Raw genomic sequence first — 288,358 nt, forward strand, 5'->3', positions numbered from 1 at the left:
TTACAATGGTTATAAATATGTATTATATATATGTATATTGATAGGAGCCTTATTTAGGACCTTATATAGGACCCCTGATGCTCGCTTACAAAACAGCAACAAAACCGGCTCCTGCCGACCTGAACGCCCTCATCTGGGTCTACACTCCGTCCGCCAGTGAAAGGCGCCTGGTACTCGCATCACAAAGTCGCTAACTAGACTCCTCAGTCGTCCCCCGGTGGTGGAACGAGCTACCAAACTCCATTCAGACGGCAGAGTCCCTTTCACCTTTAAGAAGAAGCTAAAGATCCAGCTGATGATATTGTCAAGAGCTCGAACCAGAGAAAGGAGGACTCAGTTACAAGGTTTAATAACAGGCAAAGTTCGCTACACGGGTAATCAATCCTACAAGGCAACAAGTGTCAAAATCGTGAGGCAAGAGGCAGGTCAGAGGCTTACGTGAATCAGAATGCTGTGCGAACGCTGGAACGTGACGACAAGGTACAACGAACTGGCGACGAGACACAGGGAGACACAAGGTTTAAATACAAGAGGGAATGAGGAGTGATTGGACACAGCTGGGGAAGAGGCAATCAGGAGCAGGTGAGCACATGACGGAGGCAGGGACAGGACACAGGCCTGAAACAGGGACAAGGGAGAGCGACCTTCAAAATAAAACAGGAAACACGAGACATGATACATGAGGGAAGAAAAAACGTAACTTAACCAAGGTGCAGACATGAAGCTATTGATGATGGTGACACTGAGGATGTTGTTGATTAGGATATTCATGATGATGATGATGACTATATTGACCTTGTTGATGTTGCTGATGATGATGATTATAATTATAATACAATATTAGGGGATGAGAGAGTGGGGATGACACGCGGCAAAGGGCCGAGGGCATCGAGGCCTGTGGCCTCTGTATACAGTCGCCGATTTAACCGCCAAGTTAAACCGGCGCCCCGATTCTTTTATTTTCACATTCGTTTCATATGTAATAAAAGTTCTATTAATGTTGGTTTGAATGTAATATGAACGTAAATTATATGTTATTTGGTTTGTCCACTTTGTGCGACACTGTTAGCGTGTGCTCAAGCTGGCACGGACAACAGTTGTGTGAAACCAGATGACCCATGTTACACCAGCATGATCTGACAGTGTTCCAATGTTGATGTAGGTTGTAGAAGCAGGAGATGCACACAGATGACCGTATGTTACATAAATGTACGTGTTGCATAAGTACATACATTAACGCATTCATGCATTAACAGGACGCGCACATGTAAAGTCTGTATAAAGCGTATGTTATTTATAAAGTGTCATAATTATCTCTGAATCCTGCAGTCGATGAAAGCCTCTGCAGCGGAGGTTATTGCTTCCGTAGTTACAGATTTTCAGCTCAAACCTCAGGTGGGACGAGAGGGAACAGGTAGCAGGAGGACGAGGGGCTGTTGTTCAGGTCAACTGGCCTTGAAATAGAGGCAGACTTCACCTCGGGTGCGAACAGGCTCCTTTTCCCCTCAAAATATTCATGAAGCAATTATAATTCATATGATTAACAGGGAGGAACACAGAGACAGTGTGATGAGCATTGTAATTATGGGATTTGTGCGATATCTGAGAGATAAGGGTGTTTGTTTTTCTTGTGTGTGTGTGTGTGTGTGTGTGTTTGTGCACGTGTGTGTGCTCTGACATGCGTGCAAAGTGCAAAGCCAAATATCCTTGAGCTCTTGCTCACAAAGAACGTGTGTGAAATCTCTGTCATTAATATTAATGAACGGGATCGGTAGCAGGTTTGCATCCGACCGCAAAAGTGTATTTTTATCATAATGATCTCCAATCAGTGTTTATTGGTCATAACTAAGGTTCTTTGGTGTCCTTATCAGAGAAAGATTAATATCAGGGAGCTGGAAGGAAAGCGCGTGTTGCTCAGATGCAGATGGTGTTTTTTGCTTCTGTCCAAATCTCAGCTGTTGGCTCGTGTTGTACTGCTGTTAAATGAGGAGAAAGAGAACACACCTTCTGTCTGTCTCTCTCTCTCTCTCTCCACCCACTGACTGTCTTCCAGGATGCACCCAACATCTCCCTATATCCAGAGAGTGTGCTGTTGTTGTTTTTTTGTCTCTGCCTAAAAGCTGTTTCTTTGCTTCATAGATAGGTGAACATGAGTGCTTCAGGTCATCAAATACAGTCTGGTGCTCCTGCTGAGGCTCGAGTGTGTGTGTGTGTGTGTGTGTGTGTGGACGGGTGCGCTGGAGTGTTTCTGTGTGAAGAAATGCAAAAAGTGCGAGTGTGCATGCGAGTATGTGTGCCTGCGTGCATTGGCACATTGGAGTTTTGCAATCCATCATAGCGCTGAAGGTTGCTATAGAAACACCTTCCCTCAGACACATGGATGCCGACACTGGGCTGCATTTAATCTATACAGGAATATGTTTGCAAAAAGTTAAGTGCCCTTTCAAAAGTTCCTCCACTGAATGTGGAAGTGGTTAACCTGGGGTGGCTCGCCAAAGGTGCCCAGGTGCCACCCCAAAATGCTAAACTATGATTGGCTATTTGCCCTGTCAGAGGAAGGACATGTTCAAAGCAACCTTTTGGGATATGTTGCAACAGGCTGCTAGTGCTTTTTGTGTTTGGCATTTCATCCATCCATCCATCCGTTATCTATACCACTTATTCTGTTCAGGGTTGCGTTATGGGAGTGTTAAGAGACGCGCTCCCAGCTGTCATTGGGGCGAGAGACAGGGCATGCCCTGGACTAATCGCCAGTCAATCACAGGGCTGACACACAGAGACAGACAACCTTTCATATTCACAAACACACCTACGGGCAATTTTTTAGAGTTGCCAGTTAACCTATAACGATCATGTCTTTGGACTTTGGGAGGAAGCCGGAGAAAGGCCCCAGCCGATCAAACTGGGATTTGCACCAGGACAGTCGCCTTCCTGCTGTGAGGCGACAGTTCTAACCACTGCACAACTGTCCCGTGGCTTTCAATGCAGCAGAATGTCTTTTGTTTGTAATTTAATGTCTGACTTTGGGAAAAAAACATCTTACTTTTGAGTCCTTAAATAATTAAGCATGGAAGATGTGTATGTTTGGACTGCATGGTGGTGCAGTGGTTAGCGCTGTCGCCTCATAGCCAGAAGGTTCCTTGTTTGAATACCGGTTTGACTCAGGGATCCTTTCTCTGTGGAGTTCTGCCCGTGCATGTGTGGGCTTCCTCCAGGTACTCCAGCATCATCCCACAGTCCAAAGACATGCTCGTTAGGTATAGTAGTTGAAGAGAGACAGGAAATGTGGGGGGTAGAGAGTGGGGGATGACATGCACCAAATGATTGGCAGACTGGGAGTTGAACCTGTGATCAGTGCGTCGATGACTGTGGCCTCTACATGGAGCGCCTGCTCTACCAAGCACACATCCTTAATGCACCTCCCCTGACATAAGTCAGTGTCCCAGTTGTGTCACCCCGGTCCAAAAAGCCTTGACACGCCCCTGCTGCTGAGTTGCTCTCTAGTGGGATTTTCCGGTGGCACGCGAGGATCAACGCTGAAATAATCTTACCATGACTGTGTGCTCGCATGAAATCAAACACACCCTTTCTTCCTCCGTCTCCTTTTGCAGCCTCAACATTTGCTTGTTCAGAGACAAACACAAAGTAAATCAACTTGTAAAGAAAATAAAGATTCTTTCCCACATGGAAATAAAAGCAATCGTGTGATATTTAAACTCATTTCGGAAGATGTGTGAGGATTCAACGAGCCGGCGCGTGCAGCTTAGGCCCAAATCAATGCTAATTTTACTCAGCAAATGTGTCCTTTTGTTTATTTCAAACACAAAAAATATTATTCGCAACTTCATCGCACACTCACAAAGCTTCTTAATCCACTTATTTTTTGCTTCTCTCACGTTCTGTTTTAGTACGCCAGAAGTGCTCGCAAAATAAATTTGGATCGAAATGACTCGAGTTGCATGTTATTAAAAATGTTCTCCACACAAACTTGTGTCTCGCAGTCTCTAAGCAACATGAGCGGGCGCTGTAGCTACGTTCACTTCTCCCAGACTTCATCTGTTGTCCCAGCGGCTCCATGGGAACAGGTAATCAAGTTTGGTGAGCTATTGTCTTGGAACGGCAGCAACCTGCCTGGTAATTGGAAATGAGTGAGTGTGATGCGGAAAGACTGTTGCAAGATTTTTGCTCAGGTGAGAGAGGCAGAAGGAGAGACAGGTTTAGGAAGTGTGTGTGTTGTGTTTGTGTGTGTATGTGTGTCTCCAGCCAGATTGTCAGGGAGAGAGATGCTGGCACGGACAGTGCCGGTGAAAGCTCGCCGTCCCCCAGGATTCCTCTGCAGTGATGGCTATTGGTGTCTGTCTTCCCCGAGGGACCACTGCTCTGTCATCTCACACACACAAAAAACACACACACACACAATCCTCTGAAACATCACACTGCCTCCCTAGTATTCGTCTGTGTTTTTGGGAAACACACACTCCCACAATCCTTCACCTGCAAACGTTCTCCCCCTGTATGAGTTTCAGAGAGACATACACACAACACACGTACAGTGGCTCGTAAGCTTCGGCCATTACTACTCCACTGCGTCCATTATTGCTCGGCACAGTGACAACAAGGTCATGTCTCGAGGAGATGTGCAAAACTGACACCGTAATGCTTCCACCTCCGCCGCCGCCACTGCTGGGCTTTATGCATCACTCTCAGGTTGTTCATTCTTGACATTTTCAGCTCAGTAGGTGGCGATGACATCTGTGTGCAGCACCACATTGTCCTTTTGAAAGCATGACATTCATTTGCGTCACATGTGTTTCCATGTGTTTGCATATACAGATGGAGAAAAGTACTGATTTAAAGCTCTGACTCTTGAGCTATTGGTTTATATATGTGACTTGTGACTATTTATGAAGTCTAAAGTCTTATAAATTATCATTTTAGATGATGAATTCTGGGCTGCACTGTTGCCTCACAGCTACAAGGTTCCTGGCTCGAGTCCCGGTTCAGACGAAGTGGGCCTTTCTGTGTGGAGTTCGCATGTTCTCCTCCTGCATGCGTGGGTTTACGGCTTCCTCCCACAGTCCAAAGGCATGCTCGTTAGGTCAACAAGTGACTCTAAACTGCCCGTGGGTGTGAATGTGAGCGTGAAAGGTTATCTGTCTCTATGTGTCTGCCCTGTGATTGACAGGTGATCAGTCCACGGTGTAACCCCGCCTCTCGCCCAATGACAGCTGGGAAGGTCTCCAGCCCCTCCGCGACCCTGAACAGAATAAGCAGATGGATGGAACCAATCTATAATGGATAATATCTTAAATGGTTATTACAGTTGTATAAAGCATTAATAGATTACATCAACTTTTAAAGAGCCTTTTTAAAATAACTGCTGAACACGTATTACCTCAGACTTAATGGCTTATTATGAAAAGGAAACTCATGACTTACGTACTAATAAGCCAATCCTGAAATTATGATTGGCTCATTTATGATCCATAAAGAAATAATTTATTACTTTAAACCATTAATAAAGACATAGTTTCAACTTTTAAACCTCCAAATATAGTCTAATATGGAGTCTTTGTTGGAGCCATAGAGAAAATTGGGTTTATATTAACAGATTGTGCCTCATATAGTTCTATACTGTAGAATTAACTGTGAATATTTCTATAATATTTTAGTTGTTATTTTCTGTCTATATCATAGCAGATTTATAAAGATCTTTGTGCTCCCTTAATTTGTTAATCCTGTCGCAAATTGTTGCTGGTGTCGTAGTGTAGTTAAGTGTCATGTGGGCACCTGTTGGCACATGCTCCGTAGATGAGGCGTTCAAGCGTGCAGGACGGGGAGCACCGGTTCTTCTGACCGTCGCCAATACGATCACAGGCATCTTCTTCTGTAGGGTCTGTATGTGACTGACTGACTGACTGACTGAGGGACGGTACTTTCGGAGCCAAAAAAAGTAAAAGGAATAACAACAACAACGGCCCAGGAAACACTTTAAAATAAAAGCGTTGTGTACAAACCAGGGGAGTCGGAATTCTAACTAAGGCTTTTACTTTGAAAAAGCATATTGGAAGTGTTGACCTACTTTACTCTCCATGCCTCCACATTTTTGGCGCCAGATACGCGCGTGTCACGGCAGCATTGTGAGGACTCATCTGAAAATGAACACACCTCACAGCCGTCACACACACACCACGATTAAAGTGTTGCCCACAGAAGCGGACATTGACCTGATGCGGTCAGCCACATACTAGGTTCTGACCTAGTCTTGTTTTGTTTATAGGTTGAAAGTCGAGAGAAAAACCATCGACTTTTGTTTATTAAAGCGTCTGATTGTTTCATCTTTCGTCTTTTAGATCACGTGGAAGTTTACCTTTTGGAGAGCACGTGTCAGAAACCTCACGTCCTGCCAGAGTGGCAAAGAAAGTTTTTATTAAAAAGTTGCCACTGCAGGTTCAACACAGTGAAGAAGCCCAGTGAGAAACATCAACATGATGGATATGTTTACACCAATTTTGTTCCCCAGTATAAAGGAGTCAATACTAAACCCTGAAAAACTGCAGAAAGAAACGGGTTGCAGGCAAGCGTTAATTAATGATAAATATATTCTGTCATTAACATCAGTTAGTTCTGTACATGGAGAGCGTGAAATAAATGACAGCTGGTGAGGCCGCTCAGCACAGGGATTTGGCAACTCTGGAGCGTCTTCCTCCTTCCTACAGCGATCCGTCCGGCTGAGACCCACAAACACAAAGAACTGTGTTTTGGATCGGGGCATCGCTTATTACCGAGGCACAGAGAGGGAGGGGGGGAGGGGGCTTAAACAGGAGAGAAGGGGGAGAGATCGGGGGCAAACAGAAAGCCAGGAAAGGACGCGTGCCAGCTCTGCCTCCAGTGTCCATCTCAGATCCCTCCATCCTTCCCTTCATCCTCTCCCTCCATCCTGTGGCTCCCCCTGCCTCCCCAGCAGCTGGCCAGTTTGTACCCCAGCAGAGAAAGGGCTCTGTGATGGTGCAGACTGAGACATCAGTGTGTTCGAACTCAGAACAGAGTCTCTCTCTAAACTCCATGAATTCACACACGCTGTTTCTGCTCTCTCCCTCTAACATCCTCCTCTTTGGCCTACCATCACTCCTTTCCTCCTCTCGTTTCATCCTCAAACTCTTCTCCATACCCCCGCCTGTCTCCCCTGATCCTCCTTATCTTTTCTTCCCCGTTTCCTTGTTTTTTTTTCTCTCATCCACCTCTCCTTCCTTCTCTCCCTCTTCCCCTCCCTCTCTCTCCAGCTGTCAATCCTCTCTCCGGTCTCTTCGGACCAGCCTTCCAGTCCACTTTTAATTGACTCGGAGTGACATGCAGCTGAGACGATAGAAGCGGTCCTCCTGGGTAGGTCGATACATACAGAAATGGAGCGCCTCCAACACCAACCGGACTCCACAGAGTCAACAGTGGCTGGCTGCAGGGTGTGAGAAGCGAGGGAGACTTTCTTATAGAGAAAGGAGGCCATGTTGATATGATACATGGCACAAATATAATCAAAGAAATATCAAACAGATTCAACCACAGTAGCCTGAGCTGGTGTTAAAGTAATACATTTGAAGATTTTCTGTTAAGTCTCTATCTATCGCAGAATGAGGTAACACAATGGTGACTGAGCCGATGGCCCACAGATGAAAGCCTTTGCATTTGCAGGATTACAGACTGGGTGTCTGTGGCGACTTTTGCGGAAAAAATCATAAGAACCAGAGTTCTGGGATCACATCTACTCTCTGTGATGGTTCAGTTAAAGCAACAAAAGCACTTTGGTTCAGTTTAAGAAAGAATTGTAGTTTTGGTCATAAAAATCGGATGTTTTAAGTCACTGTTGACTTTTTGCAAGATGGCCATTTCCAGCACAAATCAAATTATATGCATGTCAGTAAACCTTTCACGGATATGCCCAATATCAACACATTTCTGACTTGGCAGTTCACTTAATTTTAAATACAATATGTTGTATATACATGTACTTTCTTGAGGACAGGGCAGAAAACACACTTAAAGTATATTATTATTATTGACATAAAGACCCTTTATGTTTTTCATTCCCATCTAAGATTACTGTAATTTTTAAACGGACAGGTGGGTTTGGGTTTAAAAAAAAAACAGACTTTATCACAGAAAATTGGTGTGAAAGTCAACCTCAACTCCTCTAAAATCTCAACAAACTTGAAATAGTTAATATTAAAGGGAAGAGTGGACTGAACGTCTTGCTAAAAGGCACTTTGCTTCAAAGAACCCGTCAACAGGCGGAGGTGAGCTGGACATCCAACAATTTGCTGTAACAGCATTGGCCTTGTGCTGAGACAGAATGTCAGTCCTCAAACAGCGCTCAGCAGGTGCAAGCCCCAAATGGATGACCGGACAAAATGGTGGAAGGCAAAAAAAATGGAGGCTATCATGAGGTTACCGACCATATGACCTCTGCTGTATAGTTCCCAGCAGAGCCCTTTGAGAGCAGTCGGTATTTGAAGGCAACAATACATCTGTGATGGAAAAACTCCAGGGGGTCGTCGGCAGCTGAAGCCAAATCCACAAACCCTGGTGCAAAGTTTGGAGGTTTGTTGACTTCCTGTTTTGTTTGCTGCTGACGGACACTTTCTCTTTGGGGTCTTAAGAGTCTTTAATCTTCACCTGTTATTGAAGTATGGCTAACCTGGCAATAGAATTTCCTTTGGGATTAATAAAGTTCTATTTTATCTTATCTAAAACCAATTGCATTTCTACTATTTGCTTCGTATATGTGTTTGGTTAATATACAGACAAAGACTTGCACATATCAGGAACTTGCTAGTTTGTCACAAAGGTAATTAGCTTGCAAACTGACAATTAGCGAGCTACTGATTGCAGTTGCCATCACAGTATCACAGCTATTTCAGTTGACTCTCCGGCTCTCTTTTCGCTCAGTGATCAGAATTGTCAAAACAGTCGGATATTTGAATTTGAGTGCCAAATTTGGTAACGGTAAACTAACTATTCCCCCTGTGAGGAAGTCCTGTTTTTGCAGAGATTCAATTAAAGTGAAGCATTATTTTCATTTCCAATGCTCGTGTTATTGTGCTTAAATATGCCAAGGCGAACCATTCCCTGTCAGGCCCCACAGGCAGCTTTCTAACCTGCCAACACAAATGGCAGCAAGTAGCATGGACAGCTCCAGGATCAGCACCATGGACAGCGGTCACGAAAATATTGTGGCTGCAAAAGATATTTAGTTTTTTATTCTGTACTTTTTTGGAAACATTGAGGGCGAGAGACACTTTCTAATGCTTCCATACTGAGTTAATTAACATGCTTAAACCATACTTTCAAACATACACATTTTAAAGGGGTCACAGTTGTACCAGTTGGAATCATTTCTAACATCACCAGCTGTCAGGAAGTCAGTGTAGTTCCAAGCTCTTTCCTACTGATGCATTTCCAAGGCAAGGGTCTATATGACATTCAATAAGTGCTAATAAGAAGCATGAAGATGGTCTGAAGCTAAATTTATTCAAATTTAAAAAAACATGCTCATTTGCAGTATAATTCTTTCCTGCAGTCAACAGCTTCTGAAAATAATCCCATGCAGCAGGCAGGCACATTTCAGCCTAAGGAAGAGCACAGAGCTCCAAACGCCTCGCATACTGTATCTGCATGTTAGATTACTGCCTCCCTTCTGTTCATCTGTGTGCTCCTCTATTTATTTATGTACATCGAAGGCATCATCACAGTTCCTTCTGTTTGCAGGCAGTGTTCTGCCCATCTTGTACTTTGGATGAGGCCCTCATAGCAAGTCTTTTTGTTTCTTATGATGATACTCAAATTAACTGAGAAAAATGAACTTTGTGTGTGTGTGTGTGTGTGTGTGTGTGTGCGTGTGTGTGTGTGTGTGTGTGCACTTACACGCCTGAGTGTGTGTCGTATCTTTAGAGAGATTCATTAACTTAGCTCAACTCATTAACTTCTGAATGGGTTTGCTTTATCAAAAGAGCTCTGCTCGTGAGCTGTTCCATATATTGTATCCACACGCAGTGATCCTTATGGAGCAACTCGACTAAAAGAATATCTAATTAAATAATCAGGTTGCATTTCTGTCTGCATTTGATGCCAAGTCATGCGTACTCTTTGCTCTGGAGGAATGGATTTAGAGCACGGCATTAAAGAAAATGTATGTGTCAGTTTCCTCGCTTCATCCTGCATCTCTCTCTCCCTCTCTTTTTGTGGTTTTTAATGATGCTGTTTAAATGGAAATTCTTTATAAACCCAAACAAAGACTGTCCACTCCCTCGGTCATTGTAAGAAATATGGACACTTAACAGAATATCTACCAAGGCACATGTTGTGCTCCTATCACCTCTAATTATGCTGGACAGAATTCAGTTCTCCATCTCGTTGTCGCTGAGGCGCTTTGTGTCACAGCAGATGGAAAGCAAGAGCTTCCTTTTTTTTTTTGATGTCACCATAAAGAGAGGATGTTCCTTCTACTTGTGATTCACCCAAGCTGTAAAAATGCCCATGCAACATGATGTCCACCGTTGAAACCATTAAACCAGGAAAGATTTCCAGGGGTTAAATGTTGTATTTTTTTTCTGTGAAGTGTTTTCACTGCCGGGGAAACAGAGTGTGTAGGAGTTCCCTTTTATGTGCTGGAAGGTGCTTTGGTTTGTGTATCTGTATATGTGACACATCTCCACTGTTATGGTGCTGGAAATTGTTTTATATTAGGCGCCCTCCTTTGCACCTGCTGTCAATGTGAAGCGTGTGTGCTGTGTTTAGATTGGGTCGAGAATATGCTCAGCAGAATGAATCAGATAATGCTTCTTTTCACATATGATTTAATTGTAATAGTTTGTCTTCATACGTGGCTCCAAAACAAGGTGAGAAACAGGTTCATAGCGTTAAAACCAAAAGACTTCATAAACAGATGTGGACATAGCCGAAGTGACATCGACCACTGTCTGCATTTTGGCCGTCACCAACTTGGAAGTTTGGAAACAGAAGTGACCAGAGGGCGGGATGCACATTGCTACGCCTCTATCCTGATTACCAGGTGAATGTGGTAGTGACTTGTCAATCACAGGTAGCCACCACTCTAAAGTATACCATTGTTCTTAATGAAGAGGTCGTAATTTAACTGAGAATAGGGCCGTTTCCTACCGTCCTAACGTCTATATCACTTGACTGGGTTTTGGTATCAGAAGTCTGGTTTCTGTAGTCCAAGTAGTATTGACCAATCACGTGTCAGCAGGCTTTGGTTGCATGCAGGGAAAAGAACGTCCTTGTCTCATCTCTTTTTCTTCCTCATATTTATCTTTTGTACCAGTCGGAGCCAAATCAGCAGCGAAGTTTATTGTTAGTTAGCACATGCATAAAAGAACCTCGAACTAAATTTAAAAGCTGATTGTGCGATTAATTATGCGACTAATTGTTTCAAAAATCAATGACTAGTCGACTGTTAAAGTTAGTTGCAGCCCTGATTAACGTTCATCCAATGACAATTTAGCTCTATAAACAGATACCTGCAAGCAAGTGCAGCTAACAGTCCAATCTTAGAGGTTGTCTCTCAACTCCAACTCCATTCTCGCTTCTCCAGCTGCAGGATGGACTGTAAATAATGGCAACACGAGGACAAAGGAAGTTTAGGCCGGACGTCCTTTATCACTAACTGTAGCTACTCCAGAAGCCCTGAAAAGTTGGCCGTCGCTCCCAGAGGCAATATCATCATCAGAGGACAGCCAATAGGTTTCGAGATTGCATATAGCCTGATTTTCTTTTTGCAACCAGTGTAGTCGCCCCCTTCCGGCCGTTAGAAACAATGCATGTTCGAGGCACCTCTGGATTGGTTTCAGTCTTGAAACCAGAGGCTTCAGTAACTTGTTAAAACAGTCTATGATATAAACGTTCCAACAAAAAACTAACAGCACTGACTGTTGAGAGAATTAGTCAGATTAACTGGATCTGGATATCAGCCTTTATCCCCAACATGTCCAAACCATTCAGTCTGATCTCGGAAAACTTTGATGAAGCGTAAATGACAAGAATGCTGTGATTTTAGTACATCAAGGAGAGGAAGATTTGCATGTTTTGAAAGAATCGGAGCAATCTGATTTTGGTGTGAACGTCTGACTCGGATCTAAATGTCAGGTCCAAAGGTAATCCGGATAAAGCTCATCCAGACAATCCAGATAAGAGATGCATGAGAAGCTCACAGTGGTCACCCTGACGAACGCACTGTAGGGGATCACCCGTGTGAGTGGATCAACAACTGTAATTGCCTGGTGAGTAAGCCAGCCTGAGTATTGGTAATTTTGTGTAGCATTCAGTAACCTTCAGCAGATATCAGTCATTCAGTAATACAGCAGGCTGACATTCACACGCACCCTGTTGCTGCAGAAATCTCATTACCACTGTTGGATTATGCTGCTGTCTACATATTATTGGATGTGAGTGTGTGGTGTTTTCTCACATTGTCTCATGCAGCTGAAATCCTTCTGAATCCGATATTCGCAGTGTCATGCAGACGTTTCCCGACTTGCAGATGATGTCTTAACTGTTTGGTAACCATTCTAATCAGAGTTAGGTCCATGAACAGTTCCTTAAGTCAATGTTCTAAAATTGAATGACACGAGCATCATGATGAAAATCATAAACTCTTCTAACTGTGGGATAAACACCAACCTGTGCAGAGTTGCAGGGGGGTCGGAGCCTATCCCAGCTGTCATTAGGCGAGAGGCGGGTCTGATCACCAGTCAATCACAGGACTGACACATACAGACAGACAACCTTTCACGCTCACATTTACACCTACGGGCAATTCCTAACGAGCATGTCTTTGGACTGTGGGAGGAAGCCGGAGTATACCCGGAGAGAACACACGCATGCACGAGGAGAAATGCAATCTCCATGTCTGGTATGGGATTCAAACCTTCTAGCTGTGAGGCAACAGCACTAGCCACTGCACCACCATGCTGCCCAAGGGTTAAATCAACTAATACAAAGTTGTTTAGCATTTTTTATACTATTTAGAGAGAGACCAGACTTATGTTGAACAGCCATCTGCCTCGACTGGATGGGCCAAAAAGTGGGATGCAGAATAGAGACAGGCAGACAGAGCAACAGCAACAACATATGTTGGAGCTCGGTGTGTCAGATCCCCCGGCAGTCTAAGCCTATAGCAGCATAACTATGGGCTGGTCCAAGCCTGAGCACGCCCTAACTATGAGCTTTATCAAAAAGGAAAGTTTTAAGCCTACTCGTAAAAGTAGAGAGGGTGTCTGCCTCCTGGACCCTGACCAGGTAGATGACCATCATATCAATCTGTCATCTCACCAAAATCACAACAAAAATGATATCTAGCCATGCAGATAAGATGATATTTAATTTTGATATATTCATCTTTTTCTGCTTCCAACCCAATAAAACGAAGGTGAATAAAAGGCTGAAAAAATCTATCTCATTCTCCAGTACCACAAATGTTTGAGATGACTGAACCTCATAGAGACCTTAAAGCTATAATCTCAAAGATCTCTTTGGCGGCACCTATGGCGATAAACGGTAATTGCAGGAGCACACTGCCCAGATATCCAGTCAGTGGTGCGTGTGTGACGTCCACGGTTGGCTCCGGTTGTAACTCTTGATTTTCCTGGCTGACGGTCGCTTTCCTTTTTAGACTGTTTGCCTTCATCGAACGTCCAATTTGTTTCTTTTTCTTTGGATTTTCACTTATTGTTGAAGTTGTATCTGTAGTCATCCATCTTTTCTTTGTTTGATCAGCCATAGTAGATTACTGTTTACTCGCAACACCTGCAGAGACCGGAAAAGCAGCCGCTTAGCTCCGCCTACCCTCTCTGGCAGACCAACCACTGCTGGCTGATGGAAAAAGCGTCACTAAGTGGGCGCCGCTTGTGATTTTTTTCAGCCGCTGACACCCAGTCTGTAATCCTGCAAATGCAAAGGCTTTCATCAGAGGGCATTAGACTCAATCACCATTGTTTGACCTCATTCTTATATCTTTAAGCTGGAGGAATAAAACCGAAACTCTCTGCCAGGCAGGTCCTCAGATTTAATTTATGGTGTCATCGTTAGTAGAACACGACATGTACGCATTTTCCCATCTGATGGCACTATTAAAAGATTTTTGTTGTTTGTTAAGGTTTCCCAAAATTCTCCCACATCAAATATCCAAAAATATAATGATTGAACGCTTTGGGTACGTCAGATTAAGGCACAGACAGGATTTGTTTAGGGTTAGAGGAAGTTCAAGTTTGTATTAAAATAAGTTCTTAGTAATGGTTGAAAAAACATCATCATTTGGGTCATGGCGGTTGGGATGGCTGTACATAGACACCAACATTGACTGTCAGGCGGAAACTGAAAAACAAACAGCTCTGTCCTGTGGCAATGTTGCATGTTTGTTGACCCGTCTATCCGCCCCATGACCCCTCCCTCTGTGGACTCGGTCATGGCTCTAAAATAAATAACAACCCGACGTTCTCCTTTACAGACAATTAGTCTGCACACTGCGGCTGCTGGAGGTCACTTGTGTAAAAAAAAAAAGAAACGTCTGTTTTGAGACATTTTCTTGGGGGGACAGACTGTTAGATACCACTCGGATGAGTAAAATATGTTTAAGACATACTTTAAAAATGATTGAGTGGGTAATTTGAGAAAATCTGGTTAATTACGAGGCTTATTATGATGAAACACCTTGAAAGTTTTATTACGTTTCTAAATGATGCATTTTTAATCATTCTTGGCCTACTGCTGTGCTTCATCTTAATGTTTTATAGGCTATTCCATGCAGATTGAGTTTTCTGACTATTTTTCACTCTTCCTATGCCTTTTTGTGTCTCACAGCGTCGTCTTTAAGAGACTTTTACCACTAAAAAAGCATATAGGGGGTGCTAGCATGGCTCCTAAGGCAACATCTTGATCTTAACATCTGCCCCGGAGTGCAGATGTGAAACCAAGACCACAAACCACAGGGCCATAGCTCTCTCTGCTCTGTCAACAAACAATGCAACACTGGCCTGAACTGTGGGCCATCAATTATTTATGTCCTCATGGATGAGTGTTATGTATATGATGGTCGAGGGGAGAGGGAGGGAACTTGCTGTAACATAAATAAAAGTGCCCCCGGGCAGAAAAACAACGCCGGGGAAGGGTCCGTGTGCCGCGCTCCTCTCATCTGCATAAGAATCACAGTTCTCTTCTCATCATCCTGTGTGGATAGCAGGCTGTCGCTGCCAGCCATGCCCAGAGATGAGGTGTAACATTAACGCATGAGGAGGCCAATCTCAGTCTCATGTACTCCCGTTTGCTCATGCTGGGAGAGAAGACTCTGATTGCTACATAAAGAGCATGAAACAACACAAAGACCCAGAGGTGCCTTTGAGTCTGATGAATGCAGATGAGCATGATTTGGAATCCACTCCAAAGTTTTAATTGTCTCTCTTTGTACATTTCAAAAACAAGAAGCTCTTTAACTCCGGTGTTATGTTCACGGCACCCCGAGGCCCATGCGTCTTATATTACATCTGACGGTTTGAATTTCCCTGACACTTTGGAGGAACTTGTTATATCAATCAGTCCATCGATCAATCAATCAGTAATTGTTGAGCTCATAGAACTTGGTTTAACAATCCATAATGATCTCATATCTCATGACACTTCTCATAAAGAGCAGGTCTAGACCTTACTCCTTGTTCTATACTGAGCTGCGGCTCAGTGGTAGGGTTGGTTTTCTCTCAATCGAAAGGTTGGTGGTTCGATCCCTGACTGCTACAGTCGAAGTCGAAGTATCCTTGGGCAAGACACTGAGCCCCAAATTGCTCCCAGCAATAGCCGTCGGTATATGAATGTCCATAGATCCTGATTGGAGATTGGCACTTAGGCCTCTGCAATCAGTGTGTGAAAGGGTGAATGTGACATGTAGTGTTAAAGCACTTTGAGTGGTCGAAGCGCTATAGAAGTACAGTCCACTTACCATGTACAGAGACCCAACATTAATCTCCCAAGTATTCTGCAACAGTGGCAACAAAACTTTCTTTCACCAGGCAGAAACCTTGAGCAGAACCAGACTCACGGTGAGACGCCATCTGCCGCGACCGGATGGTTACATGTTCCTCTGTATGCCAATGATGCAAAATGTTGGTTTCAGACCAGGAAATTGGTAACAGTACGACTTTATCAGGGAAAGGACTGAGTATCAATAAATACTGTACAATAAGACCTGTTACTTCTCGGTTCAATACCTGGCTGCCGGCAGTCTTCATGTCGAAGTGTCCTTGGGCAAGACACTGAACCCCAAATGACTCTCAAAAGACATACCCATTGATATATGACTGAGCATGCACGATTAGACCCTGATTGGTAAATGGTAAATGGACTGTACTGACTTTCTAGTCTTGCAACCACTCAAAGCTGCTTAAACACTACATGTCACGTTCACCCATTCACACACTGATGGCAGAGGCTGCTATGTAAATTGCCTGACTGTCAATCATTCATCACATTAACACAGATGGCTATGCCATGGGGAGCAATTTGGGGTTCAGTGTCTTGCCCAAGGACACTTCAACATGTAGACTGAGGGAGCTGGGGATCGAACATCTGATTGAAAGACGGCCGACTCTACCACTGAGCCACAGCCACCCCAGGAGTCCAGCACTTTGCATAGCAGCCTCTGCCATCAGTGTATGAATGTATGTGTGTGAAAGGGTGAATGTAACATGTAGTGTAAAAGTGCTCTGAGTGGTCGGAAGACTAGAAAAGCGCTATATACTGTAAGTGCAGTCCATTTATCATTGAAATAGTTGCCTTAAACCTTAAAGTACAATGTGTTTAATATTAAAGGTAACTAAAGCAGAGTTATGGCAGTTTGGAGTACATTTCACAAATGCCTAAACTATGGCAAAGCTTTGAAGCATCCAAGGGTCATCCAACTTCCAAAACTATTTATAGCTGTTCCGAATGGCCACACTCTGAGGCAGGGCAGAACGAGACGGATGGGATACGGGAAACATACAAATGGGTCATTCAAATACAGTCTCTCCTCGAAGGCATTCATTGGGTTGCGCTTGTTTGTACATACGGGAAGTGCAGAGCTTGTGCAACGAATTTGGACAGTGGGTGAGAAGTTCAAATCCAGCTTACTTTCTCCCTTTTGGACAGACGGGCAATTTTTGCCTGTAGTGTGTGTGCATATAAGCACTTCTTTAAAGCGTACTGACACCTTTAAGTTCAGCTCTGCCTCAGACTGAACATACTCGATCTAAGTTGAAGAATAGAATAAGTATTATTACTTTTGAGCGCTTGTATTGAAGACACAAAATGATTTCCTTTTGACACCCTTTTCACTGATTGTGACTTTAATTTCCTCTTCGGAAGTGTCACTGTCGATATTCATTTTCACATGGACATGGTGCCAATCCATTCTGCACACAGAGCTTCAGCTTCCTGTTTGGTTTAAATTGGTGAGAGCGGATGATGACAGTTGGGTGCTTTACACCGTGGGATGACTTTGGAAAAAGAAAGACAAAAAGTGACAAGGCAACAGCCTACTCTAACATTTGTCCTCCGCAAATGTTACGCTTCCTCTCTGAAGCACAAGGCAGCACACAAGTCACTTTATTTTGACCTGTAATTGAAGCCACAGTTATTGGTCAAACGTTGACATTTTGAATCCAGACAGAAAAAAAAAAAAAAGTTTCATCTGCTGGACGAAAAGAGGAGGTGGATGTGAGGAACAATTCACACATATCCCAGACCTCAGGAACAAATGGATGTGATCCATATGCACAATTCAGTGGAGAAAGGACTGACATGACCAGTGGCCAGAAACTCCACAGTCAAATCTCTGTCGGTCAGTTTGATTAAAGATGATAAAAGCACGGTGGTGCAGTGGTTAGTGCTCTCGCCTCACAGCTATGGTTCCTGGTTCAACTGTAGGGGACCTTTCTGTGTGGCGTTTGCATGCATGGGTTCCCTCCGGGTACTTCAGCTTCGTCCCAGACATCCTTGTTAGGTTAATTGCTGACTCTAAAAATTGCTTGTATGCCCGTATGTGTCAGTCCTGTGATTGACTGAAGATCAGTCCAGGGTGGACCCCGCGTCTAGCCCAATGACACCTGGGAGCACGATCCTGAACAGGATATGTGGTATAGATAACAGATAAATCTACGTTGTTTTTTATGGAGTGCACATATATTAATCAGCTGTTTCTTCGTCTTAAAGCAGGGGTGGCCAACCCTGCTCCTGGAGGGCTACCTATCTGCATGTTTTAGGTTTCTCCGCACTCTAACACACCTGATTTGAATGATCTGCTCGTTATCAACCAACTGAAGCGTCTCAGGGGATTGATAACGAGCGAAACATTGGAATCAGGTGTGTTAGAGTGCGGAGAAACCTAAAACATGCAGGAAGGTGGCCCTTCAGGAGCAGGGTTGGCCACCCCTGTCTTAAAGTGATAGTGGTTATTGGTAGAGGTCCCATAGTGGAGTAAAAGTTGCAACTAAAAGTTGCTACTTGTTGCTGCCAGTTCAAGTCTAAGGACTTAAATCTGGGAGCCAGCAGCTGGGCCAAACCATTTGCTGCCACGTCATGGGGGGATATCAGTTCCCCTATGACACGTCCGTCATGTTTATCCCTTATGGGTTACTTGGTTTGGCCACTATATAGATTCATGTGCCATTGTGTTAGGTCAGTTTGTTCATGTAACACCTTGTTTTATTGTGATATTGAGTATCTTATGTTGACTTCTGTAACAGGCCTGGTTATAAATAAAATGTATTTTGGATAAATAAAAATAACCAGTCCTTCCTTAAAACTGTCATTAAATGAAACCCTTGATACTTTTTATAGTTTGCGTTATTTTGTTGTTGATATCAGCCTCTCTGTTTACTGTGCGCTCTCTTCTGGCCATGTCAGTGCTGTATCAAGTGACTGCTAATGCAAGCTGAACATTTCTTGCTGCCACTACTTTGTATTAAAAGCTTTCAACTCAATGTGGAGCTGCAGGCAACAGGCTGCACACCTCTATCCACTCTGCAATTACAATTCCTGTTACTGGTACTGTGCCTTGTTTTTGTGTTGAAAACCACAAACGCTGTGCACAGCATGGAACCCAGTTCCAGGGGCAATTATACTGACGGACTTCTGTATTTTCACAATGTGAATTTCTGTTGTTGCGCTATGAACAGGTATATCAGTTGGTTCTCTGTTGTATTTGTTTCAAAGTAGGTGCTCGAGGAGTGTTTGCTGCAATATTAAACCAATTTTTCTGTTTCAATGGCAACCACAAGTGTAGCCAAATAACCATGTTTTAAAACTAGTAGGAGCTGCAAGAAACTTTCATTTCGTGACATTTTTCGTGTACCCTCTGGAAAAGCATCACACATGCTTTTGTTGTGTTCTCTGAAGAAAAATCTCCTTCTGCTTTCTTTTAACCAGCTAACACACTACTCAGTGGAAAACTTTGCCGGTGAGGCCTGCATGCTGGATATCCCTTCATTCGACCCCATGACAGGCCATGACAGCATGAAGATGAATTATATAGTCTATAGAAAGAGTAAATCTTTCAGCTGATGGACTGCTCAACCAGTTAAGAACTCCTCATAGTAGATTTGAGGATTTAAAAGCCAATTTATGTTGAGTTAATAAAATAAACAGTGTATTTTTGGTGGAAATTGGTAGGCCTGATCCCAAGCTCCACCCTAAAGCCTTAACACTGAAACCTCACAGACTTTGCTGACGTAAGGTGTGCAGTGCGTGAGTCCGTGAGGGCTCGAGAACTGTATAAAAACAAGGAATGGGACTCACCATCATGGCACCACACGTTGCCTGGAAACCAGATGGGCCATTAAATGTAATAAGAATAAAGCTGATCCCTCCAGTGTGTATTCGTGTTTTACATTACAGTGTTTACATATTTTGGCAAACTGTCAAAAGTCAGAGAGGCATTATCGTTAATCCTTTGTGAATATTTAACTGAAAAACGTCTTTACAAATGTGCAATAAATGACCAGAAAAGTTAAAGAAAGAAAATTACATGTTACTTCCAGATTAACATATTTGACGTTTTTCGCGTCACTGCCCACGCTCACATTTTTTTTTTGCTCACATTTTATTGCATACTTCTTCAATATAGAAATATTTGTTTACATTTAGTGGGGGACTCACCAAAGTTGGCTATGAACTCTACCAAAGTAAAGTCTGCAGATATGCGGGCTTACAGAAAGTGTGTAATTTGGCATTGAAAAGTCCACATCAGAGCCCTCACATACTTGATGATTTGACACGGCACTAACACTCACACACTTACCGGGAACGTGCCTCGACATCTGTGAGTCCCTGAGTGTGGAGGTTGGGCCGAAGTATAATTTGTTGTCTCTGATAATGTCTTTTTTGATTCTGCCACTAGTAGTCAACATCCAACAACTCATTGATGCCAGTCAAGGTTTATGAATCCCGACTGTGCACTGATGAAAATATTCACTATCCACTAGTTGGCCTTCGAGTTATCTGTTGTTATGGACAGAGTGGCTCCAGCCTCACATTACTTCCACACACGTGTTCCCGTCTCTCTGTACACTTGAGACTGTCTAGGATTAGGGCTATTGGCGCTAGGGAGGTCCTTATATGGTAGATAGTAGATAGACACAACGTCTTTGAAAGGGTTAAATTCCGAGCGCGAGGAATGGTCTGTTAGAAATGACTTGGCATTACACTGCACCTCTAAGTGTATTGTTTCTGTCACTTCTCCTTGGCCAACTTAAGCCATCTGAGTCTCCATTTCTGGGTTGTCGAGCTTCACGAATTTCCTCAACAGAAAGGAGCTCTGACATTGTGGAAAGTGGAGTGACTGGAAATTTACCAGTAAAGGTCGATAAAAGAAGATATATTTCAAGTCCACTTGTGGGATAGTGAAAGTGAAGTGTGAGAGATTTTTCACACTTACTCACCTGATATATACTTGTTCTATCTCTTCCTTGTCTTTCCCTGTAAAAAAAAAAAAAGAATTGATGTGCACTGATATGTTTCTTCAGGCATCTGCAAGCCTTGTGTCACTTGTTTAGGGCTTGTGTTTAGTGCTTACTTAAAGGCTTTCTCTTGATCCACTCTCTACTTCAATTGGATGAAAATTAAAGCATCTGCCAAATCAATAAATGTAAATATAAATGATAGAGGTCAAGAATCAATTGACCTAAAATGAGGTCATGTAAGATGAACCGTCATCAGACTTGACAAACATAGTCCCTTTAGTCTTGTTTTTAGATGTTAACTAAAGTTTCAACTTACTTACAGAGTGATTACCCAACATAGCACTTGATCTAGAGAAGGTACACTGCTGCTGAAAGTACAGTAAGTCAAAAAGCTATAAATATGCCCCAACGTTATGTCAGTGTTTCTGGTACATTTTCTACTGTAACATTTTTCGTGTGAGTCTTGGTTCATTCTATCAACCACAGCTCTTCGTCTGCTCCCTCCTGTCTCTGAGGTGTCTCTTAAAGAGAGAAGAAATGTGTGCAAGGGAAAAAAATCATAAAGCCAGAACACCTAGATTAACGGCAGTGTCATCCCTGCAAGGACGGCTTTTGATGTTAGTTTGTAATCTTCTGCCACAGAGTGCACAAATAATGCATTTAGAGAATAAGACGTGCTCTCTGCAGGGACGGCAGGCATGAGTGATATAAATGGAAACCATTAAAGAATTCGTACATAGAAACAGGACCCTCAGATGGGCGGCTGGGACTGGCACAGGGTGGGCCGGGTGTCACATTTCAGCCGGGCACAGGCAGTTTTGTCTGTCGGGCCGGAGAGGAGGCCGAATGAGCACAACAAATTCTTGTGCCACATTAAATGTCGCTCTCCAGCTTTGCCAGGGTGACCTCTGTGGCCAATTATAGGGGAGGCTAATGCTTTGGCTGACATATCTATTTGAATGGATGAGATGTTTTTCTCATTCGCTGACACAGGAGATCACACGCCTATTATCATCACAATGGCCGTATACACAAGCTTATGTAAATGCCTCCTCACGCAGTAGTGACTGTCAGGCCCGCCGCATATTAGCTTTGTGTTTGAAAGAATGGCGAGTGTGGAGAGAATAGGAGGGATAAATTCAGGGTTGCTTGGATATCACTGTCGGAGCTGTGAGGGCTACGCACCCACAGATAACAAAGCCTTTTTTTTCCAGCAGTGTATCATATTATTTAATTAGTTCATTTGAACTGGTTTCGAGGCTGCATTGGGGTGCAAAGGGCATTATAGCTTTGAGGGCATTAGCTTTGACAGCTAAGTCATCAATTAACATGACATTTGTAGCCAGAGTATCAAGAGATATTAAGACACTGAACTGATAATGAACTACTGAAGTGCTAATGTAATAAATTCTACCTTGAACAAATCAATTATCAATGTCCAAGAGGCTAAATTTGAACATGTCCCCACTGTCGTACAAGAAGTAAAAAGCCCACGTCTCCTCCAGGCTCGCCCGTCCACTTTCAGCAGGCTGAGAGCACCTTGTGGACTGAAGTAGGGCGAGCGCGTCGGCCTGAGGCGGAGAAAAGAAATGGAAAACAGCAGCCTGGCTGCATATTGGACTGGGCAAATAATACAGCCGGTCTAACTGACTCCCTGAGGAAACGACCCTTAATTAGGCCCCTTCATGTTCATCCGTGCCAGAACCTGAAGAAAAGGCAGGGAGGAAAAATGCTCCTGTGGGGTTTGGGAGGTGCTGGCAGAGATGTTATCTGTAGGGCCATTCTGTGACTCCATTTGTGTTGGCTGGCGTTATCCTCTGCTGCATGCTTTATTTTTCCCCTGGATGAAGTAGACTTCCTCATCAGGCCCCAATTAGCTGTGTGCATGGTGAAGGACTAGACTAACCAAGAATGTATGCGTGTGTGTGTCAGCACTGTGCAGTTGTTTAGTGTGTGTTTGTATCGAGGCTGTGAGCTCATCCCTTCTGGGGGAAAAGTCAACTGATTTGCCTCCTGCTCTCTTATGTTTGATCCCACTGCTTGCTCAGCCGTGAGCTTGTTTGGTAACCTTTGACATGCAGATGATGGGACCATATTGATGAGCGTGCATGCATGGCAGGTGTTTACAGAGTCTGAATGTAAACATAACACCCACTCACACGCGCACAAAAACTCATGCATATCCATATGATTATATACAGCCTGCAGTGCTCATTTGTGTATTATTTTTGCCTTGTTTATGGTGAATGCTTGGGTCGTTTCTGCATCTGTGGAGAGAAGAAAACAGCATCTTCATTCCCGATTCGTCCGAAACGTTCCTCTACAGGCCTCCACCTTGATTAGAGAACAATTTAAGAGCCTGTGGAGAGAGAGGGGGAGGGAGTAGGGGAGACAGCCGAAGGATGTCAAAATACTGACTGTTACTCTTGTTCATACACACTGAGGCATCTGTCTCCGTCTTCCTGTTTGCCCTTAAAGAGCCCTCAGTATCCAAAGTGCAAGAGTCCAGCCCTATTTGCCACCTTTCATTCTGTCAAGTGGCAGCCCCTCTTTTTTCTCTTTTTTAATGACCCTCATGCTGCGCCACCACTTCTTTGAAAAGTTCAATCCGGCTCCCCTCACGCACTGTCGGCTCGTCTCTAGCTGTGATAATTGAAGCCCCTCATCTTTGGAGATGGGCTAATTTGCTGTCTTTGTGCCATTTGTTCTTCTTCCTTTTCAGGGCATTATTCGCTCCACCTGCCATACTTCAGGATTCCTTGATGTCCCACAGACCGTGCTGCCCTTCATCTGTACGGCTTTGACAGTGACGTGCTGCCACTACTGTCACCTACTGTCCTCTGCTGGCCTCACTGGGTATTGCATCAGTGTGAACACCACCAGTTTGCAGAGTCTTATGAACAGGAGATTAAATTTAAGGGTTGATTTAGCAGCAATGGTTTGGCTTTTACTTGGTTGTAATCTCTAATGCTGCCCTCCTCAGTTTGAAGTTGTTCTTCATAATTGAGTACCTCGTAAGACACAAAAATGTAACAATGTGACAGAAAATTCTCAAGGGGCTTATAGCATGTGATGTAGCAGGTGTCATTCTCAAGCACTGTGGTGTGGTTTATCAACCTGGATCGGCTCATTGCTCTTCATATTGTCGTACTCAGCGGTATTCACCATATTCCCATAGTGGCCATTTTCTTCTGATGTTACCCTCAAATGCTGCAATAATGCTGCACTGCTGTGCTCCAGGTTTGCAAATTGTATAAACGTAGGGAATCTGACAAATGTTGATCATTTCACAGTTTCTCCATGGATTAGCTTCTGAAAAAGACAATAGATTGTGAATATCCAGATGTACATTGGGATGTATTTCAAGGCAAATTTGTCAACACATTCGCTATCATAAGACTACAGTTAATGTTAGCATTCAACCACTTCCTAGCTAAAATTACCATCTGTAGGCCTACTACACCAAACAACAGGAAAGATGTACATGTCTAGCTCACAGTAATAAAAGCTAGCTAACAGTAATGCTAAAAATCCAGACGTACATTAATATATATTTCAAGGTAAAACAACAAATTTGCCAACTCATTAGCTATCATAAGACTACAGTTAACATTAGCATAACCACTTCCTAGCTAACATTGCATCTGTACACTAAACAACAGGAAAGATGTACATTTCTAGCTAATAGCAATGTTAGCTATCAGTAATATAAGCTAGCTAACAGTAATGCTAAAAATTCAGAAGTACATTTGGATATATTTTAAGGCAAAACAACATATTTGCTAACTCATTAGCTATCATAAGACTACAGTTAACATTAGCAGTCAACTACTTCCTAGCTGTCAGGATTCAATGTTTTAACAAGAAGGGAGAGGACCCTGGTGCAGACTCTCTATGAATTAATCAAACACCAAACACAAAACAAGACAAAACAAAAGCTCACGGTTTAGAGTCCAGGGAATTAAAATCCATAAGGAAACAACAAGGCCCAACTAAAACCAGGAGAAAAGCACAAAGGAAGTCAAAAGAAAAAGCCTGTACTTGAGTACACAGGAGAAAACACGACTCGACTGAAAGGTTTTACAAACTGTTCATCACGATTGACGTAAGACATATATGACGAACTGACACAGAGACATGGTAAATACACTGGGGAGGTGAAGCTAATCAGACACAGGTGAGACAACAAGAGGCAGGTGAAAGCAATAAGGGCAGGGCATAATCAAACAAGTGGGAAAACACACAAAGGCAGGAAGTGGATCATTACAAGAGACAAGGTGACAAAGGGAAATGACCTAAACAACAAATACAAATGAAGTACATAACTAAACCAGAATAACACATGACACTAACATTACCATCTGTACTATACAGCAGGAGAGATGTACTATCTAGCTAACAGTAATACAAGCTAGCTAACAGTAATGCTAACAGTCGAGTAAACTAAGAGTTGATTGAATGCTAACCTTTTCTGACTCAGCTGTTGGTTCATAATGACTTATGAAATATGTTTTATCCTGAAAAATCTGGCCAAATGACCCTCCAGATTTTCACAGTCCTTTGTTGTTTTCAGGTACTGATAGATAGAGGCCGTGAAATTATAAGAATTTGTCAGATTCCCTAAATGTATACAATTTTAAAACCTGTAATGCATTACTGCAACATTCTAAATGTATTTGCGCTTCCCACACTGAGTGTGACATTAAAAGAAAATGGCCGCCATGTGAATATAGTGAATTGTGAGCTTCGGTTTGAGTACACTTAGAGCTACTAGCTTAAATACAACTAATACAACTAAGCTTTTTCGACACAAAAATCAAGGACTGTTTCCGCTCCACATTCGAGCTCTAAAAACTTCAGACTAAAATGCTACAACTATAAAAATACATACATTTGAATACCCGATGTGCAGATGGTTCACCCTATGTATGAGAAACCAAGTCCACTGTGATAATGTCAGTTTTGTGTGTCACCGTTTTCAAAATAAGTTGCTTAAAATAGCTCCAACCATTTTGGATTTGGCGGCCGTCGGATGTGCTGCAGCTGCGAAAAGGGTTTCCGACAGTGACTATTGAGCCTCTCCCAGAAAAGTGTGTGCACACATATACTCTTGTACACAAACACAACACACACACATTTGTCCTCACAACTTGGCAGGTCTGCCCATAGACCTGGCCAGGGAATGCAGGCCAGAGAATGACTTTGCTTCTCTGTGTCAGCAGCGGCCCCCCAGCACAGAGGTTTGGGATGAAGGAGGGGCTGCTTCTATCCTTTGCTTGAGTGCTACTAATAAGAACAGGAAGCCCAGATAAAGGCCTCTCTTTCATGCTGTACCCACAGCCATAATGAGGCCTGGCATCTGATGGATTACCCAGACTTATTTTGCAAAGGCTGCCTCATTTTTCCAGTCGCCCTCCGCTATGCTCAGCTCTCCTGGTCGGTTGAACAAAGGCCAGTCTTTTTAGTGCCTTAATGCTTTCAGAGCACAGCCATCACGTGTGTCTGGACTTTGTATCACCAGCTCATTAATTGTTCAGCGATAAGTCTGACATGAATTCCTTGGACCTACAGAACAAACTTTGAGTGCTTGGTGATGATACTGGACATAACAGCCGCCTTCAGTCAAAATAATGATTAGCTATACATTGCCAGCTAATGTCATGTAAAGATAATGTTACAATGGGGGGATTTTTAAATAATAATCTCCCATTGATGAGGAGACAGATTGAGAGCCTTTCAACAGACAATAGTTAGTCACTAAAGAGAGCAACCTCCATTCCCGCTACTGTTTAATAACCATCTGTGGCTTAACTTCTTCTCAGAGATTAAAGATCAAACATGTGTCGAGGTTTAATAAATGACCCAAAAGACCTATCATCAGTTACTATCATAACTTATTTCAAATGCACAATGCTCTTCTTATGTGACCTCTCCAAATTTAAGAGTCATTCTCTGCAGTCTAAAAAAGCCTACAATGTTAATCTTATGGTTCATATTGGCTCTTTTTGAGAACAATCTGTATGTAGTTGAGTATGGCAATGTTCCAAGGCTGGATATCGTGTTTTTTCTTTACTACGAACATGAATATGATATTGAATAAGGTACAGAACCCATATTAATTCAGGTTTCACTTCTGTTCTCTACCGCCTTCTTCCAGTCCCGTCCTCTCAGAGTTTAATTCTTTACTGAGCCACAAAATGCATTTATTCATTAAGGTAAAATAATAACCTTACTTAGGCCTGCAATCACAGTTTTTTTAAGGCTGCCAATAACCAGAGTTGGCTTTCAGCGGGTGTGTCGCTGAGTCGGGAAAACCTGTTTGAAACGTGAAGTGGTTGGTGGTGAAATGTGTGCTTCGTCTTGCGGCTATGCTCCCTTCTGAGAGTAACCCAGCCACTGCGTCCCAGCTGCTCGGGAGTTGCCGGGGGAGAAGCAACGCTAGGTCGGCCTGCACCGACTACTGGGGGCTTACTGCTAACTACAGCAGCTAGCGATGCTTGGTTTTCCAAAGTGAGGAGCCACGTCTCTAATTCTGTGATCCTCGCCTCCATAGCTCCAAAAATACTATATTTAATACAAGTACCCTTATCCGTAACAGAGGTGGAGGTAGAACTAAACATCCGACACACCAAACAGGGCAGATCAGAGCAAGAAGGAGAAGCCATTTCAATGGATAAGGCTAGCTGCTAAGCTAACGGTTAAGCGAGTATAAAGAGGGAGAGCTCTGACCTAATACAGTGGTCAGAGCTGGATTTTGGCTCTGTTTTTGGTCTCCACCAACTCCTCATGGAAACATCTGGTTCTTTAGCTGCTACATGTTCCAATATGTTAACCAGTTAGCTAACATTTGGTGCAAGGCAATGTACAGTGGGTCTCTAGAGCTTCTCTGTTAAAAACAGATAACGTCTACAGTGGGGTTGAATTAACTAGGTTGCGGGCTGAATAGCTGAAAATAAGCTGAAATTCAAAAGAAATGACAAAGTAAGCAGCAGATTCAGGTGTATTTATATTGTCATTTAATACTTGTTGGACAAGGCTGATGAACAGAGGAGTTTTGTCTTCGTTCTAAGGCCTTGGTAGTCGTTAATAAGTCATTTGTTTGAGACTTTTACCCAGAGAACCACCAAACTTTGGGATGGCTGATTAATCTGAAGGCACATGTCTTCTGCTGAAGTAATTTTGGGGGTACAGGAGTGTTAATGCAGTATTCATAAGGAAATCATTTTATGTGCTGCTGCATGGTAGGAAAAAAAGAGTGCTTCCAACATGAGTCATCTTCATTACTAATTCACTTAAAAAGAAGCATTAAAAAAGAAACAATCATCCTCAAAGAACATGTTTGATGGATGAAAAAGCACTGCTCACCTCTGAAAGTCTTCTCTGATCAGAGGGAAGTGAAACACCAAGGACAGACCGGCTGGGTCCTTGGACTTGCTTTTGCATCCACGTCTGTTCTGTGTGATTTTGTGCGTGAACACGTCATTTTGCATTTATGTGCGTGTGTGTGTGGGCTATTGAAGTCGACTCTGTGTTCTCTCCCTGGTGCTTCCTGGTCCTCTGCCAAAGCCAGAGCTCTGTAACAGGAGATAAAGCTCGTCTGTTACCAAGACAGGAGGAAATGGAGCTTGGCTCTGTGGAGAGGGCCACTCACAACTGTATTTACATCATTTTGGAGGGGAGCTCGGCCACGCTAAACTCGTGTGCGCTCATCAGTGTCGCGTCTGCACAGTGGTTTGTTTAGAGCGCTCTCCCTATAGGCATAAACAAAAAAGAGGGGCTGCCTTATAATTGCGGGGGTAATTTATCGCCTGACTTGCTAATTAAATTGCGTCTTCAACCAGCCGGCGTAACACCATGACTGCACAAAGCCAGGATTCAAGCAAGGCGTGGAGTGGAAGACTTTGCCGCAGGCGAAAGAAGACAAGGGAAAGAAACCAAGAAGGGAAAGATGGTGGAGAAAGAGACAAAGGCAAGCCTGGCAGCGAGGTCAAAGGGAAGGAGAGGGAAAAGCAAAGGAAATGTTCAAAGGAGACTAAAACACATGCCCTGCTGAATAACATCAGTGATCCGGCTGTTGTAATGCCACAAGTTACAAAAGTTGAGGGTGTTCTCATGCACATGTAAGCTCCAATTAGTTAAGCAAGGCTGGAGAGAAGGCGCACCAATGGGACAAGTTTGAAATCACATTCTTTTAAAGAAAAATGTAGTCCATTAAAACTGGCCTCAGGCTAGATATTTCTCTGTGCATTTGTGGCTCGTGATAGCTTTCTGTTGGACAAACTTTTCCTTTGTTTTGAAACACGCATGAATGTGGAGTAAGGTCGCAGCAGTGTTTGTGCCTATGTTCGAGATGTACGCTGGTGCTGAACTTCATGAACTGCAACACTGTACCTTCATGTGTGCAGAGGTCGGTCCGTGTCGGTGCGTTCGCTGTACATCAAACAGTGTCACGTGCATGTCAGCGTGTTTGTTGTGTGACCAGGTCAGGCAGTAAAAGGACATGTCCTGCTGTCCCATGCCCATCACGTACATTAAAGGACATGATGGACAACTATTCCCCTAAGCCGCATGCATGTTTGCTTTTGCTGCCAGAGTACAAATACATATAACACCGTGAAGTGCAGATACATGTATGACCAAAGTGCACAGCCTATATCCCATATCTGACCTGTCCATCAGCGTCACCTAAGAGAGAGCAGGGAGTGAGGACATCCTCATGTTACGACACACTTGATTGCAGGACTCTTCCATGTGGTGCAGAAAATTCCCCTGATGTGATTGCATGGCATCATGTCGGAAAATAGTCGACTGTCACACTTCAGGTTATGTTGTTGTTCAATAGCAAGCACACGCGAATACACACCAATGCAAAATGCATTATAAATGTAATCATGTCTTTGATCCAACATGGCATCCATGACTGGAATTTGTCACAGCCACAATGAGCAGCTTGTTGCTTCACACACAAAATATTTCGTTCTCCAAGAATGTCATGAATTTATTCAACTAAAACTGTTTCACGCTCGTCCATTTCTGAGAGAGGCTTGTATAATTGAACTGAATTACAATTATCAAAGGTAACATAGTGGCTGAATTTTTACAGTGGTATTGTGACATGCCTTCTGTAGGTGCTCGATACATCTTCATCTCGTCTGTTTTGTAACAGAACATGCTGGTATAGACCCAGCTGAATGCAGTACAAAGCCACAGTCCACGCAGCAGCAGCAGCAGCAGCAGCAGCAGCAGTGTTTATGCTGGGATTAAAAGACATATTTTTGATTTGTTTAACAAATCATAACACTGCAAATAATACCTTGAATTTACTTGCCTTGTTTGTGTAAGCATAAAATATCATCTCCGCTTCACTTGGACCTTGTTATCTCTTAAGCCCCACTTGGAACAGTAACAGCACATTTTTCATCTTGGAAATAAGTCTTTTCTCTATTGTATTTGAGCAAAGTAATAACCTTGTCTAGATTTCTGTGTAAATTATCTTTATCTTAAAGTTGTAATCTCAAAGATCTCAGTTTTGTTCTCTTTCGCGGCTCCTATGGTGATGAACGGTAATTGCAGGAGCAGACTTCCCAGATATCCAGACAGTGTTGCATGTGTGATGTCCAAGGTTGGCTCCGGTTGTAACTCTTGATTTTCCTGGCTGACGGTTGCTTTCCTTTTTTTGAAGTTGTATCTGTAGTCATCGATCTTTTCTTTGTTTGTTCAGCCATAGTAGATTACTGTTTACTCGCAACATTTGAAGAGACCGCAAATACAACCACTTAGCTCCGCCTACCCTCTCTGGCAGACCAACCACTTCTGGGTGATGGAAAAAGCCTAACTAGCTGCTCAGATAGCCGGCTGGGTTGATGTATGAGGCTATAAAACAATAGTCAGAAGACTTTTTCATGCTGTGAAACCACTAGATGGAGGTTTATCACCACTTCTTGAAGGTGTTTGTTGCCTTTCTTTACTGATTAACGATATTTTGCAACATGGTATCATATTTCAGTGGTCCTGGGCTCCAGGTAAACTATATTTATGAATGTTGGAATGTGGTCAATTCAAACACAGCATCCAATGTCAAGTTTATGTCCTAAAGAGGGTCAAAATGTAATTCTAACTTTGATTATTTTAGCTCGGGGGGGGGGTTCCATAGGGGCCATGCAGGTCATTTTGCCCTGTGGCTCCAGTAACAGGTTATCTCGGGCGTGGATCGCTATCGTTCACTTTCTGTCTTCGACCTTTTGCATTCTGCTCGGAAAGACACAGTTTATTCAAAAGTCATATTTTTCTCTCGTTTGACCATAATCTAATATAAAGTGTATAAAAAAGCTTCATAAACCCTCTGAATAAGGCTCATGACCATGCTCCATAAAGTCAATACAGTATGCATGAGAATAGAGTGCATTCATCAGCGCTTGTTGCTCTCGCCCTTCACTTTATTCAGTAAGATTTTCCTACTTATTGATTCTCTTTTGTCCATTATCTGCCAGGCGGTGAAACGTAAATGATAAACATGACATGGTTGGGGGCGCCGTCATTGTGTATGAATTCAGATTAGACATTTAAGGCTCACTGCGGGAGTACCATACATCAAGTTATTATCAATTGTCACCTCCTCTTCTCTCTGTAGCCCTGTACAAAGGGCAGTCTTGTCGCTTTCGAGCAGTCATTTTGAAACTGGGTTGCCTCACGTTAAAGGTCTCATCTGGTTTATTTGATCTGCCTCTTCTGTGCCTTTCTGTGAAAATATGTGCTGCCTAAAATATGCATGTTTTAAAAGTCCATTTACAGACTCAGAATATAAAAGAAATGTCTCAGTGTCAATCATCAGAGCTGTACGAAAATGTAACATCATCTTTAGATTCTTCTTCTGTTTATATTTTTAAGTTCTTGTATCATCTTTATTCTGACCCAAAACACCCAATAACATTATCTTTATTCTTGGCAGTGCATCTGAGGTCTGAGCAGCCTTTAATTTGGCTTTGACGACATGTTGTCTAACTAGCTCTTCTTGTGCAGCATCTTAAACTTCTGCTCCTGTTTCAAATGCTAATTTAATTCCAGAGGTGATTAGCAGGGCGTCTTTCTTTACCGAAGATTCAGATTAAAATTTTTTTGATATATTGTTCACAGAAAAATACAAACAAAGCAAGATGCAAATATGAGAGGTGCACAATATGAAAGTGCATCATACAGGTCAGTGAATAACATCAGATTTACATTTCAATCAGTACATCGTTATAACATTAAAGGTCAACTCACAGCAGGTGGTTGCAGAACCACAGTGGTTGGTGCACATCGGTATGAGGTTTCCACAGGCCGCTGGAAGACAAAGCAAAAGATTCAGGTTAAAAAAAGGTCAACATCTTATGAAATATTCTTATTTTTGGGGGGATCAGAGTGCAGAGCTGGAATCAGGAGGTGATTAGCATAGCTGAGGTTAAAGGAGCAATTCTCCCCTGGAAAAAGCCACTGAAAGCTGGTGTTCTCTGTAATCGATTGAAGCAATAACATTTCAAATTTGGCGCCATAGCTGTGGAGAAAGTTGTACAAACAGCTGGTGGTTTCACCCATTCTACATTCCTACAATACCCAGAGTGCTTTGCGCCCCTCCCTCTAAAAGGAACGGCCCAGCGAGAAGCGCTAGAGTGAAATACTACCGTTTCACTGCAGGCAATGGCAGTACAGAATCCAAAATAGAATATACCGGTGGATCGTCTAAAAAAATCTTCAGGTCTGAAGTCTACATTTCAAACCTGACGATTTTGAACGAGACATGACATCGGAGACGGTCGTCCTAGATTGAGGAAGTGTAGTTTAGTGAGCTCCCTGGCCTCCGCCAGATGACGCGTTTTGCGTCTAGCGGATGTTTTCCAGGGCCCATTGGAGAAGCGGATAGCGTCCTCCAAACTGTATTTTTTTCCTACCATAATGGCATTAGCTCCCCATAATAGCATGATGGGACTGAGGTTGAAAATCCCCGAAGTGGCCCCTTAAAGTCTGGAAACTGCTAGCCTGACTTTCTACCTCCCAACAACTGTAAAGTGTGCTAATAAACATTAATCCCATATCTTTCATAAACAAATAGAAAAGTAAAAAACATTCCGTGTAGTTACTTTAACCAACAAGTTTTAAAGTTCTGTCAGTTTTAGCTCGCTGTGACACCACAAATAGTCTTTTCTATTTGTGTTGGTGTGTAGATGCAACAAATAGGATACAACACTTTCACTCGTGAACTTCAGAGGTGTTTGCATGTTGTTTTTTTTACTTTGGTGCCAGGCTAGCTGTTTCTCGCTGCTGTCACATCTGCTGATGAACACGCACATCTCATCGCACGTAATTTAACATCCAAAATGTTGTGTCAAAATTACTTGTGTGAAATGTAGTGCTAATTGAATTTCATTAAATGATGTCCTCTGGCATCCACATCCTTCCATGATCATGTGAAATATCAACATAACTTCAGGAGTAATTCTTCTATTGGGTGAAAGGAAACATTTCACCATGACGGCCCGACTGTCTGAGCTGAAAAAAGGTTCAATCTCTCCTGATGAAACAGGATGAGGGGATGATGATAATGACTTTTAGCTTCACCCATTGTGGTCTTGATTACATTTGACACCTTTTTAAGCATTTGAGCCTTTTTCACTGATTAGCTTCAACCAGGGAACAGGTACTAATAACTGAAATCACCTGGTGGCTTTGATTGCATACTTGCCCCCTCTGCGGCTCATGGCTTCCCATTCCTTCTCCAGCCACAGCTTTCCACACTGTTTTCTCCCACTGAGGATAAGTACCCTAATTCATCCATCCATCTTAATCCCATTCCTATTTTCAACATCATACTCTTTGATTCTTCAGGTTAGTTACCTAAGACTAATTAGTTTGTTGCATAGCAACGAGGTGATGCAACAGTCCTTGCGCCCTTTGAGCACTTGTCCTCTGTGATTTCAGCAAAGCTCACAGCTGGGCTGTGTTTGTGCAGGAGACGAGAGGGTCACTCGAGTTACCTGATATCCTGCCATATTCACCACCATACACTGAACCAGTTATGCTGATGAGGTCATTAACTACGCTAATGAATGCATTATTTACCATATGCTGGTATAGTTGTTTTCCAACAACAAAAGGTGGAATTAATATTAACTCCCTTTCTTTAAGCACAGGGGCATAAAGGAGCTGCAGTACATGTATTTTCATTAATATATAAATATCTGCAGCAACATTCTGAAAAATCTCAGCTAATTATGGGCTCTATAGGGGACGGCTGCAGTGCAGATACGACCTTTATAAAGTGATGTTTGTGTAATCTAATGAACATGCCACCTGTGTGTCTACGCGATGCATAAATGTTGCAGTGTTATCTATGCAAAAATATCTGAGCTAAGCCTCACATTGTGCTGGCTTCCTCTGATTTTCTACCTAACATACAGTATGTTTAGTCCTGATGTTTTATAGCCCAATCCGGCTCTTTTTAGGACAAAGGCAGTAAGTATTTAATGTTGTGTTTGTTTAATTTTTTTAAAAATTAAATGGCCTGATCCATAATGCAGAGAGAAACAATGACTTACTTTCTCCAGCTTATAGACAAGGCCAGGGCAACAGACGTATCGACTTAAGTCTCATGTTATGCGAGTTCCTTCATTGTTACTGATCTTAATGGGTTCACAACATCGATGCTCTGCAGGGAAGGGTCTATTTGTACAACACATTTCAATGCAGAGGCAATTCAAAGTGCTTTACATAGAGAAAAGGAATGCATTTATACAACATTTAAATAACTATATAAATGAAAGTATAATCAATATGGGATATGATGACATTAAAGAAGATACCCATGTAGAAGGAATAAAAGACTACGAATATAGTTATAGTGCAGTTACAAGAAAGTTGCTTTAAATGCCATACAGGAATCAAGAGGTCTGTCGAAAATCACTCGGGGAAACTAAGTTCCACATTTGCTATTATTCACCTCTTCACCAATTTGATTCTGGTTGCAGCATGTGTCATTTGTGTGCACAGTTAGTGATGCTCTCTACTAGGGATATTTTCCGCCGATAAAACAACGCTTTAATTCTGCCTAAATGCTCGATGATTCCCTAAAAACGCTTGACGTAATGCTACAACATTAACTCGGCACAAGTGTGCATGCGCACTGCCACGCGCAAGTTATCAATAATATACATATAAAGACTAAAAAGTCACAGAAACTCGAGCCAATGAATAGAAGTTAAACAACTTTCACAACTCTAGCTAACAGTTAGCCCACATTCTCGTCATTTTGCTGAACTTAACAACAGCAAACACGCCGAAAATTCACTCGCCAAAGCCGACGCTAACAGAGAGTAACATAAACGTCAGTGCAAAACGAACTTACATATTCATGGACACACACAAGATAAAAAGAGTCGATCACTGATGTCTCCGTAGTAGGTGCAGTAAACAAGTCCGGGCATGTCTCCTTGGGTTGGGTATGGGTTGGAAAATATCAGCATATCGGCTATTGAAGTTTGAATTTGCTCTATGCTGCTTCATTTCTCTACAGCTGAAACCTTAGCTCGAAAAACAAGTTAATTTAATGGTTAAACATTAGTATTTAATGTATTATAGTTATCAAAGAGGGTTGTATCCCCTTTAAAACAGTGATAATAAGCAGATATTTGCTCTCAGTTCAGTGTAAATCACAATTATTTACTCTACAGCATCATTCTTAATCAGATCATCCACTCGACCATATATTCTCACCCTACTGGCACGTCATGTGGAATCACCTCCCTGGACATCCCGAGGCGTGAGGACGGTTTGATGCCTGCAGTTTTGCCACTTCCCAGGCCACACAGGCTGACTGGCAAGGCCATATGGCCGACCCGCAGAGGGCCAGTGGCTGCAAACCTTTCCTCTGCACTGAACTTCTCAGGCTGACACCAGATGATTCAACGCGGCATGACAGGTGGAGAACGGTGCAGGGGACAGCTGGACACTGTGCCCTGCAGGCCTGCAGGGATCCGAAGATTCTCCAGTCCAGAGCTGATTGAACCTGGCTCGTCATTTCACCAAGCTTGGATGTTTGCAGTGGCACTGCCCACCCTGCACTGCCCACTAATACTGAATGGTTAGATTAAAAAAAAAAAAAAGTAGGTAGAACCGAGCCAGACATGCCACTGCTGGGAGTTGAACAGTTTGCCTGCATCATTTCTGTGTTCCAAGTGAGCCAATTAGTGACAAACATGATTCCACAGGCGCTTATTTATTCATGACTGTTGGAGAGCGAGGATACGAGATGTCTGCTGGTAGAGATTATCATATTATTGGCAGATGCTTTTTCTGCTCACGTCAGCTAAAAATTACCATTGCTAATTTGTGTACCTGTTGCTATAATTGTTAGCAAATCTCCTAGGAAAAAAACAGGCTTTTGTAAAACCTCAGAAAAAAACAGCTCCAGGGTTGCATTGTGAATATGTGTTTTGATAAATCTGTTAAACAGTTAAAGAGTGCAGCTTCAACTGAGTTTCTAGCAGAACTCTTTCCAGCCTTCGAAAACATCAAAACCAAATGTCAGGCTTTGGTGTGGGTCCTGTGGACTCGCTATTTTGCTCTGATGTTCAGTGATGTCTTGCTGGGAGAATTCCATTGTAGAAAAGCCAGAGATGTCAGTTTTTTCCTCTGACGGCAGCCTTTTGAATGCAACGCAGCTACAAGACATTTGACTGTTACGTCAGGGGAAAACGTACTTTCTTTCAAGAAGCCTTTTACCTCCAGGACCTAAAAGTACAGTATATTGAATTCAAGTTGAGGGGAATTCTCAGGGAATTATTCAAAAGTTTTTCCTGGAAATGTAGGACATCTGGACCAACAGGAGAAGTAGACAAAACAGGTTGTGAGAATATTGATGGTTCATACTTTTTAGATTCATGCTGTGCAGCCTAAATATCAAATCTCTGTCTATTTATGCAAATGTACTATAAAATGTTTACATATATTATATTTGATAGAATGGTGAGGCCAAGATATTTTCCAACTCTTCACAAGCAGGATGTTAATGAAGCTCTAGCATAAGTTCAGTCATGAAGACTATATTTTGCATGCTAGTTCTATTGTTCACATCTCATTCTGCTCACACTCCCCTCATGCATGCCGCTTTCCCACTGGTCAAAAAACCAGCTAACACGCCGGCTTTTTTGCTTAATGGGAAAGGTTACAATCGGCATTCAGACCCAGGTCAAATGACTCTGCAGTAGACCCAGGTAATTATCGCCTCGGCTCTTATCAGCATTAATGGGAACAAAAAACCCATGTCAACACGCTAATCTCCTACCCCTTTTCTGGCGCGATGCTATGCCTCAGTCAGTTCCTTGTCATCTCAGCTACAAATTCCGCCCGTCTCCGTCCGAGCAGCGCTCGAAAAGCATTCCAAACTAGTCAGCACCGAGTTTGATAAACAGAATGAATGAGTAATAGATACAATAAAGATCTAACCAGCGTAACATCTTCACAGTTTACTAACCCTGTTTTGGGCGCCTTTGTGACGTCAAACGGTGACGCAGCAGAAAAAAGACAGACAGGAGTATACTCCACGGGCAATGGAAAAAGAGACAATCAGCATCTATAAGCGGGTCTTCCCGGGTCTGAAAGACCTGCGCAAACATGCAAATTTTTGGTGGGAAAGGGGTATTATTTTCCTGTAGTCATAAGCTGTTCTCATCACCTGGTCACATCTGTCCAGTAGCCCTGCAACACACCCTCATCGTTAGCCTCATCATCATGTTGTTGCTGTCTCTTTAAATATGGCTTTTCTCTGCCTCAAGTTCATTCATGCCGTCCTTATGCGCGACCCTCCACCTCCCCATCACTGCCCAGTTTCATCATCTTCTTTATCTCATCAGTCTCAGATGACATCATCAACATCATCAACACCTCCACCACCAGCGCCTTGACTCCAGGGGGGGATATGTCTCGCTACTGCTCAGGGCCGACACCCTTCGATCGGCATATCTCCCTGTAGAGTCTGACCATGACTTGCTTACTTAATTAACTTGTCTTTCATGATTGAAATAACGCAAATTAAGGATTTCTCTTTCTCGGTACGTTCCTCAGACAAACTTTGGATGACTATTTTATTAAACCTTTCTTATAGCCCCAGAAACTGATTTGACCATCTAAAAAATATGGAAAAATCTGGGACAATCTGGTTCATTGTCCTGATTTTGTCTCTGACTTTAGTTTCTAAACTCTGCATGTACCCGACCTGTGTGTAATGAGCCTGAGAATTAGGTTGGATTAACTCTGGATAATTGCGATGAGATTGCAATCAAAGTTTCAATTAGACTGCAGCTACTGTTAGGTTATTCCCGCCTGGGCGTTGATTTGCGATCTGTTAATTTGGAATTAAAGTATTAGTCTTCTCACTCGCTCTCACTTTCTATCTCACGAGTTAGCTGAAGTGTTCTGGGCTGGGACCTTCATTATTAATCTGGTGTATTCTGTCACCTAAAGGACAGTAATGTGATAGTGAATTTTCTGTTTGGATAGGCCATATTAGCCCACAGAGACAGGCTTGTACTGATAGGGACAGTTTCCACAAGCAGCAGAGCCGAGTTCGTGTATTTTTCTCATATGAATAAAATTATTTACCAATGTGTTGGGGATACTCAGTGCAATATGAGGATCTGATTGCTTGCAGAAGTTGATTGTACCCCAGGGTTTTGTGCAACACTCTTGCTGTTGTGTATGTGTGTGTAGAACTGGCAGAACTTAAACGCTCCCTCTAAGTTACAAAGAGAGGAGAGGACAGGGAAATAAGAAGTGATGGCAGCATTACAAGTTGCAACAACAATATAGGCATTAAGGAATACCTTATAAACTACAAAGAAGCCTGAAAGCTTGCCAGCTCTGCTTCATGCAATATTATGCCTGAGTGACCTACAAAAGTCAAAAGCTGATGAAATATTTCCTCATCCTCATCCACTCTTACTCACCCTAATGCTTATCCTAGTATGTCTGATAATTAAAGCCAGAAATGTCCCAAGAGAGTTAACTGAAAATGTTCAACATAAATTTTAGAAATGTAATAATTAGCATGATCAGTAGGGGGAAGCAACACCCCAAAACGCACTGGTCTACACACACGAAGAAAATGCTTACCAGGAGGGGCCACAGAGTTACATTATCTAGAGCAGTTCGCATTTTTGGACATTAAAGAACATTAGCTTTTCCTTTGTGTTGGTTTTTATTTTAACGTTTTAGAGGACCGTCTGTATTTTATGCTAATTAAATATTGCTGGATCTGGTGTGTATCTATTATCTGCTGATTATATCTGTTCGTGGACAATGTATTACACGTATTTTCACTTTAACGCATATTCCTGATGTTTTATTGATCAGATATATTTATTTTCTATTCTCTTAATCAAGAAAGCAAACACGAATCCAATAATATGTTAAAATATACTGACAGAAAAAGTAGCCTGTTTGCAGGTCTTAGTATAACGTTGCATGCCGTTCTATCAGCTACGATTCTATGCAGTGGCCGCTGTATTGTTTTGATTAGGAAAAGTCATTTGGACAGGTAGATAACAGCTACGGATAACATTATCAAAGGTTAGTTTTCACTGGATGTTTTAACTGTTTATTAACATTTAACATGTCATTTAATAAGTTTTTAATCGTATATTGACGAGTTAGTGTAAACTCAAGAACGTTAGGTAACCGTCGTCGAGCTAACAGCTAGCTGAGGGCTATCGCTAGCCAGCAGCAGAACTAGCTATAGTGCTAGCTAGTGCTACCATTGTTTCTGAGAGCGGTGTATGAATTTGCATTTGATTTTTAAGATTGACGTCAGTCGACATAAATATCAGATATGCAAAGAGCGTACGGAAATATGTAATTGTGCTGAAAACCGGTGATCATGTACCGCAGCTGTTACAGTTGACGTTAGCTCCTGCAAATTAGCATAACAGACGCTAGCCAATAACGGTGTGGCTTTCCAGATGGTCAAACCATTTGTACACATTTTTGTCAGCATCTCAATTCTTTCGGACCGCTCACTCGCAAATGAGCTGATATTGAAACATATAAATGATTGAACAAGGTACTTACTTTCATTATGTAGCTGGACGTTGACATAAATATGAGCGGACGCTTCTAACACTGTATATATATATATATAAATATATATGTCCCATATGTTAACGTTATAACAACCGAGATACAATCTACATGGATTTGTAAATGTTAATAAAGTGATCTCTTGTGATATATATAATATTTACCTATTTGTTTGGGTTGTAGAATGTAGGAATAATAATTATAATAATTTTATTTATATAGCACCTTTAAAAACAACAGTTTACAAAGTGACTTGACAAACAAGACAATACAAAGTTAGTCCATCTGAAGGTAAAGCAATAGGACAAAGATGTAAACATGGTAAAACATGGCAGAGAGGAAACAGACCGTAAAGGGTAAAAGGAATTAAATTCAGTAAAAGAAAATAAATTAAATAGGAAGAAATAAAACAAAACAAATAAACACATAAACATCATATCACACATGACATTACGTAAAATAAAATCTATAAAAGTGAGTTTTAAAAAGTGATTTAAAAGATGTCTCTGATTCTGTCAGTGAGGAACAAGCTGGTTCCAAGTCTATGTCGGTCTTGTGTTTCTTGTTGCAAAGTCAGCTTACTCTGGGATTCACAGTCTGGAATAATAAGCTGTCAGTCTAGACAGTCACATTAATAATATTGCATTTACATATGCAAATGTGTGTTTGAGAGATTTCAAAAGACAGCTCACTGTGTGAAACATGTCACTATGACACATTATACCATCCACATAAAGAAACCTCCATGCAATTTCTCATTGAATTCTGCAATGTGTGTTTTCATCCAGCAGGAGGCACTGCAGCATAGTTTTCACATGTTTGGTTTAGAAAGAAGTACACTGAAAAATTAGAATACAGTTGTTCATAGCTAAGCCTCCGCATCTTCGAGCCTAAAACAAGCTTCACAGAGAAGGTAACACATGGGGGGGCTCCTCATGTTTGACAGTACCTGTGATAAAGTCATTTAAATAAGTGTCACGAGAAACTGACTCCAGGCATTGCAAAAATGTTTGAAAGAAAAACTTTGCTTGCCATAGGCTAAGTGTTTGCTCTAGGGGGAATTTCCCCCACATACTCTCTATCCCAAAGGGCTATTTGGTGGTACTCTGGTTTAGCCCTTTAAGTTTTCCCACAGTGTTTATTGTCTGGGGAACAGAAACCACATCCAGGATACAGAGGCTTACTTCCCACGCAGTGATTTAGAAGAGGTCAAAGTTTAAACACAATGATATTGTTCCTATTTTTAGAGCTTAACCTGGGCTGTTTGCCCACGAGTACCCTGAGTCAGCACACTCACTTTAGGTGTTATTTCAATTCATCCAGTTTATGTAACTGAATTGCTGATGTTATTTTCATTGTCAAAGTAATATTATGTAAATTAATGTAGTAATCTAACACTAGTAACAATTTTTTCTAACACAAAAATTTCAACTTCAGTATCTTTAAAGCACAGTTAGACCAGAAGTTCAGCTACAGAACTACTTTTCCAGAGAGGTTATTACCACGTAGGCGTTCTCTTATCTCTAATTACGAGACAGCACCACAAAATAATTTCTTCCTGTTGAAAAGAGGCGCCGTTTTCGTCTCAGTGGTGGGGGTTATGTGATTTTTCATTCACTTGCTCAATAGTGATTGATAGCAGCAAGACATTTCTATTAGAGGAAATGTGGCTGGCCAAGGGGAGGTTTTGGAGCCGAGACTGGGAGGAGTTAAGACATAAATGAAAAAGAGGTGATACCACTTCAGATTGAACAGTCTTCCGGGAAAAATGCTCATTCAAAGCCTGTCTCAAAATGTTTAACCCACTCTCATCAGGCAACAACGTGTGTGTGCTTTTATTTACCTGTCTCCCCCAGATAATACTTCCTTAGCTTAACTAATCACTGACCTTTCCAGATCATATAGCAACACCAGCTGGATTCGTAGCTCTTCCGGTTTCCTATTCTAACATCTTCCACTGCTTTTCTCCAGATCTGTCCTGTAATCAAAGAAGTCATGGAAGAGCAGACTGCCTCTCCTGGAGCCAACGCAGACAACAACGGCCAGAGAAATGGAGATGAGGTAAGACTTCAAAACACAGACGCCAAACTACATATTTTTTCAGCTTTTCCAATTCAAACTCCAAAAGAATGTCCTGTCAGCGTAGATAATTGAGGTTGGCTACCTGAACCTTAAAATTTATGTTTTTGTTATCTTTGCAGAAGCCCCGACGTGGCAGCTGGACCAAGGGGAGGAAGAGGAAGAAGCCGATGAAGGACAGCAATGCACCCAAGGCCCCGCTCACTGGGTACGTCCGCTTTATGAATGACAGACGGGAGCAGCTACGGGCAGAGCGTCCAGACGTGCCCTTCCCGGAGATTACGAGGATGCTGGGTAACGAGTGGAGCAAGCTGCCTCCCGAGGAGAAGCAGGTCAGTGAAGAAAATCCAAACCGGTCAAGGGGGGAAAGTTATGCTTTATTTTCCTTTTCACTTTAAAGTATTTATATACATCAGTGCAGCAGTAGTGTACACCTAACATGTTACAGGTTTTAAATAGCATTGGAAGAAATTAAAACAGCTAGGGGCAGGAGGGGCCAGCAGCGAAATCTGTTTTGGGTCGTGATTAACAAAGTGTTGGATTTTTAATTGCCATTAGTCAGTAATTGCACCAACCGTGCCCCTAAGGACTAGACTGAAATATTCATCTGCAACATGCCAACACTTAAGACAGTCCCCAGCCAGATTTAACACTCCCTTAAACCAGCGGAGACTTTCATCTAATTTTACACAAAGCACAAAAAGAGTGTAGAAACAAAAGCCTGCAGAAAAGTGGTGTCAGTGTTTTTAGAGCTGAAAACACATGGACTCTCATGTGACTTTAGTTGTTTTTTTCTTGACCTCCTTTTACAGACCTTTGTAATTGCGTTTGTAAGGCTGCACCTAACGATTATTTTTTGTATCAGTTAATCCAACGATTATTTTTTTGATTAGTCAATTAATCTAACGACAAATTTATCGCTTATTCTAAAGATTATTTTGCTAAATTACTTTTTTTTTAGTCTCCAATTTCCACGTCACTGTGTGATATTAATTATGATAAAATGAATAATGATAAATATTAATAATAGACTATTTGTCAAATGCCTGATCAGAAAACTACTGGACCTCAAATTCATAAGGTTTGTTATGACACAGATTAATTTAATCACTGTATGTCAAAGCATCCCTTTCCTTGAACTGGAGAATCATTATTTTACTATAGTGCTTAATTAAAACGAGTATGGTGAGCCAAATAAACAACACTACCACGAAAGTAATGCAGAGGCCTACTTCTTACCCTCCCCTCTACTAAAAGATTGAGTTTGAGTTTTTCCCAACTGGACCTGATCGCATCTCTCCTTTCCTCTCGTTACTTTGTGTCATGAAGTGCGTTTTGAGTGAGTGGTCGAGCAAGCACGAGAGAGAGCAGAGAGAAAGTTAGGCTTATATTTAACATTGTACCAGGGCTTCACTCAAAACGTTTGAGGCTCAAGCCATCACTCCTTAGAACGTGGCGCCGTAAGAGACCGCCAGCAATGAGTGACAAGATCCGTTTCTGCACGCACGTAACTTTACTGAGGTCCAGCTCTTAACTCGGCCCTCTTGTTTTTGCGACGCATCAATGCACGTCATACAAATCAACGTATTTTGGCAATCGGTTACATCGACCCCAGCCCTAAGATAGCATATCTTTATCTTTTTGTGTCCTAGGTATACCCTCAACAGGTATTCAAGATCAGAATATCAGAAAGACATCCAAATTAATAAAGTTTTAAAGATCACATAATATATATTAATCAACCGAATCATTATCACTTTCCACAGGCTTAAAGTGACATCCACAGGTCAGATGTTGATCAGAAATACAGTTTGTAGTGGCATTAATATTCTGTGTGTAATTTACATGTTTTGACTCATCATGGAAGTTGGACACATCACTATTGTTTTGCCTTCCATGGCATGCACAGCTTTGAACACATTCATATAAGTTAGAACTTGCATTTCCGCTGAACTTCGTTTCCAGAGATGATTTGAGAAGTCTGAACATGTTTTGTGTTTAAATCCAGAGGTGGGAAAGAGCCCTGATGGCATTGCTTCTCATTTGTAGCACGTTGTTGTTTTCCACAAAGCTCAAAGCTGAGTCAGATATGCCAGTATCCTGGGATGCATGAAGACAGATTCCTTCTAAACTAATTATGTTACAAGATGTGTTTTTCATTAAAAGCTTTGACTGAATGCAGGTTATTAATTTTGGAAATGACTGATGTTTGTCTACTGAAAGAACTAATCCTGATTATTTATAATAACTCCCAGTCTTTGTGCCATTTCCACCCCAAATCCTCTTTTATCCTGTTTTCGCCCGATCTCATTTACCTCTTTCTTTTTTCTTTTTGAGCTGAGCCCTTTCAGATCTTCTCACCTCTCTTTCTTCTCCCTGCAGCGGTACTTGGATGAGGCGGAGAAAGATAAGGAGCGCTACATGCGGGAGCTGGAGAAGTACCAGAAGACGGAGGCCTACAAACATTTCACCAGGAAGGTCCAGGAGAAGCAGAAAGGCAAGCGGCACAGGGGAGGTGAGATCTGGTTAGAATAAGCAGAGGAGTGACCACTGTTACTTGAACCACCTACTCTGGCTGTTAGCCCACTGCTATGTAGAGTTACTACTGTTTTATAAGTTGTCGGGAAGACAAATATTTCACATGTTTGGTGGAGAATATCTTAAAGAAAGGTTGACAAACGTGAACATGAGACCTGAATGGATGCCAAACAATGCAGCAAGCTGTCAGTTACATTATGTGGTTGTGGTTGAATGGTCAGTTTTCCTTTCAAAATTAGTATTCAGAAATCTAACCTTACAAGGATGGAAGTCTAAATGCCTGGACTTGCTTGAATAATTTGTTCTTCGACCGCAAAGATGCCCATTAGCAAGGAAGTCATTCACTTAATGATCTAGCATAAGTGCTATGTGGCTTAAAGCAGAAAAAATTGGACTTGTTGAAAAGATATATTTGTATGCTTTATGCGTTGCAGCTTAAAGGAAATAAGCAGCAACACACGAGGAAATGATGCCTCTGAAAATAATTTCCTTCTCACCTTCAAATGTTTGAAAAGTTTGACTTCATCATTTGCATAAATTCCATCTCATATCTCAGAAGTCATTATTTGCTTTGCTCAGTGGATGGAAATGTGGCTGGGAAAGAGGATATCTCAGGATTTGTAGTAGTCGTAGTTCAGGTTATGAGTTCACCTCGAGGCCACGGAGCTGTTACTGTGCTCACACAACACATGGTCTTCATTATTTGTGCCTATTTTATTACCGTGGTTAAATCTCTGTTTAAATATAAAAATGTTGATGATATAAACAGCTCTGCCTCTGCAAAAATGTTCAGATTAGAAAACTGCTCCCCTAAAGTTGATCCGTGCCACATTTCAGCTGATTCACAATATAGTGTGCAGAGATGGGATATTTTTGTATAACTTTGATTCATTCAATCACTTCATGATGCAGCAAAGGCACGCTGAGCCAGGGGAAACGTGAATCATCTGCAGTCCTCATTTTTTATTCTTTCCTTCCTTTCCAGATGTTGGGCACCAGGTAGCCAACGAGGCTCTCCACGAGGTCAGTAACTCGCTCCAGCTCTACTACACGTACAGTCACTCCCCTTAAGAAGTAAAAATCATATTTAAGTAAGTCAAGGAATCTTACCTAAACTATCTTTGCTCCACAATTCTTGCTCAGTCAAACAAAGCACACTGTGATTCTTACTACACACAGATTGACATGATTGGAGCAGGAATATAGCAGCTCGTAATGACACACTTATCATGGCTATAGGCTATAGTCTGACAACTACATAGCCTCTGGGGACAACAGTGAATATGCCGGGCGTGTAGTTAGCGTCCTCGTGCTGCATTGTTTAGAGAAGAAGAAACCATTTTCATGTGAGTTACTTTAATCAACGGGTCTTGCCTTTGCCCAAATGTCAACATCATGATGCAGATTTGTAAAAATTCAAAACGTAGCTTTGTCAGGTCTGTACTGAAGAGGAGAAGAAAACTACTTTCAAAATGCTCGTTTGTTGAACGGAGGTCAAATCGATCATTTCTGATGCATTCGAGGAAGTCGGGAAATCTGAATGCTAAACGTTTTTTTCGTAACACAGCTCCAATTTATCTCAAGTTGAATTTTAGATCTAGAACAGATTGTTAGCTGTTAGCATGCAGATGTTTATAGACATAAATAAATATGTAAATCATCGTCAGATAGCCGCTGATGGGAGCCGGGATGTCATTATGGCGCATTACGTTCCGCCTGTTTTCGCTTACCACGCAGACTGTTTATCCTGCGTACGCCGCAGCCTGCTGATACGTGATTGGTCAATATTACTTGGACTACAAGTGCAGTACCAATGGAAACCAGAACACTTGCCATCCCTAAAATCCATGTCCCTGACTACAGATTCTACATTTCTATGTAGAATATGTAAATAAAGATTATGAAAAACCTAACATGTAAACCTAGTAAACTGTCAAAATGTCCCGAATTTCATCAATGTTAGTTTCTATAACCACGGTCAGAGTTTTTTTGTTGCTAATTTTCTCACCCAGGGTCCTAAATCTGTTGAGTTTGCCCTCCCTTTGCCCGACACAAGTGCTTATTGTTGCATCACTAAAGCCGGCCTAATCCTCTTTGGTGCTGCGTTTGTGTTTGTGATCTAAACACTTTGGCTTTTGCGAAGTGTGTAATTCATGTTTATTAAATTCTCCATGTAATTAGGAGGTTTCCTTTTGTGAGACCATCTTACAGTTGTTAGGCTGCAGCCAAGGTGACTTTATTGGAGGCGGCGTTCCTGTGGGAGCACCAGTGTTTCCGGTCTAGATTTCAAAGGCTAGGAAATAATCATGAAGAAATGAGTAAGAGTCTTTCAAAGGAAGAAAATAAACAAGTGAAACCTTCACTGTTTGTTGTGCTGCCGTGGTGAATCACATTTTTATTGCAAATTTACTTCAAACTATTTCAAGTTGATGAAATTACTTCTCCTTCCTCGTTTCCTAAACTGTATGGCTGTATTTCCCCTGTGGCCAGGTATGAAATCAATTAACCACCCACCTACAACCCGCCTAGATAAATGACCACCTCTCCCTGTCAGTGTGTGTGGCCAAATGGTTCCTCTGCTCAGCTAATCTCCTCTCCTCTTGCTGTATCTGGCTTTCAACAGAAGGATGCTGAAGGGAAGGACAGAACTGTGTTTGACATACCAATCTTCACCGAGGAGTTTCTCAACCACAGCAAAGGTAAAGAGCTTGAGCACAGCCAGCTGTCTTGTTGAGAAATACTTTGAAGTTGGTGGGCTGAGACTTTTTGAAACCTCCATTTGTTTAAGTGTTTCTAAACACATTTCTCCGCTACCTCAAGAGAGCTTAGTGCTCTGTCTTCCCAGAATAGTTCTTCCCAACTCAGTGATGCCCTGAAGTAAAAAAAACAACTCTTTGAAAGAGTAAAAAATTGATGATGGCACCAACTGCTTTATTCTCTGTATCATCTCTCACGACTTCAACCATTGTCTCCATTTCTCCATGTGTTTGTGTGTCTCTTCACAGCACGTGAGGCTGAGATGCGGCAGCTGCGAAAGACCAACATGGAGTATGAGGAGCGGAACGCAGCGCTGCAGAAACACGTGGAGAGCATGCGCGGGGCAGTGGAGAGGCTGGAAGGGGACGTGATGCAAGAGAGGGGACGCAACGGGCTCCTCCACCAACACCTGGAGACCCTGCGCCAGGCACTCACCTCCAGCTTCTCCTCCGTGCCTCTGCCAGGTGAGAACAAATATCACTTCTTTAGTGGTAATACAACAGCCAACAAAAGTATCCACAAAACATGTAAATAAGGCTTAAAATCTTGTTTTACTCTGTGAAACTTCTCAAGGGATTTTTTACCTGTTGATATACAAGTAATGATTTTTCCAGACTCCTTAGTTCGTCGGCTATTTGCTGAGAGATTTACTGTCTTGTCAGTTATGGCAGAATAGACTTGGATTGCTCATTGTAGGAATTTTGGACAAAAAGAAAAAGTTCTCCTTTTTTTACTCACATTCTGCCGTGTGTGGAAAAAGAAAAGAAAATTGCTTAGCTTTTATTCCTGAAAGTCTGCCATGTGAATCATGAGTCAAAATTTGCTGATATTGATCAATGCAGATTATAAACTGTTACTGACTTGAAATCCCACAGCAGTAATCCACCCCTAGACACGAAAACAAACACTGTAGTCAGCTATTAGCTCCACAGTCGCACTTTAACTTGGTGAGACAAATAATAATGTAGGTGTGTCTGCACCCAATGTGTATTTACTGTGCTTTGAACTCCAACGTCCCTCCTCCTGGAGAGACACCCACTATGACAGATTGTATTGTAGACCCACGCACTGTTCTTTTCAACACTCCTCATGTAAGTCTGAAGAATCCCTCTTAATTGAAATCTCTTTATTATTTAAATTTTAGGAATGCTGTCTTCTTTGTTCACACTTGTTTTATGCACACACAGAACCCGTGCTGAGTTCACACCCACAGGTTTTCTCCTGCAATTTTCTCCACACCTATTTGAATTTCTTGCTCACGCAGCAGAAACACAGACTCTGCAAACAGCACAAATATACACAACAACACTGGAATTATTTCCTAAGAGCTTCACGTTGAAGTGATTGCGAAATCCACTTAGACTTGGCCTCGGGGAAGCTTTGTGGCACATTCTGTTAAGGAGAAAGTTTTGAGTAATTAATAACCACAAACATTTTTATTTAATTATTTTTACCCTTTATTTTAGCAGGGAGGACCCACTGAGACCGTGGTCTCTTTTCCAGGGGTGCCCTGCAGCAATATAAGTAAAAATAACACAGAATGTACACATAGTGACCCACTGAGATCTGGTTGTATGGCTTGAAATGTTTGTAGACAAAAGATCAGTCAAGAAAACAAAGCTGAGGCCTTTGTTTTCCAGTTAAATTAAAAATGTGTGATCTAAAAGAGAGATCCTGATCAAGCCCAAGTACTTGAACTTCTGGACATGTTCAGTGTCTACATTGTTTGGTGTGGACAATGTTATATTAAAGGGGTCAGTGTTCTGTCATAAGAATCATATATTTGGTTTGACTGGGGTTCAGACCAACCAAAGCTTGGTATGTATTAACATCAGTCTGTAACTGCGAAAGAGCTTCACTGTTTGAGTGCGCAGAGGAATATCATATTGTATCATCAGCATAAAGATCTGATTTTTCTGCAATGTCGTTAATATACAATGTAAATAGAAGTGGCTCCAGGATGGATCCCTGGGGTACTCCTTTGCTGAGTGCCATGAAGGGTGACACACATGCCATCTTATCAAGACCAATTGAAGACAATCTACGTAATAAAATAGAGGGGTCAACTATATCAAAAGCCTTTGATAGGTCAATGAAAAGGGCTACACATTTTTTACTTTTATCAAGGGAATTAACAATGTAATTTATCACTAGGGATGCTGTAGAGATTGAACCATGGCCAGGTCTGATCCCTGATTGATGGGGTTAAAGAATGCTGTTTGAGGATAAGAAATTGTGCAATTGCAGATTTCCAGTGATTCCAACATGTTTGCCAGACAGGAAAGTTTCGAGATGGGTCAGTAGTTATTGACTTCACTTGGGTCAACCCCTTTGAATAGTGGTAAGATATGTGCAGTATATCCCAGGTATAAGAGATAAATTAAAAATATGAGCTACTGGTTTATCAATCAGTGGGGCAGCCAGTCTTAAGAGCAAGGGTTTAGTTGAAAATGTAAGCACATTTACCCTTCCTATGGATTATTCTGCAATTTTCCTTAATGAAGTTACTTTATGTAGGTTATCTAGAATTCAAAACTTTAGATATTATTGGATTAAATATCTCTAGATTGCATTTTTCTGTTTTGCAATGCAGGTTTTCATAGTCTTGATGCTTCTGTAAATGCTGTTTTGACACACATTTGTGCTATGACAAGCCAGAAATACCCTGTCAGGCTGATGTTCGCTGTTTCCTGCCGTTGGGCGGACTCTTTGACCCAGTCTAGGGACATCCTTTGATGCTGCTCGCAGCACAAACAAAAACACTGCAGTGACAAGTAGAGGCTTGTGTTGTTGGGCCTGGAGCATTCATAGTCTGATTGGTCTTGTCATCTAGTGATTTCTGCCCTTCAGTGGTCATCCTAGCTGCCACTTAGTTGATGTCAAAACATAAAACTTCCACAGCTTTAAGGATTTTTGTAGACAATGTGGGCAGCAGTTTGAATAAATAACATCATATCACATGTTAGAATAAATTGTTAGAAATTAAAGAGACCTTTTAATTCCTTTATTATCTTAAGAACATTTTTCACCATGAAAACAACCATTACTTAGGCCAGGTTTGAGTGCTGACATCACATACTTTTTTGTCATACAGGTAGTGGAGAGACGCCCTCTCTTGACTCCATCGACTCCTACATGAAGAAGCTCCACAGCATCATTGTCAGCAACCCCCAAGACAGCGAGAATCTCATCAACACTGTGAGAGACGTGGTGAACCGTTTGGACAGGTAAAAGCGAGTGTTTTTTAATGACTTTCATGATCTAGCATTTAATTAATTATCAATGATAGCAACTGCCATCACAAGGTAACAAAGCCTTAAAGGAGGCCTCAAGATTTCTCAGTCTGACTAACATTCCAAACCTTTAAAGAGGAATCAGTTTATCTAATTGACAATTTCACCTTAAGGTCGGAGTATCTTTAATTGTCTCAGCAGTGTTCGATTTTTTATTGTTCCAGCTGTAAATTAACTTTGAGTTTCTTCTGCTAACATCTCCTCCAGATAATTGGACCAGTTCCAGCTGATTTGATGGATTGAGACTCACAGTGACGTTCAGTGGATGCTGCTTCCTGGCGGCGAATCTTCCTGTCGATCTGTCATCCCAATTGATTTTAAATCATCTTTTATTACTCTTCTAAAGATGGTGTAGGTGAAGGTGAAGTTGCGTCTCATATTTATTTATTATTTTTTACATATTTTTTAAACTCTGTTCACACTTTATAGCTGTAGATCGTTTTATAAAATAATCTGACGACGGGACATGAAACGGTTTTCTGTCGCTCGTCGCTCGTGTTCTGTCTTCACCGTCCATTTATAGCAAATGCTTCCACTGCGACGTCTCAGACATCATCGACCAAGTTCTGATCAAAGAAAAATGTGTCAGTAGGTTTGTATTTAACATATCCAAGAGAGCTGGTGTCTTTTTTTCGTGCTCTGTTGAGGAAAAAAACATGTGCCATTTATTTTTTCTGTGTGAAAAAAGTGTTTGTGTTTTCAATAAACGTGTTTACTTCAGAAGGCGGTTTGTTTGTGCGGGTTCATGACATGCTCGGAGTATGTTTGCGCTGAAGTGGAAATCAAAGTGAGATACCCTCGGCACTGTTGCCCTATATTTTCTTATTTCATCTTTCTTTCAAAATAAGTGTGGTTTATATAACAGAAACCATTAAGTGTTTAAATGACCTCTCTCTGATGGTGTGTTTTAAATTTGTCACACTAATAGGAACTGGTGACTCTTAACAGCTTAGTTTTAAAGGCAGTCCGCTGTAATAAGGAGAGGTTTGTGGCTAATCTGCTGTAATACTCCAGTGCTTAGAATTGTGCTCGGCCTAAGCTTATTGACTTACAGTAGATGTTGAGTCAATACGATTTGGATTGGTTAGATTAATAACGCAGCTCTTCTGTAATGTACTGGAATCTGGTGAGAGACAAATTACTTTGTGGCTCATTCAGAGACACTGAGCTGCAGACAGCTTTGGGAAACAATGAACTACTGTATCGTGTTTGAGGATTTCTGCACTCATGCCCTTGTTAGTCCAAAGGAAAATGAATGAGGGACAAATAACAGCAGACTCAGCCTTTTTTTCAGATTTATGTTACAAATACTTAAATGATAAGAACCTGGCCAATTAGCGTGGTAGATGCTAAATATCAGGTTGCTAGCCTAGCACTGTTTTTCCTTTTGACCTGATATTATGAGCCTTTCCTGTTTCCATTCACTGATGCCCATTTCCTCTTCGCCAGCTGACACTTCCTGTCCACAATGGCCACGTGTGTCACAGTGTTATATCCAACAATGTCACTAACACATGTTCAGTTCCCACAGGACAGTATCTTGGTACAGTTTGCTAATGTCAATATTTGCTGACTGTTATGATATGATTCCATATGACTCCATGTTTCAGTTTCACATTCATGTTTCTAAAGTCCAACTCTTCAAAGCCTAGCGCCCCTGTGCCATGTGATGCAACGTGGAGAGGACTTTGGCAATTTGCAGGTCATTATAAAAGTTTGAAATTTAACAACCAGAAGGGTGATATGGTAGTAATATCATTTTATTGTGAAAGGAACATGAGCAATAGATGTTGTGGAAGCTGTGCCTTCAAACGGAAATGCTTAAATGGTAACCACCGTGCAGCCGCGTTGCCATCAGTCGCAAACTTTCAAGCAATAGTTAGGTATAAACGTTTAATTTGATTTCACATAACAAAATTACCAACCTCTTAGTTGCATTAGTGACAAAGTAAAAGAATGACCAAAATAATGGTGGTTCATCCTCTGTGGTCCGTGAATGCCTCGACAAAATTTCAGCCAAATCATCCAAAGAATTATCCTGTTATGGTCTGGTCCAATTTTGCTGACCAATCCACATTTCCATAACCTAGAGCCATGCAGCCAGCACGATTATAAATAGAAAATATGAACTCTCTCACTATGAGACATAAAGTACATCCAGTTGAGCCCCTGTGACCAGTGAGACACTCGCTACCTTATTAGGGTTGTTTACCTTTTTAACTTCTGGGATCATCTTTCACATGTTCACTGCTCGCTCTGTGCAGAAGGCCCCAAAGCTCATTTGTGTAATGAGCTTAGCTGGAGCCTTTTTTTGCTTTGATGTTGGCCCAAAGCTTAAAAAAAAACATGGAAAAAAAGTGGGAAAAAGGATGAATGGCGAAAAGTAAAGGCTCACACCTTGTTATCACATCTTACCTTCAGTTAAAGTCCAGATGTTGACCCCTTTGAATAAACTCCAAGCGGCCAATCTGTCTCTGAAAATCTTTTTTGTTCCATCATCAAAATGTGGAACAAAAAAGCAATGTGGCCGCGCTCCAGTCCCTCAGCTTGCCCTCCTCTCGCCTGCATCGTCATCACACCCAGTCTTTGTCCTCACAAAGAAAGAGCCAATGAAAGAAAAACAGCCCTTTTCTCCTTAGCAGGGCCATGTCTGCATCCTCGGCCGGCTTCCTGCCCGTCCAGAGTCGGGGTTGACGTTGGGAGAGAGGAGCCAGCTCCAGCAGAGAGCCACAGATCCTGGACCAAAAGAGGGAGGGAGTGACTCACAACAGAGAGGATGAGTCAGGGCGTCATGTGCTGAATTGGCACTCAACGGTCCCAATGTCCTGAATGGTTTCTGTTAGCACTATTATGGTCTTATTGAGCTATCTTTTGTTAGTGTACTCTGGCGTGGTCAAAGCAGTTGGCAATGCGGCTTTGCCTTGATTATATGGGCCAATAAGCAATCATGGAAATCTTTTTACCATCTACAGCAACATTAATTGATTTATTAACGTTTTCTGATGGAACATTTTAATCAATAAAGTATTCAGTTCAGTGAGTCGCTGCTGAAGGCCACTATTGACCTCAGTTTCTAGGGTGAGAGGTGACTATTGACGGTAACCGAGGAGCTTTTTCATGTACTTTTTGGGGTTCTGTTGAGTAAGATAATCCATCATTCAATGCCTGTTCAGCTGATTAAAAATAATTCATACGACATGATGAGGAAGTTACCCTCCAGACAGATTCAGTACAACGGTTTTTATGATTCTCTGTTAATTTTTTCTGAGCAGGTCATTAACATCTGACATTACAGTCAGCTGCAGAACAGCCACCCTGCAGCTGCTGTCTCCTTCTGTGGCTTACTGTGGCGATATTTAATGACACTACAAAGGCTTGAACCCGTGCTGTAATGGAAATACATACATCAGCGATTAGATTGATTATTTCTATGTAGGTATTTGTAATGCCTGTAACCACTGCCGGGGGGTAGGTGTCAGACGAGGTGATTAACTTCAAGCTGCCAAATCAGCCTTTTTTCTATATCTTCCATGGCAAAGATTCACAGCAAGTGATAACATTTGTTAAAAGAAAGGAGATGTTTTGTTGAAAAACACTTCTTACACATGTACAGGACAAGATCAGCAGAGAAAACAGGTACCACTTTGTCAACAAGTGTCGCCAAAATCAGCACAAACCGAGAGTTCCTCACGGCAGCTTCAATACCATCTGGAACTATGTTCCTATTTTCAACCCCATTGCTGAGCGTTAGTCAGTCCAAACTTGATTGTGTCTGCTCCAGCTGACCCTGACTCATGCTGCCCTGCCACGCTCTCACTCTCTCAACAAATTTGACAAACTCCAACTAATAAGTGTATAAGTGTTTTGTGATGGATTGCAAACTACTGTCAATATAAAAAGAAATGACACACTTTGTGACTTGCTTGAATTAACACCCATTTGAATTTTTCAGGCTCAAATTTCACAAATATCTTTACTTGAAATGTATTTCTTTTAAGTGTCAGATATGAATTATTTTGGGGCAGGAAGGCTGTCACACATTTTATTAAAAAAAATCAGATTTATTCATTTTAGCTTTCAAGAAAAATCGTGTCATATTGCATTCTTTTGACGAAATGAACTATATGTTCTATTTTCTTATGCGTTATTAAGACTTATCACTACCACAGTCAAAGAACTTTGACTTTGCACTTTTAGAAACTCCCCTTTTTTTTTTTTTGCATATAAAAGCTTATTATTGTGATAATGCTACAAAATATCGAGCTAAAGATGCGTCTGAAAACACCACAAGATGATTGAAAAGTAATCTATTTGAGCAAAACTGTACCTTGATAATTCTCAGGCAAGTGTGCAAACCCAGTTAGACTGTCTTTACTTTGACTTTACTAAAACATATTCCCACCATATAAGGGAAGGGCTTATTTTGATTAATTGCCTAAGCCTATAACGCAAAAGTAAGCTTACTACATAAAACATGTCCAAATGCGTTTTATCGCCTTGTCTATCTCCACCTCATGCTCCATCCTTAAATCCTCTAAAAAGACAAGCATGGCACTCTGCTGCAGGTGAGGGATGCATGCAAACTATAATTAATTCAACAATACCCATCTGACTCTTATTTTTTCAGCTGGAGAAAGGGAGAATAACTTTTAAAAAGGTCAAAAGAGGAAAAAGCGAGTCATCCATCCTTTTCCTTGATCCATCATCCGCTCCATCTACCCCAGCCCTGGAAAATCCTTGGCCTCTGTGCCCGGGACAGGGGCAGGGAGGAGGAGGAAACAATGCTTGGAATGTGTAAAAAAACTTGAGTCATTCCCACACGTCAACCTCCGGCAAAGCTCCTCCTCCTCCATTTCCCAAATGTATGCTGCCTTCAGGTTCACCTCATGAGCTTTTCCATCCAAGTCCTAAAGCTGTAAATGTCAAAAGTGCAAACAAACTATTGTTGCTGCTGCCTGAACTTTCATTCTTGGAAAAGGCAGAAGCAAATGTTAAAGCTTGCAGAAAGTTGGTGCAATCTGAATGGTCTCTAACATCAAATAAAATGTAATTGATTTTATAAGCTGTTGGTATCCTCAGTTAAACATCATCGTCATGTTGGAGGGGAAAGATAAAATTTTACAGTTTTCCTGACCAATTATCTGTCAAATTGGCTTTAAAAATTGTGATTAAAATATTTCCAACAGCACTTGAAGGCATCAGGAGAGGAGGGGATTTCCTCTCCAGTGTTCATTATTCTTTATGAGAAGCCACATGTCATTAAAAGACAAACCGACTGCTCTCAACGCTTTTCAATAAGTGTAACATGCACCCACTCACTGTGGCTTTGTACTGCACATCTGCTTGCTTCCTCCCGATGCCAGCTGTCTTTTCCATATAGACATGGTTTTTAATAATAAGATTGATTTGAAATCACTTTAGTTTTAAAGTGTGGCCTCATCATTTATCATCAGTGAATGTGACTTTTTTTTTTTTTTTTTTTTACAGGCATTTACCTAGTAGAAGTAGAAACCAAAAAATATAACTAACAATATTCTTTCTCACAAAATATCACTAAACAATAATCCTCATATACAGCTTGGTAAGATTGAGTTTGTTTTGCAAAGTACTTTTTCATTACATAGACACAAAAGACAGGTTGAATTTCTGTGAATTGGCACAGTCGGTTTTGGAGTGCCTTGTAAATTGCGCGTTCCCGCTGTTCCTCTGGCCTGCCCAGTCTCCCAGTGGGCGCGCTCCCGCGGCAGGCTTGTGGAAAAAACTGCAGCGGCTGTTACCGGAGCCACGCAGAGCGAGAGGAGCTGAGTGCGAAAAATCACTGGCTCTGGCAAGAGTTGAGCAACACACTCTCGGATTTTCGTTATTCCTGCCGAGGACGACCTTGTCAAGACTGGAATTTATCGCTGCCAAGAAGTGGTAGTATCGACGGGGAGATTTTCAGCGACTGAAAGGTATGGAAAAGTTCGCTAAGGGGTTCCTTTTTCCCAAATTGAAAGTGTCTCAGCCACAAGTCTCGTCAGTTTCCTTCGGCTGCCAACTTCCAGTTTGTACAGCAGGGGAATGTCGTGTCTTTACGAGTAGGCTAACGGCTCTGTGAGTTAACGTTAGCGCTAAATGTTCAATATGCAGACAACGTTCAGGGATGCGGAGACAGCGGGGAAGTTTGCGAGCCGTTGTTACGTTAAACGAAATGCATGATAGCTAATTTTTACTTACTGCGTGCTGACGTCGTACCGCTGCAACATAAGTAGCCGCTACTGTCATAACTTGAGTGAAGGCTAACGTTTACTGGGTAACAGCTCCGTTTGTTGGGACATTTGATGCTGCTTGTGTTTAGTTTGGCTCAAAAGTTAGTTCAGCCCACACCTGGTTTGGAAATAGCCCATACCGAAAGACAACTTCTCAATGTTTACAACATGGCATACGCAGCGTTTATTTCACTGCTGGAGACCAAGCAGGGGTCCACGAGACCACCAGCGGAACCAGTAGGAGGTGGTTTCATTTTCGAGATATTTTACCATACTAATGTTCATGTAATAAGGTAATAAACTGGGTTGAGTGGGACTGGAAGAGGACTTTTAACTTGTGCCAGCATTGTTACCCTCCTACCTGCGATACAGACATTTACTGCCGTAACCACGTCATATACAACAACAATAAAGTTATTAAAAATAAATTTCTTTCATCACAAGGTAACCAGGCGGGAGTCTTTGATGTTACAGTGCCCTTTAGAGTTATAATATTGAAAATAAATCTTCCTTCAAATCCCTTTACAATACATTTAACAGGTGAAGGGTAGGACTGGGCGATATGGCCAAAATCCTATGTCACAGTATAGGATTTTTCATATCTTGATAATGATATCACAATATATCATGTTTTCTGGTAACCACATGGCAAAGCCTATTTTTGGATGCGAATTAGATACTTGACAAATAAAAAGTAGGCCTACTGAGTTTCTGTTTTCACTTGGGCTGAGCCCGAGTCTGTTTCTGAATATTAATGTCCATGTTAATTAACAGGGCCTTGCTCTATGGTTCGCTCCAGGTTCACTCCCATGTGCAGGGATTAGAATGTAAAGCATTGTCAAAATGACGTAAAACTTGCCATAAACCAGTTCAGCTGCTGGCATGATTTTGATTATTAGTCTCTCTCTGCCCCTGTAAGTCAAAAGGAAACTAAAATTAAAGCCCATGGCATTGTAACATACCAGAGTCAGTACTGTGTTCATTTTTCTAGAAATAGCTAAATTCATCCTCTTTGACATGGACTAAAAATGGAGATTGAGTGCAAAGGTTCTGACAAGTGATGACGGGAATAAAGTTTTGAATGCAGATGTGTTAATCAGCAAATTTTGGGTTGTCGGAAGAGACTTGAACATTCTTTAAAGGCGATAATTTCACCTGTCAACATCTGTGGTCTCAGGTGAGTGCTGAACTGTCTAGATGCCGTTTGATCTGACAGTAAGCCGCTAAAGGCAAGAATAAATGTGGAGTCACTTTAATGGTAAGGCTTAGTATTATTTAAGACGTTGTTTTGACTCTTATTATTCTGAGGTTGTCACCAGACTCCATTCTAGACCATAATTAACATTTCTGTCTTGCTGTTCAGAGCAGAATATGAAAAGGTAGAGATTATAATGGACATCAAATTTCCTGGCAATGTATTTTTTTTGTTCAGCCTATATTCCAAAACCCAAAGTTGTTCTGTCTGATATCATATAAAGATACCTATAAATCAATTATGCAAATAGTTTGTGATGAATTTTCTGTCCATACTTAATTTCAGTTTTAGCTATGACATCTCCTCCAAGCATACAGGGAGCCAACTACAGCATAGACCGTGAACAATTGTCCAGATAGGGTTGTTTTTAGGCTAGGTGTTGCCTGTTATTCATTCCTCTGCACATTCAGTTCAAGTGTGGAAAACCAAGTGAAAATGAAACCTAGGCTATTGATTAGGACATCCTAGGCACCTGTGTCCAATCGCACTGAAGCTGTTTGTTGGCACTTGCTCACGTTGTTCCCTCTTGTCAAGATCCTTGCTTGTGCTCTATTAATTCTCAGATGTAGGTTGCTTTTGACGAAAGCATCTGCTAAATGAAATTGTAACATTGTAACATGTTTTTTGAAAAAATATTTTCTCAATCGCCCTTTCACATCACTTCCAGCTAGGAATTAGTGTAATGAGCTGTATCAGGGCTGAAACTAATAATATTTTTAATTATCGATGAGTCAACCAATAATTTCCACAGTTAATCTTTTATTTCATAAAATGTCAAAATTAAAAATCCTGAATACAATTTCCCAGAGCCGTAAGTGATGTCTTCCTATTGCTTTGTTTGTCAAGCAACAGTCCAAAACCTTTTTGCTTGAAATAAATGACTGAAACAATTAATGGACTTTCAGAACAGTTGGCACTTAATATTCTCTGCTTCGATTTATTGACTAATCCTTGCAGCTCTGCTGTATCTCAGTCAGCTAACTGTTCATTTAGTGTTAAACCTTTATTCTGAAAACCCAGCATCACATGTCTTGGTCAGACCAAGACCTCAACACTGATTGTCAGTGACAGTCACTAGTTAAAAGCATGTGGGTTAAAGGAAGTACAACATACTGTCAGGCTTTGGGAGAAAATCCTCGGTAGGAGACTGCAAAAAGCCATATCAGTCAAATCCTAATCTCATTTCAGCTTAAAGCAGCATATCTTTTATTCCTCCAGAGCGATAATTAATGTGAAAAATGTGTTTGTGAAAGTGAAACATTCTTCAGTTTCAGTGTCACAAGTTCAGGCCAGGAAAAGTTAAAGCATGGCTCTAAACCTCAGCTGTTACACACAGGCACTGGGCTCTTGATAAATGAGATCGCCTTTGTGCATTCACGTGAAACTGTAGGTGTCAGTTCTTGTTTTTACTTGCGCCGTGCTCTTGTTTTGATTACCGCTCCTGAGTTGACAGTGTCAACAAAGGCGGGCGTCCCACATTGTTACTTCTTCACCTGTTTAAAGCGGATGGGGAGTCGGATTTGCAGAGATGTCAGATTTGCCTTCTGATAAGTGCCCTGCGGATGTCTGTGCCCAAAGAAAGTGGGACAAATGTTTGTTTGATTGTTTCCTACGTCTCTGAATCGTGAACATACCTGACATTCTTTGAGGGGAACAACAGGAGGACTTTGAGTTGATGTTGATCTTTCTATGTCTTCAGGGCTACAAGAAGTTCAGTGTCTTTAACTGATGGAGATAAAGCCTGACAGTTGCAGGATGTGCGGCAAAATAGTCCCAACATTTGTTGACATTTGTTATTTCACGGTATCTGCTCAACAGTGACAAGTATTTTATTTGGCTTTCACCTTTCTGTTTGTCTATCACAAACACTCGCTGTGGTATTGATTTGTGCCATTACAGCTGTGTGTTAGAAGATATTACAGAAATGTGTGACCTAAGTCACCTTTCCTATAACAGTAAGTCTTTTTAGTGTGTTGTAAAGGAATGTCATTGATGACTCACTGGCCTCGAGGCATATCGTGAAATGGCAGTGCAGTGAGATGTTAAAAATCTGGCCCCTAGTGTTGTGAATATGGATGGAAGTGGTTTCTGTTTGCAGAAAGATCAATGACCCAGAGCTTCACCTGCACTCAGTGCTGGTCAGTATTTGTTTATCAAATAGAAAGCCATACAGGTTAAGACAGCAGATGCAAGTCCTCGTGATTGATACAAAAATTCTAATGTTTGGATTCTGAATTATAAGGCTGAAGCTCCCTGCTGGTTTTTCTCAGCAAAACAAAAAAGATGTTCTTCCACAATACTTAGCTTAATGAGCTAGAGCTGCATGTTTCAACATCATTATTACACAGTTAATCCCTTTGAAAGCATTGAACATGTTCACAGTGAGGTTTTGCATTCAAACAAACCATGTAACTGTTAGTTTGAATATAATAAGAAATTGTAAGACATTTGTAGGCTATACTCTACATTCATATTTTTGAAGGTTTTTTCTGCTTTATATCCATCCTGGTTTTCAAGTAACATTTTTCTGTCCCGACTGAGGCATAATATTATTTTAGGACCATTGAATTATGTATGAGGGAACACTTCAGTCCACTTCAACAATGAGAAATTATGCACAGTCCGTCCAACTTGAATTATACAAAACCTCACCTGATTTCAAATGTCATTATTTTTGATTGGTGCAAATTAAAGCAATGTGGTCCAGAAATAAGGGTGAATTCTCAGTTATTTTTCACCTCACATCCTAGCGCTATAATAACGCATTAAAATATACTGTATTTATGCTAATATTTTTCTTTATAGTACAGTAGGAGTACAATACAGAGTTATTTCTAATTTAGGATTAACATACCAAGCAGGAACAACTCCAAACATTTTTGTTGGCCAATATCATAATCAATCACACACATTTGTTTGGAGGCGGTTCAGTGACATAAATAACTGGTAATTTCTTGGTTGACAGAATGCATGCGTATGTGTGAGCTCTGAAACAGACCTGCAAAGGAAGTGTCATGTGACACCATGACCTTTGACCTCTACCCCTTGCCCTGAGCCAGGGCTTGAGCTAGGTAACAGGTGTGACCCAGAGGTTAAGGAGCAAACACACACACATGCAGGCACAAACACACTTGCACAGTGAGGCCAATTGTGAAAGAACAGCACAAGCGACAGTGACATGTATGTTGTTTTAAATCTCTTGACTGTAGCTTTTGATTCGAGCATACAGTTGCTGACTGTTGAAATAATTCTGTGTGATACCATTGGAAAATACTGTCTCCCAATTAAGGTTCATGCTTCTCTGAAGTGTCTTTGAACAAAGCCCTGAATCCATCCTCACTCCACGACTGCCATTCTGTAGCTACTCTCTAGGTTTTTATTCTGACCCCTGTGGAGAGGGACAAGTCAAGTCACTTAATTTATTTATTGAGCTCAATGGGGTATCAAATTAACATTTTAGTTTCCAGTTCTTTGGGTTCCAGTAATCCCGCTCACAGTTACAGATGAATAAATGATCAAAATGAACAGAACCTTATCTGCTAGCTCTCCCGGCATTATGCTCCAGCACACGTTTACATCTTGAAATCCAGGTCTTCCCCTCCCACTTCACTTTTTCCAAATATCACACTCTGTGATAAACAACATTGTTCCTGTTTCACCCCATCACAACTTTAGCCATGTTTTCACCCCTTAAACAAAACACTGCAGGTTTTAGAAGGTCAGTGGAGCCTGATAAAGTGCAGTTTGGGCTGGAAGCCATGTCTACAAACTTTGGCTCTGCCTGCAATCAAGGCAGCCCAGATTCGTTTTTGTTTTGGTTCTCTGGTCTTGATATAATTCATGTTGGCAGCTCCAGGTCGTGGCTTATACAGAGTACATTTTGCGGCTATCAGGCAATAACACTGCACCTAGCAAAAGTCAGTGTAATGTCATCTGAGTCATCCAGGTGAGGTGATGTCAGAACAAATTAAAGTAATCCTCTGGTTTTCACAGTCACCCAGATTAATGAAACATTTCAGTTCCACAACAAGGTGACTAACTGAAAGGTATGTGTTGATTATCTAAAGCAAGAAATGAACTGAGGAACTATGCAGTCTTATCAGATGAAGATTGAGGTCATGTTTTCAGTCCTTTACATGAATTCAAACTTGTTGTATGTGACATGACATCAGCGCTAAGGCAGGTCAACCAAGTGTCATCACCATCATGAGTCATTCTTGTTATAGTCTTCTGTCTCGTGTGGCTCGTTGCAAAGATGGTGGATGATAAAGGAGCATATGACAATGGCACTGTGATCTTGTATATCACGCCTGAAGGCATCTACTCCTGTCTCGTGTTTGATCTGTGAGTCATCAATGTCTCACCTGCAACCTCGTCTGCTGTGCTCATCTTTGTTTTTTGTCTCTGTGTGGTCATTTGTATGCGTTGCACATGCTCGACATATGGTCAAACATGCATTGGTCTGAAGCTGCAAAGTGGCATCAGAGCTTTGGCAAAGATTGACACATGAGAAACAGTTTGAAATATTTCTGTTTGACCTTTTCAGGAATGTTTATTTTTGCAAACATTTGGTATTATCTGTGAAACTCAAGGCTACGGCTTTGCTGATAAACTATCAGCTTGGGTGTTGACCTTGAAAATGTAAGTCTAATGAGCTATTAGCTGAGTTGAGGTTATAGCCTACCGCTGCACATAAAAACAGTCGAATTAATTAACTAAAGAACTCATCTGCCTGTAATGAGGTTCCTCATATCTACCCATTTAGACGAGTTATTTATGATAGGTAGATGCAGCCTGAAAGCAAATATTTTTTGCAGTTTGAATCATTACTCCTCTGTGTTGAATTGCTTTACATACATAAGACAGCTATTAGCTTAAATGGTAACCCGAGTGACCTAACTGGCTAAAAGCTGTGTGTGCTGCTGCTCACCCCTTGTCAAACTTTGTCCTTTCACAAAAGTGTGTGATTTAAAAGTGTGTCCCCCCCCGACAGGGCAAACAGAGTTCAGCTATTCAACATTTCCCAAACCGACTTAATGGGCTAAAGCTGTTTGACTCAGTGATTTAACGGCGTCAGTTCTTCTCCTTATGAACTGAATCGTGGGTGGGAGATGACTGCTCCCGCTATCATCATCGTTCTGTGGGGTCAAAAAAACAAAAGCCGATCCAGAGCCAGTGGTGATGTAAGGCCTTTTCACTGTTGACGTCTTCCAGACCTCTCACCTGTCTCCCAGCTTGTAAAAAGCACCAAGATCTCTTGTTAATGTCTGTTTAATGGCTGAGTGATGTGGGTCATGTCAGTGGAAAGCCTAACAGATGATAACATGGCAGCATGTGGGAAAAATGCTCTACCATGTTTGATCTTAAAAGACCCATTGACCTGTTTCAAACCCATCCTACACCATCCTCGAACTTTGTTGTGACGCCACTTAAAGGGGTTCAGTTTGAATATTTCTGAAGAAAAATTGTGGGTTCTGGTCAAACTTCTCATAACAGTCTTAAAGATTAGTGTCTTAATAAATGAGCATTCTTTCCATGCGGTCGTTCACACACTGTATATACACTCTCAGTAGACTCAGTGACCCTGAAACCAGAGGCTTCATTTGGAGATTCCTTCAAGAGTCGGTCCCAGCTGCATGCATTCCAAGCATGATCTGTTCTGTTATTTCTCAGGCTCCCACTTACTGACATAGCAGTAAACTGGGGATAATAAGTGATGTTGAGACTATAGCCCCCTTATCAGTATTACTCGGAAGATTCCCCGACGTTTTTCCTTCAAAAGAAAATAAACGGTTCTATTTTCTGAGAAGACGGCAATAGAGTTTGCATAGTTTTTGTTTAAAGATATCAATTTAAGCAATTTGTTGTATGGTAAAATCATTGATATAAATCCATGCTCAAGAAGAACTAAATGCCATGTAAGCTAGCTATAGAAGAAGGAAGTAAAATGTATCTTACAGAGCACCTTTTTAAACCAAGGTTACAAAAGTGGTCTACAAAAAGATAAAAACATTGCAATAGGAGAAGGCACACTAAATACAACAGAGGTGGAGGCAGAGGAATTAAAAAACACCTAAAACAGTTTGCTGACTTGACTTCAGGGGGAAACAGCTTGGGACCCAGGACAGCAAATGCACTCACGTGTTTACCGTCTTAAACAATGTACAACTACATGCCTTGTTCAGACGAGCTTAGGGGCCAAGCCTATATTCCACTGGATCCGTGTCCGTCACGTTCCGTGGGCGCCGCGACCTACGGACTTGATCGCGCCCATTCAAGTCAATACTCGTGTTTCGACAGCATGCACCGCGTTCCGTCTCTACGTGTCCCAGAAGCGCCTCTCTGCTCTGTTCCGCTAGAAATACACGCCGAGTCTATTTTTGAAGAAGGCAGTTTCAAGCAGGCGTCAAGTTGAACAGAGCGGATCGTTCCAAACAGGAAGTCAGAGACGAAAACAGCACAAAGCATCCTGTCATTTCCAAACAGCATGTACAGACCCCCTGCTTTTATATCCTGTGCTCACCGTGGTAAAAGCACAAAAATCACAGAATGATGCTCTCAAAATGAGCAGATGATCAATGATGATTGCCCTGTTTTAACATCACATCACATCGCGTGATTTCGCAATTCCCGCGCGATAATGTAGTTCTCCTGCAATCTTGTGATCGCGCAAACCCAGCTGGTGGGCCAGCGCTCTGCTGCTCTGCGGTCCACAAACGCCTCCTGTGGGGTGGGGCGCACAGACATGGATCCTGTGGGGTCACCATACCATATTAAGTTACCAGAATACTCACATAGTATTTTGATGCAATATTTACATTAAAGATTGGTCTATCATGCATACAAATCTTAAACATTTGTGCATGTGAAACCTCGGTAAAGTCCTTAGGTCTGACAGAAGAAGATTTTCATTGCGTGTATATTTGTGTTGATGTGATGACTTGGAGTAACTTAATGAGTCACTTCTGGTACAACATATTCAACCAGTTGTCCTTGTCTTTAGAACATGTATTTTTACATTTGATTAAAAAGTTAGTAACAGTATAAGGTTATCTTTAGTGCAGGCTGAAAATATCCTCGAGACAGGACATTAATAATTTTTTAGGGCAAAATCAAATTATACGGCCACAGAAAATGACTAATGTACTGCTAATAAAATGACTATACAGCCTGCATATCAGGCTAATCACATTTTCAACCAATCACAAAATCAATTTGGCAGTTAAACAACAAAACCCTTGTTTCACAGCATTGTGGCTAAATGCATCAAACTCGGGTCTCCTGCCTATTGATTTAATAGTTTTCTGAGTACTTGACCTCAAAAGTATTTTTTTCTAGGATTTCATGCTCTTGTCTTTGAAGACACATTGCCATAAATTCTTTAATCTTGTACACAAAATCCTCTGGAGATTAATCTGTGCTTTCTTTATAACCGTGACATGTCGAAATCGGGGCTGAATAACATTTTCTTTCTCAGTGTTGCAATCCCAGCTCCTAATACCTCCCTCAGTCGGAGAACTAACACAGCTTAGAGCCGCCTGAGGCTGCAATGAGAGATGGCCAATAAAGATCTAACAATATGTGGTGGGAGATCAAAATCCCTGGCTGAATCCGGTTTCCAATTTCATTTAGAAGCAAAAATGCCTTTAGGCTCAGTCCCACAGTTCTGCATTTTCTGCTGATTAAATCTGTGTGTGAGATAGATATGGGGTAAAGCAAATAACTCTGAGATACAAATAAAATTCAGCATTGACACTGCGAGCACAGTGGAATACAGTCACATATATTTGAGCCCACCTAGCAAATGTGCACACCTGTATATGCACACTTAACATTTCCCACATTGTCACCATGCAAACAGCTTAAACTCTGCTGCAGTCCAGTTTGATCTTGGAGAGTGTTTGCACCAGTCTGACCTAGCGGCTGCTGTTTTCAGGGATTTTCTCGGATTTATAATCTGAGTATCAAAGACCCTGACTGGCTTTTACACCAGACAAATGTTACCAAACAGTGAGACATAATCTCTCCTGACAAAGCCTGTCCAGGAAGAAAATACCTCTCTCTTTATAACCACCGGTCGGCTTTTGTTGTGAAGACATTTCTAAAATATCTGCGGTGCAGTGGATGTTTTTGTTTTGAATTTAGGATAAGGCTTAAAGCAGCGCAAAAAAAAACTGTGACATGATCTCTAACTTTTTACTGCCTTGATGCTGAATTGATCTCCATATATGGAAGGATAATCCTCCCTTGCAGGGTCTGTGGTGATCTATCTACACAAGTATTTGTTTGAGTTAGGACGAAGCCTACGTGTGATTGGCTGTTCCTCTGGCAGGACCAAAACAATTCTGGCTTACCCAAATGTGTTGAGAGCACAGTGGGATACTTGCTTTTGGCCAAGTTTTGACCTCACTAACTCTGCTGGACTCGGCCTGCATCTTAAAATAACACGCTACGTGTTGTGCTGAAATCTCTCGGACATACCTTGCTGCTGCTGGACTTGTTTACTGTTGTGAACTGGAGCTCTGCTTGCTGTTGGAGGTTACAGCCGTGGATGGGGGGCATTTTCAGGCCTCAATGCCATCATGTACATCAATCTGTTGCTTTTACAGTATTCATGTGTGATAGTGGGATATCAGAACCTCAGCTTGGCCTGCTGAAGGTGATGTTTTGTTAACTTTTTGGAGCTGGATTTTGCAGTTTCCTTCAGTTGTGTGGATGTATTCTAGTTTATCCAGGGGCTTAATATTCTATATGGTTTCTAATTTGCATCTCGATGAAGCACAGTGAAATAAAGAAGTCTCATAAATTGCAGATGAGATGGATGGGGGTGGTGGGTGTGACCCTTCTCTTGCAAATCCACACTTATTAATGGCTCTTCCTGACACTGCAAATGTATAAAACCTTCCTTCAGTGTTCTGAATGCTAAACTAGGTCATCGTGACTCACTTATTCTATCCAAATGTGAAACTTTTGAAATGCTCCTCTTCTTATCTCCTGTTCTTACAATAAGACCCCTTGTCTCTTTTATGGCAGCTTCTAATCTTTTCCTAATTCAGTGATGGACAGGGACATGTTTAATACCTCTGTACTTCGGCTTTGGCTGATCTGCGCTATTGAGAACATTGTGTGAAGTGCTGCTTTGTGCTGTGGAAGCTGAAAGAAGTATATGCTTCAAGTGTAGCGTGGCTAGTATCTAATCACAGTTTTATTACCATATCACTCTGCATAGACCATCAAGCAAAATGTGATGACAGATGAATCCAATTTCTACTTCATATATACTGCAGGCCAATGATGGCAATAGTAATCTTTCACTTGTGTTTAGACAATGCTGTAATTAGGTCACATGAGCAGAGGGGAGCATGACCAAAATCTCATTTTAAATGAGAATTTTAATTAGTATCATGACTTATTAAGAATCACACTGGTTGTTGTATTAAAGTGCAAGGGTAGCTGGATCAGTTCGTGACACGAGGGTTTAAAGTCCACTGTACATACCTACTTACTGGTAGCACCACCCCAAACACAAGATGGATGTATTGTTCATGATCCAGCTGTAAAAAACATATTAACCCACAGTAACTTTACATTTTTTAATTGACTTTGTGATGTAAGGCTTGTCTTGTTTCTCTACTAGACTTCCTGCAGTCGTCTGTACAGGTGTTACATGGTGTTGGGCATGGACTGATTTCACACCGATAACCTGAATTAACTGGTAACACTAACGTCACAAGTTTTAATTATTGGAAACTTTTTAAAGCCACAATGTTAGAGAGCTCAGTGATCCACGACTGTCGGAAGGCCCAACCCTAGTCGGGACGGTTTTGCTAAATTTGTGTTACATTTTTTTTCTGCATCTTGCTATATATTTTCTTCAATGTCAACAATCTCCATCAATAAGATGTAGGAGAAAACACAGGCATCCAAAGTAAACAGTTTTAGTAACAAATCTTTTAGAGTTTTGATACAACTGTGTTTTCATTTTGGAGGCTGCAGTGTGTGATGCTTTTGAATTGTCCACACCATCTCTTACCATCTAGCTATAATGAATTAGAGTTCTCTGGCTGTGCTTCCAAAAGACCTCACCTTTGGCAGATGTATTGCTGCGGACCCAAGGAAATGCGGTGATGAATGTGAAGTCAATTGGATGAGTGGTTCCTGAGAGCATCCTTACCATGGTTCTTTTTCTTTTTTTTTTAATTGGGCTTTTGCTTTTAATGGATAGGACAGCTGAAGAGAGACAGGAAAGGTGGGGAGTAGAGAGCGGGGGATGACGTGCACCAAATGATCGGCAGACGAACCTGCGATCAGTGCATCAAGGACTGTAGCCTCTGTACATGAGGTGCCTGCTCTACCAACTGAGCTAATCCAGCGCCCCGTACCACGGTTCTTGACATCAGCAGCATTTCTCGGGGCTAGGCAAACGGCCTGCTCCGAGCAAGGACACTTTCCAAAATGGCTACGCACTCCGAATGGGCACGCCCTGGACAACGCTACAAGTAGCATAACCGGGAGCCACGCATTTCTTTTGCGGGCCTTTTTTGCAGCATGCCTGCGTTCCGAATGGCAATACGCTCTGAACAGCCATACTCAGAAATATCAATTTATTACCAATGTTTGTGGACAAGATAACAGAAACATCTCTCTGTATTTTGCATTAGGTTTGGCTTGGTGTACATAATAATGTAGCAGTTGTGTGATTTAAGTTGATGCAAAAAGAACAATAATAACAAGCAGTATTTGTCCTTTAGCATTCCTGGTGGTTTAGACATTACGCAACGTTCACGGTGCAAAACGGCTTCCCAGCATTCACCACCTCATCCTATGTAAACAAACATCCGCTGTCTGACCTTGCCTGACAGAGCAAGACTCTTTACCGCAAATAATCCTGTTGGTGCTTCCCAAATTAAATTTGCAGACTCACCCAATTTTCTAGTCACCCAGCTGAGCGAGGGCACATCTCAAATTACCAGTTTAGCTCCAGACCCTCCTGCTAGTTGCTGTCACTCGCAGACACATACACACACACACAGCCCACACTGTGATCTCATTAGCAATATTAGTGCATGCCGTGTCTATGTAAAAGTCTCTTCCCCCCTTGGTTGTGAAAGTGCTTGTTGTTTGGTGCGTGACTTGATCTGGATCACATGAAGATCAAAATGGCAAAAAAACAAACACTCTCATGCCTCCGGACCCTGGCCCACACCCGGACCCATGCCACAGCTATATCAGGCTGGCAGGCCCACGGGGGGCTTGTTTGTAGGGGATGAGACAAATGTGACGTGTCTGTCTGAGAATGGTGTCAAAGAGAGCATGCAGCACTCGGAGGAAAGAAAGAACGGAAGTCTTTATTTGGACATATATATTTCAGGCAAGCAGTTTGAGGGTTTGGTGTTTAATCTGACTGCTTGCATGTGAAACTTCTGTGTGCGTGAGGGTGTCATTGTGATAGCAAGTTGGTGTCCTGCCCAGATACTGGCATTCAGCCACCAGATCTGGGCCATGGAAGGAGGAAGAGGAGGAGTTGGACGTGCATGATCCAGAGGACTGTTGACTGACAGGAACAGTGGCTGTGCACAAACTAGCCAATGAGTGTGAGGCTGGCAAACAAGACCACAGCGCAACAAGCTCCAGCATTCAGATGATTTTATATGTCTGGACTCAGTTGTAGGACAACATATTCAAGATCAAAGTGAAAGTGTGATGTTCAAACGTAAGGATTAGTTTCTCTGGCACTGTTTATGCACATTAAGGAGGAGTTTCATCAAGTCAGAATGTTGAAAGTGTGTTTGTTTTCTTAGCTGGAGAAGAAAAGATGCAAATAGAAAATACTCGTTTGTATTTATTCTGGCATGCACATTTCTCCCGTGTGCCAGCACTTATTCTTTCCCCTGGGTGAGTGCTCGAGTATGATAACACCTGCACCGACATGTGATGGGGGACTCGGCAAAGATCAGAGGAAACCCTTTCTGTGTTAGCGTCAGAAAAAGCACGGTGCGGTGGAGAGCGCACTCAAGAAAGGACTGAAATAGGGAAGATGATACCATTTGTTACGAAGTGAAATGTCCCTGCTTGAGTTATCGTTGCTGTTTAATGTGCCATTGAAAATGTGAAACGGGCTCAGTTGTTGTGAATTGAATAAAGCACATAGTGGTTCGAGCACTTAAATGGGCCGTTCGTCTTACTCAGGGTCAATGTGAACTGCTTTTACATTATGAACAGTCAGCTACTCTCTCTTTTGTTCTCACCTTTGTCATTTCAGGATTAAGGATTTTAGTCAGCTAGTGAGCTAAAGTTAGCGGAATGTAGTTGGAAAGTACTCATTTACCCTCAGTTAGCACACTGTTTTAAGGAGGTTAAACTTTAATAACTATTTAGTTCTCTCTCTGACTCACTCACTAATGCACACACGCATACAAAATATATTTATGTAAGCCATGCATACCCTACATCCACCAGCACTCTCCTTTTATCTCTTGCGCATGCGCTCATAAGTCCCCCATTACATCTGAGCTAGTTAACCAAGACATGGTAATTTACTTTTACTGCATAAGCATGAATTAAACTTGGTGTAGAAGCATGACAGAAAGGAGGACATGCATATTAATCAGGCTGACTTTCTTCATAAAGAGCTTAAATTAAACAGGTTCGTCACAGTTGTTTTATACAACAGCAAAGGACATAAAGACTAATAACAAACCTACATTTGTTCTGTGTTTTTATGTAGTCAAGATTTAGTCATGTTTTGTTTTCCGTATTTTATGTGAAGAATCACCATATCATTGTTTAATTTCCTGTTTTCATCATGTGTATCACAACCCCCTCCGGAAGAACATTGCTAGTCATTACAGTATCAGTTGATTGGCATTCAGCCAGAATATCATTGGCAGGTAATTGGCATTGAATAATACAAGGGCTTCCAACCAGCACAAAGCAGAGAGGAAGTGAAACATACTTTAATGTTTAATTGAAAGAAGTGCTCTGTTGGGATTCAGCATTCCTGTGCAATACAAATGTCAAAGGATTGCATGTTGGATTTTACTCAATGCTGTGTTCTGTTTGCTGAATCTGCTGGGTTGATACCTGATGCTGTTTTTTTTCATTCAGCTCAAACAGTATGTATATTTCTTTATAAACATTTTAGTTATCATAGCAAGTCTGTGTGCTTCCCCTCATATGTTAATTTCTGTGCTATGTCGTTTTCACATATATGCCCACTTCTTCTTTGTGATTGGCTGTATTTAAAGACCCCCTCCAGTGAAAATCCATAGTTTAACCTTGTAAACATCTCCATGTGGTGTTCTTCATGTGCTATGAGACATATCAGGGACAACATAAGCAGTCATCGCCATGGCTGGGCTTGTTAAACTGCAGTGTACCAAGGACAGGCTGAACAACACGTTTTCAGATTGGCAGGTTTGCGACATCACAAACCTAAGGAGCCAATCCCGTTAATGGATGGGGTGATGCTATGCATGTCATTATATGCAACCTATGGTTAACACTTCGGCGATGCACGAGCCAGCTGTAGCCCCCATCGTAATTTTTGCAAATTCCCTACTGACTACTGATGTTTACGTTACTACTACAAATTACTAAATTTCAAGCTAGCTAAGTTTCAACAAGTTGGCACTAAACGATGGCAGAGACGTGTTTTGTTTTTGCGACGGAGGGGCCAGTTGAAAATGTGCAACGAGCCTTTCTCTGCCACTATAGTGACTGTAAAGGGAGAAGTGTGGCTTCGAAGAGGGTGATTATCTCTTCAATAAGCTTCACAACAGGCTGTAGTGTGAGTTTATTCTGTACATACATACACTCCATATGCTGACTACATCACACCTCAGGGTAGCAATAAAACTGCAGCAGCTTGCCCCTTGCAGAAGTTAATAGGCTTCCCCGGGGAGCGAGAGCTTGATCCTGAGTGATGTCTTTAAGCCACCCTATTGAGTTTACATCACTCCATGTTTTATCTGGCTTGCTGCAAGTGGAGACAGTTTTAATGGTGAGTCTGTGTTTTTTTTTTGGTCGAAAGCAGTATTATGGTTTTTTTTCACCAACTGGAGTTTCTGCTGCTTGATGAGTTGACGATCTGTAATTAGTGCCAACTATAAACAACCGGATTCCCGCTGAGCTCTGCCACGGGTGGCTGCCCTCACCACGACAATCTGGAGTTTCCCTTTTGTCCTCTAATGTGTGTGATGTAGAGCCAACTGCCTGCCCTGGGAGTTGAACAGTGGGTCTACAGTATGGAGAGTGAAAGATGGAAGCTGAGAAAAAAAAAAGTCATTTAAATCCAGGAGATGTCAGAGCCCCTTCCTGTCGTTTTGCAGTTAAACAGAGAAAGTGATGTCATCTAAATGTGATGCAAATCCTGGCCCCTTGGATCAGCACGGATGCTTTTTCTGCCCTGGCTCCAAGACGCACAATAATAATGACATCATGGCTAATGTACTCCATGGTCGCTTTCCATTCCAGTCATTTGTCTAGTCGTTTGGCTTGTATGCTTATTCTATCACTAATATTATATCCACTCAGTCAGTTGTCAGAGGCTACCCAGGATGCACTTTCATCAAGATGCTTGAGTCATGAAATAATGCTTTTACCATGGAGACAGAGTGGCTGGCTTATGTTGGGTTAGGCAGGATTAGACTTGTTTGACTCTATTGTTGATTGTCTTTTTTTTGCATCACAACTTAGCACAGGTATCACAACTTATACGCCTTTCCCACTGAAATTTGCGTGTTCTGACCCGCTTATAGATGCTAATTGTCTCTTGTCCCATTGCCAGTGGAGTATACTGCTTTCGGTTTCTTTTCTGCTGCGGCACCGTCGGAAACAGGGTTAGTTAACAGTGAAGATGTCACGGTGGTTAGTTCTTTATTGTAGCTATTACTCATAGGTACAATACAGAGCAATGTTCGAGCGCTGCTTGGCCGGATATGGGCAGAATTTGTAGCTGGGATGACATGCAGTTGCAGACTTAGCATAGCATCGCCCCAGAAAGGGGGTGGAGATTAGCGTGTCGACCCAGGTTTTGTGTTCCCATCAATGCAGAGTCATTTGACCCTGGTCTGAATGCCGATTGTATCCTTTCCCACTAAGCAAAAAAGCCGGGTGTTAGCTGTTTTTTGACCAGTGGGAAAAGGGCTTTAGAGAAAAGCCTTCTTCCACACTTCATCTGGAATGCTCAATTTTCCAGACTGGTCTAAAGGTCATGGTGAACTCTCAGTTGTTGTTGTCTTGGGAACAGGGTCTTGGCCTGAAGACATGCTTCATGGACCGTTGCAAACAGTCGTCTGCCCCTCCTTTGGCCTCCCAACCAAATAAGTCTGCACACACAACCAATCTAAGCACATGGCTGAGAGGAGGAAACATCTGTGCATTGCACGCAGACACCACAAAGTTTTGTGAACACTAAGGGAGGAGTGCTCTGTTCCTGTCTGTCAGTGTGATCTGAAGTCTAAATAGAAACTTTGTATTTTGTGTTGTAGTTGCCAAGGACAAAAGTGGATAATGACTAAAAGGATCTTTAAGACATTAAGAATTAAGCAGTTTTTTTCAGGGGAATTATTTTTTATTAAGTAATGCCCAATATCACTTTTTTGTACCTTCTTATACTTTTAACCCAATTTTTTTGCTGTGATCTGCCTCGCATGAACACGGATGTAATGAGCTGGTATGTCTTTTCAACTTTCTCTTTCTCTATGTTTCCAGCCAAGTACAACAATGTCGTGTGTGGTTTGACGGCTCATAACATGCAAAGTCTTTGATTCAGGTTGTGTCGAGCTTGGCATGTTTCGCTCCCATTGGGATCTCTTAGTCTTACTATGAGTCAAAGATCAAAGACTCTGTGCGTGTGCATGTTGTCTAAGGCTCACATCTTAACATTAAAGATCTCGCACTCTCGACTGCAGTATCATAGCAGTTGGACTTAGACTCTCAGAGTGATCATTTCCAAATGTTTATGCATGTAAGTTGTCCATCATGGCACCATAACAGCAGATTTGTTATCAGGAATGGCTGTTAGAGGTGTTATGATACAGCGCTGTAATGCTGTTGGGGTGCAATAAAGCACTTTACATTACAGTAGCTGTAGTGTGGTTTGCTCAGCTCTTTATCAGCCCTGATTGCTATTGCTTAACTGCCATAAAGGGACATATGGAGCTGTTTAACTATAAGCCTACATAGATATACTGTAGCGCACTGTCAATTAGAGCAACAGGAAGGAAGCAATCACGGCTAAAACAAGGAGGGAACACATGAGCCCAGGGGAGAATTGGCCGTACTGCACTCCCATTTTATTACCCTGGTTTTTAGTTATGAGGCTGCAGTTCATCTTACAATAGTTGTAACTTTCATCGGGATGTATAGCTCTTTAAACTCCTGTTGTATTTGTCTCTTCGTAGGCTTGCCCTTTACTAACTCTCTTAGCAAGTACTAGTGCCAAAGCTCCTATATCATTAAACACATATTACACCTATTACAGCAAGTTAGTTTGAATTTTGCAGAGAAATTGAAATTCTCAAAATGAATGGGTACTCGCCCAAATATGGTCATGTGCACAGCTCTCTCTCACCTGCATGTGTTCACACAAACACTCGCCTCCCCCCGTCCTGTGCCCGCTGGCAGTCAATATTAGTGTTGGATTATACATTAAAGCCTGAGTCATGTTTAGCAAGTGGACCCTCTTAAAACAAAAAATAAAAAGGCGTTCAGTGTAAACAGACTCCCCACCTCTAAACCCATGTCTCTTAATAGTTTAGAGCCACAACACTAACAATTCCTTATATAGTTTGCTTTCTTGTCTGTGCAGACCAGCGAGGGCAAAAGCAGAATGCTATGCCTGCAGGGCTGAATTTAGGGCAAGGGAGTGGTTCATGACTAATTTCTGTTGACTCATGGCTTTAATGAGAATTGGGACGTGACAGTGTTGCAGAGCTTGAGATGGTTCATTAGTCTGTTGACATTATTAATGCACACAGAGTGGCTTTTTGGATTTATGATGTGAAAGTTTATTAAGATTAAGCCACATCAAGTGGGCGCTGGTTTCCTGCTCAGCGTGGTGCCTTGTAGAGAGTCACTGTCCACAAAAAGAACATCCCTTTTAACTTTAGGTCTTACGGCTAGACCAGTTATTAGATACTTTTAACATGATTTGAATGAATGACAAAATTTTTTCTGTTGAGAATAGAAACATAACATTGATGACCTGAAGCTGTTTAGTGGCATTAAGCAGGATAGTTTTGGATCATTTTGACTCGCCTTGCCGAGCTCAGCATGAAGAAAACATGTGCCAACAGGTCGCAGAGCTTTACAGGTTAATTTTCTTTTAATTAAGATAATTGAGCAGCTTTCTCTCCAGAGGTTCCCATACCTACACCTCACTATCATTAACCCCTGCAACCTCTTACCGCCTCATCTCTTTTTCTTGTGGGAGCGATCTCCTGGCATGGAATCTGCCAATCTGGTGCCAGTTCTCATATAAATATCACAACGTTGTCTGCTGCTTATTAACGAGCACTTACACAATTTTCTTTTTTTTGTGATGCCAAAATCGTCCCTAAAGTTGTCCTCAGTGTGTAGTGATTCATTATTTTTTTAGCAACACCTTTTTCGTCATGTCAAGTTTGCAATCCTGCTAGCTACTGCTGCTGTAGCTAGCGGTAGCTGGCAGCCTACGGTAACGTTGATTGTTGTGAGAGTGGCGGCTGCAATGGCGATCATGACGGTGCATTTCCGTGACAAAGTGTTAGCAACAATCAAGTTAGTTTTCCTCCCTTAAAACAGCGAGGAAGCCTATTTTGTTAGATATAAAAAAAATGTATTAAAAGTGCATCTTATACACCAAATTTTACGATACCTGTATATGTTTTATACATTGGTCTGTGTATCTCCTGATCTGTATGTGAATGCAAACAAAAAGTTTGTCAGTCTAAAAGAAATATTCCATTAATTGAAATATCTTTGACTTCAGGAGTTCACCATCTAACATGTACCCGCTCTTGCTCTCTCATCTGCAGGGAAATTCGCCGCAGCCCTCGGATGCCCTGTGGCTTCGTCTGAATCAGCAAGTTCTCAAGCTTTCACACCTATAATACTCAAAACAACAGGGAGCAGCATATCCTGGCAGGTAAGCAGATTCCTTTCATTCAAGTGTCCTTTCATTTTCGTCTGTAGGGCTGCACAATGAATTATAATAACATTGTTGCTTTATTTCACATCCTTATGTAATGTCTTTGTACATCCCAGTAGCTCTGTTCATGTTTAATTTGCTTAGAGATCTCTTGCCTAAAACTTAACACTTCTTATTTCTCTCTAAGCTAAACTGTACATCAAAAAATGACAAGACTTTATGAGCTGAGGGAGTTTTTCACTTTCTTCTTCTTAAATAGCTCGGGTGGGTTGGGAACTCCATCTGCGGGCCTGTATATGCCACTAAAACAAAAGAAACATTGGTTTGCACAACGCAAATGAACTGCAGCATCACAGGGTAACATAACAACACAAATAAATATTACAAAAGTGTACAACCACCTGCAACATCACCACAACCAGGCAAAGGAAAAGTCCCTCATGGGCTTGTTTTGATGCATTATTCATTGTGATGGCTTTGACTTACATAATATTTGAAGTAGACTTTGTCTGATAAACACAGGGTTAGTCATCCTTGCACAGGGAGGCCATATTGTGGGTTGAGTTTCTGCCCTTGCTGCCTAGGCTAATGTTTGTTAGTTCTTTGTCTTTGAGCCTGCCCCATAAATCTTCTTTTTTACAACCAGTATTCTCAGGATTTGGCACCGCAGGAAAGCGACAAAGCAGAAGTGCTCAACAACCCCACCCAGTCAGTTAGGCTCTTTTAGGGTTGGATGTCTTTAGTGTAGGTTTATCCAAAACATGTTTGTGTTGGAGTGGGAAGGAGAGGTCAAAAGCATGTCTAGGTACGTTTCCTCCCCCTTACACATTCCCAATACTACAGTGATGTTCATTTTTAATGTAATTCAAACCAGGTTCAAATGATTCAATAGAAATGCTATGTTTTTTCTATGATTCACTCATCGTCTCTTGCTGGGAAATGATTTCATCCCTCCTGACTTCACGACAGTGGTATTTCAAAATTGTAGCTTCATGTCACCTTCAAAGCTCCGCAGCTATTTCTGGCCATGTTTTGTTTTTGTTCTGTTTTCATAGTTATTACCTTCTCGGCTGTGATGGCGGAGACTGCTAAGTTGTGTTGTCCCAGCGAGTCCCTTTGTATTTAGCATGGCTGTCGTTGCTTTTCCATTCCGTGTATGTCCCATTCCTTTTTTTTGCCCTCCTTTTTTGTGTGTCGTTCAAACGTGCAGTGGTGTTTCTTCTACAAGGAGAAAGTTTAGGTGGTAGATGTTAGTGTTGTCTTTCTTATCCACTATTTGACTATTTCTAACTTCTTTTCAGTTTTTTTGATTTAAAAGTGCTGAACTATTATATTTGGGTTGATGCTTATAAGTGCAGTTTATTGAGACGGTTCCTCACAGTAAGGAAGAATCCACCAACACAGGATCCATTTGTTAGGAAGACTTTTTATGAGCTTTTAATTCATAGGAGCTGTTAACAACCTTCCTCCTGTAGCTGTAGCACATGTCTTGCAGAAACCTAACACTATTTTTATCCTGCTTTTAAGTCCCTAGACATTAAATAGAGTTCTTTCAGGAACAATGCTTTAGGGGATTCCTTTGAAAATGTATGCGGTAATGGAAATTTAATGGTGGCAGTTATACCCTGATTTCAGCTAGAAAGTCACATTAAGATGCCACATAAGAAGCTGATTTTGTTGCATTATTTCATCTTTATTTGTGAAGACTGAAGACTTTTAGATGGTATGAGCGTCGGCTGAAATGAGTGGTAGAAAATCAGCTTTGGCCTTCAAATAAAAAGGAAACAATAAGTTGTTCACACAGTTCAGTTAAGCCGCCTGTGGCTTTGCTACAGAGGCTAAGTCCTGCGGTTAGTCCCTCTGTGCTGTCTGATCACTCTGTATGCCCATGTGTATTGACCGGCAGTATATATGTAGAGATCCATCAAGATTACACGTTGTTGACTCATGGAAGCTCTTTAAGTTCCTCTCCTTATTGATTGCTGCATTTCCCCGCTGTGATTGTCCTTGATAAATAGATTAGGGTGTTCCCTGTGCTTTTTGCTTCTACAGTTACCACTTCAACAACGCTCACTAAAAGTGCCCTTGCTATCTTGCTCTATCAGTAAACAATGTAAAGTTTTCCCATTAAGGTTCCCTTTAATAAGGTCAAAATCAATTAAGCTACAGAAAGCATCCAACTTCCAGGAAATGTAGTGTAAAAGTGCAGAAAGATGAACCTTGGGTCGTGTTCGTCCTTGAAGCCCATCATGTCAATGGAGCCAAGGTCAGAGCAGATCAATAAGTGAGTGGGTGTTGGGAACATGTATTCCCATCACACTCCTGCACCGCCTATATCTTTCAATCCCCGACTTTCCCTGAAGGCCCCACTAAGTGGACTGGAAACCAGCAGCTGTCGGAGTTCTCATCAGAGAGGGAAAGTGAGTTTCAGTGAGGGAGTCACGGAGGTCTGAAACGTCAATACCAAATGATGTATGGGTCAGCTCTCTGCTGCATTTCTTAGCCATTAGTCAGAGGGAACCTCAAAGAGTTTGAAGTCACAGACACAAGCATATTGGAGTTACATATTTTTTATTTACAACAAGGCTAAAAAAACAGAACTGGCGTTTTTTTATGACAGTGGTGTTTATAGATGTGATGTCTTGAATATAGAATTAAGGTAACAAGAATAGGTCAAAACCTAGTATGTGCATCAGGTCAATGTGCGCTTTTGTGGGCAATGTGTAGTACTGATGAGGCCGATGATAACGTGTTTGAAAGCAGGTGCGCACTGCGGACGTAGGTGAGGACAGCAGACGAGCAGCGGAGGAGCAGCCCCGCATATTCCCCGAACAAAGTATCCAGAGCCGTATAGACAGAGAGTCACGTCAGTGGAGGTCCAATATGCTCCATGATCCGCCATTGCGATGTCGCGACTCTCTCTCTCTCTCTCTACGGCTCTGAAAGTACCGTGACTTATTCACTCACTCACTCAGTTACTCAGTCAGTCACATATAGACCCGTGTGTATGGCTGACCCCGGTGGTCAGCCAAAAACCTTATATTACATAAAACAACTTTTTAAATCTTAGTAATGGCTTAAAACTTACAAACAAAACATATTTTTAGAAGAACATCTCCTCTGGCTTAAACCCCAAGAGCACTGGCTCCATGTTTAAATCAATGTCTTGCTTTCTCCTGCCATCACCTGCTGATGCAACAAAGGTCGAGAGGTAAAATGACGCCACTTTGACATCCCAGCCTTCCAGCTTTAGTGGCAGTCTCGTGGGTTACGGGAGCCTTTTCAAAATGGTTTTGAGAGGCGTGGGTGGCAGTCTCCCCTAAATTCCACCAAACTGTGACCCCCCGTCCCCTCCACGCTGCTTGCTATAGTTATCTCAGGCCTGTTTCTACTTAGTTATGGCAGGAATGTGCCATTGCATGAGAAGAGGTCATCGCTCCTCATGGCCTGCAATGGCTCTTCCCCAGTCCTTAGTCAACGCTGCCAAGATATGGACATGCTTTCCCACGCATGCAGCCTCCCTCCCATTCATCAAAGAAGAATGCTGATATTTATTATGCAGGGAGCTTTCCTTCTGCCGGCTATTTCGAGGAAGTATCTGATTTGTATTTTTTTCTTTGAAGCTCTTCTTACCCATGTAGTCTGGTTTCTAAATAAACCAATGCTCCACTTTATTGACGTCATAAATAACGGACCTTTTCACTCCTAATAAACCTTACATTTGCTGTATTACAAGACTTAGAATGTTCCAGCAATGCTAGTGGATTAAATCTACATCAATTTGATCCTGATCCTTTTTGTACGCATTAAGATCCTCTGACTTTTGTTTAATACCTGACCTATCTCTACCGGGACCTTGACGTTGACATTTGTTGTTCAGAGTGAAATAGCTTCTCAGCTAGTAGACAGACTGCCATGGTATTTTCAACAGATATTCAAGGTCCCAGTGGAACTCTCAAATGTCTTTGTTGAACCCCTTGACTTTTCTTCTGGGGCCATCAGCCATCCATCACCATCATTTTTTCTCACTTATCCTGTCAAATATCTCAACTTTTGCTTCATCGATTGGAATTAAATTTGGTACAGATATCCATGGTGCCCAGGCAATGTACCCTCCTCATGAGAGAGTTTTCCTCTAGTGCCCCAATGAGGTTTACGCTTTACGTCATGACTTAAAATAGGATCCCAAATTAATTGTGTCCAATACTTTGGGTATTATTGACTGAATATAGACTTTACCTTCCGATTAAAAACATGCTAAACACCTGCTAAAAACCAACATACTACCATTATCTTGCATGCAAATGTGAGCATCCATCTTCATTAAGCCCCAAACAACTTCTAGCATGCCTGTAGACTCTTAATTTATTTCTTTATGTGTGGCTCTCATTGAGATCTATCCGACTCCACAGAAATGTGAAGCATCCATCCTCAGCGTGTTGTGCTGTAGCCACAAAAACCTCATTCAAGCTGCTTTCCCACATGCATCTTAACCTATAAATGCGCTGGCAAGTTTCTGTGTGTCCCATCATGTGGGATTAGAAGCTGGAGTCGATTTTCTGCATAAGATGCTCTGAGTAATTATCCAGCTCATAACATTCATAGCAAATCTTCCATCGTTTGCTCTCCTGGGAAGGAACGCAGAGACCTCCATAGGAAGAGCAAGTGAAGGTCAATGACACTGTTGTACATGTGTGAATGTTTATTCCCTTGAGATTAAATGGAATTGTTGGTCATTTTTGTCCTCATACAAAAGGAAGCAATTTGGTGTTCTCTCAAATATCTATTAGATTGGTTACACCAGGGTTTTCTCCAACATCATCTGATGTCACACAGCAATCACACAAACGTTGGTCCAAACACCGATGGTTGATTGGCAGGTCATTCTTGTTGCCAGGTTACTTTTCCGTTTGAGATCAAGCCACCTGATTGTCAGCACATAGGACGCTTACCATTGTTTGCCCTTTTACGATCATTCCACCATAACTCTAAGGCGCTGTGCCTAAGCCTTTATATGGTCGGGAAAACCCTGGTTACACTCTGTTCCTGTTTCTAGTATAAAGTTTGGAGCTGGTACGTTGTTAGTTTAGCACCACATAGCTGCAGTCACGGATTGGTTGATAATGGACTCTGTTGCAAGGCCCTTTTCTCTAACCACTAGACACATGTTGTCAGATAAGATTTATAGTTGCCTGAAAAATCATCAGCATCCTGTAAGATGCAGACGGACTTTAAATTAAATACTAATTTGTATTGGACATTTCTTCATTCAGTTTTCCGCTGAGTTGCCAACCTTAAATCAGCCAATGAGGGTGTTGTGGAGTGGGAAGTCCCTACTTTTGAAAACAGATCTAGTTACTTCACACGGTGTCATGTAATCTGTGTGTCAGATTTACGGGCCACTAGTCTGCCCATAGACTTTCAACTTGATCTGCGTCAAGCCCTTTAGTCTGGCCACCTATTGTTTCACTGTTTAGTCAACCTTGTCTTGCCTGGCTCTTCAAACAAGCTGAAGTTTCAGCTGTTCAGCCTCTGCCTCCCCCATGCATGGTTTGTGCTTTGAAGATCAAATGAGAAATTGGATTCCATGCTTTGATATTAAAGTTAGAATGGAAAACTACTAAAACAAGTATCAGTGTTTTCTTATCAAAAAGCCTCTGGCTATCCTATTAAATGGCTTTTACTTTATCTTGGTGGTGTAGTCGCAGCTCTGTCTGTACATTCACCTGACCTCTTAAACATAAGCTTGTTTCATAGCTTTACAACCACATTGTTTCAGTGTGTCTGTTAGATGAACATTTTATTATATAGGCTAATAAATGGAAGTTTTTTTGTTGAAATAGAACAAAAATTGATTTCACAAGACTAAGTCAAAACCTAGTATGTGGCTGACCACATCAAGTCAAAGTGAGCTTTTCGCTGCGGATGTAGGTGAGGACAGCGGACGAGCAGTGGAGGAGCAGCCCCGCCTACTCGCCAAACAAAGTATCCAGAGCTGCATAGACAGGGAGTCGCATCAGTGGAGGTCCAATGTTCTCCTTGATCCGCCATTGCTATGTCGCAACTCTCTCTCTCTCTACAGCTGTTAAAATACCGTCAGTCAGTCGTGGAGAGGCTTGCAACTTGAAGGCATTTCAACATTTCTTTATAGCCTTAATGATGATGCTGTTGCAAATCTGATTTCTGCTTTACCTCGTTTGCAACTGCTCAGAAGTGTTCCTATGTGCCTCCTCCTGCAGGGCTTAATCTGTTGAATTAAAGCTGAGATCTCTCTTACACTCTTGAGCCTTTTGAGACTGTTTTGATCGCCTTTGGCAAAGTTATGGAGGACTACCAATCAAAGTGCCTTGGAACTTTATAACATGTTATTGCAGAAAGAAAAGGTGAAAGTTTTGCCCAAAAGTCTGTCAAAGTTGTTGAACAAACAGATTGGCAGGGTCTCACAGAACATGTGTGCACACAGACATGCACACGCAGACTCATACATGATTGATGTCACTGTGTATTGGAGATGATGTGCAAGGCCAGACAAAGTGATATAACATTACCTGTGGGGGATTTATCATCCTGTCAATTTTAAAGGGATTTACTTGCTATTAGAATCACATTATATTGAAAAGTAGAACCTAAATGCATGTTACCCCATGCCAGGTTCATTGACAACCCAGGAGCTATCCAACTGAACGCAACTGCTGAAAGTGTATGATCTTGTTTTACTGGAAGGATGAGGGAGCTGTAAGAGATCATGTTAGCTACATTGCCTCACAGAAAAGAACAAGTATGGAGATCAGAAACTTTTCTGATGGGTAGGTCAAGAAAAATGGCTTCTTCCCTTCAGAGTCTACATATTTATTATATAACCCACCCGTCAGAATCTTATTAAGCATTTACTGGGTGAAAAAAATGGGTTCAGACCAGTGCAGCTACAGCCCATTGTCATCTGGGTGGATGTTATGGGTGAGGAGACTTCACTTTTCTGCTCAATATAATGTAATCTTGCCTTGTTGTGACTCCTCTGCACCCGGCCAGACCCCGTTCCTCCCGGCCTCTATAGCATGTTTTCTCAGCTGTGTTTACATGCCAGCCCTCTGAAACTTGGAGGGTGGGGTGAATGCTTTCCTCTGTCCCAGACCTTTGACATCTGTCAGGATTTCATCACTCATATTTTTCTATCGCCGTTAGGTCTGAGCTTGTGTCCACATTACTAACACTTTCATGTTCAAGACAAATATATTATACTGTTTATTTCCTCCGTACATAGCCCTTATTTAAACTAGTTTCTTGCTTCCAGAGGTTTCCCAAATGCCCTTCACTAATGCAATCATACTATTTTCTTTGACCTGCAGTAACTGCATATTATGAACTTAAACTTGTGTACGCTCAACTTGACATTAATATATTACCGACACAGATATATTAGATGACTGTATTCAGGCCAAAAAATAAAGTCGTGCAGGGACACAAAGATTGGAAACGCACTCAAGGGTATGCTCTTAACTCTGACCTTCCACTTCCCCTAACAACATATTTCCTCCATGGCAAATAATGCAAACCAATCAGTCACTTAGCGGGGAAAGAAGAAAACATCTATACTACATGCATTATTGATGAGCACCATGAAAATGGAGCCTATGAGCTAATAGGTAATCTTTCATATGTGGTGTGCAGCACATTCGGTACCCTGGATTATTGAGAGTCCACTCCCTGGCCGTCACCCCACACTCCTACTCTGTTATTGATCATCTGCGCTCTAATTTGGCCCCTTTTATTTAGAATAATGTGCAATCTGTATGCATGTTATGTACTCCAACTAGAGATTTGGGACCAGATCCCTCAAAGGATCAGTCAAAGGGGATGTCACCTTCTTTCTCTCCACATTCAACCTCTATATGACATAAAAATACGTTTTAGTAGTTACAAATCTCCTTTAAAGTTCCCCTCACTAAAATCTACATTTTCCTAACAGCAAAGTCAACCCTTGGATTATAAGACACTGATTTACCGTAAAGTTTCAAATGTAAGCCAATCCAAATTAAACGCACGAGTGCCTTTTACTAGCCGGGTGTGGCTGCACATTTGACAAATAACAATTTAATATTTTTTCCATCTTTGCTGTGCGAGAGTTTTGGGCAAAAATAATCAAAGGCCTGTCTCCTATAGACGTCTGCCCTAAAGAAAGGCTTCAGATTGAAGCAAATAAAAACTGGTTTCAGGTTTCCCTAATAAATACATTTAATTTTAACTATAAGTAGATTTTTAGTTTAGTTTTTGTTTTAGTTGTTCTTTTTAAGCAATCACCATGGTTCAGTAAAGTGTACTGTGGAGTTGCAGCAGTCTGTCACACTGTTTTGGAATCTGTTGGATGTAATATTAAAGAGCCAGTGTGCCGATTTTCACCCTCAGTCCTGTCATGCTATTATGGGGAGCTAATGGCATTATGGTAGAAAAAAAATCTAATTTCGCTCTGTGCCTTTGGAGGACGCTATCCGCTTCTCCAGTGGGCCCTGGAAAACCTCCACCAGACTACGTAAAGCGCGTCATCTGGCGGAGGCCAGGGAGCTCGCTACACTACACTTCCTCAATCTAGGACGCCCACCTCCGATGTCATGTCTCATTGAAAATCGGCAGGTTTGAAATGTAGACTGCAGACCTGAAGACTTTTTAGACGATCCACCGATATATTCTTGTCTGATTTCAGATTCTGTAGCGCTCTGAGCCATTGCCTGCAGCCTGCTCGCTGGGCCGTTCCTTTCAGAGGGAGGGGCACAATGCACGCTGGGTGTTGTAGGAATGTAGAATGGGCGAAACCACAAGCTGTACAACTTTCTCCACAGCTATGGCGCCAGTTTCAAATAATATTGCTTCTATTGATTATAGAGAACACCAGCTTTGACTGACAGTTTCTTTTTACAGGGGCGGATTACTCCTTTAAACTTCACAGCCATCTTTTACACAGTTTGTAATATAAAATACAAAAAATATATATTTTATATGGAAACAGGATATTGTTGATGGTATGTAATTTGACTGTAATCATATATGCATTAACAGAGCTAAAGCTACTTATGACAGATTTTTGATGTGAATTCAATGTACCGCAGTGTGTTAGTCAAGTATTTTACTACATTGGAAATGCACAGTAATGGATTAGCCATGCTGAAAAAAAAACAGCCAAAGAATATCACATCAGGTAAATTCTGTTCATCAATCATATTCTCATATTGAGATCAGATTGGCTATTTTTATAATATATTCGGACACGGTTGAAAAACGAGTGTGCTTCTGACAGAGGCAGAAACCAGATGGGGAGTTGAACTGGTAATGTCCTCAAGATGTTAACACTGAAGCTATGTCACTGAGAAAGAATGAGAGATTACTAAAACAGAATGATTACCCAGGACATTTTGGGGGGAGGTGTACCTCCTTTTCTGTCTCTTCTTGTACAATGAGGATAATCTTCTACAACCAAGCTATTGTTATTAAGCTGTCACTCAAAGGAACATTTTCTGCTGCCAGTGTTCTCTCGTCTATTCTCATCATGGCTCAGTAAGAGTAAGAGGAAAAGTTCTTTATTTCTCATTTGGGTGAGATGCAAATTAAAGTTCAAATTCAGCCTTATTAAGTTCAAAAATATTCCGCCTATTATTTAAGGCAGTACTTGGAGATCTTGTGAATAGCGAGAGGCAGACAAAGTATTTATATGGAATGTATTTTTAACGAGCAAAGAAAAAGGTCAGACATCCCTGTGAAACCCTGAGATAGAGTTTAATCCAAAGAATGCTTTTGTTTCTGCAGGGATGAGGACTCATCTGTGAAAACGTTATATAAACGTCTATGTTGAGTCTCAGAAAAGCAAGGATTATGATTGTTTCCTTCCCGTGTCACAGGGTAATAACTTTCTATCCAATGGATTGATTGTCTGTCCTTTTTCTTTGGAAACTTGGTGTGTTACCTCCTGCCAGAAGGCCCACTGAGCCAAATCTGTCTTCAGATGCCAAATGCCCAAAAGGAATTAGATTTTAGAGAACTCGGCAGGGGGACGGGAAAAAGAGGAAACTATTTTAGGAGGGTGAAGTGGGACAGGGTTAAAAAATGACCAGAAATATAATATCTTTTTGCAATAACCCATCAAGGTGAAAAAGAGACTTGGTGCAAAGTAAGAATCCCTGATGAAGTATGATATCCACTGCAGGAGTCATTCATTGTGATGAAGCATAGGAGAGCGGTGCACACTTATTTGATCTTCACAGTTCAGTTAGTTTATCTGAATAAGATGAATCATTCCAGCTATAACTTCACAGAATTATACTATTTATACATTCTAATCTATCTGAATTACACTTGTATATGTTCCATACTACAGTCTACAAGGGGAATTCAAATCATCAGAGTCCAACACATTTACTACTTTTACAAAGATAATATAAAATTAGGGATGCACAATGTTATCGGCACGCTAACGGTATCGGCAGATTATGGCTTGAACATTTTTCTGCCAATATTTTCCACCAATAAAACAACGCTTTAATTCTGCCTAAATACTCGCCGATTCCCTAAAAAAGCTTGACATAATGCTGTGACATTAACTCGGCACGAGTGTCCCCGTACACTGCCTGCTCAAAGTTATCAACAATATACAAATAAAGACTAAAAAGTCACAGAAACTCGAGCCAATCAATAGAAGTTAAACAACTTTCACAACTCTTAACTAGCTAACAGTTAGCTCACATGCTCGGCAAAAAATACACTCGCGGCCAAAGACAACGCTGACAGAGTGTAAGATGTCAGTTTTTGGCCACTACAATAAGAGTAGGCATGATGTCAACTCCACAGGGGACGCTTGATGTTCTCTGCAATTAGGTGGAAAAAAACGTGCCAGATATATCGGTATCAAAATCGGCAATCAGCAAAGAGGGTTGAAAAATATCAGCATATCGGCAAAAAATCCAATCCCGTGCATCCCTTATAAAACACAACTTTGACTTGCACTGACGTCCTTTTTCCACATGACTTCTTGAGATGGCAGTTCATACATCATCATTGCCATTTTCATCTTTCCCCAGAGATACAGACTATTGCATTCGACTACTCTGATATTTTTTTTCTGCTCATGGAAGTTAAATCTGTTCGAGGATCATTAGCTGCAGTTCTATTCTGCAGTGTGCAGCTGCAGCCCCCTTGGCAGCCTTGTTTCTTCATCTACTGTCGCACAAAATCATTGAGTAGTGATATTGGATGGCTTGCTACATGTGGTCCACACCTTTAACTAACTCACCTGTGTCTTAAAAGCTAATGAACCCTGAAACCACACCTATAAATCTGTGTATTCCCTGTTTAAAAAAAGAGTCACATTCCAAATGATGCTGCTCTCATGTAACAAGACAGACTGCTTTGTTTTAAGCTCATCATGACATTTGAAAGGCTAACATTCACAGCCGTCCAGAGCTTCATTGTTATAAATCCCAAAACGTTGTCAGGTTGCAACGTGATACGGCTCTTAAAGCCTTCATCGCCTCATCCACGGTCGTGGTTGTGTTGTGGCGTCCTGTTGGTGCATGTCTCTCACGAGCTCAGCTGTTGATGGAATGCAAGGCTGGTAGTGTTGGAATATTTTGCGGCCGGCTGGCACAGATGTGCGAGCATCAGAATGCATCACTTCAGGCCTGAGCAAAGCAACCAAGCATGCCTACAAAAGCTTTCAAAGTACATACACTTTGCATAACACACACACACACAGTGCGTTGAAGAGATGAAAAGTATACAACATACAATAATGCGTAAAGTAACATAAAATGAGGTCTTAGGATTAGCACCCATACCATGCCCCAAGAACTGAAAGCACTTTGAGCATGAAATTAAATTATTATTTGCTGAACTAAATAGATTAAATAGTCATACTTAAGTGGAAATTTGCTTCCATTGCCTTTACACACACAACAACTAAAGAACATCAGACAACACATAAAATAACAGAATACAAGTCGGTGTAACTGCTTTGTCCTGTAGAGTGCTTTGGCGTGTGTTGGTTTGCAGGTCACGTTTCCCCCCGGTGGAGTTCGATGCTCTGCTCCAGTAACATTAGTCCGGGCGGGGTGGTGGAGACACGTGAATTTATTACAGTTTTTACCCTATAGCTGTTCCTTGAACTAATGAGTGCTAACATTATCTTTTCATAAAAGAGACTCTTATTATTTTAGTGTGGAAATCTGAGTTCTCAGATCTCCGGATCTTCTTACAGCTTCACAGACCTGAGGCCAACACATACAGCATGTGCGAGTATCTGGCCACAGCTTCCTTTGCAAACTCAACTTTACCAAGCCCTTTTACTGAAAAACTTATTTTCCCACACTGCCCTTTTAAATACTCTCCCCAGTGCTGCTTAAATCAATGACCCTACTTTCATGGTGATCCACAGCGTAGCTACCGGTGACTTCCCTCATTATTTGGTACCCGGTTTATATTCTGAATTACACTTCAAAGGGCTAATTTGGGCCTGACATCCTATAAATAGAACGGAGTGACACGGGGCGGTAAAACTCAGCAGGGATTGCCTTCGCTCACTGTTCTAATGACTTCATTTCTATGCATCGGGAGCAGCGCTGATGGATTTTGATGTCTTGCTGCGCTTTGTGATGAGTCAGTCATCACATCTACAGCACTTATCATGAGGGTCTAAGAATTCAGCTTGAAGACAGCCCTGCGACTTTGACTTTAAGCATAGTCAGAAAGTGACAGTCAATATGAGATGCAGTCTCACCATTTTTTCTCATTACCTTTCTTTCCTTTGCCTACTTATGGAATAACTACCCACTGCTATTTTAATGTCAAAGGCAGTCCCAGCTTTCTGACAACCTATCCAGGATTTGAGCTGATGGCTGAGATAGTTCAGGAATTTATTTCTTGGCCTGCAGACGTGTCACTTTTTTCCCCTTTATGAAAAAGTAGGACCTTCATGAAACATGTAGATCCTGTGGAATATGAGATGAGTCCAAACATCTGCACCAATTGTATACTTCATAAAATCAAGGCAGCATGTATCACTGTCCTTTTCTCCATCATTGACACACATATCTCCCCAAAAACCCCACATTTTCCAACATCTGCCCCCAAAATCAGCAAACATCCCAGCTATTGTACCTTGTAAGGTGTGCATTGGGGATGCAAGTCAAGTCACAGAATTCTGTGAAACTGCCTGTTCGAGGAAATAATGGAGAATCACTGCTGGAGAATTGGCAAGAACAAGCATTCGATATCCTGGTACAAGCCAAAAAACAGAAGAACAATGGACCTTAGTTTCTCAGTGTCTGTCTTCTCAATGCCATTGATTGAGTTGGCAGAGGATGCGCTGAGGATGTCACTGCTTCTTCTTTTACATTACTTGTTAGCTATCCACAATGAGCATTTATCTGTGCAGCAGAATACTTCACTTTTATGTTATGTTAGAAATAAAATCCCTTTTCTTCCTACTTGGGTTCAGGCCTGGAAACTATTTTCATTGTCTACTTTAGAAACGACGCGTGCACCATACTGTACAATATGTTTTTTCACCCCTGTCGTTGGATAACATATATTCAGCAATCTATTGTGGAGCCGGCAGATGGGAAAGAGAGTCTCTTTTTTTCCCCCATGTGTGCACTTCTTTGTATTCTACCAGCGTTTCTGCATCTCTACCTCTGCCTCTTTTTGTTTCCCTCGTGTGTCCCTCTCTCTCTTTCTCAAAGGGTCCTTCACAGGTTCTTATCACGTATTTAGTCTGAGACAGGCCCTTGGAGACCTGCTGCAATCAGCTCGGAGCAGGAAGCCAACACCAGCAGGCTCTGTAGAGGGCATAATTCTGTACTTAACAATCATGATCCACTTCCGTCTTTCCTGTTGCACCTCTTCAAACTGTTGTTGATTGAAACTCATTATTTTTGCGCTGGGTCTTCATTCGTCTCTAAAATGTGCGCTTGTCGAGAAAGTTGATCCGTAGCGAGCATTAAATTCTAGTGAGTGCAGTGCCAGAAATTTCTTTGAAATGTTTACAGTTTGTAGGGAACAAAGTGCTCAACTAATGTGCAAAAATGAGAATTCTGTGGAAAGTGGAAACCCTTCATATAGTGGCAGTTATATTCACATAATGGCAGCTATATTTTGTGTATAAGGGGGATGTGGTGTATAGATTAGAAGTTTGGAATGAGTCTCTCAAAGCAAGTATATGAGTATAATAATATCTTCCAAGTGGCCTAAGTTTATCGTCCATGTTGTTTCAACTATTTTTGTGCTCTAAGTATATACGTACATCTTCTTCTTCATCTTCTTCATCTTCATCTTATAGGCTTGCACACTCAACCCTGTTACGTTTTTACATGACTGCGAGTCACTGGTGGCTTGTTGTGCCCATCAAGATATTTATAATGATAGCAGCTTATAATTTAAAGAATGGTATTCTTCAGAATAATATGTTATACTGTAAGTTAAATGTTGTGTACATGTATCCACCCCCTGTATTCTATTTAAAGCTAGTCCTATAAATAATACAATTACGATTTCAGTCTCCTCAACAGTTTTCTGTATCAAATATTTAATTGATCGCTTAAAGCCCCCCTCCCTCCAGTGAGAATCAAGTGTTTAACCTTGTAAACATCTCCATGTGGTGTTCTTCATGTGCTACAAGACATATCAGGGACAACATCAGCAGTCATCTCCATGGCTGGGCCTGTCTGCTGTTAAACTGCAGTGTACCAAGGACAGGCTGAACAACACATTTTCAGATTGGCAGGTTTGAGACGTCACAAACCTAAGGAGCCAACCCCGTTAATGGACGGGGTGACGCTATGCATATCAGTACGTGTAACCTATGGCAACCACTTCGGCGATGTGCAAGCCAGCTGTAACCATCATCGTAATTTTTGCAACTAACGTTAATGTTACTACTACTAATGACTACATTTCAAACTAGCTAAGTTGCAACAAGTTTCAACAAACGATGGCTGAGACGTGTTTTGTTTTTGCGACAGAGGGGGCGGTTGTAAATGTGCACAGTGGGCAGGGCCTATGCAGAATCAGGAATTTTTAATGAGGGAGAAGGAGGAGATCCTGGGAGGATTTTTACAAGGTAATTAAACGTATTTTGCTGAAAAAACATATCAGACACAATTTATTATTTCAAGCAGAGCATTTTATATGTCTTAAAACATGACTGGAGCTGGGCTTTAATGTTACAAACATGCAGTTCAGTGTTTGTTCTATTATTATGTGTAGTATTATTAACAGTTTTCTGCAAACCGGAGTGCTTTCAGGGAGGCACTTTTTAAATGATATTTCATAAATAGTATAAAACTATATGTGATATTTACATCCATACATAGTAGTAGAAAAGATCCAACCTGTGCCGACTTGTGGGGGCAGGAGATGTTATCATTTATCCTGATTATAATTAATGGAAGCCTTCCAGTTTATTTATGTGTTAAAGACTTTAAGTGTAAAGTCTGGCATCTCTGTTTCATGGCCATCTTTAAAAGGCACATACCATTATCAAATTTCCTCCTTGTGTGTATATATATGATGGAATAAGTTGTGTGTTAATGTATAGCGATGTATAACGCATGAACATTTACTGGTCTGAAGCTGATTAATTGACAGTTTATTGGACAAGTGACAGTATGAAGCCGTGTTAAATCAGCCCTTACAAGCTGTTAACAGATTACAGAACAAATCTGGATCAGCATGCAGGATTCACAACTGGAGCGTGGCAACGACTGATAACACGTTTCTGATACTCGTGTTCTGCGTGTAGAATTCATTCCAAGGCTCTTAAAGACCCTCACATTTCTCCTGCAAATCTGCAAGACTGTTTATATTTAGCTTCCATCCATGGGCTGTTGTTAATCTCGCATTAACTGACAGATGCATGCCTTGTTTGTGTCATGGTTTTAGCCATTGTAATACAACATCTTACATTGACACCCAGTAGATATTTTTTACTATATACTAGCAGGAAGTTCAATAGACATTTGTTGCTTGCCAGGTTTGCCACTGTAAATCATGACTTTCTGCTCCTGCCTCAGACGGTATGCTAAGTTTTATGGGCTTGACGGGGTAACAACGTGGCACAGGAGGTGTCAAAGAAGGCAGGTGGGGGGCAATCACTCGCTGAAATGTAGGAACACGTTTGCTTTGTCCCTTTATTTTAGCAGAGTCTGAATACACATCACTACTTAACCTCTAATGAGGCTCAGCTGTTTTCACTATGAAATGTCACTGCTGTTGACAGGCTGCAGGTGGAGTTGAGAAGTTTGAGAAGTCAAATTTAATTTAATTAGTGGTGTTTCTGTGGCCAAATGAGGCAGCGGTGACACTGTGTATACGTTTCATATCATGTCATCATTTCAGTCCGTACTCACCCGCCCGGCACAGCAGCTCTTCCGCTCTCTTTTTTTAGTTTTTATTAGTCCTACATGATGTTTTTTAAAGTCCTATTAAGGTGAATGAGCCTCCGGGTTTATTTGCGTACAGAGCGGGAAAGTGAGATCCGGTCACAAGTGGTCACTGAAGACGCATTTGAGGGGCTCATTAATGCTAGGTGTAAAAAGCTGGGTTTGGAGCTGACCGTTTGTGATTGGATCACCCAGGTCACATGCACGATACCAAATGCGAACAGGGCCACTGGTTCATACGGTAACTGTTGCTTTGTGCTCTCTAACTATTGCAGATATAGACTTGCTTGTTTTTGTATCCTACTTTAAATGAGTAAGAATGTAATCAAGCTAGCTTATTAAATCTTACCCTCAGTGACACTTTCAGCACAAGTCACCATTAATCAACACTGCTGCTTTTTCCCCAATGTATTACATTTATCAAACACATTACAGGACGTTCTAGAAGTTTGGACCTAAGTAAAACAAACCAAAAGATAGAAAAGCAATACAGGCCTTAAAGAAAAGACCGTACAAAAACATTGGTATATACATAGAGCACACGGAAAGTTACTGTTGGTCGTGCTGTATCCAGTAACACCGAGATTCATTTCATTCATTCATTTAGTTAGATATTTTTCTGCCCATCTCCATCTTTGGTGAAAGTTACTGTTGGTCGTGCTGTATCCAGTTTAGTTGGATATTTTTCTGCCCATCTCCATCTTTGGTGAAGGACTTCCAAGCAGTTTTGAAAGGAGAGCCCCCGCTGAGACGTGCTTCTGATATGATTTTTTCCAGCAACCCCTTTCCCACACTGTTAAATTGAAGGTTATTCAAGCGCCTACGGTCACTTAGTGTAGGAAAGAAGAGTGGAAACATGCATAATATCAAATTTAAACTCTTCAGACTCTCCCTCCTCCCCCTTGATCTCTTTGAACTTGCTCTGGACCCTTCGGAGGTCCCTCACTTTCTCATAGGGCCGCCATGTTAGATAATGGGCTTTTGAGCCTTTCCATGCGAGCGTGCTTTAACTATGACTCAGTATTTTACGGCCACAGATTGATATTGCACCATTTCATCACTTTCATGACTTTATGTTCTCTACGCGGGTCAGGCTATCAAATATCATCCCCCCCCCCTGAATATTTTATGACATGATGCCTTCCTCTGGCTCATATGTGTCAAAGCTAATCTGTCGTGTCTGCTCTCTATTGCTGGCCTTTGGCCTTAAAGTAGGAGTGATCCTTTCATTTTGTCATTGTTACTTTTTAATGGGATCAAATGGCCGCATGACATTTTAAATCATCGCATTGCTCTGGAGAAGTAAAAGGCAAAGGGGCTTATGTAGAGTTAAATTACCTTGTAATTTATGTATAGTGGTGAAATACTTGTAATGTAATATAATATCTACTACCTCAGGAGACATGAATCACACTCCCCCGTATGTATGTCATCAGGGTATAAATCATTGAGACATTAACGGCTTTAGATTACATGTTTATTGCTGTGACGTTGATGGGAACAATTGAATAGACCTCAATGAGACTCCAAATGATGCTGTGAAGTGTAACACCAATACATTTATAGTCCGTAAAGCAAAGGAGAACACCTCCCTCAAACGACGACCAGACTTCAGCTAGAGTAACATAACATGTAGTTTCTTAATCATGCCAACATTACATGCTCTTAAAGGGCCAGTTCGCCGATTTTCAACCTCAGTCCTATCATGCTATTATGGGGAGCTAATGCCATTGTGGTAGGAATAAAAATGCACTTTCGCTCTCTGCCTTTGGAGGACGCTATCCGCTTCTCCAGTGGGCCCTGGAAAACCTCCGCCAGAGTAATTAAAACACGTCATCTGGTGGAGGCCAGGGAGCTTGCTAAACTACACTTCCTCAATCTAGGACACTCGCCTCCGATGTCACGTCTCGTTCAAAATCGTCAGGTTTGAAATGTAGACTGCAGACCTGAAGATTTGTTAGACGATCCACCGGTATATTTTGGATTCAGTACCACTCGCAGCGATCGATGTCCTTGACAGGAAAACATTGGGCCAGTCCTTTCAGAGGGAGGGGCGCAATGCATGCTGGGTGTTGTAGGAATGTAGAGTGGACGAAACCACGAGGTGTTCATACAACTTTCTCCACAGCTATGGCGCCAATTTCAAATATTATTGCTTCTATCGATTACAGAGAACAGCAGCTTTGACTAGAAAATTGCTCCTGTAACATACTCCTACTCCTATTCTTTGTTACATTTACAGACTTTTATACCCGTTCTACATTCAACATGAACATACATTCCATTTTTTCCTCTCATTTGGACCCATTTTTACCTGCACAGCCTAGAGCAACTCCACTCACATCTCTCCATCAGCTTTGTTTGCATCGGTTGCGACGGTTCTAATTTTAACTTTGCATTCAGTCTGAACAAACTGTTATCATGCATGTTTAGGCTACCTGAGAGATGATGTGTCAGATTTATGTTAAAGTTAAGAACATTAATAACAACATGTCGAGTTTATTGTTATTTCAGAGTTTCCTTATATTGACCAGACCTTCCTGTAATTAACAATGAAGTCAGGGTGTGTATTTAAGGTTCAGTAACAGTTGTAGGGCCACTGTGAATATTGCAACCTACTTACAAAAGAGAGCATTGATTGAAAGTGTGAAGCACAGGGAATTGCTGTTGTGTATTCACAGTGCTAATGTGTTATTTTTTACCATCTCTGTAAGGAAAGCGAGAGTGTTCAAGCACACCTCTGAAACCTCTCACAGATACTGTCATGTCCCACTTGACATACGAATAAAGGCACAGTCTACGATTAAATCAAAGCCTGTCCAGGTGTCACTCGAGCACTATAGCGCTCTAAAATCTTATCCTGGAATACATTTAATCTTTCTCCCCTCGGTTTCACACACAAGTCATCCACTCAGCGGACTGCTTCTCGTCAGTTTGTCACGCTAATGTACAGTATGTGGGCACAAGACGGTGGGCTCACGTGTCAACAGCCTTTTAGCTTGATTGCAAGACCCTTAAGCATGCAAGAATACAAGCCCAGTACTTACAGGAGATACGCACCAGTGTGCATCACATTTATTACCTGTTTTAAGGCATCTACATACAGCATCAAACACCAAATTGGCCTTGTCCAACCTAAGCTGATGGAGCATATTACCAACTAAGCCTGGTTGACTTTTACCATACTATTCCCAGTGTATATAAGTGTCCATTCTGTGAGGCCAATCTGAGCATGTAGAGGTATTCATAGGGCTTTCACTGAGCTGAATACAGATGAAATGAGGAAGGACATTTTCCCAGGATACACTGCTGCGAGTTCCAGTTTTCCTGGCTTTCATTATTGACATGTTTAAGTCACTTTTATGTCCTCTTTAATATGACGTTTCAGTTTACACTTTAATTGCCACATGAATTTGACATCGCTCAGTGATTCCTCTCAATAAAAGATGTCAGCTGCTTCTAAGTATCTAATAGCTGCCAATGCATAAAACTGGAAAATAATTGTCTATGTTTTTAAAGCACCAGCGGCAGCAGAAATCGATTCACCCCGGAATAATTTAAAGACTTTCTCAACTTCATCAGTATTAACTGCCGAGCTCAGATACTCCGGCGCTGCATATAGAGAGAGCGAAAACAATTCACTGCTTTGCCATTATCACTTTCAGTCACCCGGCTCCCCGAGCTCAACCTCACTGACGCAGAAGCCCTTTCATATGCTTTGATCCTGTTAATAATTATTTGCCATGCAGCTGAAGAAGGAGGGCAGATTGAAAAAGCAGCAGAATGCTTTGCACTGATAGTGGCATCGGGAGAAAGGGGGAGAGTAAGACTTGGAATATTTGTGGTGAGGGAGTTTCACCAACCCTGTGTTGTCCTTCCCAGACATTTCCTCTAAATGTGAAAGCAGACAATGGCCTCAAGGCTTCTTCTGAGTCTGTCTGTATGTACCAAAGGACGACAAACCTGCCTTCGATAAAACCTGTTCTGTCCTGCTTTTCCCTGAACTTTTAAAGTTTAAAAAAGGGATGTTTCTGATATTAGAATCTGCATCCGCTGTCAGCCCCCAATCCATTTATTTTCCTCTCCTGCTCTTGGTTCTTTTTGATGAATTTTAAGTGTCTTATCTCATCCCTGCCGTCCTTTGCTGTTGGAAAACGTTTTCCGCCTGGACCGGCTCCTTATCAAGAGTGGTTCTGGATGGGCTCCGAACGGAACTGGAATCGACATCCCTACTGGTCTGCTGGCAAGGTCGAAAAAGGAAAGCATTGGCTGGGGGCGAAAGCGAGCCAAGGAGCTCAACTGTTTCTTCATCCCCCTCTCTCCACTGGGGTTGGAGATGGATTACCATGACATTCTTGCATTTCTCCATAGATACTGTAGCTGGCACCAGCCTCTTGTTATGTCATTTCTACTGTGGGCATGACCAGAATTTAAAAGGTCTTCTTGTTTTGTCAGAAAGCTAATGATTGATACAGCAATTGCTTGTAAAATAGCTCCACTATCGCTTATTTAACCCTACTATTGAATAATATCTACCATAATAGCGGTGCTTCTACATAACAAGGACATAAGTAGAAGCGTTTTATGCGCAGATTGAAGAGCCTATGGTAACATTTCCCCTACAAAGTATTTCAACATTTAATGATGGCCTTGCTGCTCACTTATCACGATGTCCATTAAATAATTATGCCAAAATTAACTTTATCGACTACAATTACTATTTTCATCTAACTGAATCTGTTAGCTGTAGGTTAAACTAGGTGTACTAAAATAAAGTTACTATGTTTCACAGTCCTCAAAATACAATTATATATTTATATAGCCACAATTACACACGACCTACTTTCTGCACATCCTGCAAACTGTTTAAAAAAGGAAAATAGCACTTAAAAAAAGTTTCATCTTTCTTTCAACGCTTCCTAAACAAATGCACATGCTAGCCAGATCAACATCTTTACAACACCACGACGCGTACAGCTTGTCCAAACAGACAGCAAAACACGACACGAAATACAAGTTCTTTATAAATGCTTTAAAGACCAGCTCCAGTCATGTTTTAAGGCATATTAACTGCTCAGCTTGAAATAATAAATTGTGTCTGATATGTTTTTTCTGCAAAATGTTTAATTACCTTGTAAAAATCCTCCCAAGGCATCTCCTCCTTCTCCCTCATTAAAAATTACCCAATCTGCATAGGCCCCGCCCACTATGCTAATTTCCAACTGCTTGTCGCGAAAACAAAACGCGTCTCTGCCATCGTTTAGTGGCAACTTGTTGAACAGTGGCTAGCTTGAAATGTAGTAATTAGTAGAAGTAATGTTAACGTTAGTGAGTAGTGAGTTTGCAAAAATTACGATGGCGGTTACAGCTGGCTCGCACATCGCCATAGGTTACACGTACTGATCTGCATAGCGTCACCCCGTCCATTAACGGGATTGGCTCCTTAGGTTTGTGACGTCTCAAACCTACCAATCTGAAAACGTGTTGTTCAGCCTGTCCTTGGTACACTGCAGTTTAAAAACAGACAGGCCCAGCCATGGAGATGACTGCTGATGTTGTCCCTGATATGTCTTGTAGCACATGAAGAACACCACATGGAGATTTTTACAAGGTTAAACACTTGATTCTCACTGGAGGGGGGCTTTAAAGCTGTTTTTCTACACACTGGTAGTATAAGTAATCTGCAACAGGATCTCCCACCTCACTGGTTCGCAAGACCTGCAAATTATGCTGGGATACATAACTGGATCCTCAAATCCCATCAAATGTTGATACTGGGATGTCTGGGAATTTTTCATAGGACATTTGTAAGCTTTTATCCTTCCATAGTCGTTCTGCTGTAAGAGGTTTTGGCCTAGATTTCGCCAACGTAGTGATGGTCTTTTGCGGAAAATCCTTAATCTCTTTGTATAATTCCAGCTTCACCTCGTCTCTCCATATTTCATGAGGCATGAAGATCTTTGATTGATAGCCTATTCCTGTTTCTGCTTAAATAATGACCTTTTATTATTCAGACCCTTACGAGAGAGGGATTTATTGAGCTTCTATGTAAATAACCATTGAGGAAGAAGAATGGGGTGAGACTCAAATCCTTCACTTACTTTATCGCAGCAGAGTCAACATGTAAGAGGAAGTCATTATAGTGACAAAGCTGGCAATGCCTGAGTCCTCCCATCTGCAGGTAGGACAGCTGACAGTGAAGGACAAAGGGATGGATGATCCTGTTACTCTGCCTGTCACTCTCAGTTGGGAAATAAAAAAAATGGGAGTGAGGAAGAGTCTTAAAATCAGAGGAATTCATGAGGACGACAGAGTGGGAGATGCGCCGACCTATGTGTGATGGTGGTGGTGGAAAACAGCTGTTAGGGGAGGATACAGTGGTGTTTGCTTGTGTGAATGCACACATGACAGCAATATTTATGCAAGGAGTAGCGCCTCACTTACAAACACGCAGCTCACACATATACAGATGAAAGGCGGCAAGCCTTAATGGTAGGTTAGCCATACATAATGGTGTCTAACCACAGGCACTTTTCTTGGAAGCCATCTGACATTACGTGTGGTCACAGACTGTAACAGTTGACTCATGGGATGTAAGAGTCACCGGGGATTCAGAACTCAGTCATACCTGCGCTGATAAATTAATCTGGATTAAATCGTTCAGATTTTTGTTTTGTTTTTGTTTTTATTTGGGTTCTACTGGGTTCAGTGCAGCATCAGCAGTAAGGCAAAGCTTTAGATTTACCAGTCGATCTACGTTCCAGCTCTCTCCTATGGTCATGAGCTTTGGGTAGTGACCGAAAGAATGAGATCGCAGATACAAGCGGCCGAAATGAGTTTCCTTCGGAGGGTGTCTGGGCTCAGCCTTAGAAATAAGGTAAGGAGCTCAGAAAACCGGGGGGAGCTCGGAGTAGAGCCGCTACTCCTTCGCATTGAAAGGAGCCAGTTGAGGTGGTTCGGGCATCTGATTAGGATGCCTCCTGGGCGCCTCCCTTTGGAGGTTTACCGGGCACGTCCAACTGGGAGGTGGCCCCAGGGCAGACCCAGAGCTCGCTGGAGGGATTATATATCCCGTCTGGCCTGGGAACGCCTCGGAATCCCCCAGGAGGAACCGGAAAGCGTTGCTGGGGAGAGAGACGCCTGGGTCACCTTGGATGGATGGATGGATGGATGGATGGATGGATGGATGGATGGATGGATGGATTGGGTTCTATGAAATCTGTATAATGGACAGTAAATAGCTGATTCAATAACCTTTAAATACTGTTCCTGTAAAGAACCATTGTAGTAAGAATATGTTATATCCCTTTGGTTTCACAGTCATTAGCAAATCACACTGCAGCTGCAATCTCGCTTACTGCTACAGCATGACCTGAAAATACACAGATTTTGCTGATGAAATGATGCAGATTTTTAGATATTAAAAATTCATCTTTGTAACATGTGTTTGCAAGAGGAAAAGCAAAGAAGTTTGAAAGTGTTGGACATTGGATTGAAAGTATCTGTTGCTATCTCAGGATGTTAGGGCTTGTCAGCCAAAGTTTTCCTGACACAGCAAGTCGAATTTGCGAAAAACACAATTTCTGCCAATTCACGTGACTTTGTATGCAATCAGGTCACACCAAAATTGCTAAACTTTTGTACAGCAAAGACTGTCACAAGCAGCATTGTCCAATGCCTTGGGTTGTTATCTGCAGGGTAGTGCAGCCCACGTGTTTATGTATCTGGAGTATAGGATTCATCCTTGAGCAAAACACAATAATATCACTGTGTCCCACCGTCACGTGGAGCGATCAGATCAGTAATATTTTCATGGAGCTCTGCTTATCTGATCCCAGGGATAGAGGAGCATCAGCAAGCACAAAGGCTTCCAGTTTTATTTTAATCCATCTCCCAGGAATCTCCTGCTTGTGTCAGCTATCTTTTTTCGGGAGGACATTCACATGGCTAATTACTGGCAACCCTCTGGCTTTACTTCAACCCCTCCCCCTTTCTTTACTTTTATCCTTCTGGCTTCCCTTCCCTGCCTTTATTCCTTCTCCTTCCTCTTCCCCGTTTTCTGCACCATCCCTCCAGAGATCATCCTCACTGAGAAACTAATGGTCTAAGAAATAGCATGGTGGAGTTTCCCTTGGTTTCTGCTTTTTGCCCAATTACAATTCTCATTTTCTTGCCTTTTCTTATGTTTATAGCGTATTCATTTCATGATAAATTACGTACCATAAAGTGCATATTTAACTGATAACTTAGTTCTCATGCAGATTGTAGCCCCTCATAAAAGTGGCCACAGTTAATGCTGCATGCTTGGATTTAATGAAATACCTACTGGCCCTTGTCTCTCTTTACAACCAATGCCCTTGTGGGTCCTTGGACTATTTCCACCCCACAGTGCCCTGTTTTTACTCTGAATCTGGACCCTGGCCCCTAAGTATAGAAGACATATGGTCCAGATGTCAGCACAGATGATGGGGCCACATAAGCCTCGCAACATTATCTGCCAACTGCACTGACATCTGCATGCATAGTACCTCTGTGGTCAATAGGAAATGGCCTCTTTAAGCTAATTTAGTACCGCTGTGCTACCGAGACTAAACACTGGAAAAAGCTGGTGGTCATCAACTGCCTCTGCCTCCATCGTTAGAAACGCTGCATAAAACCTGAGAATCTTTCGGCGAGAATGCCTCACATTTGTTTTAGTTGTAAAACAGTCACTCAGAGCGCGCGACTAATTATGACAAATGTCGTACGAGTCGAGCAGGAGTGAGTAAGTGTGGAGTCAGCCCAGGAAACTAGGCGTTTGAAATGTGGAAACTCTGATGGGTTTTGTTTAGTTTGGGCTGTTTGAGACAGGCTCATGAGCTGCACACATGATGAAGATCACATCCTCTTAAACATATTTGTGTTGGCAGGGAATACTACTGTAATTACTAGTGATTGGCTTGATATAGATGTCAATCAAACTGATCAGATTTGTCGGATTCTGTGTGTTTTGCTGTCTTGAATTCGCCTCTCCTCTAGAAATACTTTATTTTTTGCTGCAAAATCTGATGCAACATCACAAACAGGCTTTTTAAATCAAGTCACTAAGCACCCCTACCCTTCTATAAAACTGTTCTCTCTTTGCTTTCTGCTAATATAGTAGACATTTTGTGTCTAACTTGTGGACGGAAGCTGCCAGTCTACTGATTCATCACACCATATGTGCTCTACTTAGCTCAGAGGAAGTGATTTGAAAATCCCTTTTCTTGACCTAGAAATGAAGTTTCTAATCAAAGCACGTGTTAATCACACACATACAGTAAGTGGGTCATGAACTTTGAGGAAATGGACAGGGCCAATGAGGCTGATGTACTTACAGTTAAAGTACAGCAAATAAGTTTGACTCGACTTGAAGAGCTTCTAACTGGTTGTGAAACAGATTAAATTTAACACTGATGTCTCTATGTGACCTACAAAAACAAACCGAGACGACTGACTATTTACATGAAGCTATTTTGATTCCTCTCATTTCTGTCAATCGGTTGGATTGTGACAAAACAATTTACAGTCAGCACACCGCAAGAGACTTGGTAAACATGTTCCCAGCAAAGTTTCACAGTGGACACAGAGTTAGCCTGCCATAAGGAAGCAGGGTGAGGATTTCCAGAGAATACTTAGCACACATGTACAGGACAAAATCAGCATAGAGATAAGAGATGGATTTGTCAAACAGGGTCACAAAATTAAAGTTCCTCACAGCTGTTGCTTTAAGAGCTGTTTTAATAACAACACTGCAATCTAGAACCAACATAAGTTATTAATCTGTATCTGGGAAAGGAGGCTTTCCTCCGGAGTGAGTATCTGTATTTGATTATTATTTTTTAATCACTAGATATTTTGGCATGTTATAGCGGGAAAACAAAGGGCCAATTGTTATCATTAAAAATGACTGCGTTCCATTTAGGTGAGATAGTCCTATGGTCCATATTTTGAGCATGCTGGTTCACAGTCCTGGCTTACTGAGAAATATGACGGATAATCTATAAACGACATCAAACTTCTGCTATCAGAGTTTGAATGTTACTCATTTATTCATTTAACTCCCTGCACTTTTTGTTTGTTTGTTTGTTTAATAAACATGCTTAAAGGCATTTAAACAAAGTTAAGTGTTGGAGTTTGTATTATTCAAAATTTTGACGCCGATATTTTCACTTTTACTGCAAATGAATATCGGCTCCAAATATCGGTTATCAGCCTCCTTGACTACTAATAATCGGTATCGGTATCGGCCCTGAAAAAAACATATTGGTCTATCCCTACTTTGTATCCCACTGATGAGCCCTGTTAAGATGACTCAGACCCTGTTCGCATTTATTATTAACATGTGGTTTTCATGATTGGAACTTCTGCACCCGTGAGATGTGATCATATGCCCAAGCAGGGAAACACATGCTCAAAAACAGTTGGCAAATCCCCAGAAACCCTCCCCTCCTGGCTACTTGTTTTCTTCACTCATGCCTTTATAACAGTTTTAAAAGAAAACCGAGGTCACTCTCTTTGTCTGGACTTTCAGCTTTTGAGTATTTAAATGTCTCGTAAAGTTCTTTAGTAGACCGGATGTTACCTTTGCTAAGGTCCATATCTATGAGAAGCTGACAGCTGCTCGACCCTGGCCATGCCTGCAAAGTGTGTCATTAAGAGGCATCATGACACTGATAGGTCTCTCTGGGAATTCAGTCATACTGGGAGAATCCAGCTCAGCCTCAGCCCTTTTTTATTCTCTCTCTGTATACCATTAAGGGACCTGGGTGGCGTGTCTGTTGTATTGAGCTGGTCACATTGAAGTACTGCTAAACAGAACGGAAGAGGAGGGTCTGTTTCGTATCCTTTGTTCATACTTTCCTTTGCCATCTCTCTTCTTTACATGTACTTGACCTAGCTTTTCCGCCTCTCCCACCCTCCTTCCCTCTGTCTCTGTTCTATAATGTTTTGGTTCCCTCATCGTGAGCCACTCTCATACTCCTTCCCTCCCTCCTTCCCTCCTCACGGAGCGCTCAAGCTCTTCCTCCCTCCCTCTCTGTCTCTCATTCATGCACCGGCTCCACATCGACTACGTTTGTCATGTGGCTCTCACTCCCATCCGTCTGCCAGGCCACTGATCGGATACACACCACTGCTTTGTAAGTAGCTAGCCACGTTTTCCCTTTTTTTTTTTTGTTTACTCTTCAGCTCCCTCCTCTTCCTGCTCTTCAAAGCTCCAACAACTGTTGCTGTCTGCTCAGTATGGGCAGAGGCTTGCATGCATACTCACAGGCTCAGAGACACAGATGGAGAGGATGATCACACAGGACTTAAGAGATCCACAGAGAAAAGGTTGTGCATAAGGGACGGATTAGATGAAGCGATGAGCGGAGGAGAGGGAGTCACAAGCCGGGCCATGCATCATTATTATCATCTCCTGTCTCTGGTGTCATGTGCTCGGAGATGGGACTTTAGGCGCTGACGGGACACCCTCTAATTAAGCAGAATGTGTGGATTGAATGTGTATTCTTTTACATGATAGTGATGCATTTCTGCTTCTTCTTTTCTTTTGGGAATATTGAATCGTGTGTCTGCTCCAAGGTTTAAAAAGAAATTGAACCTTGACTCTCCTCTCCTGCATTTTTAACACGATCCTTTACTGTCTGTGTGGAAATTCCAGCAATAGGAAAACATCTAACAGGATAATAACTGACTGTAATAATGGGACCAACAATTGAAAGAGACTGAAACCGGGAAATGATTGATTTGGTTTCCTCTTTTCTCATCTCTCAAATGTGCTGAACAAAAATACACGCTTTGCATTGTTGGAGTACGGTCAAGTTAATACAAGTCGTATCTATTTTTGCTATATGCATATGGTATAATCCCTCCCCTCCTCCAACACATTCCAATCAGCTCTAAACAGGATGACACAACAGACACACGTGCGTGTTGGTTAATGCGTTTAGGTGTAAGACTGCGTTTTGATGAATTGTGTGTAGTTCTTGTTTTCAATCCACTTAGTGTTTATGTCAGTGCAGGGACATAGTTGTAAGTAATTCTATCGTAATTTAAGCCCATTCGTGTATTTCATTGAGTCGTGGATTTGCATCTTGACTGATTGAGCCAGAAGTAGTTCATTGATTTCCTGCTGTAGCAAGCTTAAGCCAGAGTTATGGCTTCTTTGAGTTTTATTACATTTTGTTCTGTAGGGTTTTTGTGCTCAGTTTCACTTAATCGTAGCCATGATAGCAGCTTACCTGAAGTTGAAATAAGAATTGTCTATTAAAGTCTCCAAACTGTCAAAGGTGACATCAATAACGCTAGAGCTAGCAGCTATTGGGCTGAGACAGGAATTGAAAAGTGAAGCCATTGTGAAATATCCTTAAAGCTCCTGTGAGGAACTTTCAGTTTGTGTTGATTTTGGCGCCCCCTGTGGACACAGCCGTACCTCTTCTGTCTTTGCTGATTTTGTCCTGTACATGCTTGAGTGGCGTTTTTTTAACATCCTGCTTTCGTTAACAGTCATATGTAGCACTCACTTAAATATTTGACCTGGATAATGTGAACAAAGGCAGCATGTAGTTATTCGCTTGGTCTGACACCTACCCCCCCGCCAGCAGTTTCCACCACACAGGAGCTTTAAACCTGCATTTTATCTAATGCACAGCAGCGGTCGATTCCACTGGTTGCAAAAATAAGTCTTATTGTATTTGTACTTAATTTTATACATCAGCAAACATTCATCTAATGACTTTATGGTCTCAATTGTTAGTTTCAAGTGTTCCTCAATCCCCCATGATGTTTATTTTGGATGTAATGACCCCATTTATAGCATAGAAACAATAAAGCAAGCTTTGCTTTAGGGCACAGCTACCCTGTGATTGACAGGTCACTACCACAGCAACTTCTCAATCAGGAAAGAGGTGTGGCAATCCTTATCCTGCCCTCTCTCAGTGGTTACGTCTGGCTCCAAAAAAACAAGATGGCCACAGCCAATGTGCCAGACTTGAGGCCTTAAAACAGTAATCCACAAACCAACAGGTGACCTCTCAGTGGCTACTTCCATATGTTGTATACAGTCCATGATTGAGACCATTATCTGAAGCAGTGGACGTTGGCCTCATGGTAACTTTGGGCCTTTTGACATGTTTTAAAAACATACTCCTGGTGAACCTAAAAGTTAAGGCGTTAATTGGTACCTCTCCATATTAACATTTCAAAGATGTAGCGCTGAGGGCAGGCAAATTGCCACCAAAGCACATGTGTTAGATGCTAACAATTTACTATGAATAGTGTTCAACATTTAGCTCTGCAAAACTGGTTAATTAAAGTTCCTCACAGGTAAGCTACTTGTTCACAGGCAGCGGTCTGTGTTACCTGTCCCTGAAAAACAGAGGAACAATGGTAGTTGTCACTCTGGAGCGCCTCTCTCCTCCTCCAGCAGCAGCAGCAGCAGCAGCGAGCCTGTCACTGAAAATGAAGATTAGTTTGGAGATTAGAGTTTTTGGAATGTTCTGGAAACGAAGAAAAAGTCAAGCAGGAAGCAACGATAAATATGAGCCAGAAAACCAAGCATGACAGCAAACTCTGATGACTGGGATGGATTGTATGCGCATATTCATGAGGCTGATCTGTGTGTTTAGGGTAAGTTACAGGTCATAGTGACAATTTCCTTGTTTGTGTGGCTTCAGCTCTGCTGCTAAGTTCAGGATTTAAGTGATGATTTATCTGCGGTCTTCCACCGAGCCTTGTTGTTGTCTTAAAACTTCCTGTGTTTTTCTCTTTGTCCTCAACCACAGACTTAAATCTAACACACCATATTTGAGAAAAACACAGGTCTTACATCTGAAGACAGGCTGGCATTGCAGTCCCTTACATTTTTTGGAGGATAGCAGTCAAAACAGGAGAGAAAAATAGCAGTTTTGTACTTTAGGTTACGTGCTTTTTTGGAATCTTTTCTGAACAAAACAGCTATTTTATAGAATGACAGAAAAGTGACGTGTGGTGAAGGTACAGTGTATCCTCCAAACAACACAGGTAGTCACTGCTTAGCTAAGCGAACGTCGACCCTTGGTATGCTTGTTGGATTCTAGGGTCATTATACCAAAATCCCGAATTTAGGTAGGTGTCATGTGCAACTTAGCTTTAATTTTTTCTTCTCACTATTGTTTGCATAAAACACAGATTCTCATTTGGACTTCTGAGTTTCTGTTTCCAGTCTTGGTCCTGTTTTTCCTTAAACTTGTCCTGAAAGTCTTTCAGATTTTCCACTCTGAAACTATTAGCTTGACCTCTCTGCAGCCCGTGTTAATGACAATGAGTCAGCAAATTATTCTCAAAGTATCAGGTCAAAGACTGAGGAAGGTGAACGTGGTGAGGGAGTCAGGTAAAAAGCCTCTCTAATGCCCGGCCCACACTAAAAGATTTTATCTTAACAGATGTTGTGAGAGACCCCACACATGACAAAATATAATCATAGGTTTAACAGTTTTGCTCCTGTAGTGTGTGGAGAGCAATGATTACACCAGAACAGCACACCACACACCAACAGATTCATTCACCAACAACCAGAGTCCCGACTCTCAAAACTGGAAAACTTGCAAAACTCTCGTAGTCAAGCGAGACTTTAGAGTAAACAAACATGGCGGACGGCGGGCAGGAAGAATTGGCGATGATAGTTTTTGGACTCATTGAAAATTCAGGAAGAAAAAATAACAAACTGTTGATGAAGTGGTGGAGACGGTGTGAACATTGGCTATACAGGTTACTTTTTTGTGCCGGTTGTTGTGCTTCCTCCTTCAGTCAGCTTGCTTCCCATTGGCTATTGTTTCGTTCCATGTGACAATCCACAGACGTCCACGCTGTCACTGGGGTTCCCCCCACACAACAGGATAACGGATCGTAAATGCTGAACATGTTTAATATTTACCATTTAAAATTGGTGCAGCCACGACGACCTTCCGAGCAGATCGGGGGAAGTGAAATCACTCTTAACATCCCTCACACCGCAGGAACATCTGGCAACATCATCTTTAGAACCATTAAAAAATCGGGACTTTGCTAATGATTGTCTAAAAGGGGGAACCGGGTCCAAAACCGGCCCTATTATCTTGTAGTGTGTACCCTGCTTCACAACCGCAAACAGCACAGGAAATCCATGCCAACTGTTGTTAAAGTGGCACATGCATCAAGGGACATTCAACCATTATAGTTATAAAATCCTCTACAGGAAAACTTGAGCATCTCTCTCCTCCAGTTGAGGCTAATCAAGAAATGTGTTTCCTTTTCAATAAATAATTTGACCAGAACTTGCTCCCATGCTTTCCCCCAGTAGTGACACCACAGAAAAACAAACACTGCAAATCTGAGGAACAACGGGAAGCTTGAGTCAACCACACAAACATATTCAACAGAACTTACAGCACACGGTGCTTTTATTTCCGAGCTAGTCATGCTTTGAAACGCAGCACTCAGACATTCAATTAAAAGCCTGTTTACTGCTGAGTGCGCCGGTCGAAAAAACCCAAACTGTTATTACGATGTTGAAGCAGCAACACACACTCGCAGTGTGCCAGGAAGTGCACCTCTCAGAGGAGACGCACCAGTAGAATAGTAGAGCTGTGAGTACTCTGAAGGGGAATTTACAGGTAGCAGATGGACTACTGGAACCAGCTGTTGTTTACTAGTTAGGAGGGAGGGTTCGTGGTAAATTGAGTTCACAGAGGCAAAGACATGCTTGCCACGACACCTGCACACGCCACGCTTTAATTTTCAGTCTGCTGAAATGTGCACACAAACAGCGTTTGACTGATGCTGTAGCAGCCTCTGAGGAGGAATGCCATAACACAAGAGTGGTGGTTAACTAAAAGGGGATCGTTCTGCTTATGATTTTAGGGCAGATGGTGTCAGAGTTTAAATCTACACATATTTTGTATTTATACTGTTATATATCCATTGAGCCGCTTAGTTAGGACCCGCTCCAGCTGACGCACTTAGATCAACTGGAGGTGTTTTTTATTGGGCAGCCCGGGAGCGTGTGGGATGTCCCTGCTGGATAGATCAAGTGTACTTAACTGTACTGTACTTAAATAACACTGCAAAATCATCCGGGCAGAGTGTGTATTATCATGCTGCTAACAGTACTTGATTATAGAAAGGCTCTTCTTCCTCCTTAATACAAAAATCCTAACTGTTTCTGGATATGCCTTTTGACCCTTAAGCTGTTGTACATGGCACTTAACACACAACTAGGTCGCTATTAGCTGAGTACTTAGCTCTTCACATAGAAGGCTTCAATATACTGTACGGCTCTGCAGAGTTAAGAGACAATTCATACTTTATTTTCAATTTGAGTCTCACTTTTATTGCATCCTCCGTCATTTCTGCTCATTAAAACATTTTTTCTAAATTAGAAGAAGAAGAAGATATACTTTATTAATCCCTGAGGGGAAATTCAATGTTTTCACTCTATTATTACAAACATACAGACATGTACAAACAGGAATCTATGGACATGCACTAATGGAGAGATGTCAGAGTGAGGGGGCTGCACACGGACATGCGCCCCGAGCGGTGGGGGATTCGGTGCCTTGCTCAAGGACACCTCGACAGTGCCCAGGAAATGACACGGCACCGCTCCAGCTACCAGTCCCAATTTCAATGCATGGTCTGTACCGGGACTTGAACCGGCCACCCTCCAGATTTAATGCAAATTTAAGCCCTATTTGCACCAGCTTTCTCTTACCTGGTGTAATTTGACACTGACCCCCAATGTCTAAGTGAAGTCTGTATCTTCCTCAATTCATGTTGGACATGATATGACGTCTAAGCGTAACATTTGCCTCCTGATGTTACTATAAATAGGCCACAACATCATAACTGCAGAGCTTGTAGAGCTTGTTCCTCACCACATGCTGCCGTGCATGTCAGACATCTAATTTATTTGAGATTTCACTGCTCTGATGGATTTGAGCCATCTGTCTCCATGCACCACAGCAAGACGATCCTCCTGAATTCCCAACCCGGTATGCTGTAAATGCTTTCATTTATAATTGCCAACACAGCCCTCATAATTCCTGAGAATGGAAAGAGGCAGACAAAAGACAGAAATTCATGATCGCACGTTATGCAGTTTGATGCTGTTTTTCTAAAGTGCTCATTCTCTATCTTCCAACAAACGTAGCTGTTAGAAAAAGGTGACCCATGTAGTAACTCAGCAAAGTCAAGTCGATAATTAAGTCATCATTTTTGCCTTTCTTTTCCCTTCTAAGTGAGTGTTGTAAAGTTAATGGTTTGCATGTGTTTTTGCCCTTGACTGGACTCGATTGCAGCAATAGACCTTGAATCCTAGCAATTAAGTTGATGAGAAAAGTGGGATAGAATTCATGGCCAGAACTACAGAAATAGCAGCTTGTGGCTTGGAGTTGCCAGAAATGTTCATTAGATGTCCTCAAAGCTGCGGGGGTTGGATGATAATGCACTGCACAGAAATTACGGTTACATAAGAGGCTGAGGGGATCATCACATTAATTTGCTCTATTATAATCCAATGGCATTGTGTCACTCTGGTGATCAAACAGCTGTTTGTGTATTTATACTGAGTTAACCAGAAACCTGCTTATTACTGAACCCTTGATTCTGCATGCCATTTGTTCCTCATGTGCACAAAATCATAGCACACAGCTAACACTACATCACAGTGAGGAGAGAGGAAGCTTTCACACAAGTGGGAACATTTTGAAGCCAAATTGCAGTTATTCATAATGCAGGTTCACTAATGTCCAACATTTCTTTTATCACTGCAGAACCTTCGAGGTTTTTTCTCCTCATTCCCATTTCGACAGATAATTCTTTTCCATTCTGAAGCAATAAATACGCTCATAAAAAAAACTAAGGCTCCTGAGATGACTGTGGCTATTTTTACCTTCCTACGAGATGCTTCGTCCTCTGATAAATTAAAGCAGAACCTTTTTAAGATAAAATCCCTACACAAGGGGAGGCGATGGTTTTGATTTACTTTCTTTCATTTTCCTGGAGCCACGTATTTCGTCTCCATATACGACACCTCCAGCAGATCCTGAAGGAGCAAAAAGCATGCAATCGAATTTGCAAATGGGCCGAGCAATTTCAATGCACTGACGGGAAATATGTCCTCCCTTCACAGTTGGCATTAAATCCACCAACTGGATTAGGAGAACTGTTGGTGTCCAGTTTATTTTCAGCACACAGGATACCAGAAGAAGATAGATGTTTGCATGCTGCTCAGTAGAGCAGGGTGTTTATATTTAAGAATGTAAAACATGACACATAGTGGCCAGAGAATTATGCCTTCGGAAAAGCGGTAGGGCTCTATTTTTGTGGTTGTGGAATGACCAGCAGAGGCAACATTCCAACCTTGAAGATTCACTTGGCCGGTTTGTTTGTTGGGAGGTGCATTCAGATGAAAATGTGTTTGCATCGACAACAGACTGCTTTAGAAATGCGTTTTTCTTTCATAGCTTGCTTGTCATGTGACCGAGTGTCCTCGAAGCAATGTCAGATGTTAATACTCATTTCTACAAATAAGACACACCTCATTTTATTGTATTTAATTTTCTATTTTCTAATAATATATTAAAGAATTAATTGCCTACAAACTTCCCCAGGCTGCTACCAAGTCCCTCACAGCGCTACAGATCTCAATAATCCTGTGAGTCACAGCTTTCTTTTCAGCTTGATAAGAAAAATATTTGTGTTGAACTGATATGATCATAATCTGCTTTAAATACCAAACTACTTCTTATTGTTTGCTTCCATCATCATTACACTTATATAATGTTTAAATACCCACATCACAGAGTTAATTTTGGCAGCTATTTTAGTCTAGTCTTAGTCTTTAGACGAAAATGCTTATTAGTTTCAGTCACATTTAGTCACTTTTACCCTTTATAGTTTTAGTCTAGTTTTAGATACATACAATACAATACCATACAATAAAATCATCATCATTGCTTCTCATTTAAAGCGTCTATCTGAAGCAGGCAGCCGATGCTCGCTCCTTTTTGTACGGAAGCAAAAAAAACCACCCCTTCTTCTGTGGCCGCACACACAGCCTGAAGCAGAAAGCAGTTAATACAGAAAGTTCACGACCACCTCCATGATACCTGTTATCTCCAACCGGGTTACCCACTTACAGGAATTAATTGCTTGTATTTTGACAGATTAAACACTCAGTGGGGGAAAATTTGCATTTTGAATGTCCGACAGCCCAGCGCTAACATTTTAGTCTCGTCTTGTCTCATTAACGAAACAAAACATACGTGTCGTCATAGTTTTTAGTATCAGCGATCTATTTTTAGCTCGTCTTGTCTTCGTCGCAGAAAACATTTTTCGTCATTAACGAAATAAACACTGCCACACCACCTGTCGTTGGCTGCTGATTTCGAGTACTGTGGTCACCTCTCTGCACCACACGAGAAACAATATGATTTCCTGGAGAATCCAAATCGTTAATTTAATGAGCTGTGAGTTTCATACAGTACTTCACTGTGATTGGCACAGCTGATTCAGAACAATGAGTGAGCTATATGCTCACTTTCACAGAGGATTTAGCACCTTGCTGTGCTTCAAAACGTGAACCAAAACAGCAGGTGAAGTAAGAGTCATGACTGCCTGGCAGTTAGGCTTGTTACACAAACCACCCAGGGTCAGTGCAAGAACTACTTACAGTGTGCATTTCATTTAGCCTGTGTCGTGTTTTGGGTTCTGATGCAACAACAGCTTCTCTGCACAGAAGATGGAGAGATACAGAAAGTTCCCTGGGTGCTAAATTTCCGAACCAAATCAGATTTTTGTTTGATGATGCTACATCTGCTGCGCTGCTCACTGGAGTGTTATTTTCATCACTCCAGACAAATCCACAAGCAGAAGTTCACCCTGTAAAACAACACTTAAAGATAACTCATATTATGCATTATATGTGTCATTACATTTATATTTGTTTTATGAACAATACACAAACTATTTTTAACCCCCTCTGAAACATTTCAGGACTTATTATCTTGTTATATTTATCTCACATTGTCTTCCAAACTTGATGCTTAAATTGTTCTTGACCTCTAACGGAGTCTTTTTTGATGAATTAGCCTTGCTCCCTAATGTACCAATAAATCTGATATCTGCTCTGTGAAGCCACGCCAGAACGACGGCTCGCTCTGAAAATGAGCCATGATGTTAAGAGATCTGCCTCAGGCAAACTACGCAAATGTGTTTTCTTCTCCTCTCCCTCCCATTATTTATGTCTCTGTTTCCTTTTCCACCAACTTTCCTCCCTAATATTTTCTTTCAAACTGTCTTGCATGATGTAAATCTTTTTCTAACCGTCTTTCTCCGCTTGTCTTTGTCTTTAGGTTCCAGAAGTAGGTGCTTCACTAAGAGGGACTCCATGGCTGCCAGCGCTGTCGCTTGATCCAACCCACCGTAAGTTCACTCCTGTTTCGTGTCTGTTTGTGTTTCATTCATGTCCTCAGGTTCTTGGTCGTTTAGTCAGTCAATGACGTATGCCCTCTTGTATTAATGACATAGAAAACCCAGCTTTATCCTCTGTTGTAGCATCTTCTCCATGCCTTTATTTCTGGTACATTTTCCTGACTCTAAAAGTTGATGACAAGAAAAGAGTGTGCCTACTCCCCATGGACCGGAGTCGTGCTGTGATTAGTGTCTCGTGTCATGTTCATTACTCTGCTGATTCCACCCTCCGCGCAGCTTTAGCACAATCTGGCATTATTCTGGCATTTCTCTAAAACGACTGCTATAAAGACTCTTCTAAAGTCTTCTAGACTTCATGACTGAGATATGGATTCTTTCTAGCGTATCATTTCGAAACATCTTAGAAAATCCACATTTGATATATAACAAAAATAAAACAGCTGGAGTAGTGTTATTGGACTTAAATGGATTCTTAACTAGCGTCGCACACAATGTTCTAAATGAGCAGATGAGACGCATCACAGCTGATGCTTGCAGGGAACATTGTGCGAATATATTATGATATCCTGTGTTGCTTTTGGACTGTTGTGCCAGTTTTGTTTAGTTTAAGCAGTGTTTTGGATCAGTGCACACTGACATTTAGAAGTTACTAGACTGCCAGTAAACATTGTTCTCCAAACAATTATTCATAATATATAACACATATGTGTTTTCATAGATGATAAAAATGTAAACATAATATTATATTTTTTAAAAGCTGCATTTAGTGATATTTTTGGCAAAAAAAATAGGCCTGCTAACATTTAAATATAATCAGGGTAAATGTTACTTTATTATGTGTTTTGGTTCTGTTAAGCTCTCAAGAAAAACAGTCAGGAGTGTCTCTTTATCAGCGAAATGCTCCACTATGTTCACCAACTATGCTAATTAGAGAAGTGAGACCAAATCAAACAATGAGCTGAAAGACGCTAAAGAGCTCCTTAGGGCTTAGGACCTCAGAGGACAGGTCTTAACGGGTCCAAAGTGTCATGCTCGAACCCAAAAAGAACCGGAAATGTAAGACCTGGAACAAAATGGGATCCGTCTATTATTTGAAAGCTGGGACCCATGCAGAACCGAGAGTGTCGGACCCGACCCCTGCCGGGCGAAACAGACCCGATCAGCGCTGACTTCATCGCTGATTGCTAAGAAGTTACTGTTCGTCAGCTGTCAAAACATACCTTTTTGTCCTACCTGTGTGACGCAGCCTTCTCCCCTGTGCCCAGCCATGCATACACAATCCATCCTCCCTCAAGTAGGTTTATAAAACGCATCCAGATTTTCTGTTATCCATGCCATGTTGATAAAAACAGCAATGCCGTTGTCGTTTTGTTGCAGCTAGCATAATAAAGATAACTTCGACTGTTTGTCCTTTTGAACAGTGATAACGATTACTCTTGTGGCTGCTAACGTTAGCATTTCTAGATTGCTGTCATCCGTGTTGTCCATTCTGACCTTTGATCTGACCCTTGACCTCCTGGACAAAGGAGGTGAAGATTCACGGTCAGTTTAAACAGTCAGTGTAAACACATGCATACTAAAGCTTTAACAATCCTTGGACATTGCTTGGTTTCACGGTGAATGTTCATTTAGACTTCTTGAACTTGCTGTGAGGATTCTGTAGAAGACGTAACCTTGGTTACATTGTCATGCACTTAGCATCCTGCTAATGATCTCTGTTTCCATATGCCTCAGTGCCAGCTGGGTAAAAAGCAACCATCTGTGTTGTTGTGTCTCAGCAGGTTTAGGTCCTGCTCTGTTTGCATGTGCTCCGTGTCCACAAGTCCCACCACAGATGTTACTGTGTGTGTGTGTAAAATGACAATAGATACGATATGTTGTGTATTTGACCTTTCACAAAGGAACGACAGGCAACTCTCTTGTCTCGTTTAGACTGAAACACTTTTTGTTGAGACCTTGAAGATACCACAAATTACAGCTGAACTTAATTGGAAAAAAAAGACATGATTTTTTTTGTTTGCAATATAAATGAGAGGACTTTATATTGAAGGATGCATGGCATGGAATTGCCAAGTGATAAAAGGGAAAAACAGGAAGTTACAAGGAAGTTGTGGTTTTTGTAGTTGGACCTTTTTTACAGGAAAATTGCAAAAATTTTAAAAAGCAGCAATCACTCATAAATATTGAGGTTGAATTTTGATGATTCTTCAAAGTCCTTGAAGTGCCAGACGATTGCACGTGTCCACTGCGATATTGATGCTGAAAAAACATTTTCCATCTTTCCACCGTGTCAAAAAAAAATTACATGTACTAAGCAGCAAACAGTTGCTGGCAGCAAAACTCCCCCTCACAACCGCGACGTGTGAAAGCCTTATTTTTGAAATGTTTCTCTTTTAATGAGACCCGTCAGGCTCGATTTCACACACATGCACCAACTCAGATGGGGTTTGGGGCTGGTTTGAGGGAGCGAGGACGATGCGTTTCATGTGAGGCAAAGGCAGAGGTGCTGTACCGTGTTTGATCTGCTGTAAAAAGTATACATGGACTCTCTGTTTCAAAGCTCTTGACCCTCAGGCAGCTGCTGGCCTTCGTCCTCCTGTGTATTTCACCTGGAAGCGTCCGTGGCGTAGGATGGCATTATTGCTCTCCCACTGCCTCTCCGTTCTCCGGCTTCCATTCCTTTCTGCTGCTATGGGTTTGTTTTGCGCTTGGCAGTTCAGAGCAGGGAGGTGTTGTGTTCAGTGTAATTGAATGATGTGGCATTGCTTTCCAAGCTCTCGGTGCCAGCAGTCGTTTTTTGTCCAGCAGCACCTCTCATCACCTTGCTCAAAGCAACAAATGGAAGCTTGTGTCTGTCCAAAAGCAGTTGGTAGAAAACACTGTAAACACGAGAGACTGGTCAGGGATTAGTTGTTGCTTTTCTTTTGATCACTAGCATAACATTTGTGCTAGCTACCAGCAAGCTACACCAATATGGGGCCTCCTCTTGTGTGACCTGTACTAAGATTTCGTCTATGCTTAACAGGAATAAATCTAAATCTAGTCCAGTTGCCTCTTGGATTAAGCTTAGAACAGGAATAAAGCCTGCTTCACCTTATTTCAAGGTGCAGGTTTAACCCGCACAGCTGTTATGCTCCTCCCACGACTACGAGTGTATATGTTGCCTTTGAAGAATCATCATTTTTCAATTTAGTTCCTTAACTTTAAAACTGGAAAGCTAACTTTGCCAGGCTATGCACACAGTAACAAACCCAATACAGGAAAGTTTACGGTAACTTCAATAAAAAATAATATGAATTTGAAATGAAAGGTAATTTCTGATTTCCCTCCTCCAGTGAAAATCCAGTGTTTAACCTTTTAAACATCTCCATGTGGTGTTCTTCATGCGCTACGAGACATATCAGGGACAACATCAGCAGTCATCTCCATGGCTGGGCCTGTCTGCTTTTAAACTGCAGTGTACCAAGGACAGGCTGAACAACACGTTTTCAGATTGGCAGGTTTGAGACGTCACAAACCTAAGGAGCCAATCCCGTTGATGGATTCGGTGACGCTATACATATCATTATGTGTAACCTATGGCAACCACTTCGGCGATGCGTGAGCCAGCTGTAACCATCACCGTAATTTTTCCAAACTCGCTACTGACTTCTAACGTTAACGTTACTACTAATAGTTAATACACTTCAAGCTAGCTTAGTTTCAACAAGCTGCCACTAAACGATGGCAGAGACCTGTTTTGTTTTTATGACAGAGTGGGCGGTTGAAATTTGCATAGTGGGCGGGGCCTATGCAGATTGGGGTATTTTTAATGAGGGAGGAGGAGGAGATGCCTTGGGAGGAATTTTTACAAGGTCATAAATGTATTTAGCAGAAAAAACATATCAGACACAATTTATTATTTCAAGCAGAGCATTTTATATGTCTTAAAACATGACTGGAGCGGATCTTTAAGATATTCAGTTATATTTGCAAAAGACCCAAGATGGCATATTTAGAAGGCTATAATGGATGGGCTCCAGCGACGTTGAGATATGTGATACCATCTTTCAAATAAAACTCAAACTAAGTAATGATTTTATTATCTCTTCCACCTTCCCACATTTTTTTTTCTTTCACATCCAACTCTGTCACGTTTTGAAATAAAATCCCAGATTCCACATAACACAAAAAGACAGCTGTGAATGTTTTTCAAACTGGAGCCAGATTTTTGGATTAGCAAAGCTGTTCTCCGGAGAGCACAGTTAGCAGGCAGAGAGGCAGACAAAGCCATGGTTTAATCATTAGCGAAATAAGCCTGTCCTCCCATTACCATCAGCATAACACAGTCCAACACCACTATGAGAAAAAGGAAGAGAATTTCCACACACACTCACAAACCCTGTTTCTTTTTATCAGTGGTAATTGGGAACTGTTATCGAATCTGTTCCCCTCTTCTCATGTCTCCACTCCAGCACTTTTTGCAGAAGCAGGCGGTTGTTCTTCCAAGAAAGTAGGACGAGCTTCTCCAGCAGCTTCACTTTTGTCTTGGGGCTCTTTCTGTCTTTTGTAGCTTCCTATATATTCTGCCTATATATTCTGTTTGTCATGCTTGTACTCCAGGAAGACTCATTAAGGCTGTGAAAGGCTTGTGTTGAATTTAAAAGAGTAGACTGTCAAGAGTAATCGTTTTAAATACTGAATTACAGCTTTACTTGTATGCAAGCTTCTAGCCCTGTATGTGAAATACTTTAACCTGTTAAGATATGTCTGTACCTTTAATTTGGATAAAAACACAACATTTAGCACGTGTATCGTGCTGGTTTTCAAACAAGCCTCTTCTCCATGGGGTAAAGGCAGTGGAAGCAGGGGGGGAGAAAACCTTCATGAGCTCCTCACAGTCATCACCAACCTGCCCCTGGCTAATCACCGTGTCAGTTTTACACCCGAGCACGCAGAGCGAGAGTGAGAGTGAATGACCGTATGTGTGCGTGTGAAAAAAGAGAGAGTGTAAGTGTCGGTGTGTGTGTGTGTGTGTGTGTGTGTGTGTGAGACGGGAGACGAGAGAAAACTGCAAGAGAGAGAAAAACAAATCTCACCATGACATGCTTGTTATTTATAGCCCTACAGAAGCATCGGGCATTAAAATAGACCTGCTACACAGCCGGAGTTGTGTGCCAGTAATTCAAGGTTTGAAAGATGGCATGTATTTACAGTAGCTGAAATGTGGGCATATCCCCCTTTTTCCCATGACCAGCACATAAACACAGCAGAGACTGAACATGTTACAGATGTCTTCTCTGCCTTTCCGACCTCCAGCCAAGTATCCCTGACCAGTGCATCATATTTGTGTAGAGTACAATACAGCACCGCACCTGATTCACTGAACAATGATCTTGTAACTGATAAAACACTTCATGAGGTGCACTTGCTCTGTTCAACGGTTGGCTAATTCCGCCTGGAAAACCACAGAAAGCATCACCATTGAAGTGTATTCTTCCTGATACTGACAGCATTTTGCAAGCTCTGCTTTCGCTTTGTTTTGAATTCTTTCTCTACTTTTCAGCTGTATTGCAACTATATTTCAACCATAAATTGGTTTTCTTAATTTGCAACTGTCATTAAATATCAACAGTTTTTTTGTGCAAAGGCAAACATCCTAATATTGAAAAGACTGCGTTTGTTGCACAGTTAACAGCTGTTTGCAATCAGAAAAGGAAAAAGTGATAATCTTGAAGATTTTCATTTTAATAAATGTTAAGTCACTATCTATTGCTGAGTAAGGTAACACAATGGTGATTGAGCCTATGGCCCACTGATGAAAGCCTTTGCATTTGCAGTATTATGGATCTTATGGGTGTCTGTGGCAACATTCGCTGAAAAAAATCACAAGCGGCGCCCAGATAGTGACGCGTTTTCCATCAGCCAGCAGTGGTTGGTCTGCCAGAGAGGGTAGGCAGAGCTAAGCAGCTGTTTTTCCGCTCTCTGCAAGTGTTGCGAGTAAACAGTAATCTATTATGGCTGAACAAACAAAGAAAAGATCGATGACTACAGATACAACTTCAACAATAAGTGAAAATCAAAAGAAAGGAGACAAATTTGACGCTCAGATGAAGGTAAACAGTCTGAAAAGGAAAGTGACCATCAGCCAGCAAAATTAAAAGTTACAACCGGAGCCAACCGTGGACGTCTGGGTATCTGGGACATATGCGCCCACAATTGCCGTTTATTGCCATAAGGTGACGCATATATATGTATATGTATGAAACATTTTTTATTGAACTCATTTGAACTCATTCTTGCATAATTATTAAAAGAATCATGCATGATTAATATATTTAAATGTAATTTTAATTTAAAGCAATTCTCAAGTACCCCCTGCAGTTACCAAAGTACCCCTGAGGGAGAGGAACCCCTCTTTGAGAAAGTTATGAAACATTCCTCTCGAGTCGCGCATGTTTGACCATGCAGGGCGAGCAGAAACGCCTGTGGGTTTCTCACAGAGCCGACTCCAGATCTGCTTTACCAACCTCCCCTGGACTGTTTTCCTTGTGGTTCATGTTAAAGGCTTCTTTTCTGTGCTCTCTATAGTTATGCAACCACCGGGGATTTCTAGAGTATAACTAGTGTTACTAAAGGGAATAACATCTACCATAACATCAAATTTGCACATGACTTTGCACTGTTGAGATGTTTTTCCTGCTCACAAAAGGCTTTCTGGAAGCTAAACAGTACAGAGCCTGCTCTCTAATCTGTGATATCATGTTGCACATTTTTTTACCTGCTCCAGTGACAAGGACTTTGTGAGGCAGCACAAGGAACACTTTGTTCCTTCTCAGAATTAAAGTGATCAGGGAGAAGTGCACATCTAAATTTGTATGTGCAGTCACGTAGCTCTCGGAAGCAGCCCTGTATTTATTTTCAGTGTAACATCTTCAATGACATCTCCTTTAGTTTACTGAAACATCCATTCGTTTTGTATTGAAAGGAGGTATGTAAGTAAGCTGTCAATCAGGCCAGTTGGAATATCTCATCTTTCTGTTTAGATTACTAGCGGGCCACTATCGGATTTCATCGGCTGTCATCTGACAGCGATATATCCTCTGGGGACACCTGTGAACATGCCGGGGCATGTAGCCGACCATTAGCGATACATTACTTCCTTTCCCACGTGCTGCATTGTGGGACATGAGTCAAACTATAAAATCAAAATACACGTCAAATATTTTTCAAACATGGTTTCTGTCATTATAGTTAGTTCTTATCATGCTGATTTACGTCCAATTGTTTATTTTTCTGACAAGTTTGTTTTTAATTAGTTATTTGATGCTGTCAAAATTATGATTGACAGCTCTGTTGACAAATTCGGCTCCTGCAGCCAATCTGTTCCGGATTATCCAAGTAGAGGAGGAACGGCGAGAGGAGACGTAACTAAAACAATCACTACAGTCATTGAAGTTTCCATACCTGTGAACGTTAACCTCAGACCAACACAAAGAAGCTGTTCTGCTGTTAAACACGCCGTCGTGCGGGATCCTAGCTGTTAGTTAAGCGTGTGTTTGGGTTAGTGGAAGTGGCTAGGCCTGCACCCGCCGATCTCTACTGCGCAGACTCTGGCTCCATGTGACGTCACCATTGCAAGATGGCAGCGCCTATCACGGGGGCTATTTTGGCTTCACTTTCATACAATGGGAGCAGATGGAGACGCGTCATCCATCTATATATACAGTCATTGGTCCCTGCCTGCAGACTCTACATTTCTATGTAGAATCTGTGACTTGAGATTACTAGCAGGCAAGGCCAGATAGTGTAATATGTATGTTTAACAATGAAGCTCTAAAATGAGAAGTGACACTAGTTTAACAAGGTTGATTATCATCCTTTTAGGTGTGAAACTACAGTATATATTGTGTTACACACAGTACTGTATATTGGTAGCAGTTACAGTACATATCTTCTGGCAGGACACCATTGATTAAACATTTATATCTACATAACCAGTCCCAGCCGAAACTCCAGCCTCCCTCAAACATCCTTTGTCATCTCTATGTACTTAAAAGGTGTTATTAAAAAAAAAAAACTACATCTAGCACCTTTAAAAAGTACTGTTACTTCTGATATTCTTAGCTGAGGTGTTATTTTATTCAACAACTTTACTAATATGACATAATTTCACTCACAGTTTCCAGATGGCCGATATTTATTCTTGGAACGCATCGCTGTATTTGCATCTCTTAGGAGTCTTCTGTGAGTGTGTGTGTGTGTGTGTGTGTGTGTGTGTGTGTGTGTGTGTGTGTGTGTGTGTGTGTGTCCATGAGCGTGTTTGTGTGTATATTGCACGCCCACACATCTGGCTGTGTCCGCTCTGCCACTTTGCTGGTGTTTGTCTGGAGGCCAGCGGGTCGGTCTCCCCTGAGACCCGCACTGGCTCTTTCCCAGGCCGGACTGCAAGAACTCTCTCAGAGTTTGCACAATAGCAAACACGGCGCTGGAATGTTGTTGCTCTCTTCTTTCCCTCACTCACCCACCCTGCTTCTTTATGTTCCTGCTCCGGACCGTCTCTCTGTCTACCTCTCTCACTTGAATATGCTCCTTCTCACCCCAAATGGCCTACTTGGTACTTTTTGCCCTGCCTGTCTATAGAGTGAATGTGTAATTATGCATTAATTGACATTTTAACCTAATCATCTATGCATGGAATATGTTAAGAAACTGCATACAGAGCTGGAGAGGTAGATAACCTCAAAAGTGTCTCTCTGAGAGATGTCACCGGGATGGAGACATGTCCTCCTTTCCTTCACTTAAAGTTGAAAAATACATGTGGAAAATTAGACATCCTACTTGTACAGGTGTGTTTGATCACAGAACCTTAACTTTTGAGGTACAAATTGAACTTTATATGTACTGCTTACTTAAAAAGTACAGAGAGCTTAAATTTGACATTCATGGCAGCTATATATAACCGAATCTGCATTCTGCCGTCTTGTGGGAATGCTTAACAACTGAGACTGACAGTTGGAACTGTGAAGAGCTAATGACTGAACCTTAATACTGCAGCGAGGACATTGTTTTGACAGTATCGTCTGTTTTATTCATTGGCTGTTCCAAGCGGAATCTGGCAGTGAATCAGCCACGAGAGGTAAGCTTATAATGAGGTCGTTTGGCTGTCACATTACTCGTCACTGTCTATCAACACAACCACTGAAAGGGCTTGTACAGTCCATGTTTTTGTAGTTTATTTACTTTGAGAAGACTTGAGGCCTGAGGAAGTAAAAGAGGAGGCTGGGTAAATGTTGCGGCAAAAATGTGAGCGCATATTGCAAGCGATTGAGTTCAACCACTCCATTTGGCAGGGAAAATAGTAGTAATGGCAAAAAGAGGAGTTTTGAATGTACACTGCTAGTTTTCTTTTTGCAACATATACCGGAGAAAAGACAAATTTAGCAGCAAGATATTTCATCTCTTCAAAGGAATATCCCCCCCAGAATACGTCTCTACTTTCCCAGCATTCATTCAAGCTCAAGTTCACCTCTCACAAGGTTTTTCAGACCCATTGAGACCCGTTAATAAATGCCGATTGTCTCTTTTCCCATTGCCAGTGAAGTATACTCCTGTTGGCCTCTTTTCTGCTGCGTCACCGTCTGATGTCACGAACACTTCGGAGACAGAGTTAGTAAACAGTGAGGATGTTACGGTGGTTAGGTCTTTATTGTGTCTGTCACTCATTCAGTCTATTTATCAAACTCGGCGCAGACAAATTCGGAACGATGTTCGAGCGCTGCTCGGACGGAGACGGGCGTCAATGCATGTCATAGCATTGCGCCAGAAAGGTGGCAGAGGTTAGCGTGTCGACCCGGATTTTGTGTTCCCATCATTGCCGAGGCGATAATTACCCGGGTCTACTGCAGAGTCATCAGACCCGGGTCTGAATGTGGATTGTAACCTTTCCCGCTAAGCAAAAAGTTAGCGGGTTTTTTGACCAGTGGGAAAGGGGCTTAACGGAGCAATTGAACAGCTTTCTTATCTTTAAACATTAAATTTACAATCTTGTTTAACTGGAAAATAAAAACAAAAACGATAGCAGATGCAAGCTCATCAACTGTGATGAAACCCACATGCATTTCCTGTTGATGTCATCCAACACTGTGGATTAGAGGCTTTCATATCACTCACGACAATCTCTAATCTCCTCCTTCTCCGGAGTACAGGAACGCCAAGAGCGAGATGAACTAATTCAGTTCATCTTGATACACACCATCAGTTATTCTGCCATTTTCCAAAGCTTTACTGTCGTTAAACTTAATTTACTTCCACTGATGGCAACATATACAAACAAATGCACACAAAAACTGCCACACTAAAGCACACACAACCCTCCACCCTTCATTTACACACACCCACAAAGCCAGCCTTCTAACCACTTAGTACATCACAGAGGATGCAGTCCATTACACTCAGTCCTTCTTGTGTTTCATAAATATGGATGAGCCCTTGATGCAGCATGAACGCTGTATAGGCGTATCCACAATGAAGTTTCTCCAGCGTTTTTAAAGCAATCTTATGTATGATTGTACACTCCTTCACGCCATAAATAGTCCCCACAATATTACTTGGTACTGCGTAATACTTTGCGGGAACTGATTGCCACATCAGAATGCAATTTTACAGATATAGCTCCTCCGTGGCGAGATGTGTCTTTGTTCCACGTGTGTTGAGTTATTCCATAATATAACTTTTCTTACTGGTAATTACATCTATAAAAGTGACCCCCCCTGTATTTCAACACCCATCAGCTGCGTTGCACATTTAAGTTTCAATACACAAGATAGATCTTTCCCTTCTGAGGATATATTTACCATCTGCAGCTCAGCTGCTGTAAGATTTTTACCTCATTGAATCATTACTAACTTCAACTTCAGGACTTTTACAGCAGCTGTAGTTTGCAAGATTACATTAAGTCAGAAATTGGCTCTCTGCATTATTCCCAGCTGGCTGCAACAGAGCTGAAATAATGTGGGTAAACTCAGTGCCTCATCTCGCCTCCTTTTCTCTTGTCTGGCTTCTTTGGTGGTCTGTGTGTCGTCAGCTCAGCGACTTGTTTGCATTGTGAACGTACCTCTCAGGGGAAACTCTGTGGATTACATACCATGTCACTCATTACTACACATTTCTTGGGACATAGCTTTTCAGAGTGAAGCTTTGTTTTACTTTGAGGAATGTTTGTTTTCATTCCCTGCAGCGAGATCAAGTTAACTTTAACGGTATGATTTACACATCGGTGTGTAACCAAATCAGTGACCTGAAGACGCATGCATCCTTTCAGCTAATAGATCTTAATTGCAAACTCCGTCGGCCATTTATCTGTCCTGTGAAAGTTTTATCTCTTTAAAAGAGTTAACCGCTCCCTGTGAGAATCCATCTTTTCTTCCACACGCCTCGGATCAATCAATACTTTTGATTATGGGCATCTCTCTTATACAGATCGATAACAGCTGACTCTAATTGGGGATGCCACCCTGTGTGCTGTGATCGAGGGGCTGATGTTTGCAGAGTACGTGTTTACTTCAGCTTTTGCAGCCAAAAGAGACTCACTTTATAGATCAACTCTCACTAACTTTCAACACTTTCCAAAGTCCTGATGCTGCATCAGGAATGGTTGATTCAGCTTCCTTTCAAGAATTCACCCAATTTTTGATTAGAGGTTTTGTTCCTGATGGAGCGCAGCCTGTGGCCAGAGGGGAGGGTCTCAAAGAGACTGTGTCCAGGGTGAGAGGGGCCGGCCTCAATCTTACCTGCACGCCTCAGGGTCCTGGAGGTGTACAGGTCCCCGAGAGATGGCGACCAGTCACCCTCTCTGCAGAGCGGATGATGCGCTGCAGCCTGCCCTTGTCCTTGGCAGTGGCAGTGGCAGCAGCTTACCAGACAGTGAGGATGGACTCAATGATGGCGGTGTAGAAGTGCACCATCATTGCCTTTGGCAGGTTGAACTTCTTCAGCTGCCGCAGGAAGTACATCCTCTGCTGTCCCTTTTTGATGAGGGAGCTGATGTTCAGCTCCCACTTGAGGTCCTGGCTGATGACGGTCCCCAGGAAGCGGAAAGACTCCACAGTGGAGTCTCCAGGTTGTTCTCACTGCACCAGGTCACCAGATGGTCAACCTCCCTCCTGTAGGCGGACTCAACCCCACCAGAGAACAGGTCATCAAACTGGCCACTGGTCAACCTCAAGTGGCTGTAGGCAGCAGTAAAGTTTATGAAGACACTGGAAGGCATCAAAATCAACCGATGCTGTATGGATTTCTGACGTATCTGCTAAGGGAAAGAATATAATATTGTGTTTAACCAATTGGAATAAATACTAACGTTCCCATGGTGGAACTAGTGTGAGTTACACTAAGCAAAAATCTGCTTCGCTTTAGGACTGAACTCAGCTTTAATGTAACTAGCGAGAATAATAAGCTTGTTTTAGTTACAGAGCTCAGATACATTTCTACGCTCCTCTCAGTTTCATTCTGTCCGTCTTAATAAAGTAAGCAGAGAGAATTCCCCACTACTAATTAAAGGAGAATGTTTTTCAGTCCATTGAACATACTTTACTCATAAATCAGAGAACACATTTATGTCTGCTGAATAGTTTATTTGACTCAAAAACAGGAGTCCAATTGAGCAGCTAATGAGAGTCACAGTGGCAGAAAAGCTCTTTAAAACTGGAGTGACATCCTGTGGAATCACGCTGGCAGACTCTCCGGACTGAGGCTGAAATGTGGTTGAAATTGGGAATTATGTGGAACAAGTCGGCTGTGACACGAAGTGGCTTTGCACCTGAAATTGAAAGCTGGTTTGGCATGTGCCAGCCCTCATATAAACATACACACACTAACACACACACACACACACACACACGCACAGCTCAGGGAGCTTTAGCAGAACCTGCCATTGTCACACAGGTAGTGACACTTCACATTACTCGCCCCGTGCTGCATTCTGATTTTCAACCAAAGACGGTTTAAGCTGAAAGACTTGTTACGCACCATCAGCTCCCATGACTAAGTGGAGAGATTAGTGACTGGCACCACTAACTGTATTTTGAGGTGGTAATGTTTGAATAGCTGGGGGAGAGTTTGAAGGTCATCACTTTAAATCCCTGGATGAGCCGAGAGAATCTAAGGAAAGAGGTGCAGCCCGCACTTCATTTACTGCTGTCAGAGTGTCCTTCAACAAAGTGCTCAACTGCTGCTCAGAGCCTGTAGTTGTACTGAGTGTAATCCCAACTGGTTCTGTTTATGATTTCCTTTTGAAATGACTATTAAAATGATTCAAGGATAGTAAAATAGTTTAGGCATACATGGGATTTAGCAGTGAAGATTAGAGTTGGAGCCAAAAATCGGTCATGCTGATGAAATCAGCCTGTAGAAATATCCGATTGGTGTCGATGTTAAATAATACAAAAATATATTTAGGCCAATTTGAAACAGTTAAAAGTCTCGTTTGATATAGGAAAGAGCAACAATCCAACAATCCAACAATCCAAGTGATGTTTGTTCTTCCCTCACACACACATTGAGAGAAATGAGGTTAAAATACAAAGTAGGGATCTCAATAATTAACCGTTTAACTGACAATAAGAAAGTTGACCGATTTAATACTATTGGTTAAAAAAAATGTTGTTGCATATCTGGACATCGATACCGGATACCGATAGCGGATATTCTCCGCGGCCGGTCGCACAGTCAACAGACTTTGCACCAGACTAACCCTATGGCACATCGACATGTTGCTTTTTCTTCACCAAAACCAGCAGACAAACCGTCTCCTACATAATAAATAACTAAAGGACTGGTGTAGTTAAGTTTCCATAGCCGATTGTTAACGTGTTGAATGTGTTTGAGCAGAAACAAAACTTAACATTTACGCATGAGGCACAGCCGCTTAACTATTCAAATATCCAGACACGCCGCCAGGATCGGACAGGATCTGTTAAAGTGCTCTGTGCTTATAATCAAAGAAAGGTAGGCTGTAAATGTTTATTTACTGACTTTTGCTGCTGGATCACATGGCTGCATTCTCCAGTGCATGCGTAATGGACAGCGGACAGTGCAGTAAAATCTGTAATTTACCTATTAGTTGCGTGTGAGTGTGTGGGTTTCTGCAAGTATTAGAGAGAGAATGAGAGTGCATGATGGAGAGCTTGTCGGGCTCGGGCTGTGTTTTATAAAAATTATGTTTCATTTTTATCGGTTAATGTCCTGTTATTGAGTTAACGTGCGTCGGTTATCGGTCAGAAAAAAAATTCTAAATTAGCATCCCTAATAACTCACTTCAACCCTTACTGTTGAGAACAAATACTAAACACTGACATTACATGCACTCAGGTTCTGATTCATGCTTTTGACAGGTTAGTTCTTGGAAATCACCATTGTAGAACCACAGATAGGCCTAGTGCATGCAATAGCATTCAGGGTGGAAAGAAGTGACTGCAGCATCACTAAAGAGCAGTGTGTGACTCTTGTCCCAGAAGACATCATGAAAGCTTTTAATGTAACACTGTAAGAATAAACGACGGGGGTTTCTTCTTTAAACAACTTGTGCTGGCAGGCAGCCTGAGTACACAGCTTTCTCCCACTGCCCGCTTCTCTCTCCGCTCCTATCTCATATCTGCTCTGCCTTTGTCTATCCCACTGCCACGGCTGTCTTATCAGTCAAGCTCTCTGCCACAAAGCAGCTGAAAATCCCATATCCCATCTCCTCATGGCTTCGGCTTTCAGCCTCAGTTATTCCACTATTATGTTCCAGGCTCAGCGAGCTCCCACTCACTCTTTATGAACGTGCTCCGGGTGGGTAATGAGCTCCTGTCCTCATCATACTGACTTCTCTCAGGGGAAAAACATTGCCTCTCTGTGGAGTAGTGGGAGTGGTAGTACTGGATTGGAAACGTGTGTTTGTTTCACAGCCTGCACCCCATTCACAGGCACTGTATCTGTCACCACGTGAGATTTGGAGCTTTAGTCTTATACTTATGCTGAGCAGGTTGTCCAGTGTGCAGCTGTTGTCCTTTAAATGCCACCAGGAGTCTACTTGTGTGAGCAGCACTTCAGGTAAACTTATTTGAATAGAAATCAGTGTCGCCAACTTAGCGGCTTTCTCGCCAGATTTAGACCCTCGTGGCGACTTATTCTAAAAAGCTACTGGCGACAAATTTGGCAACATTTTTAGACCAGTAAAATATATTATTGTATTTAATTCCCATGTTTGCTGCTCAGAGTAATGTTAGTTCACGGCTCCTCTGCCAACACCTCCGAGTTGCTCTCTCTCTTCTCTCGTCTTGTCCCGTGCGCAGCCGCACTGCGCGGGCAGTCAGGGGCGGGCAGGGCTGGCGGGGCTGGGGCAGCGGGAAGCATGAGCTCACAACCACTAAACGTTATGCAAATTAGTGTATGACGTCATCTGGCGACTTCTAGTGCTAGCTACTTTCATTGGAAAACTGTTGGCAACACTGAAATCAATTGAAAACGCCATTCAATCCATTCTCTACAGTTGACCCTAATCCCAGTCTATAGCTCATTGAAACAATCATTGTTTCCTTTTTGTCGGAGGTGTGATACCTTACACACTTGAACTGCAAGGTCATATCAATTTGTGCATCGAAAAACATGAAAGGAAAGTCCACAAAAAGTAGCTCTATGAAATACGGAAAAAGCAAAAGAAACAAACCTCAGGAATTAATAAAGACCAACGAAGAATGTCTAAAAACTGGGCTGCGTCCTGTATACCGGTGGGACCAATATGCCAGTGAAAAATGCAGAGAAGTTTTTTATTTTGTTACAGTACTTTACCCAGACATGGAGCTATAAGCTAGCTAACGCTTTGTCCCGGACATGCGCCATCACGGACATGTGACGCTATGACCGCCAGTGCAGCTGCCACCCTCACAACAATTAACTTTAACGTAGGCTGCTAGCTACCGCACGGGTAGCCAGCAGGATTGCAAACTGGACATGGCAAAAAGAGGGTGTAATTTGTGTGTTTTGAATGTGTTTAAATTGAAAATAAACTGAAATAGTGTTGAAATAACATGTTTTTATTCCTAAATAGCTACAGAAAACCGTTATTCCCTCTGTAATACCCCCCAAACAGACTGCGTCTTATATTACAGTGCGACTTATATTCCGGATTTTACAGTAAATGTCCAATAAAGCGAAAAATGACAGCATATACAGACACCATCATCAGTTGCCCCTCTCTTCCATCAGCCAGTCCGAGTCAGGATCAATTTCAGCAGGTGAAAAAGGGGAAACAGATGAGGTCTGGGTGGCGGTGCTCTCCTCTGCCTGTGATGCACTGGTTGCCAAATGCACACTGACATCCTCGCAGTCTGAGTCTGACGGGTCCCAAATGCTTTGTCTCCCTCAGAGTGAGTATTTCTCTGGCACATCTGTTCGCTGAGCTATACCTGATGGGGGCGGCGATGAGGGAGGCCTCAGGTGTACGGGATGAATGAAAAAGATGAAAGCATGGTAGAAGTATGGGAGGTGAAAATAGGCTTTTGATATTCAGAAAACGGCGTGTGATACTGGCAGTGAAAGTAAAGAGATGCTATCTTCTCTTTGATTAAAACGAATTGATTTGTAAATGTGTATTCAAAGAGAAAGAGAAAATGAAAGTGTCTGCTGTTGGAACTAACTTTAGTTTTTGCTGTGACTGTCGGGGGTTAAATGGAGAAGCCTCAGAGGTCGTCTTTCTCATCTGCTCTCCCGTTGCACAGTGATTGCATTTGTCTCATAGCTTACATAAGGGCGGGTCACTGCTTACTAAACCTATTTCTTGAACTATTTCTTCATTTTTAAAAAGTGGCACACAGAAGGAAATGTTTTATGCAGAAGTCTCACTCGGGCAGCTTTCAGTAAATGCAGTTCTATCCCACCACTCGCACCAAAGGAGTTATTCTTATCTCAGTACAAGTCTAGGGCTCGCTCAGCGGTCCCACGGGGCTTGTGTCTTGGTGGTAGTGGCACCAAGCAGCAGGTGCTGTGTTATATGTCGCCTGGCGCTAAAGCAGACAGTATTTCCTGCTATCAAATCAGGAGCAGATGGTCAGAGATGGAGGACAGACACTGCATCTCATCAGAATGGTTAATTCTGCCCCAGCATGTGCAGTCGCTGACAAAGCAGCGGAAAGTATCTCTGAACTTCCCATCATTCCTGACTGTCTTTGTATCAGGAAGGAGAGCTTTGTCGGTTTGTGTGGTGTCGTATGTGTGACTGGTTTGTTGTACCACTGGGTCTTCATCATTTTAGAGGGAATATGAAATGTACTCAGACATGTAGGGAGGAATCTGTGTGCGTGCATGTGTTTTCGGTGTGTCGCGAACGCTCAGCGTGCCAGCGGCCTCAGTTGTCCTCAGACAGCTGTGAGATTACTTTATGTCTTTCTGTGGCCTTCCCCAACTAATCGGAATTTGTGGCGGCACACATGGGAACGCTCATTTCCACTGAAACACAAATGAAAGAACCTTGAAGACATAAAACAAAAGCAGTGGAAGCATTTCAGGACTGGGAGACAATCAACCCGCTACTATTTTGATGCAAAGCATGAATGATGCATGTATGATGAGTTAATTTCATTTTCCCGCAAAACTCACTGAAGAAAAGTCTTCTAATTAAAGTGATAATGTTGAAGATTTTCATTTAAATAAATAAACGTTAAGTCACTATCTATCTCTGAATGAGGTAAAACAATGGTGATTGAGCCTATGGCCCACTGATGAAAGCCTTTGCATTTGCGGTATTACAAACTGGGTGCCTGTGGCGACTTTTGTGGGAAAAAATCACAAGCGGCGCCCAGTTAGTGACGCGTTTTCCATCAGCCAGCAGTGGTTGGTCTGCCAGAGAGGGTAGGCGGAGCTAAGCGGCTGCTTTTCCGCTCTCTGCAAGTGTTGCGAATAAACAGTAATCTACTATGGCTGAACAAACAAAGAAAAGATGGATGACTACAGATACAACTTCAAAAATAAGTGAAAATCCAAAGAAAAAGAAACAAATTGGACGCTCAGATGAAGACAAACAGTCTAAAAAGGAAAGCGACCGTCAGTGAGGAAAAGAGTTACAACCGCGTCGCCTTGCCAAGGTGGAGATAAATTACCGTTTATCGCCGTAGGAGAACGAAACAGAGATCTTTGCGATTACCACATTTTATGGATCTGCAGTGTTTCCCACAGAATGACAGTGTTACTGCTTACTTTTATCATCCGCAGTAAGTTTTTACAAAGACGGTTAAAAAGAAATACAACTCGATTTCTGGAATTTCTAAACTTCGATTGTGTTTTCAGAACAGCTGTACGCACAAAAAAAGATGCAACAGCATATGTTGGCCTTAGATTAAACCACAACCAGCGCTTTAATAGGAGCGACGTCTCTCTCTCTGTGTAACATCATTGGTGGCTTTATTCTCTTCAATTGGTCTCCAAACATACTTTGGTGCTAATTAATTTACCTGGGCATCCTGCCTGTTGGACACCCCGATGTACATGACACGCAGGTGCATCAGACATATTAACTACAAATCAGAACCAAACTGGCGATGGGAATAGCTCCCAAAATGATCATAATTTACAAATGGCCTTGTCTGCATTGATTTAGTGCTTTTATCCGAAGCAGATTTGGATTTGTCATGTCTTCATCCAGTCACACACACTCTCAAACTAATCACAGCTCATCTTATCTTATCATCAAGCTACCAAGCAATGTGTGGCTCTAATTATCAAAAGCAATTTGGGGTTAGCGTCTTTGCCGTCTGAACAGGAAGAGCCAAGGATCCTATGATGTTATGTAACCAGAAACAGCAGCGAATATATAATTTACAGAACTTATTTGTATATTATTCATGTGTGTTTGTTTTCAAAGTCTGGACACTTTTTTAGTGCCTTGTGGACATGCAGTATATTTGCTTCATGTTGCAGCAGTCTTTCAGTGTAGAATCACATCCAAAGTGCAATTGCTGGTCAGAGCTTGGCAATAAACTTCTATTGATTTCTTGTGTATGGTCACCTGCTAGTTCCAGTTTGAGTGGTTTGCAAAGTCACTTTTTGATGTGCTGTTTGAAGCAAAACGGGACAGACGAAAGGCAGATTTTCAATTCTCAGAGGAGAGAGCAAAAGTGAGAGAAAGTCTCAAGAAAAAAAAACAGCCTGAATCAAAACTGAGTGGGAAGGACCGAGGAGATGCAGAAGAAGAGGAGAGTGGGAAATTTGCAGCCAGAGGGAAAAGACAAACAACAAAGAAAATGTTTGAAGGAGGGAGAATAGAGTGGGAAGAAACTTTGATAAAAAAAAGGAAGAGCCTCGGCGAACGGAGAGAAGTTGTGAAGCAGGAGAGGAGAAGAGGGCCGACTGGGGGAGCAGCAGAGGTTAACAACAGGAAGATTGAGTGCAGCCACTGCGATGAGGCATCTGTTTTCTGACCTTTCACCTTTTGCAGCCACTTGCTCCAGAGAGGAGAGTTTGTGTACACATGAATTTTCACTTTACTGCTGGAGTTTCGCACAGACAGTGCATCTCATGATATTGTGATCCAAGCACACAGGCTAGCATTCTTATGTATCAGAATTTAATGAAAATGCTTCCCAAGGGAAAACTCATAGGCTCTATAATGCACACACACACACACACACACTTAGCAGAATAACTCAATTCCCTGTGTAGTGCATGTACTTAGAGCTGCACCAAGCAAGTGTGCAGAATGTAAAAAACCTCATTATTGCTGCGCTCACTTGAGCTGTAGGTGACCTATTGACACACCATAGGGAATGCAAAGACAGGCTCTGTGTGAAGACTGTCGGCTTAAATAAAGTAACATACATGATGTGTTACAATCACAGCTCACTCGCTGCACACAAATCCTCTTGACCAGTTTAGAGTAAATTATATTTGTTTAATGTTTTGATGTATGGTGAGCCCTTTTTATTTGTAATTCTTACTGCACCCGATTTCATGATCATGCTCTGCAGAGAAATTCAGATTTCGAACATTTAGCTTTTATGCGGTCTTTTCATGAAGACTTTCTCTTTATGGTGTGCTTGTCACCACTGGCAAAAGAAAGCCTCTCAAGTGATCGCGCTAATGATTCATCCACTTGGGTAGTGTGCAAGAAGTACATCTTAATTAAGTTTTTATTTCATTTGTTAAGTAGGAATTAGATTGTATGGTTCTGTTTTAATAAGATTGTAATTAGTAGGGACAAAAAAATGCCTCATTCTTCAACATAATGTGCAGCACAGACCAAAATTTCACAGTAACCCAAAGAGATAAGGCATTTGGAACTTTAGCGGAAGTTGTAAAATGTTGTGTTCATTCACAAGTACTGTTCGTCGAATACAAAACAACACAAATATCCTGGAAACGCTTTGCACAAGGTTTTTAATTATCAGGCTGTTTCCCAAGACGATCCAAACACGAAGTCTCGATGTACTGAATGTAACAAAACCTAAAATTGCTCATCAGTGTCTCTCGTGTTTGTTGAAACTGGCACAAACACTGGCACTAAACTAGTTTGGTTCCCAACAGGCAGATTACAGTCAAATAAATAAGGGCTGTAATGTGTGGTGGCAGATTGGTTTCAACAAGTGTAATCTGTGAAGCAGAGAACAGCATGTTCACATGTTAGAATGACCATTTACAGGACAAAGTAAGTGTAGCTCAGGGGGACGCAGTATTCTGCAGATTGAACATAAAGTATGGGCTTTCGCCAGAGACTAAAGGCTGTTATAGGCTTTGTGACGCGCACACTGTGCTGATCCAGAGCATTAAGTACTGTCCACTGTCCCTTCCTTTGGAAACACTGAGGACAACATAACAAGAACTTAAATCAACTTGTCACAACTCTCTCTTCTACAAAATACACAGTACATGGGAAACATATAAAGAACATTAGTTTAAAATATAGAGTCTCTGCTTCACGTTGATTGATTACTTTTCATCTTTTTCCTCATCTTAGAAAATCCTGTTTTATCTTTGACAGAGAGCAGCCATGAATCAGACAGCCATGATTCTTTATGCATAAGAGATCCGTTTTAAATTAACTACATCAATGCCTTATCCTCATCAAAAATGCATGAAAAGCAAGGCAGGGATAAACATAAACAAGTCTGAGGAGAATAACTAAGCAGACATCAATAAGAATGCTTCACCAATGTAGACAAATTACAGTTGGCTTAATGTATTCCTATTTGTTCAAGAAATAATATGAAATCATGATTGTACCCAGAATTAAAAGTGGTTAACTATATCTCTTCATGTATTAGGTTTCAAGTCCTGGAAAGCTGAGCAGAAATACGAAGGAAGGGAGGAAATATGTATGACTGCACCGTGTTCTCCAATAATTGCCTGTAGCTTGCGTCTTAGTGCTGCTTCACATCACTCTAATCAAAGATGCAGCAGAGTCACACTGTGACACACGCAAACACTGGATCAATAGGACGCTGTCAATATCATAGATTAAACCCTATATTCTTATGGTGTTGAATGAGTGTGTGCTTGCTGGCACTTTTGAATGTTTATGCAACCCTAACCCGTGCGCAGTACTGAATTGCCGTATTGTTATTCATCACATTTTAGTCGTGTTGTGTAATATCTGTTATATAATGAAAGTAACACAAAAATAGCAGGGCAATTATTTGGCTGATGAGTAGCCATGAGTCGAAACACTGATAATGCAGCGAGTGTAACTACAGTTAGAATCATTTTCATGTTCAAACAAAAGAGACGATTACATAAGCAGGATCTGCTTGTTTCAGGCAGGCCGTCCTTCTCTTCTGTGGTGGTGTCAAATTTTAATGATGTGTCCAGCATTGCGAGCTGTGTGACCAAAAACTGCTGGACTGCACGGTTTATAAAAGGATTGTCGGGCAGACGGAATTGTTTGTGTCCTCCGAACATAACCGTCATCCCAGATTAAACGTTGCGGGGTCTCGTCAGTAACAACATGGCACCACTTTTTGCCTCCGGCTTAATGAGAAACTAAAATATCAGTAAGGTTTGCTGGCTAATTGAAACAGTGTCGTAACAGCCCTGACTGTGCAGGGAAGTGAAAATCAAATCAAAACAACAACAGAATTTTAATGCCGGCTGAGGGAAAAGTGAAATATGCTGTCGCATCCACCACTGGGGTTTCTGTTGGTGGAAAAGTGTATGTGACATATATTTCTTGATTCTCAGAAGCGTGATCAAAACACAAAGGCATGAAAAACTGAATAATCTTATTGGAATTCACTCTGAGAGCTGCTTTTCATAATCCCATCTGTCTGCAATGAGGAAAATAAACACAATAAGGATGTTTTATAATGATTTCAAAAGAGTATTTTTCCCTCTGCCACCCCTTCTACCGTCTGCCATATTTTAGTCACAATGAAAGTCTGTCTGGTGTGGATCTCATAAAAGTCATCTTGTTCTCAATCTGCAAATAATTATTGGAATATCCAATACCACTTTTTTATGCCTGGCTGTGCTTTCCTTTATTCTCATGTGAAAAGCACTTAAGCAGCAGCTGCATTACAGATGTGTGAAACAAAGTCTTGAGTTTCTCTTGTTGTGTTTAAAGGAGGACAGGGGCCACGAGTTGAGCAAAGTTCTGTTTTTGCCTCATAAAGGGAGCGACGTTTAAGGGAATAACACATTCATGAAGTGTTGAAAGTCTGCCATAGAAATACACAACGTTACGTGTCACTTCACTGGCAGGTTTTGAGTGATATTGTTTGAATTACAGTCCCTGTTTCCTGTGAGGATGCAGCCTGCGCGGTGCAGAGGGATAAATCTTCCCCCACCCATCATGGCTTGGTCAGCAAAGTTTGATTCAAGAGTTCCTGCTTTATTGTGTCTGGCCCTGGGCAGGTACAGGGTGTTGTCATGGTAACATCCTTCCTTACAGGATCTGACACCCATGACCTTGTTAGATGGATGAGAAGGCTGATTTACCCGTCCCTGTCAATATCAGCCCTAAAATGAGTCATACCCCTGATTTTTTTTTGATGAATTGCACGGTTGAGTTGCCCATAAAAGGACAGAATCGGCGCACTTAACTGTTGCTTCAGGCGGTATTTACTTTAAAAATACATTGAAGCAGAAGTTCAGAGAGGGTGAGCTAGTTTTTAGAAGCAAAACGAACCCATCTTTCAATTATAGTATGCTACCTTTATCGCTCACATAGATTTTAACACTATATGTGTGGCGGTATCTTCTCAGAAGCACACTTACTTACTATCCACACTCAAGGTTTTCAGTGTTTTAAGTTTTACTCTCACAGTTTTGCCTTTTGTCTAACAGTCTTTCTGTCCTTGAATAACCTGCGCAGTGCAGTTGTAAAAAATCATGTGAGAACTGTACCGGGTTATGTAACATACAGACTCTAGTGTGATATGAAACAAGGATCCGTGTCGCGATTTTAAGTTGTTATTTGAGCAATCCTCCGCTTTGAATAAATTAGAATTAGGGTTAGGGTTAGGGTTAGGGTTTGCTCATTAATTTATTAACATGAGCAAAGAATCAAATGCTTAAAGAAGAATACCAAATCCAATGAGTTCTGGTCTATGTGATAGTTTGGAACAGAACTCCTGCAATGTGCAATAAAAAAAACAACTGAAGATGTGGTTTCCTGGTGTCCCAAATTGTGACCTGGCGAGCTGGAAAAAACAGGAAGTGTCTGATATGTTTGTGCTGGTGCTGATAGCCTCAGCCAATGCTTGTGCCTAGGTTTTAGAAAGGTTTTAAGCCACTTGCTCTATACTGTGCATTCAGTATGGATCTGAGCACTCCTCCCAGTTATTGTTTAATATCTAGTCTAGTTTGGTGTCAGAACCAAAACTAGAAAAAGGTGAGGTCTGAAAAACTTCTTCCATGCCATTTGTCAGACTTCAGTCCACACAAACGCAGCTGAAGCACTTTTGATTTCCATTTTTCATGTCACTACCACATAGTTTGTAGGATTTAAGACATTAAGGTTTTGATTCAATGACAATATCAGTACCTTTATCTCACCTAAGCCGAGCTGAAACAGCCAACAACAACACAGGGCAGCAATTCAGAAATAAGCTCTCTTAATCCTCTGCACTTCTGCCCCTCTGAGCCTTACATGTCCAGTTGAGGGTATGAAGGAGACAGTTGACTGCCCACAGGAGAGGTTGGCTGCTAAGTAGAGAAAGTTTGCCACCTAATGGAGACAGTGTAGCACTGCGTAATTCATGTTTTCTTTCAAACAGTTCATGTTTCCTTCTTTCTGCTCCAATATATGATTTCTAAGTTTAGCTGTATGAGTTCAGCTTACTGTACGATCAGTATCAAGTAATTGCATTATAGAATCAAATATACTGTGTCTGGGCCAGTTTTCCTGCACAGGCAGAACTTCCTCACTACTCTGTGTTTTGGGTGGAGTTTTTGTATAAATTTAAAAAGTATTTTAATTTACCTTTCTCTCCTTTTCTCTTTTTTAGGTCCAGTACCCCCAAAATCAGAGGCTTGTAGTGTTCATCATCGTTGCACTACAGTTCCTGTAGTCTGGCTTCATGGAGGGGTTTCCTGTCCACTGACTCAACAGGCTGCCCTACTGGACCAGCAGCCATGTCTGCCTGCAGCACCTTCACCGAGCATGTGTGGAAGCCAGGCGAGTGCAAGAACTGCTTTAAACCTAAAAGTCTGCACTGTCTGGCTCAGAGTAGTGGAAGAAAACCTCCTTCTGAGCAGAGGCCTCCGACAACTCAGCAACAGAATCCACCCCCTGCAGGGGCCAGGGCAAACCCTAACCTTTCCAACAACTCCCAGAGGGCTAACAGCGGGACTGCACGTTCAGGACACTTCCGTCCACCTGTGGCTAAGAAGCCAACAATTGCTGTTAAGCCCACTATGATGTTGCCCTGTTCCTCCGCAGGACTGGATACAGATGGCAACCTGCAGCGACCACCAAATGTGATAGAACAGGGTAAAACATCAGCCTTTACAGTCTGGAATCGCAATGGACTGAACCGTAAGAGGCCAGGTGGGCCCAGCAATAACAATGAAGGAGAGGATGGCAGCGAAGAGATTGAGGGTTATGGGCCATTAAGCCCAAGGACCCCGAGTGGAAATAATAACAGTGGACTGACAGATGTCCTGAAGGAGATTGCTGGGCTAGGCCCTGGCCTAAGCCCCACACCCCTTTCGGGTTCAAAGGACTTGTTTTGGGGACGAATCAGTACTTCATACCAACGGTCCTTGGAAAGAGGCCTCCCAGCCTCGAGCTGTCTGGCTATGGGAAGTAGCAGTATTGTTGGTGATGGCACTGCTCAGAAACGGGTATCCCTTAGCGATAGCACTGAGGTCATCAGCACAGAAGGTGGGCGCTTTTGCTACCCGGAGTTTTCCAGTGAAGATGATGAGGAAGATGAGGATGAGGAGGAAGACACTGAAAGGGATGATGATGATGATGATGATGATGATGATGATGATGATGATGATGATGATGAACATGAGAGCTGGGATGAAAGTGATGAAGAGTTACTTGCCATGGAGATACGTATGCGAGGCCAACCACGATTTGCAAATTTCCGCGCTGCTACGTTATCCCCGGTTCCGTTTGCTGCGGGGAAAAAGTGGAATACTGTGCCACTTCGCAACCGCTCACTACAGCGGATTTGTGCAGTGGACTATGATGATAGTTACGATGAGATCTTAAACGGATATCCCTCCATGGACTCTAATGGAGCTCTTCTTCCCTATGGGCCCCATGACATGCAAGGCAGTGGTTTTCTTTCAAATTCAGAGTCTACAACTTCTCCTGAATCTTCGTCATCTTTACCAGAAGATTCCCGAACAACATCCAGCAGCGGAAGCAGTGCCCACTGTGCTCTTCGAAATGGCCTACATTCTCCCACATCTTCTAAAGCATCTATCCCCTGCACTTCTCCTCCAAAAATGGAGCCCGTCCACAGAGCACTGAGTCCACTCAAGGTGACTGAAACACACAAGGCCGTCCTTGCCATTAGATTAGAGGATCAAGATGGCAGAGAAGGGATGCCAATGCCCCAGGCTCTTCCAGGTCAACCGGTCACTATCAGTTTTAGTCCCACAGAGGAGCAAGCTAAACCATACCGTGTAGTGAATTTGGAAAAATCGTTGATCTGTAAGCCTTACACTGTAGTGGACGTGTCAGCTTCCATGGCAAACAAAGACGAATCAATCCCAGACTCTACTGCAAAACCCAAAAACTTGTCAATGCCTTCCAGCCCTACATCGTTCTGTAGCACTCCTCTAGGTCAGCCCCTGTCTCCAATCTCCCCTGTTTCTCCCTGCTCCTCTGTAATGCCAACCTCACCCACATCTGCAGCTCTTCCAGGTCCCTCCCGAAAAAAACCAGGGTGCATACGCTACCAGGAAGTGTGGACATCTAGCACAAGTCCTCGCCAAAAGATACCTAAAGTGGAACTAGGTGTTGGGAGTAATCCTTGCCCCTCCTTCCCCAATCAACACTGCAGCCACAAGTCAGCCCCCACTTCTCCTATTGCTGGGCTGTCGTCCTCCCGAACTGTACCTGTGAAATCTCCCAATTTATCAGAGATCAAGTTTAACAGTTTCAATAATGCAGGTATGCCTCCTTTTCCCATTATTATTCGGGATGAGCCAGCCTATGCTCGAAGCCACAAGAATGCTGTAAAAGTACCTATTGTTATCAATCCAAGTGCGTATGATAACCTAGCTGTATACAAGAGTTTCTTGGGACTCAGTGGGGAACTGCCACAGCCAAAAGGGGTAGGAAGTAGGGTAACCAGCCATACTTATGAAGAGATTGGATCCTCTGAGAGTGTTCAGTCCTCCTCAACAGAGAAAACCATCTCTGGTAAAGGCACATCAGAGAGAGCCTCTTCTGAAGAGGCAAAAGCTGCACCTGAAGCAGTGTCAAAAGCTCCAAATTTACAACCTAGAACCACTACAGACTCAAGCACTGTGACAAGCACTGTGATAGGCTCAACAGTTGGGGCCCTCTCCCCTACTCCATCAGCAAATTCCCCTGCCATTCCTACCATCACTGCAAACCTTTCTAAAACCAGCCCCACTACCAATGCTGTTACACGCACTTGCAAGACGAGTGAAAACGCTACTTGCAGTAACGATAATGCAGACTTGGTTTTGTCTTCTGTGACAGTGGGGAGCCATAGGGAGGAGGCCAGTGCCGTGCTCTTACAGATTGTCGCCTCCATCCAGCCTCCCCTTTCTCCTCCAGATACACCTTCAGGACAAGACAAAACCCTAAGCTCTGAGGAGCTGTATGCTCTCCCACCTGATGCCATGAAGGAGACCCTAACTCGACCCAAATCTCTCTTTTCCGCGACTGATGGCTGTCTTTCTAAGCCCAAAAAGGACACACCTACAAAAGTTTTGTCTAAATCCCAGAGCGCCTCTGCTGCTGTCCCACTCTCCAGCCCTCGGTCAGAGCCAAATGCCCCCTTCCCCCCTCCAAGATCTACGTCCTCCCCTTACCACGCTTCCAACATCCTCCAGAGACATTTTGGCAATTGGACCAAGAGTTCCGCCTCCAGTTCTCCTGTACGACCCACTGAAGGTGAAGCAAGTCCAGGTGGAGAGGGAAGGCGTATTTCAACAGATAGCTCTAAACCCAAACGCTGGATCTCCTTTAAGAGCTTTTTTCGTCGGCGGAAAGACGAGGACGAGCAAAGAGAGAGGGCAGAGAGAGAGAAGGAGAAAGGCAAGCTGGTTGGGCTTGATGGAACAGTCATTCACATGCTTCCGCCACCACCAATCCAACATCATCACTGGTTCGCTGAGGCCAAACCAAATGATCCCACCCAGAAGCCAACCATCATCTTCACATACAAACCGGAAAGTGGCAGCGCCACTGGTGATGGAGAGGAGCTACGAGTTGAGGAGTGCAGAGAAAATGCAGTACGTACAGCTGATGAGAGCAAGGAACCCGGACCTTTGAGCCCAGGGCAAACACCATCCTCATACACCACTGGATGTGATATCATCAGCAAGGATTCCAGGTATGTATTCACCTTACTTACATCACTATATTAAAAGAGGTATTTTAAAGAGGTGAATGATTCTTTGAGCTGCTGAAAGACAAATACTTACAAAGTTTGCACGTTCTTCCTACATCTCTTCTCGCTGGCTGATCTAATGAATTATTTTGCATGCAGTGCTCTGTTACCATTAACCACAAGCATTCCCTTCAGAGCATTCATGCGACCCGGCTTTAAATTAAGATTCTCAACCTTTGCCTACTGCTCCTTCAAAGCGCCAGGGGTGCATCTCCACCTATCATTCATACCCCTCATCACAGATTCTAGAGATGTTTGATCTTAATTTGGCGTGTCTGCGCGCCCACTTGCCCAGCCGTCTGAGTGGGGTGTACAGCCTATGTGGTCTCTTTGCTAATGTCATCTATTACCTGAACAGCAGGCTCTTTCTCAGCAGTTCTTCCTTTAGGAGGGGGCCTCAGTGTGTTACAAGTCATCCAACAGCAGTACATTCAACCTTTACTCTATTAATCACCGCTTTAGATGGCATATTGCCTTTAACTTCTCAAATTGCATCAAAGTCTGACTCTCTCACACACACACACACAGTAATCAGTCCACTTGGCAGTGTAGTATTCCCGCATAATAAGTTCATTATTTGTCTTTGACCTGCTATTGCCCTTTCCGTTTAATTTCTTGGGGTAAGTTTCCCGCAGTGTGACAAATAGTGCCAGATAAAGATAACCCAGATGCGTCAGACACACTGTATGTTCTGCTCTAAATTATAAGCTAGTGTGCCGAATGTGACGTTTTCTTCTAAGAACCCTGGAATACTTAAAGAGGGTAATCAGTCAAATGGATGCTGCAGCGGCCAAACTAAAACTCATACATCAGGGAAGCTGTATACTATGTACTTCTATGTAAAAGAAGTGCTATGAATGTGAATTACTTATTATTAATCATTACCAAGTTGTGTTATAAACTCTGAAATCATTTTGTATTTTTCATTACTTTAGATAAATATAACTTACTATTTGAGGATACCAGAAATACATTTGAAATTCACATCCACCAAGTACAATATTGGATATAGAATGCATTTAGCCTAGTTTTGAAAAAAAAGAAAAAACCTTTTACTAAAAAACCTTTGTACTTTAAAATTTTGGTTTACTGCAAACCCCACCCAATCTCTACAGTAGGTGATCCAATAATGCACTCTTGTCTGACTCACCCTGGTGTACCTGGCACAGTCGGTTGGTTAGAAATAGTCATTACCCATAATGCTAAGTTGCTAAGATATATTTTCAGAGTGTGTAACACTCTACAAACACGGGTGTTCCCCACCCACATAAATGCGAATGTATGATGCAAACTCACTGATTGGGAAGTGTTCCGTAAAAGTGAAAACTGGGCAGCAAGCAGAACAGAGCTTCTTTAGCCACATGGCAGCTTCCAAAGTCAAAGAGTACTTGAGCTGAGTTCTCCCTGTATTATTTCCTTACTGCCTCCTCATGGGATGGTGTGTTATTTTCTAGGGGGGGGGGGCATATTTTCCCATGTGCATGCTGCACAGTGACTTTGATGTATTTTGAGATGTTCTGTTGTTGGGTGTCTTTATGTGTGCACACATGACTAGTAGCAATAGCACTTTGGATTTGTTTAATTAGCAGGCGCCACATCTCCATGATCTGACCTTAGGTACAACTTGTTTGTATTTCCTTGTTCTTTCTCTCACCTGATGTGTCATACCTCACACTGCCCTCATCCGTTCCATCTCCTGTTGTTGAAACCTACCACCCACATATCTTCCATATCTTCTGGCTTTATTCCAAGGTGCTTGGCTTTCTACAACCACATCCTCTTTTCCTGCTAATTTTTTGCTCCTCTTCCATGTCGTCCTTCCACATCCCCCCCCCCTTTGAGCCTGAAGCACAGTGAATTCTTGAATATTTCTCTCCTCCATCCTGTCAAGAGCTTGGCCCCATTCTGTCTCTTTTCTAGTTTCGATGCTTTTTCTCACCTCCTCAAGTTTCAGCTCTAGTCATCTTTTCCTTCTTTCAGAGGCTCCTGTTTCTCCACTCACATGATATCAAGTGGTACAGGAACCAAGGATGCACTTGTTGTGCTATTAAAATGGGACGTCTAGATAACACTTGGCTAAAATTAATGATGTATGACGGTGTACTATCTGTATTGAAAATACCCAGTTAAAATCAAGTCATTAGTCAGAGCAAAGTTTGTACTCTTATTAACAGAGAGGATGATGGATGTCTCATATAATATAAACTTAAGTTTGTATTTTCTCGGTGTCCTCTAAACGTAGCTGATTATGTTGATTCAAAACCACAACATGTTTTTTTCAATCCTGGCTTGTGCCAAGGTTAGTCTCCAGAGCTGTCAGCAATGAAGATGAACTGATGCAGTATTCCTCATGCTAATTGTTTGTAGCAATGCAACATCCATCTCAACATTAAGACACTTAACAACTAGTAGCAATATAAGCTTTTTTTTTTCTTATATTGTTTCATTACATTCCATATAAACCAAGGTGGAATTCTACTTTATGCAGTTAAATTGTAACAGAATACAATAAGACACTTTGAAGCCTCTGACCTTTGGTCAAGACTGCCTTACTGTCTTTACACCTGCTGTTTACAGCATGCACTGGGAACTTGTCAATTAGTAACTAGTTCATTCACTCTGTGTTGGCAGTAGGTGTTACTCCACTGTCTGTGTGATGCTTATCTCAGGTATCGGTATGTGGACCCAAAACAAAATGTAGTTCTCCAATTGTGCCCAAGCTTCCTTTGATGGAGTTAAAGATGTGACTACATTTAATAACAAATATTAAATGAGGAAGTGTTCTTACTGTAATTTATGGTATGATTGTTATTAACTGGAAGTTACCTCTGGTTTTATGGGAGGTTTTATGGATGTATTTTTTTTTACTAAGTGCTTCTGCAACGTTCTGTAGAAGTTTATTAAATGAGCAGTTTTTTGTTTAACACATTCTTGCTGTTTTATGTCTCAATAACACATTTTTAAACCCACTTCCTTGCACTAACAGCTATTACTGACAGATGGCATTTTTTTATGTCACAGTATGAAACAAAATACCTTAGCTGCAAATTTATTTTGAAGTAAGTGAGGTGTTCATGTAGCAAAGGCTTCCTAAAATACTTAACTGTCTTTGGGTAAACAGACGAAGCTGGTCAGTGTCATAAACCGGTCACACAGGTCATTCTACAGACCTTTTGTTTTCATCGGCAGATGAGGGGTTAACCCAGCAGGGTTTTTTTTCGACTGGAAGCAGTTTTATTGGTTAACAGTGGGCGTGCTCTTCAGCGCTGGCAAGCACACATTACCTTAGACAGGTAAGAACTTTCAAAGAGCCAGACAAGGGAAGAAGATATGCAGGATAAGACTTTTTGATATTTCACAAGTGGCCCGCCTGCGATTCCTGCTCGACCTAGAATGTGAATTCACCTGTACCTTGTAATCAAGGTTTCCAGATGGGAAGCTGTGTGAGCCAGTACAGTGGGTAAGAACTGAAACCCCTTTTTTACTTCTGTAAATACCTGTGACCATTTGAAGTCCTTTTGACTGGGTATGGAGGAGAGGTTGTTTGACATTATATGATTTGTGTTTTAGTTCTGAGATTCATTTGTTACAGCAGAGGTCTGAGAAAGAGTGAAGTGCACTTAGGCAGCTTCATGCTGTTTCAACAAGTCAGGTCCTGACATTGAAACGTGTAGCAGCCATAAAGGTATTTATTGTGTCAAGGGCCTCTCAAGGAGCGAATGCACACTGGATGTTTTTGTTCATGCAGGATTAAGTACTGGAGATAATCTTCTTTTTGATTCTGTGCCCTTTAAGAAGATTCTAACTGACAGTAACCCATTAAGAGTTTGGTTTTCAGTGGGCTTGTTAGTTGTACATTTGTGTAAGATTAAGTACAGTATGTCTAGTTCGCTAAAAGCAGAACTATGTAATGACATCTGTTCATGTAGACAGGAAACAGGCAAGAATAGAAGAGGAAGCGACTGATCACCAGTGCAGATTTTTATGCTGCATTTAATTATAAAACTCTACATGCTGTTTTACTTTTAGTCTTTATGCCTCCATATTTTCACGTTTTACTTCCTCTCTGTTCTCCAGTTGGCACACAACAACGATGGCTCTTATTTCTTATCAACTGTCTTCTGCTGCCAAGTGCTACAGTAATGCGCTGTGGCAACTCAGAGGCCATTGATCAGCTCTCTTTAAAAGAGACACAGAGGACTTATGCTCTACAAAGACAGATCATAAACATGTCAGATCTGATGCGTTGCTCAGACACATTGCCCCAGGGTGCAGACAGACACATGAGAAGCTTTGTGTTTTCTTCGAGCGCTCGCTTTTCTCTCATGTCATGGTTAAAATATTGCTCCTTGTGTTCCTTAGAAAGTCTTATCACTCCTATACAAGATACTGAAAGGAAATGCCGGTGTGACAGCAATGGGACAAAATGAGTGTCTTTAAAAAGCTTAAATTATATTGGAAGGCCTTCAGGAATATTTGTTTTGCTTATCTTACGTATTGAACTTAAAGGGCCAGTTCGCCGATTTTCAACCTCAGTTCTATCGTGCTGATATGGGGAGCTAATGCCATTATGGTAAGAAAAAATGAGTGCCTTTGGAGGACGCTATCCGCTTCTCCAATGGGCCCTGGAAAACCTCCATCATCTGGCGGAGGCCGGGGAGCTCGCTAAACTATGCTTCCTCAATGTAGGACGCCCGCCTCCAATGTCATGTCTCATGAATGGGCAAAATCACGATTTGTTTGTTCAACTCTCTCCACAGCTATGGCGCCAATTTCAAATATTATTGCTTCTATCAATTACAGAGAACACCGGCTTTGACTGACAGTGGGTTTTTTTCCAGGGGCGAACTGCTCCTTTAAAAATCATTGGAGATCAGATTTTGTGTCCAAACTATGTCAGTGGCAGTTTCGAGCTTACGGGGATTTTTGCCAATGATCTCATGAGTGTTTAGTCATATCAGCAACATGTGTAATCACTATTATTGTCAAAGGAAATGACACATCTTATTCAGGATAATACAAACATTACCGTCAATCAGCCCCACCCACAACACCTGCGGCCATGAATCCAGCTCTGTGAACTTTTGGTTTTACTTTGAGCTGATTTGGACAGGATAGGTAATGCCAGATAGTGCCAGAACAGTTAACCACTGAAGAAAAGATGGCAGCCACTTGTTTAAAAGCCAGGTTGCAGTATTCTGTGTGCTACAATGGGGGTTAAGTCTCCTGTAGTTTAGAATGTCACCAAACCTGGGTGGTCACAACGCAGGCGGCCTGAGGCTGTAATGACTCACACAGGTCACATTGTGAGACCGCGGCTGCACTCTTTATCAGATCAGAGGGCAGTGAGCAGGTCGCTTTGAGCATCTTATTGACTGAGATCAGAGAGGCAGACGGATCTCAGATGGCTCTCCATGAAACACCAGCTGTTGAGGTTTATTCAGCTCAGAGCGGTGAGACACACAACAGAAGTCTGGTTGTGATGTAGTTTGTTTTAATTAATCAGAAAGGCTTTGCTGAACAAAAAATGTTTAGCTCTCCGCGTTCTGTATGAGTGATAAGTGTTTTGTTTTTGGTGCTATATTGTATCAATTCCCTTTGAGGTGTGATGTCTGCTTTGGCTCACTCTCTCTGAACCGCTCTGTAAATTGCTTGTGATGAAGGGCTGTATAAATATTTAACTCAATGCTGTTTGTTACTTTGGGCATTGAAATAAAACAGAGAGAAACGAGAAGCTTCTATAAAAATCAGACAGTCATGGAGACAAAATCGGAAGTGTGTTTGTATATTTTCAGGGATGTCGACACTACTTGCACTTCTAGTGGTCAAAATCTTCACATGGTTCCTTTAAATAGAAACTGGTTTCCGACCATGTCAGACATGTCAGGAGTGTTTATTTTTTCTCTACAGTGTAATAAAACTATGATAAATTTGGGCCTCACGGCCAATTGTGGTCGTGTCACTTCCTCAGGAGGACACATATGTGGCAGATCGCCTGCACAACTCACCACATCTCTGGCAGCGAGTCACAGCGTATGACAAGTCTCTTCAAAGCATCCTCGGGGCTTTCACACTGTGATTGGAGTCACTGTGCAATCTCCACTCTGCAGTCTTAACACACCCTGAGTAACCGTTAGATATGACCCAGATTTCTAGTGGCCACAACTCATTTGAGCCACTGTCAGTACGTAATGAAGTATATGACATCCTGTAATAAGGAAGATTATATATTCATCAGCCCTAAGTCATTCTGAGCAGCAGTGTTACAACACAGACATAAAACACAACAAATCATTAAGCGAGCTGGCATCGGTGTTTTTAATGCCACAGTCCATAATGCTCACATGAATGTCTGGAGTCAGTTTGCATCACTGATGCTGCACTTTAAACCTGTCAGCCAGCAGACGAATGCAACAAGTACAATTTTATTTCAATCAATATTTTTTTAATTAATGAAGTTATAATCTCCAAGATAGCAGTTTCATTCTCTTTGGCGGCACCTATGGCGATAAACCGTAATTGCAGGAGCACACTTCAGACAGACATCATATCCAGACAGTAGCCCTTTTTACGCTGCCAGTTCAAGGCGGGATTGTTATGCCTCTGTTATGTTCCGTCTTCTATGTGGAACACACAGAGGCGTAATGGTGGGGCCTCTGAGCCGGTATTGGAGGTAGTAACAGAGGCGTAACAGAGGTGAAAGGGCGTCGGCAGAGCCGGCAGGGTGGAACAGCGCAGTGTGTGTGTATTTGAAGCACGCATACCTCACGCACGTTTTGCTTCCGCAACGCCGGAACGCTTTTTAAACACACACTGGGGGCGGTATCTGTAGTCATCCATCTTTTATTTGTTTGTTCAGCCATGGTAGATTACTGTTTACTTGCAACACTTGCAGGGATGGAAAACGCGTCACTAACTGGCCGTTGTTTGTAATTTTTTTCCCTTGAATGCCGCCACAGACACCCAGTCTGTAATACTGCAAATGCAAAGGCTTTCATCAGAGGGCCCTAGGCTCAATCACCATTGTGTTACCTCATTCGGCGATTAACAGACACTTATTTTAATGAAAACCTTTGAGGTTATCATTTTAAGTCCATTTTGTTAAAGCTTCATGGCTCATTACCTTCAATACACTCCTACCGCTTTGTTCACTATCTGATTGAAATAAAAACCACAGCTAATAATCTCATTTAAGTGTGTCGCACTGTTTGATCAGTCTGCTTTGGCAGATTCAGATGAAAATCCCCCCCGAAACACCTCAGATAATAGCCTCTTACTGTCACAGCATGCACTTCAAAACATAACTTCACTCACTATTTTGACCTGCTCTGCCTTTTTTCCTTCCACCTTCCCGCAGGCTTTGTATCAGGCTTCAATTGGCCCACACTCACATCTCTGCTGGCTCCAATTCATCACTTAGTAAGAAAAAAGAAGAGAACTGATGAAGAGATTCAGATTGAATTGAGAGATGAGAAAACTGACCAGATAGGACAAAAACATCCTTTTATGTGTTTTGGTCACATCCTGTGGTAATAGTTTTCTGTCATGGACAAAATAAAGGATGACAGAGTGCAGCTCTTTTCAACAGCAGCTTGTTTATCATCTATAAACACGACTGTCTCTGCAATAGAGCTCGCTATTAGTACCCTGCTCTGTTCTGACTTGTTTTGCGGAGATTTTCATGCAGGATTAAACCTTGACATTAATAAATTAATGAGCAAACTGAGAGCAGTTGGAAAATATTAGCATAGATCTCAACAAAAGGAAGAAAAGTGATTTATTAAGACTGTTAATGAAGCAATTCTTCCACATTTTCATTACTAAGCAAGCAACTCCTCTCTCTCTCTGTCTCATCTGCAGCCAGGTACCAGTCAGTGCCAGCCATGCCAGGGATCGAGAGCTGCCCGGTGCCGCCTCCCTGCCTGCCAAAGTGAATCTGGGGCTGGTGCTTGGGGAGGCAGAGGAACGGCATGCCAACCAGGGTGCGACACCAGCCTCGGCCAGCGAGGGCAGCGCCAGCCTCGGGGAGCCAGAGGAGGAGGATGGGAATCACTCCCATCACTCCCACTCTACCGCCTCCAGCCAATGCAGTGCCACGTACAGCAACCTGGGTAAGAGAGACATGAGCAAGAGGATTTGTTTGTTTCTTTTAATTGTGTATCTTTGTGTATTTGGCTGACATTATGCTTAGAACATGTTCTTTAAAAAGTGTTTAACTGTGTTGTGTAGGTAAGGAGGGTTACCGAAAAGTCTATGAGCCTTTAACGTCCAAATAATTTCTGGCAGGGACGTGGATTTTAGGGACGGCAAGTGATCTGGTTTCTGTCTGGACAGACCTGACAAAGCTTCATTTTTACTTTTTACTAATCTGCATCATGATTTCAGCAAAGGCCAGACCTGTTAATTAAAGTAAAACACAATAAAACCTTTTTCTTTTTCTGTGAACAATGCAGCACGCCGAAAAGGCCGTCTTGATTGGAAGTCATTTATCGCTAACCACTGGCTGCACACCCGGCATGTTCACCGTTGTCCCCAGAGGCTGTATCGTCGTCAGACTATAGCTGATGGGATCCGAGATTGTCTTAATTTTAACAGGACTTTGGGTTTCAATGCTTTAAAAGTCAAATATTCTTCCGACAAAAAGACACAATTGGCTGTTACTTGCAGTGACAAGAATTTTCTTCTCATTAAAAAGGGGGAAGAGAAGTGTTGAGAACATGTAAATAAGCTGCTAATTGTGCTGCACAGTCCCTCAGAACAAAACTGCATATGGTAAAAATCCAATTTTTATTCAAATTTTTAAAAGAGCAAGCACATTATTTACATATTCTCCAAAGCAGCATTTTTCTGTGCAAAGGTTCTGTTTGGGGTCAGCTGCTGAATGTTATCAGACTCACTGCATTTCACTTTACTCCTAAATGACTGATATTACTTCTTCAGCACCAGTACACCTTCACATGTGATAAGGTATAACACATCCTGTCACCCACTGCCTTCAACTTGGAGTCTAGAAGAACTTAATAACCTGATATTTCAACAAGAGGTGGAACTCTTTGCCTTGAGGTGGTTCGTTCTCCTGTTTCCGTCGCTGTTGGGCTGTGAAACATTCTCATTAGTTTAATTTGCTTTACTGTAGTAGATTTATTGGACTTGCAAAAATATATAGTGTGGATCACTCGCTTATATAAATCAACAAATTAGCTTTGTGTTTTCATCTGAATCCTGTTCTCTGTATCCTTTTCTGTCTCATTACCTTCACTGCGTTCTGAAAAGCATATTTGAATAACGAGTTTAGAGCAGGGCCACACTAATGACCACGTTACAAGAACATGTACCGCACGACTGACCGCAGTACTGCTATAAATGTCACGAAAGCTTTTATCTTCGTACTGTATCTGACGCTAATTATTACTTTGTTCTCTGAATGTTTTTTATGGTCTGCTCTGATACTGAATTGTTCAAGTTTGGAAAAAAGGCATCAAAGTCCCTGGAATCTCTTCAGCCTGAATTATTTCACTTTGAGGGCATCCACCCATCGTCACATGACTTCTCTGCACAAATCTAATCTTTCATAACAAAAAACAGCTTCTAGCAGGAATAAAAAGCCAAGTTGTGTCAGCTGACATTTCCATTGAAACATACACATCTTTGTAGGTAAATAACGATGAAAAAAAATTGCTTCAAGGTTGCCTTTTAGGTGGTAAGCGCAACATATTAAACAACATTAAAGGGGGGGTATTATGCTCATTTCAAGCTTCATATTTCACTCTGTGATACCCATGGAGTAGCTTAGCATCTCATACAGCCTCTGCCTGAAACAACCTAAGCTCTGTCCCTTTAAGAGACAAGCCTTCTTCCTTCTGATTGGCCAGCTCTCGGAAGCCTGCCGAGGGGCAGAACTCAGTGTTTGAGGCACGCCTCTTACCCGGTGGTTGCGTTACAGAGTTGTCGGCAAAGAGTAAACGTCGCTTGTTCGATCTGAAATGAATGTCTGCTGCTCTTGTCCTTCGGAAAAGTAAACACTGATATCTTTTCCTTCACAGCCAAACAAACACTTTCTCCAAGACATTCTTAACCAACTTAACGAGCTGAGCCGTTGAGCAGAGTGGTGGAGTAAAAAAAATGTTCAGAGGCAGACTGAGCTGCTGGGTGGGCGTGTCCTTGAACTGTGCCAGGGGCGGGAAGTTCTGCCATGTCTCGAGCAGATGCCCAAATATAGAGTTCCTCCACTTTGTGACATCACAAAGTGAAGCATCTGGAGAAGTCTGTCTGAAAGCAAGCGTTCACAGCAGCCTGCAGACTTTTTTAGCAGGGGGTTACTCCAACATACTTTTACCTACCGGTTTGAAACTTTACCCGCATTTAGTTTGGACATCGAACAGCATAATACCCCCTCTTTAAGAGACACAAGCCCTTCTAGAAATGTTTTCTTTTGAAAGCAGTTATGACAAGTTTGGGTAGATTTCTTCTATTAATTTTTGCAGCATCTCAGTATTACAGGTTCAGGTTTGGTGGAACGATGAGCACAGCAGCAAGAGGCAGAGAAAGGCAGGCACAGCCATCAAGAATAGCCGTGCACTTAAAACAGAAACCTCTGTTTATGTGTGTGGGAAAGAATCTCGCTGTGGTCAAGCGGAAGAAACAGAAACTCAAAGTGGAAGGGTTGAAGTTGTGGGTTGCTTGTGTGGTGAGGATTTAAAGGTGTGTGGGTGGGCCTGACTTTATTGTTAAGGATTCATTAGAGACATTAGAGTGTATTTGTGTGTTAATGTTGCATTCAGTAGGCTTTTTTTCTTTTGCATATGCTGCATTTGCGTATGTTTGAAGCTCAGAATGCATCCTGCTCTGTGGATGGACTTATCATTCATGTGTTAAAACTCCCTTGATGACGCATGAGCGGCTTTCCTGCTGCCTCATTTTTATCTTCTGCTTGCTAATAATGAAGTCCAAGGCAGGAGATTATGTTTGTGTTTGCATCATTTTTGTTTTGGAAAGTGTGTTTGGCCTTCATCATGAATATCCCAGCCTCTGAGTGTGTTGTCTACTTGTAGTTTCCTTCTGTATCTTGGCCACTTAACATTTCAGAGTTGCAGAAATAGAACTGATTTGCCTCTGCGCTCTCTGCTGCCCACTTTCAGCTCCGGTATTACTCCCCGCTCTCCCATTTAAACGAGAATCACGTTCACTTAGTGAGCATAAGTGTCTCTCTCTTCCTGGCTATATATACAGTACACACACACACTTGTATTTTAATCAGAGCATCAGCAGGCGGTAGGAGGCAGAGCACTTGCTGCCTCGCTCACTGAGAAATCTCCAGTATTGGTTGAGGCTGCCTGTTGGCACGAGCAGCTCCGTACAGACTCTCAGAGATGGAAGCAGAGCACAGCATTTCACTCTGCCTCCCTGCGCAGCTCCTGCACTGCGTTTACCTAAAAACTTTGGGGCATTAGTGGAATTGAGGTAGGCTTATTTTTCTTGTTATTACTCCAGTATTTGTCTCTTTCATCATCTTGTCCCTTGTTTATCTCTCCTGCTCACCCCCTCACCTCTTTGTATTTCTCTTTATTTGCCGTATTCCTCACTTTTACCACCTCCAGCCACCCACTCCTCTGCTCTCGCTTCTTTCCTCTCCTCTGTTCCTCTTTATTCTACCCACCTCGTCCATCGCCTCCTCTTGTTACAGTTAGTTTTTGTTGCAGCACGACGGCTCAGCGGTAATCACTCAGCTATGGCAACAAGTTCCTTCATCTTCTTTCAAACAAATGTGGGCGAATACTGGTCTCTAAAAATGTAAAGGGATTGCCTGGAAGTGTCGATTTCAATAGTGTTTTTAATATATATTTTTTACCTTAACGTTAAGAATAATACATTTTTATTTGACTGAAAGTGTTATAGCTGATTCATCTCCAGTTTAAGAGAACACAACTTAACTTCTTTTCTTTGTTTGATGGTAATGTGATAGTTTACATGTATTGATACCCCAGATTAGGATGAAGGAAAAGGAAAGAAGTAGCAAAATAGTTGTCGAAGAAATATCACTTACCGTAAAATCGGGAATATAAATCGCATCGGAATAGTCGCAGTCAGTTTTTTGGGGGTATACCAGCGGGAAAATCATTTTCTATAGCTGTTTATTAATAAAAAAGTTATTTTAACTCTATTTCAATTATTTTCATTTAAAACACATCAAAACACACACAAATTACAGCCTACCATCTGTACTTATCGAGTTTGCAATCCTGCTAGCTACACGTGCTGTAGCTAGCGTTAGCTGGCAGCCTCCGGTAACGTTGATTGTTGTGAGGGTGGCGGCTGCAATTGCAATCATGACGGTGCATGTCTGTGATGAAGCGTTAGCAACAAGTTGGTTTGCTTAAAACAGCGAAAACACAAAACAGCACTGCGGAATATTGTAAATAGGAGACGTTGTAGCGGCTTGGACCCGGAAACAGTTCAATGCAGAGGTGTGACAACACCTTAACAACCGACAACTTTAGCTAGATTGTAGCGCCATGATCTGGGTAAAATACCGCAACACAATAAAATACCTCTCTCTGCATTTTATACTGGTATATTGGTCGCACCGGTATATAGGACGCAGCCCATTTTGAGATTAAAAAATGTATTAAAAGTGCGTCTTATACACTGAGTTTTACGGTATTATCTTTGAGAGAAGAAGAGAGATAGTTGCCATACAGTTTAACGAATTAAACAACAAATACGTGATACCAAAAATTCCCAAAGTAATGGCACCGTGATCTGCATTTATTTTATCTTACAATGTTACATTTCATTTAGCAGATGCTTTTGTCCCAAGCGACGTATATCTGAGAGTTAATACAACACAAGCAAAGATCAAGACAGGAGGGAACAAAGTCAGTGAGTGCCAACAAACAGCTTCAAGCTCGATCAGACACAGGTGCCGACAGGCAGGGCTCAGGGCGTTGTTGTTGTATCTGACAAAAGGAGACATTTAAGGATCTCAAACTTTTTTATTTCTCGTAATAAATCTTGCACTCAACCTTTTAAGAAAAGTCAGATAATCAATATTGTAAGTGATAATTATTTGCAGCTCTAAAGCCATTGTGTTTTTTATTGTAAGACAATTTGTTCAGATGATCCACATGGGGGTATTTTGATCCCTCTGTGCAGGCTGTGTTATCATTAAATAACAAATACAACAAACAGTCTGGTTGATGTTGAAATGAAAATCACAGACCGAGTTGGTGTTATATAATTGAGTTAAGTCACAGCCACATTGCTGCAACAGAAGATCCCTCTGACTGGACGAGGGAGACGCTTGTTTTCCTGGATGGATTACTGCAGATTGGAGGAGGAACACATTAAACACAGCCGTTCCAGCGAGGATTACCGAGACTCATTTACTTTATCCTGACTGCTCTTTCTTAAGGCTTCTTCTGCTTTCTTAAGACGACGGCAGCGTGACACACACATGAGGGGTTACTCATACTGTTTGACTAGAATTTGTAATCAGAAGTTGCAAAGAGAAAGGTTTGTTCAGGAATATGGCTTTCCACTCGGGGAGGGGGAAAGTAATTTGGTGGAAGACGTGACTTTGAAATACGGCATCTTATAACACTCAGCAGCCTCTCAAGGGGATCTTCAAGGAAATTGGGGTGTTCCCTGGTGAGTTAAAAGCTGCACAGTAGGGTCATCTGTGACCTTGTACTCCCACTCATATAAATTTACCAGACTGTTTCATTCCCATCACGCAAGCTGCACGACTCCTTTGCTCCTTTCATCTTATCAGACACGTGTCTCTGACCCGTCTGCCTCTGTGGTCCTCGACTCCAGAGAACATCGAGGGAGTCCAATCAACCCCTCAACCCCCCCAATTCCCTCTCATCGCCATCCCAGAAAAATAAGGTCACTTCAAGCTGCTGATAAATGTGCTCTCCATGCTGCCTCTTTAAGCCCCGCTGCAGAGGAGAAGTGCAGATTGAGCCGGGCAGCTGGATGGTAGAGGTGACGACTTGTGCCCAGCTGTCCTGCTCTCTGGCTTGAATTCTCCTCAGGGCCACCAGCTCCCTCACGTGCCGCAGCACTCAACCTCGTGTCAGCCTCTCATCTTCATGAGAGGCAGCGAGCCAGTGGGCGGCTGGAAACGACATGTGGGAGAATCAAGGAGCTTGGATGATGGTGTTGAAAGAGTGTCGAGCGATTTGTGCTTCAGGTGTCGTTTTTATCCGTTACAGCTGAATTCTGATTTGAGTTTAGTGAAAGTCACTTTTTCTGAGACCTGTAAAACACATATGACACATGTTTAGTTATGTTTTATATTTATACTATGTTTTATACAGTTAAACCACGTAAAGGAGCTCTTATCTCCTGAAGCATTTGCCTTTTGGGGACATTTTTACAGAAAACTCTATTAAAAAAAACTCCTTAACAGCAACTGGTGGCTCGTCCCTAGATAGATGAACTTAAAAACTTTATTTTTATATTTTACATTTTTAATTTATGGAGGACAAAACAAGCAAAGACTTCCAATACAAACTATGCAATGTTCTTCTGAAGTAATAATAAATAAATAAAATGATGTTGTCAATATAAAATCAACATAAATTATAAGATGAGGTGAATTCTTTATCTGTAATGAAGCAACAACTTAGATAATCTATAAAATAGGTATTATTTAGTAAGAAGAACAATATTTTTCTCCAAAATGTAGTGAAATAGAACTTTAAAGTAGCATAAAAAAGTTAAAAATCAAGTGTTTAACCTTGTAAACATCTCCATGTGGTGTTCTTCATGTGCTACAAGACATATCAGGGACAACATAAGCAGTCATCTCCATGTCTGGGCCTGTCTGCTTTTAAACTGCAGTGTACCAAGGACAGGCTGAACAACACGTTTTCAGATTGGCAGGTTTGAGACGTCACAAACCTAAGGAGCCAATCCCGTTAATGGACGGGGTGATGCTATGCATATCATTATGTGTAACCTATGGCAACCACTTCGGCGATGAGCGAGCCTGCTATTACCGTCTATAAACTCACTACTGACTACAAACGTTAACGTTACTACTACTAATTACTACATTTCAAGCTAGCTACGTTTCAACAAGTTGCCACTAAACGATGGCAGAGACGTGTTTTGTTTTCAGCTGTAATTGTACAAAAGGAGAAACGTAGCACATAGTGGGCGGGGCCTATGCAGAGTCATGAATTTTTAATGAGGGAGAAGGAGGAGATGCCTTGGCAGGATTATTACAAGGTAATTAAACATATTTTGCAGAAAACATATCGGACACAATTTATTATTTCAAGCAGAGCATTTTATATGTCTTAAAACATGACTGGAGCTGGTTTTTAAATTTGCACTGGGATCAGAGGGAGGCTGAGTTTAAGCCAAGACTAAGATCTCGTTTTAGGAATTGGTATAGAGAAGGAAAAAATGGTATCAGAACATCTCTAATTCTTATTTATTCTAATAAGTGTTGTTATCTTTTCATGTCTCCAGGTCAATCCAGAGCCAACATGATCCCACTCAAACAGCCACGGAACATGAAAGCGTCCAACGACACCCTGGCCTCCATCGACCTGGACGGCCTCAGTGAGCAGCCCACCCCTAAGGCCACACCACCACCGCTGCCAAAGAAGTCCGTACCTCGCTCCAGTACTGAACCCATCCTTGGAGGCAGAGAGACGGTCCAGGGATCCCTGAGACCTCGGGCTGAGGCTAAACCTGGCGGCACCAACCTGAGCGTGGCCAACCCTCTGTACGACTTAGATTCCAACTGGGAGACAGCGAGTCAGAGCTCCTCTCTGAGCTCCGAGCCTCATCGAGCCCACGACCACGAGAGTGGGGACTCCCTAGAGAGGCCATCAGCTGCTACGCCTGCAAACAAGGGCCGCCCGACTAACAGCTTGTCCTCCCTGGCTTCCCAAACTGCATCTGCTGCACCCAGTGCAACCGCTGGCAGAGAAAGAAGGGTCTACCCAAGCACAGAGTCTCTGGGTGGAAGGGGTCGAACGACAGGTCGAGGTGCTGCCGCAGGAGGAGGAGGCGGCTCCAAAGCCCAGAGACCTGCTCTGTACAGGGGGTTAGACAGCTGGGATGAGGTGGTGGGAAGGATCCGGGGGCTCCACACGGACACTCTGAGGAAGCTGGCGTCAAAGTGCGAGGACCGTTTCATGGCTGGTCAGAAGGATCACTTGAGATTTGGCACCGACAGCTGGTCCCACTTCAGACTGACCACGGGGAAACCCTGCTGCGAGGCGGGGGATGCTGTTTACTACACTGCCTCCTACGCTAAGGACCCACTGGTCAACTACGCTATCAAGGTGAGATGTCTGGTTCTGTTTATAGATAACTCTGTTCTCACACATTGCAACATTCACACTTACCCCTTCTGTTTTGATTTAATGCTGTTTGTCTCTTTTCCAAATGAGAATTTTAAAGCTGAAGAAGATAACATACTGTGTTTTAAAAAAAATTAAGCTCTCTTTACATCCCTGAAGCAACCATTAAATCAAGTATACTCACAGGAAAGGGGGAAAAAACAGGTATATGTGGCTGTATCTAAGTCTAAAAAGTGATATTTAGTTTGAGTTTAGTCTTGTGCTTTCACTTCCAATAAAAGTTTTCACCCACATGCTGTAAAATCCAGAATAGAAGTCGCACCGGAATATAAGATGCAGTCTGTTTCGTGAGGTATCCCAGAGGTTTTCAGCTATTTCAACACAATTTATTTTCATTTAAAACACATTCAAAACACACAAATTACAGCCTACCATCTGTTTTCGTCATGTCGAGTTTGCAATCCTGCTAGCTACCGGTGCTGTAGCTATAGCTGTAGAGTAACGTTAATTGTTGTGAGGATGTCCGTGACAAAGTGTTAACAACAATCACGTTAGTTTCCCTTGCTTAAAACAGTGAGGGAAACACCGTAACACAATGACATACCTCTCTGCATTTTATACTGGTATATTGGTCACACTGGTATAAAAAAGTGCATCTTATACACCGAATTTTACAGTGCAGCTGCTCACTTTATGCCTGATTAAAGTGAGCAGCTGTATGCTTGAACCAAGTACTGGGACAGCTTATTTTCAGAGTCTAACTAGTTTGACTTCATTAGTTTGTTTGTTTTGAGTCTCCCTGCATATAGCTAGTTTTTCAGATACATGTGTCTGAGTCTGCTGGTGTTCTGAGTCTTGCAGCAGATTTTTTAAGTCCTCGTATTTTGTTTTCGTGTTGAGGAATCTCCTCCCACTCGCTTAGCCAAGGTGAAGGAAGATGTTTTCGCGGAAATATTGGCACTTAAACTTTGAGCCTTTAGGGCACAACCTAGTGCAATAAAACCTGTGTGTGCATGAGTTCTGTTTTGTTTCCCATACATAATTATGTGAGGCTTGCAGTTATGTCTGCTTGTGGTAGAGAGTGTGTATGTGTGAGGTGAGGGAGAGAGAGAGAGAGAGGTGGGGGTCCGGGGCAGAGCTCCCGGAAAAGTTCTGAATGCAAAGAAGATATGGATGAAGGCTGCATTATTCACAGGATATGAAAGTCTCTGAACTCCACAGCACTTCAAAGCTTCGCCTCCATATTAGCAGCAGGCTCAAGAGAAAGTTTTTTTTTCATGTTCATCCATAAATAAGACAACCAGGAGCAGAAGAACACACGCAGGCCCCAACATCCCAATTAAACTTTCCCCAACCCTCCATTTTAATGTGGCCCACTTGTTCTCCCGCCTTCCTTAACCCTGTTGGTGTTCTGGAAGCTCCTGCAAATGAGATTTTTTCACACTGTGATATTTTTAATGCGGTGCTAATTATTCATAATCCACCTTTAGCATGTCTGTGTGAATTCTTGACTCTCAGGGGAAGTCGGGGAGTGAGTCAGTGTGCCTTAAAGCTTTAAAGTATCTCTGTAATGTCAGCATCGAGGAAACAAGGAAGCAGGGGAATTGACTGCCTCTTAACCTGGAGCTTTGTGGCACAACCAGCAAAACGGCAGCGTGTACAGTGTGGCTTCTAAACATGGCAAATCTGTCCTTGAAGGAAGTTCAGCAGGCAGCTGTAGTCTCAGAACAAACATGTCTAAACAAACAGCAAGCGAACATGCACATTCCTGAAGAGTTACCGAGTGTGTTCTCCATCCAACACAATCTAATACACTGTACATAAATTAGGCCAGAGACCAACAGCTATAAATTCACTCTTAATAGAGGCAATAAAATAAAATGACTGGGATTGTATCAGTGATAAAAGAAAACACACACACACGGTCAGTCATCCAAATTAAGATTTCAGAACTAACTAACTTACTTTTCTTTTAGTTCAGAGCATTCAAGTTTCTAATTCTGTTTAAATATGAAGTGATTTTTCATACAAATGTCTTAATTAATTAATCTTAATTAATGTCTTATTAATATCAACAGTAGCTGAAGGACTTAAAAAAGTCAGACAGTAATAGGGTTCATTGTTTTATCCCTGACTCCTCCTGTCCACATGCCAAGGTGTTCTTTAGCATTTCACATTGAGCTCTGCATTCTACTACATCTTCCGATGCACATGAACACATCTTCAGTGATGCATCCTGGGGTCACAGGATGTCTCGGGTCTTTTGAACATCAGACGCCTTCGCCCAGGCGACCCAGCCGTGGTCGATCAGGTCACTTTTAGGGAGCTGTCATGTCGTCCATCTTTTTATACAGCCTATGGGGGATCCCAAAGCGTTCCCAGGCCTGGTGTGATATATAATCTCTCCAGTGGGCTCTGGGTCTGCCCCGGGGTCTCCAAACACCTCAACTCAAAATATGCACATTTAGAGCTAAATATATTCATCGAAGGGAAGTATGCAGATTTATGGCAGAGGCAGAAATATACACTCACGACATAAGAACACATTCAAGAATCAGTGTGTCACTCGTGCATTTATGAAGTTTTATTGAAACAACTTCTGGCCTGGTGGAAAAAGCTGCTCCTCAGTTTGCTGGTGTTTGTTTTTAGGGACCTGCACCTCCCACCTGAGGGCAGCAGGGAGCACAGGCTGTTGTGTGGATGTGATGAGTCGTTGATGGCCCGCGGGGACTTCCTGAGGCACAAATGATGTCATCTTTCACACTGAAAACCTCAAAAATAATGGCTTCATTTACTTCTAAAACGGACTTCCTCAAAGATAGTCAGCAACAAACTTACACCATTATTAAGAAGAAAGTTAAGCTGTTGTTCAACCACAAATATCTCAGTAACATTTTGTTAGTATTGAAGTGAAAGCTGCGATGTCTGCAGAGATGATCTCATCCTTTACTCGGCCTCTTTTCTCTTTGCTGTGATCAAAGTGCAGGAAAACAAATAGCTGCAGAGTCTGTCACTATGGTTTTAGGACAGGTTCGTTCTCACTGCTGTCTCTGACTGCCCCGATTCCTGCTCTCTGCTTCTCTTTGCTCTGTTATATCATTAACACCATTGGCTGCACAATGTTGTAGAGAAACAGAGTGAGACGGAGAGTTTTGAGACATCTTTGATCTTGGAGCTCTCCTGTGCATTCTCTGCTAAAACAGTGTATTTTGTCCCCGATGTTGCAGAGGGTTGCCGTCTCCCTCAGCAGTTTAAAGGTCTGAGTTTAGTTTAGTTCATTAAATAAAATAGCACTCTCCAAACATCAAACAAAAAAAGACTTAAAAAGGAATTACAGAGTGTGAGAGAGAAACAGAGAAATAAAGAAACATTAAAATAAACAGAGATACAAACATCAGCTATCATTATTAAAAAGTTAAGACACTTAAAGGATAAAACTGCAGTTAAATCATAATTTTTACAGACAACTAATGCATGAAAAGTGTTATGAGCCAGTACACTCGTAGGTACTCGTCAGTCCTTTTGTGTAACTTTCAGAAACAGACCATACTTGACATTCACAGGCACGCCACACCCTGATTACTTAGCTGTGTGGAGGTGAGAAAGGCTCCAAGGGTTTGAACTTACACACTAATGTCTAACTTTTCATGTGAACCAACGAGTGCAACAATATGAGCGTCCTCACGAGAGACTCTTTGAAATGTGCCCAATTATCCCCTTTTTTTAATCCCCTGGTTCTGATCAAGTATATCCCGGGCTTTAGACTGTCCTCCAGCACTCACAGACTTTCCTACCTTGCCTGTGGTTCTAAAACCCAGAGCCAACATCAGCCACAAGGACAGGATTGAAGACAGAAGTAAATAGTGCTTTTTGGGACTATTTTAAGCCAATACAAATTAAAGTTGCAATCTCAAAAACCTCAGTGTCGTTCTCATTGGTGGCACCTATGATAATAAACGGTAATTGCAGGAGCACACTTCCCAGATATCCAGATAGTGTCACATGTGTGCAGCCACGGTTGGCTCCGGTTGTAACTCTTGATTTTCCTCGCTGACGGTCGCTTTCCTTTTTAAACTGTTTGCCTTCATCTGAGCGTCCAATTTGTTTCTTTTTCTTTGGATTTTCACTTATTTTTGAAGTTTGAAGTTTATTTGTAGTCCTCCATCTTTTCGAACACTTGTGGAGACCGGAAAAGCAGCCGCTTAGCTCCGCCTACCCTCTCTGGCAGACCAACCACTGCTGGGTGATTGAAAACGCGTCACTAACTAGGCGCCGCTTGTGAAAGTCGCGCCAGACACCCAGTCTGTAATACTGCAAATGCAATGGCTTTCATCAGTGGGCCATAGGCTCAATCACCACTGTGCTACCTCATTCAGTGATAGATAGTGACCTAACAGACATTTATTTAAATAAAAATCCTCGAGATTATCACTTTAAATGCTCTCACAAAGACTGACTCAAAATAACGTACAGTACCCATATTCATTGTAATAAAGTCACATGACAGCCAGTGAGGCAACATGGCTCGTCTGTTCCTTATCTCCACTATGCGTAAGCCTTGAGGGGCTCATGTGTTCAGGCCTCTGTGGGTGTGTCTGTCTGTCCACTGCTAATCTCGCATACTGCTTGACCCATGAGAGGATGCTTTTTGTGCACATTGTACCCTCAACAACCTAGTGCAGTTTCAGTCTTGGGTTATGATCCTATGAAGTTAGCACTATATGAAAAGAAAAATCCTGATGTCTTGTTATCTTTGCCACCATCTTGACTGTAAGGGAGCCTGGAAGGACAATTGAGTGATATTCACTTCTTTGTTTGGAAGGGGAGAGGGAGGTTGTTCGGGTGCTGTTCGCCACACACATGCCCCCAGACACACCTGACAGAAATCTGAACTCTACTGAGTGCACTTTTCAGTTTTTAATAGTTTCTGTACGGCACTGGAGCACTGCTGCGTGGGACTGAACTCCAAACCAAACCCCAGACTTATGCTAACGTTCTCTTTCTTATCTATTTTCTCCAGATATGTCGCAGCAAAGTGAAGGAGACCCAGCAGCAGTTCTTCCACAGCCTCGCAGTGAGACAGAGCCTGGCTGTGAACTTCAACATCCAGCAAGACTGTGGGCACTTCCTGGCTGATGTCCCCACCCGCCTGCTGCCCTGGGAGGAGGAGGAAGAAGAGGAGGAGGAGGATGAGAAGGAAGATGTGAACGGGATGAAGGAGAAAGAGAAAGAGATAAAGACAGAAACTAAGACGGCAGACTCCAAAGCTCCAAACGGTAAACTAGACGAAACCCAAACAGAGAGTCACATGAACACTGCTGGCCGTTTGAAGAGCAGAGTGGTGGTCATTACACGTGAGGTGCCCTTTCAGACGGTGGCTGACTTCGTCAGAGAAGGCGTGGCAAGACACACTCATAACCCGGAGCTGTACGAGCGTCAGGTGTGTCTCCTGCTGCTGCAGCTGTGCTCCGGCCTGGAGCACATGAAACCTTATCATGTGACACACTGTGACCTGCGACTGGAAAACCTGCTGCTGGTCCACTGCCAACCTGGCAACCCCTGGAACCTGGATGTTCTTGAACCCAACAACAACAGCAATAGCGGCAGCAGCAGCGGCAGCTCTGGTGCAACGTCTGCCAGTGCTGCTGCTGCCGCCGCCAACGCCACCTGCCCCGCCCGCCTCATCATCAGTAACTTCTCACAAGCAAAGCAGAAGAGCACTCTCATGGCCGCCGACCCTGGTACGCTGCGCGACCAGTCACGCCTTGCACCTGAAATCGTCACAGCGACTCAGTACCGGAAGTGTGACGAGTTCCAGACTGGGATTCTCATCTATGAGATGCTGCATCGGCCAAACCCCTTCGAGGAGACGCCGGAGCTGAAGGAGCGGGAGTACACGTGGGCCGACCTGCCGCCGCTGCCAGTCAGATCGCTCTATTCACAGGGTCTGCAGCAGCTGGCCAGGTTACTGCTTACTGTCAACCCCTCTGAAAGGATCCGCATGTCCGAGGCCCGGGCCTGCCTGCAGTGTCTGCTGTGGGGCCCTCGAGAGGACTTGTTCCAGGCTCTGGGCTGCAGCAGCACAGGCCCCATTTCCGGGGCCACTTCCAGCCAGCGCGAGGCCACCCTCCAGAACTGGCTGGACCTGAAGCGGACTCTGATGATGATCAAGTTCGCAGAGCGCTCGCTGGACTCGGCCTGCGGCGTGAGCTTGGAGGACTGGCTGTGCTGCCAGTACCTGGCGTTTGCCACCACAGACACCCTGAGCCGGGTGGTGCACATCCTGCAGCAGCCGCAGCCCCATCCTCAGGCCCAGAACCAGAGCCAGCCAGCGCACGCAGCACCGAACCAAACACATCAAGCACACACCCTCCACCTGACTCAGTCGCAGCCTCTCTGAGTTCCTCTGACCTGCTGTTACCATGGAAACAGATCCAACTTCCCCCATGTGGTCCCTCTGCTGACGCTAATGTGTGATGTAAGCTAATAATCAGCTATGTTGTCGCAGCAGCCTCAACGCTCAGATAAAACTAAACAGCTAGTTGTGCAAAGTCTGTGTTTTCTTCATGGAAAAATGAAACCATAGAGGCAGTGTTCCCATCAGACAGGCAGGGCTTCATCATCAGGGTAAGTCTTAGCACTCAGTAACAACAGAAGTGCAGTATGTAAAGTGGCTGGCATGATTCCTAATTCCAGTCCGGGACAAATTAACACATTATATACTGGCAAAGTTAAGTCCCTGCCTTTCTTTAGCTGGTCACACCTCACATAGGCTCCAACACTGTGCGAGGGATTTCTCGATGTTATGTTACTTTTTCAGCCAAGTTCTGCAACATCACAGAGTTGTGATAGCTGTATATTATATATAGTTTGCATGGCGGCTGTCTCCTGGATTAATTTGCGGCAATATCAGCAACAGAATACATTAAAGATTTTGAACATTTAAAGACACAGCACAGTTAGATCCCCTTAAAGTGCTCTGTGTCTGGAGAGAAAAGCATCTGAAACGCAGATTTTTCTCACATTAATTCAATTCATTATTACAAAGTGTATTTTAAGCAACTGTTTATTCTTGGGAAGTCAGATTTTAAACATGGGAAGGCTAGAAAAAGAGCGATTAAGGGAGAGACTTTGAAATGAAAGGATTGATGGATTTGACCTCCTCAAAATCAGTTCTAATCAGGGTGAGATTTTTTTAATCGAGGCTGATGCAACCACGTGAAACAATTTTTTTTACCACTGAAGCCAAAGATCTGCCGCAAACTTTCCATTAAGAGAGTTCAGAGATACTTTTACAGAATAAGACAGATTTATGTCAGTTTATAATAAAATGCAGTTGGACTTTATCACAGTAACCTAAGTTCAAAATGTTACTCTTGAGTTGAAATTGAGCAATTCTTACACTCTTGGACACTTTATCTCTCCACACCTACCATGGTTTTACATTTGGTGCATAATAAACAGTGAGTTATGCTGGCTAAGAAGTTCTCAGAGATCATTAAACAGGTTTGAGACACTTTGAAGTTAAAATGGGACGCACCTCCCCGACCTTTGGTTCAGTTTCTCGTCGGAGTATGTGCAATTAATACCTTTGTTTGTTGTTTCCTTCGGAAGTAACAGCTGATGAACATTTTAAAGACATTATGCGGTGTTTTATTAAACTTCTGTTCCATTAGTTTTGTGGCACATAAACTGATTCACTTCAGTTCAAAACTGCGAATTAAGAAACAAAGTTAAAGGACTTCTCACAGCGGATGGGAGACGGGGATGTTTCGGGGACTGCAAAAAGTTTGTCTTTTGTCTGTTGTGTTTGTTTTTGTCAAGTTAAACTCGGATGGGTCTGCGTTACGGATGACATTTGCACATTGAGTCTGAACGTCGGCGCTCCTCGATGGAGACTGAGGACACGATGATGCAGGAGAGACTGCTGAGGAAAGTTCCTGTGAATTGGAGGAGCCGGGTTTGTTTTGCAGCGTGGGGAATGTAAAAGTTTGCCTGGACTGAAAACAGACATTTGGACCTGATTTGCTTCAGAAACACACTCATCCTCCAACTGAACCACTTTGTTTCACATATAAACAGAAGAGAAACTCAACCACTGAGACTTGCTTCCATTCCTCCATCCCCTTTGTTGCTATCCGGCTAATAAGACAATCCTGCATTGATGCTCGCTGCTCGTCACGCAACAGATGTGTTCTGCTTTGATTAAATGAGCTTTGCGTTATTGCTCAGTACCTTCCAGCCTGGGGTCAGTGTAAGGTGTACATGTACAAAAGCTTCAGCTTCCCCATAACAATACATTAAGTAACATTTTGAGTTTAATGCACAAGGATTTATTTGTGGAAAAGCATCTTTAACTCTGAGCTAAAAAGCAGTACCTGTACTTCTCTGCAGTATGTTTCCTTGACGTGCATTCAGGTGCATGCTTTTTTCAAACCGACACTGCAAAGCGTACCTTATTTGCTCTGTATAAATGTGTCTTTTCATATCTGAAAACTGCAGCAGTTCAGCTTGCCACTGGGGAGGAGTGAGTACTTTTGGGATCAGGATCCTGTTCTCTTTCACTGCAGATGTACAGAACCCGACTTACAGGTCCACGGCGCGAGAACGGGACAAAGCAGGTGTGAGATTGGTGCTGCATTTTTAAGGGTTTGTGTACTGAGGAATGTGTGTGGACAGCACTGGTGGCTGTCCTTGTGTCTAAAGATTTAAGCCTTTATATAGTATATATAGTATAAATATATATAACCTTTATCTATTTTAATCCACACACACTATTTTGTCACGTACGGAGCACCTCTATTTCTGTCACTAGAGTCTAAATATCATTTATTCATTTTTAAAGCTTTACTTCAACCTCGCTCGCTTTGGGGGAAGACAAGGGTGAGTCGTTATCACCGATCTAAAGGATGCATTAAAAAATATTCTTCAAGATGAGAAGCGTTATTTTACAAAACAATGTACAGTATTTTTACCCCTCTTGTAAAGTTAGGAGATGAACCACTTTGAGAAGAGGCTAAAGGACGACTTTTGAGTGCGCCATGAAAGTCCAGCATTCATCACCTGTACGGCCCCCACAGCGAATATTGTGTACTTTTTCTGTCTCTCTCTGCTCTGGTTTTCCTCTCTTTGCATTGTTTATTGCCACTGAACAGAAAAACAGAAGCTCTCTGATGCTTTCGATTAATACGTGTACAGTATGTCTCCTGGCCTGCCGCCATTTATTGTTGATCGAGTTAACCAACGGTAACAGAACAATAAATATATGTTTTTATAAATACACTTTGTGCCATTGTGTTATTGCTGTTTTGTTACGCTTGATTTTACCCTTCAGAAGAGAAAAACTCGAGTCTATAGATACGGGACTGATTTGTAAATGGAAGGAGCTATTACAAGTGTACTATTCACTTGTGTACTTGAGTCACATTTTCAGGATGAAGATGAGCATGTAAGCCCTTTTTCTCGTTCTTTTGGACCTGGACTGATACTATACAGTCACTTATTTCAGCGAAATCAGAACCATGCTCGGGCCTTGGGCCCATAATGAACCTTTAAATTATTTACAGTGACCATGCTAAAACTGGGAACATATTAATCATCTCAGGGGGTTGGAACATCAACCAAATCCCTGTGAATTTTTTAAACTCAAGAGAAGCCTGCAAACTTTAATCGTTTCTTTTTCTCTTTGTACATTTTGCAGGTCCTATGTTTCTTTCTCTCTTTTCTGCCGTATGTCTGGGCAGCACATGTATCGTAGAGATAAAAAGATTCCCTCACTGGTCTCGGAGTCAAAAGAGTAATTTAGTTATTAATTCAATCTCTACTTTTAAAGTGCTATGTTTCTGTCGGCGTGGACATTGATGGCTGTTTTTCAGAATATACTAACTTAATCCTCTTCGTTCCCTGTGGAACATAAGGCTACGACTATCTGCTTCCATGTTGGGCTGGTTTTACAGAGATGTTTCAGACTCCTGACCCCCAGGCTAACTCAGCTCTAAGACCCATGTTACCATGGTAACAATCAGTGACACCGCTGACCAGTAGCACCAAATTTTGAAGGTCTTTGATGGTCCTTTCAAAAGTCGGTTGCTGAGGTTTTTTTCCATATCAGGTTTTTTTTTCTCTTCGCTGAATTTTCCAAGTAAAATGCCCTTAAAACTGTTGAATTTTCGTCTTAATTTACCCAGAATTCAATGCACCATAGTCCTGTTTAAGATAGTCAAGAACTAAACTGCTTTGTGAAATGGAGGAAGTCTTTATTTGTTATGTCTAAGCCATAGTCAGGTCCTGTCCTGTGCAGCATGTTGTGCCTCACCACAAGTTAGCTCTGCTGTTTTCAGTTCTGAGATCACAGTTCTCCGCCAAGTAGTTTGGGCCTCCTTTGTTTCCTCTTCCCAGGTGGAGTCCATCTCAAGACATACTTTAGGAATGCGGCCCTGGTCCATTCTGACGATAAGTCCGAGCCATCGGAGGTGTCACTGTTTGATTTCCAGCACCACGTTGCGACAGTTTGTGGTTTTTGTACAGGTCGTTGTTGGAGATGTTTTCTGGCCAAGAGATGCGACATATCTTCCGACATCGACATTGATCTTTTTCATGTCATTCTCCACCACTCACCAGCGTTTGGAGCCATACAGCAGAACTGATTTAACATCACTGTTATAAAGTCTGATGTTTTCAGAATATGTATAAGATTAAAAGATTTAAAGACTTGACCCAACTCGTATTGATCAGCAGAATATAGGGGCTCTTATCAAAGCATTTTAACAAAGATTATTGTATGTACACTTTCTAAATAACCACTGCAACTATAACTACGATTTACATTTACTTTAATAAATCACTTCAATAGTCTTCCACCTCTTATTACAGTGTGTCATTCAGATATTTCACATCGTCTGTCTTTGTGCTGTTTAACAGAAAGTGGAGTGTCTTAATCTAACTGGGGAAAATTCTGAATTTTGCAACGTTCGTATGAGTCATACACGGACTCAGTAGAGTCGCTCTTTGAAGTATTCCTGTGCCTCCATCACTGCAGCAGCTCCACCACCAGATGGAGACATCCAAAAGGCAAAAAATACCCAATTCCCTTTCTGTCAAGCCACTTCAACTGACTATTTTAGTGTTTATTCGTGCCAAATTGTGTACAGTGTGGCCGACAGCTGAGGAAAACTGCTGTGTGGACTTTGCAGGATGAAAAAGCGGAAATGTTTCCACAGTGGCTCAAAGGGATTTGCGACTGATGAAACTCTTGTCGTACGGCTTAAACCAAGATGGTGAGATCATCCTGTCTAGACTGAGATGACTCTTGTACCTTACATAATGTCTTACTCATCTAATTAAGTAATTGAGAATTAGGTGAGAGCAGTGGTGTACAATAGTTTATTGTAGTGGGTATACTCTGATTTTTCATGTACACACCCGTCCTTAAGTGACCCCACGCCACGCTTATTAACGCATACAGTATGCATCCACACATAACTGAGAGCATTCTGAAAGACTGGATGTAAGAGGGAATCCATTCAATCTATTGTCATGTGGTATACTTAAAATACAACTGCATTTGTATTATTAGAAAGATCCAGTATACCTGTGATAAATCTCCCCAGCTTCCAGATTCACGTGGCACACGAAGGTTTTTGTCTGAAATGTAACGGAGCTTCGTTTGATCAGGCTGCACTGCTGCTAGTTTGGTTTGACCTTATAATTACTGTTCATCATGTTCTGATTGATTTTCAGTCTTCATCCGCCATCCGGTGTCTGAGCTGCAGCAGAGAACATGGCCACCAAACAAAAGCAGGGATCCTCCATAGACAAGATTTCAGGTAGTAAAATCGTCTCAAATAAATGTTACCAGCGCACATTATATGCTGCAAGTGCTTAACATAAAAACTAATTCAATGATTCCTTCGTTTACATAAGTACAACTCGAGATTTACTGTTGCAAAATGTAGTTTACCCAATCAAAGGCTGTTTACTATACTCATTTAAAGTATGTTTGTTGTGTATCTCCTCCAGGACCTGCTGGAAATCTTTGCGTCTTGGTTTGAATCCACAGCATTAAGCCGTGGTGGGTATTCCATGCAGGCAATAACCGTCCCATTCATCAGTCTGGATGCAGACTGATGCTCCACTAGGTTTAATACCAGGATTGTGAGTCATTGCTTAATCAATAATGTGATAGAATGAGGTCAAAGCAGGCCAACCGGGGGGGGCGGGGAGCATCCAGGGGTCCCCGAGAGAGGCTGTGGGGGATCCAACAGTTAAATAACCACTAACATCTGTCGTGTAATTATCTTTTTCAGGTGATCACATGAAGATAGAAAGATGTGTTAAACCAGCACACTTGCAGAGATACAGTAAATGTTAGGCATAGTTATAAACAGATTATTACAGCAGGCTGAGGATGACAGAGAGGAAGAGAGGGCGCATTCCTGATTGCACAACTTCTCACCATTCGACCAAAAAATGATGATCATGCATAATGTTCCATCGACTAATCAAACAATTTATATGCAAACCCAAAGGTGGATTCAGGATGTGGCAGGGCACCATCGGGCAGAATTCCAAAATCAACATCGTTTTAATGTGTGACTCAAATTTGAAGTACAACTGATACTACTATGTCATGAAAACAGACAATTGTTAACTACTTAACCATATAGGGGCACATTGAGCTGAACTAATTTTCTAGCATGTAGGACTACTCGTACTGCACTGCATAGAGATGTTTTTCCCACTGAAAAGGTACCCACTTTCACCACTTGAATGGCACTCTAGAGGCCACTGCGACATACTTTATCCTAGTAGGGAACCATAGACGTCATGCCATGTTTTCTTCACTGGACTGGCACTCTACAGGGTAATGCATTACGTTTTCTCAACTGAAAGGATAACTTAGAAGACACTATAGTGTATTTTCTTCACCTGAAGGCCACAGTAGAGGTCACTGCATTCCATTTTATCCACTTGATGGGCACCTTTGAGGTCACTGCAATGTATTTCTTCACTGGAAGGCCACAGTAGAGGCCACTGCATTCCATTTTATCCACTTGATGGGCACCTTTGAGGTCACTGCAATGTATTTCTACACTGGAAGGCCACAGTAGAGGCCACTGCATTCCATTTTATCCACTTGATGGGCACCTTTGAGGTCACTGCAATGTATTTCTACACTGGAAGGCCACAGTAGAGGCCACTGCATTCCATTTTATCCACTTGATGGGCACCTTTGAGGTCACTGCAATGTATTTCTTCACTGGAAGGCCACAGTAGAGGCCACTGCATTCCATTTTATCCACTTGATGGGCACCTTTGAGGTCACTGCAATGTATTTCTACACTGGAAGGCCACAGTAGAGGCCACTGCATTTCATTTTCGCCACTGGCATGGCACTCTAGAGGCCACTGCAACATATTTTTTGTCTGGAAGGGCACCATACATGGCACTGACATGATATACTGGCACCCTACAGGGCACTGCATTACGTTTTCTCCACTTACAGGGAACTTCTCCACATTTTCTCGACTGGACTGGCCCCCTACAGCACAATGCATCATGTTTAATACACTGGAAAGATAACTTAGAGGCACTGTATTGTATTTTCTCCACTGGAAGGCCACAGTAGAGGTCACTGCATTCCATTTTATCCACTTGATGGGCACCCTTTAGGGCACTGCAATGTATTTTCTACACTGCAGGCCACAGAAGAGGTCACTGATTTCCATTTTCACCACAGACATGACACTGCAACAATTTTTTTGCCCTGAAGGGACCCCATAGATGTTTTCTCCCCAGGACAGGCACCCTACAGTACAGTTAATTACGTTATCTGCACTGGAAGGATAACTTAGAGGGCACTGTATTATATTTTCTCTACTGGAAGGCCTCACTTTTTGTCACTTCATTATGTTTTCTCCATTGTAGGGCACCCTGTATTTTCTCCACTGGAAGGGAAGCCTTTATGGCCCTGCGTAGTGTTTTCTCCACTGTAAAGGCAACTCAAACGGCATTCACTCGGGCACTGGTTGCGTTTTCTTCCTCACTGGGCCACACTTTGTCACGCCTTATCTAGCAATGAGCTTTATAAGAGAGCATTTTGTTCAAACACAAGACAACGCCCAACCAAGTCCACCGGCATGGAAAACTTTATGTTGCTAAGCAGTATAATACGATGCCAGACAAACAGAAATATATTTGTTCGATAGAGTAATAATTATTAACAAGTAAAGGTTACATTTAAACTAATGGCTTTAATTAAGGCTAATAAATCATTCATTTATACTTTACAGATCAGTAATAATTAATAAGACTGTCGGGACTGTCAGGTTGTGAAATAAACCTCAGCTGGTGTTTATCCTTCTATAGCACTACTTTCTTTGACAGCACTGATCTATAAAGCGTGAATAAATGATTCACTGACATGAATAAAACAGCTTTTAAACCCGAATGTGTTCCTGATTAGAATTCAGAAACTCTGATTTTTATTGAACCACATAGGTTTTGACTTCGCACTGCATGGCTTTAGGATGAGAAATCGTTAAATACAACTTTCATCGGGTTTAATTGGATGAGAGGGCGGATAAAGTTAAATGTTTTGCTATCAGAGGTGCTATCACTTCACCCTGCCCACCTCCTGGATAGACAGTTATGTAATTTCACACTGAATCATCCCTAACAGATGACATGATGGTAAAGAAGGGAGGAGGAGGATGAAGAGGAGGAGGTGAGGTTTTTTCTTGGGACAGAATTTGTCAGTTTGGGGGTCAGCGTTTTGTGGGAGCGATGATGAGGAAGGCTTGAAAAGTTTGCGTGTCCCTGAAGTACACTCACACATCTCCCATCCCAGTTTCCCCCCTGAGCACCCGTTGCATAACACCAGGCTGTGTGTGTGCGCGTGTGCGTGCGTGTGTGTGTGTGTGTGTGTGTGTGTGTGTGTGTGTGTGCGTGTGTGCAGCAGCAGCAGCAGCCAGGTCCTCCTCAGTGCTGCTGTGGAGCCTCGGAGGAGGAGGCGGTGGTCTTGTTATTGAGCGGCCCGGCGGTGGAAGTTTCGCTGCAGGGGTGGGACTTTCTTTCTGCAGTCGGCGGATCGAGGTTCAGCTGCGGCTCTCACAGAAATGCCTCTTGCAGCAGCTTTCCAGACTCCAGCGAGCAGCAGCACACACACACGGACACCTCCGAGTGCAACATAAAACCCTCCTCCTCCTCCTCCTCTTCTTCTTCTCTTTCTTCTTCATCCCTCTGCTCATCTTCCTCCTCCAGCTGGCCGCGTGTGAGAGCCTTTGGATGCGCTGAAACAGGAGGAGTGTGGACGCCGTTTCCCTCCCCTCCTCCATTCCCGGGATACTCAGACTGGACCGGCACCGGTGTCATTGGATGGAGAGAGGCGCCTGAAGAAGGGAGAGCGGTGGAGTTGCTCTACCCACCTCCTCCTCCTCCTGCTCCTCCTCCTCCTTCTTCCTTACTGCACCAAAAGAAAAGTCCGGGTAAGAAATGCGTGCTCACTCAGGCCATTTGGCCCCGTACACCACCTGCCATGAGCTGCTGCGCTCCTGCACTCCTCTGTGCACCACACGCAACATGCATCATGGCGAGACTCGGGACTTGCATGTGTCTTTTTATTTTTCTCAGCTTCTTTGTTTACAGTGAGGGGATTAATTTAAAGCATGTGAGGCTTTAGCTGCGCTTGTGAATGCATCTCAGGCAGCAGACGGGATGGCAGCCTGTTCTGGCACGGCATTTCCGCGACTCTGCTCTTTTCACTCAGTCGACCCAAATATTGATCCCGTTGCAAGCAGACCCGAACTAGAAGCAGTTTATTGGCTGAGGGAGTGCACTGATGCGGGCAGCCCTCAGCGGCTACAGGGGTTAAAGGAGGGATAACAAATGGCACCCCGAGCAGCGGGAGCTGTCCGTTCAGCACCACTCTGCTGAACTGCAACCCCACAACTGAGGGCTTATATAAAAAACAAACTTTGCTGCAGGTTTGAGGAGAAGCTTTAGGGAACTGGTGTAAAGTGTTTTGTTAGCAGAATAGTTACCCAGCTTTAAGCTGCCAATTATCTTTGCCTTGAATGATTGATTGCCTTAATTTAAATTCCAAAGCTCTGGCAGTGATGCCATAATAGTATTTATTTCCCCCATTACCTAACTCTACTGTATATTACACACATTTTGCTAAAGCGTGTTTAATCTGCTCCTAACACAAACAGCTGTGAACGAAGCTTGTGTGCAACAAAGTACACAATTTGGTACAAATGTTATGGCATCGAATATGTGATCAGAGAATAATGACGGTTAAGAATTTGAGCCATCTTTCGATCTTTTTACTCGGTTAAATACGAGCTCAGACAGCACTGAGATATAATGTTTTCTTTTGTGCCACTTGAGCTCCTTAGTCAAGGAATCCAACTTGTAGGGTCGACTAAAACAACAAACAGAGGAAGCTGTGGTTCCTTGTCAGCGCGTTATCCCTCTTGGGTGTGATACAATCTGAAAAGAAAGCATCAGTCTTTGGTTTACATCGTTTGCAACTCAGATATTATGCAACCTCTAAGGGGGGGTAGACATCCCTTTAATTTAAAAGGTCACTTAGACTCAAAGGCTGAGAAGATGCAGAAGCAATGTGTATCAGAGGTTATTTGACCCACATTAATCCTATAAAGTGATGCATATAAATACCTCTGCAAAGAACAGAATCTCCTCTCCTGGTGGGAACTGTAACTAAAGTGGACAGATGGTCCCGCTAACACTCTGTCTTTATAGCTGTGTTTCCTACTGAAGCCTTTTTTTTCACCTCTTGGCTTCCTTTCTGTGTTCCATCTCCAAAAGTTGTTAACTGAAAGCTTTTGCATTAATTAACAGCTAAAAGACACGTAGGAGTTGGAGTATTTTAGTTAGTAGTTAAAGTGGAGATATTTGAAATGATGAGGAGCTTTTTTTTTTCAAACTCTTCAAACCCAGACGCTGGTTATGAAGAAACTCAATCTTGTGAACATGATCTCACTCTCTGAGTCCTCTCCAGCCCTTTGAGCGTGTTCCCCGCAGCTCTCTAATGGTGCTGGAGGTCTGTGTGAAGTGGCTTTTCAGTAGAGCTGACACAGTCTCCTGTGTATGTGTGTGTTTGTGTGTGTGTGTCACTGGGACTTTTGCCTCGCCTGGCTGAAATACGACCTGCTCAGGATTCAATTCCTCCACCAGCACTCGCAATCATCTCAGCCATTCGTTTAACTCTCTTTCTCGCTCTCTGTCACGGGCTTCCCCGGCTTACACACACACACACACAGTCACAGCGCTAACACCCCGGCCTCCCCTCCTCGTGTCCCTGCTGAACTCCTCAGTAGAAAAGTGTTATTACATTAAGAAAACTGAGAGCACTTAGATGAACACCGGAGAAAATGTTCCCTCCTAAGATGGCTAACACCTTAATGTATCACAGCTAATATTTCCAGAGCAGATTGTGTAATGGATTGACTCATTTTATGATGAATGCTGGTGGTCCGATCAGTTTGCTGCCAAATGCAGCTACAGCTCACTTCTGCTGGAGATGCCTCCAAACACAGCCGGCTGGAGAGAGAATCATAAAATTAAGTATCGCAATATTAATCATATTTATGGGATTGAGACCCTGAGAAGTTATCAGACATTAAACAGTGTTGGCATCGTATAAAACTGGCTGTTTTCTTAAAGGAACAGTTGGATATTTTAGGAGACTTTGCTTATTTGCTTTCTTGATGATGAGGTAGATTAAAGGGTACTGCTTTAAAGACGTGTGAATATGTAGTTATTCTGCTTATCTTAGCTTAGCTTAGCAAGTTGACACAGAAGTCCCTCTCCCCAGCCACGTTTTCCAGATCTTCCTGGGAGATCCAAAGGTGTTACCAGGCCAGACGGGATATATAATCCCTCCAGCAAGCTCAGCGTCTGCCCTGGGGTCTCCTCCTAGTTGGACGTACCTGGAAAACCAACGCCCAGGAGGCATCCAAATCAGATGCGCCAACCACCTCAACTGGCTCCTTTCAAAGCAAAGCCTCCTCCGGATGTCCATGCTCCTTACCCTATCGCTAAGGCTGAGCCCAGACTTGTTTCATCCGCTTGTAACCGCTACCTCATTCTTTTGGTCACTACCCAAAGCTCATTGCCCTAGGTGAGGGTTGGAACGTAGACAGACCGGTAAATCGTAAGCTTTCAGGCTCAGCTTCCTCTTCACCACGACGGTCCAGTACAGCGCCTACATTACTGCTGATGCTGCACCGACCCATCTGTCAATCTCACAATCCATTTTTCCCACACTTGCGAACAAGACCCTGAGATACTTAAACTCCTTCACATGAGGCAGTGACTCACTCCCCACCCGGAGGGAGCAATCCACCGTTTTCTGGCAGAGAACCATGGCCTCAGCGGTGTGTAAGCTTGACATAAAAACTGGTAAAGAAGGGATAAAACTAGCATAGCTTCTCCGAAGGTCAAGAATAACACATCATACCTGGTTGTTTAATCCACACCAAAAACTGCACTTTTGCTAAACATTTCCAGGTATGTGCCAGACTATATCTTGGTTGGGAGCAGTTACATGCTATTGGTGGCTTGATTCCTAAGCTTTAGAGGTGTTGGGAGGGAGATTTTTTTCAGTTTTGTACAGATTAAAGCATTTTTCATTCTTCATGCTAAGCTAACGTAAGCTAACCGGCTGCTGTCTGCAGCAACATTTCAACTTCACAGACAGTCACTTTGTGACGTCACAAAGTGTAGCCTCAGCAGGCTTCGGAGAGCTGGCCAATCAGAAGAAAGCAGGCTTGTAGAGGCAGGGTTTCTTAAAGGGACAGAGCTGAGTGAGTCGTTTCAGGCAGAGGCTGTATGAGGGCCTGCACAGAGCACCAGTGTGAGAAAAATGTTTTTTTTACCTGTAAATTATGCTAAGCTACCAGGTATCACAGAGTGAAATATGAAGCTTGATATTAGCATAATACCCCTCTTTAAATATTGTAACGAGGTTCTATACACGGCTATTTCAGCCATCAAAAGGGCACCTTGACCCAATAATGCATCTCCACTAATACAGGCTCTTATGTGTCCATGAAAAAGCATTAAATTTAAATAAATAATAAAATAAAATAAAAAATTTAAATCCAAGTTGTACCAAAATCTGAAAGTCTACATGTTTACTTTTCAAAGTAGGATCAACCCTAAAAAGACGTGAGGACGCAGAGTGGAAAAACTGTGTTACTATCCAAACACCTTTAGATGTGACTGCTGTTACTTAATAGTTAATCAATAAGGCTGCTGGCTGCAAATCACTGCTCTTCCCCACTTTGGAGAATTTAGGATTCCACCCACTTTCACATTACTGAGAGTGAATGAATCCCTTTCCCAGCTTTCAGTGTCCTGTACTAGCCTAATTGTGAAGTTGTTATCTAATGAGTAACAGGAATAATGAGGTGACTTAGAGCGGCTTCAGAGTGAGACATCAAGAGTAAAAAGTGATGAAAGATAAGGTGCATGAAAAGAGGCCGTGCAGGTGTGAGAATAAACGCTCTCAGTAGCTTTAATTACCCTGAAGAGTGAGGTTGTACTGCGAGGCAGCCATGTGTGTGAAACCACGATGAAGCTGATTCTGGGAAATAATGTGTGCTCTGTCATCATTTATCGGGATAACAAAAGGAAAACAGATGATTTACTGTAATTATGTCTCCAGTTTGTGTTGGCACAGTTTAATTCTCTCTGTATTTGAGCCATTTTCAGCGTGGTTTAGAGTCAACTCAGACGGCTTTTTCTTCTAAGCTCATCACAAACCAGAGGAGAGTTGTTCTTGTTCCCTGGCAGGAAGGAGGAGAGAAAATATTTAACCGCCAGATTTCTGACAATGAATAAAATTTCGAGTTTCAAGAGTTGCTTGAGTAGCTCTCGACTGCGCAATCAAGCTAGATCGAGCGCAAACATCTCTGTTCTTGCTGTCCCTCTCAGAGGCACCTTCTCTATTTATTCCATTTGGAGTTAAGATGACTTGCAAACATCCTTTACAGAGTAGAGTCAAGTTTTTATCCCAGTTAGTTTTGGCTATAAGAGTACTTGAGAGTGATCATAAACTGGATATTAACATCAGCATCAAATCTGTTGAACCAAAGCAGGTCTGTGCACTTAATCTGATGGACTATTCATGTGTTCAGACATCCTGATGACAGACAGATCAAGGGGTGAAAACATAACCTCCGTGGCTCAAGTTAACACTGCTTGTTAGTCGCTTAGTGCTTTGTTTGGACAATGGATCCACCGCTTTGATCCAGACTGAAATATCCTTACAATTATTGAATGAACCGCCAAGAAATCTTTGACAGACATTCATGATCCCAGGAGGAGGACTCTGTACTCACTGAGGTGATCTCCACGAGTTCCCTTTATGCCACCATGAGGCAGACATTTTTGGTTTTGAGTGAAATGTCTTAAAAACTGCTGACTAGACTTCAATGAAATTGGATATATAACTTAAATGATCCTTTAACACTAATTACAGGAGCATCATCTGCTCAACATCTCAATTTGTCCTTCACTTTTAGGACCGGGTACTAAAGACTTGAGCCTCAGCCTCAGCTGTGCGTCATCTTTAGTGATATTAAAGGGCGGGGATCATGCTAATGTCAAGCTTCATATTTCACTCTGTGATACCTGTGGAGTAGCTTAGCATTATTTACACTTAAAAAAAATCTAAATGTTTCTCACACTGGTGCTCAGTGCAGGCTGTCATACAGCCTCTGCCTGAAACGACTCACTCAGCTCTGTCCCTTTAAGAAACCCCGCCCCTACAAGCCCGCTTTCATCTGATTGGCCAGCTTTCCGAAAGCCTGCTGAGGCTGCACTTTGTGACTCAAAACCTCTGCACCGTACATTACATCATTGCTGTTTTCACCCCTTCAACCAAATGCATGATGATATATAGTACTGGATTAGTCTCCATTGAAAAATACTTTTTGCAGTGCATTGTGGGATACCTTGAGTCAACTATATAGCATATAATAATTCTCAGCAAACATTGAGAGTGTTAGGGATTTTGGACCCAATATGAAAGTGAACATGTTAAACATTATAGCTGCTAATCATTAGCCTGACTGACTGTAAATCATAAGCATGTTAGCATGCTGACGCTAGCATTTACTTAAAGAGGGGGTATTATGCTGTTTCACTTTTTAAGACATAATGTTACAGTGTTGGATGTCCAAACTAAACGTGGGTGAAGTTTCAAATCTGTAGGTAAAAGTATGTTGGAGTAATCCCCAGGCTTCTCAGCTCAGTCTGCAGGCTGCTGTGAACGCCAGCTTTCACACACACAGCCTGCACTTTGTGACGTCATAAAGTGCAGCCTCAGGCTTCGGAGAGCTGGCCAATCAGAAGAAAGTGGGCTTGTAGAGGCAGGGTTTCTTAAAGGGACAGAGCTCACTGAGTCGTTTCAGGCTGTATGAGGGCCTCCACAGAGCACCAGTGTGAGAAAAAAATAGTTGTTTTTTTTTAACTGTAAATTATGCTGAGCTACTCCACAAGTATCACATAGTTAAATATGAAGCTTGAAAGTAGCATGATAACCCCCCCTTTAAAAGTGTTGTGTCCATGTACAGCCTCACAGACCTCCTTTGCAGAGACTTCTTGTTGTAGCTTCCCCAAGGAGAGTTTGAGTTCAGGGTTTGTTGTTCTAACTCTCAGTGATTGATCTGATTGGCTGAAGCGTGCAGGTTCTTCCTGCTTCAGCCGGCGCCTCTGTTGACATTTCAAAGCGATGCTACTTTTACTTAACCATGCACCAAATGAGCTGTCAAAACCGGGGAAGTCAAAGTGTGTCTGGCATATAAACAGAGCGATACGTGAGGAGGTATAAGACATAGGGACAGAGAGAGAGAGAGAGAGAGAGAGAGAGGGGAGACAAATTGCTTTGCTGCCTGCACACAGGCTGTTTTGTATCTGGAGAGGAGGTTAAGTTGATTATGAGTCATTGGGCGAGATTAAAAGCAAAGTTGATTGATCAGTTGTTGGGAGAGCGAGCGAGAAAGATTTAGGGGAGAGCAGCCGACAGGCCTGTGACTCCCCCAACCCCCTTCTTCTTCTTCTCCTTCTTCTTCTTCTTCTTCTCCTCCTTCCTCTTCTCCTTCTCCTTCTTCTTCTCTTCCAGCTGCTCTCTGTTCCTTATTTCTTTAACACTGACTCTCCTTCTCTGTTTTTTCCTCATTCAAATCCTTCTATTATCTCATCCTCGTATCGCTTTCAGTCTTTAACCTCCTTTCTTCTTCTCTCTTCATTATTTCTCTATGCGTGTGCGTCTGTTTGCACTTTAATTAGCGCGTCTGTTCCTATTGATTCGGCCTGTTTTAACATGCAGCACCAATAGGTGGGGGATTTCTTGTTTTCTTTCTTCCTGGCTGTTAGCAGCAAACAGCGGCAGCAGATGTGGCGGATTTGCATCCAGTGTGTAGAGTCTGCAGCTCTCTGTTGGGTTTGTTGTTTGTGTCTTGAGCTGCTGGAGACACACGAGGCTCCCTGCAGTGTCTGTTTTCTCCCTGGTCACGTTGGTTTTTGTTGGCAACGCTGCATAAGAGCACAGAGGAAGCACAGAAATAAAGAAGCCTTTCACACTCAGATACACGGGGTTAGAGTGCACTCTTTTTGCAGGTGAGTTAAACATATACCTTAAATGAAATCCTTTGAATTCAGCTCAGCTAGAGTAATTGAAGCTACAGCTGTACCAACCAGTCCCTCCAGGATTTCAAGGGTTTTTTCTGTGCAACCAAAAATGCCGTGCAGTTGCGATGTTTTAATGTGTAAGACATTGTACATCCACTGTGTGCAACTGGGATAACCGCTTCAATAAAGCCAGCTGTTTGTCGTCTGACATCACCAAAGTCAATCGCCTTAAAATGCTCATTTCTCACTGCACATGCACATTCAGTGCAATCCATGTGTGCAAAGGACTCTTTATTTCAGCTGCTGTGGCGGTATAAAACAATTGATAAGAGACAGGGTGATTACTGTCTCACTGTACAATGACGATTTGAGATCAGTGCTAACACAAACATCGCTAACAGAGCCTTTTGGTTGGTGGAAAGTGAGGAACACAGCCTCTGATTGGTCAACAGACTCAACACAAGGCATCAGGAGGTGGCTACGTGGACGGCTAACAGTTTTCAACATGTATAATCACAAGAAAACATCGAGAGGTGGATTTATTATTATGGATTCCCTGTACAGAGACACTGTAGTTGGAGGTCAGGTTAGGTAGCTCATTAAAGTCAGACGATCACACTGAAGAACTTGTTAAAAAGGATCAGCTGTCTGCTTAACAGCAAAAAGAGAGTTCATCTCGAGCCTGCAGCGTTCCAAAGGTATTAAAGGGACAGTTAAAGATGCCCTCTGATGTTCAGACGACATTGCAGACTTCAGGGCATCAACATTCTGAACATGAAAGAAGTGAGTTTAGTGGAGTAAATGACTTCATGGGTGGCAATTAGACTTATTTACCTGAATTCCCTGGAACGCAACTTCCAGGAGGGACGGATTCATAGCACCAACGTGTGTAAAGATTTTAAACCATTTTCGTATTTGTCGTCAAAGAACCACTAAAGCCTTTTTTACACTGCGGTTCCACCTCAGCGCCGTAACAAAGCTCCGTCCTCATGCCACCTTTGTCATTCTACATTGGACCAAGCAACGCCGGCGCAAAGCCAAGTCCACAAACAAATTGTTTGATGAGAACTGTTTTCTATAGAGCTACGTCTGCTCGGAATATGCTCCCCACCAACATGAGACGGATCAAATGTTCTTTCAAAAAGTCACTGCAACAAAAATTGATGAGTCAGATAAAGATTTCTTTGGTTATTGTTGTTTGAGAATATTTTTGATTATTTTTGTTACTTTAATGATTATTCTTATTCTTATTGTTACTCTTATAATTTTGAGACCTCTTAATCATTTTAAATGTGTAGCTGACAATTTTGTTGTGTTTCTGTACAGGCCACTGAGCTATTTTCACTTATTTTCTGATTGAAGGTTTGATTTGGTTCGTTGTGTCTATTCATGTTTTATTAACACTGGTTGATTTTAAGGTGTTTTATGATGATGTTTTTGTGTGGACCCCAGGAAGACTAGTGACCACTCTGTGCAAGCGGTTAAATCAGCCGCCATATACAGAGGCAACAGTCCTCAATGCGGCAGCCCGGGTTCAACTCCCGCCCTCGGCCCCTTGCCGCGTTTCTAACACTATCCATTGTCCTCTCAAGGAAGGCATGAAAGGCCCCAAAAAAAATCTTAAAAAAAAAAAAAAAAAAGTGTGTGCTTCAAATACACACATGAGGTCCCGCCTTGAACTGGCAGTGTAAAAAGCCCTTAAGATATCACACAGTCTAACACGCAAGGTTTGACAGACTTTAAAATAAAGTAATGAACCTACATGTTGCTGTGTGCAGGAGGAAAAGGCGAGCTCATGGTGTTATAGTGGTTGAAAGACATCAGGTGTCTTGTATTGTAAGGGGAGAGCCTTTAACTGAGGCCACAACACAAAAACACAACTAGAAGAGAAAATGGAGAAAGAGTTTGTATCTCTGTGGAAAGGTGCAGTTTCTGTAGTAACATATGTAACAGCTTTGCTTTATGTGCTCCAGCAGTGCATATGACAGCATCGCTCGCCCACTGGTAACTACAACACAACCAGGTTGCCAAAACACAAAACTCCAACATGTAGTTGAACCATATTTAAAAAAGAAAGACTGTTCTTTATGAAAGCTCTTCTTACTGAATATATGAGTGTACATGTTTTTTCCCCAAGGTCTTAGTCACAAAAGCAAAGTTACAGAGCTGCACTGAGAAAAGATTTAATACATCCTGCAGGCTTAAAGGCTTTTGGCAAACAAGGTTGAGGAAACAACTGTTCCAACACAAAGCCTCCATCTGCCAACTTAATGCATGACTTGTTTCATCTCATTTTCCAGCCGCCTGAAGTAATTATAGAGCATCCTCTACAGAGATCAGAGGGTTGATACGAGTGTTCAGTTTTACTTAAATGGCTTTGATACTGTAACTAGGAAAGGCTCATATCGGTGATTTGATTGATCCATCCGGCTCACATCAGTATCTAAATCTCAACGCAGGTTATGTGCATTTGTTTTGAGGAGAGCTCAAACACACACACACAAGTCCAGTGAAGATTTGGAGGAAAAGGAATTTAGTTTTCAATGGTTTCTGAGCAACTTAAGGCAACTAGTGTCACATATTAACTTTAGCAAATCATAAACATGCAGGACTTTTCCTTCCACAGCCTCATTACGGCTCTAGAAAACAGTATCTCACGAGCTCTGTTCCATTGCATTATTCAAACGCCACTTACTGCTCATCATCGCCGCCTGCTTCGCGAGCCGACATTGTGACAAGATATTCATTTCACGCGTATCTCGGTAATTAAAAATGTACTCTGCACGACTGCTCTCTCTGTGTGCACTGGAGGAAGACAGCCTTCTTACGCCTTCCAAGGAATGTTATCAGACAGGAACCCCCCACCCCCTTTGCAGCACAGCGAGATGGATCTAAAGAAGTGAGACAGTCGAGATCATGCAGGCATGAAGACGACACATCAGAGGAGAAGCACTTATGCAAATGTTCAGGTTCCCTTTCACGGCAGTGTGTTAATGAGCCGTCAGCCGTAAATCTGAAAGAGAAAATAGATCTGATATAATTCACTGACATGTGTTGATATCATGGAAATACAGCATCATTGTTTAGGCTGCGACCAGCGTGCCTCCCTCTCTGGGTTGCAGCTGGAAAACTGTGACAAAGGGATTCGGCCTTGTGCGCTTTATTTGTTTCCTCTCCTTAAAGCTGTTATTCCTTTTCTTCCGTTCTGTTTTCTCCCTCTTTCAGTTTAGACGACATCAGCCTCCTCGCACCGTCCTCCTTATCACACTATCTGAAGCACTTCTGCGGAGATTTTATGTGGCAGATGGTGACGGGGAAAATGGGAAAGAGACAGGATAACAAGCAGTAAAGGTCACAAGCGTGATTGTGTTCTTCTCCGTCACAGGCAGCGTGCAGGCGATCCACCTTAAAAAAAAAACCTGGCATTGCTGCTCTTGTGTGCATGTTAGCAAATATACATTAGTGTCATTTGCATGGATGTTATTTTCTTACCAGTGTGGACGTGAGCATATAATTTATTTGTGAGTCAGTGCGATCATTGTAACCCATAGCTTTTTGTGTATCTGCAGAAGAGTAATTGCAAGACTATAGCTGTTTTTTTTAAATTATATACTTGGCACTCCAAATTAATTGTTTTGTTCAGAACAATTTCCATGCACATCCAACTGGGACGAGACCCTGGAGTACACCCAGAGCCTGCTGGAGGGATTATTTATCCCACCTGCCCTGGGAACGTCTCGGGATCCTCCAGAAGGAGCTAAACAAATGTTGCTAGGGAGAGGGACGTCTGGGCTTAAAGTGCTAATCATCATGGCGCTAAGCGGTAAATGCAGGAGCACACTTCCCAAATATGCAGACAGTGTCACATGTGTGACACGGTTGGCTCCGGTTGTAACTCTTGATTTTCCTCGCTGACGGTTGCTTTCCTTTTTAGCCTTCCTTTTTTAGTTTGCCTTCATCGGAGCGTCGAATTTGTTTCTTCTTCTTTGGATTTTCACTTATTTTTGAAGTTGTATCTGTAGTCATCCATCTTTTCTTTGTTTGTTCAGCCATAGTAGATTACTGTTTACTCGCAACACTTGCAGAGACCGGAAAAGCAGCCGCTTAGCTCCGCCTACCCTCTCTGGCAGACCAACCACTGCTGGCTGATGGAAAACCCGTCACTAACTGGGCGCCCAGTCTGTAATACTGCAAATGCAAAGGCTTTCATCAGTGGGCCATAGGCTCAGTCACCATTGTGTTACCTCATTGGGCGATATATAGAGACTTAACAGACATTTATTTAAATGAAAATCTTCAAGATTATCACTTTAACCTGCTGCCACCGCGACATGACCCCGGATGAGTGGAAGAAAATGGATAGATGGATGCAATAGTGGTTGTGCTGTTCGCAGAAGAATCTCCCTTCCTATATGTTCCCTATTTGTGCTCCTATCTTGTGGTCAGAGTTTGACTTCTTTCATGCTTTCAGTTTGAGATTTCTACAGTTTTGATTCCCAACCAAGGGTGTAAACCAGGGGGTGTTTCTGCAGTTAACAGGGGCAGTGATCATCTCACAACATCCAGAAAACCACCAATAACAGGTTGACTGCACAGGAGCCAGCTGTTACATCTGAACGCCACATGCTGAGGCTGAGCGGGCATCGAGACTGGTTCAGAAGTAGAGCAGAAAAACAGGACATGAGAGCCCCTATGCAAACAGTTCCAGGATCACCATGTGTTGATGTTTGCTTTTGTTATTGAATAGCAGGTAGATTACAGATGTCCAAGGAGGGATATTTGAGCTCCTCTGACAGAACTGGGAGAGGATGATTGCACTTTTTAATCTTCTTCTTCCTCCGAACAGCTGAACTCAGATTAACAGACCTCAGAGCTGCAGTGAGTGTGTGCTGTCTTATTTTTAAATGCGTTTCTATTTCAGTCAACGTAGACATCATTGTTAGAATCCTCCCGCCTTCAGCCCACCGAGGCTCGGAGCGCCCACGCTGCCTCATTGTTACTTACTAAATCTGTCTGATACACTGTCCTCTGCTCTCTCTTCATCCTCTCTTCTTTCTGTGACTCTTCCTCTGGACCTCGTCTACGCTCATTTGTCACCTTAAGTCGAGCCGATCTGAGCGACGCTGGGCTGGGCTGGATGGGTGAGGAGGGGCGGCGCTCGGTGCTTCCCTCTCTGCCAGAGATTCCCCATGCTTTGCTAATGGCACATCAGCAGCTGTCAGTGGGCCCTGCACTGCGTCAGCCACTTTAATTGGCCCGCATGGCCGTGGTCTGCAAAGCGCTCAGCAGAATTGAGTCAACACCCCCCCCCCCAGCCACCCCCTTCAGCCTTTCTCTATATCATTAGTGTAATGCTCCCGTTTCCCCCGAGCCTCTGAGATATGGGGAGATTCCAACAGGAAGGGGAGGAGGAGGAGAGGAATGACTCACACGTCAGAAACCATCTTTTTTTCCTAGTTTGCGGAGGAAGAAAAGGTCGCATGGAAAATAATGTTTACTTTAGTTTTTTTTTTTAAATCTGCCCCCGCTGCTATTTTTAAGAGAGACCCATGAAAACAGCATCGATTTTTTTTTCTTTTTTGTAAACTAAACAAACCTAATAGCTGCATGCTCGGAGAGGAAATGTACAATCACTGAGTGAAGCCAGAAGCCTGGACTGGAGGCTGTAAGCTGAACTGATTTCATTTAATGTTTGACACATTAGAAAGTATCAGTGTTTCACACGTGCAACACATTTCATCAGTGCTCTGTTACTGTGAACAGGAAGTAAGTTGTCTGGTGTTTACTCATTTAATTCCCCAGAGTGCAAAGATTCCCTAAAATCCAGTTAGATTATCCTTTAATCATCCCACAACTGGGACCTTTACAGTGTTACAGCAGCAAAGTGGATTGTGCAACATAACAATAAAGGGCGTATAATAAGATACGTGAACAATGTAGCGTCAGCAAGTGTTCAGCATGAATGAATGAACAGATGGACCGCCTGATGTATTAATATAAGAGAAGTATTGCACATGTTGAGAAGTGAGATAGTGATACTGCACATTAATAAATGATAAGTATTGCACATGTAGATGAATTGCTGCACACTGTGTCTGTTTTGATCTGTTGATTACAGAGACCTGCGCTATCTCCCCGTGAGACACCGCGGGAGAAGGAGCCTGTCACTGAACGAGCCTCCCAGTGGTTTCACAGTCCTTACGGTTAAACTGCCTCATTTATTTCTTCAAACAATAGAAATGATGGATATTTTGGGGTATTGACAACACCCCTCAGACGTGCCCTCACATTCGAATGTGGAAGAAGTGTGATGTCACTTTAAAACCAAAACACCTCTGAAGAAGAGGTAGACAATAGCTATGTCCTAATTCAGGGGCAGCAGCCTTCGAAGGGTGCGGTCTATGGAGGATGAGTCATTTTTAGCGCACGTACACCAATAAAGCCGAACTGAAATGAGACAGTCTGGTCTCCAGAGGATTTCCTGTTTGCGTCACCAGCTGTTCCCACCCAAAACCTTGCGCCACCAAATGCTGCTCAGGTAGCTAGCGGGCTAACTAGCTAGCATAGTAAGTTAACCTATTATTTCAAAGCTCATTTGTTTCAAGGGCCCTTTCCTGTTTTTTAAACTAGCTATTTGATTAAGCTGAAACCAAAAGCGTTTACATTTTAAAATGTATTCCTCGGCCGTGTTAGAGCCCACCATCTTGTTGAATTGGCGCGCAATATATCTCCGGATACGTTTGGCCACGAAAAAAGATACACCCGATGGATCCTTCCGGTCTTGGGAAAAGCAGGACGCATTTGTTGGCCGCATCTGAAGGAGCCTTCGAATTGGGACAGCCTTTGACACGTCACTGTGACGCAATCAGCCTTCAAATACGCCCTTTGAAGGATGCAGCCCCTGGATTGGGACACAGCTAATTAGTGTAAATTGTGTCTGTATGTGACAACTGACATGAGAGTTTACATCCTGTCTGTAACCAACAATCACGTTAGCTTCATTGTGGGGAACTCAACTGTTTTTTGTGACTCCTGCATCCGCGGGGAGGGTTGAATAAAGCCGTGTGTTGCTTTAGAAAGAGTTGTTTAAATGTTAACTGATGTCACCTGAGTCACTGTCAGTTGGGTACTGAAGACGACAACTTTTTCAATGAAAAAAATATGTAGTTTTCGAGTGCATCAGGCTTGTATCTAGCCCCTTGATGCAAGTGCCTCAAGGCAACATTAGCCGCTACTAGCATAACACAACTGATTATTGTGCCTAACTGTTGGCAGTTATTGTGAATGTAGGGGCCAGATTGTTGATGAGGAAGAGGAACGAGTATGGAAAAGAAAGTTTTCCTGGCTGACGGTTGCTTTTTTTTTTTTTGCTTTTCCTTTTTAGACTGTTTGTCTTCATCTGAGCGCCGAGTTTGTTTCTTTCACTTTGGATTTTCACTTATTTTTGAAGTTGTATCTGTAGTCATCGATCTTTTCTTTGTTTGTTCAGCCATAGTAGATTACTGTTTACCTGCAACACCTGCAGAGACCAGAAAAGCAGCCGCTTAGCTCCGCCTACTTTCTCTGGCAGACCAACCACTGCTGGCTGATGGAAAACGCGTCACTAACTGGGCGCCACTTGAGATTTTTCCCACCAAAGTCGCACCCGATACCCAGTCCATAATACTGCAAATGCGAAGATGGGCATCTCCCACTACTTCAGATCAGAGTGCTGACTCTGTTGCACCCACAGCCCTGCCATCCCTCGTTATGCATGTTACTGTGCATGTGCCCCTTCCTGCTCGTGTATCCGAAGCAGCAGCGCACGTCAGCAGTCATCAGGCTCTCCTGGTACATTCTGCTGTGTGGCCAAAAGCGGGTTAATTTGCCCATGTTGACTCTTGTTTCACATTGAAGGCAAAGATTTTGATGTGACATTAAAGCCACTTGACCAGATGATTATTTTTCTCTCCTTCAGGCTGGCTGCAGCACCATGTCCTCGCCTCAGAGTGAGGATATATCAGGCTACCATCTGAGTGGTGAGTGGACAAACGTATTCCTTCACTGATCTTTCCTGCATGGGTACCCTTGTGTGGATTAACGCTCAACAGCTGGGATTTAACCCACTTTGTTCTAGATTTATGTGCATCAGAGTAAGAGAGAGGAGGCTGATTGTAGATTGAGCATTTGTGTGTCTGTTCTCGGGTTTATTTGACAGCTTTTGACACCTTTATACTAAAGCTTTACTACATCTACGTCCGCGTTGGCTGCTGAAGGCCGTCAGTGTTACAAAAAAAAGAATCCTGTAATTGGCTTATTTCTTGTGTTAAAAATGAGAGATAAAGCTGTCAAATTCCTCCCACGGATGCAATTCATCTTGTGAAAGCCAGCTGGGCTCGGGCTTTAATCCCTCTCTAAAATGCAACTTGAGACGCTCTGACGTTTTATTCCGAACGGTATTTCAATTTCAATTTGTCTGTCACATTTTGTCAGATTGTGTCGCAAACTATTGTCTGATTTACATAAAACATTATGCATCACAAAGTCTCCCGAAGCCGCCCGTACACTCTGCTAAATAAAAAGGCCTGAAACAGTGGCGGACTGCACTCAGTGACTGCGAGCTTGTAAAAACTCCTACTGGTCTTTAAATGGGAAAACCTCTCTGAGCTCTCGGTCCTCTTTGTTTTTCTTCCACCAGTAATCAAACTCCCTCCTCATATATAAAACACAGTCCAGACTTTATGCAATCTTTGATGAAGTGGAGGTCACTTCTCTTGGGTGTGTGTGTTTCAGTGGTGCGTAACCCGCCCGGCTGGGAGGTGGGGATCTACCTGGTGGGCTTCTTCGTGCTTCTGGCCGTGGCCGGGCTCAACATCTGGAAGTTGTGGAAATCTGGAACCTTCCCCGCACCGTCTCCCTTCCCCAACTTTGACTATCGATATCTTCAAGAGAAATATGGAACATCCTTCTCTGAAGTCAGACAAAAGGTACGGATTATTACTTTAGATGCTATCAAATTATAACTTAAAAGAGGATGATTAGTCAAAGTTGTGTTTACAGCTTGTTTCTGCTGCCCCCAATTACCCCAGAAATGAGTTACTAACTAACCGCTGACTTCTCAGCTGCAGACTGTTTTTTGGGTCAGTAACAGGCAGATTTTTATGTTCCATCTTAATATCTTCCAAATGTTCTCGACCCCTTACTTAGCGAGTGGCTGCCAACAACCACCGGCGGACGTCCACTACCTCCAGCCGAAAGCCCAGCCTGGCCCTCGGCGACACCCCAGACGGCTTCAGGGACCTGGGCCACCTGGAGCTGATGAGCAGGGAGCTGGACCCGACCGGCATGGCCCAGCTCAACAGATCCATCTCCACCGACTCGCTCAGCTCCATCTCCTCCATCGCCAACAACTTCGGCCACGACTTCACGGTCGGCCAGCTGGAGGTGACGCTGGAGTTTGAGCTGTCCAGGCAGCCGAGCCAGGGAACGGGGCTGCTCCACATCACTCTGCACCAGGGCAAAGACCTGCTGGAGAGGGAGGAGGGGGACTTCCCTGGCTGCTTCATCAGAGTCTCCCTGGGGCCAGAGGAGCTCAATGTGGGGGTCACAAGGGTAAGGGACCTCCAGTGTTCCTGTCTTTTTCTGCTCATTCGGGGATGTTATGTCTTCACAACAAAGCTGCACCTTGTAGCTTTTTGTAACTTTCAAACACATCTTATTGGCTGATAATAAGAGTTGTTGTATAGATTGCGAGGTGGCATGATGGTGCAGTGGTTCGCACTTTTGCCTCATAGCAAGGAGGTTGTGGGTTTGAACCGACTGCTCGTTTGGGTCTCTAGTTCCCCTTTCCCACCAAAATTAGCGCGTTGACGCAGGAAAGACCCACTAGCAAATGCCGATTGTCAGAGATTTGGACCTGAGACTTGATGACTTGGACTCAAGTTGACTCGAGTTTTGATGACTTGCAACTTGACATGACAAAAAATAAAAGACTTGAGACTCGACTTGGACTTGTAAGTTAATGACTTCACATGAGGCACGATTACTCGAGACGAGTTTGAATGTTAGCTGTTAAATATAAAATTATAAAATTGTCAAGTTTCTGTCTAACTATTAGGTATGTATGCAGCGCAAACTGGGAATCATGATTGGACAACTCTAAAAGCTCCCCAGTATGTGATTGTCATGATTGGATGGCTGGCTGTCAGCTTAACTCCTCGCTATGGCAACACGCAACATCCTTGCCAGTGTTGCTGCATCTTGCACGTAACAAAGAACAAATTGGTCGTTGTATGTTGTTCTTCTGTATTTACGCGGCAGTATCCGCAACTTCAATGCTCGTCATAGCATCATGTCGGAAAGGGGGCAGAGAGGTGATAATTACCCAGGTCTACTGCAGAGAATTTGACCCGGGTCTGAATGCTGAATGTAACCTTTCCCATTCAGCAAATATTTTTGACCAGTGGGAAAAGGGCTGAAGTGTCAACCCAGTTTTTAGCTCCACCTCCTGGAAACCCGTTCTGTCTTTGCTGCACTTTGTGCACAGCATCGTGTTGCTCTAAATGGTAAAGTTATTAGAGGTAGAGTCTAGAAGTTGTATCATCGGAGGGTCATGTGTTGCACTTTTTATGACTTGTTTTCAAATGTACTTGATCCATACATGTGCAGGAATAAGGAGGTGAAGAAAAACACTGCTAGCAAGTAACCATTCAAATCAGACTGGCAAAGATTATGAGGATGGAAATACATTCAACAATTTTAAAAGACCACAATACACTATGTTTGATAACTGGATGCTTTTACGAGTAATAAATGTCCATTAGCAGGCTGAAGTTGTTGTTTTGTCACACCCACAGTGCATGAACCAAAGGTTTCAAAGCCACACTTCAGTGCTCTAAAATATAAGTGTGAATCCATGTGCGCAAACGTCTACACGTTAATTGTTAGGTAAGCCAAAGCATTTTTTTTACCTTTTAAACATATGCTCATAAAGAGGAGGCAGGTCCTCCTAAGCTGCCTTTATGGTACAAAAGGGGGATTTGAATCATAACTGCTACTTAGAGCAGAGATTCAGGTCTGAGGGGGGAAATGAAAGGAGCCTCTCAGATGGTTAATTAACAGTTAAGCTGTGACGGCTGAGCTTACATGAAGGACTGAAGATAAAAGTGTCTCCTTTCGTTGTGAAAGGGCTGTACGTCTGTAGCCTATGAATCTTCTCGCTCAGGGGGGGCGGCTTCAGCTCGCTTGAACTGTGTTGAAGGTTTTCCACCCTGGCTGAATGTTAGACAGAGACAGTGACACGTCCTTTGGAGTAAGAGGTTTGATCCTGCAGCTTGACAAGCCAATCTTTTCCTGTCTGACCGAGAGCCTTTTTCATTTGCTGGAGAGGCGAGCCCCATGGGAGCTGCTGGATGTAGTCAGGGAGGTGGATTTCACTTCTTTTACCTTCATCAGGAGAAGATGTGATCGACTTTCCCAGTTTGAAATCTAAAACCTTTTTTTTTTAATCTGCAATTGAGGCTATAGTGATGATGATGTCATTATGATAAAGGTGTGTATTTGAGTTCATGCCAATTGGCTTTTTTAGTAAGCTACAATCTGAGTTTCTCACTGAAAAAGGCGCATAACTTCAGAATGGATTCATAGACTTGCGGCTCAGTGGTAGAGTCGGTCGTCTCTCAATTGTAAGGTTGATCCCTGACAGCTCAAGTCCACATGTCGAGACACTGACTTCCTCCAGGAAGTTGTAATGTCGCCTTACTGTGAATTTACACTATTTCAGCCAATTGAAGCATCTTCACCATGAATTTGACCGATCATCCGATCATTTCCTGGCCCGTGTATAGTCTCTCTTTGAAGTTCAAAATGTTGATCCCCTGATGTCTGCAATGTTGTATAAACATCAGAGGGCATTTACTGTCTTTTAAAGGCCCCCCTTCAGTGAGAATCAAGTGTTTAACCTTGTAAACATCTCCATGTGGTGTTCTTCATGTGCTACAAGACATATCAGGGACAACATCAGCAGTCATCTCCATGGCTGGGCCTGTCTGCTTTTAAACTGCATTGTACCAAGGACAGGCTGAACAACACGTTTTCAGATTGGCAGGTTTGAGACGTCACAAACCTAAGGAGCCAATCCGGTGAATGGAAGGGGTGACGCTATGCATATCATTATGTGTAACCTATGGCAACCACTTTGGTGATGCACGAGCCAGTTGTAACCGTCATCGTAATTTTTGCAAACTCACTACTGACTACTAACGTTGACGTTACTACTACTGATTACTACATTTCAAGCTAGTTCAGTTTCAACAAGCTGCCACTAAACGATGGCAGAGACGTGTTTCGTTTTCGCCAAGGAGGGGGTGGTCGGAAATGTGCATAGTGGGCGGGGCCTATGCAGATTCAGGATTTTTTAACGAGGGAGGAGGAGGAGATGCCTTGGGAGGATTTTTACAAGGTTATTAAACGTATTTGCTCACAAAACATTCAAGCAGAGCATTTGATATGTCTTAAAAAATAACTGGAGCTTTAATATCTCTGGAGCGCTTCATGCTACAGACGTGTTGTGTAAGTGATGTCCGACGAACAGCTCGCTCAGCCAATAGATGGCTTCATTGGAGCGTTGTGTCCTAACAGAGATGAGTAATGAGTTACACGAGGGGGGAAAAGCCTCAGAACATCACAACTTGCATTGCAACTTTTTTTAAAAACTGCTGCAAAATTAGCCATATTCGGCTGCAACTCTTCATAACCCACCTTTTTAAATTGGCTTTTAGATAACCTTACACCTTGATCCTTGAACGTGCATCTTATTACTTTCTCCTCCTTAAAACGATTTGATAAGCTTGAATGTGAAGGGGCCGCTCTGACAGGGAAAGAAAAGTGTTTACATTCCTCCATCTGCTACACCTGCCACTCGCCTTCTGCTCAGCCAGACTTTGCCAGAAAAACGCTTTAATCCCTGCCTGTGTGAGTCATCAGCATCTCCCCCTTGTGACTGTGGATTTGTACAGTTTGTTCAGGCTGATGGGGGCTACACACACACACACACACACACACACTCACCGGGGCTCCCCTCGCCGGAGCATGTTGTGTTGTTGTATTAATGCGCTCAGGCTGGGTGTAACAATAAGGAAGGCGGCCCCTTTAGCGGCTCCCTCTTTAATGTCGAGGAGTGGTGAGGACCAAAGAAATGCTGACATCAGCTCCACTCACCCTGATGGTCAACACAGCCTCTCTCTCTTTCTCTTTGCCTTCTCTCGCTCATTTTCCTCTCCAACGTTCCTTTATTCCCGCTCATCATTCCCTCTTTCATCCCTCATTTCTCTTGCTCCTCTTGTGTTTGCTGTCACGGCTTCTTGCTCTTGTTTTGCCTGTAAAAATGTGTCTCTCGTTCTCCCTCTCTCTGTCTGCTGTAGCTCTCTCACACGCGCTTTTATTGCCTCATTTCCACCGCGCACATCGCCATTGTTATCCCCCAAGCAATAATCCTGACAGGGCAGACAGACTGTCTCACATGGTGGATGTCTGAGAGTGCAGGTGTGTGTGCTGTGCTGGCAGGAACAAACTGCCTGCTCTGGATGCTTTATATCTTTCTGTATTAACACAGCAGCAGCAGCGGGACCTTCTCTACATTCTGTAGGTGTCGGATGTGTGATTATGATGCTGTTCAGTTGTGTGATATGAGGCTCGATCCAAGGTCGCATCTGCAGATTAACAATTCTATCGTACACCGAGCTGTTGCTTCCAATTGATCAAAAACACCTCGTGCTGACCTTGCGCCTTTATTGCAGAGATATTCCCTCCTTTTACTTCACACGTCAAGTACAAACACCGGTGTGAAAAAGGTGTATTATTACATCCCGTCTCCTCTGCACATGCACTCGTTGCCTGGTAACTTCCCGCCGCTTTGTGAACCCTCGTTGCTGCACTCTGTAGCATCTGATGGCCTGAAATCTGCGTGAGCCTCAAAGGGAAACGTCTGTCACTCTGTCTGTGGCAGCTCAGGCTCTCCCTTTGATAGAGAGTAGTCATGATGTGCCCTGCAGGTCAGGCCGAACTGTCTTCAGACTGTGTTTTCTCATTCTAAGAGCTGTGTTTGCTGCCAAGAAAAGACGTGAAGGGTGAATCATTATGCGGCCGGTTGAAGGAAATCACACGCAACTTGAGAAACGAGACCAACCACAGCTGGGTGATTGAAAGCGCGTCATTAACTGAGCGCAGCTTGGGATTTTTTCCCCGGAAGTCGCCACAGACAGCCAGTCTGTAATATTGCAAATGCAAAGGTTTTCATCAGTGGGCCATAGGCTCAATCACCATTGTGTTACCTCATTGGGCGAACTTTTTCAAACTTTTGAATACAATAAAGGTGGATTCAATTTAGCTTGTGGTGCTGCTAACTTAAAAGAAAATAGCATTTATATGTCTTGCCAGAAACAATGTCCCTTCTCAAATGAATAGTCCACAGCACACGCCGCTACACTCGGAGTTTTAGTGGTAATATGTCTTCAGTAAAACAAAAAGTGTAACAGCACAGTGTTATAAAGGGAGCAGAGAGAAAGAGACCAACACCTGGGCAGACAAACCATTTATATCTTCATGGCGAGATATGACCAGCACAAAAGGCAAACAAGGCCTTCTGCGCAGGTGTTTTTATTACCTATGTGTTTATTGCTGCAAGATTTATATGGAGCAATAAACTCCCTTAAACCCCAGGTGACCTCAGACGACCGAAGCTGTAATATAGCATCACTCCCTTTAACAACTATCTTCTGCTTCTCACAGGTCCAGACGAATGCTTTCACCGTGATTTTTGACGAGCGCTACTCCGTCCCCGTGGATCTGTCCATGCTTGAGGAGTACAGCCTGCGTTTCGCTGCTTTTGGTATCGACGCCGACGAGAGAAACATCAGCGCCGGGGTCGCGGATCTCAAGCTGTCAGACCTGGACCTGACCGTCAGACCGTTCAACGCCTGGCTCTACCTTCAAGATGTCAACAAGGTGAGTCACTGTAGAGAGACCTGTCAGAGGGTGTCATTTAATACGTTTGATAAAACACATAATACATAAAATAATGCTTTAATAAAGTGATGTTGAGGGTTTTGGGCACTTTTCAAGTATGGCATGTTTTGACTCTCACAGTTGAGAATCAGTCTTGTAAAATGTGATTTCTAAGCATGGTGGTGTCTGAGAGCCCCTGCTGGCCATCCAGCAAAACTACACGTCATGTTCAACATCAAAAGAATGTAAAGTGTAAAGTAATCCCTCATTATAAAAACAGATGAAAATACTGAAATACCTTTGTACTAACGTAAAATTGCATATCACAAAATCTTATGTAGTTTACCAGATGTAAAAGATTGTAGAGCAACAATGCTGATGCTTTGTGCTACTTTACCAGACAAATTTAACTGGTCAGAATAATCAGACTTTACGTTAAACCGTCCTCAACCAAACGTGGATTATAGATGATTATTAAAAAACATACAGAAACTGCTGTATGTCCATGGGTGTGGCGCCTGGAGTTTAAAATGGAAAAAATATAGCCTTTTACCATGTTTAATTGTAAAAATAAAAACATGTAGCAATTTCAAAAATGGTATTGCAACTTGACTGATTAAATTAAGAGGCTCCACAGTAGTTAGCACTGTCCCCTCACAGCTAGAAGGTTTCTGGTTCGAATCCCAGTTTGGACATAGTGGGCCTTTCTCTGTGAAGTTTGCGTGTTCTCTCCCGTACTCCGGCTTCCTCCCACAGTCCAAAGACATGCTCGTTAGGTTCATTGGTGACTCTAAACTGTCTGTAGGTGTGAATGTGAACATGAAAGATTGTCTGTCGGTAAATTAAAGAGAGTATTTTGTTATAATGTTACAATGTTGGATGTCCAGACTAAACGTGGGTGAAGTTTCAAATCTGTAGGTAAAAGTATGTCGGGGTAATCCCCACTTTGTGACGTCACAAAGTGCAGCCTCAGCAGGCTTCGGAGAGCTGGGCCAATCAGAAGAAAGTGGGCTTGTAGGGGCGGGGTTTCTTAAAGGGACAGAGCGGCAGAGGGCCTGCACAGAGCACCAGTGTAAGAAAAATGTTGAACTCTGAACAGGATAAGCGGTATAGATAATTGATGGATGCAAATGCAGCTGACAATTAGAACATGTAAAGACTGTATGTAATTAAATAGTCACCACTCTGGGATTACTTTGATTTAAAGTATGAAGATGTTTCTGTCAACGCCTGAGCCCAGACTGTCACCTGTAATCTCATATTTAATGTCTACCATGCTCTGGTATTACTCCGCAGGCTGTGGATGCAGTCGGGGAGATCCTGCTGTCTCTCAGCTATTTGCCGACAGCAGAGCGCCTCACTGTGGTTGTGGCCAAGTGCAAGAACCTGGTGTGGACCAACAGCAAGAACACTGCAGGTCAGGGACATTTGTTTGTTTGCTGTAGTGTGTGTTTGTGTTTAATTTGTAACGTGTGTGTCCACAGGAGCTACCTGAGTGTCTCTTTCTCTTTGTACAAACTATGTGCAAACCTGTCTGCCTTTGAATCCGTCCATCATTTATCCCGAGACAGAACACAGCATTTACAATAGACTCTCGGAGGACACATTTATCCTCATGGGAATTGATTGACTTGTTCATCATGTTAAATGTCCACACCAACATTGTACTCATAAAGGTCACCCGCTGAAACACTGCCATTATCATCCTGGGAGGTAATTGTGTGTACAGGACTGTGCATCTAATATAACTTTAATGAGGAGTTTATTGCATGCTCTAAAAACTGTGTGTTCAAGTGCATGCTTTTGTACATATGTATCTTGGGTTTGAAGCGTGAAATGTGTCAGTAAACTTGTCACTGGTTCTCATCATCAGATCCGTTCGTAAAAGTGTATCTCCTGCAAGACGGCCGGAAGATCAGCAAGAAGAAGACTTCCACCAAAAGGGACGACACGAACCCCATCTTCAACGAAGCCATGATCTTCTCTGTGCCGTCCATCGTCCTGCAGGTGACACTTCACACTGTGGATCACACTTGTCCTGAATGAGAAAATCATAACATTACACTTTATTTAATCCACATGGGGATAAAATAAACACCACATTTTGGCTTCAACAACATAGTTTTGTGGGGGTTGTTTATGTGCCTATGTGTGAAATACTCTTAAAAAGAGAATGAATGGTTAAATGAAATATAAATAAGTAAATAATTATAAAATCATTATGGATACACAAGTTGCTACAAGAACAAATAAAGAAGTTGAAGAAATGCCTCTGTGAGGCTGTGGTGCTTTGATCTAACTGCTAATGTCAGCATGCTAACAGGCTCAAGTGTTAATGCTAACATGCTGACGTTCAGTGGGCGTAATGTTGTCCAGCTTTAGTTTTAGATTTTCTTAATAGCACTACATAGTGCAGCTAGGGCTGATGTTATTTATATTGCAGGTATTGGGTCATCAGTATCTGACACTCTCTTTAGGAGGACGTAAATATGTTTTGGCGATGCAGCCACTAGTTGCCAGGATATTTCTTTCTAAAGCACAAATGCAGACCTCATGGTGACTCAAAAATTGAAAGGATGAAAGTGTTCAGGAATTTTCCACTGCGGTCCATGAATGTCTGAATCAAATGTCATGCCTACTCTGAAATATTTCCGTCTTCAGGAGTGAAGTGGCGGACAGACTGACTGACATTGCCATACTGAGCCTACTTGTGTTGCCAAAAATACTACAATAAAACTTTTGCACATCATTATCTCTCTTTAATATAAAATGTGTGTTTAAGGTGGATGGATAAATCTATAAAACAATTTAAAGCCCATGGATGTAATTGCTTTAACATTGTCAGCTACCTATAAAATGAGCCAAACTGTATTTGAGTAAAGAGGTTAAAATGCCAGATGCATTAAAAGAGTAGCAGGATTTGTTATCTGGGTGAACCACACGCAGTGAAAAAGAGGCTGAGTCATGCTTACGCAGCAGGTTGTGTAACCATGCTGTGCTGTCTGCAGGAGCTCTCCCTGAGGGTGACAGTGGCCGAGGCAACGGACGACGGCCGAGGCGAGAACCTGGGTCACGTGATCATCGGCCCCGAGGCCAGCGGGATGGGGATCACCCACTGGAACCAGATGCTGGCCACCCTGAGGAAACCTGTGTCCATGTGGCACCCTCTGCGCAGGATCTAAGTCCTCTTTAACCTCGTACACACCCGACGTAATTCAAGTAAAACACTCGCTTCTTCACTTTACTTTCACTTTTTCCTTATATTGTATCACGCTCGGATCTTATTATAGTCAAGTAAGAGTTTTGGGCTCAAAGGACGATACTTTATATGAATGTTTCGCTCTGATAGTGAGTAACAAAGTAAAGTTAACACCTTATCTTAATACAATAGGAAGTGTTTTAACTCGAACAGGATGTTTTCATTGATCCCCGGGTCAATCATTTGTTTAAATCTCATCTTAAAGCTCCTGTGAGGAACTTTCAGTTTGTGTTGATTTTGGCGCCCCCTGTGGACAAATAAGTACCTATTATCTCTTTGCTGATCTTGGTCTGTACATGTGTAGGTTGTGTTTTCTGGTGAAAAATCTTCTCCTGCTTGTATTCATGATTTAAACACATCACTAATCGAGAATCTTTGGCGTGAAAAATGTAAACAAAGTCCGTTTCGCCCACGTGCTCCTCGTCTGACTCCTACGCCCCCGGCTGCAGTTACACACATTGAAAATCTACAAAGAAATAATCAATCTTGTCACTATTGGTTTTGCTTACTTTTGTAGGTCATATAGATGCATCAGTATTAATTTCAGTCTGTTTCATAACCATTAAAAAACTCCTCACAGGAGCTTTAAGTCTTTAGAGTTTGGCTTCATTCTGGCTGGGGTGCCTTATGGGTAATTTAGGGAGGAGCAGAAAATCACACACTGAAATATGTTTTGAAATTTTGCGCGTCCCTTGCTTGTCCCTTGGCTTGAGAACCCGTCTGAAAGGAGACATAAATGTGTGGATATCTTCCCCCATATTAAGCTCAGTTTGGACTTTGAAGTGAGTTTTAATTCACAAGAAGGAGCCCAGACCCCCCCCTCTCTGCATGGTGCCTACATTGGTCGTAGCCTGTTATAGCTGTCTCGAGAATGACTGACTGGATGAAGGGGTGAAATCGCTTCTCTTTCAGGAAAACACTCATTTGCCCTCTCAAACCAGTCATTGATTGCGCCTACTTGATTGATTTTCGTAGCGGTTTCTCGGAGCCGAGCTGAGTTAGCTCTATTGGATTTGCTTGTGTCATTTGTTAACAGTGAGATTGACAAATAATAGAGGTTTCGGTATGTTCAGTATTTATTGTGCTTTTGAAAAAAAAAATCCAGGTACTCTTATCCAGGTGAAATAATTGTATTTGTAGCAGTTGTTACAGGGTGGCCAAATCAGATGTAACCATCATATAAACATCGTATTACATTGTTCTATTTTTACCATGATTAATGCAATACGAGTTGCATCTGCATATTAAACTGTGTAAATAATGTACTTTAACATTCTTCTTCTTGCAAATCATGTTTTCATATGTAACACATCAATCTCCGACTTCATTTCTACACTATATTAACACCAATATTGTTGCTGATCGATGAATTATTATCAAAACACCTCTGGGAATTTAACTTGTGATGTAAAGTGTACAAAAACCCCTTTAAATGGGTTTACAGTTCCTTTTATGTTAAAGGAAACACCTTGATATTCTGAATTAGGCTCTTGTCACATTCGTTCTTTCATTAAAATACCCGCAAGCGAAATTATTCTGAAATGTTTTTCGGTTCAAATGAAGATAATGTGACACGGGTCTCGTAAAAGTCAAAATGTCAAGGTGGCTTTTTATCCGTCTGAGATATTCTCTACGACATTGTGCAATAGTGCTGTTTTGTTGTAACTTTTGAATGTGAATTATCATGTGAAATACTTGCTCTAACTCTGAAAGCATCATCAGCCTTATGCATTGTTGTGATTTTTTTTTTATGCAGAGCCTATACGCTACGTTTTAAAGGTCAAGTTCCGACTGCGTTCCTCGCCTCACTTTGAAAACCAATCCCAAAAATAACACACCTGCTGTCATATAATAGACAAGATTTCCTACTGTGCCAAATAATAAAGCAATATTTTCATTTACAATCTGCACTCAGTTCATCAAAGCTGTAGCCGACATTTCACCATGCATGAAGTTATTTAGCACTTGATGTGAATGTGCCTCAAGAATACAGTGTATTGTGTGAATGCTGTTTGAAATAAAAGCAATTCAACAGTAACAGTCTGAACAGGTGTTTATCTTTTCTGAATGGCGTGGGTAGCTCTTGTCACTCATCTTGGAGAAAGGCAAATAATCTAGGTGAAATGGATAGGCCAACAATTATGTGAAAACACTCCTAATTCTGGCCTAAAAATCTCACATAGCACTCAAAATAAATCTGTTTTAAATGAGGTTACTCATCACAAACTACATTTATCAAAGCATTGTATTTGTTGCCGAATTCAGATCAGAATTGATTATAATTGCCAGATGAAGTACAGCAACACAACAGTCAGATAATCGCACAGCGTCAGATTATTGCACAGATGAGTTATTGCATGGTATTATTATGTATGTACGGATTATGTACTGTATTTTAAAGTACCAAGGTGATTGTTATCAGATGTTGAATCAAACAGAAGCTTATTCTTAACAACAATAACTTTCTCAAGATTATACAAGCAGCAATGAGGAAGGAGAACAAATGTGTTGTAACAGTCATTATATGAAATGTTGTAGATCACTTGAAAACCTTTTATTTTATAGACTGTCTGACTTTAACTCAAACTTATGCCCACTATACCATAGTTGCTTTTGTAGTTAAATGCTGGTACTATACTACTACAACATTTTGGGACATGCACATGTATTTTAGTTAATACAAAATTGGAATTTGTTTATTGAAAAAGTTTTACCCTTGTGTAAAGCCCAGGGGGGGTAACATAAACCAAGAGGCCTAAAGCTGTGTAGTGTTTTATACGTTAAATGTATAGCAAGTCAGTTTGCACATTTAAACTGTTTTGTGAAAACTGAGCAAAAGGAATCCTCACATATTGTGTAAAGTAAAGACAACACACGATCCCTGGTGTGGCGCTTTCTGCTCTTGGGCCAAAAGTAGGTCAGTTTCCTCCTCTTAGCCAATCAGAAGCGAGGGGCGCAGGAGGGGGCGGGGCCAGTGAGCAAAGTCCAGGAAGAAATTTCTAGGCACTGGGATAAAAACGGTAACGCTTTTGTCCGCAACATCTTCTGAACAGTTATTCGTCTAAACGTCCAGTGTCGCTTACCTGTCGAGATGGCTGGCAACAGGGATAAATGTACCGACCAAATGAAGATATGGAAGGAAAACAGAGGCGTTCAGGTCTGTATGAACCGTGCATTTGATCAAGTGTTTTTTATGCGCAGCAAAAAATGGGTGAGAGGTCGTTTAGGGTAACAAGCTAACGTTGACGGCCAAAAACAAGCCAGCGTGTGGGACGAGATAGCGTTCAACACTGCAGCATGACTGCAGCAGATCTGTTAATAAAAGATTACCAAGAAATGTTGCACTGTGAACTGTTAGTTTGCGTTGTTGTTGTAAAGCGCTCATGGACAAATCTGCAGCAGTCGAGGGCTAATGCTGCAAAACTGTCCCGTGTTAAACTGCTTTAATGCACTTTAAGACAGCAATTCAGTGTAAAGATAAGGTAGGTCATTGTCCAGAGGCATGTTTGTGGTTGAACTTCACCCTGTGAGTTATATAACCAGAGCACATCAGAGCAAGCAGCCCCTATCACCTAACGTAGCCCTTATTTTTGTCCACGTCCCTCCAGTCCCTGCATGATAGTTTGCACTTTTAGAAACGTGTGCAGCTGTGGAAATATTGAAATGCTTTCTTTCTTTCAATTCAAAGTTACTGCGGAAAAGATGTCTAAATTTAAAGATTAAAATTAGTTGATGAAGAGAAATAATTGCAATGTTTTTAATTATTTGGCACAAGTTATATTTGCAAATGGGGGCCACCTCTTACTTCTAAGATGTTTTTTAATATTCTTTTAATTTATATTTGGATCTGTTTCAGACAAAACCGATCCTCGAAAGTTGCACCGTGGCGTCTCTCACCCTGAACTGGTCAATTTTTGCTTACCGATAAGATAATCTTTATTGATCCAACAAAAAATGCAAACTACCGCATAGTGTCTAACTTGCAGAAATAATATTTATTTGCACAATTGGTACTAGACCGTCATCAGGAAAAAGTTTTGCCCTGTTCCTCTCCTATGCTCCTGTTTTGAAACGGATGTGCGAAGCATTTTTCAATAATCTTTATTGATTCCCCATTGGGGGAAATTTAGTTGTCAAAAATATAGTTATAAACACGTTATTTACACCCTTTTACTTGTATATGTAAACACAATTGCACTGAAAAAATATACTTAGATATATACACATACATAGTGGCTGTAATGCTTGTGTTATAAAATCTGACTGCAGATGGGAGGAATGACCTGTGGTAGCGCTCCCTATTGCAGGGTGGCTGTAGCAGTCTGCTGCTTAAGACCCCCACAGTCCCATGCAGGAGGTGAGAGGGGTTGTTCATGATAGATGTCACTTTTAATAGCATCCTCCTCTCACCCACCTCCTCCATGAAGTCCAGAGAACATCCCAGGACAGAACCGTCCCTCCTGACCAGTTTTTTCAGTCTCTTCCTGTCCCTTGCTGTGCTCCCTCCTCCCCAGCAGACCACTAAAGACGGCAGGCGCCACCACAGTGTCTGCCAATAATTAAAACCCTTTTAGCCGCAGTTTTACAAATCATATCCTGTGGTTTCTTTCCAACCAGATTAAAAAATTTGATTATGAAACAAGCACACTTAAAGTGTTTCATAACTTGCTTAAGTTACGTACGGTATCTTGCATAAGAACATGTTGGTTTTTGTTTTTTGTAATTGGGATTCTGCTTGCGACAGGGGCCTGACACACTGACCACAGGGGCAGGCCACCCTGTGGGAGACAAGCTGAACCTGCAGACTGCTGGACCGAGAGGCCCTCTGCTGGTCCAGGATGTCGTCTTTACAGATGAGATGGCCCACTTTGACCGGGAACGAATCCCAGAGAGAGTGGTGCACGCCAAAGGGGCGGGTAAGTGTGGGAAGTAATGAGTCTTGTCTGTGTCACCTCTGTGTTGTCTGTATAAGGTTTACATTACACAATGGAGGTTCTTTTGCATTTTGTTTTTCTGACAGTTGAGACATTTTCCGATGGCTTGTTATTGCCAAAAGCCTGTCCCGCCGCCACCTTCAGTAAACAGTGTTTCTTTACTTGGCAAGGATCACACACGAAATAATATACAGTTAAAGAACTCAGTCAAAGTTGTGTGACGCTGGTAGAGCTAGGCATGGTTACAGGGTTTTTTTGTGGTACAAGTACAGACACGATACATTTGTTTCATACAGATACCCAAACAAGCAATGCCATACTTAGAGGATCAGATGTAGCCCGAGTTGTGAAATGTTGAAAGTTGAGCTGCACAAGAACTTTTCCTCAGAATAAAGTCTTAAATTGTGAGCATTCTCGATACCTGACAGTTCTTGATTACATTTGGTAGTTACCAAAACCCCTGCACTAGTCGCTCTAGTTGCTTGTCATGTTAAAACTAGGGTTGTGAATTTGTTTTTTTTGACGTGTTAACTGACACTATTAATGGTTAATAGCCGGTTAACCAACAAGATTAAAATGTACTTTTTGGATTAGATAAAATTCTGGCACCCATGCAGACACTTTCCCAGCGAGTCCCCAGGTCTTCTCCGCAGCCATTAGTGTAGCCGCGAGGTTGTCAGCTGTGTGTCTGGCTGCCACACTCTGTGTTAGGAGGACGGACGATTTAACCTCCCAGGCCTCATCAATATAGTGCCACGTAATAGTCACATAGCTCTCTTAAGTGAGTGCCGTCCAGCAGTCTGTTGTGAGGGCTACAATTCTGCACTACCCAGTTCCGTTTTCAGCTCTTTTTTTCTTCTCTCCAAACCGGGCTTCAGTTTGACGCGTAACAGTCCATCTTGATGGGATTAGGCTCGATATAGCCCAGTAGCTCCTGAAACCCCTCGCCGCTAACAGCAAAATATCTTTCTCCACCATTAAACAGATTCTCTGCATTATCCCCTAAGAGCGTCGCGCATCGTACTTTCTCCTTGCTACCATGGAGGGCAGAGTTGGTTGAGATACCAAGGCGGTCGGGATGCTTGTGGATGTTTGCTTCGCATGTGGTATTGACTTGTGCTTGTACCACCGCTGTATCTAAGTACTGCATTGCACAACTTAGAAGTAACATTGTTTTTGGGTGAAAATAGTCCCAGTTTTTTTTGCCCGTTTCATTTTGCTCTCCTCTCAGGCTCAGCTCAGCTAACGACAACAAAACATGTGTTTCCCAAAATAGTTTCCCTGTAAAATCTTTCGTGAGTCACACTAATTGACCAAGCTATAGCTTTCAGTATAATAATGCTTGTGCAGTGATGTTTAAAAGTTCAGTTACTCTTGCCCCCCATCCCTCCTCTATATGATAACTCTTAAGCCGCTTTCCCACTGGTTAAAAACCCGCTAACACACGTTTTTCTTGCTTGATGGGAAATGTTGCAATCAGCATTCAGACACGGGTCAAATGACTCAAATGGCTCCGATCGGCGTTGATGGGAACACAAAACCTGCGGTGACACACTAATCTCCGCCCCCTTTCCGGTGCGATGCTATGCTCTGTCGGTAACTTCTGCGACTCCTCGTCATCTCAGCTACAAATTCCGCCCGTCTCCGTCCGAGCAGCGTTCAAACATCGCTCCAAGTTTGTCGGCGCCGCCGAGTTTGATAAACAGACTGAATGAGTAATAGATACAATAAAGACCTAACCACCATAACATCTCCACTGTTTACTAACCCTGTCTCCGGCGCATTTGTGACGTCTGACGGTGACACAGCAGAAAAGAGACCGACAGGAGTATACTCCACTGGCAATGGGAACAAAGGCAATCAGCATTTATAAGTGGGTCTTTCCAGGTCTGAAAAACCTGTGTCAACACGCTAAATTTCGGTGGGAAAGGGGTTTTATTATGCAATTTTGAGTATTAAAATCACAAATTCAAGCAAAAATAATTATGTATATTGAAAGACACACAAAATAAACTAATATAAAGATATAACACAACATCCTCTCGTCAACTGGGTTGATGATTTTAGATGTAATCAAAGATGGGGACCCAGGCTGGAAAAGTCATGGGGGTGTTTCATCATTTCAACATTTGTCATGTAACAATGTCAGGTTCACTTTCTGGCTTGAAACTGTATTTTCAATTCATTTCCAGAGATATTGCAAAGTTAAGATTTGATCCAAGATAATATAAATCTTTGGAAAATGGTGACTTGTGTTTTTAAACTAGTTTCTGACATTGAAAAGAGCTCTTACATGTGCGGGAAAAAAACGTTGCTTAAGAGCAGTTGAGGGTTTTTGTATAAGCTCCAGATGAATGTTAGTCTTTGTTAGCTTTTCAGATCAAGGTCAGAGACTTTGGCCAACAAACCATGTTTGGTGCATTCTTTCCAGTGCATGATGATATTACACTCGACTAGTCTGAGCAGACAACCACAAATATTGGAACCAGATATGTGTTAGCTGGCATATTTACGGTGAGCTAAAACAAAGACCTGTCTTGTGTTTTCTTGATGATGCAGGGGCGTTTGGTTACTTTGAGGTGACTCACGACATCACTCGCTTCTCCAAGGCCAAGTTGTTCGAACATGTCGGCAAGACTACACCTATCGGCGTTCGCTTCTCCACTGTGGGTAAGAATAATTTTAATTAACTTTAACTAACTGTAATGTGGTAAGGTATGATTTATACCTCATGGTTGTTTACAGATTCTCCCTAAAATACCAAAAACAGGGGCGCTGGTTTGGCTCGGTTGGTAGAGCAGGCGCCCCATGTAAAGAGGCTACAGTCCTCATCGCACTGATCGCAGGTTCGACTCCCGGTCTGCTGATCCATTTGGTGCATGTCGTCCCCCACTCTCTGCTCCCCACATTTCCTGCTTCTCTTCGGCTGTCCTATGAATAAAGGCAAAAAGCAAAAAAAAAATACCCCAAACATTTTACATTTATTTAAGGGGAGGATCAGTTTAAATACACGTTTATTAAGAGTTTTGTATTCTGACACTTTTAAAAAGAAATTTAGACTTGTATTTCAAATAAATAGTTTTCTAAAATCTTAAAATCTTAATTTAAATCAGCTGTAAATATTTTTGAGCAGGATTTCTTCTTTTTTCAAAGCCGCAGCATCTGAGATATTTGGATGTACTATCTTTGAACTGAGTTAAATCGTATCTGTTTAATTTCAGCGGGCGAGTCAGGATCAGCAGACACAGTGCGAGACCCCCGCGGCTTTGCAGTCAAGTTTTACACTGAGGAGGGCAACTGGGACCTGACTGGCAACAACACCCCCATTTTCTTCATCAGAGACGCCCTGCTGGTGAGTGGGTGTAGCTTGTGTATTAAGATGACTCACAAAAATGCAGAAAATATAGTACTAGATGTGTAGTTTCTTTAGACATGAACCTTTTTAAAAAGCAGTTTTATATATTTTTGTCGACATTAAACAAGTGAAGAACTTACCACCCCTGCTTCCTTTACACCGTGCAGTTCCCATCCTTCATCCACTCCCAGAAGCGCAATCCTCAGACCCACATGAAAGACCCCGACATGGTGTGGGACTTCTGGAGCCTGAGGCCTGAGTGCCTGCATCAGGTCAGTAATGTTGTGTTGCAGTAGTTTTTGCTCTGGTACTTGCAATGATTTGCCTTAATAATTGTATTTATTGGGGGGCTGGATTAGCTCAGTTGGTAGAGCAGGAGTCTCGTGTACAGAGGCTACTGTCCTCGACGTACTGACTGCAGGTTTGACTCCCATCTGCCGATCATTTGGTGCATGTCACCCCCCACTTTCTACTCCTTACATTTCCTCTCTCTTCAGCTGTGCTATCAATAAAGGCGAAAAAGTCACACAAAAAAAAAAAATTGTATTTATTATCGAAGTAATGGCTCTGCAGGACTTTTTCATTCTCCTGTCTTCTGTCCCGTTTTCCCTCTGCAGGTGTCTTTCTTGTTCAGCGATCGAGGTTTGCCTGACGGCCACCGTCACATGAACGGCTACGGCTCTCACACCTTCAAACTGGTCAATGCAGATGGCGAGCATTTCTACTGCAAATTCCACTTCAAGGTCTGCTGAAGCCGAACAGTTTTAGCCCTCATCAACTTTATTGATCCGCCTCCTGGGGTTTCACTCTTGCTTAAATGTCGTATGTTATGTTTTTCAGACTGATCAGGGAATAAAGAACCTGTCAGTAGAGGAAGCAGACCACCTGGCTTCCACCAACCCAGATTATGCCATTGGAGACTTGTTCAACGCCATTGCCAATGGCAACTGCCCATCCTGGACCTTTTACATCCAGGTCATGACCTTTGAGCAGGCTGAGAACTTCGAGTTCAACCCCTTCGATCTTACCAAGGTACTGCAACCTCTTTATAGCAGTTGTACAAATAGGTTAAGATGCAGCCACATTATATTCTCTAACAGCGTCTTTGCAAGAAACTGTCAACATTATCACAGGTGTTTTCTCTACGCACTCTGGCTCACTGCACATGCCCGTTTCAAGCTTTCAGGGCGCCCTCCCGCTGTAACTCTCTGGAGCCATCCTCCGATTGCAAAGTAGCATATAACTTAATGAGGTCTTTACCTGTCGGCATAATACACGGCATGCTGGCAATAATAAGTGTCGCGTAAACCTGTATTATTTGTTACAGTTGCACTTGTGGTCGCCATCTTTCTCAGCTCTGCCGTTCACCCGTTCCTCCAGCAGTAGCCCGACCTCTGCTACATATCACCTCCACGTAATATCTGCACGCTGCATCAGTTTAATAGAAAAATAAGCGTCTGGATTTGTGACGATATTGAAATTCACACCGTCGGGATAGTACCCTGGTGTACCATGATACCGTACAAGCCTAATCAAGACATATGTTATTTGATGCAAGTCCAAGGTATCACTAAGAGGACTAATGGTAATAAGGGTTAATGACATTAAAGAGACAAAAATGTGTGAATACAGTGGTGTCAAAGAAGTGAAAGAATTATCACCCAACAATAATAATCAACTTAAAATGTATTTGTTGTTAGAAACCTGTCTGATTTAGTCTGAGATGTTTGTGTTGTTGTGCCCATCCAGCACCAGCGAACAGGATTTTTCAGCTAATGGAGTTTTCTCATTTAGGTTTGGTCGCACAGAGAGTACCCTCTGATCCCTGTGGGCAAAATGGTGCTCAACAGGAACCCAATGAACTACTTTGCAGAGGTGGAGCAGCTGGCCTTTGATCCGAGCAACATGCCCCCCGGCATCGAGGCAAGCCCGGATAAGATGCTGCAGGTACAACAGATTTTATTTCTCTTTACATTTTTTCGTGTAAGATTTAATAGAAAAAAGTAAAGATAAATTATCTAGCATTTAATAAAGAGCTTAGTCAGCTGCAGTTATCAGAATTAAATCTGCTTTCACACCATGAATGACCAAAGTAAATGGTAAAGTTCAGATTTTTTACTACATATCAGGGAGGCATCCAAATACGTGCTAATGTTTTGTGGACATGGAGGACACTACAAAATCATTCCAACAAGTTAAAGTTAAAGTCTCTTAAAATCTCCTGTTACTTTCAATAATGATGATGACCGTCTTGTGAATGATCGTGCGTAATGTGAGCTCCGTCTCTGGACGTACAGGGACCTACATTTCAGCGCTGCTCGGTCTTAAGTATCTCCCTGATCTTTGTCTAGGGCCGTCTCTTCTCCTACCCTGACACGCATCGACACAGGTTGGGAGCCAACTACCTGCAGATCCCCGTCAACTGTCCGTTCAGGACCCGTGTGACCAACTACCAGCGCGATGGTCCGATGTGCATGTTTGACAACCAAGGTAAGTCACACTCTAATGAGGCACTTTTTTCTTGCCGTTATTATTCCTCCTGTTTATGACCTCATCCTTCCAAACAGCACATTTTATATTTAAAATACTTAGTGTCATAGTTTCAGCATCAGTTTCTTACTATCTTGTAATCCTTCCAGCAAAGGCAATACTAAGGATTACCCAGCAGATGTCGCCATTTAGACTGTATGAAATGCTTCAACACAAAGAACTGATTTTGTTCATAGAGCTGCCGACAAGAGGGTGTTTTTTTCCCCTTCTCGACTCATCAGTGTTTGGTCTGTCCGGCCTCTAGGTGGAGCCCCAAACTACTTTCCCAACAGCTTCAGTGCTCCTGACACCCAGCCTCGCTTTGTGGAGTCAAAGTTCCGGGTGTCTCCCGATGTGGCCCGTTTCAACAGTGCAGATGAAGACAACGTCACACAGGTAAACGGATAACGTCACTGTGGCCATCCTATATGAGCCCTCAACAGCTAAATAAGTGTGTCTTCATTGCATGTAGTTATTCACACACGTCCTTACTGTATATTGTTGCAACAAAACATAAAGGTACCCAGGACAGCGATGTACAGCATCACCCGGAGGTCTTTAAAACAATAACAGTAAAACTGACTCTTCTCTGCACAACAAAGAATTCAGTTGTCAATGCTTACATTTTTCTGTCATGGATTCATTTTCTCTTGTGGATGCTCATGTTTAAGTTAAGGGATCAAATACGTGTATGTGCTCATAGTGCCAAATCTCAACTGTTTCACCTCTTTCAACACTTTGCTTTGGTTTTCCGGTTTCACCACCTTTTTCTCTCACTTCACCTTTTGGTGCTAGTTTTCAACCACAGTTTTTTTTTTTGTTCTCATCTTTTGCACACTTCCTGCCGACTATCATACCCCTAACAAACAAAGCCGACAGCTGAAGAGCCTGATAATATTTTTCTAAAGAGGGGAACAGCAGTTCATAATGTGTCAATGTTGTGTTTAAAGGTTTCTCCTCCACACGTGTCCAGTGAAATGAGTTAATTCCGCTTTAAAAGAAAAAGACATATACATACATACAAAACTGGAAAGGATTCAGGGCTTGAGCATTATATTAACGGCCGCCCAAGTATGTTTGCCGACCCATTTTAGCATTTAGTTTTTTATCCATCCGAGAGAACGACGCCACCCGCGATCGATTCAATAGTGGCACCGGGCAAGCTAGCCCCTCCCCTACCTGTTGGTTCTGATATCGCGCAGAGATTTCACCTACTGAGAGTCACACGTGCTCTGCAAAGAAACGGAGAGGGGGGCGCACACGGGTGTATTGCGTCCGAAAACGGTGGACACAGACGTTTAATAACGTGGTTCTGTGTTAATCACACGTACCTCTGTCTGTCTGATACTATTAACAGAGACTCTAGTCTGCTGTGTAGTTCATATATTTCACACAGAACTGACTCTTCTCTGCACAACACTTTAGAGGAACATCAGGCTTCATGATCATACTAAGTTTTATATCACGTCCTCACTTCACCCGCTCCCTCCCTGCCCTCCGTGCTCGTGCTTTCCCCCTCTTAGCGAGTCTGCATCCTAGTTTTTATTATGATGTTTTCTAAAGTCTAATGAAGGTGAGGCTCCTTGTATATTCTCAGGGCCTGATGCTGTTATATATTTAATCAAAGTACCCCCTGGCTACCACCACAAGTATATTTCAGACCTGTGGGAAACACTGGGGTTGATGAAATTAGGTCAGTGATCATTTTGATTAGATCCACTGTGGCCTGGTTGTCCACATTTGTGTTTTTTTTTTTTATAATCGCAGGTTCGGACCTTCTACACCAAGGTGCTGAATGAAGAGGAGCGGCAGAGACTTTGCCAGAACTTCGCCGGAGCCCTGAAGGGAGCCCAGCTCTTCATCCAAAAGCGCATGGTGAGTCCACAGCATGATATCCACACAGTATGTCACCTTAATGCTGCCAGGCTTTTATCGAGATAACAAATGCAATATCCACAGTTTAAGTGCTTTCAGTTTGATGAACGACGTGTTGTAAGAGTTGCTGCACGCTTAAACCGCAGAAAGTAGCTTGAGCACCAAATGTGCTCAGGAAGTGTGGTTGGGTGGATCTAGGGCACGGTGAATGTGTTGATCTTGCACTATTCAAACAATGGTGCAGTGCTATACAAACAATATGGGAAAATGTAATCATGTTTACAGACTTCAGGGTCATTTATGATTCTAACAGTGAAATTAAGCTGGAGACAAATATAAGGACACTGAGTACTTTTCCTTTTGTTTGTTGCCTAAGAGGATTGGCTTCTCTTGTTATCTATAAACGTCTCTATAAAAAAGCAGTAAGATTAGATTTTTTGTTCCTGTGACTTCAGTCGTGTTCCTTTTGAGTGACAGTGCATTGACCAGTTTAATAACCAAATGCTTTGACTTCTGTCTGACTATTCACTTAATAATGGATCAAATAAATACTTGTATGTGAGAGGCGCCTCTCATAGTGCCAAACATCTGCTGCAGCTCAGCTCAGTTTCACCTCTATGTTGAACCTCCGTTCCTTCACTTCTCTGTTTTTTTTTTTTAACCACAGTTTCCTTTTCTTTTTTTTTCTTTTTTTACACATGTACGTATCACATGATACGAGAAGTTCAAGTATTGTCCGCATTGTAATGACTAAAATGTTTAAAATATACCGTAAAATTCAGTGTATAAGACTTTTAATATTAGTAGTATAATGTTTTTTTTCATCTAAAAAGTGGATACCGGTGCGACCAATATACCAGTCTAAGAGGTATTTATTGTGTTACGGTATTTTACCCAGACTATAATCTAGCTAAAGCTTCATCACGGATATGCAGCCGCCATCTTCAAAACAAGCAACGTTACCGTAGGCTGAGCTCACCTAACGCACCGGCAGCTAGCAGGATTGCAAACTCGACATGGCGAAAACAGATGGTGGGCTGTAATTTGTGTGAGTTTTGAATGTGTTTTAAATAAAAGTTAATAAGTTAAGATAGTGTTGAAATAACTAGAAAACCCTTTTTCCCTCTGGGATTCCCCCAAAAACAGACTGCTTCTTAAGAGGGATGCACGATATTGGATTTTTTTGCTGATACTTACCAACCCTCTTTGCCGATGGCCGATTGCCGATTTCGATACTAACCCTAACCCTATCCAGAGATCTAAGACTGATTGGTAAAGATTTCCAAAGTGTTGGTTACAAAGTGAAATGCAGTCACCTTTTGGGTTTGAGCCCGGAGTGAGGGATAACAAGCAACCCCTGGTCAGAGGACCTCAGCCACCTGCTGGGGTTGTAAGGCTGTAAAAGATCTGACATGTGGGCAGGTGCTTGTCCACACAGGGCTTTAAAGGTGATTACAGGAATCTTAAAATGTATTCTGAATTGTATGGGAAGCCGGTGTAAAGAAGACAGAATTGGTGTTATATGGGACCTTTTTGGAGACTTACTTAGCGGTCTGTGCTGCAGCATTTTGGACCAGTTGTAACCGGTTCAGAGATGTCCAGAGAGAGAGATATCCATCTGAGCTGTGGATACAATGGACCTTAGTTTGGAGATATTTCTCAGATGATAAAAGCAAGTGCAAACCAGAGAGCTAACCTGGTGGTCCAGGCACAGAGACTGACCAAAAGAAACACCAAGATTTCACCAATATCTACTAATCTTCACCACATGTATTGGGTTAAGATCTAACTAAACTTAATACAGGGACATTTTAGAGTCCGTTATTTTCCATTCAGAGGTTTAGTTCATGCATCACTCACCCTCCCTAACCTTCAACAGCTCACCACAAAGCACTGTGGCTTTCTGTGAGGTTTCTAAGTAAGGAAAATTTTCTGAGAATTAATATGCACCATTGTTGCACTGTGGTCAGGTCAGTGTTTCACTTGCCTTTATGTCTCTTTATCCCTTTTTACTTGCAGGTGGAGAACTTAAAGGCTATCCATCCAGACTATGCAAACAGGGTTCAGACCCTTCTCAACAAGTACAATAGCGAGGCCCAGAAGGTAAACACTCGAAGTACAATCTAATAGAAAGTCATATCTTGTTTTGAGTTATACTTATCTCCCTGGGGGATGCTGCTGTGGTCTGCCAAACTGTTGGTACAGTTTAACACAAACATTCATGGTCCACAGAACAATCCTAAAAATTAAAGGGATGGGCATTTCAAGTAAAAATGCTATTTGATATTTACAGGGAACTATTAAACATCTAATCTCTGTTTACAGATTCTACAAAGAAATGTAGAATCTGTAGGCAGGGACGTAGATTTTAGGGATGGCACATACTGGTTTCCATTTGTACTGCGCTTGTAGTCGTAATATTGACCTATCACCTATCAGCAGGCTGCAGCGTATGCAGGAAAAACAGTCGGAGAGCAAAAGCAGGCTGAATGTAATGCGCTGTAATGACATCCCTTGACGCTATGTCACGAAAGCTGTTCAGATTTCCCGACTCCCTCAAATGCATCAGAAATGATCAGTCCGACCTCCGTTCAACAAACGAGCATTTTAAACGTCGTTTTCTTCTCCTCTTGAGGACAGACCTGACAAAGCGTTTCTTTTTCTGTAAACGATGCAGCACGCGGAAAAGGAAGTCTTGACTGGAAGTCGTTTCTTGCTAACCACTGGCTACACGCCCGCATGTTTACCGTTGTCCGCAGAGGCTATATCGTCATGAGACTATAGCCGATGGGATCCGAGGTTGTTCGACACCTGGCACTAATGCGTTCTTCTGTTATTTCATGGCGGTTAGCAAACAGCTTTCAGATGTGCTACAGCAACTGTCTGTATGTAGTATCGCATTACAACCAGGCGCCGGTAAAAACATTGGAAAGCGTTTTTTTATTTTATTATAAATTAATGACTTTTAGAATATTCGAAATTCATGTCCCATCCCTAATAATTAAGGGGATTCCCTGACAGTTTCTTTTCCAGAGGACCACTGCAAAAGATTTTGTCCATTCCTTGACTTTATGTAGCGCCTCTATCAAGTTTAAATTTAAATGTGTATTTGGTCACTGATTTCCCCCTACACCTTCAGCTGTAGTGGTAGTAAGCAGCAAATGTTTGCATGCTAACTACCTAAACTTACAGTAGATCACTAAAAATGGTAAACATTACCTGCTGAAAAATTGGCACGTAGCATGCAGATGTTAGCATTTAGCTCCAAGCACAGATACTGGATTTGACCCTTTTTTGGTCACACTATTTGTTTCATTGCTCTCAAGATATACGTTGAAATTCAGCAAATGTAAGACAAAAATGGTTCTGGCATAGATTGCCTACCCTGGCTTGGAATGTTATAGCTACCACTCGGATCAGCAAATACAGTAAGTAATGAAATCTATTGAATAGTGCTAAACAGAGGTTAACAAACTAACTTGTTATTCCAAGACAAACATTGGGCACTTTGCTCATTGGACCAGTTTTAAAATCAGGAATTCTTTCCTGTCTGGTGGCATCGTTTTATAATGCCACCAGTTTCACTAAGCTGTCTATATTCTGTTTATTAGAATAACTAATACCACCTTCCTCTCTTCTCCCCGTCTCTCTTAGAACACACCGGTGCGTGTGTACAACCGTCCAGGGGTCTCGGCTGTCGCCGCATCCTCCAAGATATGATGCCTTAAACTTCCACCAGGGGCAGCTCCCTCATTTATCTAAGAGCAAATGCACTTCTTAATTACCAACTGCTACTGCTAGTAACAAGATTGGAATTTACAATTACAGTAGTGACAAGACTGAAATACTTATTGGTAGTGTCAGGGTTGGGGTTATTTCAATTTCAATTCAGTCAATCCAAACTGTCGATTTGTTTCCAAATCCTCAAAGCTTTCAATATTCAAGGGAATCTTTTTTTCTAACAGCTAATTAGAAAGAAATGATCACCAGGACAATTTAAGACACGGAGCACTGTGGTGTCTAATTTTAACAAGATCAAAGACGTCCGAAACATTGAATGTAATATATAAGCTTTTTTATTTTACTGGCATTATTGGTTTGATTGGATTATATCATTTAACCCCAGCTGCGGTCTAAGTGAGTTATGCGATGATTGTGTCCAATAATTCCTCAGGTTGTGTGTGTACTAATGTGTGTTACGATTATCCAGCTCTTTTCTTAAGACACAGTATAAGGAAAACAAATCCTGCTGTTCAAAATGTCTCCTGTCAATGTTCCAATAACATATCATGCCTGACATGCATGAATCTGGAATCTGGGTATTGGTATTTGTTATGAAGGATTGGCTTCTCTAATATCAGTTATTTTGTTTTCGGCAATCATCAGTTTTGGCTAGTTTTTTACATGCTTGACTGAACAACTGATGATTTAAATGCACCATGAACAATAAATACATTTTGATGGGTAGAAGACCGCTTTTCAGTCGTACTATGAGTTGTTTCCTTGTATGCGTATCCTGTCAGATATACAGTTTATTGTGAGAAATAATTTTCACTACAATCTATTGTGCCTTTTTTGTACTAAAAGAGATAATACAGATTCAATTAACCCTAAATTAATTAATATTGTAGTTTTTGTTTATTAACCTGAAGCAAGAGGCTGAGAGTTTAATCTGACATAGTTTATTTCCGACTCACCAGAGCTCAATTGTAATGGCATCAGAACCCCAAAGACCCCCAACAGCATGCAAGCAGTTTAATGTATCACTGTCCAATATACACTGTGTAACCTGCAATTGTTGTGTATCAACTCTCAGATGTGTTCAAAAATGTATTTTTTACTAATGTTTCAGTTGTGAATCTCTTTCAGATAATATGTGTATTCAGTGCCTGTATTAATTTGTAATCAAAGCTTAAACGCAGCTTTCATTTGTCTGTCTGTTCTTTTACTGCATTGTTTTCATCATCTTCAGGGTAAAGTTTAAACCTGCTAACTGACTATTAATTAGTATTGGTAAAGTAAATTGAAGTATACTGTTTTATCTTTAAGTATACACAAATCATATATACTCGCCCTAAAAAATTAAATGTGTGAAACTGGATTATAATCAAACTGCACCTTGGACTATTGTGTAAAATTTGTTTGTGTTCTAAACTAATTTGGAGGTGTCAGACGAAGGCCTACAATTAATTTTATTTTTTTCGCCAGCTTTGAGAAATCCATTGTTTTAGATAGTAAATGCCAGAACAAGACACTCAAATTGACCCAATTAAGTATACATACACTACATCCTCAAAGCCTTCTTCGTGCCATTGTGACTGACTGAGACACAACATTGCCATGCCATGAACTATAGTTTGTTTTGTTTGCACAAACAAAAGGCATTCTAATTTTGACTGAGGGTGGGGGGAAGGAGTGACGCAGGGCTTGTTCTAATTGTGTATAGCTTGGTCAGGTTGGTTGAACCACGCATCACTCACCCTCCCTAACTGTCAACAGCTCATCACCAAGCGCTGTGGCTTTCTGTAGAAGTCGGAAATCTTTCTGCAAAAACAACATATGCACCACGTTGCACTGTGGTCAGGTCAGTGTTTCACAAACCCCAGAACAACTTCCGTTCAACTTCTATGTATTTTTTCAATAAATAACAAAAACTGAACATAAATGAGAAACAATGCAATCATCAATCAATAAATATATTACCTTAAGATTTATGTCTTCATCTCATTTTCAAGAAGTATGCAGACAATATGTATTCAGTGCCTTTATGTCTCTTTATCCTTTTTTCCTTTAGAGAACTTAAAGACTATCCATCCAGACTATGCAAACAGGGTTTAGACCCATCTCAACAAGTTCAATAGCGAGGCCCAGAAGGTAAACCTCCCCAGTCCAATCTAATAGAAAGTCCCCTCTTGGTTTGAGTTATCCTTATCTCCCCCCTGGGATGCTGTTGTGGTCTGCCACGTTTAAAACAAACATTCATGGTCCACACAAGGAATCCTAATAATTTATAGGGATGGGCATTTCAAGCAAAAACGCTATTCAATATTCACTGGAAACTATTCGACACCTGGCACTAATGCTTTCTTCTTCTTTTGTTATTTAAGGCGGCAATATCCTTTGAATGGATATTCTCATATTGTGCATGGGTTTCACATTTTTGGGTGTTTATTGTTCACAGGGAAAAAGTGAAAACTGCATAATTCTGTGTTTTTCTCACATTACATTTTTAAAAAGGTCGCCTCTGAAATGGGCCGTTCAGAACAGCTGCAGGTTTCTATATAGAACCTTGCTTTGGCTGAAATCGACCAATCGTCATTCACCGTCATTCACCTCAGGCTGCCTTCTTGCTCTAGCTTGTAGTCAAGTCGTCAAGATTTCAACTTACCATTCTGATACCTCCTGGCGATTCTGGCTCGTACATATGAGGCCGAATAATCAGTGCTAGAGCAGCCATGTTTTCTACAACTACGACACCGCAGAGCTGCCGCTCTGCCACGTGGGGGAGGGGTTATGCAGTCACACACGTGTGGTCAGGTTGGTTCGACCTCATAAGCACCTGGTGGAAATTTTTTAAAAGGAAATCAACACTCAAAGCAACACTTGACTTCTTGCACACCTTCTTGCAGCCTGCACTCCAAACTTCCAGTTGAGCTGACAGCGATGAATCCTGAGTTTGTTCCACTGCAGGGTAGTGGGTATGGAGGGTTTCCCGCACAGCCTGGTGGACCTACAGTGATTCAGTCCACCACTGTGAACATCATCACTGACCCCCCCCCGGACCACATCATCTGGTCTCTCTTCTGCTTTTGCTACTACAACCCCTTCTGCCTCGGACTAGCGGCTCTCATCTTCTCTATCAAGGTCAGTTTATGTGCAACAGTTCCAACTTAGATTACTTAAATGCTCTTTTAGGCCTTTTGCACCACACAAACTTAACCTAAAAATTACCTTAACATTTAGTCATATCAGCTGTTGTGATACTGAATCCAAGATCCACACTCTCTGAGGGGGACAAAGCTCAATACCTGGTATTCCATCGATCCATCTATCTATCCATTTTCTTCCATTTATCCAAGTCGCCGTATTAGCAGGATAAGCAGGTTGACCCTGCCCAGCTACGTTTTTCCGATTCTGACCTGTCCCAGGTCAGATGGGATATATAATCCCTGCTGCGATCTCTGGGTCTGCACCAGGGTCTTCTCTAAATAGGATGGTAAACCTCCAAAGGGAGACTCCCAGGAGGCATCCTAATCAGATGCCCGAATCACCTAAACTGGCTCTCTTAGAAGATGTCCGAGCTCCTTACCCTATCTTTAAGGCTGAGCCCAACCACTTCGGAGGGAGCTTATTTTGGCCACTTGTATCCTTGACCTCATTCTTTTGTCACTACCCAAAGCTCATGGCCATTGGTAAGGGTTGGAACGTAGATCCGATGGTAAATCCAAAGCTTTGCCTTCAGGCTCAGCTCCTTCTTCACCCAATGGTCCGGTACAACGCCCACATTACTGCTGATGCTACACCGACCAGTAAATCTCAGACCTCGGGTTACTTGAACTCACTTAACAGAGACTCAGTCCCCCAAACTTGAAACCCCCTTTTCCCCATCTGCGCCTTCAGATCCTGTCCATGAAAATCACAAACAGAATCGGTGACAATACCCTGGTGGAGGCAAAAAACGCACCGGGAAACTATCCGACTATGTACCGAGGATTCAGACACAGCTTTCGCTATACAGGGACCGGATGGCGCGTAGCAACAGTCCAGGTACCCCATAGGTCACTACTTAAATCTTATCAGTAGCATTTAGAGTAGGGAGTTATTTTCTCCAACTCAGATGTCACATCACTGTACTGTACACCAGAGCTCTTCTGGTCGTCTTTAAGCCATTCTTTTCAGTTCCTAAAATAAAAATCCTCTTTTCATATCGTTGTTCTTCTTTTCGCATGCCAGCCGTGCAAATAGTTTGGTTCTATGAATTTATTTCATATTGCCACTTAAAATTGTCCTTGAAGTGTCAGGGGAACAACACTGACTTTGTCTTTTTTACACTCATTTGAGAGCCACAAATAAAATGCTCGGCCTCTTTCAGTAATGGGGTTAGATAACGTGCCTGCTGCTTCCTGATGGCTTTGCCAGCACTTTTGCTGCGTTTGAACAAGTTAAGTGAAATAAACCATCAGTCAGAAGGAGGGCAGTTTGTGGACAAAGAATATTTCTCATGACATTAGACAAAATCATGCTTACACAATAATAAGACAAAGATATTAAATGGGAATAAATGTGTTACAAAGTTTGTCTCAAATGTTCTTGAAGATGAAGAATCATCTGGACATGATGAGATGTGCTTTTGTCTCCTCAGTCCCGAGATCGGAAGGTGGCTGGAGACCTGGAGGGTGCCCGACACTACGGCTCGACCGCCCGCAGCCTCAACATCGCATCTTCCATTTTGGCTGGCATTGGGCTCCTTTGTTTCCTGATTGTAATCATCACTGTGAGCGTTGTCGCAAATCAAAGCTATCATTCTTACAATAATAATAACTACCCCTACAATCGCTACTAAACTATTTCAAACAGCGCTGGAGTTGTTTCTGCTGTGGCTCTCTGGTACTTCGCTTACATCCTCCAGTAAAACATAAACTTCTAGTTGTGTTACAAGTCTTCAGTGGATTGGTGTCTCTTTAATTTGCTGTCTGCTGTCAAGATTAAATTACAGACTTGTTATTGAATTGTTAGTTCTGAGTCAAATGTTTAAGAACAGTTTCATTTGTCAATAAATGAAAGTTTTACTTTCAGTTTCTTAACTCTTGGACATGTGCTTGTGATTTATACAGATACTAAATACAGAAGCTCCTACTTTACACATTTGGAAGAACTGATGAAATATTATTTGACCATAGAAAAGTCATTATCTGAGGATAACAACAAAACAAAGCAGTTCAATGAGGTATGGAAGTACATTTATGAGGCCCTATAAAAGATAACTTGTGGCATGGCTGGGAAGGGAAGGGGGCGCTCCGGGGGGGATCACAGGACATAGAAAGTGTGTGTGTGTGTGCGTGTGTGTGTGTGTGTGTGATTGAAAGTGTCTCGTATTTTGTGTCTTATGTTTTGTGTATGTAATTGGTTTCATGTTAGACTCACTCCATTCTAAGATAGTATACAGCATCTTATACATCATGGTGAAGAGCATGAAATTAAAATGAAGATAATTATATAAAAAAAGGAAATGTGCTTGTGAAATTTCGATTTAAATGGAAAACAGCGTGTGCTGCTCGACGGTGCAGAGGTTAGGGCTGTCACCTCACAGCTTGAAAGTTCCTGGTTTGAATCCCGGTTCAGATATAAGTCGCCCGTGTACTGACAAATGAACTGATGTCCGCTCTGTATGGCTGCATCGCCATCATGAAAAGTAAAACTATTTTAAGATTTCTTTTAACACTGATGATTAAAGGGAGGGATTGAGATTGCTTTTGGGTCTTATTAAGGAGGTCTGAACTACAGTATCAGCGACTGGTGCAGTTTCCAGATTTCAGCTTAACTGTGTTTCAGGCTGTTTGATCCAAACAAGAAGCTGAATCAGGTCGCTCATCTTCTGCAGGTTGATTTCTTTAAATGTGACAGTTGAGGAAATTTTTAAGGACTGTGTGCTGATGTAAAATCTCTTTGGGATTTCTTTAACGGGAAAAAGGTTAATTGTAAATATATACCAGAGTGTTCTTCGAACAGCTCTTTACTTTGTACTTTACCAGCGGAAAAACTGTGTCTGTTCCATGCCCCCAAAAAACCCTGAAAAGGAAATCAGCTCCCACAGCAACACTCGACCTCTTGCACACCTTCTTGCAGCCTGCACACCAAACTGTCAGTTGAGCTGACAGCGATGGATCCTGAGTTTGTTCCACTGCAGGGGGGGTATGAAAGGTTCGTCACACAACCTAATGGACCTACAGTGATTCAGTCCACCACTGTGAACATCATCACTGACCCCCCCCAGGACCACATCATCTGGTCTCTCTGCTGCTTTTGCTACTACAACCCCTTCTGCCTCGGACTGGCGGCTCTCATCTTCTCTATCAAGGTCAGTTTATGTGCAACAGTTCCAACTCAGATTACTTAAATGCTCTTGTAGGCCTAAAAATGACCTCAACATTTAGTCATGTCAGCTTTAGTTTCCACCAACTTCAGCACAGTGGTTGTTATACTGAATCCAAGTTTCTGATTCTCCCTGAGGAAAAAGAAAATTTTTTTACCTGGTTTTCAACACCAAAATGAAAAACACAGGGCTTAAAAAAAAGTCATATTTTGACACACAAATCTTGTACTATTTGCAGTAGAGAGCTATTTTCTCCAGCTTAGTTGTCACATCACTGTGTAGTACTCATGATTCTACAGCACCCGAAAGTCTGTTTCTTCGCGATCACCAGAGCTCTTCTGGTGTCTGCCTCATCTTTGTGCCATTTTGTTGGCACAAAAGGAGATTTGTTTGATATCCAAATCTATGTCGCTTATTTGAGATGTCAAAAAATGTCCAGGTTTGTAGGAAAGGTCCAGTTGCTGTAGTGGAAAACAACAACCGAGCTGCTGTATTGTCCAGCCGTGCAGATAGTTTGGTTCTATTAATTTATTTTATATTGCCACATAAAATTGTCCTGGAAGTGTCAGGGGAACAACACTGACTTTAGTCTTCTTCAGTAATGGGGTTAGATACCTGCTGCTTCCTGATGGCTTTGCCAGCACTTTTGCTGCATTTAGACAAGTTAAGTAAAATAAACCATCAGTCAGAAGGAGGGCAGTTTGTGGACAAAGCATATTTTTCACATGACATTAGACAAAATCATGCTTACACAATAATAACACAAAGATATTAAATGGGAATAAATGTGTTACAAAGTTTGTCTCAAATGTTCTTGAAGATGAAGAATCATCTGGACATGATGAGATGTGCTTTTGTCTCCTCAGTCCCGAGATCGGAAGGTGGCTGGAGACCTGGAGGGTGCCCGACACTACGGCTCGACCGCCCGCAGCCTCAACATCGCATCTTCCATTTTGGCTGGCATTGGGCTCCTCATAATTGTCATTACAATAATTACTATCATCGTCATCATAAATCAAAGTGCAAGCTATGCTTACAAGCATAACTACCCCTACAATCGCTACTAAACTATTTCAAACAGTGCTGGAGTTGTTTCTGCTGTGGCTCTGTGGTACTTGTTATACCTTTTCGCTTACATCCTCCAGTAAAACATAAACTTCTATTTGTGTTACAAGTCTTACATGGATTGCTGTCTCTTTCATTTGCTGTCTGCTGTCAAGATTAAATTACAGACTTGTTATTAAATTGCGAGTTTCTGTGAGTTCTGAGTCAAATGTTTAAGAACAGTTTTGCAGCTCGAAAAGTTCCTGGTTTGAATCCCGGTTCAGATATAGGGGGCCCGTGTACTGACAAATGAGTTCTGAGTTAATGACTAAAGCTCCTGTGAGGAACTGTCTTCTCCGTTTGGCTGCATGAAAGGAAAGCACCTCTAATTTGTGTTTAGACTATAACACTGATGATTAAAGGGACAGATTGAGATTGCTTCAGTGTCTTACTGAAGAGGTCTGGTGTCAGCTTCTGGTGTAGTTTCCACTGTTTTTCTATGCGGTTAACCTTTATCCCGGTTGTTCAAAGAAAACTGGATAGGATCAACCTTATTCACTTACCAGTGCTCTGAATGGGACTTTACACTACATACTTTGTCCACAGGGGGCGCCAAAACCCACACAAAATATAAGATCCTCACAGCTGCTTTTATTTGAATATTTTATCTTTGATATTGACGCTGTTTGGTGGATTATTTTATGGGGACGAATGCTTTATTTTATCCACAACCCGAAAGCATACATCTTCTACTATGTCAGGGTAGCGAATCAGCAATTCAGGAGCAAAATAAATCAACATAAAAGTATCAACATCACTGTAAAAGTTTAATGACATTTTGTTCCCCTGGATCCTCCCCTCTGCTTGGATCAGGGTAATCCTCATTCTTTGGATTAAAGTAATCCCAGTGCTGCTCAGAATTTTTGAACAACACAAACTGGAGGTTTTTATCAGATAGAAGCCAAGATTGGATTACCTTATCCGATTACATAATCCTTTCTTCTTTTAAACAACCTGTTATCAAGATTTGATCCTATCCGATAGCTTTGATCTGATTACATTACCTTTGAACTGGGATTTCAGCCCTAACCCTATTTGATGTTTATTTCATCTAAACAAGTTAATCATGAGAAAGTTTGAGTTAATATGCATTTTAAATAGACAACTGTCCACTCAAAACGTTGCGTTCTTGCTCTACAATTGGTTAGAAACAGGAAGGCTTAAGAAACCAGACATGTTTTTATTTTTGGTGTCTTGTTCTATTAAAAGATTTCTCACCTGCTTTTTATTTCCTCTGCACTGCGTGTCTCATATTTTTCACTTTGAGCTCAGAGAGCTTGGTCTGATCGCAGCGAGAAGGCAACACATCCAGCAGATACAGTCCTTGTTAAGAAGTGAGTTTCTTTCTGTTTTTGATACAAAAAAAATCTATTGATATATGTGGTGTTAAAACAAGCTGAAAACTACTGGAGGCATATCTGTTCAATGATGAAATAAGTGCCTTGATTGAATTTCTGTAAATAGGAAACTCCTTAACTGTACTTAATCTTAATTCTGCGTTAAGACGATGAGGGTGTGTTTCCTCCTCTGCCTCCTCTGCCTGGTGGCTCCCGTCGGCTGCAGTCACACTGCAGGTCCACCAGGTCCTAAAGGTGATAAGGGAGATAATGGGCCTCCTGGGCCACCTGGCCGCACGGGACCATCTGGACCTCCGGGTGGGTGACATTAATTAAATTTCAATAATCTTTCCACCAATGCTCCTTCTGAATACTAACCAGACCCTACTCGTCTTTTGTCTGAATTCTGGCACCTCCCTTTGGGCGATGTGAGACGACGTTTCCACAAAGAGCCTTATAATTCGATGTGTTGATTCACATGCAGCTGAGTGAGGATTGTATTGCTTTATAGAAGATTATTCTGATACAAATATTATGGTCAGTCTTTACTGTTATGACGAGGGAATCAATTGTCTGGATGATATCTCGGCACCAGCTGTCCATTCTGTGTGTGTGCTGCAACAAATCGGCGGTCTGCAAAAAAAGCTGCACACTGCTCTTGCTGCGAAAATGGGCAACTCCAGCTTCTTAGCAACAGATGGTTAAATAAAATGTCATACCATTGAATATAATTGACTTGCTTGACTGGCATTACATATAATGCCGAATAACCGATCCTAGAGCAGCCATGTTTTCTACAACTTTGGAGAGACAGTGCAGTGTGGCCGCTCCCCCACGTGGGATCGCACACGGCTATAAGGTCACTCCAAATACTGTCAGCCAATCGTGGCTAAGGTCTGACCTTTGAACGGCAAAACTGGTTTGTTACAAGAGGAAGGAGAGGCTCCGAAAAATAATTCAATTAAAATATGTATACAATTTGTAAAACGAAACAAACTTTACCAACATGATTCAGAAACACATTAGAATAATAGAAAATTGATTGCATAGCTATAATATACTTAACCCTGGACATATACTTCTAGGAATTTGGGAGCCATAGCCAAAGAGCAGCGGAGGGAGGTGCTTTTTGACGGGCTTCTGATTTCAGATATCAACCACTTCTCTCCATAATGACATACCCCAGCTTAAACCGAACAACACACTGTTCCATATTGATACCTATAGGGCATCCTGGCATACGTGGACCATCTGGAGAACCTGGACCACCTGGACCACCTGGAATAATTGACCAGCCTTCTTTGGTGACAGGTAATATTGTTTTTGAGAATATATACTGAACACCAGAGATGTGGACTTGAGACTTGGTGACTTTGACTCGAATCGACTCGAGTCACTGTTTTGATGACTTGCGACTTGACTTAGCAAAAAATAGATGACTTGAGACTCGACTTGAGGCATGATGACTCGGATGGCTTGTGTGTTCATAAGATTGAATGTTAGCTGTATAAAAGTATATAATTCAAAGCTTCTGTCTAACTATCAAGTATGTATGCAGCGCAATCTGGGAATCATGATTGGACAACTCAAAAAGATCCCCAGTACGTGATTGTCATGATTGTATGACTGGCTGTCAGTCAAACTCCTTGCTATGGAAACACGCAACATCAAGGCCCCCAAAGAGAAGGCTCATCAGTCCTACTCGTTACTACTCAATACAGTCTCAGACCAGACCATCATCATGGCTGCGTCTGTGCCAAGATAAAACAGATACAATTGATTGTTTTGAACAGTTATATAAATTGGCTAATCATACCATTATTAGACGGGCTACTAACACCTTGTCTCTTCTCTTTATAAAGACTGGATACTACAGGTAAGAGTGCTGTGTCTTGGGTGGAAAAAAAGTGACTTGACTTGGGACTTGACTTGCCTTAACCAAGGACTCAACTAGACTTGACATAAGCTGTGACTTGACTTGACTTGCCCAAGAAAAAATGACCTAAGACTTGTTTGAGACTTGAGCAAAGATGACTTGGTCACAACACTGCTGTATATATAAATATATGTATGTACACACAGTATATAGTGCATATATAAGCAACATTGTTGCCTTTGGTTTAGTAGTTGCTGGTTGTTACTTATTAAAAGCCTTAAGAAAGTGTGATGTGTGGACTATTGGATTCTTTCCAATGGCCAGCAGAGGGCAACTCCATTCATCCATTCATCCATCCATTCATCTGTCTGTATCTATTCTGCTTATCCCGTTCGGAGTCGTGGTGGCTGGAGCCTATCCCAGCTGTCATTGGGCAAGAGGGAGGGTACGCCACGTAGAGACAGACAATCTTTCATGTTCACACTCACACCGACGGGCAGTTTAGTGTCACCAATAAACAGTTTACTGCAGCCTTGGTAACACTCTGTACTCTGTATGATCCAGTTCTCTTAGGCTCCTTGACCAACGACATTCAAACCCTAAAGGAGAGCACTACTAAGTTGGAGCAGGGTAAGTATCTTAGTCAAGGACTACAAGTGAGTTGATTAATGTTGATGGTGATTGATAAGTGATCGACGGTGCTTTGAGTTAAGCAAAGTTGCTTTAAAGGAGGGTTATTGTTCTAATTTCAAGCTTCATATTTCACTCTTTGATACCTGTGGAGTAGCTTAGCATAATTAACAGTTTAAAAAACACATTTTTCTCACACTGGTGCTCTGTGCAGGCCCTCATACAGCCTCTGCCTGAAACGATTCAGTCAGCTCTGTCCCTTTAAGAAACCCCGCCCCTACCCTGCACTTTGTGATGTCACAAAGTGCAGCGTTTAGAAAAAACTGTGTGAAACCTGGCGTTCACCGCAGCCTGCAGACTGAGCTGAGAAGCCTGGGGATTACTCCAACATACTTTAACCTACAGATTTGAAACTTCACCCACGTTTAGTCTGGACATCCAACATTGTAACATTATATATTTGTCTTATATAAATGTGAAACAGCATAATACATCCTCTTTCAGAAACACTTTTTAACAGATTGAGTGAGAAGCGAAAAGATGACACCACTGTTTCTGGTTTGTAAATGTGTCTGCATGCACATTATTCCTAATTTGCTGCATGTTGTTTCTTCTCCTGTAGCTATAAACTATGATTTTGTCCAGAGAGTCGGTCCAAAATACTTTGTGTCCTACAAAGAGAGAGCCTCTTTCTCCGGGGCCATCGAGTTCTGCTCCCAACAAGGCTTAGAGCTGGCTTTGCCCCAGGACGAGAAGGAGAACAGCATACTGACGCAGTTCTTTGGGGTCGATGACAGAATGGCCTGGATCAACGTGAACACTAAAAAAGCAGAGGGGAACTTTGGGGTGGATGTGGAAAACCGACCTCTGACCTTTACCAAATGGGGAGAAGGGCAGCCAGACAAATCCATCCAGGACACAGGCTGCACCATGCTGTCAGAAAACGGCGTCTGGAGTGTGACACAGGAATGCTCCTTACCTGCTTACATCATTTGTCAGATATAGAAAGTTCAAATATAGCCTTTGCATGTCTTACCTTGAAAGAAAGTTCATCATGTGTCATTTTTATGTCATAAAAAAATAATCCATCTGCATTCACACATTGTGTTGATGTTTTTAATTTAACATGTGGTAAACATTGTGAAACAGTCAGTTACGTTAGGCACCAAATGTACTTGATTATGCTTAAAAAAGATTGTGGTTTTGGTTAAAATACTTCAAGTACTTAAAATTCCTCAAGAAAAGCATAAAAGATGGAAGGGGCCTTTGGTCTCCCACTGGCCACGTACCTCCGTCACTACCTGATGCGTGACCCGTTCATCACCCCCAACCACCTCCTTCACCACTTTAACCTCTTCATCCCTCTGTCTCAGGCTCATGCTCGAAAATTGCATGCTCAAACCGAATAGAGTATACCTCTGCAATTATAAGGTCTATATAAACAATCTTGGTAATAATTATAAAAATAACTCTTTCGAGATTTCTGCAAAGGTGCAAGAATCAGTACAGATGTCACTTGGTCAGAGTAAATAGAGATGGAACATAGCATAATTAAAGGATTGTATTTCCGCCTAACAAAACTTGACCCTTTTAGAGTGAATATCGTCTTTGAAATGATGCAGCTGCCTATACAGGCCTGAACATTGTCTGTGCCGACGATTAATCTCCAAATTGGCCATTTGGGCACAATTTATCACTATTTGTGCAATTTGTCAGATACCAAACCTTTAAAACTTATTTAATTAAATATGACACAACTGATCCGTTACAAATACTTCTTTTAAACTTCATTTGTTGTTTTGTTGAAAACGTCCTTATGCTCCTGTCTTGCTCTTTATACTCATAGCCTGTATGAATAACTGACGTTGCCACCATGACATCATGCTTGTCAACCGGCTTTTTAAAGCCCCGAGTTCAGCATTTGGCTGACAGCATGTTGGTTTTCTGGAGCCAGAGGTTACCATATTTGTATAACAGGTGTTGAACGCTAGTTATGAAAGCTATACAGTCTATGCCCGTGGCTAATTCATTAGCTGGAGATGAGCTAGATGGAAGCACAGGCCCTATTTACCTGCAGGGCATTGCTGCCTGCAGTACCTCCACCAGTGCCACAGAGCCAGCTGCAGGGTTGTCAGCTGGGAGCCACCTTTCCCAGATGTTTCGCACCTATGATACCAAAACATCTCCAGGTGGTGGGGCAGCGGTTGGGACGTCTCCCTACCGCTCCCTGCAGCTGACCCTAAGATCCTCTTTTATCCCACTTTGAGTCCTTCCACTTGGGCCAAAGCCATAAGCTCCCTTGTTCTGACTCCTCAGCAAGTTCTTTGAGGACCCTCCCCTGCTTGAGAACGGTGACTCAGAGTGTTTTCACAAGTTGTTGGGTGGGTTTTCCAAGAAACCCTCTGACTTCCACGGGGTAGGTGTATGCCTTCTACCCTCTTTCTGTGCAAGCTGTGGCAAGCTCAGTGTACTTCTCTTTTTTCCTCTCATAGGTTGCCTCCATGCATTCCTCCCATGGGACGGTAAGTTCAGCCATTATCACTGTCCTGGCAGAGGTTGACGACAGGACAATGTCTGGCCTTCGTGATGTTGTCGTGATCTCAAGAGGAAACCTCAACTGTTGGTCCAGATATACCTTCATATTCCACTCAGCTCTGGATTTCAGGAGGGACCACTTCTTCTGGCTGATGTTCTGTGCCATAGCGCCTTGCCTTGAGAAGTGTATCCGCAGTTTGAATGTTGGCGGGCTGGTCTTATTCTCCTCAGTTCTTCGTGCCTCCATAACTTCTGGCAGTTTGCGCAGGACCTGGTCATGGCGCCATCTGTACCGGCCCTGGGTCAAAGCCGTCTTGTAGCCTGTTAGGATGTGCCACAGGCTGGGGTTCTGTGCAGCACAGAGCTGGCAGTTTTCTTTGGAGCCATACCAGCGAAGTAAGTTGCTGGGACTGGGGAGGGTGTCGTATGTGGACCTTTTGAGGAGGCTTAGCCTGGCCTGTGGGATCTTCCACATGTAGGCCCATGTTATGGCTCTGTTGGTTACTGCTTCCCAGTTTGTCCATCTCCCCTGTTGTTGTTGGCTTACTGCTGTGATCTTGTATGTCTCATTCTCCATCCTCATTACTTCAGAGACCATCAGCTCTTGGGGACAGGTCCCCATCCTAGCCCGGCCTTGCCTGACTGCAGCCACCCTATGATCTCTTGGTGCTTTAAATGGCTCACAGCCTGGTCGACAGCGTCCTCATCCCTTGGCGGATTCGTAGTCCACGTTGGGATGTTACTTTGGACCATCCACATCCACAAGTCCTCAGGATCTTTTGCTCATTGGTCATTGCCGTTCCAGTCAGTTCCATGTTATCCATCCTTGATGGTCCATCTTCCATCCCGCCTCTCAGTGGACCACCGGGCAACCAAATGAGATCCAATTTGTGGTGGTACCTGACAGACAGGTTAAGTTCAGTGACTGAATTAAAGCTAAAGGGGCAGTCAGCTCGCAGCAACCACCTGTCACTCAAAGGGACGACACTGCTAGTTATGCATAATTTTCAGACTTAACACTGTTGAAAAGGGTGATTTATATAAAAAGTCATCCCTGTACAGTTGCCATGAATAACAATATTACTTATTGAGACCAAAACTGGCCAGTAAACAAGTTAATTCTACTTAAAAGTTGGCCGTTTTATTTTGGGGTCTAATGGGCATTGACAGCCTCGAGGAACTGCACTTTTTGGCACTTCTGCATTGGTTTTATTTCTAGGCCCCAGAGATTGCAGCGTGTTTACACGTATTACGTCGCCTTACTTCCTCCGTTGCTTTGCTCACGTCATAATGTCTTTTCTCCGGTTAATCTTCTCTGTGATTGAGACTGTTCTTCCCAGAAATATGAAAGTGACAAAATGTGTGGTGATCAGGTGGAGGTTAAATCTTAGACCACCTCAGTTCATGAATAAATCAACTATGAATCCTCCTCCTAAAAATAGAGAATTTCAAGGACTTAAAATACGCATGTGTCAAAAACAAAAATAACAATGTCTTTAAATGTATTTTGAAAGAAATCTGTTGTTGCCAAGCTCTGTATTCTCGAAACAGAGGGAGGTGTGGTCATCTTTTCTGTGTCTTATTCCATAAAAATAGATTTTTCACCTGTTTTTCATTTCCTCTGGCCTGGATCTCTGATAGTTTTGACTCTGAGCTATTATCTCTGCCACTGTTGCATGGAAGCATTAAGAAGCAGCACGTCCGGATTGCTCCTCGATTATTCGGTGAGTTTCTTTATATTTATGACTAACTAGTTGTGGAGTTATTTTATGACAATGACACAGAAATTCCTGGAGACTGGTTACTGTCGTTGTGTAAACTAAATGGCATGGCTTACATTTCCAACACTTTGTATAAATTGGTTGTAACTTATTGTAAATTCTATTTCAGAAGGAGCCTGTAGAAAGGAAACTGTTCATTGTGGTATATATGGATTTCAGGTCTGCTATCTGAAGATGAAGCTGTGTCTCCCATTCTGTATCCTCTGCCTGACGGCTCCCACCGCCTACAGTCAGCCTCCAGGTCCTCCCGGTCCTCCCGGTCCCAAAGGTGACAGAGGGGAGTCTGGGCCATGGGGTATGAACGGCCCTGCTGGAATTGCAGGGCCACAAGGTGCAAGAGGTTGGTGTCACCAACATTACCACACCGGTTCTCTAAAGAATACTTATGACCACACTTTGGTCATGTTGGATTTCATTACATTTTTTAGCAAACAGATGTGTCTCAAAGGAACAAAAGCTGGCTAGCATTAAAAGCTGAACAAGCACCCCATTAAGTTAATAGCTTAAAGCAGAGTTTCATTGCATCTGCTTTTTGTCTTATCACGAGCCGTAGCACAAGATGTCAAGGTGGAGTTTGAAAAAGTTGTTTTTTTAACATGCAGGTACTTTTTTTCTGCCCAATCCTGTCTCATGCTAGTTCATAGTTACAGAACGTAATTGAAAGTGTTCTTGTATTTTGAACCACATTTCACATATTATCCTGTCAGTCAGCACAACTTTCAAACTAACTTTTTTCAGCTGAATGTATAACTGTGCGTGCAACACTAAAGCAGAGAAGTCAGATATGTGGTGGCTGTCAGGGGTTATAGATGGTCAACAAAACAGTCATTGATCGATCATACCTGTGAACGATAACCTCAGACCAACACAAAGAAGCTGTGCTGCTGTTAAACACGGCGGCATGCGAGATCCTTGCTGTTTTTTTGGTAAGTTAATTGTGTATTTTGGTTAGCGGAAGTGGCGGCGCCACCCGCTGATCTCTACTGCGCAGACTCTGGCTCCATGTGACGTCACCATCGCAAGATGGCAGCGCCTATCACAGGGACTATTTTGGCATCACTTTTGTACAATGGGAGCAGATGGAGACATGTGGTCCATCTATATATATTGGGCCAAACGTGACTTCACTTCACTTCCTTCTGTTAAAGTTTCCTTGAAGTACCGTTCTCAACCAATACCGCACAGTCAAAAGATTATGGATGAAGCTTAAAGTAATAATCTCTCTCTTAAAATAAATGTCTGTTAAGTCACTCTCTATCGCCGAATGAGGTAACACAATGGTGATTGAGCCTATGGCACACTGATGAAAGCCTTTGCATTTGCAGTATCTACTATGGCTGAACAAACAAAGAAAAGATGGATGACTACAGATACAACTTCAAAAATAAGTAAAAATCCAAAGAAAAAGAAACAAATTCGACGCTCAGATGAAGGCAAACAGTCTAAAAAGCAAAGCGACCGTCAGCGAGGAAAATCAAGTTACAACCCGATCCAACTGCTGACGTCCCAATGTTGGGAAATACGGGTCTTTGAAGGGAGCTGGATCTTATGGCCTTGTTACTTTCCGAGAGCCGTTCAAAAGAACGGCCTGTCGTACTTTGCCAGACTCGTGAACGTGCTTGCACTCTATTCTCCCGTGTCAACACACAAGCATTGCACTTAAAATTTTAAAGGAAAGAGCAGAATAATTTAGGAACAAGTAATCAACGTCAATGATTTGCCAATAATTTATGATACAACTCGACTCGGTTCCCGTCGTTCGCACCAAAGAGCCGTTCAAAAGAATCAGATCATTTCCCAAACACTACTGGGAGGTCTGCTCCCGCAAATACCATTTATCGCCATAGGTGCCGTCAAAGACAACGGAACTGAGATCGTCCAGATTACAACTTTAAATATAATCCCAAGATTGACTTTCGATTTCACACACAGGACACAAACAGTGGTGTTCATGGACTGCGGACACGTAATTCATAACGGCATAATTTATTATACGGACATGAGGATACCTAGAACCATAAAGACAGAATTGAACATCTTGACATCAATGTGTGGATTATTGTAAAACTAAATGAGCGCCTTAATGCTTCATGGACAATAGGCCAAAAATGTGTGGTCACAGTGTAAGTTGTTAAATGTCTCCTTCGGGCCAAAGAATTAGCAAGATGGTCCAATTTTTTGTTCCACTATGGAGACCAAGATGAATATAGCTGCTTGAGTGAGTGTCTATTTTTAAGTGTTGGTTAAGTTCTTCTTACCTTCTCTTCAGGGGCTAGGGGAGCGAGTGGAATTGTTGGACTATCTGGACCAGCTATATTGTGTGGACCAGGTGATATATATACACTTATTTTCATCAGTGGAGAGTCCAATTCAGCTGGCAGAAATAAGCCGAAACTTTTAGATGTTTCTTTCTATACTTCAATACTGTATAAATGTCCTTTGCATTTTTTATCTATCGCTTGATTACCCTTTTCCTTTATTTTGAGCTGTTGTAACAAGTGAATTTCCCCCAGTCGGTGATCAACAAAGTATTTCTCATCTTGTTTTATCTTATCTTATTAAATTTAAATGCGTGTGCATCGCTTTACACACATATAGGCAAGAAATTAATATAGAGAAGATTGCTCAAATGATGAGAAAACAACAAGTGAAGTACTGTAAGTCACTGAAACCATTACAAATGAATGGCATAACTTTTCCTTTAATTCACTTTTACATATTTAAAATAACATTATTATGAACTGACTGTTACTTTCTATTTTATTATTATGGCACTCTTTCCTTGTTTCCTCTTCCTTCAATCTGTTTTGATGATTTATTTTGCTTCTTGCTAACCACTTTGAGCTGTATTTATTGTTCGAAAGGTGCTTATTATTATTATTATTATTATTGGCTGACCGCCGGGGTCAGCTCTACACACCGGTCTGTATGTCACTGACTGACTGACTAAGTGGGTGAGTGACGGTACTTTCACAGCACACACAGAGAGTCGCGACATTGCACTGACGCAACTCTCTGTCAATACGGCTCTGGATACTTTGTTAGGGGAGTAGGCGGGGCTGCTCCTCTGCTGCTCCTCCGCTGTCCTCACCTACGTCCGCAGCTCGCACCTGCTTTCAAACACGTTGTTATCGGCCTCATAAGGACAGTCCTTGTAACACATTGACCTGATGCGGTCAGCCACATACTAGGTGTTGACCTACTCTTATTATTACTATTGTGAACCATTTAAGTGATTGGTGAATCAACATCTGTGTGGCACTTTTGGTAACTGAACATATTCTAATTAATCTAGATCCCTTTGCCTCTGTTCGCCGGGACGTGAAGACCTTTACGGGGAGCCTTGCTAAGTTAGAAGAGGGTAAGTATTCTAATCAAGAACTACAAGGTGTGTTCAAGGAAGTCGTAGCAGCCCCAGCTAGAGCAATGATCAGACTCTCTTTAACTGGTGAAATTTTTATTTTCTGTTTAACCGTGCTGTAGAGCTTGTAGGCTTCACCTTCCAGCTGGTTGCTAAAATCGTTTGCAAAGCGATGATGAGGATGATCTTCGGTGGATATTTACATAGCCGTTTAGGTGTTCACTGCTGATTTGGTGCATGTCTTCTTCTCATTTTTACAGCTATGAACTACGTGTTTGTCCGGAGAGTCGGTCAGAAATACTTTGTGTCAAACAAAGAGAGAGGCTCTTTCTCCAGGGCCGTCGAGTTCTGCTCCCAACGAGGCTTAGAGCTGGCTTTGCCCCAGGACGAGAAGGAGAACAACATCGTGACTGAGTTCTTCGGGGACGTTTACAAAATGGCCTGGATCAACGTGAACAACAAAAAAGCAGAGGGGAACTTTGGGGTGGATATGAAAAGCCGACCTCTGACCTTTACCAAATGGGGAGAAGGGCAGCCAGACAAATCCATCCAGGACACAGGCTGCACCATGCTGTCTGAAAACAGCGTCTGGAGTGTGACACAGGACTGCTCCTTACCTGCTTACATCATTTGTCAGATATAGAAAGTTCGAATATAGCCTTTGCATGTCTTACCTTGAAAGAAAGTTCATCATGTGTCCTCTCATTATTCATTCTTACATTGTATTAGTATTTGTATATTAATCATAAACGGTTATCATTTTCCTTTGCATGTTAAATGTTTACATCTTCAAAGATCCAGAGTTTCTTCTTAAACTTTTTGTTTTCCATGTGGTCAAACTGAGTCTAACAAGAAAAGTATAACTGCTTGAGCTGCATGGCTTTATTACTGTTGCACAGATATTCCTGTGAAAAACAACAAACGTAACAATAAACAAAACCCTTTACTCGATCGATCGATGGGTTCTGTGAACATCCCTAAAGATCTGTTTGACAGCTGATGCAGCTACATCTGTCAAAGACAGTGCTTATGAGTAACGCTACTGACCAAAGGATTTCTCATTTGGCAACTTTGCCTCTTGGCGTCACATAAAGTAATGTTTTATTATTGCAAGTCGAGACGATGTCCAGCAGAGGGCAGTGTTGTATCAGAATTTGTGTTTTGAACATGGCACAGATTTATTCAACTCCTCATTTCATGCTTTATAGTTGTTTGTCATTCACGTGTTGATATGTCTCTTTCACACCCGTCTCACCCATCCCATCATACCCAGTATATAAAAAAACAACATGGAGCACAAAACCTCCTCAAGCTGATCCGTGAAAACTCCGAGAGCATCCTCGCTGGCCTGACATTTTCCACACAGGAGGATGAAGATCTTTGGTAGAGAAAAAGATTGGTTAACCTTCAACACACTCTGTCACGTACTTAGCTTTCTTTACAAGAGGTCATATAACTATCACATCATATTTTATTTTAATATGTGTTCATTTTAAGAGATGTTTTCTTTCACTCTGTCTCTGCTGGTTAAGGAGGAGGGAGGGTCTTGGACTCAGATTATCGTCCTCTCTGTGTTTTTATCCCAAATGAGGCTTTGCATCTGTTGTTTACTCTGGCCTGAAATTCCTCACACATGAGTTCAACCCAACATCTCTGTCAGTTTTCTTCGGAAGAAGCGAAGACGAAGCACACCCGGCAGATCCCTCCTCATTTATACAGTGAGTTCTTTTCTGCTCATCACAATTTTTGCACCAGATTTAATGCGTTTAGGATCTTACACAGGCTGATTATCTGTTTAGTGCTTTGAAGTGTACGTTTATCTAGTAGTACAGTTGTTGGTAATATCTGGATATTCCACATCCATCTATACATGCATGGAAAATGTATTTAGCTTACAACAAGCAAGGACCTTCTTGTCACGGTTATGGTTTAAACAAAAAGGTGAGGACCCAGAAGCAGACGTAGTTAACGGATTTAATAAATAAAAGGCAAAAATGCGCAAACAAAATCTAACTCCAACAAAAGACAAAAAGGAAAATCAAAGACACAGCAATAAACTCACAAACAAAACCAGGAACAGGTAATCCAATGGACACAAGGAAATCAGGGGAGGCACGAAGAGTAAGGTCATGGACATGGACTAACACACGATGAACGACAATGAACAGGCAACGAGACAGGGGAGCACAAAGACTAAATAAACTTAGGAGGTGAGGCTAATCAGACACAGGTGAGACAATCAAGGGGCAGGTGAAAACAATCAGGGCAGGGCACAGAATCAAACAAGCGGCAAACACAAAGGCAGGAAGTGGACCAACACGAGAGACAAGGTGACAAAGTAAAACAGGAAATGATCTAATCAAAAAGACACAAGTGAAATGCTTAACTAAACAAGACTAAACACTGTCAAGAACACAGAATAAACTAAAATAAATAAAATACAAAACTAAACGATGAAAACTCATGACAAGGGACAAAGTGACAAGGTAAATCAAGAAATAATAACTGAAAACCGAAATACAAGACAAAAACATAACTAAACTAGAATGACTCATGACACCTCTGGAGGCATCCAGATTGCAATGTATGGCCTTTTCTTCTTCTTACAGTTGGTTATGAAATAACACATTGGATTCCATTGTATACATTTTGACATATTGGCTTCAAATTTTGATAAAAGGTTTTTAATGTAACTTTAAATAGAAACTTCTCCACTTTATTTCATATACATTTCAGACCCGCATCAAGGAGATGAGGCTGAGTCTCTTCTTCTGTGTCTTCTGCCTGATGGCTCCTGTTGGCTTCGGTCAGCTTCCAGGTCTTCCTGGTCCCAAAGGTGAAAAAGGAGATCCTGGGTTCCCTGGGCGACGAGGAATTGCTGGGTTAAATGGAATGCCTGGATTTCCAGGTCAGAAAGGTGGGTATTACGAACTTTATCACAACAAGGTATATAAAGAAAGTCTCTTAGACGGACAAAAAAGTTCCAGAAAATATATCTACATCCTCTCATGTCACTTTCCTTAAATGTTATCTTCACTTGGCTCTTTGAGTCCGCTGAGCCGCCATGACATTTGTTATCATCATGTTTAATGTTTCCCTGCTCTTCAGGGGAATCTGGAGAAAGAGGATTTCCTGGATTTGCTGGAAATCCCGGACTTGCAGTAATGTGTGCACAAGGTAATACATCCTGTATTTTGTGAAGTATACAGCAGTCCAGTTTTAGCTCATCTTACCTTCTTGTTTATACTGCACATTTTCAGGACAAATGGACACACTAGTTTTTAACAGGCACAAAAAGATTAACCGTAAGACACACAAAATCCCTCACAGCTGGCAGGGAGCTAACATTACTGTTTTATATAAACTGTGTCCCAATCCAGGGGCTGCATCCTTTGAAGGATGTATTTGAAGGCTGATTGTGTCACAGAAGCGCGTTGAAGGCTGTCCCAATTCGAAGGCTCCTTCAGATGCGGCCGACAAATGCCTGCGTTTCCGGGGCCATCAGGTGCAGCCTTCGCTGCCCAACGCATCCCGAGATGCATTGCGTGCCAAGTCAATGAAATTGCAGACTTTTACATGGCCGAGGAATGTAAGCCCTCTAGATATCTGTTGCTAGGCGACAGGAGCAACGTTTGGTGATGCAAGTGTAAGGCCGGGAACAGCTGGTGACGCAGACAGGAAATGCTCCGTAGACCAGACTGTCTCATTTCAGTTCGGTTTTAACGGTCTACGTAGACCACGAATGGAGCATCCTCCGTGGACTGCCTCCTTTGAAGGCTGCAGCCCCTTGATTGGGACACAGCTGCCCGAACTCCCCCCCAGGGATTAATAAAGTATATTATTCTGATTCAGATACAATAGAAAAGGCTTTAAGTGCTAGCTAACGGTAATGTTAGCAAAAAATTGGTTGAATGCTAACATAAGCTGTTGTCTGATGGTAGTTAATGTGTTATCATCAGGTTACATGTTGTTGTCCTTGACATATGGCCCAATGTCCCTTGAGATTTGCAAGGTTCATTGTGTGTTCAGTTGCTGTTTAAGCAGGAAGCAGTTAAATGATAACACATTGTTAGATTCACTACGTTGAGGGCCGTTTTTGAAGGCCGATTACCTACATGTACACAATTTACAACGTTATCACAGCGGTACGTCATGTTAACAGCATGATGGTAGAGGAAAATGGCCGCCATGTGAATATGGTGAATTCCAGGAAACTACAGTTGATTCCTTAATGCATTTAAAAACATTGTATTGTATAACTAAATAGCACTTGAGTACTAGATTAATCTTTTTTCTTTTTTTGTTGATGTTTGTGGAATACCCAAAAACTGACATTTGTTAGTCTACTAACGCTAAACATCCAAGCCCAAAGAGTTACATTCAATTTACACTGATAACCATCAGAGACCCCTCCACTAAGAATGTGTTTTGCCAATCGTTACCTTAAATTGGAAGTTTACCTTTCAGGTGCAGAATGATGAATATGCAGAAACTGACTCTAGAAAGTGTTTTACCTCTCAGTTCGGCTGCTGAAAAATGTACGTTTGTCTGTGCTCACCCTCAGTCTGGCTTCAAGACGTGCGTGTGAGCACGATTTTGTGACATCACAAGTCGGCTAATTTGGAAGCCAAACGTGGACAATTGAAATACCCATGTGACAAACTGTGTATGGACTTAATGAAAGATTCATCTTGTTTAAATGTTTAAACTTTGAAATCAACAATAATTACATATTCATAGAGTTTAGATTTTTAGTAGGGGGGGTTTAAATGTTATTTGAATACTATTAATAATAATAGGAGTTTATTGGTACAGCACTTATCGAAAACAAAATTCGATGTGTTTGCTCCAGATGCCACTGATTCCAGTTGCCCGGATCTCAAAGCCTTAGAGGAGACTCTTTCTAAGTTACAGCTGGGTAAGTAGCCCATCATACTTACACTCTCTTGTCATCAGAGATTAAGGGCCTGGGCGCTCGTCAGTGTCACTTCTCCTGACAAATCAAAATCAAGATGGGGCGGGTACTCCAATATCAACTCTGTCAACAGCAATGGCGGAGGAGAAGCGAATCGTTTCGTTTTTTCAAGGGTACAATTTCCAGTTCTAGAGCTGCTGCTAACACCAGGACACGATTCCTTTACATTGTATTTATGTTTCTTTGTGAAATGTCCTTGAATAAAAGCAAATATTAAGCATACAGAGCGATTTAAAACAGACTCAACGGTCACTACAGAGGGAAACGGAAGTGCCGCTGCAGAAACTATCGCAACCTAGCAACAGTAAGCGCCAGTGAGAAGCGCTCTGAAATTGAGGTTAAGGGCGTCACCGGCGCAAAAAGTGTGTGACACAAGAAGTGAGAGGTTATTTATTACATCTGTTCATGAGTTGTAGGGCAAACGCAGGATTGCAGAATGCAGAAAATGGTAGGTTAAACGTGTTACTAAATTTATTTGCGTTCTTCTCATTTGCAGCATTGTTTCCCTAATGTATTTTTAGTCTAAAGGCTTTATTTCCTTTGCTTGTAAGAGTTTTAGTGCACTGAGCTCTCACAGCCATCTGACCATGTTCAATTTCCAGTTGAAAATTAAAACATGCTCATTGATTTCTAATTTGCTGTATGATTTTTTCCCCCTCAGCTATGAGTTACGACTTTATCCAGAGAGTCGGTCAGAAATACTTTGTGTCCTACAAAGAGAGAGGCTCTTTCTCCAGGGCCGTCGAGTTCTGCTCCCAACGAGGCTTAGAGCTGGCTTTGCCCCAGGACGAGGCGGAGAACAACATCGTGACTGAGTTCTTTGGGGACGTTTACAAAATGGCCTGGATCAACGTGAACAACAAAAAAGCAGAGGGGAACTTTGGGGTGGATATGAAGAACCAACCTCTGACCTTCACCAAATGGGGAGAGGGGCAGCCAGACAAATCCATTCAGGACACAGGCTGCACCATGCTGTCGGAAAACGGCGTCTGGAGTGTGACACAAGAATGCTTCCTGAATGGTTACATCATTTGTCAGATGTAGAAAGTTTGAATATAACCTTGTTAGTCGTGATGTAATACAAAGGCTTTCAGAAGGGTTCAAGTTCAGTATGTAATTGTGGATTAGTGGGGTAAAGAAAAAAGTCTTAGAAAATAATTAGGCCCTATTCTTTAGCCGCTTTCCCACTGGTCAAAAAACCCGCTAACACTCAGCTTTTTTGCTTAATGGGAAAGGCTACAGTCGGCATTCAGATCTGGGTCAAATGACTCTGCAGTAGACCCGGACAGTAGTCGCCCTCTCCAGATGTTACCTTCTTTAAAACCTATGAAAAGAAAATCTTTAGATTTATTTGGGACGGTAAACCAGAAAAATTAAATGTAGCTATCTGTATAAGACACGTGAGAATGGTGGCCTCGGTTTAATAAATCTTTCGGCTCTGGATCGCAGTCTAAAAGTGTCATGGGAACAGAGATGGTATAATAATCCCGACTGATTCTCATCCAAATTATTTCTTTCCTTAAGTGATTCATTTGCAGGAAAATGTTTTCTGTTTTTTCATCTATCTGCCCTCTCAATGAAAAATGCACTCACCTCTTTTCCAAATCTTTCTCACTGTTTTATGAATTCTTTGTCCTTATGGTATCAGTTTCCGACTGTGTCACCAAAGAATGGGGTAGAGGCCAGACAACAGCTACTTTGGCTAAATGAAAACATTTGTATAGGTAATAAACCAGTGTTTTGGCCTCTTTTTTCAAATAAACAGATCTATGTGAATGACATATTAGATGTCAAAGAAGATTTTCTTTCAGATGATTCACTGATGTTGAGTATAAGGGTTGCTGTCAAAAAGTCTGATGTCTATCCCAAACTGAAACTCTCCAGCAGGGGGCTTTGAAAATGTCCTTTTCTTATCCAATGTTGTTATCTGAGTTTGGGGGCTATGTTGGCGCCCTAGGTGAGTTTAGATACTGCAAATGGTAAAATATATAGTTTTTTCTGCCACACAATATCAGTTTTTTTATTTTGCATGCCAGTGTGCAACACAGTTATCCAGAGGAGACCTGATTATTAGAGTTGATATTGCGATAAAGATCGATCAAGCTTACTACAGTGCGTTGGGATATGAGGACATTGTGGGGCCTTATACACCAGTAGGGGGGTCTGGGGGGATTTACCCTTTGATTCACTCTTTATTTACATTCAAAGTAATCATTGAGAATGTAAAAATGTGTCCATCAACTGCTAGTATATAACATTTATTGAATAAACTTGGAAAAATGTGAAATTTAGGGTTTTTCTTCATTCATAGTTGTCACAACAAACTCTTTAAGGATTAGTAGGAGTTCTGTAGGATTAGTCGAGTAGCGTGAGCTAATTAAACAGAACGTACATTATCTCTCTACCTCCCCTCTATTAAAAGATCGAGTTTGAGTTTTTCCAACTGGGCCTGAACGCGTCTCTCCTCTCCTATCTTGTCGCTTATGTCAGGAAGGGCGCGCTGAGTGTGTGTTCGAGGAGTTAAGAGAGAGTGGCAGAGTGACGGTTAATGCGAGCAGAGCAGAGAGAAAGGTGGGGAGTGAAGGTGTCAATCTTGCAGTAGGCTTGAATTTAACAGTAGGGCTTCATTTGAAATGTTTGAGGCTCAAGCAGAACCCCAGAACTTGACTAAATCGCCTGTGCCTTGAGCCAGCCCTGGTCTCTTTCACATCCAGCCGTTCCAATTAAAACCAATATTTTGCCCATCATCCCATGACCTGAAGTCATGCATCCTTACTAAACAACACTACACAGATCTTGAAAACATCTGGTCAACCTTTATCACATTCTGTCCATGAAGACTTTATATGTGTCTTCATCACAAACGCATCATGCTAATTCAGATTGGCTTAAATCAACTAAAAGGGTGTAAAATGAATCAAGTTTTATGTCATTTCATATTAAAAAATGTATTTTAATTTGTGTTTGTGTTGTTCACTCTCTGCTGGATAAAGAGGAGGGAGGGTCTTGGACTCAGATTATCTTCCTCTCTGTGTTTTTATCCCAGATGAGACTTTCCTTCTGTTGTTTACTCTGGCCTGAAATTCCTCACACATGAGTTCAACCCAACATCTCTATCAGTTTTCTTCGGAAGAAGCGAAGAAGAAGCACACCCGGCAGATCCCTCCTCATTTATACAGTGAGTTCTTTTCTGCTCATCACTATTGTTGCACCAGATTTAATGCGTTTAAGATTTTTTATAGTGCTTTACAAAGGCATAATGTTTGTTTAGCTCTGTGAAATGCATCAAAGATGAAGAAGTATAACAGTTGTTTGGAATATTGGCAGATTACACATCCATACATGTGCATGGAAAATGTCTTTAGCCAGGAAGTACTGGAGGCATCCAGATTCCATGAAGTGATATTGCCTGTTGTGATTTAACACCTTTGAGTTCATTCATGTTATTGATGATAAAATATTTGTGGGGTGCTGGTTTAGCCCTGTCGGTAAAGCAGGCGCCCCATGTAGAGGGGCTAAAGTCCTTAAAGCAAACAGCTGCAGATACGACTCCTGCACTCGGTCATTCCCCCCTCCCTTCTCCCCAGATTTCCTGTCTCTCTTCAGCTGTCCCATCTAATAAATAAGGAAAAATAGCTCTAACTCTAAATAGGACATGTTTCACCTGATTTTCCTTTATTTCAGATCTGCATCATGGAGATGAGTCTCTTCTTCTGTGTCCTCTGCCTGATGGCTCCTTTTGGCTTCAGTCAGCTTCCAGGTCTTCCTGGGCTCAAAGGTGAAAAAGGATATCCTGGGTTGCCTGGGCCACAAGGACGACCTGGGAGACCTGGAATACCGGGTCCAGAGGGTTCAAAAGGTGAATATTATCAACTTCTCTACAAAACTTTGGGAGTTTTCTGTCTTAGTTCCATAATCTGCCTCCAACTTCCCAGCATCCAACTCTGATCAATTCCATATAGTTTTCTTCATTTGGCTCTTTGAGTCTAATGAACTTTGCTAAAGTGTTGTTAAATGTCTGTTTCCCTCCTCTTCAGGGGAAAGGGGAAATGCAGGATTTCCCGGAGAGCCTGGAAGACCAGGACAGAGTGGAATGTGTCGACAGGGTAAGGTATCCCATAAGTTTTGATTGAGCTAATTTCCGTTCTTGATTATTTCACACAAGGACGTTTCAGCCGTGATGGACGTAGTAGTTGTTAAAGTTTGTCCATGCTCACCTTTAACCTCAGTTTATGGCACATACATATGTATGAGCATGATTTTGTCAAATCACAACTAGTTTAGAAACCAATTGTGATCTGAAACCATATGTGGAAATTAGAATCTGAAGGTTTTTTTTGTCAATTATAAAATTAATTTTGGTAATTCAATTTTCTCTCTACTTGTCAAGTTTAGTTTATTTTATGTATCAAGGACTGTGAAAGTAACAACAGAGTATTAGGGCCACGTTCAAGAAAATAAATCTGAGATTAAGAAAAAAAAAGACGTACCGGTAATATTACGAGAATAAAGTCGTAATTTTAACAGGGTAATATCAGAAGAGCAGCCAGCCGCCTGCGCTACAACGACTAAAATCACGAGTCATTTTCAAATAAAATCACTTTTAAATCCTGATAGTTATGACAAAGTGGTGCTGATGTTCCCGAGTTAAGTATTTTGTATTTGTGAAACCTATACTAATGTTTCAATATAGCTGTTTAGTGCGCTTGCGCATTACTAGGTAGGACATCTCGCATGTTCTCGCGAGGTATATGTATGCTATGATTCCATGCTACCGGGTGTGTTGAATAAATACAGTGCATCTGAGTGCAGGTGGCTGGCTGCTTCTCTGATATTTCCCTTCATTATAATATGTAGGCTAACATTAGTCTAAAATTATGACTTTATTCTCATGAAGTTACGATTTTTTTCTCAAATTATTACAACTTTTTTCTTGTAATCTCTGATTTTCTTTTTTTCTTTAAAGCTCCTGTGAGGAAGTTTTGGTTTGTGTTGATTTTGGCGCCCCCTGTGGTTTTATATCTTGCTGATTTTGTCTTGTTGTATTTTTAACAAAATCCCATCCTGATTTCTTTAACAGTCATATGCATCACATGCATCGCTTCGTCTGACAGCTACCCCCCACCCACCGCCAGCAGTTTAAGGCATTAAAAATTACTATATAGAAATAATCAATGTTGTCGCTGATGGTCTGCTTTGCTTTTGTAGCTCATATAGAATAATCAGAGTTCATTTCAGTCTGTTTCATAACCAGTGAAAAACTCCTCACAGGGCCCTAATACGCTGTCGTAGAAAATAATAACTCTATCTCAGAAAAGAGAAAAGATGCCTTGTACAAGATTTAGCTATTTTTATCCATATACGTATATCTGGACAGAGCATCATCTCTACAAGAAAAGACAATCGATTTATATTTGCACACGTACATACATATTTCATAGGAAAAACCTCAGGATGAAAATATCCAAATATTTCCTACATGTCCTTTATATACATAGTAGCATTATGGGTTATAATGAGTTCTATGCAGTGCTTATTTCAATACATGGCTGATCATTTCAGGCCTCAAAAGTAAATAACACACATCCTTGGCAGACTGTCATGAAGGTACTAAAGTACTATGTAGGCTTTTGTATTGGTTGGTATTTTATTCTAAGATGTGCAGCTATTGTGGTGACGTCTCCCTTTGTTATCTGGAAAAAAACTGAGGTTTCCCATGAGCACATTTGGACATAACCTGAGCAACTTATTGTTGCAAAGTTTGGTGATTTTAATTAGTCTGTTTGCTCCAGATGACTCTGAATCCAGTTGCCCGAACCTCTCTGCCTTAAAGACGGGTCTTGCTAAGTTACAGCTGGGTAAGTGTCATAATTAAGGTGGATGTGATGGTAATAACAACTGTTCAAGAGACAGATCATACGACACAAAAACTGATGTTCATGTTAGTAATTATAAAAAAACTTTCTGAGAAATCTTGACACTTTCAAATGTCAAACCTCATTGACACTTGTGTAACATGTTCAGCTGTCTTCAGAGTCACCATTAACTCATGATTTCTAATTTGCTGTATGATTTTTCCCCTCAGCTACGAACTACGACTTTGTCCGGAGAGTCGGTCAGAAATACTTTGTGTCCTACAAAGAGAGAGGCTCTTTCTCCAGGGCCGTCGAGTTCTGCTCCCAACAAGGCTTAGAGCTGGCTTTGCCCCAGGATGAGGCGGAGAACAACATCGTGACTGAGTTCTTTGGGGACGTTTACAAAATGGCCTGGATCAACGTGAACAACAAAAAAGCAGAGGGGAACTTTGGGGTGGATATGAAGAACCGACCTCTGACCTTTACCAAATGGGCAGAGGGGCAACCAGACAAATCCATCCAGGACACAGGCTGCACCATGCTGTCGGAAAACAGCGTCTGGAGTGTGACACAAGAATGCTTCCTGAATGGTTACATCATTTGTCAGATATAGTTATCTCTTCCTTAGAAAAACAATGCTCTTGAGAAGTTTCTTGATAGGCCTAAAAATTATTAACATACCAGCACCTTGACTTTTTTTCTTTCTTGCACGTACATATTCCTGTGTAAGAATTATTTTAGACAAAGTATAAGAATAGTATACATGACTATAAAAGAGCTATGTATTTTTCAAAGGGCTGTTTTGAAAGCATGTGAGAAACTCACTCTTCTTCAGTACTTACTTGGAAGTCACAGCACAGATTACAGGACTAGCCTATATGTCATCATAGCCAATAAGGAAGAAACAAATATTATGTTTTGTTAACTATTTTAATTAAAGTGTAAAACTCAATTTTGCCTGAATTTGCACCTGATTTAATTTAATTCAGAATGGGGAAAATCCTAAAATTCTTACCATTTAGCTAGCTACCCCAATAGATAACTAGATGCCGAGAGAATGTATTGTTTGGTTTCAATAAATGTAAAGGCAATACAATCTAAGAATATTATATTAACCTACTAATTCTTTTAGTAAAATTTCACATTCACAAATCTAAATTTAATAAATCTAAACCCTTTTTTATAGTTTTTATTTTAATGAAACCAAGCAATATTTATAATATTTTATTATAATACTGTATATTAAATTTTCTCCTCCAAAAACAAGAAGGCTATCAAGACAATGAGTTTGTGCACCTCCTTTAATGTATTTGTGTGAATGAACAATGATCTCTGGCTTCACAAATGTACACTGTCCCCTGGTATTTTGTTTTGCTTTGTATATTGTATGTGCTTTATTATGATTAACTGACATCACCTCTCAGTACCTGAGTTTTGAATAATAAAGAACATAAACAAATAGATAGATAACTAGACGTGACCATTACTCTGCCCCATTTGCTCCCTATGTATGAACGTGAGGCAGTGCTTTTTAACCGGTAGTTAATAGCAAACAAACATTTGTTTGCCAACCGCCAAGGAAAAACACAAGAAGAAGAAGAACAACAACAAAAACAACAACAACAACAACAACAACAACAACAACAACAAAAAACATTTTGTTCTAAAAATGAAGATGGAAGAACTCAATTACAGACTAATGATGAGACCAAGGTATAGTTTCCCTTCGTTTATTTACTTTAAACTTTTAAATAAACGCCAAATTGCCGCGGTTGTGTTCGGACGGTTAATTTTTATATTGTAGCCTTAAGCCTTCCTTCGAAGTGAAAAGCCTTCAAGCTTCTAACCGTACACTACGTAATGTTTTAGGTAGTATTTTAACAGGTTTTAAACACATTACTTTCTACTGACTTACGGAATATTAATGGTTAGCTAATTGTTTTCGTGTAAAATTGGTCTTTAACTATCCGTAAAGAGTTGAGGCTTTTATTTTGGAAATGAATATGGAACTTTATTGCCACCCATGTTGGATAGCATTGATAAAATAAAGCGAGCGGAAGAACGATGTCTCCTTTTTTTCATTTATATGGAAACCTAGAAAATGTAGCATGTTGTTTAAGATTAACTGTGACGACAAAATGCTGTGCGTAGCAGAGTGGCGCAGCGGAAGCGTGCTGGGCCCATAACCCAGAGGTCGATGGATCGAAACCATCCTCTGCTAATTTTGTTTTTATGATCTAACATACTACTTCCTGTGTCCTTCATATTGCGAGAAGATATGACTAACTAAACTACAAGTCCCAGGAATACTATTTTGTAGTCAAAATGCGTATTTCTTCTACACATTGTTAAATCGCGATTCAATGTAGCTACTTTTGCCATCCAATTATCAAAAAACCGTCGGCGTATTACATGTAAATTGCTATAAAATATTGTGAGAGTAACAGTTGTTGAACTTTCTATATACAAGAACTGTATTCAAGTTACTAACAAACAATTTTTCTAGAAGCAGGTTTATTTGATGTATTTTGTTATACGTAACAAACACCGTCCGTCCCTTGCACACCGTCTTATTCTTTATCATTGGTTGTTTCTACTATCTGCAGATGTAAGTGTCTTCACGTGGTAAGTGTTACGTTTGTTCAAAATAAGAAAAAGATCGGCCATTAGGATCACAATGAACGCTGGGGATAGCAGAAGCCAGTGTTGTATTTTTACACTTCAGTAAGCAGCCAGCAGAGGGCGTTGTTGCTTCACATGTCAACTGTACTTATTCTCTTTTAAAATTAATATTTATAAGTATAATTTATTTTCCAAAATGTGTATTAACCATCGTTTGAAACAAATCCCAGAAGAACCCAAAACACCCCCAAAACAAAACTGACTCAAATACTCAAGTTTGTTTTTGTCACCAACATGTTTCTCCGTGTTAAATTAAAATAATGCAGCAGTGTGAAGCCAGAGAAGCAGGTTTGTTTTCATATCTTGCCAGGTTCACTGCCCACTGTACTGACTGGTGAAATCTGTAAAAATATGAGCAATGCCTATTGATCCCTAACACAAGGCATGAAACAGCTGCAGTTTGAATGATCAGTAGCCATCAGCCGCAGACTGTGGTTGTACTCGGAAATTCCAAAGTGACTGCAAAAATACGTAGCGTTATAAAATAAAACACTAAGCCAATCCTCTCCTTAAAAAATCTTTAGACATTTATCTTTTTAATGACAATATGCTGCTTTTTCTGTAACTAAGGCTGCCGATAACTAATCTGCTACATATGTTTTGATTCATTTAGTCAGTTTCTCTTTGAAATACTCAAAAGAGGTGAAAAATGTCTTCCAAGAGCCAAATATGTTGCCTTCAAATTACCTGTATTGTCTGAGCAGCATTCCCAAGGATTATCTTTTACTAATAGAAAAGTCGCAGGCTAATTTTTTTCATTGTTAGTTATAATCAAAGTTCTGTTCAGTCCGGATGCTTTCTAGTTATAACTTTTATTTTAGGTCATGTAACTGTGGAGAACCCCCCCATCAAAAGGAATTGTCCGACAGCTTAGAAATGTTTTGTAAAACATGACCTTTTTGTACCCACTCAGCTCTCCCAAACACCACATCACTGACTCGTCCCTGAAGGCCTGTTGCAGACAGCACTTCAGAATAACTCCTCCTCATCTTCAAGGCTTTTAAACAGCACGGCCCTGCCCCTAATGTCCTCTGCTTCCACCGCCCAACTCAACCACCTAAATCACACCACTAGGACCTTTGAGAAACCTGAAGTGATGGGTGTTACTGGACTGCTCCCATGCATCTATTCGCTGTCTCTTTTCCCTCTCATGCAGCTTTCTGTCTCTCTGCATCTCTATTTCTGTCTCTCTCAGGCCTCACCACATAATGACAGACCTGCAGTGTATTAAAGGACCCTGCCCATGCCATGCGTCCTCTCCCGGTCACCTCCCTTTTCATGGGCCTTTATAAGCCTCTCAGACGGGGGGGGCACGACTTTCCAAAGAGGTACTGTGCACTGGCATCTGGAAGTCTAGCTATAGTAAGCAACATCTATCCATCCAAACGCTAACCATGGACAACCATTCATACAACTTCCCCTCGGACTGCACCCCACTCACCAACTGCAAGTCTGCCCGTAAGCCGGCTGGATCCACCGTGGTGAACATGGGCAACACTGGCAAGAACCCTCCCCGGGACTATCTACTCTGGTCGCTGTGCAACACATTGTACGTCAACTTCTGCTGCCTGGGATTCATGGCGCTCATCTACTCCATCAAGGTGAGATCTTGTGCTCTTGATGCCACTTTGCACTTGTTACAACATCGAAAAAATGAACTGAAGCGTCGGCACTGTTTTCTGCGTATGACAAGATGACCGAGCAAAGACTTGTGGTGATTGATTTTCTTTGTTTTACAGCAGAATACGACAATTCAAGGGCCAATTAATTATTGACTGTCATGTGAAAAATGGTTTTATATGACACTGCAGCAATAGCAACGTCTTGGTAAATCTGTTTTTAATAGGAATGCAAGATGTTGGATTTTTTTGCCGTTATCCAATATGCCGATATTTTCCAACCCTTTTTGCCGATTTCGATACCGATATACGAGGCACGTTTTTTCCACCTAATTGCAGAGAACATAAAGTCTCCCCCTGTAGTGGAATTGATATCATGCCTACTCTTATTGTAGAGGCCCACTGGCAGATTAAAATTTGCACCAAGGGAAAAACACACGGCGTCACCATGATTCATACCGTGTGTGTTTTCGGCTTGGTGCAATTTTTCTTTGTACAAAAACTTAACCATCCACAAAAAAGTGAAAGGTCTACATTGTCTATATATTTATTATTAATAACACTATTATTGTATTTTATTGTCTTTTTCTCTTGCCTTTTTTTTAACCATCACTTGTTTTACCCTGTCCTTTAATTTGAGCTGTTGTAACATGGGGGATCAATAAAGTCTTATCTTATCTTAAAATTAGGTTATGTACAAAATGCCATAATTATTTGTTTGTAACATTTTCTTTTCTTTTTTTAGGGAATCATCGAGCATATAGGCAAAATTAAGGCGTAGTTATATCGGCGGAAAATATCGGCAGAAAAATGCCGATATGTCATTTTCAAGCCATAGTCTGCAAATACCGATAACGTGCCGATAATATCGTGCATCCCCAGTTTTTAATCATAGATTATTGATTGCAACTCCAAATCTTTTATGTGATTATTATTTTGGCACACACCAAAGGTATTACACTAGAGTATACTTGGTGATCGATTATCGATATGTATTATAGCATTAGATTTTCACAGTGCCATTCTTGTGCAACTTAAACCGCAACTAGAGCGTCTCTGTGATGATTAGGCAGTAATACACAGCAAGTGGGCCTGGCTGGGAAGGAAAGCTTTCAAACAATGGGCATGTTGCGGCATATTCCACATTAGGAAATAAGCACAGACTATTTACAGCATTACAATAGCATGTCTTAAAGAACCCAAAGACTAGTGACGACTTCTACCAGAGTAAAGGAGCATTCAGCATGGTTGGATTTAGAGTGCCAGACTTAAAACGAGGTAAAATGTAACACACATATATCTGTGTGGTGAGATAGAAGAAAGTGGTTGTGGTGGAAATTTAAGAATAAAGAGATAAATGGACAAAGAAATAAACTGTATTTCGTATATTTATTAAGTGACATTCAGCATCTACAGAGGAATCGGTGGAGAGTACATGCTCACCAGGGTTTTTATGCACAAGATGAAAAGGAACAATAATTACGCTCAGGGAACAATTGATTGCATTCAGACTTAACTAAAGTCATTAAGAACAACTGACGTGGGCTACTTTCCCGTCTTAGCCCGTCCTGGCCGGATGAATGCACACACTTGTATCCGTCCAGACATGTTATATTTCATCATTACGCTATTCTGCAGATGCATGTTATATACTGACCAGGCATTGTTTTAGATTAGGCACGATTCTGGAGTTCAGGAAGAGTATTACTTTTCTGTTCAGCGAACAAAAACAAACCAGTATTACACAAAGAGTCATATAGAAGATTATTGTATCAAATACAGTAGATGATAACATTTCCACTTCAGAGGTGTATTTTAATCACAGTAGAGACATGTTGTTGTCTCCTGACAGATAGCACACACAGTGGAAAGTTGGTGCACCCTTTATACCGCAGGAATGGGGCTGTGCACAAACAGGAATGCAGACCAAAACAAGCGATTTCTCACTTCAACACGACTCAAAGATCCTTGAAAGTGCAAAGTGCAAAGCAGGATCGGACAAACCGTGAAACTACCTGCATGAAAAAAGGTTTCTGAAAAAAAAAAAAACTCCCCACAAACAGGGCGTGTGTAGCCTTTAAGTCTCTTCCGAGATCTTTCATCTGCCTGCACAGGGCGCAGCTCTGAATCACAGGCCCAGTCCTGGCTCAGCACTCAAATTAAAGGCAGTGACTGGCTGCTCGTCTGAGGAGTTAAAAACGGCATAATTGGCATCTTCCTAATGGGCAAGTACTCATGGGAAATTAGAGAGTGCTAGGGAAAGACTCAGGCTGGTCCAATCCAAAATATACAGATAGAAGTTGCTCGAGGATTTTGTATCACTCCGCCCTCCCACAACCTTGAGTCTGCACTCTGTAGAAAACTGAGAATTATAAGACGAGGAGTTATGACCTTGTTGTAAACAAACACATGACTGAACATTATAATGTGCCTCTGTTTGCCCTCCTCTCTCTCTATTTACATTGTACACGGGTGTAGCCACTAACGTTTGGTCATTAATTACATACACTATCTTTAGAAATACTTAGCATGGGTTAGGGTTACACAGGTTTTATGCCGTCCTCATTGATTCTATATTCCAGTATTAGTTAATCCTGACATTCTAAGGTCATATTGTAAGTGTGTGTTGTCTTCTTAGGCCAGGGACCAGAAGACTCAGGGCAACCTGCAGCTGGCCCAGGAGTGTTCGGACAAGGCCAAGTGGTACAACATCCTGGCAGCCGGCTGGAACCTGCTGATTCCTCTTCTGGCCGTCGTCCTGCTCGTCCTCCTGCTCGTCCACCTGGGAACGTCCCAGGGCTCCTACGACTTCTTCGGAGAGGACGGCTTCCAAAACTTCATGAAACTGTTCAGCTGGTAGACGCAGATGAAGGAAAAAGAAATTAACAACAAATCAGTCTCAAAGTCACAGTTATCTGGAGTGGGTGTTTTGCTGGATTTAGAAGATGAAGGCTGACTTAATAACTCCTAAAGATTTCAGCCAGTTGAAGCCAAGCAGAAAAGGTCTCAGTGCTCTTTTTCCACATGGAAACTACGGCCCGTGTGTGCTGGGATTTCCTGAATTGGCTCTGAATTAAAGTAATCTTAATTGGTGAGAAAGAAAAGTAATTTTGTGAATTAGATTTTACTCTTTTAGATGCAACATACCGTAAAATTTGGTGTATAAGACGCATTTTTAATACGTTTTTTTTCATCTTAAAGTGGGCTGTGTCCTATATATCAGAGCGACCAATATACCACTGAAAAATGCAGAGAGAGGTATGCCATTTTGTCACGGTATTTTACCCAGACGATGGCGCTATAATCTAGCCAAAGTTGTTGGTGACATCACACCTCCATATTAAACTGTTTCCGGGTCCAAGCCGCTACAACATCTCCTATTTACAAAACGCCGCAGTGCTGTTTTCCTCGCTGTTTTGAGGAAGGAAAACAAACTTGATTGTCGCTAACGCTTTGTCACGGACATGCACTGTCATGATCGCCATGGGCTTATTTCACAGTGGACATTTTTACATCCAACAGGAGGCAAAGCGCAGGTGTTAATAAGAGCTTTAACAATGGTTCTGTTCTATTCAGGTGTCTGAGAAAGCCATCACAGGCGGTCAGCATGCATACAACCAGGGCCATGAAATTGAAGCAGCTAAATGGAATACAGCCATCATTAATGCCACTATAAACACCTGCGCTTTTCCTCCTGTTAGATGTAGAAATGTCCGCTGTGATTAAAAGGCCTATTGCAGCTGCCACCCTCACAACAATCAACGTAGGCTGCTAGCGGGATTGCAAACTCATGGCGAAAACAGATGGTAGGCTATAATTTGTGTGTATTGAATAAAGTAAATTTAAATAGTGTTAAAATAACTTGTATACACGTTTTTATTAATAAATAACTCTAGAAAATCTTTTCCCCTCTGGGATATCCCCAAAAACAGACGTCTTATATCCGGTGCGACTTATATTCCGGATTTTACGGTAAATAACGCTTGCATCGGATTAAACTAAACGACTAAAGCAGGGCATTCAGACTGTAAATTAGAGCTACACAATCAATAATCATATTTCCTTGGAGTATCATGATTACAGGGCATTAGTTCTGGTTTATCCTAATGCTCACGTCATTATTAGAGGGAGTGCAGCTTCCCAAACACGGTCAGTTAAAATGTGAATCAAAGACTGAAGAGCCTAAAATGAAAAAGAAGGGAACGAACAGAAAGACTAGGAGCTGAAGATCGAGCAAGCAGCTACTCTGGGTGACTTTTGTCGTATTTATTGTTGTATTTATGTTGAATGGAAATGTTTAAAACAGCTGAAATGATCTGTAGTCGGGTTAGAAAGAGAGAGAGAAGAGAGGAGCCAAAGTCTGAATGTGACGACGATGAGAAGAAGCCACTTGACGAAGGACAATCAACATTCACCTCCCACTGATAGTCACTTATTTTTCTTCATTAAGCAGTTTTTAAAAATTGTATTACTATTACCACATCTATTTTTGTCACTATTCATGTATTTTTGTTAGTATTTTATTGTGTTAAATATTTTACATAATCTTAATACCAACCTCTTGTGAGTGAGATAAATAAACCAGATACTGTTCAGTCAGTATTGCTTTGAAAATCATACCAGCTTTAACTTTATTTTCTCCTAACTTTAAAGTTGTAATCTCGAAGTTCTCAGTTTCGTTCTATTTGGCGGCACCTAATGGCGACAAACGGCTATTACGGGCGCTTACGTCCCAGATAACCAGACGTCCATGGTTGGTTCCGGTTGTAAAAGACTGTTTTTTGAAGTTGTTTCTGTAGTCATCCATCTTTTCTTTGTTTGTTCAGCCATAGTAGATTACTGTTTACTCGCAACACTTGCAGAGACCCGAAAAGCAGCCGCTTAGCTCCGCCTACCCTCTCTGGCAGACCAACCACTGCTGGGTGATGGAAAACGCGTCACTAACTGGGCGCCGCTTTGTAATTTTTTCCGCGAAAGTTGGCACAAACACCCAGTCTGTGATACTGCAAATGCAATAGCTTTCATCAGTGGGCCGTAGGCTCGATCACATATCTTTACAATGTTTAGGCCTTTGCCCTCTAACGAACACGGCGATGAACAGCTGTTCCTTAAAATGGGTCTTGCGCTTCTGCTGCTGCACCTGCAATGTTTGATTATTATAGGCCTCATTGGTTTTGAGGGAACCGCAAAGTACAGCTGTTTTCAGCCCAGATGTGAGCCTGCTGCTGCACCAACTAAACACAGAACATCCCTTTTTTAGGTCGTGTGGAAGGCATGGCCGCCCAAGCAAACCACTACAGAGGAGACAGCAGCAATGCTGCTCATTTCCACTCAGTCTGCTGTCAGTCTGAGGGATCATTACACATCAAATGGAGCATGTAGGGAAGACTTTAAGGGACATTTCTAATAAACATTTGCACAGTTTGGTCTCACCTTTAAGCTTTTTCAAGTTGTGCAACAAAACTACGGTTAAATATTTGAATACAGTCAAAACCCCAAAGCTGAGCTTTCTAAAGACACTACTTTGGCATGCTAAATCGGAGTGGAACATGTAACTACAGATGCAGCATTTATAGGTTTAAAACAGGGCTCTCGAAGTGCCCCTCCAAAAATGTCCTTCCCTGCCAACAGTGTTTCTGTGTGCCAACCCTGCTGTGCCTACAAGGACCTACAGACTTTAAAGAAATGAAATCCTTTTGGAAGATTTTAGGATTTGAAATGCAAACAAAATTAGCTTTGACTCACACAGCTTCATTAAGTATGCAGTAATAAAGAGAGGAGGTGGGCAGGCATCAGTTTGTGCATAAAGCTTTTGAACTCTCTGAGATGCCCTCGAGCAAAACACAGACTAAGTCTGAATTTACTTCAAAGGCTCTTATGTCCTCCTGCTCCTCGCCTTTGATGACCCGGGTGTCCTGCTCCTACGGACCTCCCACCCTCTGGACACCATCATATTAGCAGCCTCTCCTTTGCTCGCAACTTTATTTATACACATCCAAATGACAGCCTGTAGATCCCAACTTTCTATTTTCCTCCTGTGGTCATGGAGAAATGTTTACAGATGTCTGAGCAGAGGAGAATTACAGGGTAGGAGCCTGCGCTGCAGAGGGAGTGGGTGCTAACATGGCCGGTCTTTCTGGGAGAGGTTGGCTAAAGCTGAGGGCTGGAAAGTCGGGAGGAAGACGTGCAGAAAGGACACATGCACTTGTTCTGTTCAAATACACTGTTTAACCCCTGACCTCAGCTACAAATGTAATTCCTAACTGTTCTCCTTCACTAGACTTAGACAAGGAGTATTAAACTGGATTTGGCAGTTAGCTCACTTTTGGTGAACTTATTTTAAGATATTTTGCAGCCCACAAAACAGAGTTGAACAGAGCAAACTGCTGGTATTCCTTTTGCATTTCTAATTATGCCGACTAGAATCAATAGACTGCATCTGCAAAGCTGACTTTGCACACAAGATGGTGCTGTGATACAAAAGGAACGCTTGAGTATACAGAGTAGGATGCTGTGGGACATTGTTAATGTGCTTAGTACATTTCATGGCAAACTACATGTAAGAGATAAAAATTTCCTGTGAAATAAGTAAATGTCAATCTGAACTTGGCTTTAAAGGAGCAGTTCGCTCCTGTAAACAGCCACTGTCAGTCAAAGCTGGTGTTCTCTGTAATCAATAGATAGACAATTACTATTTTAAATTGACGCCATAGCTGTGGAGACAGTTGTACAAACAGCTCGTGGTTTCGCTCATTCTACATTCCTACATCACCCAGCGAGAGACGCTGGAGGGAAATACCATTTTGCTGCAGGAAATGTCTCAGAGCGGTACAGAATCGAGAATACACGAGTGGATCGTCTAAAAAATCTTCAGGTCTGCAGTCCACATTTCAAACCTAGCGATTTTAAACGAGACATGACATCGGAGGCGGGCGTCCTAGATTGAGGAAGTGTAGTTTAGCAAGCTCCCAAGCGGATAGCGTCCTCCAAAGGCACAGAGAGAAATTGCATTTTTTTCCTACCATAATGGCATTAGCTCCCCATAATAGCATGATAGGATTGAGGTTTAAAATCAGTGAACTGGCCCTTTAAGTAAAAGGTCACAGGGAGAAAAATATCAGGAATATACTTTACTATACAGAAATGTTGCTAAGTACTGCTCATGGTGGATTCATGTTGGGTCTATTGCTAAATAACATCAAAAGAGTACGGCCTAGCCCTGCTCTTTTTGTCTTGAGTTAACTTTGGTTATAATTTTGGCGCTATAAAAATACAGTGTTACAATTTCATTTAGTTGTCGCTTTTGTCCAAAGCGACGTACATCTGAGAGTTAATACAACACAAGCAACGACCAAGACAGGAGGGAACGGAGTCAGTAAGAGCCAACAAACAGCTTCAAGTACGATCGGACACTGGTGCCAACAGGACGTGGACAGGGTGTTTTTTTGTTTTTTGTTAATCATCATCAACAACATCAACAAGGTCAATATAGTCATCATCATCATGAATATCCTAATTAACATCAACGACATCGTCAATGTCATCATCATCAATATCATTAAGGTCAGAGGTGTTCATAAAGAGCCGGGTCTTTAGCTTCTTCTTAAAGGTGAGGGACTCTGCGAACCGAACAGAGTTTGGTAGCTCATTCCACCACCTGGGGACTACTGAGGAGAGGAGTGTAATTAGCGACTCAGGGCCCTTTTGGTGGGTTTTGAATTTGATGCGAGCGGCAACTGGAGTGGAGGGATATGAGCAGTGGAGTGACGTGTGCTGTTTTGGGTTGATTGAAGACCAGTTGAGCTGCTGCGTTCTGGATCATCTGCAGAGGTTTGAATGTGCATGCAGGAGGGCCTTTTGAAAATTTGAAATAACCAAAGCAGATTTCATGGCAATCAGGTTAGAAGAATAATATCATAATAAATCTATTTATAAAGCGCTTTCAATCAAAGTGCTTTATATGGATTCAAAAGACTTTAACACAATTTAAAACAATATCAAAACATTTAAAGCACACGGCACTATAAGACAGCACATCAGAGAAATGTACAAAAACAACCTCAACCTAAGCCTTCAGCTTTGCTTTAAATACCTCCACCGAACTAAGAATGACTAACCAAAAAGTATACATAAACACAGGAAAACATGAAACCACAAACATTTGCATACTGGCATTTGTGCATGCACACATAGGCCTACTTACACATGCTAGTGTACACAGGGGATGTACTACAAACACACACCCAGACAGAAACAGAGCGATCTTGATCCTATCGACACACTACTTGCACAACTTCAATCCTTAGTTTGAACAGTCTCTGTTTGGACATTCAAATAATAACAGTGGATTATTCTTGAGACACTGAGAATTAATATTATTCATGTCAAGTTGGTGCTGCCATAGTTTAGGTTTTTTTTTACACGTTAACTGCCACATAAATTAAATGATGGGCAGACAGAACGGCTTGGGGCAGAGAACTTGAACTGCAAGATGAACTTTCATGTCGAAACTCGTACCACATTATGGCACCATCGACGTGCAAGTTGTCTCCTGAATCTTCTGATATTTTTGGAATTTTCAGAGCTTTGCATGTTAAGATTTGCATGTTATTGGAAACATGTTGAAGTACATATCTGTTATCCAAGAGAACACATCTGGTTTGCAGCTGTACAGTAATCTATACTTCTTGTGGATCATTTGCAATGGGGCTCTTATTTTTGTTTTCTACACCATCATAAAAGAAATGCATTGTGTCGTTTCATAATCTAACGCTTTGTTATGAAGTAAGAAAGCAGATGCTCCTGTGGGATTTGAACTATTCTGATCATGAGTGTGTGGTTTGGTCGTTAAACTGGTTTCCACGCCCTTTGTTCTTATGCTTTCGTCCCTGTTCCAGAGCTGGTTTGACCCCAGTTAACATGCTCCACTGTCCCTGCTCACTTTTCTTCCCTTCATTCATAATAAAGCATTAAAAAAGAGCAGTTTCTTGGTGTGTGTGCAAACTGTTTCATAACCCATTAAAATCCTTTGAAGTAACTCATAAGCTCGGTCCTCGCTCATAAAGGATTAGAAACACATGAGACAGCAGGAAGTCAGCACGCTCTAAACCGAAGCAGCTTGGGTGCAAAATGTGAGCAGAACGTGTGCAAAGCAGTGATAAAAGAAAACTAAGAGCTTTTAAAGTAGAAATCCTGCAGTGTAGAAATACTTTGTTACAAGTAAAAGACTTAAATCCTACAAAAGTACATTTCTATTAGAACCAAAACATGCTAAAAGTACCAAGAGTAAACAACACATTATGCAGAATGGCTCATTCTAGAATAATGTTCATGCAATATAATATTGGATTATAACTATTAATGCATTCATGTGTTCATTCATCACTTAAAGGTTGCAGCTAGTAAAGGTGGGGCTAGATTAAACAACTTCAAACAGTGCTAGCTGGTCATTAAAATACTGTGTAACAGAGTATTGCTACTTCTACTAAAGTATAACATCTGAGTGCTTCTTCCTCCTCTGGTCTGCACACTTTCTCCATCTCGGACAACGGCAGCGTGTGCATACAGTAAAGCTGCTAGTGTTAAACACTTACAAAACACACAACCCTCTGTTTTCAGTTTCCTGTGCTCTTCTTGCTGCCAGCTTGGCAAGACAAAAGCAAACGATTTGCTTGTTAGGACAAATACTATAAGCAACTCCCACTAAAATCATGAGTCCAAAAAGCACAGGACTTGTAATGAAAGGCAGAAGTGCAACACTGGAGGGAGCAATGAGTCATTTTTTCCCACTCATCTTTCTTATTGTCTTTTCTGACACTGATGCTGTGTTGGAAATGCCATCCTATACTAGCAGTACGTACTGATTTGGCCAAAATGTAGTTTGTAGTATGCAAACAAAAGCAAAATGTGCAGTATGCCAAAAATACCCGGATGTCGTACTGATTCAGAGAAAATCTCCAGTATGCATCAGACCAGTCTACCTCGCCTACTGTATCCCACAATGCAAAGCGCTGGAACGTCGCAGCGGCAGTTGAAATGACGGACAGCAGCAGCATTCCAGCAGAAGGGGGCGCGAGAGGCGGTTATTGCTTACTTCCGCCCGGCGTAGCATACTGCAAAATGAATTTAAAAGCTCCTCCATACTACATACTACCGTCGAACGCAGTATGCAGTACACATGTAGTGTATAGTATGTAGCATGAAGTATATAGTACGACATTTTGAACACAATACTCTTAAGTCTAAAGCCACATGTGCCCATTTGTTCTCACAGCTAGTGACTTTTGTTTCTTCTCAGACAGACGGACGGACTGAAGGGACGCATAAGTACATGCAAACCTCCATAAAGACAAATTTAGATTTTTATATATGTATGTCTTATATATTCTGCAGGAATCATCTATATAGTTTGGGTAGTTATATACTCAATTGTGAGTAAAAAAAAATTGTGAGTTAGGTATTTTGCAGGATAAGGAATTGCCATATATGACATTTACAATGTTTTACAGAGAGCTGGCTATGTAATCACAAAGAGAACATCTTTATTATGTTAAATCTGTATCTTTTTTAATAGCTTTTATAGCCCACAACATTTCAGGAGAGTCTTAACAGTGCAGTTGCAGTCCATGCCAAGATAAGGTCAAAAGTAGAGCAAATAAGTAGAGCAATCCTGTACGTCCAAGGGATTATACAAATATTTGTTTGTAAGCTGAGTGACGTTTGGGTAATCAATTGTAGAAGACAAAGGTAACACATCCTAAGCAGAGGGAAATATTTTGTTTTTATTACATTTTTTTTATGTATTCTGGTTCTGGAAGTTGTATGCACCGTTTGTTTTAATGAAAATGCCTTAATTAGTGTATAGGGAAACTGAAACTAATAATTAGTTTATCAATGTTTTTAATACATTTAAATATATGACTGGTAGGCTACTTCAAAAATCTTTTAAAATGCAATTAGTCATATGGTAATTTTATCACATAGGTGTTTAAAGTAACCCCAAACAAGATTCACATTTCAGTTAAATAAAATTGTTAAACAATAATCATGAAAAGATTATGAATTAACAAGTAACATTAAATATATGACTCTTGTTTTATCACTCTACCTGTGTAGGCCTATTTCGTAGTTGTAGACCTAAATCACAATCACAAACCTTAAAAAAAAGTTATAACGCCATTTTTTCTCATCTAAAATAGAGTTCTTTCCATCTTTTGTATTTCCTTTTTCGAAAATGCGACTACAGTTGAAAAACGGCTTTTACATTTTAAGTTGATAGAACCTGCACGTGCTTTTTTCCCATAATCCCACCGGCCTGGAAAGCACATTTTACAGGCCTAACCTAAAGCTGTTCTCCATTGAAGTCCTGTTGTGTGCTATCTGAGCTCTTACCGTTCCTGTTTTACTGCCTCTGGCTCTCTCTCCCCCACTGTGTGTTTGGTATTTGAGACGGTAGGCTATAGTGATTGACCTTGCTATTTTATCAGTCACTTCTAAATGTGTTTGGCTAAGTACTTCTTGCAAAGAGCGTCTCGCGGCAGTGTTTCCTATCGCTCTTTCGTGCACTGATGTGTTTTAGGGAGTACAGAGAGGTTTTTATGAAGTATTCCTCTGTAACAAAATGCGTCATTCCTCTATATATAAATTTAAAAAATTCAATCTTCATTTTTTTTTTTAATTTGTTAATTTTGAGACAATAATTTGGTTATTGATTATAAATTTGAATAGGCACTATTTTTTTTCTAAATTCCACGCGCTTGATTACGGTAACATCTTTGCATGAAGGCTTTACCCGTCAGTAGGCGACGCCACCCGCTCTTCAAAGGGACAGTCCTTTTTGTGTGAAGCACTGAAGCATGATATGCAAAGTTTTCATAATGCCTGGAGACCTTACCAAGCCAGAACAGGCCCGTGTGACGCCCCTTTCTCCCTCCCAGAGTGTCTCCTCCCTCAGCCAGCCCACAGACATTCCCACTAACAGGATACCTGGTAGATTTGTCAACACTGGGCGTTTCCACACACTGCTCGTCTTGAAGAGCAAGTTGACTGACTGGATCTCTGACACTTCAGAAGATCATCGGCACCGGACCAAAGAGCCACCACCGACCTGAAGGATCTTAAAGTAGGACAGCCAAGATGAGCAGGTAAGATTCTGTCTGGTCACCAATTAAACCAGATGAATGACAATAGAGTCAATTAGCGTATGAATGAGCAGCATAGCAAGACAAGTCATGTAGACTCGCGGCAACTGTTTCGATTTTCTGCTAATTTTACTGCACTATATTTCAAAATAAAAGCCAGATGCAGTGTTTGACTTGCGTCTGTTCCTAATGTAAATATATAGATAGAGATTATTCCGTTTCTACTTCATTTATTTAACACACCCATGTTACAGAAGGAAGTAAAGGAAGGAAATGCACTTCTGTTGGAAAGCTTAAACTAAGAATATTGTGCATTTCTGGACCCTTACTTTGGAAAGCTATCTGTTCATTAACTCTAGCTGTCTGCAACCACAGCTCTGCATGCTTTTGGGTAAACCAAAATACCTAATAGTTTGATAAACTGCTCAATCTGCTTAAATTCATTCTATTTCTGCAGGATAACCTGATCACTGTCAATAATGCTTTCCTAGAAGTGCTGTGAACTAACCTTGCAGCATATTAACACCTCTTAGACAGTAACATCATTCCAAACCGCCTGATGATCAAGTTCAGCCTGGAAGTTTGTTTATTTGATCTGATACCGGATAGTTTGATAAACACCCAACAAGTTTGACATGTTTTATGATGTAATGTCTTTCCATCTTTGGGGTTAAGATTTACTTCATGAATGCATAAATTAATCCTACAGTTGTTAGTTATCGAAGCCCTTAGCGGACATGCAGCCATACATGTTTACTCCGTTTTCCTGTGATAACGAGTTACTTCTGGTCGGTTTCTCGAGATCTTGACTTATTTTCCTTGTTATCTCGGGTAAACAAAGCTGGTTTTCCCATTATAACGGATTAATTTGGCCCATATTTATCTTGAGATAACAAAGCTTGTTTTCTCATGATAAAGGGGTAATTTTCCACTGTGATATTAAAGACCAGGACATGCCATGCTGCCATTGTCCACACTATTTCTATGTTCGTTTTGTGCTTTTAAAACTCTGATACGAGTTATGATCATCTGACGTTATGGTGGTGCCGTGTCATTGTCTTGTGATAACCTGCAAAATAAGTGGAGAAAACTACCAGAAATTACTCGTTATCACAGGAAAACGGAGTAAATATAATGTATGGACGCATGTCCGCTTAGGGCTTCCATAGTTAGTAGATCTTTTTTCAGTTATGTATTTTATTTGATTGTCTTATAGGCAAAATTTAAACCATTCTTTGACATACAAATGTCTCATTTTACTTGTAACATGAACCAGTAAAAGGTGGTCCAGCTTCACCTTTCACCTCATGCTACTTCCAGTGTCCTCAGATAATTCAATCAAGTGAGATTCTTATGCTCTGCTTTCTTAAATGTATCCTCAGTACAGTTTTACCTTCTACATTTTAAAGGGAAAATCTGGACAATGAAATCTTGAAAGCCCAGTTTTAAATGTGAACAGCATTTATGTAGCACGTAAAATAAAAACTCAGCACATGGAGGCCTTTATTTAACTTTGGGACAGGAATGGAAAGTGTCACACTTCATGAAGCCCTCACTCTTTCTTAATATTTCTGACCCGTGCCAAAAAATGAATGAACCAAAGGGATCTTACTGCAGCAGTGGCAGGTTATTGATCAAAAGCTGTTTGGATTTTATGCTATGGAGAGAAACCATCATGAGAGCATCAATTAGATGATCAATCTCATTGATTTCCTTTCATTATCCATATTGAGGCTTCGTAGTGAGGCTTGATCTTCTGCTGAATATATACACTTAGCAACACCTGAACTAGCATGTCGTAGATTTGGGTTTAAATGAATAGTTTGTCATTTTTGCAATTGCACTTCTTCGCTTTCTTGGTGAGCGTTTGCTGAGAAGATCGATATCGACCTGGACCAGCAGAAGGGTTGGCTTAGCTTAGCTTAGCTTAGCTTAGCTTAGCTTAGCTGAGAGAAAAGGCTGAAAAATGAAACAACCAGCCTGACAGACAAAACTACAGAGACCAGTAAAAAAACACTTATTTCTGTGTAAAAATGAAGAATTGCTAAGCTATGCTAGATGACTGTTAGCTAAGGCAGTGGTCCCCTAACCTAGGGGGCACAAAAGATCACTGGGGGTGCATGAGGTTTTATCTGCACTGAGATTGTCAAAATTCGATTTGCTGGGGCGCTGGTTTGGCTCAGTTGGTGAAGCGGGCGCCCCTCGTACGGAGGCTGCAGTCCTATTTTCAGATGCACCGATCGCAGGTTCGACTCCCGGTCTGCCGATCTTTTGGTGCAGGTCTTCCCCTGCTTTCTCCTCCCCACATTTCCCGTCTCACCTCAGCTGTCCTAACAAATAAAGACAAAAGCCAAAAAAAAGATTCGATTTGCACGTTAAAAGGAAAAGGAAAAAAGGTTGGGAGCCACTGAGCTAAGGCTTCAAGTAGGTGTACAAGCCTACAAAATATGATAATTATCTGTGATAACATTATTCAATATTTGATGACATTTGAAATGTGATAAGTAAAAAAAGAAAAAGTTGCATATTAGCGATAACTTACAGTTCCTCTTTTTCTGCTGTTTGAACATCTGTTTGTAACATCGTCTCAGGCATATCGTGCAGACGTGTGTGGCGTTGATCTTAAATAATGAACTGACAGAATCTGAGCAAAAAAAGGGTAAGAACTGTGTTGAGAACACCTAAATGCTAAAAGTCACTTTAGGGCACAGATGAACCCGTTTAGCAGGATTGGAATGAAGTCTGGTGGTAGTTTGGGGGGGGGTTACTGTGGGCTGTGGGTGTACATAGTGTCCTTTTGGAGCTCCTATGTTCCACAACTTGATCCACGTAGAAATCTTTATGAATAACAGCTGAAGAGCAGATTTCACAGATGATACTCATGATGAAACTTCAGTGAAGGCGGGTCTTGATGTCGAAACCGTTGATGTCGCAAACCAAATGTTGAGTCGACATTTAATGAATTCAATGAGCAGCGATTTCATAAAAGTGAGCAAATGGTTCTCTCAAGATGCATGGCATGCTTATTTCACAGTCACAGGTTAGATATCAAGTCAGAACACTGAGTGATTTTGGAGAGAAACTGAGACTCAACCAATTACGAGGCAGCTTGCCTGCAGCCCATATCTGGACCTCATTATGGTAAATTCCAAAGTTTACGACTTTGTTGTTCCCTCTTTTTAAACCAGCGAGATGTAAACGTAATTGAAGAAAACACAGGGAAGGAGCTGAGAGGGAGAAGGACAAGAATTAGAAAAGACCGGAAAACACTCAACATGATGGATTCTTTATGTTTTACCCCACTTTACACCCCCCATATTTCATTTTGGATGCGAGAAATATGACGTAATTATTAATGTTGTCTCTTAACTGGGATTGTAGTTGCAGATAATACAAGTACAAAAGTCAGCTTTTCATTGGACAACATACTAACCCATCCCAGAGGTAAAAATCAGCCTCCTCTATATGAACATACAGGCTTTACATTTTCAGCAGACTGTTCTCCCATCTTTACGTTGCCACAGTGGTGACGCAACTTTTCATCTGGTGTTGATTGAGGCAACATGTGCTCTTTGTTCAGTCGTACATAAAGTAAAACACGTGATAGTTTAACTCACATGTGACCGAATGTGTGGGTATAGGCCTATAGCGTGACTCTGTGGAGAGAGACATACATTTTTCCCTAAACATCATCATCTGTTGCCTGATGTCCTGCCAGTTCCTTTACTCACAAGCGCAGCTTTTCTGTATAAAGCTGGGTCTCAGTGGCTCTATGCTTTGCTGCCATGACCTACATTATCTATATATTTACAGGTTGTGCAAATGCTGTCGCAAAAATGGACTTTGTATTGGCATGGATATGTCCGTTATGTCAAATTCTACAAGGTGTGTGTTTAAAAAAGGGTTCACTCTTGTAGGACTTTGGTGTAGGCACAAGTGGGAGTATAAATACTTTATTACTGCACTTAAGAAGAGCTTTCAGTTATCTGTACTTTGCTTGGGTGTTTAGACATTTTACAGCTAGAAAACAGACTTGTTACTTTTCTTTGATTCATTTAAAGGGAATTATCAATATTTTTTTATATTGTGTGCTGTCTCCCTACATCAAGATCAGTTTTAACAAGGTAAAATACATTGGCTTTTTTGCTGTAGCAAAGCATATGGCGCAACATACAAGATGTAGGGCAATATTAGTCAGTAGTTGCGTAAGTGTGTGCTTACTTTGCTTTTTAGGCCAAAAGTCAGACTGCCTGTTCTGTTCTTCTGTGTGTAACATGACATCGACCAAAACACTATTGCGTTGACTTCATTGATTTTTTTCTGTTCCTAGAGTCAAATTTGTTACAGACATTAAAGTGATTATCTCGAACATCTCAGTTTCGTTCTCTTTGGCGGCACCTGTGGCGATAAACGGTCATTTATCCAGACTGTGTTGCATGTGTGACGTCCACAGTTAGCTCCGGTTGTAACTCTTGATTTTCCTCGCTGACGGTCGCTTTCCTTTTTAGACTGTTTGCCTTCATCTGAGCGTCGAATTTGTTTCTTTTTCTTTGGATTTTCACTTATTGTTGAAGTTGTATCTGTAGTCATCGATCTTTTCTTTGTTTGTTCAGCCATAGTAGATTACTGTTTACTCACAACACTTGCAGAGACCGGAAAAGCAGCCGCTTAACTCTGCCTACCCTCTCTGGCAGACCAACCACTGCTGGGTGATGAAAAACGTGTCACTAACTGGGCACCGCTTGTGATTTTTTCCCACAAATGTCGCCACAGACACCCAGTCTGTAATACTGCAAATGCAAAGGCTTTCATCAGTGTCATAGGCTCAATCACCATTGTGTTATCTCATACGACGATAGATAGTGGCTTAACCACATTGTAAATTGTTCCTCTCTGCAGATGTCTGATCAGGAAGGAGGAGGTGCAGGCCTTCATTGAGAGGTGTATGACAGCTGTGGGCACTAAGCAGCATCACGCCCGCAGCCTGGCCGAGGTGCTGGTGGAGGGAGACCACAGGGGCCACTACAGCCACGGCCTCAACAGGATGGGTCAGTGCATGTGAAACTTAAGGCGGAAACACAAATGTGATAATTGTGACTTAATTCATCAAACTGGTAACATTTCACTTTTTTTATTTTGATCTTTAAAATGTAAGTCAGACTAATGAGATACTGTAGTAGTAGTCATAGGTGTATATATGAAAACCCATCACTCATGCTTCTGCTAAAGCACTTATTTTGATCAGTTAGCCTTCGACGCCTTAACTCAGTGGTTCTCAAACTTTTTCTGTCAAGCCTCCCCTTGGAGAAAAAAAAATGTCCAGGCCCCCCCTTGACCACCACCCCCAAAAATGTCACAAATGGGTGAAGGAGTCACAGGACATCAATCACACGTGAACTCATGGCAACCAAATAAACAACAGCGGGGCCAGTTTACTCCTCACAGTGTTGGTTCTAACGGGTAAAAGAGGGTCCGACATCGGACGCTCTCTGTCCGCACACAATCATATGCAGTTCTGTTACGCAATCTAATCTAAACAATCCTATTGTATATCTCCGTATGTCCCTACTGTAAATGCATTGATTGTCGCTGTTTATAAAGCTTATAAAAAGGTGCAGATGTCATTTGGTAACAATCGAGCGCTCGTTTTGATCGCTACGTCATTAATAACGTCCCTCGTGCACACGCGGCTCACGTGCTGTTTTGAATTGCGAGAGAAAATATTTAACTTTTGTAACTTCATTAAACAGACAGCTGATGAGGGTAGTCAACAAAGCAGACAGAGAGACAGACAGATAGAGGGGGGCGGGGCCAGCAGCTGTGCAGAGAGCAGAGGTACAGGTGTGTTGGGGGAGTGAAGGAAAGCAAAGTGATCAGATTAAAGTAGATTGTGAATGAATTAAAACTTAATACAGTGAAGAAAAGAGTACAATTAGAGTGTGGAAGTCTACATGTGATGTGCTTCTCACAGAAATCATTGACATATGCGAGGACAACGCGTTTGTGTACTGTGCCACCTGAAAATGAGTCCGGGTTGTCCGACGTCAAAACATAGTTCCGCCTGCTACATTTTCCAAACGTTGGCGCGCCCCACAGTTTGAGAATCACTGCCTTAACTGATACGTTTTTGCATCTGTTTGTTCTCACTGACAGACATGTATGTAAAGGACATCCAGACAGGAATCTGTGCCAAGGACGGCGAGCCTGTGTTGGAGAAGGAGAGTGCAGCAACAGCACTGGTGGACGGGAAGAACCTCCTGGGTCCTGTGGTGGGAAACTTCTGCATGAATCTGGCCATGAAGAAGGCCAAAGAGGCCGGCGTCGGCTGGGTGGTGGCTCACGGTGGGTACTAGTTTATGCAAACCCCAAATGGAACTTCTGATACACAGGTCTTCAGGACATCTGTTAAAGGAAATGTATGCATTTATGCCAGTCGGATGATCCACCTTAGTGCACCAAATCAGACACTTTATGTTATATTTCGACAGCGGTATGATGCATGTCCACACTTGGCTGCAGTCTTGAAAAACTGATGATTGGTGCGACAGGTTAAAGTCAAAATGTGGCTGTAACTGCTAAACTCTATACACCCTGACTTATTTATGTGCATGTTGGCATTTTGACATAATTGCTGCAATTGTAGTTTGAACCTCCAAAGGATATAACTGCTGCATAGGTCCAATTCTTTAGCATCGAACATTGCACAGCACTTTCGATTGAACCAAGGTTCATCCGTGGGATAAAATGTGTTAACTGTTTTTGTGAACTGATGGCATGCTCAGGTTGCAGGTCTGTATTTGATTGGCCTTAAGTGTCAGCATTTGTAAAGGGATTAGCTGCACTTTAATAAGATCAGTAGTGTATTTGTTTGGCTGATAAAACAGGTAATGAAGTGTGAAGAAGAGAAACCAAAACCATTGTGTTGTCTGCAAAAAGAGTGTTTTAGGTTTCAATTAATAAAGAATGTACAAGCCCCTATCAGTTTACCAAAGTATAATTTGATGTTGTCAAGTAGAACAATGAAAACACATGCTATTGCCATCAGAGTATGAACTGTATGTCACTTTTCTTTCTCAGGTTCCAACCATTACGGTATTGCTGGATACTACGCATTGCAAGCTCTGAAGGAAAACATGATTGTGAGTGAAACGTTCAGTACAACTTTAGGACTTTATTTTAAAGAGGGGGTGTTATGCTGTGTCACATTTCAAGACATGTATATAATGTTACAATGTTGGATGTCCAGACTAAACGTGGGTGAAGTTTCAAATCTGTAGGTAAAAGTATGTTGGAGTAATCCCCAGGCTTCTCTGCACAGTCTGCTGTGAACGCAAGGTTTCACACACACACTGCACTTTGTGACATCACAAAGTGCAGCCTAAGATGTGGAAGAAAGCAGGCTTGTAGGGGCGGGGTTTCTTAAAGGGACATAGCTGACTGAGTCGTTTCAGGCAGAGGCTGTATGAGGGCCTGCACAGAGCACCAGTGTGAGAAAATTAGGAGTTTTTTTGACTGTAAATTATGCTAAGCTACTCCACACGCATCACAGAGTGAAATATGAAGCTTGAAATTAGCATAATACTTAAGGAAGGATCCTTAAAGGAAAAAAAGTCCTGTACTTAGTCATGGAGGTGAATGTGCTGTTCTTCTAAATGCTATTTATTCTTCATCTAATAATTATCCGACCACCACAGGGCATGTCATTCACCAACACGTCCCCACTTGTGGTTCCAACAAGGGGCACAGAGGTAAATTTAATATTCTTCTACAGAATTGTCGGTCATTCACAACTTCCCTGTCTGATTCTAATACTGCGAACTTGCTGTTTGTAGTGCACTTTAGGCACAAACCCCATCAGCGTGGCAGCTCCTGCTAATGACGGAGACAGCTTTGTTCTGGACATGGCCACGTCAGCAGTCGCACTCGGAAAGGTAAGAGCAGGTCTGAACTGATAAGCCATCAGGGATGCCTCACATTCACAAATAACTTCCTCATTCCCGAGACATCAGCTGCAGCGGTTGACTTTGACTATTTTAACACCAGATGTTTGGCCAAGTTGTGACCTGTGAAGATGTCACTTAGATTTGCAATATTTTTTCGATTGTCTTTTTAGTTAAACTAGTATTTTTAGTGCACACTTGTCACATACTTTGATAGAGATATTACTCTCTTACTCACTGTCACTCATGCTGTGTATGTCTTTTATCCCCAGGTGGAGCTCCATGATCGCCGTGGAGACCCCATACCTGAGGGCTGGGGCTGTGACGCCAAGGGCCAGCTGACCCCCGACCCCAAGAAAGTCCTGAACGGAGGAGGCCTGGTGCCCATTGGAGGCAGTGAAGCAACAGGTCAGAAACCAGCTGATAAATGTCTGCGCAGGAAGGGAAAGATCCAAAGGAGTTTTTTATTTATTATATATTGAAGTTATGCTGCTCTGTCTGGGGTTAAATTTTACACGTTTTCCTCACATATCAGCCATATTATAGACTCGCATATAATTGGTGTGTCAATCAAGGAGGAATTGGACAGTATTGAATGTGAAACTTGCAACTGTACATTAGGGGCCTTATTCACTAAAGGATTGCATGGCTTTTGCACCCGTTAAACCTGTGCAGATAACACAAACAGACTCCGCCTCATTCTCCAAGCACACACAGAGGGTTGAATGCACCCCTAAATGCGCTGCAGAGCAAACAGCGTCTCTGTGCTCCGGTGTCATTTGCGCTTATTTAAATGAGTCATTATGCAGACATTCCCCTTTGTCCCCTTTCTATGCCAATTAACCTTGTAGCAAAAAGCACCTAATTCACAAACACCAGCGCTAACAGCACCGCGCAGGTGGAGTGAAAATATCACTGTGTGCTGAGAACTGGTGGTATAATACTGCGCTGCAGGTATTATAAGGGCTGTCACGCTCTGAGTTTACAGTGAACATGACAACAAGTCCACCTTTTGTGTGATCAAAAAATGTATTAACAATCTGTTCAAAATATATTGTCATTATCACTATAATCGGGAGATCAATCAGTCAGGGGCTGTGCGAGGCTCAACACACACGGGCACACTTTGTCCACATGTGTGGAGACGGTCTGGAGCCGTTACACATGACTGGGATCCAGGCAAGCTGCTGTTTGCTCAAGGAATGAAGCTGCGTTACAAAGAAGTAAAACTAGTTAAACACCTGTCGAGTCTTGACTTTACACTAAACTTGTGAAAGAGCTGCCCCCTCCTCTAACTGCTCATCACCGATCTGTGCATGGAGTTGAGGTCCGTCAGTGTGCAGCTCAGTTAATGCATGAGAGCGCAGCAATCGGATGCAAAACAAACTGCATTGATCTCCAAAACTTTATAGGCATGTTTACGCTTGAATATCAATAGGGCCATTTGTTTTGTCCGATTCGGACCTTGAAACGGAGCAGATAGCAGGTGCAAATGATGCGCAATTAATGGTGCAATCAGCGGCCGCAATTAATTCCAAGTGAATTCCCCCCTCAGTGTCCAGTTTAAAAACTGTACTTGGCGTTCCTATATGCTTACAGAAATTTAAAATCTGTGCTTTTATTTACTGAAAAAGGTGCTAGAAACTCTCGTAGTACTCGTACTTTTGTCAGACCTTCAATTCTTGCTTTCAAATGTTTTTCTCTGTTCCAGTTTATTGATTTGTGCGCTCAATTTAGCAATTTTACTTCAATTTTTCACACATTTGTCCTCTATATGACCCACTTTTGTGCTAACAATATGTAGAAGAAGGAAGCAGCAATAACATTTTCATGCAGCAACACTTCTTAGGCTACAGTGGAGAAAAGGGACAAAAACAGGGTGCACCGTTTTTGAGGGCTCCGTCTTTGTCCTCTACGTCACAGGCTGATTGTACGTGCATTTGTTGCATCCATCGTCTCTCCAAACGAAACAGTTTGTGTGTTTGTGTGTGTTGTTGTGTCCACAGGAGGGTACAAAGGCTACGGTCTGGGAATGATGGTGGAAGTGTTCTGTGGTATCTTGGCCGGTGCCCAGTACAGCAAACATGTTCGCACGTGGAAAGTTACAGACCGGGTTGCTGACCTGGTACGTTTGTGTTACATGTTGTGTTTAAAAGAGGACACGCTTACCTATATTTTACAGAACAATCTGTCCTTATAGTACATTTTTTTAATAGCAGTTGTAGTTGTAAGTTATACGACATTCTACAAACTAAAGAAGACCACTTGTCTCATGTCTTCTGGTCTCTAAAATGTAACAGAATTAGAAGTTTGAAATGGATTGACCTGTAACTCATAACTTAACATTAGTGACATAATAAGAGTCACATTACTGCTTTACAAGACAGAGATAATTATCTTAATTATAATTATCTAATTAGAAACAAATCTAGCTCTTAGTCATAAACATTAACAAAACATGACAGGTGAATTGAGCCAAGTTTAACATGTTGAAACACGCTCTTTGGCAGTCACTCTTATCTGAAAGATAAGCACAGTAAATGAGTCCAGCGCTGACCGTAATACGTCACCTATTTGCTCTGGTTACTGTTGGCACTGGGTCAGCTCACAGTGTTTTCATCACCCGCTTTTTTTGTGCGTGTTTCAGGGTCAGTGTTTTGTGGCGGTTAACCCAGAGAACTTTGCTCCCGGGTTCAGTGACAGGATGTCCGACCTGCTGTCCATCCAGAGAGGGATGGAGCCTGTGAGTAATGCTGAATGTGTTGATGATGTACAATGAATGTGAACACACAGTGTTATCATTTTAAAATAAAATAAAATAAAGCTTCATTCGATTGCCGCTGCTTCTTGTTGTAGGCTGACCCAAGCGCTCCTGTTTTGGCGGCTGGAGATCCAGAGAGGACGAACGTGAAGAGGTGCGATGAGCTGGGTGGGATCCCCTACCACATTAATGTCGTCAACTACATGGTAAGCAAAAACAAAAGAACCAAGCAGTCTAAGACTTTTGGAAAAATAAGGTCTTCTAGCTCTTTGATCTTATGGATTGTACAATAAAGGTCATACTTTTGGGCCATGTGCTGATTAATTTTCTTTACATGATTGATACCACCATCATATGAAGCTACTACCAGCTGCTGGTTAGCTTAGCTTAGCATAAAGACCAGAAGCAGTGGAAAACAGCTAGCGTACTCTGTCAAAAGTTAGCTTAATCCACCTACTAGCACTTCTAAAGCTCCCTGAATTCTGAATTATATCTTTTTTTTATCCTTTAAGTACAAACAGTAAACTGTAAAAAATACAGGTTCTGGTTTTACGGGAAGTTTTGGGGCCCTATCATGTCATTGCTATTTTCCACCAGACACATTTGTCATTTTCACAGCCACGTTGTATAAATAGCAAGTGATCGTGCGCCCACGTTAGCGCCCATGGACGTGTTGGTCTTAAAATGAAGTGTGGTCAGGCGCATTTCTATCTCGAGGACGCAGAAAGCAACTGCGCCATAGACCAACAAAAACCTGGTCCAAAGTCTAAAGTCTGTGGCAGTCTATTGCTGCTATTTAAAAGGCGCATTATGGGCATACATCGGCGAGTTCACAACACGAGTCTCTGCTTGTCACTCACGCGGGGAAGCACAGCAGCGCTTCTTCTCATAAGAAAAAAGCACTGTATTTGCAGCTACAGTGAAATAACGTTGTTTATGGGACTGTTAGACGGCAAGCTTTTGTTTCCCTCGTCTCCCTAAATCATGATACTGCTTTCGGGTTGGTTACCGATCTGGTGAGAAGTGACGGAAGACGTGAACAATCTCACCACTACCTCCACACACACACCTGCCTCACTTTAGAGAGATTCCTGCTCGAGCCACACACGGGCCAAAAACTGCCGAGACACCAAGCTCTCCATAGTGCGCGATCATTCTAATGCATGCTCTCTTTAATACTCGTAGAAAAACACACACACGCAAATAAGATGTAAATTTAATACAAACCCCAGACATAACTACCTGTGGCACCGACAATCGTGCCCACAGATATTAATACACTGTCCAGTGTCCATCGCACGCGCACTGTAGAATACAGCCGTGTGATCCAGCAGCAACAATAAGTGAATAAATATTAACAGCCGACCTTTCTTTGATGGTCAGCACAGAGAACTTTAATGAACATAAGATCCTGTCCGATCCTGACTGAAGAAACGGTCTGACTCATAACTCATAATGTTTATAATTCAGGGTTTGTAAAGATCAAACTAAAGAGATTTAACTTTCATTAGAGAGATTTTGGGGTGATTGTAACATTTGGACACGAGACGAGCTCGCTGTTTCTACCTGCCCACTGTTCTTAAGCTAAGCTAGGCTAATCGGCAGCTAGAGGTAGCTTAATTTACTACACAGGTATGAGAGTGCAATGAACCTTATACAATTTTTTGCAGGAAAGCAAATATGTATTTTTCACAAAATGTCTAGTAATTACTTAAATAAAGAGACTTTGAGATTGAACTAACTCGACTCCATTTTTCTCCTGCAGAACGAATGTGCGAAGAAGGTTGGAGTCAGCAAGCTGCTGCCGTGTGACAATCTCATCTCCGAGTAGTCGGTTCGGTCAAGATTCTCAACTTCTGCTCATTCAATGTAATTCAAGTTTACATTGAGCGACTCGGAAATGCAACTCTGTTTATGCTCAACGTGCTGACAATCATATTTTATAGGTTTTATTAACACTTTACAGGTGTTTTTATTGCTTTAAACTCCATCAAAGTTTTAATTAAAACTGTAATTTTATGACAAAATAAGGAAAATATTAAATATTTCCTTTTTTATGGGACCCCTTGAAGTAGTTTTTGTGCCTTAAGATGGTGCATCCAAATGTGAATTTAAACATGTCTTCAAGATGCCGCGTCTCTGAGAGTGAAATATGCCCAGTCTGCCTCAAGCTGTTAGATGTGGATGAGTTAAAGTTTGACTGGTGTTGAAAGGAGAGCTGAAGTTAGAAGGTGTGTCTTTGTGACTGTACAATAGTTGCTACAGTATGAGGCACAAAAAAAAGAAGCATTTCAAATTGACCAAAGAATGTTTTTCTGCCTTTGTTGAGTTCGAATCATGTTTTTACTCTCAGGTAGACCTCCTCTTAACACACCTTTTTATTATTAGCGTTATTCAATAAAAGCCCTTAAACCAAAAACTTGTGTTTCCTTTTTTTTATATTGATTCAGTTTTTTAATACTGAACGCTCCCTTAGGTCAGATTTAGATCCATATTTTATGGACATTAATTATTCCTTTAATGTATTGCTTTTTTAAATGAGTAGTATGCTTTACCTACATATCAACAAAGAAAATACTTTCAGGCATTTCGACCACCAGGGGGTGTCAGTATCAACATTTTAATGGAACTTAAGGGAGTTCTTGGTCTATTATTAGAAATACCTCCCTGCACTGAAAAAAAGGTTCATAAATGGAAAGAACTGGCAATAAAACAGCAGCAGTAATGTATAAACATACATCATAGAACATAAGTAGTGAAACATTAATGACCAAATATCAGTATACTATGTTAGACATAAATCTTTACCTTTATATTTTTAATGCTATCTTTACCAATTATTCTTATTTATCATATTTTATTCAACAATAGTTCAAATCAACCATTTTGTTTGTTTGTATATGTGTTTTTATGTGTTATTACTGCCTTGTAGTTATAACAGTTGTTACTTAATGTTGGTCTTTATTCAGTATTTACAGTCTCAAAAAAAAAGAAATACATACAAGATGAAGTGTGTGAAATTAAACATTATGCACATTCATGTTAAATTTGACCTTCCTGACCCAGGGAAAATCCATGACACAGGTGGCCTGTAAGGTTGTCATCACTAGATGGAGACATAGTACACATTAACTCCTGTTCTACTCTTGGATGCCTTTATGGCCTTTTATACACATTTCATGTGTTTTGTGTCTTTGTTATGTAACTTAATCCATACAATTTCCTTCAATAGTTAACGAATATATATGAAAGTACTGTGTGCGTGTGTGTTACAGCTGCCATTTAAATGGTTAGTAACGCAGATGCCTGAATGGAAGTCAACACAGAAAAACACTATAACTGAGACTCTACAGTTGTCTTTATTCCACTATGACCCTTACTGACACGGTAATACACAAAAAATAACATACAACAACAAAACAACAATGATAAGGATAAGTTAACTGGTAGGTGATTCCATTTCTGAACAATGACTGTCCAATAATGGCTTCGCCCAATAAGGATGAAAATGATAAGTACATAAACAAATAAGCAAAACTAATATCTGTGTCACTGTTGCTTCGACGCTTTAGAATGAATGTTTCGCTCATCATTAAAGCAAAGACAAACTAATGTATAAGGATACTCATCACCTCGTTCCTGTGTTGCATTCATAAACTATCTCGGGACATAATGAGGCTCTATTTTTAAATGTGTATATTATCTCTACATCACCTACATTTAGACAGAGTCGTTCCTTGCACAGACTGGATTCTAATTCATGTTATTACTTGGATATTTAGGCTCTGAAATAAACTGTGTGTGCATGAATATTTTGCATTGAATCTGTCTCAGTGTCCCCATGTGTCAGTTTTATTGTTAAACTATTAATAATGATGTTTTTTTCTGGAAACAGACATGTTTTTGTGTAACAAAATTTTTTTTTATCCTGGTTAAATTTGAATCTTAAGCAGCACATTTACACCAAAAATGACTGAAGGAAAGGCCTAGAGCCACGAGGAAGAAGGAGGACTGGGCAGTGACAGATGCCCAGATCAGGACCTTAATCTCCCATGCCAAAAGTCCTGGCACTGGGCCCTGGATCCTGGATGTCCCGTTAACACTCGGCCGGCCGCAGACAAAAGGAGAAATCAACAAATCAATGGGCTTTCAGCTCCACCGGGGGAGGGGAAAGGAGGTGTTGGAGGAGGGGGGGTGTAAGTGAGTGCTGGGCTGGCCTGGACCAGGTCTGCGAGCGGGTATGATGGGGATGCATGGAGATTAGGTTTGGGCTGAGGGGGAAGGAGGCTGTGCGCTGGGCGGAGGGCTCCGCCGAGTCCGAGGATTAAGGGGCCGAAAGAAGCACTCGTTATAGGGGGCAGACTTGGAGGTGTGTGTGCATGGATGGATAGATGGATTTTGGGGGTCTAATCTGTCCTGGCCTTGGCCTGGTGCCCTCGTGCAGATTAGATGGGGCCCCCAAGAGCCCCGAGAGCTGGGGCCGCTGGCTAGGATTAAGCAGATTCTAACAGGTGTTTTCTTTTGTGGTGCAGAGGGGGGATCTGTCCGTCACTCACTGAACGAGCAAATCATGAAGTGAGCGACTATTACTGATGAGGCCAGCGATGCCAAAAGGCCACGACATGTGTGTGCGTGGGTCAGTGTTTGTTTTGGGACTTGTAGATGCTACATGCTGCTGAGCGGTGAGTGTGAGGTGGTGCAGTGTCCACAAAGCAGGAAAAATACTCTGGAAATGAGTCAGATGAGGGGAGAAGAAGAGAAATGTAACCTGAAATAATTTACAAACTTACATAGACGGACAGCGTTTGCTTAGGAGTTTGCATCCTGGTGCAGCCGGTCAGTCAGGGATCGGCTGTGGAGGAGATTAGTGCAGCGGCCGGAGAGCTCAGGAGAACACTTTCACACTGTAGGAGGATCAGATCAGAGGAGCTTAGACGTCGCAGAGCTTTAGCCGAGAATGAAACATACACAATGACTAAACACAGAGAACGATGTATGGTGTGACACTCGACACAGCCATCATAGCATGTACATTTGACGATACAACTGTCTGAGGTAACACAATGGTGATTGAGCCTACGGCCCACTGATGAAAGCCCTTTGCATTTGCAGTATTAAGGTGGTAATACACACATCAACAGACAGGCTCTCCGTACTCCTCCATTTCCAGTCACAACTACGGCGTTACCATAGCAACTCCAAGTATGACTGCAATTTTAAGCTAGCTCAAACGATCTAATACAAATCTGCTCACTGACAAATTTCACGTCAATAAAACATCTAAAACTTGTTTTTGTTTATCTTCAATTGTTTCTACCTGACAGATGTTCTCCACACGTTCACTTACCAGAGTAAAGTGTAAGTTCCTTCTCCTCGGTCCACAACGCTTGGATGGCCGCCGTTGTTCAGAAATTTTTTCAGGTCAGAGAGATCGCATGACACAAAATCTTGGCTGTGATTGGAGCATTTCTGATGTAATTCTGTATGTTGACCACAAGAGGTCGCTGCTGATCTGACATTTTCAGATCAGAGGAGGTTGACCTTTTTCAATGTAAAAGTGTACAGTCAACATTGAACGTTGATGCTGTCTGTTGATGTAAAAGTTGATACGTGTATCGCCATCTTTACAGACTGGGTGTCGTGTGCGTCTTTCATGGAAAAAAATCACAAGCGGCGCCCAGTTAGTGACGTGTTTTCCATCACCCAGCAGGGGTTGGTCTGCCAGAGAGGGTAGGCGGAGCTAAGCGGCTGTTTTTCCGGTCTCTGCAAGTGTTGCGCGTGAACAGTAATCTACTTTGGCTGAACAAACAAAGAAAAGATGGATGACTACAGATACAACTTCAAAAATAAGTGAAAATCCAAAGAAAAAGAAACAAACTCGACGCTCAGATGAAGGAAAACAGTCTGAAAAGGAAAGCAGCCGTCAGCGAGGAAAATCAAGAGTTACAACCGGAGCCAACCGTGGACGTCACACATGCAACACTGTCTGGATAGCTGGGAAGTGTGCTCCTGCAATTACCGCTTATCACCATAGGTGCCGCCAAAGAGAACGAAACTGAGATCTTCGAGATTATACCTTTAATATGAAAAACCATCTCATCTTCCTGGTAGATTTAATAACAGAATTGCTGTTTCATGTTTTAATATACTGTAATAATGTTTTACTACTCATTTTAAAAAGTACTCTACTCCAAAAAAGATAAAGTAACAGATGCATTACAAGATGGAATTATAGTGACAGCATTAAGAGACAAAAACATCAGGCGGTAATGTTTGTTATTAAAAACTGATTATGAAAATGACTTGCTTTCTGTTCGTCATGCTCTCTCCATATTCTCAGTTAATGCTAATATCCGCACTGCTGGGAGAAGGCGTGTATTTTTGATGTAACGACAGACAGGAGGGAGGAGTGCAGTGATGGAGAGAGTGGGAGGAGAGCTCGAAAAGCTCTGCTGCTCTCCTGCTGGGTCTTTAATGAAGTGGAGCGACTTCCTGGTTTGTTCCTCCCAGCTGTTGCCCCTTCAAAGCCAACATATTTGGCCTTGGCTCTTTGTCCTGCTCGGGCTGCCATACCTCCGAATGACCGAGCGGACATGTGAAGAAATAAAAGCAAAGCATCTGCTGTCTTTTTCTCTCCAACTGCTCGGGAATGCAAACGTCTCTCCATCTGTTGCAGCTCGTACGAGGGTTTTTGATTTGTGTTGATTGTGTTTGCCAGAAATCTAAATGCCATGAAGATGAAGAGTTTTGACACGTCTTATACTTGATACTTGATTATACAACATTTCTGTCTCTCCTCCATCTATGTCCTTTACCTGGTGCTATATGGCTGCATCATGTTTTCTTTTTCTTACATATTTTAATCAAATTTTTCATATTTTATTTCCAACTTTTCAAATCATAATATCAACAATAAAGATACATGCCTACATCCTAACTATAAAACTCTTACAAATCATCGAAAGGCTGAAAAGATTTGTAAAAAAAAAGATAGAATAAACGATAAAAAAAATTATTTACATTTTGATTATTTCATCATTCATACACGTCTATTTTCTTAAAAGTACTTTTGTTTCGCGTAGTTTTTTGTGCATGTGTACCAAAAGAATATATTTAATCGTACTTAAAATCCACGTTAAGACACAGGTAAATTTGCTAAATTTGGATGATTGCATGTTGCAAAGTTTCAGCTCCTGTCAGTTTAGGAGAAGATAGACATGCAATAGACACAATGTTTTTGAATTTACATGACACTATAGCCCCTTACACACATGCATCGCACTCCTGAACATTTCCCCACATTGTCCAGGTGGGCTGCATGTTTGAATGCAAGCAGCCACATTTTTTACCCCACGACTTTGTGCAGACTTTTTCCTGCCAGCTTTCTAGAGAAATGTCCACCAGGAGTCACAGTGAGCTGATGTGTGGACGCACGAGTTGGCCGGGTGACGATGTTTACATCATGCAATCAGTGTGAAACCAGAAAAGCGGCACATGGGACGCCGGTTTAGCTTAGCTGTCATATCGCGCGTCACATAGAGGCTACAGTCCCAGAGGCCCTTTGCTGTGTGTCGTCCCCACTCTCTCTTCCCCTGTTTCTGACACTATCCACTGCTCTCTCTCTGAAGCTGCGTCCCAATCCACGGGCTGCAGCCTTCGAAGGAGGCGGTTCACGGAGGATGCTCCATTCATTGCCTGCGTAGACCGTTAAAGCCAAACTGAAATGAGTAGGTCTGGTCTACCCTTGCGTCACCAAACATAGCTCCTGTCACCTAGCAACAGGTAGCTAGCAGGCTAACTAGCTAGTATGACAAACGCTGCATAAGTTAACCTATTATTTTAAAGAGAATTTAACTTTCGTTTTCTTAAACATGTGTAACACTAGCTATTTAATTGAGTTGAAACCAAAAACATTTAAATTTTTAAGTGTATTCCTCTGCCGTTTAAAAGTCTGCCATTTAATTTGAATTGGTGCGCAATGCATCTCGTGATATGGTGGGCCGCGAAGGATACACCCGATGGATCCTTCACGGCTAGGGAAACGGAGGACGCATTTGTCGGCCGCATCTGAAGGAGCTCTCAAATTGGGACAGCCTTTAACGCGCTTCAGTGATGCAATCGGCCTTCAAATACAGCCTCCGAAGGATGCAGCCCCTGGATTGGGACACAACTTGAATAAAGGTGTAAAAAGGGCCAATAAAAAAACAGAAGAAGAGCGGCACAAAGCAGAATGATCTGCAAACAAAATTTCTGCAAATTGGAGTGAAGAAGAGATTTGTGAGCTTTTGGCTGTGAGGGCCGATGCCGAAATTGTTCGCCAGTCGCAGGGCCTGCAACGTACCTTAATTTATGTCATGTCCTTCCTCAAGAGCTGTGAGGGACATGAGTGAAAGGGTAAAATTTCAGGGGCAGACTGTGTTAAAATTTTCTGCAAATTGTTAGGACTGCATTTGTGGAGAGGGCCTCTGCCATGTTAGCTTCTATTAACCTGGGTAGGGCAAAGATCCAGCGTGCACAAGATGACTACATTCACCAATTGAACCAATCACAGAAGGTCTTGTGTTGTGGATTGTAATCAACCTGCCACTTTAGTACTATTTAACCAACCTTGGATGAGTTATAGCAGAGACATTTTCATTTCCAAAACAACACAAAGTAACGTTGTCTGTCATCCACTGTGACTGCAACATCTGGCCTGTGGGCTTCTTCTCACCTACCTGTCACACAGTTATTAGTGCGAAGAGGGGAAGCTACTTACACTGCCGGAAAGCAGCCAGTCTGGACTCTATGTGTGAAACAGGCTTTTACTCTCTCCTGTTGGGAACCAGGTGCTCCGTGTGGGGCTGTTTTTGGTCAAACTAAGCCGAGAGAAGAGCAAATAGAAATCAGAGGAGGAGGACGGTTTCTAACACTCCTCTTTTCCTCTCACAACTGGATCACTTTGGATTTAATCTCCTCTGTGTGCTTAGCTCACCTCTGGATGTCACGACTCTCCCACCCACACGTCAGCAGACAGCTGAGGTGTTGGAGGCCTTTGTGTGTGTCTGAGCTCCTAATGACACTCCACTGTAACTGTTGTTCTTGTGTGTTTTCCACTTAGGATAATCCTGGGTCCATTTAATCTGTTACTTTCTCTCTTTTTTCCTGTCATCACCTTCTGTTATTCACACACATCATTTATTTTCTTCTTCTAGCTGCTTGATTTTATTTTGGAAGGAAGAATTAGTTTCCTCTCTCTGACTTCCTTAACAAATTAAAAGTAGTGTTTTCTGTCCTTTTGTTGTGAACATGCAGAATTATAACATCAATACATCATTAGCACACTGTCACAAGACATTAGCTTTATGTCACCGAACAAACACGACCCACAACAATAGAAGAGAGAGAGAGAGAGAGAGAGAGAGAGAGAGTGACTGATAGATAGATAGATAGATAGATGGATGGATGGATGGATGGATGGATGGATGGATAGATAGATAGATAGATAGATAGATAGATGGATGGATAGATGGATAGATGGATAGATGGATAGATGGATAGATAGATAGATAGATGGATGGATGGATGGATGGATGGAGAGAGAGAGAGAGAGAGAGAGAGATGGATGGATGGATGGATGGATGGATGGATGGATGGATGGATGGATAGATAGATAGATAGATAGATGGATGGATAGATGGATAGATGGATAGATGGATAGATGGATAGATGGATAGATAGATGGATGGATGGATGGATGGATGGAGAGAGAGAGAGAGAGAGAGAGAGATGGATGGATGGATGGATGGATGGATGGATGGATGGATGGATAGATAGATAGATAGATAGATAGATGGATGGATAGATGGATAGATGGATAGATGGATAGATGGATAGATAGATGGATGGATGGATGGATGGATGGATGGAGAGAGAGAGAGAGAGAGAGAGAGAGAGAGATGGATGGATGGATGGATGGATGGATGGATGGATGGATAGATAGATAGATAGATAGATAGATAGATAGATAGATAGATAGAGGGAGGGAGGGAGGGAGGGAGGGAGGGATAGATAGATAGATAGATAGATAGATAGATAGATAGATAGATAGATAGATAGATAGATAGATAGATAGATAGATGGATGGGTATATAGAGAGATGGATGGATGGATGGATGGATGGGTATATAGAGAGATGGATGGATGGATGGATGGATGGGTATATAGAGAGATGGATGGATGGATGGAGGGATGATGGATGGATGGGTGGATGGGTATATAGAGAGATGGATGGATGGATGGTATATAGATGAATGGATGGATGGATGGTATATAGATGGATGGATGGATGGATGGATGGATGGGTATATAGAGAGATGGATGGATGGATGGATGGTTTATAGATGGATAGATGGGTGGATGGGTGGATGGAACAGAAAGCATCTGGACAATAGATGGATGGATGGATGGATGGATGGATGGATGGATGGATGGATACATTCACAAATTGTTAAAAGGATATCCGGAGACAAGCTGTCTGTCAATCTGTCAGACCTTTGTCAAACATGTTCCATATCAACTCTGAAGGATAAATTAGCACATGTGAGTCAAACAGCTTGTCTTCTCTTGTGTATGAATAATGTCAGCCATTATCCTGTGTGTCAACTCAGTGAGTGCTAAGGCCTCAATTACAAATCCTGTTGGCCAAACAGGATGATCTCTGTAAAAGTTTAACAGGTTTGATCATCCAAACTGCATCTACCAGTGAGGGATTGACCCCGCTCAGTGTATGATAATGCTGTCAGACAGGTGGCCTGCTGCCCTCACTCTTCCTGCATTTGCTTTCTGTGTTAATTCTCTCACAGATTTCCTCACAAGCAAACAGGCGGAGTTCAGACCCTCATCTGACACTTCCTGTGAACTCTCCTCTGAGCCGTGAAGATTTTGTCACTTGCAGGCGCTAAAGCCAACTCCGATCCCATCTCACGACTACGGGAAGTAACATTTGAGTCCTGGAACAGAAGCATCAGTGACTTCGTGAGCTCCCTGAGGACAGTCGACAGGATCCTGCCGTGTCCTGTTATGAGGTGACAGGTACGACACGAAGCAACAAAAAGTAATAATCTGACTTCTTTGACGGTAATTATTACTCAGCAAATGTCTCGACACCAGCAGTAGCAGCCTTGACTGAGCTGTGCTGATGGAGGTGAGAAAGAAGAGGTGAGAAATGAGAAGAGAGAAGGGGAATGCACCATTTGCTAACCAGCTGCCAATCAATTGTTCTGCTCTGAGGCTTATGATAGATCAATTGCATCAATACGGCATTTTAAGCTTGAATCAATGCACCCTTAAAACCACGTCTTCAACAATAATAACCATCGATCAAGATGCCAATTTCACGCAACCAGAGAGGGGGGATTTCATATTAAGGTTTTAAATGGGATCAGCTTTTGTGCCCCCTAGTGGCTGTAGCCAAAACAGCAGCTGGGGTTAAACAGAAAGGAGGCAACACTTTTCAAAAACATTGTCTTATTTTTTTACGAACAAAATATTAAACCCCAAGAAGAATTTCAAAGATGAGGCAAAGCAGCTTAAAGGGCACACATACAGATATGTTTAATTTGTCATGAGAAGAAACTCTCAATCTTATACTGTCAAAAAACATAACCCCAATGATTTGAATAAAGTAGCCTACTTGTCTGTTATTAACTGGAGGTGTGGTTTTTGACTGAAGAAGCCATTTAGGAGGCTGGGAGACAGAAAATGTCAAGTTGCACTATGGGAAATGTAGGATCCAGTGTGTTCGGAGCTTGACTTGTACTGGAGAAGGAACGTTTAAGATATCTGTGACTCTGCTGCTTTAATTCTAATCTTATTTTAATCTCATTTGAGTTGTTAAGAAGGCACATTATTTATTTATGGGACTACACCTCTAAAAGTTTTCTTTCTCCTTTGTAAAGTCAAAGTTCCTCTTTTTCTCTTTCCTTCTTTGTGTACATAATTCTGTAGCTTGCTAATAGAATAATACAATATGCTGATTATGGTAATTATTCCATATGACCGGGCTTTTATTGTGAAGTTTACTCTTTTCAGTATGTGATTTTTGATCATTAAACTACTTGAGAAGTCTGCTTGCACACTTCCTTGTTTATATCTTGTATATATGTTTTGTACTCGGTTAATCTCCAACCATGTTGTATCATTAGCACCAGCTTTTATTGTGACGTATCCCCTCTTTATTAATTAATAAACTACTTGAGAAGTCTTCTTGGTCCCTATTTCTCAGCATAAGAAACAGTGAAAAGGGAAAAAGGATTGACTCAAGTATGAAGCTGTTCTCATCAAATACTAATAGGAAGTGGATCAGTGGGATAACTTCAAAGTAAGAGAAGCTTTTGATCATTGACACTGAGCCAAACAAAGAGTCATATTGATGCCAAATGACGGCCATTTTTCCCTTTTGCTTTAAGCCTGCAAACCTCCTCTCCTCTTAGATAAAGCTGCAACATTGTGATCTGGTTTATTCCTCCCCTCTGGGCAGAAGACGGCTTCATTTACAGTAGAGAGGATTAGTATCCGGATTCGGGCAACAAACCAACCATAAACACACTTTTAGAAACAACCCCCCACCCGCTGTCACTGTGTGCATTCAGGAGTCAGGCGGCTGCTGGTGTGTGACGACAGTAACAGGTGACAGGTGACGGAGGGAGGGACAGCAGCTCACCTTTCTCTGTGGTCGGTCACTTGGTGTTGGTTTAGGGGCTCCCAGGCCGGGGCCCGGGGCCTCTCTGATGGATGGGTACAGCTGAGACCGTCCTGGTTGGGGGGAAGCTGATCTAATGAGGGCCGAGCGGGGGCACAAAGTGACCCTGAGGACAGCCAGAGCCCCGACAGCCTCCTCTGAATCCTCTATATGTTGTATTTACTCACTGAAAAGTAGATCTTTTATTAGATATCAGGTATCAGCAGGTCACTGATGTGACAGAGGCTGCAGCCTGTGCAAGCAGCAATGAAATCTGAGCGACATTTTAGTTATTTAAAGTTCTCTGGTTATATTTTCATACACTTAAATCCAATTTGATACACCCCTCATCCCTAGAGTTTCTCGAGTGTCATTCAAAACCGCTTAATTGCTTTTAATTTCATTTTTGCTAGTGCAGAATAAGATGAGATAAAAATAGAATAAAGACAAAAAATAGAACAAAACAAGAATAAATAGTTATAGAAATATACAAATATTTAGCTACTTGTTTAAACATAGTGTAAAGTACAGTGATTTGCAATCTACCTGTAACATAGTCGTCTTTTAAACATCTTTCAAACGGAAAAATGTGCACTGGGAATGGTCAAATTGCTATTTAAGGAGCAATTTAAAGCAGTTAAAAAACATTTTTTCTTCAAATACTTAAAATGAGGAAAAAAGCTAATATAGAAAAAATAAAGTCAGCCAGTCCTGTTTAATCCTTGGATTAAATTAGGCCAAGGTGATAGATTAGTAATAGATGCCTATGAACAGAGATGGAAATTACGTTCTCAAAACGATGATCCGGCTACAAGAAGCTTTGAAGCGCCTTCTTTTTTACCCATTTAGACACATATGGACAATGAGGTAACAATGTTATTAGAGAGAAAATGAAATCACTGTGTCAACTTTCATTACACATCATTTCATTTACAGTTTCGTTACACGACATTAGAGAGTAATTTCATTTGGTGTCAGCTGGATGGGCGGCCGAGTCTGACCCTCAGTCCCCCAGCAGTAGCAGGACTTCCCATCCATTATCCATCTGGGGCCCCCACCCCACTCCATCTCTCTCTCGCTCTCTCTCACACACACACACACACACACACAAGCTCCTCTCTGCTTGGTCATCCGACCGGTCCCTCCTCCCCTCCTCACACACATCGACACGCACATGAAGACAAGGAAACACAGAATCCTCTAATTATATTACCCAGGCCAATATTCTTCTTCTGACACCCTTTGACATGTCAGGACAGTAGATTTATGTCTTGTTATCAATCCCTCAATGTGTATTTGATCTATCTTTTAAATTATATTATAGTATTTCACTGATAAAAGTGCAATAAAAACAATATATACTGTTTACAATTGTTCAAGTACAGACAGAATTTAAATGAAAGTCCTGCTCACAATGAGATTTAGCAACACCTTACAACTTTACCGTAATATGTGCCATGTCTCCGTGTATCAACAGATCCTGGATATCATCAGCTTAGTTTTTTCATGATATCAATACACTGCATCTGTTGTGCCGTGCAACCCTGTAACAAGATACAACTAAATATTAATGTCACCTGTATTAAGAGAAATACAGTCATGAGTATAAAATGTTCTGAGTGTCACAGGTAAGATCTGAAAATGATTTAAACATCGATCAAACGTATTTGGTGGTTACAAAAGTGTAATACTTCAGGCTTCACGTCTCTGGAGATGTTTCTCTGTTTATCCAGCTGTGCTAATGGACTCATTACGTGTAACTAAAGTGGATCTGACCACAGCAAAGGTCAGGCTGGAGAACGTGTCACTCCTTTTAAAGACACAATTTAGTTTCTACAAACATTGTTCAATTTCTTCTTTTCCTTAGAAGGCAAACCCAAGGAAGCAAAAACAGCTTAGGAGTCATAAGGATCAATGAGTTGTTTCACAAGCTCATTTGTTTTAGACGCAATGTTGCTATGCAGATGGTGCCTCTATGCGTTTTCTGCACATATATACTCATAAGGAGCTAATGTGTGCGTGACACTACCCTTAACCCTGACTGAAGTGGCTGCCTGAGAGGATGCTCCATTCATAGCCTGCGTAGAACGTTAAAGCCGAACTGAAATGAGACGGTCTGGTCTACCCTTGCGTCACCAAACGTCGCTCCTGTCGACCTAGCAACAGGTAGCTGGCGGGCTAACTAGCTAGCATAAATAACATCGTGTAACTTAACCTCTTATTTTAAAGATAATTTGTTTTAAGGGCCCGTTCGTTTTCTAAAACATGTGTAACTATAACTAGGGCTATTCGATTGAGTTGAAACCAAAAACTTTTACATTTTAAAGCGTATTCCTCGGCCATTTCGTTTGAATTAGCACGCAATGCATCTTGGGATACTATGCACCCCATGGATCCTTTGCGGCCGGGGAAAAGGGAGGGTGCATTTGTCAGCCGCATCTGAAGGAGCCTTCGAAAAGGGACAGCTTTCGATGCGCTTCTGTGGCGCAATCAGCCTTAAAATATGGCCTTCGAAGGATGCAGCCGCTGGATTGGGACACAGCTTGAGTAACCGCACCTAACCGCTCAAGTCCGTTTACCCCAGCAGAAAAAAAGAAAAGTCTACCGGAGGAATTCAACAGTTTTTAGTTTTCAGTTTTAAGGGCATTTTACTTGGAAAATTCAGCCCAAGAGTGTAACAACAACAACAACAACAAAAACCTGATATGGAAAAAAAATTGCAGCAACAGTAAACAGTGTTAATCCGACCGTTGAAAGGACCATCAAAGACTTTCAAAACTTGGTGCTACTGGTCAGCAGGTGTCACTGATTGTTACCATGGTAACATGGGTCTTAGAGCTGAGTTAGCCTGGGGGTAAGGTGTCTAATTTTTTTTTGGCTTAAAATAAGTCAGTCTTTATTTTTGTGAAATGGTCTAACTTGCATTAGACTAATCTATGAACAATATTAAGACTGGCCTAACCCTACAGACCAGTCTAAAACATCTTTGAGAAACCGACCCGTGGTATTGTACAAGCAGTGGCTTTTTCAGAAGAAGACAGTTCCCTACTGTTAGAAACACATCTTTGCTATAGAGCTGCCCTGAAAACCTTACGTTTTTCAACAAAAAATCCCACAAGGCACTCATATTTTACTTTCCAGCACAGAGCTAGAAAGATATTTGATTTCAAGTATGTACAGAAAACCTCATGTATCATGTTCCACCTTGTCAGAGTGGACGATATTTGAAACCCTGTCAGGCCACAGCTAATGGAAAAGAGACCAACTCAAAGTGACACGGGACTATAACCTTTAAACCACAATATGCTCTAAGACGCCGACAAACTGCCTTTTAATGTGCACATTTAGAATATATATAAACAATAAAGACTTTATTGGATATATATATGCAACATCCTAGTTTGTTTATGATGTATTAAAACCTTTGACATGGATGTTACAGTCATTAGTTTCCCTATAAATGTGCTGATCTACTGTACAATGTCCAGTTTGCAACATATGAGTTTAGGTCCTGTCTGAGTTGTTGCGTGCGAGCCAGAGGTCAGAGGTCGAAGAGACTGTGCATTTCCAGGCATGTTTTGTCTGGGATAGTTTTGGTCTGGGGTAGAGGTTACTCGGGGGTTGGGGTCAGCTGGTCCATACAGTGCATCGACACGACACCGCCTCCTCTCCTCTCAGTGAGGAA

The 288,358-nt window shown here is 41.9% G+C and overlaps 11 protein-coding genes, 1 long non-coding RNA gene and 1 other non-coding gene across 15 annotated transcripts; all 13 read left to right on the top strand.

Moving 5' to 3' along the window:
* Positions 1–39,504: 39,504 nt before the first annotated feature.
* On the top strand, positions 39,505–51,477 carry hmg20a (high mobility group 20A). Of its 2 annotated transcripts, XM_069686638.1 has the most exons (9): positions 39,505–39,593; positions 42,072–42,161; positions 42,302–42,511; positions 44,562–44,694; positions 45,703–45,740; positions 47,341–47,416; positions 47,723–47,938; positions 50,569–50,701; positions 50,975–51,477. In XM_069686638.1, the coding sequence occupies exons 2-9, from the start codon at positions 42,096–42,098 to the stop codon at positions 50,976–50,978; spliced, it is 876 nt and encodes a 291-aa protein (XP_069542739.1). In that variant the 5' UTR covers positions 39,505–39,593; positions 42,072–42,095; the 3' UTR covers positions 50,979–51,477. The 2 variants fall into 2 exon arrangements, with proteins under 2 accessions (XP_069542739.1, XP_069542740.1); XM_069686639.1 differs by lacking the exon at positions 50,975–51,477 and having other exon boundaries at positions 50,569–50,705.
* Positions 51,478–56,603: 5,126 nt separating this feature from the next.
* Positions 56,604–137,845, top strand: LOC138612932 (uncharacterized). Its single transcript, XR_011309715.1, has 4 exons — positions 56,604–56,718; positions 76,291–76,400; positions 113,212–113,281; positions 137,743–137,845. It is a non-coding gene; the product is annotated as an uncharacterized lncRNA (long non-coding RNA).
* A 24-nt stretch (positions 137,846–137,869) lies between these two features.
* Positions 137,870–169,476, top strand: peak1 (pseudopodium-enriched atypical kinase 1). 2 transcript variants are annotated; one of them, XR_011309716.1, is made up of 5 exons: positions 137,870–141,285; positions 149,203–149,453; positions 156,826–157,649; positions 162,688–164,145; positions 169,407–169,476. XR_011309716.1 is itself a non-coding variant. In XM_069686464.1 (4 exons), exons 1-4 carry the CDS (start codon positions 137,870–137,872, stop codon positions 164,065–164,067), a joined length of 5,871 nt encoding a protein of 1,956 aa, XP_069542565.1. In that variant the 3' UTR covers positions 164,068–166,949. The 2 variants fall into 2 exon arrangements, 1 of the variants encoding a protein (XP_069542565.1); XM_069686464.1 differs by lacking the exon at positions 169,407–169,476 and having other exon boundaries at positions 162,688–166,949.
* Positions 169,477–172,717: 3,241 nt separating this feature from the next.
* syt12 (synaptotagmin XII) lies at positions 172,718–200,608 on the top strand. Its single transcript, XM_069685606.1, has 8 exons — positions 172,718–173,152; positions 188,287–188,347; positions 189,102–189,295; positions 189,516–189,920; positions 195,096–195,311; positions 196,608–196,728; positions 197,185–197,318; positions 198,320–200,608. Exons 2-8 carry the CDS (start codon positions 188,302–188,304, stop codon positions 198,491–198,493), a joined length of 1,290 nt encoding a protein of 429 aa, XP_069541707.1. The 5' UTR covers positions 172,718–173,152; positions 188,287–188,301; the 3' UTR covers positions 198,494–200,608.
* A 971-nt stretch (positions 200,609–201,579) lies between these two features.
* cat (catalase) lies at positions 201,580–216,942 on the top strand. Its single transcript, XM_069686854.1, has 13 exons — positions 201,580–201,727; positions 203,315–203,486; positions 206,064–206,174; positions 206,726–206,856; positions 207,027–207,131; positions 207,477–207,602; positions 207,700–207,891; positions 208,654–208,806; positions 209,211–209,349; positions 209,654–209,784; positions 211,156–211,263; positions 213,283–213,366; positions 214,918–216,942. The coding sequence occupies exons 1-13, from the start codon at positions 201,662–201,664 to the stop codon at positions 214,981–214,983; spliced, it is 1,584 nt and encodes a 527-aa protein (XP_069542955.1). The 5' UTR covers positions 201,580–201,661; the 3' UTR covers positions 214,984–216,942.
* Positions 216,943–217,888: 946 nt separating this feature from the next.
* Positions 217,889–220,248, top strand: LOC138612645 (interferon-induced transmembrane protein 2-like). Its single transcript, XM_069686011.1, has 3 exons — positions 217,889–218,127; positions 218,833–219,030; positions 219,626–220,248. Exons 1-3 carry the CDS (start codon positions 217,927–217,929, stop codon positions 219,824–219,826), a joined length of 600 nt encoding a protein of 199 aa, XP_069542112.1. The 5' UTR covers positions 217,889–217,926; the 3' UTR covers positions 219,827–220,248.
* Positions 220,249–220,842: 594 nt separating this feature from the next.
* LOC138613235 (dispanin subfamily A member 2b-like) lies at positions 220,843–222,429 on the top strand. Its single transcript, XM_069686856.1, has 2 exons — positions 220,843–221,341; positions 222,223–222,429. Exons 1-2 carry the CDS (start codon positions 221,144–221,146, stop codon positions 222,421–222,423), a joined length of 399 nt encoding a protein of 132 aa, XP_069542957.1. The 5' UTR covers positions 220,843–221,143; the 3' UTR covers positions 222,424–222,429.
* Positions 222,430–223,707: 1,278 nt separating this feature from the next.
* On the top strand, positions 223,708–227,387 carry LOC138613234 (collectin-11-like). Its single transcript, XM_069686855.1, has 5 exons — positions 223,708–223,794; positions 223,965–224,115; positions 225,025–225,108; positions 226,238–226,303; positions 226,926–227,387. Exons 2-5 carry the CDS (start codon positions 223,968–223,970, stop codon positions 227,306–227,308), a joined length of 681 nt encoding a protein of 226 aa, XP_069542956.1. The 5' UTR covers positions 223,708–223,794; positions 223,965–223,967; the 3' UTR covers positions 227,309–227,387.
* Positions 227,388–230,793: 3,406 nt separating this feature from the next.
* Positions 230,794–240,803, top strand: LOC138612646 (mannose-binding protein C-like). The gene is made up of 6 exons (XM_069686013.1): positions 230,794–230,959; positions 234,241–234,575; positions 236,717–236,897; positions 237,089–237,157; positions 238,833–238,898; positions 239,617–240,803. The coding sequence occupies exons 1-6, from the start codon at positions 230,794–230,796 to the stop codon at positions 239,997–239,999; spliced, it is 1,200 nt and encodes a 399-aa protein (XP_069542114.1). The 3' UTR covers positions 240,000–240,803.
* Positions 240,804–242,648: 1,845 nt separating this feature from the next.
* LOC138612647 (mannose-binding protein C-like) lies at positions 242,649–245,699 on the top strand. The gene is made up of 4 exons (XM_069686014.1): positions 242,649–242,814; positions 242,993–243,061; positions 244,748–244,813; positions 245,041–245,699. Exons 1-4 carry the CDS (start codon positions 242,649–242,651, stop codon positions 245,421–245,423), a joined length of 684 nt encoding a protein of 227 aa, XP_069542115.1. The 3' UTR covers positions 245,424–245,699.
* A 1,260-nt stretch (positions 245,700–246,959) lies between these two features.
* On the top strand, positions 246,960–247,031 carry trnam-cau (transfer RNA methionine (anticodon CAU)). Its single transcript has one exon. It is a non-coding gene; the product is annotated as a tRNA-Met (tRNA).
* A 1,855-nt stretch (positions 247,032–248,886) lies between these two features.
* On the top strand, positions 248,887–251,971 carry LOC138612391 (interferon-induced transmembrane protein 5-like). The gene is made up of 2 exons (XM_069685602.1): positions 248,887–249,093; positions 251,750–251,971. The coding sequence occupies exons 1-2, from the start codon at positions 248,887–248,889 to the stop codon at positions 251,969–251,971; spliced, it is 429 nt and encodes a 142-aa protein (XP_069541703.1).
* A 9,180-nt stretch (positions 251,972–261,151) lies between these two features.
* Positions 261,152–274,358, top strand: LOC138613248 (uncharacterized oxidoreductase YjmC-like). The gene is made up of 11 exons (XM_069686876.1): positions 261,152–261,254; positions 266,151–266,299; positions 267,405–267,593; positions 268,329–268,390; positions 268,946–268,999; positions 269,084–269,182; positions 269,464–269,599; positions 271,198–271,316; positions 271,839–271,934; positions 272,048–272,158; positions 273,718–274,358. The coding sequence occupies exons 1-11, from the start codon at positions 261,247–261,249 to the stop codon at positions 273,781–273,783; spliced, it is 1,089 nt and encodes a 362-aa protein (XP_069542977.1). The 5' UTR covers positions 261,152–261,246; the 3' UTR covers positions 273,784–274,358.
* The last annotated feature ends 14,000 nt before the right edge of the window (positions 274,359–288,358 follow it).

The sequence above is a fragment of the Semicossyphus pulcher genome, unplaced genomic scaffold (genome assembly GCF_022749685.1).
Source record: "Semicossyphus pulcher isolate SPU_LCO1_2020_fin unplaced genomic scaffold, fSemPul1.0.p SCAF_8, whole genome shotgun sequence".
Lineage (NCBI taxonomy): Eukaryota > Metazoa > Chordata > Actinopteri > Labriformes > Labridae > Semicossyphus > Semicossyphus pulcher.

Excerpts from the sequence above, each read along its gene's own strand:
- hmg20a (XM_069686638.1), top strand. The coding sequence starts at position 42,096 with ATGGAAGAGCAGACTGCCTCTCCTGGAGCCAACGCAGACAACAACGGC. Across the intron at positions 42,162-42,301 it reads GCCAGAGAAATGGAGATGAG|AAGCCCCGACGTGGCAGCTG; the intron begins GTAAGACTTCAA and ends TTATCTTTGCAG. Across the intron at positions 44,695-45,702 it reads AGGCAAGCGGCACAGGGGAG|ATGTTGGGCACCAGGTAGCC; the intron begins GTGAGATCTGGT and ends CTTCCTTTCCAG.
- peak1 (XM_069686464.1), top strand. The coding sequence starts at position 137,870 with ATGTCTGCCTGCAGCACCTTCACCGAGCATGTGTGGAAGCCAGGCGAG. Across the intron at positions 141,286-149,202 it reads ATCATCAGCAAGGATTCCAG|CCAGGTACCAGTCAGTGCCA; the intron begins GTATGTATTCAC and ends TCTCATCTGCAG. Across the intron at positions 157,650-162,687 it reads TGGTCAACTACGCTATCAAG|ATATGTCGCAGCAAAGTGAA; the intron begins GTGAGATGTCTG and ends TATTTTCTCCAG.
- syt12 (XM_069685606.1), top strand. The coding sequence starts at position 188,302 with ATGTCCTCGCCTCAGAGTGAGGATATATCAGGCTACCATCTGAGTG. Across the intron at positions 189,921-195,095 it reads TCAATGTGGGGGTCACAAGG|GTCCAGACGAATGCTTTCAC; the intron begins GTAAGGGACCTC and ends TGCTTCTCACAG. Across the intron at positions 195,312-196,607 it reads ACCTTCAAGATGTCAACAAG|GCTGTGGATGCAGTCGGGGA; the intron begins GTGAGTCACTGT and ends ATTACTCCGCAG.
- cat (XM_069686854.1), top strand. The coding sequence starts at position 201,662 with ATGGCTGGCAACAGGGATAAATGTACCGACCAAATGAAGATATGGAAG. Across the intron at positions 206,175-206,725 it reads CGTTCGCTTCTCCACTGTGG|CGGGCGAGTCAGGATCAGCA; the intron begins GTAAGAATAATT and ends GTTTAATTTCAG. Across the intron at positions 208,807-209,210 it reads GCCCGGATAAGATGCTGCAG|GGCCGTCTCTTCTCCTACCC; the intron begins GTACAACAGATT and ends ATCTTTGTCTAG.
- LOC138612645 (XM_069686011.1), top strand. The coding sequence starts at position 217,927 with ATGAATCCTGAGTTTGTTCCACTGCAGGGTAGTGGGTATGGAGGGTTT. Across the intron at positions 218,128-218,832 it reads CTCTCATCTTCTCTATCAAG|AGACTCAGTCCCCCAAACTT; the intron begins GTCAGTTTATGT and ends CTCACTTAACAG. Across the intron at positions 219,031-219,625 it reads GGCGCGTAGCAACAGTCCAG|TCCCGAGATCGGAAGGTGGC; the intron begins GTACCCCATAGG and ends TTGTCTCCTCAG.
- LOC138613235 (XM_069686856.1), top strand. The coding sequence starts at position 221,144 with ATGGATCCTGAGTTTGTTCCACTGCAGGGGGGGTATGAAAGGTTCGTC. Across the intron at positions 221,342-222,222 it reads CTCTCATCTTCTCTATCAAG|TCCCGAGATCGGAAGGTGGC; the intron begins GTCAGTTTATGT and ends TTGTCTCCTCAG.
- LOC138613234 (XM_069686855.1), top strand. The coding sequence starts at position 223,968 with ATGAGGGTGTGTTTCCTCCTCTGCCTCCTCTGCCTGGTGGCTCCCGTC. Across the intron at positions 224,116-225,024 it reads GGGACCATCTGGACCTCCGG|GGCATCCTGGCATACGTGGA; the intron begins GTGGGTGACATT and ends TGATACCTATAG. Across the intron at positions 226,304-226,925 it reads CACTACTAAGTTGGAGCAGG|CTATAAACTATGATTTTGTC; the intron begins GTAAGTATCTTA and ends CTTCTCCTGTAG.
- LOC138612646 (XM_069686013.1), top strand. The coding sequence starts at position 230,794 with ATGAAGCTGTGTCTCCCATTCTGTATCCTCTGCCTGACGGCTCCCACC. Across the intron at positions 230,960-234,240 it reads AGGGCCACAAGGTGCAAGAG|CTATGAACTACGTGTTTGTC; the intron begins GTTGGTGTCACC and ends TCATTTTTACAG. Across the intron at positions 238,899-239,616 it reads TCTTTCTAAGTTACAGCTGG|CTATGAGTTACGACTTTATC; the intron begins GTAAGTAGCCCA and ends TTTCCCCCTCAG.
- LOC138612647 (XM_069686014.1), top strand. The coding sequence starts at position 242,649 with ATGGAGATGAGTCTCTTCTTCTGTGTCCTCTGCCTGATGGCTCCTTTT. Across the intron at positions 242,815-242,992 it reads GGGTCCAGAGGGTTCAAAAG|GGGAAAGGGGAAATGCAGGA; the intron begins GTGAATATTATC and ends CCTCCTCTTCAG. Across the intron at positions 243,062-244,747 it reads GAGTGGAATGTGTCGACAGG|ATGACTCTGAATCCAGTTGC; the intron begins GTAAGGTATCCC and ends TGTTTGCTCCAG.
- LOC138612391 (XM_069685602.1), top strand. The coding sequence starts at position 248,887 with ATGGACAACCATTCATACAACTTCCCCTCGGACTGCACCCCACTCACC. Across the intron at positions 249,094-251,749 it reads CGCTCATCTACTCCATCAAG|GCCAGGGACCAGAAGACTCA; the intron begins GTGAGATCTTGT and ends TTGTCTTCTTAG.
- LOC138613248 (XM_069686876.1), top strand. Across the intron at positions 267,594-268,328 it reads CGGCTGGGTGGTGGCTCACG|GTTCCAACCATTACGGTATT; the intron begins GTGGGTACTAGT and ends TTTCTTTCTCAG. Across the intron at positions 272,159-273,717 it reads TTAATGTCGTCAACTACATG|AACGAATGTGCGAAGAAGGT; the intron begins GTAAGCAAAAAC and ends TTTCTCCTGCAG.